This window comes from Mastigoproctus giganteus, chromosome 9, assembly GCF_048544385.1.
Source record: "Mastigoproctus giganteus isolate SK-2022 chromosome 9, ASM4854438v1, whole genome shotgun sequence".
Taxonomy (NCBI): domain Eukaryota; kingdom Metazoa; phylum Arthropoda; class Arachnida; order Uropygi; family Thelyphonidae; genus Mastigoproctus; species Mastigoproctus giganteus.
Window position 1 is genome coordinate 167544478 of NC_143583.1, and position 288358 is coordinate 167832835.

The window sequence follows — 288358 nt, forward strand, 5'->3', positions numbered from 1 at the left end:
TTAACAGGAGAGATTGCTTCTACAGGGATGGGATACACTTAAATAGAAAGGGTGCAAGAATATTTGCTGATGCTATCGAGGCAGTGTTAGGTGGGTCGGAAAACTGCTAGCTTGGGGGGAGACAAAGACCAATAGATTGACAGTAGCCACTGGCAGAGGTGAAAGAGATTCTTGCACTGCTTCTATTAGAATGAGCAGAAGCCTGAAAAACAAGATGCATGGTATTTCAGAGACTGCTGGGAGCCATTGTGGTACAAGTAAACACATGGGTTGTGTTAGGGTAGCTAAGAATAGAAACAGGTGCAGGTATACTTGCGTGTACACCAATGCTAGGAGTTTAGTAAATAAATTTGATGAATTTGAGGTATTGCTCAAAACATCGAAGGCAGATATTGTTGGGATATCAGAGACGTGGTGTCACACAGATATAAGGGATGCGGAACTGCAATTTGGGGAGTACAACGTCTACAGAAAGGATAGACAGGATAGGAAGGGGGGAGGTGTTATGCTATTAGTTAAGAAACACATAAAAACCAAGGAAGTGAAGCCAGTCGACATCGCTGGACAGTGCAGTGTGGAGTCAGTTTGGTGTGACATAAGCATTGGGAGATCAAAATTGAGAGTAGGAGTGTGCTATAGGCCTAATGACTCTGATGAGTATAATAAGGAACTGTACAGGGAAATAGAGTGGGCCAGTAAATCAGAGTGTCTTATAATGGGAGATTTTAATTTCCCAGATATTGACTGGAATTTGGGGGCTGGATACTCACACACTACTAGCAGGGCTTTTGTGGATTTATTGGATGATTGTTTTCTACATCAGCATGTTCGGGAGGCAACTAGAGGGAGTAATACTCTTGATTTGATTATCAGCAGTGATTCTTCATGCATTAAGAATCTGCAGATAAACGAACCACTAGGTGGCAGTGATCACAGTGTGCTGAAGTGGGATTTACTCAAAGAGGTAACTACCATTAGGGGTAAAGGGAAGGGTTATTGCTTCCGTAAAGGCGACTACGATGGACTGAGACAGTATTTAAATTCTATACAGTGGGACCAACTGATGATGTTACCAACAGCAAATTCAAAATGGGAAGCATTCAAAGAACTTATCTTGGAAGCTACTAGGCTTTACATACCAACTAAGAAATATTGTTCAAGGTTTAGGCCAAAATGGATGTCAGATGAACTAATGAGGCATATGGCAGAGAAGAAAAATGCATGGGATACTTACAAATTAACACATGACACAGAAGCCTATGATAGATACAAGTTGATATGCAACCAAGTTACAAAGGAGGTTAGGCAGGCAAAGGCAGATTACGAGAAATCCTTGGCAAGGGATGCAAAGAAAAACAGCAAAGAGTTCTTTACTTATGTAAACTCTAGAAGGAAAGGGATGAATCAGATTGGTCCACTTGATATTGATGGGTCAAGTGTTGATGATCCTGCTCAGGTGGCTAACAAACTAAATGAATATTTTGCATCGACATTCACACATGAGGAGTTATTCAGCGAGGGGAATGCCAGAGGTGTATTCAACTCTAGCAGTAAGTTACAGAATCTTGAAATAACTGGGAGTAAAGTGGAGGAGAAACTGTTGAAGATAAACACAAGAAAGGCACCCGGGGTGGATGGGATCTATCCAGTTATATTAAAGGAGGCAGCAAAGGAAGTAAGCAAACCCTTAGCCATAATTATGAGAGCTTCCTTGGACTCAGGGGAGGTACCCATAGACTGGAAATGTGCAAATGTGACCCCAATTCACAAAGGAGGATCAAAGGCTGACACAAGTAATTATAGACCTGTGAGCTTGACTTCTGTTCCAGGAAAATTAATGGAGGCACTGGTTAAAGACGCACTGCAGGATCATTTAGACAAGACTTCAGTTATAGCTCAGACACAGCATGGTTTTGTTAAGGGGAAGTCTTGCCTGACCAACTTGATTGGATACTATGATGCAGTCACAAAAGAACTGGATGCAGGGAATAACTTTGATATTACATACTTGGATCTTAGAAAGGCTTTTGATACTGTTGCACATGGAAGACTGCTACACAAATTGGAGCAGTGTGACATTGGAGGCAAATTGCTGCTATGGATAAAGGGGTGGTTGAGGGGGAGAAGACAGAGAGTGGTAATCAATGGACACTGCTCATCGTGGACTGATGTTATTAGTGGAGTCCCTCAGGGCTCAGTGTTGGGTCCATTATTGTTTTCTGTATTTATAAATGATATTGATGATGGTATATCGGGATTAATGTCCAAGTTTGCAGACGATACAAAGGTTGGCAGGGTTGTCAAGGACACTACTGACACTATGCTTCTGCAACAGGATCTGGAAAGGTTGAGCAGATGGGCTGAGAGGTGGCAAATGAAGTTTAACATTGACAAATGTAAAGTACTACACATGGGAAACAGCAACCCCAGAGCAACGTATCAACTCTATGGTACAACACTGACAGTGGTAGAGAATGAAAGGGACTTGGGGGTGGTTGTGCAGGCAGATATGAAGTTCCCTGAGCAGTGCAGACGGGCTGCAAGAGTAGCTCATGGAGTATTGTCAATGATATACAGGAATTTTTCCAGCAGGGATAAGGAGGTGATTATTCCATTGTATAAGGCGATGGTCAGGCCACACCTAGAGTACTGTATACAGGTCTGGAGGCCTCATTTCAAGAAGGATGTAGAGCTGCTGGAACGAGTACAGAGAAGGGCAACAAGATTAGTGAATGGAACAAAGGGGTGCTCTTACGAAGAAAGGCTTAAGTTTTGCAAATTACAGTGTCTGGAGACTAGGCACCAGCGAGGTGATCTGATAGAGGTGTATAAAGCCTTGAATGGTTTAAGCATGCTCAATGCTGATGGGATTCTTCCTGTAGCTCAGAATAATCACCTGAGAGGGCATAAATTCAAATTGAGGAAAGACAGATGTAGGATAGACGTGCGGAAATTTGCCTTTAGCCAGCGAGTGGTTGGTTGGTGGAACAGACTTCCATCCCTTGTGGTGGAGGTTGATAGCCTAAATAAGTTTAAGGCTCAGCTGGACAGGTATTTTGAACGAACAGAGGGGTGAAGTGGAAGTGGTTTTTTTTTTTTTTTTTGGCTGATGCTGCATAAGCTTGCTTTCTTGCATCAAATGCCTCTACTAATGCTAATGCTAATGCTAATGTTTATGTTGTGTAGTGTCATGTTGTGTTGTTCCTCTGACCTTTTAGCCGTTGGGCCCCTAGTGGGACCCCCCCGTTGCCCACACTTAACCCCGAGGAGGCAGGTCAGGCATAGAGGGATCGCATTAGAAGTAATTACTCTGGCAGGCCCTGCCACCTAATTTCCTAAGATTTCAGTGGCAAGGGCCTAAAAAAAAAAAATAAAAAAAAAAAAAATAAATAAATTAAAAAAAATAATAAATAAATAAAAAAAATAATAAATAAATAAATAAAATAAAAAATAAAAAAAAATAATAATAAATAAATAAATAAATAAAATAAAAAATAATAAAAAAAATATATATATACAGTATATATATAAAAAAAAAATAAAAATAAATAAAAAAAATAAATAAATAAAAAAAATAAAAATAAATAAATAAATAAAAAATAAAAAAATAAATAAAAATAATAATAAAAAAATCAATAAAAATAAATAAAAATAAAATAAATAAAAATAAAAATAAAATAAATAAAAATAAAAATAAAATAAAAAAAATAAAAATAAAAAAAAATAATAAAATAAAATAAAAATAAAAAAATAAAAAGTAATAGTAATAATAAATAAATAAAAAAAATTATAATAAAATAAAAATAAAATAGAATAAAATGCATATTTAGTTAGAGTAGGGGTGAAGACTGAGGAAGGGGGGACAGATAGAAATATGGGGATGATAGGGAAGGCAACCCCAGAAAGGTCAGTGGAGACTGGCCCACCAGGAGAAAAAAAGGGTGTAGCAGGGAGGGGGAGGAGACAGAAACCCGTCCCCTCCCTCTCCCTACCAGGGGAGGGGGTATTAAAGTGAACCAAGTTAGGGTACATGGTTCGGAATGCTAGTTGGCCAAGAAAAGAAGAAGAAGGTGACATCCAATGGCATGCCGGTGGCATTGTCAGTCTTTATCTAGGAGATTGTCTTATTGGTCACATCCATGAGAGACAAGTCCAGAAGAATAAGAACCTTTTGTCTTTCTTAGATTGTCTTAATTTGTGGGTTGTCTCTATTCAAAGGTAGTTATTTGGTAGTTATCTTTGGTGGGTGAAATTTTGGAGAATGTATAGTAGTTCACACCAACGATGGTAATGCTGGTTAAGTTTAGCTGCCTGGTTCCAGTACCATCAGGGTCCCTGGGTTCATTTAGTAGAGGGTTATCATGTTGCTGCAATTAGTTGTCTTCTCCTCAAGAAAAGCTGCTGTGCATAGTTGGTGAGAGCTTGATACTCTTCCTTAGTATCCAGTAAGTGGTTTTCTTTGCCTTTTGGTATATAAGTCAACTTTGTGATAAGCTGGCAGCGGAGGTCATCGTAGAGGGGGCACTCGTGCATGAGGTGATCCCAGTCCTCAATTCCTCCACAGGCGCATGTTGAGTCCTCTTCTAGGCCAAAGGTTGTTAGTTTTGCCTTTATTGAACCATGGCCAGTAAGCAAATACGTGGCATACAAGCCTGGAGAAAACCATAATGGGGATTTTGGATAGATTCTGCTAACATCTGGGATGAATCTCCTGGTGATTTCCCCCTTGGTTGAATTTGTCCAGCGGTCCTGCCACACCCACTGCATGTGTGCTTGAAGTCTCCTCTTCTCAAATTTTTGGTTGTTGGTAAGATTCAGCTCGAATCCCAAGCAGGTCTGAGACACGCCCTTAGACAGATGATACAACATTCCATTTCTCACCACCTCCAGGTCGAGGGGGAGGGCCCCCACCAGGACCTGGAGGGCGTGAGTACTCACAGTGCAGCAGGCACGAGAGATGGAGAGCAGGACCGTGCGTTGAGTGGAATCCAGGATTCGTCTGTTTACTGCAGTCGTAGCCTTGCCAAACCAAATTCCGGCTGCATACGTAATCAGAGGGATGAAGATAGCCTTGTAGTACAATGAGAGGGTTCGCTTGCTGAGACCCCAGTCCCGACGGGATATCCTAGCAACCATGGCAGTATAGTTTCTCACTTTGGTTCTGATGTATTTGAGATGAGCTTGGAAGGAGAGTTTTCTATCTAGTACTATGCCAAGATATTTCAGTTGCTCTGACAGAGTACAAAGTACCCTTTGTACTGTAAAGTGTAAAGTGTAAAGTGTGTTTGGGGTCAAACGGCACCAGGGGTTTCCCCCATCTCCGCGTAGTTTACATTGTCATGTGATACAGTACACTGTATCACACGACAATGATTTAAAGAGATTTAAAAGTGTATGGATATTGTACATGAGTAATGTTGTGTACCGTTGTTCTTCTGGCCATTTAGCCGCCAGGCCTCTGCTGAGGCCAGACGTTGCCCACACTTTGCCCCGTGGAGGCAGACCAGGTACACCAATATTTTAAATAAGTACTCTGGTAGGTCCTGCCACCTAGTTTCCTGAGATTTCAGTGGCTAGGACCTAAAATAAAAAAAAAAATAATAAAATAAAATAAATAAATAAATAAAATAAAAATTAAAAATAAAAATAACTAAGTAAAAAAAAAAAAAAAAAAAATTGAGAGGTTATCGCGTGGTAGTTGTGCTAGAATTGTGAGGCCGAAAATTGTGGGCGAATCTAATTTGGCTGTAATTAAGTTTGGATGTGTGGGGCATTCGCTTGCGTGCAGTTAGAGTGGGAGGGAGACTGAAGGCTGGGGGGGGGCGACAGACAGAAAAGTGGAGTCGATAGAGAAGGTGACTCCAAGATTTGGTGGGGCATGCCCATGCCCCACCAGAAGGGAAAGTGTGGGTGGCAAGGAGGGAAGGAGACAGAGGGACCATCACCTCCCCCCCGGCCAGGGAAAGGGAAGAAAAGTGGACCAGGCAAGGGCGCCAGGTCAGATCGCCAATAAGGCTAGTGTGCAGTTTCTTCAGTCAGTGGAATGTCATTTTTGGGACATTGTCCCATCCGAGGTTTACAAAGTCCAGTTTGTTTTGTAGCCATTCATTGGTTAAGATCCCATCCGAGGTTATTTAGTCCAGACAGCTTGGATGTGCATTTGCGATTTCATTTTGTTCCTTCTGTTATGAAGTCAGATCCCTGCGGGTTTGATTTGTTCTGGTGGTCCTTTGTGGTGTCGAATTGTTTTTCAAATTATGGGCAGCTTTGATAGGTACTTGCATTCTCTTCATTGCAGTGGTACCCTTTGTACTATGAATTATGAGACATTATATTTTTGTTTGGCGTTTAACAGACGTCAGTGACAGGTGTCTAATTTTGCCACAATGTTTTGAATTCGCCAGCGAAACACGAACAACTGGAAAAAAAAATAATAATAATGTTCACTTTGCATCTGAGTCTGGGGAATTCAGTGACGTTTAAAATTCTAAAAAAAATAAAAATACTATAAATACTTTATTATTATTGTTTTTTCCCATTTATTTTCCTTTGATATCCCCCCCTCCCCAATGCCAGGGTCTTCTCTCTTACAAGCCTTTAATCATGGGCATTGAGAACCAGTAAGGACTTTGGGAAAAACGTCGTTTTGAACCCAGTTGTCTTTCCCTTAGGGGACCCAGGCTCCAATTCCCTGCCTTCTCCCCAATGGTCGAGCCTGATTAAGCTGATCTTGCTTGCTTCTCCCGACTTCCTGCCCTTAATCCGTCCATAGTACTGAAATTCCGTTCAGTAAAGGACCGTCGTGGGGTAGCACAGTTGGTAGGATCGCCGTCCTCCTCACACCGGGTTGAAAAGATCTGAATTCGAATCTCGTCGATAATAATGCGTTCAGTAAAGGAAGTATAATGCGGGTTGGTTGCAAAGCGAAGGTCAGAGAGCGCACATTAAGTAGACAGTATCTATTAGTTATTTCTATTTTAAGTCTCCGAAACAATTAACCTCCATATGTATTTCCTAAAAACACAACCTACAGAAATGAAAGTAAAGTATGAACAAGTTTCACCTTGTTTCCTAACTTTCCACCTCTTCGTACTATTTTTTTTTTATTCACATCATTAAAAAAGTAAACTGCAATTACAAAGTGGAAGTTGGATAGTGCGCGCTATTAGAAACAAAGTGTCGTGTTAGGGTGACCCGAAAATTAATTCATCTTTGCGCACGGTATGTTCATCAATTGCATGTGTTCTCTAGTCATTTTGTTTTGATTTGCAGGACGAAAAACTCGAATTTCCCCGAGTAAAAACTTTGCTATCTATGCCTGAGACCAACTCAGCCGGGGAGTGAAAAAAGCCCATAAAAGTTCTTCGCATCATTGACGGGATTCAAACATGGGCCTTTTCCACCCAGTGTGGGGAAGATAGTGATTATAACCACTGTGCTACACACGCGGATTCTGTTAGAAACAGCAAGAACCAGATCGCGGTCACCATTTACAAGATGACATTTTAAAAGTTTGAATTTTCGGTCTTGCTTTGTCATTCTCTCAGAAGAATTCGCCAGATGGTGTGACCGAATTTTCGCCACCCTCCAAATTGCCTTTCACCTAACTGAGGTGAAATCAATATGTTTATACCTTTCCCATATAAAATGATTGCTCATTGGTAATGCAGGCTTAGGAACAACGAGACTTTTTTTAATACGGTATGAAATTAACAATTGATAATTCCTTTTATAAGGTAATACAGCTATAATAGTAATAGTATTCGCCATATAGTGCCAGGGCCTCCACAGGCGTTTGCTGCACTAGCAACAAAAAAAAAAAAAAAAAAAAAAAGAACCGTCTTACCCCAAAGTAGGTAAGAAAATACAAATTATATGCTTCCCTCCTCACGCAGGTAACTATCCAGTTGACTTTTGAATTTGTTCAAACTGTCAGCCTCAACTACCTGAGAGGGTAAGTTGTTCCAGCAATCAACGGTTCGCTGACTAAAAGAAAACGTCCCACAATCTAATCTAAACCTCAACCCCTGTAATTTGAATATATGACCCCTAGTTCTGGAATTCTTTATAACAGTGAAAATTCCACCTTCATTCATTTTACTAATCTCTCTCAGAGCCTTATAAACTTCAATCAGGTCACCGCTGAAGTGCCTGGTTTGCCAAGATTTATAGCCCACATAATCGAAGTCTTTCCTCATACGGTCGTCCTGCCGATCTCACCATTCGAGTTGCCCCTCTTTGGACCCTTTCAAGAAGCTCAATGTCACTTTTCAGATGAGGTCTCCATACTTGAGCACAGTACAATATTCCAAATGTGGTCCTACAATCGCCTTATACAGTGGGATTATGACCTCTCTATCTCTGCAGGATAACGTTCGATAAATCATTCAAGGGACACCGCGGGCTTTCCTGGCTGCCTGTTTACACTGTTCGCAAAACTTCATATCTGCCCGTACTGTAACTCCCAGATCCCTTTCCTCCTCTACTGTTTTTAATTCAACCCCACCAAATTTATAATGTATTTGTGGGTTGCTGTTCCCCAAGGGTAAGTAAGACCTTGCTTTTACGAGTAGTAGCATTAAAACATAGCTGCCACTTCTGTGACTATCTTTGAAGTCTGTTCAAGTCATCCTGATTATATAAAGATTTTTTTTTTTTTTACACAGAATACAGCTACTTGAACAATTTACATGAATAATTACTTAACATCAATTTGTGACAGAAGAATACCGAAAAACCGATTGGTTTAGCCGATCAAACAATATCCTACAAAAAACAGTAAATTCGAATTTTATGAATGCAGTTCCTCCACATCTTGAGGTGAGGCATGGAATTAGCCGGCTCAGCTGTTAGAGCAAAATTCCACTTCCTTAGGAGACCTCCGAAATTCTCTTTTTTGTGAATAAAACTATTTCTTGCAGCTTCAAGATTCAACTTTTACATGTGGGAAGTGTTCTATTGTCTGGTTGACTGCGGAAATATGGAAATGAGATTGCTCATTTCTATATCGAAATTCTTGCTCCAGAAGAGGAAGAATACTTGAATACATGTATTTATTCTTTCTTCTAGAAGCATTGACAAAGTTGGGAATAATATTTTCTGTGATCGAATATTGGGCCATGATTTGTGAAGCGCTTGATGAATCGCTTTTTGCATATCCAGAATATGATGCCGGAATTAGTGAACTGAAGGGTGTTCATCAAGTTAACCTAAAAAACCAAAACAAAAACTAAAAAAAAAAAAAAAAAGACAGAACCAAAACAAATGCATTTATTTTGTTTGCCATTCGAATAACCATACCAAATCAAACTATTGAGGAAAATAATGAAACAATTAAATAAAATAAAGGAAACAATATCAATTAACATCGGTTAACTAAATGGCAGCTTTTAACTAAAATAAGGCACTGTATTAAAAGAAAACATAAAGTGGGTTGGCTGAATTTTAGTTCGTTTTTTTTTTTTTTTTTTTTTTTTTTGAAGATTATTTCGCTCGGTTTGTTCGGACACAAGTCGTACAGAGGCCTTGTTAAACGCTTGGCTGCCTTTTAGCAGTTCACTATGGAAGCAGTTCAACAGGTGTGGGTGCCCTGAAGAAATCATGCCTTGTGATGCCCCTATTCTTTCGTGTTATTTTTTGACTTAAGTAATTTATTATTTGGGAGCCTGCTTTTGTTTTTGGTAATGGAGTCTTTCAGTCAGCTTTGTTTTTCTTTCTTGGGTTTTTTTTTTTTTTTTTTTAATTTTAATATGGTAACAATAACAGTTACTTAAATATGTAATGCGTTAGAGTTTCATATAGTTAAAGAGTGATTAATTCAAATGAACAGTTTTTTTTATCTGGTACCAGGTAATTTCTTCTTTCTTTGAATTATTATGATTAATTTCATATTTAAATTATTAATGAATAAAGGCATGGTTCTTATCTGGAAATATTTGCTATTTCCAAAACTCACTACATAGGCATAGGTGTCTTGTTGTAAGGACAATTACTCTCATTGGCGTTGACTTTAACGATGTTGCAGCATTGGTTTCAGCCAACGCAGCCTATATGAAAGAAAATTTATTGAGGTCTTAGAAGGCGTGCTTCCTAATGTAGTTCACGCAACCTGCTGGGTTCATATACATACTTTCCTTGGTTGGTGATGAATTTCGAAGTTAGTATTAGCATTAGTAGAGGAATATAAAGCAAGCTTATATAGCATCAGCCAAAAAAAAAAACCCCTTCCCATTTCACCCATCCATTCACTCCAAATGTTCGTTTAGTCCTACCTTGAATTTATTTAAGCTGCAAACCTCTACGACAGATGGCAGTTAGAATTTGAAAACTGTCTCAGACCACCGTAGTCACCTTTACGAAAGCAAACACCCTTCACTTTATCCTTGACGGTAGTTACATCTTTGAGTAAATCCCACATCAGTACACTGTGATCACTGCCACCTAGTGGTTCCTTTATCTGCAGATTCTTAATGCATGAAGAATCACTACCGATAATCAGATCAAGAGTGTTACTCCCTCTGGTTGCATCTCGAATATGCTGCTGTAGAAAACAATCATCCAATAAATCCACAAAAGCCTTGCTAGTGTGCGAGAGACCAACTCACAGGTTGGTTTGGGAAGTTGCCTTGAATCATGTGATAATTTGGTTGGCTGCATGAAAGCAATGTTTTCTAAAGCTCCAGGTTGCCGAGCACTTTATTTGGATTACTTGCGTCAGCAAAACATAGATAAGCCATCTCTTCTTATAGTTCCACTGACACCAGGCTGGAATATTTCATTAATGCGGCAATTTATCACGCAAAACATATTACTCTATATAAAGGCTTTGTATAAAGTGATAACGAGACAATGCTAGCACTATGTAGCTTAGAAAACTCTCTCAGCTGTTATCTTCTGATAGCATGGATCTATTGACTATGGAGCTTGAATTTTTGCCTGTTCATGGTGAACATTTAATGAGTACACTTACCGCTTCTGAGGCACACAACTTCTTAGCATCTGATGCACACAACAAAATTGCAGATCATTTGTCATGGCTCCAGGTTTTCCTTTTGCAACAGAAAACTCTGAAAGAGCTATGAACTCACTAGCCTCCAAATTAGCTGAATATGTGGAAGGCGCAAAACAACCGGCCATAGTAGTTTTAAAAACCGTGCGCATATTTGATCCTCGCCAATTATTTTTACTTTTGAAATCGTTCACTGAGCATGCAACTTTACTGCCAGCTACTTTTCTGGTCCTCTTTGGTAAAACGACTACCAAAGTTCATCATGTTAGCAAAAACATATCTGGCATTTCCAGTATTATCGCCCATTTTCGAAGTATGGATCTGTGTTGTCTTCTATTTGTTGAAGCTTGTCTGAAAAGAATCTTCGAGCATACTGTGCAGTGCTTTTTAATAGTAAAAACATTTAATTAGTAATATTACTACAATCATTTGTTAATAAATAAAATGACAGTTTGACTCATTATTCATTACCTAATTCTTAAATCTTGTTTATTCACTAGCCTTCTAAAAGTTCTTATCAAGGAGCTTATCCATAAACTTCTATATGGCCCGCGACACCATGTTTTCCTTTTAAAGGAATGATTGTATATGCTAGGCGCTTTTAACAAAATCAATCAATTAATAAAATAAAATAAGTGATAAACAATTTTATGTTTATAAAATAAATTTAATTTAGGTTAGCGAATAAATGTTTATTGTTACAAAATCGATGTCATGAGTTTCACTAACGCCTTACGAGTCAAATGAACGCCAAAAAAAAGCGATAAATGTGAACCGTGGGTTCCCGTCACGTTGAAATTCAGGTTATAATTTTTGTTGGCAATAAAAGTAAAATTTAAACTCTTTATTCATTTCTGATTTTTTTCCTTTTCTCTTTTATTTTATTTTTTTATTCGCATCGGTTTAAATGATCTGAATAGAAAAAAAAAAAAAAAAAATCACTGCATGCATCTAGTATATGTTCGGACCATAAGATTCAAGAGAATTTTAGACAATATTTTCCAGGAAAAGGTTCGTTTTACAGTCTGGCAAATATGCTATATAATTTATGCAAAATCCATATTAATACACTTATATAAAGTGGTTCCTTTATCCGGAGATTCGTAAGAACAGTGACTGCTGATAATCAGATAAATGATATTGCTTTCTCTTGTTGCCTCAATAACATGTTACAGAAAACAGTCATCCAATAAATGTTTATAATGTTTCACATAAATGACTACTATACAAATTGGAGCGTTGTGGCATTAAGGGCAAGTTACGGCTATGGATAAAGGGATGATTGAGAGTAGGAAGACAGAGAGTGGTTATTAATGGACACTTCTTCCTGGACTGATGCTATTAATGGAGTCCCTTAGGGTTCAGTGCTGGGCCCATTGTTCTTTTGATTAAGTTCAATGCTAATGGCATTCTTCCTCTTGCTCAGACAACACACACACACACACACACACACACACACACACACACACACACACACACACACACACACACACACACACACACACACACACACACACACACACATGTGGAAGCATAAATTGAAATTGAGGAAGGATGGTTACAGGGTAGATCTGTGGAAGTTTTCCTTCAGCCAGCGGGTGTTGATTGTTGAAACAAACTTTCATCTGTTGTTGTGGAAATGAGTAATTTGTATAAGTTCAAGGAAGAACTAGATTATTTGATGGGATGGCAAGATGATGTGGGAAGGTTTTTTTGGCTGATGTTTTATAAGCTTGCATTGTTTGCCACTACTACTACTACATCCAGAAAAATTCTACTGTGAGTGACCATTCCACAAGTTCCAGTCAATGTCTATAAGTAAAAATCTGCATTATAAGACATGCCAATTTCTGGCTCATTCTTTTGTCTGTATAGTTGTTTATCATATTCATTACAGTCATTTAGTTTATAATGTACTCCTACTCTCATTTTTGTTTTCCCAGTGCTTATATTACATCAGGGGAACTGAACATTGCACTGGCCTCTCTCTCTCGTCAATCTGGTACGCTGCCTTAGATTCTATACTCACTGGCCAAAAATTAGAAATCTTTATTCTATATCTAGCAGGTTCACATTTTGCCAGAATTGCAGCTTGTACATATCGTTGTATGGATTCCACTAGGTGCTTGAGGTGGGGGGGGGGTCTAGCTCCAGATTTGACTATTCTTTCGTGAGAATATCTGTCAGCTGCTGTATTGTGGTCGGCAGACAACTGCGAAGCCGAACTGCCCTTTCTCTGCTCTTTAACCGAATTCTGAACTAGAGTTAGATCTGAAGAATTAGGCAGCCAGGGTAGATGTTGTAAATCTTGGGAACGTTCTTCAAATCATTCAGTTACAATTTTTGCATGGTAGATAGTTGTGTTCTCGTCTTGAAAGAATATGTCGCAATCTGGGTAAAAAATGAGGCATTGCAGGGTGAAGTTGGTCTGATACGACGGAAAGAGGCATTCATTGGAGGTAACAGGATCTTCTAAAGGTATGAGGGTACCAACAGAATATACTATGATACCACCTCCAGTCGCTTGTAGTGGGCATGAGACAGTCTGGATGCATGGCTCTTCATGAAGCTCACGCCGCACTTTCACCAAAAACAGTGTAAATCGAGACTCTCGTCAGAATACATATTTTTTTACAGAAAGAAGTGGCTTTCGTGTGGGAACATCAAATTTCAGAATCTTCGACAACTCCCAACCCATAGCTCGGTTGGATTTTTTTTTTTTTTGCCTAAATTGAATTTTTCACTTATTTGTCGAATATTGGACCTTCACTGGTTCACTTCTGACTCGCAATTCGCTTTAAATTTCTGCGGTCTCGTTTTTGGAGTACTGGCTATCCTCCACAATCCCTCCCTTTAAAGCTGCATCCTCCTCTTTCGTCTTCCATTCATTGTATACTTTTGAGATGGTTGCTTTCGACACACACACCAGTGATTTCCTTTGTTTTCTCAATTTGGCTCATGCGAAACGTGCTCCAACAACAACACCTTCCTGAAAATCGGAAAGATCACCTGTCTTCTTCCTGACCGCATTGACTAAGAAGCCCTAGGAAAGTATGTAGTATTGATCACAAGTTCCTTGATCTGATATCAAGGAACTTGTGTCATGCCATGTGACCATTCACATTTACACCTGCAGTACTTTTAATTATCATTTGATGCCAATTGCAAAAGTTTTCTAATTTTCACCATCATATTTAAATTCTGCATTCGCTAATTCTGAGTAGCGCCATGTTTCTTTAATATCCTTATAATGTCCGCATTTGATAACTTAACCAATACGTAAAATTCGCGAAATTTATTTGCTATGCTCATAGCATTTCAGTTTAAAAGTATTCTACAGGAATGGCTCTGTAAAAAGTCACTTCTGTTAGCAAGCACAGACCATGTTGTGAAAAAAACTTGCTTTAGCGTACAAGCAAGTAAATGCGAGTCTGATTTTGCTCTAAGTAACTAAGACAGTCCATATATTTTCTTGTTCGCAATACCCGCAATTTCACTTTCTTGTGATCATGACCCTCGTCGAAAAGCCCCGTCCGCTTCAGGGAAGTAGCAAAATTCCTTAGCCTCTTAATATTTCAGAGGATTCTTAATGTTTTTATGCATTAATAATATCAGTTTTAAAGTATTAAAAGGATATATTCACTATGTATCTATTTGGTCTCGTAGCATTTAAATTGGTTCGATGTATTTTCAGGTCGGGCTTGGGGTCCATGGATTCCCGATTCCGTGGTGCATTGGATCACTGATCTTGTCTACGAGAGAGTGGAATACAATTAATCGATTTGTATAGTTATCCAACTACGGAGAGTATCAGCACCGAAGTGTTCTGCAAGACACCATAGAGGTCATTCTTCCATTTTTAAACAAATTTTCTTGTTCCATAAGTGTTTGCTTCCCAACACACCTTTAATCCCTTACACCTTGCTTTCCACGCTACTGCATGTCCAAATAGAACCTTTTTTTAAAACTTTATTATAAGAATCAATCAATTTTGTCTCCTTGTGGCTGCCGTTAAACTACTAGTCTGTATATCCCTCCTCAAACTAGCAATTTTCTGACCCACCTAAAACACTCTTGATAACATCAGTAAATATTCTTGCATCCTCCCCTTCAGTTTAAAAGTATTTTACTGGGATGGTCTTTTAAAAAAAGTCTCTTCTGTTAACAAGCACAGACTATGCTGGGAAAAAAATTGCCTTAAAGCGACTGGCTAGATCGTTGTGATGGTGCTACTTTAACACCTATGCCTAGCGGTATGGTACGACTCGCATATCTATTTATTACTGTAGGTGTGCAAGTCTGCGCGAGTAGCGCAGTGGTTTTAATCACTGTCCTCTCCACATCGAGTGGAAAAGGCTCCGATTTCGAATACGGTCAATGATACGAGGAAGTTTTATGGGCTTTTTTAAGGTCCGTAGTCTAACGAAGGACCCTTATAATGTCACTCGGTTGTCTGTCTGTCCGTCCGTCTGTCACAGCATTGTATCTCTGAACCACACAACCTATTGACTTGAAATTTTGCATGGGTTTGTACATTATGTGGGCAAACATAACGCCATATTGATCGTTGTTGACAAAAATTTGTCTGAGAAATGGGGACTAAAATGTGGGGGAGACAAAAATGTTGTCCACAACCTATAGCTTATTATACACCGCTGGAAAAAGCTCAACGAGTAGGTTTTAAATATATTTTTAAAATTTAAAATAGCGGCGCCAGACATGAAAATGTGAGTAATTTTCGTGAATCCCCCCCCCTCTATTTCCATTTTAGCTCCATAATGGAGCTAAAATGGAAATAGAGGGGGGGTCACGAAAATTTAATTAAATTTTTAGCTCCACAATGGAGCTAAAAATTTAAAAATCACATTAACTATGCGTTATTCGATGCTTATCAAGGGAAAACTATTCCGATTGAAATCTATCATTTACTTTTTGTGTTAAAATTAAAAAAACAATTTTTTATTGCACTTCGATAGCGCGCTTTGTACTAAGTAACTCTCTTTTTGGTGATAGAAAGGTTGCTAAATAGTTAGTTAATAATTCTATAAAGTTCATTTATAAATTTTGCGACGAGAAGTATTTTTTAACAATTTTCAAAGCTGGAGTTGTCCTGGCAAGGAGGTATTCAGAGAGCCAGTGTTGAGGCGAAGGTGGTGGGGAGGCGCCTGTGCGGAGTCTTGAACGGCCCTCACCCGCCAGTCGCTTCTTCCCCAAGACTTTAATCGCTTCTCCAGGTAGAAGTCGGAGTCGCTTCTCACACCCATGTAATTCACAACAACTGGAAAGACTCAAATAGACAACGTTTTCGTTAGTTCCTCAGTTTTAGACCAAGCCTGGGTACTAGAAACTTTTTCAGTTACCATAAAGTTCTCTATTTGAGGTACTACACTAACGACCATTCGTGACTACGGACCCTTCATCCTGAGTGCTCGGCACTCAGTAGTTGACCGATGTATTTATTATTATTATTTTTTTCATTCCGTGGCTGAGTTAGTTGGTCTCACTTGGAAATCAAGTTCCCCACTCCCCAGCAATTTGGGTTTTACTGACCAAACAACACACAAAATTTATGGATTTAATAGATATCTGCAGATAAGATAGCTCTCGGGCGCCCTTTATATGACAGTTTTTTTTGTAGGCATGCAGTCTCCATGGCTTAGCCTGGACACTTCATTCACCATAGAGACCACTTCCCTCACAACGAAGATATCTGTCATGGCCGCATTTAATAAGTATTTTCACCTCCTTCCTAAGTACACCTCCTTCCTTCGATTCAGGAAAGATCGTTTCCGGTTTATTTATATTTCTTGGGGCAATGTGGCCTTGCACCTTATTTTTGTCCTGAGATTTTTCTAGTACTATGATGGATAGTAAAAATACTTTTTGGCAACCTTCGGAATTGTTTCCGAGAATATTACCGATGAATTGCAAAAGTGAATCCGTAACCACGTGAACGTGGGCGCTGCAATGAAGATCTGGCAATTCAATTATTTTAATAACATTGTTAATATGGTCCCACTTCGCATTTCCAAAGTTGTGTGGTATTGAAACTTCCCGGTGTAGATATATCACAAACAATCAATCGCAGTATGGTCCAAGAGGAAAATGCTTGTTTCTTTCTAAAAATATTGTAATCCGTGGAAAAGATGAGATTAAGCCTTGCATTCTCTCTCTGGTGTTGATATGGCAGGCCGTATGCTGATATGAAAAATAATTTCTTGTGATGGCATTCCTTGCGTCAGGTCCTACTGTGGCTTCCAAAACATTGAAATTAAACTGAACAGATTCCGTCCAAACAATCGAAAAATTTACACGTTATTTGCAGGGTTATCGGAGTATTGATCTCCGAGAGTGCACTTGCAAGTTTATCAATAAGGTCTTTATCAACTGAAGGTGGTATGTACACTACTAGGTCCTTTGACCTGGGGTTTGAGACATGCACACTTTCAGTGTTAGAAAAACTTTGTAGGAGTAATTTATGCAATTTTTTTTGCAGAATTATAGCGACATTTCAACCCCCAGGGATACCAAAATAGTTGGGTGTCACACTTCTGAGTCGTATATATGATTATGAATCTCTGTGATATCAACATCCAAGCTGGAACCCTTTTTACTGAAGTTGGGAAGATCTTTTGCCATACTTCTGCAGTTCTGATAGTATACGTCAATAATTGTGTGAGTAGCCTTTTCGTTTATCTGTGGAATACCTATTGCGTCTAGTACCAAAATGGAATTACTGATTGTTAGTTCCTATACTGTGACCTATTTATTCCAGTTTATTTGTCTGCTGGTAATAGTATAAGATCTAGTTATTACCCCTAGAGGCCATATATTTCGGAACTGAAGACAATAGCTTCATCTGTACTGATAAGGTAACACTATCGAGGCATATGAATGGAATTTTTAGTTCACTGTAAAATCTTCAACAAGGAGGTTTAACTCGGGTGTAAATATCTTTAGGCTTAGTGGTGGGATCAAGACAGGTTAGGAAGCATCTCGTCTTTCTTGGGATTGTACCTATGTTGCTTTTGAGGTGTTCAACAAATGAGACAACAGATTCTCAGTGTTGTTGTAGTTCAGGTGCAAAACACCACTTATCAACACCGCAAATTACATATGAGGTCTTACGTGGGTTATATTCCCCTCAGGGGAATTAAAGAATTATTTACGTCAGTTTAAATGTACCTGTTAATACATTTCATTAGCATTTTGTTTGTTATTCGACAAAAAAAAAAAAAAAGATTATACTTATATAATAAATTATTTAATTAGTTTTTATATATGTTTAGTATATTATGCCCATAAACTCGTTCCCGTTATATACGGCAGGCCAGAGCAATAATTGTTCTGATCTTTTGTTAGTTTGCTTCAGATGATCATACGAAAAGGCCAAATTGAAGTCAAAATTTAAAATAGAGCTTAATCATGCCGATAACGAATATCTCACGCGACTGTACTGACCTTGTATACATATAAAAGAAAGAAAACAGGACTGAGATTTGACATTAATATGAAATACGAAACAGCGTTACTTCAGATTTGCAGTTGGAGAGGAATTACTACATATAACAAATATATTTTCAGAACGCGTGGTTTTTGTGAGCCCAGAGCAATAACAGCGTTGATAACACCGCATTCAATCCATCGTGTGTGTGTGCTTGCGCGCGTTGCAAACTTAATACCCCCAATGCACCCCAACTGTCCTATGGAAGTCAATCCCTCAAACACAGGTACTTCTTAATGCAACTTGTAGTTCCAGGTCTTCATTAAACTTTGACAGCATGGGCTCTAAACGGGCATATTTCAAAATGAATCTGCAAACACCATTATAAAGGACGTTATAAATGATCCTAGGAGACTAGAATTCTTATGCAAGTTTCTTGTGCTAATCAGATGACTAAATTGCAGTAGAAGTTTTAAAAAACGTAATCTCTGCCGATAATGAACGAGTCACGTGACACGGAGCAGCGTCTTGTTTTGTACTGTGACCGAGCACGTGCTGTTATTTCATAGCCGCTAGCATTTGAACGGGAGACGAGATTACTAGGTGTTCCCCACTCCCACGTGGTATTCATCTGCAGACGGGTGAAGTAAAGAAATACGTCGAGAAAGTAGAGGAGGCCAGAAGAATTTGCTGTAACGTTCAGGTAAAGTGTTTCTATTATATTTAATTTGGTTTCTATGATATTACTGTTGTGTGTTGGTCAAATTATTAGCAGTTTAATTCAAATTATTATCTCTTAAATGCTATATTGTACTCAATGAAATAATAATAATGATAAATAGACAAACATTTTCTTACCTATTTTACATGTTCTGAAAAAACAAAACAAAAAGCAGTGAAACCTGCACAATTGCCAGACGAAAATTTCGTAACTGCTTTTCTACGAATGTTTTCTTAATAAATAGATTAAAAAAAAAAAAAAAAAACCTTTAAGGCTAATAGTAAGTAATCTTTAACATGAAATAGGCAAAAAGAAATAATTTTGCTGCACTGGGCCAGACATGGCATGGTTTGTTTTCTTAGTGACCAGACAGGACAGGACACAAATAAAATAAAAGGTTACTTATAAATTATATCTTAGCGCTGAAAGATAAGTTAAAGCCCACGAGGAAATTAAATTTTCAAGCGTGCGCTCTATTCAGCTCCCAGAATACTAATTGATGACTCGTGCTTTGTGGGATATCTGCAGATTTACTTATCACAAGTGAAAGTTTTTTGAAGGGCATCGAAAAGACCGTTTTGGAATTGCCCTCCAGCAAAACGGGACAACACCCAAATGCTGATTATCGCCATTCTTTGGACTTTGGCATAGAATTTTGTAGTAGCAAAAAAAGCGAAAGTGTGAATAAAACTGTTTTGGTAAATGTAGATTTAAATAAAATTTAAACATTTGAAAAATAAAATAAAATAAATAAATAATAATAAAAACTATATTCGAAATGATCACATTATTTATTGGAACTAAGGTTGCCCGGTGTCTGATTTTGATCGGACAGTCTGGTATAAATAAGTTTAATAATAGAGCCATAATAAATAAGTTTTATTATCCCTCTATACGTTTGATTTTAGTTCTATTCAGTTTTCATTGCAGTTGTTTTTTCAAGTTTTAATAAATGTTGCTGTTTTGGTAAAACGATATTCTCTAATTTTTAATTTTCTCACATAATCGAATTTCAACCTTTTTCAATGAAATATCAGTTTTCATGAACATGTCAATATGTGTAGGATATAAGGTTGTGTATGTTTTTTAAATTATTATTATTTTTTAAATATACCTCTTGATTGTTTAGATGCGAAAGATGATTTCTCTAAAAAAAAATGGTTGCGCAATCAAATTTAAATTACAAGTTGTAAATTTGAATAAATTTTCAATTTGTTTACATTAGTATTTTATAATCTATCCTTTTCCAGTAAGATTTTTTTGTTGTTGTTATTTTGCCAAGCTTTCCTTCTGTGTGTACCCTGTATTTTTATTGAAACAACCAACAAGCCTATCTTCTCTCCACTAATAAATAAATAAATTTTCTGTTTATATTCCGGGACGACCAAACGGTCAGAGAAGTTCACAAGATAGATAGAATACAAGAAACAGCACCGTATTCAGTAGTCACGGGCTTGAACCACGGTCACTCAAGGCACGTGTACTTATGTACCCGCGCGCCTGACCACTAGGCTACGGCGGGCTCTAGACATGAATGCGCCTAACTAGAAGTTGCGGGTGAGCACATGGCTGAGGCTAGCGTTTGTTGCGCCTGAGGAAAAAACCTTGCAACGCCTAATTCACTTTGTTGCTCCTGATTCATATCGTATCATAACGAAGTTCAAAAAACTTCGTTATGATACCATATGAATTAGGCGCCGTTACAAGGTTCAACAAACGCTAACCTCAGCCCTGCGTTTACCCGCAACTTCTGGTTATGCGCATTCACGTTTATTAATTGAGAGAAGACAGGCTTGTTGGATGTTTCAATAAAAATACTGGGCACAGGAGGAAAGCTTGGCAAAACAACAAGAAAAAAAAAAAAAAAAAAAAATCCCAACTAATAAACGGGAATGCGCATAACCAGAAGTTGCGAGTAAACGCAGGGCTGAGGCTAGCGTTTGTTGAGCCTGAGGCAAAACGTTGTAACGGCGCCTAATTCATATCGTATCATAACAGCAATGCAGTAGCGCAACTAACAGCGCCTATTTTAGGCGGCACCTGTAGCAAGTGCCTCTCTTGCGCACCCCTAGCGCTGGCCCTGGTTAAACGAAATCGAAAGCTGCGGATATATGAAACACCAAAAGCTGTCCGATTTTTCTGAGGTCACCTGGCGACCCTAATTGGAACAGGTTCTGTTACCTTTGCAATCTCTATTCCCTCTTGCTTATCAAAGGTGGAGCTATGAAACAAGTACGATATCCATAAATTAAGACTAAAGCTCGTGCAGAAAGAAAATTGTCATTTTAAAACAATATTGCCTCAACCGACAACTAATAAAATAAAAACCAAGAGTTTATTCAAACAAAACGATATAATTTAAAATTAAACAGTGCTAAAAAGTTTTAATTATATATTTTTATTTCGATATTTTCTTTGTTTTTATTCTATTAGTTTGTTTAACCCACGCTCGAGCCCTCTTCTCTAAAATTGTCATTATTAAATGTTTAAAATTAGAAATACAAAATATAAAAAAAAAATGCGACTACTTAATTAACACTTACTATTTCAAATAATAGTTGTCGATTTTCCTCTGATTTTAGTTATTTAAATTTGTACATGAGATGGAATGGTTCTTATACAAAATTTTATAAGTGAACATATCATCATCAGTCATTTTCAATCCACTGCAGGATGAAGGCTTCTCCAGCAACTTTCTACTTCCTTCTGTTTTGTGCAATGGCCATCCATTTACTACCCACAAACTCATGAATTTCATCTATCCATCTCCGCCGTTGTCTTCCAGGTTTCCTTCTAGCTCCTCTTGGGTACCATTCTGATATACAGTGAACATATACTGTATCTATATTGGGTTTTCCTTTTCGTGGGATGAAGACAATAAAATAAAATACCTTTTCATATAGCGACTAACTCGGTCACGGCGTGAAACAAAAGGGAAAAAAAAAAAAAAAATCACTATAAGTGTTTTTCGCCGTTTGGTGAGAAACGAACCGAAAGCTGGAACTTCTACGAATTCTTATATTTTCTTATCTGCCAATGATTCTTCTGTAGTTATTATTATAATAAATATATTTTATTTGCGATATGAAAATAAATATATTGTATTGGTTAAATCAGCAATTTCAGTGAAAATGGTCAAACAGAATATGAACAGTGTTCTTAGATTATGTTATATTTTATTTCGACAGAAAATCCTTCGAAATTCATGCGAATATCAAAATACACGTAACGTAAATCAGTATAAAGAGTTTTTCAACAGTTCTTTACAGGAACAATTATTTTTATTCCATGAAAGGGACATAGGATATAATACTTGTTAAAGGGAGGGAGTGGATCGAGCTCAAAAATGTTGGAAATCACTGATTTAGTAGTTGAGGACTAATTTCACTGCCATGGTAGTTTTAACAACTAAAATGTGTGTTCAATACCTAATTCTTAAGGTAAATTTTACGTTTTCTTCTTTGCTAGCAAGCAGTGAAGTGTAAAATTTTCAAGTAATTATACTTATGACACCTCCATATCAGCATGGAGGCGTAGTAATAGTACTACTATTGAAAAAATGATCCAAGGAAGTAAGCTTATGTAGCACCACCTAAAAAAAAATAAATAAATAAAAAAAACAATAAATACATCAAATTTAATAAATTAAAATATAAAATAAAGTAGTCAGTGCCGTCTTCCTTCATTTCATCTACCTATTTCTTTCAGGAGTGTTTATACAATACAGTCCTAAATTTAAATAAGCTTCCAAATAAGTGAGGTACAGGTAATACAAGGTACTTAAAACGATTACTCATGGCCAGAATACTAAAATCTATCCCTAAACAGGTGCGACTTTATTCCAACAGCCAATCACCGTTTGATCAAAGGAAAATTCGAGGATGTGTCGCTAGTCTCGCGTTTGGGGAATTCTGGGGTTTAATCCCGATGGAGTCTTGAGAAATTCTTCGGCCCGTGAATTTGCAAATTGCCCCCCCCCCGAATTCACAAATTCATTTATTGAGGAGGAGGAGGGAAGACATGAATTTTTACAATTCAGAGAATGTAGTAGCCTCGCAGCTACTAAATAGTAACACGACCAGTAGCGTAGCTACGCTTTTTCGGGCCCGGAGGCAAAGAATATGTTCGGGCCCCTACTTAAATAATGAAAGTTGCAAAAAGAGAGGACAGCCAAAGATGTCTGGCCCGGAGGCAATTGCCTTGCCTGCCTATATGGTAGCTACGCCACTGAACACGACATGGGTTGCTGCTTGCGAATCACGAAATATGTACAAACTGAAAATAACTTAAGTTTCATTAGTGCTGTGATGAGCTGAATTTTTGTCTGCCGAAGTTCATAACTTGGTATATTTTATGATGTTCTAGTGGGTGTTTATAATTACTGTTAAACGAAAAAATTCTTTGAATTTGTTTCCTTTCTTAAAATAGGCAAACTTTACTAATTTTGGGTCGAGAAAAACGAATATGACTTCAGAAATTTTTTTATTAGCTCTAGTTTTTGAGAAACAGTACTTTCGCTATTGTCTAAGAATATAGTAATTTCAGTAGTAGTTGTAGCGAAAAGTAAGCCGACCGGGCTAGCCAGGTGGGTAAAGTGCTTGCGTAGCAACCCAAAGGTCGCGGGTTCGAATCCCGCCACAGAAGCCGATTATCCAACAACTAACCAAAAAAAAGTGAAAAGTAATGTTAAAACAATCTCATATTTACATTTTCTTGATACAACATAAATCACAGTTGTTTTTCATTAAAACTTAAAAAAAACAAGAAAACTGCACACGGATTGAAAGTACATTCTCAAAATGTGACCTATTCGCGACAGCGCCTTCTTGTCGCTTGCATCTCTTGTTACTGTCCAACAGTAGTCAGCAAGCATAGAAGCATTCCACCTACCTTGATATCTTCTTTTCATTGCTGAAATGTCTTAGGGGAATCGCTCACCGTGCTCGTAACTCATTGCACCACAGTTGTCAGGGAAGAAGTCCAGATAAGAGTCGAGAAAGTAGATTTTCAGTGACATGTTGTAGCCTAATTGATGATACTCTTCTAGAAGGTTGTTCACAGTCTCAACATAGTTTGCAGCTCTTCGGTTTCCCAGGAAGTCATGCACAACACTTTTAAAGGCTTCCCAAGCTGCGTTCTCATTACCCTGGAGGACTCGGTCAAAGTTTTCATCCTTTAAAAGTTTACGAATTTGCAGACCAAGAAAGATTCCTTCCTTAACCTTAGCATCACTCAAGAGTGGAAATTGTCCTCTCAGGTACTTGAAAGCTTCTCCATCCTGATTCATCCCCTTAACAAAGTTCTTCATGAGTCCCAGAGTGATGTGTAAAGGAGACAGAATTTTGCTTCGATCAACCAGAGGAATGTGCTGGACATTTTTTTCCCGGGGCGCAGATTTTTCCTTAGAGGCCAGACTTTTCTCTTGTACCACTCACACAGGAAACAGCAGTACTTTGTATATCCCAACTGCATACCCAGAAGTATTGCAATCACCTTCAGGTCTCCATCGATCTTCCAAGTATAAAGACCATCTGTAAGGTGGTCTTTGTACTTCATTGCTTCCAGAATTAATTTCATATTCTCATATGTACCCTTCATGTGGACAAAATTTCAAATTATTATATTAGGGCCACCCATTATTTCTAATATATACCCATATATGTTCTTTGGTCGATTTGCCTGTTTGCTGGACGAAAAAACCCCAGTTTCCGGAGGAAAAAACCTTGCTATCTACGCCTGAAACCGACTAACTCAGCCACGGAGTGAAAAAAGAAAGCCTATTAAAGTTCATCGCGTCATCGACTGGATTCGGACCTGGGCCTTTTTCACCCGGTGTGGGTAGGACGGTGACGATACCACTGTGCTACACGCGCAAACCCTTCATGTGGACATAAAGTATGTTCGTGTCAGACGGGACCTGGGATTTCTCCCATCTCCGCGTGTGTTTCGCTGTATCATGTGGACAAGGTATGTTCGTGTCAGACGGCACCTGGAATTTCTCCCATCTCCGCCGTATCATGTGAACAGCATGGCCTAGAGGAATTGAAGGAAGAGCGTTGCCATTGTGGAGCAAAATAGCTTTTAAATTTAGTTTTTATGAGTCTATGAATAGCCTCCAGTCCTGTGGGGTTGTGCTTCACATTCAAAGCTGTCATCAAACCATTGACATCACAGCAGGCAACAAGGTTGTTTTCACTTTTAAAATATGGAGTCAAAGCATTCTGCCTGCTCCTACACAGACACCTTGACATTTGGTTGCAAAACATTCCACTGTTGGAGCCGTGATCCCAGAAGCTCTGCTTTATCTTTCGATAGATCTAGGTCTCGAATTAGATAACTTAGTTCGCCTTCAGTGATACTGTTTGACTCAGGTTCTGGAGGGTGAGGTAGTACAGCCAGACCATCCCCATGTGTCACTGGTCGATAGCTGACGGGATGTTGGGGTTCCGTCAATTCCACAGTCCACTTCCATTTTTTGACATGCCATGCTGAAGAGGAGGCACTGTGTAGAAATAAGTCATTTACATGATTTGAAGGTAATGCCTAAGAATCAAATTCTAATGAATTTATTTTTTTAATTTTCAGTAAATATATTAATAATATTTGTTTTTTCAAGTCTTTCAAAAACCAGAATGTATACGCAATTCACCTAAAAAAAATCCAGGGGTATACGGCGTATACCCTCCACTACAGCCCTGGTCCAGCCTCATCCCAACTGGCATCTGGAATGCAAAGCCAAGCCTCTTTGTTAGTGGAGACCACAAATGCTTTAAAGTTTCTGTGGAGAACAAACCAACCAAACTTGTGTTGCATGTTTACCTTTATGAATAGGCAGTGAAGAAACTACCTTATCGCTAGGACTCCCAACGCAGGGGATTAAGTTGGGGAGGGGCCTGGATGTAAAGTGTAAGGTGTGTTATTGTCATACGGCACCAGGGGTTTCCCCCATCTCCGCGTTGCTTTCATTGTGGGTGAACCAGCTCGCTAGGAAATGCCAGAGATTTAAAAGTGTGAGGGACTTGTCCATGTGTAGTGTCGTGTACCGTTGTTCATCTGGTCATTTAGCCGCTAGACCCCTGCTGAGGCCCAACGTTGCCCACTTACGCCCCTTGGGGGCAGACCAGGAACCCAGTAGATTCAGTTTTACTCTGGCAGGTCCTGTCGCTTACTTTCCTGAGATTTCAGCGGCTAGGACCTAAAAAAAAAAAAAAAAAAAAAAATATATATATATATATATATATATATATATATATATATATATATATATATATATATATATATATAGTTTGATTGTTTAAACTACTTCAATTTTCTGATATTTATTTTCTATATAGGAATTAATGTGTATACGGAACAGGATATTTAAAAAAAAAAAACTAATAATAAATAAAAAAAATCCGTTAGGTTAGTGACGATGCACACACATATATATACACATGTCACATGTACAATTACATATGCGTTGGCGTGGGGGTATGATCGCTAAGGTTGTTATGCCGAATTATGGGCTCAAAGGATTTTTGGCACGTAAATTTTTGTTGTGTGGGGCTTTCGTTAGTGTAAAGATCGAGGTGGGGAGACAGAAGACTGGGGGGTGAGAGACAGAAATATGGGACCAATAGGGTAGGTAGCCCCAGTTTTCAGTGAGGCATGCCCATGCTCCACCAGAGTAGAAGATGGGGACCTGGATGGTTGGTTTTGGATTGTGACTCTCGCAGGAGCCCAGAATTTGTAATGAAGGTATTTTCAAGTTGAACAATGCAACCATCAACCGCGCCAAATGTTGGAAAATAGTTTGAGGTATTTGCCCTGGCCAGCCTAAACTAAAGATCCCAGTCCCTGTGAGCATCTATGGCAGTGGTTTTCAACCGGGGTGCCGTGTAATTTGGGTTTAAGTTACTTAAAGTTATTATTTTGAAATTTATATATTTATTTCATTATAAAAAGGGTAGTACAATATCCATTGTACCGTATTTTTTTAATTTTGTGGCGATCTATGATTGATCTTTATTTAGTACCTCTATATAAAGAATAAAATTATTATATATAAGTATATATTAAAAGGTTGAAAAACCACTGTGTTAGGTATTTCATTTGGCCTAGGGGTGCCGTGAAAAAATTACTGGGACAGTAAAGGCGCCGTGAACCGAAAAAGGGTGGGAACCTCTGATCTATGGGATGAAGTGGAAAGGCATATTTGCCGGCACAGTTCTCTACCAGCACAGATCGTTTAAAAGCAGTACAGAATTTTTTTTTTTTTTTTTCAATGTTGGGGGAAGAAATTTGGATGAAACTTCCTGTAGACTGGGAGGCAAATCCACATCTTGGTTGCCATGTGTGTGAACACCGAATACATACAATGAATTTTTATTTTTATTTATTTTACACGCCCTATACTTTGTTGCGTGAAGAACAGGGTGTAAATTTTCGAACATTTTAATTTCAAGCTCAGTAATAGAGGACGAAAAAAACAACAAAACTTTTATTCCGTTCGTGTGAAAAGCATGCTTACTGTCTTACCCAGTCATTCTAGAATATTTTTACTGTTTCTTTATCAAAAGAATGCGAACTTTGGAATCGCTTCCTGTAAGTGTAATGATTACGGTTTGGATGTTGCTGACATGGCATTTTTTTTTCTTCTGGGAAGTCCAGACGATTGCTGAATGTTAAAGGCTGATATTAGGGCATTTTAATAACTTATAATCCTCTTTCAGTAATTTCAGAACTTTGCACTTTCAAAAAAAAATTTAAACTTTAGTTTAAAAATTTTAGTTAAAAGTTTTTAAATTGAAGTAACATTTTTAAAAAATTACTTAAAAATTAAAGTGAAAAATTTTGGTTCAAATGCCTGTGCATAAATTCTCTAAAGAAGCTTTTGTCTGTCTTCTGCTGAATGCTTTTAATCTTTTGTAAGATGGCAGGTGCACAAGCTGATCTGTACGGAAAAGAAGTACTGAATTTAATCGCACAATAGCAAGCTGTACATTTTTCTGTACCATCCTCCATTGTACATTAGTCGGCACGATACATCGTTGCCTGCCACTCAATTGGAGAAGTCTGTAACTGAAGGAATTCTTTAGTGGCTCTTCAGTCAGATCTTGGGGGAAGTAGTCCCTCCTCGAGTTGATTATCATGCTATGTCATTATTACTGGTTTAATTTTTTTTTATTTTTATTTACTTGTAATCCAAGGATGGCCAACTTTTTGCTTACGCAGCACAAAGCAAAATCATCGCACAAACATTTATTTGAGCTTTTGAAATAACAGTATTGTACTCAGATCTGAAAATTTTATTTTCCCCTGGATGTTATTTTTGGTTTTGAGAAATGTATATACATTTGCTTACGTTACTTAAGACTATAACACTAACAGGCAAGTGGGGATGGATTCAATACCTATTTGATCTATCGTTTCTTAACCCAGAGGAGGTCGGTGATTGTTTTCTCATAATTACAATAATTATCAAATCTTCTATTTGATACCTACACTAATGAACAAAAGTTAAGGAAAACTTTTAATATCTGAAATATCTAAATTTTCTCATACTTACCTGAAGGCGGGTAAGTAGGTCAGAGTGCAAGCACTGAGTTTCGTACACCACGTGTTCGAATCCACGAATATACAAAATAGGGTAATATTTTGAAAGCAGTAATGAAACGACAAATTAACAGCGCAAAATATGCGTGTGTGGAAGGAGCTATTTAGAAAGAAAAATTTACACTGTTTACAAGAATAAATTAATTAAATTCGCAGGACTTGCTTTTTTTTCTTTTTAGATTCAGAAGTAAAAGTTCCCCCTCCCCTCCCCTCCCCTCCCCTCCCCGTAATATAAATTGTTTCGAGTTCGATTATACACTGAACGAATTTTTAAAGGCATCTTCAACCAGGTTAAGCATAATTAGGCAAGCTCAGGATGGGGAGTGTAATTGGATGCGCCGCACCAGCGCCCCCGATCTAGGAAGCTATCAAAGTGTCAACATAAATAAACGAGGCCTTTTGCATCCAAGCCCCCAAAGTACCTTTGCATGGCCCTGAGTTTCCCAGATTTTTTTTTTTTATTTATTTTTTTTTTTTATGAAAACTATAAACGCGAGACTTGGATTTCAGGAAGTGTTAAGTGGATGGGTTGGAAGGTGAGAAGAAAAAAGTTATTTGTTGACATTAAACTCGAACTTCTGTAGATTGTAATTTTCAGGAATTACGTATGAAGGAAGGTTGTTCCCAGAAATGAGAAGTTGAATGGATAAATGAGGAAGAAGAAAGGTTGGTTCTGTGAGTTTAAAGTTGGGCAGTAAAGGGATGTTGACCAGTTGCAGCACAGACTGCTTTGAAAGAGAGAGCGGGAATCACAGAAGCTAATTCGGAACAGTGCCTATAGAATAGGTAAGCAGCAGTAACAGAATGTCTGTGGGAGAGACTGTTACAGATGAGTCATTAATTAATCTAACAGCTCTCGTTTGAATAGAATCTATAGCCTGAGAGAGGTTTTGGGGGCGCCACCCCAGATGTGGAAACAATATTCCATGGTAGGGCAGATTTGCGATTTGTAAGAGTGAACGGCTGTTTGGAAGAAAAGTAACGCCGAGAGCGAAAGAGAAAACCCAGTTTTTATATGCAGAGGAAGCAATATATATAATGCGCTTATGCCAAGAGAGATTAGAAGTCAGAGTAATTTCCATTAAAGATATACACCGATGAGCCAAAACATTATGACCAGCAAGTCGTTATGCAAATCGAAGCAACTGCAGGTGAACTTCGGCACATGCGCGGGTTGGGTCACGGTATAAAAAACACCTGATACTGAGATTAGAAGTCAGAGTAATTTCCATTAGAGATATACACCGATGAGCCAAAACATTATGACCAGCAAGTCGTTATGCAAATCGAAGCAACTGCAGGTGAACTTCGGCACATGCGCGGGTTGGGTCACGGTATAAAAAAACACCTGATACTGAGCTCCGTTAATCAGTGTTACTCTTGTTCTTCAGATGGGAAACCAGCGAACTTAAGTGAGTTTTACAAAGGCCAAATTGTAATGGCCGGATGACTGGGTGGTCAGAGCATATCCGAAACGGCACGGCTGGTGGGGCGCTTCCGGTCAGCCATGGTTAGTACCTACCGAAAGTGGTCCGAGGAGGGGAATCCCACGAACCATTGCGCTGACAATGCCCCCCGTATACACACTACTCGGACTCCCTCCAGTCATATCTGGCAGAGTAGAGGTACCAAGATTATATACTAGCTGATCCTGAAGCCTCCTGGAGAGTTACCAACAGGTTTGGTCTGGTGTACTAACTAGCGGCCGGACTGCGAACACCGTTTTAGAGCTGTACCCTCGATATGTAAGGAAGATTTGATCTCTCCATGGTATCCATCATAATCTCAAAGAACATCAATCATACTGCATGGTGGAAGAGACTGGGGAAACTGGAACTTTGTTCTGGAGACTAAACATGGGTTCCACCAGATGAATTATTCCAGCCTATAGGTTTTTCAATTTTTACAATATGCAAATCAAACCATGAACACTTGTTTGCACAGACATAACACACCAACGAAATATGGCCTAGCATGTGATGTGCTATAAAATGAACTCAATATGGCAAAGAACGAGTCCTGAATTTGTAAATTCAGCTGGAAAGCATTTCAGCTGTGGTTCCACTAATTTTTTTTTTATGTTGCGATTTTAAACGTTTCCAATAGTTCTGGACAAGATTCAGGTGTGCACACTCCTGCAGGATCCAGTTAATTATGTGTTTCACAGTTAAGTGATCACATTTTATACCAGCCAAGTCTTTAATATCACAATATTCTTTCCATTCCTTGGTGATTAAGGTTGATTAAGGGAGCCGGCTTCTTGATGATATACACTTGTTCCTCTTTCTCCTCTGTGTCGTAGGCACTGACATAGTGGGACAGAAATTTGTAGTCCAACTATGGAATCTTATGGCCACAATTATTTTCTTAATGCTGTTTTTTTCTCTACAGCAGCCATTGACTGAACACTTTAGACCTTCTCTGTGTTGTCTTTACATAGATGAACTCCATTACTGTCCATAATAATGCTCCAGTGTCACAGACACCTATGATCAACCTTTCCCATGAATAAAAAATTGCAGTGCTTCGGTTAAGTCCTTCAAGTTCTCCTCATAGATTGTCATGCCATATGACATAACATATCATGTGCTGTTGTAATGGGAACGCTAGATTTTCAGATTATTTGGTAGCGCAATGTGCAGGGAGGCCATGAGAAATTTCTTTAAGTTTAGGTGGATTGTGCTGTAAGAATAGTTAAGAAATGCTTGCATATGATATAGAAATATGAAAATTTTCTTATAATGATAACTATCTGATTTTCTTATTTAGTTCCTTTAATTTCTTTTTCCCCCCCTAGGCTGTATGCAAGATGTTTTCCTATCCGGATCAGAAAAAGGCTTCTTCCAATAACATTCAGAACGGTTTCTCTGGCTCAAACACTCGAAGTGTTCGCATGGATGTTCATCATATACTTATTACTGGTGGAGCTGGATATATTGGCTCTACCCTCGTTCCTATGCTTCTTCAAGACGGTTTTAAGGTAACGGTGTTGGATCTGTTTAACTTTGGAGTTGCACCACTGCTTTCTTATGCAAGTCATCAGGACTTGTGCCTTGTCAAGGGTGATATTCGGGACGCTTGTCTTCTTCGGAACCTTTTAGGAACAGTTGATGCTGTGATTCATTTGGCCGCAGTCGTTGGGTATCCTGCATGCGACAAAGACCCAGAAATGGCTGTAGGTGTGAATGAAAGTGGGACACAAACAATACTGAATTGTATGAAGCCCTATCAGAAGATCATATATGCTTCCACAGGCTCTTGTTATGGAGCAGTGGAAGGAATATGCACAGAAGAAACGAAGATTTCTCCTCTAACCCTCTATGGCAAAACAAAAGCAGTTGGTGAAGAGATGGTGGTGTCCAGGGGAGGTGTGGCCCTACGACTGGCCACTGTGTTCGGAATTTCTCCTCGTATGCGTTTAGACCTTTTAGTGAATGATCTGACGATGAAGGCGCTTACGCTGAGAAGTTTTGAATTGTATGAAGGCTCATTCAGACGCACATTCCTCCATGTGAAGGATGCAGCTAGAGCTTTTCTGTGTGCATTAGAAAATTATGATATCATGAAAGGAGAAGCATTCAATGTAGGAGATGAAAGCATGAATATGACAAAGTTAGAGCTAGCTTCCAAAATCCAAATCATAGTTAGCAACTGTTTAATAATTCCATCTAGTGAAGGAGAAGATAAAGATAAGAGAGACTACGAAGTTTCTTATTCAAAGATAAAAAAAATCGGGTTTAAATCTACTGTAAACATGGAACAAGGGATCAGAGAACTAGTTAAGGTATTGCCACAGATGTCTCCAATGGAAGTGTCTTTAAGTAAAAACGTTTAGGACCTAATCTCTAGTACTATTTGACTGTCCTTAAAATATCTGGACAAACCCATTCCATATTATATTTGAACGCAAGCTTTCAGCACTGTTTCACGTGGGAATTCATTTTGCATCTGATGTGTGAGAAATTTAAAGATTGCCTATAAATTAAGAATTCATTTATCTCTGTTCTTTTAAAATAACTGACTATGCATTTTCATTAAAAGAGATTCAACAGGTTAGATTTTTAACTAATATACAATTTACAATCCGAATTTACACTTATTATTCTTAATTAAACAATAATATAGTTTACACGTTTCATTCTTCACACTAGTCAGAAATCCCAATATAAAATTTCTGTTTATTGTAAGTTACAAATTTACTTTTTTTTTAATTTTTACTTTTTAAAATTTTTTTTTATTTTTATTTTTACAAATTTGCAAATTTACTTTTTTTGTGTTGGTAGCAATTTGTGTAAATCTTTTTTCTACAGTATTCTTTCTCTTTTTTATTATTTTATTTTATTATTATTATTATTATTTTCTTTAAGTGGCTGGCCAAAATGTTTTATGCAAACCCCACGACCACCATCTATATTTGTATTTAATTGATTAATTATCATAATTAATTAATTGATTAATTATCATAAATTCTTAAAACATGAACCGTTTATGCTATGGAAACTGTAACGCCGAATCTGTTTAGAACTTTTTTTTATATAAATGTTCATATAAAAAACATTTAAACATAAAAACTTTGTTATTTTTTATAAGTGCCTCCACATTCTAATTTACACCAAAAAGGCAACATTCCGTGTACGTTAATATGGAAGTACTCTACATAAAAAATCTGAGAAGACTAGCACACCGGAACAGAATTACAGAAGAAAATCTGAATTTGAATTCAGTATGAGATTAATAACAACACATCTGGCATTATATAAGCTAAGCTATCACATTACGAGAATTAGTGTGATCATTTTTCATATTTTATTTTATGATCATTATCAAAGAACTTTAAGCATTTATTTCATTTAATTATTACTTCATGTAAGGAAATGTTATGTCCTAATTAAAAATTCTTTTGCTGTATTTGAGAATTTTTCAAAGCCGATTTTGTTCTGCAGACAAAGAGCAAAAGGATAATGTGGTATTTTCAATACCACATTATCATGGTTAAGCATCACTGCTATATACTGTAATATTCCGTAGCATAAAATATACATTCACATATTTTTCTTTTTCAATCAAAATAAATTTATGTAGATGACGCTGCACCCCTTCCTTACGAAAAATCTCAAATTTTTGTAGCTTTCTGGTCAATTTATTGAAAACTGTCTCATTATGTAAGCTATTCTTTTAGACCATCGCTTAAAATGAATCCCCCCTCAAGCTCAGCTTTGCTAGGCTAGAAATTAAAGAAAACAAAAAACACTGTTTACTCGGCATTACCCTACATATCGAAGATATGTCATCCATGCTGTGAGTTAAGTAAATATTCTTTAAATTTTTTAATTACTTCAGATTTCAGCAGTTTTTCAACTATTTTCGAGTAACAGAATATTTTGGAATGAATTGAGGTAGAATGCCATATATATATACACTGGTGTTCAAAGAAAGTGCATCACCTAGGAATTTCACATTTCTAACTCTTTTTCGCAATGATATGTTACATTAATGACTAGCATCACAAACAGAAATATAAACGAAAGATATTTATTAATATTTAAGGCAAGGCAAAGTAATATTTATCAGGTGCTCTTAAAATATTCCAAAATGAGCATTTGCAACCTTTATACAACAGTTTTGATAAACACGACAATCATGGCTGAAATTATCAGAAGTCCTCAATTTGCTTCAGTTTATAATTTTAATGGAAAACAAAATGAAAAGTTCACCACGTGCAAACTGATATTTAGCTGAACCGCCTCTGGCCCTGATGACAGCAACACACCACCATCCAGGCATTGACAAGATCAATTTCTAAAGAATCAACTGATAGCTCGTGGTTCCAAACACGAATTATGGCTTCCTGAAGTTCACGAAGGGTCTTTGGTTTCTTTCTTTCTTTCTGGCAACTGCAGATTCCACACGATGCCAACAGTTCTTCATAGGATTCAGGTCCCGGCTGTTTCCTGGCCAGCTAAGAGTTCTTCTAACAATTTTTTCACCTGTAACAAATGTAAACACATTACTGTCGAACCTCTAATACAGAAATTAAGCTAACATAACTACAGAAGTGCCTACTTACACTTTTCGCCCGATGACAAGGAGCAGAGTCGTCCTGAAAAATGCAGTTACTTGGCAGGTTGAAATGGTCTCTAATGGTTGGCAGCAATTTGCCTTCCAATATAGCCAGGTATAAACTAGCATTTATGGAACCTTTTATAAACTGCAGGTGACCTACTCCGTGATACGAAATGCATCCCCCATATTTGGATGGTATTCTTCACTATGTCTATGGTGAATCGTTTGTCTTCCATCAGAGCCATGCAGGTTGAATTTCTTCTCATCTGAGAAAATAACTGACTTCAACTGCTCGGGGGTCCATTTGACATGCTCCTTACACCAAATTAATCGGGCCTTTTTCATTTTTTTGTGTCAGAAGGGGCTTCTTCTTAGGACAACAGGCTACAAGTCCATTTTTTAAGAGGCATCTTCTGACTTACTGCACTTGCTACTACACTGTATGTTCTTCCCATTCTCTATTCAGTTCAGACGAAGAAGCTTACGGTTTTTAAGGCATAAGCGCTTCAAAACGAGGTCCTGTTTTGGCGTAGAGACTCGTTTGCATCCGGTTCCTTTTTTCATATCAGTAGAACCAGTATTCTTGACTTTGGAAAGAAATTACTCACTGCTGACTGATTACAAGATGCTCTATAAGCAATAACGGGAAGAAGATCCTTCCTCACGTAAAGAAACAATAGCACTCTTTCTTCATGGCGTCAACTGCACGTAAGTCGCCATCCTGACACAAGCAAGGAATGGCTGCAACTCTTGCAGAGCATGCTTATATAACTGAAAGTAACAGCTGATGCAATATTACATTATCACCTACGCGTGTTAATCTTATCTGATGCAATCTGTAAAAAATATTGCCATATACTTACGTAATTCGGACGACAATTGCAATTTTAAGGGGTGATGCACTTTCTTTGAACAACAGTGTATACACACTTCTTATTTCGTTAGTTCACATGATGCCTATACCTGCAGGCATGTAAGAATCGGGACAAAATGAATTCTGAAGATTCGTTTGGGATAAAACACTCTGAAGAAGAAAAAAAAATCAAGGTATTTCTGAAAGTCATCAAAAAAAGCCAGGGTGATGTAATTTACTGTGGCTGTTCTAAGAATCCATAATACACTGCTCGTAAAAATTAAGAGAAGTAGAAAATGTGATGTAACTTGCGATGAAGTGGGACAAAATTTGGTATGATGGTATATGTAGAATAACAATGAAATGAGGAGACAGCGAGAAACTTCAGACAGGTATATGCGGAATTTATAGGAGTTGTATAAGAATTACCAAAAATGTCACATGACATCAGTAAGTCTATGATCCTCTCCAGTGGCTAAAAAGTCCTGACAATGGTGAACCATGCTTGATATTAGGGTGCCTATACAATCCTGTGGCAACAAATCCCATATTTCCACCAGCTCAGACCTTAGCTCACCAAGTGACTGAGGAGATAGCTGTCAGCGTGCAATGCGACGCCCAAGGATGTCCTACGCATGTTGGATTGGATTTAAGTCTATGCAGTTCCAGTGCTAACATACTCCTTCAGGGTCATAGATTGAACTAACACCGAGCTGGAGAATATCATGAGAAGGACAAGGACAATGATGACCAAGAGCCGCCAACATCACCCGAAATCTGCCGATTGCCCGGTGAGAAGGAGGAAGGGGCCTGATAGACCTCATTGAGCAACAGAAGACAGCGATAATTAACCTGAAAGATTACTTCCAGAAATACACAGCAGCACTCCACCAGGCCATAAGGAAGATAGACAAGCAGTATACCCACTCAACCTAAGCTAGGAGTCCCCTCAACCAGGAGGTACAAACGAAGCTATAAAGATGGGCAGAGAAGACACTCCATGGCGGACACTATCAATTTATATATGTGATCTCCATCAAGATCAAATAGATAAAATTGCTTCCAATGCATGGCTCACGAGCGGGACGCTCTTCCCTGAGACTGAAGGATTCATGCTCGCAATCCAAGACCAGGTAATCAACACCAGGAACTATAGAAAATACATCGCCAAGGAGCCCGGAGTGTTCGATGACACATGTCGACAATGCCACTCGGTGTATATTTAGTTCAGAAATATAGTTTTACATGAACGAGACAACATACATTTTTCAACATTTTCGAATTTCTCTCCTTTCAAATTCTTTTTGAGATTTGGAAATAGAAAATATTCCAATGGAGCCAAATCCAAAGAGTAGAGTGGATACTGTAACAGTCGAAACCCACAAATTATTATTATTATTATTTTAGGCTTGCCCGTAATTGAATACATTAACCCGTATTTGTGTCTGTAAATTGCGTGTGTTCTGTGGTGGTCGATTTGCCTGCTTTGCTGGACGGAAAAAACCCCAGTTTCTGGGGAAAAAAAAAAAACTTGCTATCTACGCTCGAGACTGACTAACTCAGGCACGGAGTGAAAAAAGCCCATTAAAGTTGCTCGCACCATCGACGGGATTCGAACCTGGGCCTTTTCCACCCAGTGTGGGGAGGATGGTGACAATACAACTGTGCTACACGTGCAGACAGCTGAAACCCACAAAAAAAAAAAAAAAAAAAAAAAAAACAACCAAATTATGATATTAGGGTTTCTGTAAATGATTACATCTACCCATATTTATTTTGTCTGCAAATTGCGTGTGTTCTCTGGTCTATTTCCTGTTTGCTGGACGAAAAAACCCCAGTTTCCGGAGGAAAAAACTTTGCTATCTACGCCTGAGACCGACTAACTCAGCCACGGAGTGAAAAAAGAAAGCCCACTAAAGTTCCTGGCGTCATCGACGGGATTCGAACCCGGGCCTTTTCCACCTGGTGTGGGGAGGATGGTGACAATACCACTGTGCTACCTGCGCAGACAGCTGAAACCCACAGTCATGCTGTTTGCTTCGATGCAATGTCTTGATGCAAGATGACTCCTTTAGTCAGTTTCCCGCACCTCTTGAGCTTCAGTTCCTCGCGGAAACGTCTTTGTAAGTTAGAATAATACTCGGCATTGACAATGACACCTCTTTCCACGTAATTAATCATGATCACTGCTGCATCCCAGAAGACGGATGCCATGACTTTTCCAGCCGACTTCTGCACTCGAAACGTTTTAGGAAAGGGAGAAGAGGGATGCTTCCACTGTTTTGATTGTTATTTTCTTTCAGGGTCGAAGCAGTGCGACTACGTTTTGCCCATAGTGACACACCACTCCCAAAACTGAGCTTCATTAGCTTCAAAATGATGCACAATCTCATGACAACACCTCACTCTTTCCCGCTTCTGAACTGCATTCAGTGCTTCAAGGACCCATCTCGAATAAATCTTTTTTATTCCTAAAACTTTCATCACAATATCGTGAGTTCGCTCATGGGAGATGTTGAATGTTGTCTCAATGTGCTTCAATGTTATTCTACGGTCCTGAATGATCAAGTCGTAAAAGGCATCCACATTTGCTCCAACACGGTAATAGGCCTCTCGCTGCAGGGTGCATCTTCAAACACTGTCTCTCTACGCTTAAATTCTGCAGCCCAGTTTTTGACAATGGCGTATAAAGGACAAGATTCCCCTAATATCTATTCCCCTGTCACCGAAAGAAATTTATGAAGACATGAATTTCTTTCGGTGACATTCCCATTAAATAAAGGTATTCAATGACTGACGGTGCTCGATTCTCTCAGCAGTCGCCATTTCATTCGTCTTCCCCACTTCAACGCCCTCTGTAAAGGAGTAGAATAAGGTTACAAACCAGAAATTTTCTGTGAACACACAAGAAGGGTCACAGCGCAGATTGGCAATATTATCTTTCATGAAAACCTTTGTGATCTATATTGGACTAAAAACTTTTCAACCCCCCCCCGTATCTTTTGCTTTTTAAGCTCATTAAATAGTGAGAAAAGACGCCGCTGCAAATAAGTTTTTGAACGACAACAACAAACGTGTTTCATCAGCGTTTGATTTTAATTCAACTTACCCGCCATTGTTTTTAAGTGTTCTGACTTGTACTACTATGTTCATATATTTTTAAATATGTTTCTATTTATTATAATTTCATTTTTATATGCTTTTTATTTTGTATAACTTATAATTTTCTATGTAACTTTTCCTTTTCCCAATTTTTGATCATATGTATCATTTTCTGCCTTAATTAAAACTTCTGGCCATATCCCCGTGATTAGTATTATTGTTCCCAGTACTTGTACTTAGCAGCAATAAAGAAATTTAATTACAGAAATTAATTTAAAAAAATTCCGTAAAGGTGGTGACTCACTTATTATCTAATTATCTGCGTAACTCCAACTATGCCCTCGAACAACTTTTATCTAAAAGTACATAAAATTTTTATAAATATAGATAAGTGCAGTGTATAACTAAATATTTCACGGAACACTTTGGCAATGCTCACGAAATTGCGATAGAAAAACCCAGGATTGCAGCGTTGAAATGTAACACCCTATCTATTCTATCAATCACTGTTTAGAATGTGATATCTGCTACGAAAATGTACCATTTAGGCCTATCAGTTTGATATTCTCATAATCAGGGCTGGAATTAAGAGCGGGAGAACTGGACAAAGACTGAGGAAGGAAATTCAAGGATTACTTGGCGATTGTCCAAGATGAGTAGCAACTTAGGAAAACTGTTCTGTTTATAGATAGCGCTTAAATACAAGTAAAAACATGCAATTGGAATAATTTTTGGGGGAAAGGGTTATTACCGAGTGCTTTCTCCTGAGTTCACCCTTGGTAATTTAATAACTAAGTCTACCAAGAAACAGAACCTGTTTCTATTTCTACACACAGAACCCGAGATTATTTATCAGTAAACAACTGAGAAATGCATAAAAATTCAAAATCACATAAAAATGGTTACGATATTACAAGAGAAGCACAGAAAACACACACACACAAAAAAAGTGCCTGGATGCGTTCTCAAATCAGTTTTTTTAAATCAACAGGTTTAGCACTTTGCAAACCTATTGAGTTATTTTCGCTAAAGCATGATAGGTGGGAATATTCCAGGATCCACTACATGATCTAAAAGCATAAAATGTTAAAAAAAAAAAAAAAAAAAAACCTCATAGAGGACACTAGGTTATTTTTTTTTTTTTATAACCGCCACATGAAATAAAGTCCCAAAATGGGCTCATTCCTTAATTTCATTAAACAAAAAAAAAAATCATAAAATTAAATGCATTTATTTCCTTTTATCTTTATTTTGAGACTATATTTCATGAGGTAGTTATTTAAAAGTGAATAACTTAGTGTCCGATATTAGCTTTTTTTAAAATTTATTATTTTTTTCATAATACTTTGCGTTCAGCGATTTTCTCAAATCATGACGCTTATACTCTGATTCCTCGGTTGAGATTCAAATCCTGTCAATCACGCGAGGGATTTTTATGGGTCTGTTTCACTTCGAGTTCAGCCCCCTGAAACTTAATTTTTCAACCAGGAAACAGTAAATGAACCCTAGAACACCTGAAATTTATAGACAAAAAATCCAACAACAACCTAAAAAAATTCAACAACAACAACAACAACCTTAGTTGAGAAAGTACATTAATTATCTCCTTAATTTGTTCCAGACATAAACAAATGCACGTAGTTCAATAGCGCTCTCATTAGTCAGTTTCCCAATGTTAATGTATTTTTTTTTCTTTTTTTTATCAACTGACTAATGAAAGGGTTCGTTAATTATAGTGAACAGACTGTAAACACCAGCTGTCATGGATATGAACAGTTGGTTGGCACAGACTATTTTCCATCTACCTCACTTTGGTGTCACTTACGCTTAACGTTAGCTGATAAAATATCTTATGCTGCTATACATTTTGTCACTTGTTTAGCTCTCTGGTTTCTAACTTGTTTGTTCGTTGTAGAGTTTTAGGCGCATCAGCAACTAAGGTTATATTGCGCCGTATATATTTTCTCTAAATTGTGTGTAGTTTGTGTTCGGTTTGCTATTTTTGCTTGACGAAAAACCTGGGTTTCCGGAAGGAAAACCATGGTACCTTCCCACACCAGCTGGAAAAGACCTGAGTTCGAATCCCATCGATGACTTGGATTGGATTCGATGAATTTTATGGGTCTTTTTCGCAATTTGGCTGAGTTAGCTGGACTCAGGCCACAATTAAAGTGTCACTATCTAGAGCTATCTGGAGCGATCTGATGAAGAAAAGGCAACGGGATTTGACAGGTAAGTTCTTCGAAGGATGTGGAAGAGAATTATTTGATAAACAAAATTAGTTACGAAAAGCATCGCCAAGGGAGATGGAATTCCTGCACCGGCTGGAAGTTTGCAGCGAATTTGTTGCATGATCTGCGTGGCTGTGCGTATACAAATTAAGTGGTTCTTTCTTAGAAACACACGTTAAGTAATTGCTTCGTCTTTTAAAACGTGTAATTTGCAAATCTCGCTTCAAGGAGGCTAATCAGTTCCGGTAAGTCTCCTTGTAAGGGACGGTAAGTGCTTACAGTTCTCCTTTAAGTTTTAGACACTGCTTCAACAGTAATTCATTTCATATGCCTTATCAGCCAAAGCCTTAGGCATGTAAAAAATTTCCGTCACTGCCTCGATAGTTGATGGTGAACCACATAACTCTCTTCACAGGAATTTTGCTAGTAGGGAAAAGAAGATGATTATCCATTTGTACAAGGTAATGATCAGGCTATGCCTTGTGTACTGCACACAGGTTTGCAGGCCTCATTTTAGGAAGGATGTAGAGTTGCTTGAGCGTGTACAGAGAAGGGCAACAAGATTGGTGAAGGGAACGAAGGGGTCCTCTTACCAAGAAAGGCTTAAGTTCTGCAAATTGCAGCGGCTGGAGACTAAGCACCTGCGAGGTGATCTGATTGAGATGTATAAGACCTTGAATGGGTTGATAACGGTGAATTCTGATGGGATTCTTCCGCTTTCTCAGATTACGGACCTGAGGGGGAATAAATTCAAATTGAAGAAAGACAGTTGTAAAATAAATGTGCGGAAATTTGCCTTTAGCCAGCAGGTGGTTAATTGCTGGAACAAACTTCCATCTGTCATTCTGCAAGTTGATAGCTTAAATAAATTCAAGGAGCAACTGGACAAACTTTTAGTGAGAATGGATGTGTGAAGTTGTTTTTTATTTTTTATTTTTTGGCTGATACGCTTGTAAGCTCGCTTTCTTGCATCACATGCCTCCATTACTACTACTACTACTACAATCACATCGAGCTCTTCTACCGATGGAATGGTCCTAGGACTTCAGGGGGGGGGGACTACAGCAGTGTTTCGAGAATCATTAATTGATAATAGGCGCTGTATACTTTTTACCCAACCATTAATGGGACTGTAACTGTACTGATAAGATGCCTTTCAACCTTTCATCGCGTCCTTTCGGAATAGCTTCCTCCAGCTGCATTACAGGTTGGTGGTTTGATATAATCTAGAGTTACCTTTATATTCGTTATACAATCGGCAAAGTTGTACTTCCGGAAATCGTTATTCATCTGATCGAGAATTTTTGGAAATGTCCGGCGAATACAATGTGGCTTAAAATGTTGCGACGTGATATTGATGCATTGGGTGGACGCATCAAGGTTTCGTCAATTACTAGAATGGGCACATTCCCAGTGATGAGAATCAGCTTGTGTCCCAGTGATGAGAACCCCAGTGTCCCACCAAGACGTATACTACACTTACACATAGTTTTAACACCTGACTAGAAGTGGCTATTACAAAGCACGCATGTTCTGTTAAACAGCTGGAACCGCAGAGCAGCGTGCAATAGTCGAGAAAAGCGATGCAAATGGGAAGTGCGTTTCATGCGAAGTACTTGGGCTCCAATATAACAACGGGTCTCAGAACGTGTTTATAATATAGCATTATAATATGGGTTATAATATAATGTAGTGTTGGACATTAATCCCAGGGGCTCACAGCTGGTGATTATGGGCTTGGCACACCCAGGGCCATAAGCTGGATATCATCATCCTTCTCTTTTTCTCTCTCTCTCTCTCTTATAGTGTAACTTAGAAATTTTTTTTTGCTGGTGCAGCAAAAGCCTCAGGCTTCCTTACACCAAATGGCTATCATCATCATCATCATAAAGGGGGCATGATGGCCCAGTGGTTAGGACACTGGACTACCAGCCTGATGGATCCGGGTTCGAGTACCGCCTTGGCGGAAGCGAACGCGGCTCCACCACGCTGGGAGACCGGTGTAATAAATTAGAATAATAATAATAAATAAATTAATAGTAATAAAAATTAATAAAATAAATAAACATCGTGAAAGTTGCTCCAAGGGACCTACCTACCCCAAGGTCGGAGTGGTGTGAGGAGAGGAGTGGTCGCTACTCGCGAGAACTACCACTGGACATAAGCCGAAGCTAAACAGGTCCACCTCCATAGATGGATGATGTCGCAGAGAAATATTAATCATAATGCATCGAGTGTGACGCAGGATAAAGTCACTGGCCTTCAGGCCTTAAGCAGCGGGGTCGGTTCGAAATATCAGAGACGGAGCGAGTGGCGCTGTCCCCCGTATGGCTACCACAAGAGAAAGGCAAGACCATCCAGACTCACTGGAAGTGCTTCCTGCGCAACTGCGCTAGTGACCACCCAGGAAGGGAGAAAACGCCAACGCATGAAGTGGAGCATCGAAATGAATACGTATATCATGCAAGCATACTACGAAATAACGAAGCTGGAGACCGATATGACAACTTACAGGGCAAGACTACATACCAAGTGGCTGGAACGATTCCTGGATATTCAGGTCACCTAAAGTACCTGAAAGAAGTGATTTCTAAGGAAGAAATTACGGAGGTGTTGTGGAATCTAATATTTTCCTAAAACTTTTTAGCGACCAACAAATACACTAAAATTTTAACCTTAGGTGGGGTGATGCTGTTGAATATTCTTACATGATATATCACCGTACACATACACATACATCTGAAAAGATGGATATGTTTGGGTGTGGAGATTTCCCTGAGAGTACCTCCTGCAAGAATGTATCATCTCGACTATGAGGTTAAATGGAGTCAGTCTGATGATGTTCTGCAGTTTTAGTTGGTTCAGACATCGTCGTTAGTAGTAATAACTGAAACCACGAAGTTCATGACCTAGCAAAATGTATAGATCGGACTAAAGAAGGACAGAAGTGCCATTATTAAGCACATGATCTACGAAGAAGACGTCCACATTCTGGATGATTTCGATCTTCCGCCAGTGCGGTAGCAGTATGGGAAGCATCTCGTCTGTTTCAGCATAACACTGCACATTTGTGCACATATTGAACATTTGTGCACTACCTATACTAGGTGTTTTAAACGCCAAAAGCAACTTGGACTGTGCGTCTTCACTATATTTTGTCTTTAATTAAGTGTATGATTTGGTGAGGTTGCCCGTTTTCTGGATGAGAAACCTGAGTTTCTGGAAGATAAAAACCACGCGACGCATCCTGACCAAATAACTCGGTCACTTTCTGAAAAAAGCCCATAAAAATTCTTTCTGATATTGATTGGATTCGAACTCAGCCCTTTTCCACCTGGTGTGGGAGAATGGTGATTTTAATCACTATGCAGCCTGCGAGGACCTTCACTCTGTCACTATGGAAACAACTCATCAGTATCAGTACGACAACTCTTCACGACAAAACTGGTTTGTGGATAATGATGTAAAAAAATTTGGACGTCAGCTCGGCTCAGAGCAGAACCTCTATCTTCACTGAACACCTGTGGAATGACCTTGGGGCACTGGATAAAGATGTGGCCGAAACGAACTTCCTCCAAACCGGCTCTGGCAGCTGCTTTACATGAGGAACGTAGGAATATTCTGGGTGACATCTACAGGGCATTTGCAGAAAGAATGATCAGGAAGATTGGTGCGGTTACACAAACCAAGTGTTGTGCTACTGTGTATTAGGTTTATGAATTAATAGCCACTTTTGCAACTACCGATGCGAACCCAATACTTTTCATCATATGTGATGTACGCGTATAAGATTATTTATGGTAGGGTCAGTCGAGAACAACCTCATCCACCCATGTGTATTATGTCCATGAACTGCATGTGTTCTATGTTCTATTTTTCTATTTTGCGACACGAAAAACCTGAGTTCACGTGAAGAAAAACCCTTGCTATTCTTGCATGAGCGACTAATTCTACCACAATACAATGCCCTCGTGTGTAGCACAGTTGGTATAATCACCACCTGATGGAAAATACCTGAGTTCAAACCCCGTCAATGGCGGGATGAATTTTTATGGGCATTTTTCACAACGTGGCTGAGTTAGTTAGTCGATCTCAGGCGAGGGTTGCACGATTTCCCCCCGGAAATCGTGCAACCCTCGGAAACTCTGGTTTTTCGTACAGCACACATCAAATCGACTAAGAACATACGTAACTTAAAGACATATTATACGGCTCAATATGGCTTAAGTTGCTGATGAGCTTAAAACCCTACAATAACTGAAGTAAACACCAAAGTGTTAAAAAATATATATATATTTTTTTAACACTGTTTAAAAAAATAATAATAAATAAATATATATATATATATATATATATGTATACACTGTGCTGCCACTTTATTAAGTACACTCCTGCTGTGTACACAAATGTTTTGTCGCACAACGTTGCAAGTCACATGACCACAATTGTGGAAATAAATACAGCAGAACAACCTTTCTAATATCAGTTAAGCGTACAAACCGTAGCAAGAATGGGGAAAAGGAGGGATCAAACGGATTTCGAACGTGGCACGGTAGTAGATGCAAAATGTGCTGTACAAAGCATCTCTGAAATGGCAGTTCTCCAGAACTTTTCGCGCACCACAGTTTCAAGGGTGCGTCGAGAATGGTGCGACGAACAGAAAACATCCTCGCAACGGCACTCCTGTGGAAGAAAATCGCTTGTTGAAGACAGAGGTCAGAAGAGGATGGCTAGAATTGTGCAAGCAAACAGATAGGCCACAATGTTGCACATCAAGTCAGAATACAACCATGGTGTGCAGAAAAAATATCGCAACGGACCACTAGTCGCATTTTGTCGCGAATGGGCTATAACAGACAACGGCCACATCGCGTAACTTTGTTATCAATGAAGAACAAGAGAGCACGCCTCCTGCGGGCACAGCAACACCACAACTGGACTGTCGATGATTGAAAACAGTTGCTTGGTCTGACGAGTCGAGTTGCTGGTGCATCATGTTGATGGAAGGCTCAGAATTTGGCGAAAACAACATGAATCCATGGACCCGTCATGTCTGACGAGTCGAGTTGCTGGTGCATCATATTGATGGAAGGCTCAGAATTTGGCGAAAACAACATGAATCCATGGACCCGTCATGTCTGACGACTACTGCGCAAGGTGGTGGAGGCAGTGGTGTGGTGTGGTGTGGGAAATGTTTTCTTAGCACACGTTGGGTCCATTGATACCCATAGATTCACGTCTAAATGCCACGTTTTAACTAAACATCATTGCTGACCAAGTGCATCCGTTCATGTTTACAGTTTATCCTCAGTCAGATGGTTACTTCCAGTTGGATAATGCGCCGGTGCACAAAGCCCGAATCACTATGGAATAGTTCCAGGAACATGACAATGATTTTTCTTTGCTGCAGTGGCCCGCTCAGCCCGCGGATATCAATCCTATTGGACATCTTTGGGATGAACTTGAAAGGGCTGTTCGCTGCAAGCCTACACCTCCGTCGAATCTCAAGGAACTGCGTGACACATTCATGTCTGCAGGAATGGAGTACCATAACGTTTTCAGCATGTTCAATCCATGCCTAGATGAATTGAGGAGGCTTTGAAGGCTAAAGGAGGCTCAACACGCTACTAGGTAGGTGTACCTAATAAAGTGGCAGCACTGTATATATATATATATATATATACATATAGGCTGTATTTACACACCTCTTTCTTCATGGAAACTTAGGCACAGTAATTATAATCACCGTCCTCGATATACCTGCTGGAAAAGGCCCAGGTTAGAATCCCGCTGATGACGCAAGGAATTTTTGTGGGCTTTTCTCATTTCGTGGCTGAGTTAGTCGGTCTCAGGCGTTGGTTGTTGGGGTGTTAGGAGCATCGGGGACTAAGATCATGTTGCTCCGTATATATGTCTGTAAATTGCGTATGCTCTGAGGTCGATTTTCTCTTTGCTGAACGAAAAACCCGAATTTCCGTGTGAAAAACCATGCTGTCCTCGCCTGAGATCGATTAACTCAGCCACGTTGTGAAAAATACCTATAAAAATTCCTTCCGTCATCAATAGGATTCGAACTCAGGTCTTTTCCACCTGGCGTGGGAGAATGGTGATCCTACTAACTGTGTTACCCACGAAGGCTCTCAGGCCTGGATATCCAGGTTTTTATTCCCGGAAACTACGATTTTTCTTCCAACAAAAGTAAATTGAGGAGAGAACACACTCAATTTATGGATGTAATACGTGGCATTTAATTTACTTCTTGGTGGGTGGCTCTGATATTGCAGTGTTTTTTTTCTTCTTCTCCACAACCAGACCACAGAGTAGTTTCATCTTACTACTGCGTGATCCAGAGAATCGTTGAGTGGGAGTCATTCTTATTTAATAATTCACCTGGCGGTAGAAATATTATCTACAGCTGTACCGATATGGTTAGACCATAGGATATTTGTTAATGAGGTAGACGAATTCGAGGTTAATTTGGTGCTATATGTGTGAAGTAAGAGAAAGTGTGTCCGGATGAGTTTATTAAAGTAATTCATGATTTGACACATTGCTGTGTGTGATATCAATAAGCTCTACCACTATTACGTGATGTTAAAGTTTTTGGTAAGGTCTGGTTTTTTTTGCGTGTTATATTTTTTGTTTGTGTTGTATTCTGATTATGACTGTTAGAATCGTTTCATGAATTATAATAAATATCAAGAATTCGAACAGGAGCGATTTACGTCATTTTATATATTCATTTAAAAAAAAAAGAAGAATATACACATTACTGACGCAGGAAATGAAGTGTCAGTATGCATTGCAGGATCATCTAGATAGGACTGCAGTAATATATATATATATTTTTTTTAATGTAAACCCCAAACACGAGAGGTATTAGAACCTATAGTACTTAGTACAGTGCTTGGGTTAAGATTTGATCGGGTACTGTGATGTGGTTGCAGAGGAGTTGGATGCAAAAAGTAATTTTGGTATCATATACTTGGATTTCAGGAAGGCTTTTGAGACTGTTGCTCATGGAGGACTGTTATACAAATTGGAGCAGTCAAATCAAGAAGCGTGTGTTACGCACTGCTGCTCCTGCCCACCTCGCTATGGAGGCGCCCCCGCAATACTGAGTTGACATCCTACAGGAAACAGAATTTGATATGCATTATTTTTCTGTATGTAAATGAAATCATGATGGGAAACAGATTTTCGGGTGTATGGGAGGAGTGCATAAAGTGTTATAACTAAAAAAAGTGGGCTCCAATTCAAAGTTTAGTGTAGATCCACCTGAAAATATTTGTTTTGGTAAAAATAAAAAACCTTAAAAACAAATCCTTAAAAATTTCCCTGGAAGCAGCAGCTAATACCATTTTACCTCTATTCACTACAGTTTCGCTTGTGCTGTGCAGCTTTGTGTGAATAAAAATGATTGTTCGTAGATATATTAGATTTTATCATAAACATAACTAAAAAACTTACATTTTTACTCAATTAAAAATTTTTCTGTTTCAGGCAGGAGGCCCATTTTTGTCATGGGCCCCAATGCACCACATTGGCTGCAGTGGCACAGTTACGCCACTGAGTGCATATGTATATATCTGTATCCCTATATGATACTATATCCTGCAATTCCCATGCTTTATTTATATTTGGATGATTATTGCTAAGGAATGTTTTTAGACAATGCCAAATTCAGTTATTCTCCTACTAGTATATGGAACATCATATGGCGGTTTCTGTGAACTTATTAGAGTTTGACAATTTGAATTTTAAAGAGTGAATAATGAATGATATACATGTTTGTTTTTTATATTGCGCTTGTTTTGTAATTTTGAAAGAATTTTAGGAAAGCATCAGCAAAAAAGGCATTTTATGCTTTCTATATATCTTGCCTTCCCTGCTAATCATGTATATTTAAAGAGTGCAAAAATTTGTAAAATGAAATGAAAACCACTAACAGACAACTCTACTAATCTGCCAGGACAGTTTTAATTTCTTTTTCCAGTTACTTTGGAAGGAGTTGTTTATGCACAAGAAGAACCTCATGAATGAGAGCAAATATCAAGATTTCAGTAATCTCTGAATTGCGCTATGCTGAGAGACTATATGACAACCTCAACCATAATAAAGTTCAGGTTGTCGTATAATCTCTTTCCTTCATGATAAAGACATGAATATATAAGGAAGAAAGGTTTTTGAAAGAAACCATTATATACCCTAAGATAGTGCCTTCTTAAGGAAACTTAAATCAGAAAAGCACAATTTATGGATTTTTATTTGCAAATATTTATCTCTTTGAATATTTGAATGCAGATAGCTAGAAGAGGAGACAAGATGATCTCAGCAGGTGAACTGACTTTTTATTACTGCTTTCCTAAAATCGTTTCAAAATTTTAAATCACACTGGAGTGGTGTAAAAAAAAAAAAAAAAAAAAAAAGGACCCAATGAACAACTAAACATTATTAAATCTTTATCTAGAGCAGAGGTTTCCAACCAGGATGCCAGATAATTTTAAGATAGCTTCACCATTTTTTTTAAGGCCAATTGCAGTAATAAACAAAACAGGTTTTGTATAATGGAACAAAATTTTTAAATGTTTAAATATAATTCATGTGTGCACACACGCACACATGAGTCAGATTCATAAAAACTACAAAATATTATTCTGGCTACAAAATAGCCAGAATAGCAAATTTGAACAAAAAGTTGTTTATTTTAAATCTAAAATAAACAATTAGGTTTTCAATAAGTTTTTTTTTTTTTTTTTATGTTGCAGATTAACTGGTGACCCAATGGGTATGGATAATAATCAGCTAACATTTGAAAGATGGAAGTGCATTCTACAACAGCACTGGAAGTATGAAAATGTTTAAGAGGTTCAATGTGTACAGGAAAATCAATATGGACAGAGGTGCCAATGCATCTAGCAATCATGCACCCCCTTGATAAGTTTGAAAAACACGGAACTGTTTACAACATTCATACAGAAAGCTGTGGGAAAAAAAGAATTAAAGATTGCCAAAAAACATTCACCAAAGAAGTCAGACAGTGTTCTCAAGAAGTGTGGGTAGTAGGGAGAATTATGGTGGATCCATAATTATTAATTATGGATATGGTGCGGATGCATCCCACTGGACCAAAATACAGTTAACTGTATTTTGGACAAAGATCAAACTTTTCATACCTCAACTATAGAATGCGATTCATGAAGTTAATCTTGATCATTGAGGACAATTTTGTGATTGGTACTGTTAGAATAGTGAAGCTGGCTGTTTTCACGACGTAATGATATGGTCAGACAAATGGATGTTCAAATTAAATGGTCATATGAATCATCAAAAGCAACAATCCTCCTCTCATTCTACTGAAAGACATTAACCTGTCAGATATCAATGTGTGAGTGTATGTGTGTGCGCAGTTGGAAACTTCTTTTGTGGGATAATCAGACTTTACATAATCAAAAAGAGCATAAATTCATATTGAGGAAAGACGGTTGTAGGATAGATATGCAGACGTTTACCTTTAGCCAGCGTGTGGTTGATTGCTGGAGCAAACTTCAAAATCTGTTGTAGAAGTTGATAGCCTAAACAGATTCAAGGCAGAACTAGACAAACATTTGGAGCGAGTGGATGGGTGAAATGAGAAGGGTGTGTGTGCGTTTTCTTTTTTTTTTTGGCTGATGCTATATAAGCTTGCTTTCTTGCATCATGTGCCCTTGATGCTAATGCTAATGCAGTGTGGTATTAAGGGTAAGTTGCTACAATGGATAAAAGGGTGGTTGAGTGGGAGAAGACAAAGTGGTAATCAATGGACGCTGCTCTTCGTGGACTGGTGTTATTGAGTCCCTTGGGGTTCAGTGTCGTCCCGCTGTTGTTTTTTGTATTTTTCGGTGATATTGATGAGGGTATATCAGGCTTAATGTCAAAGTTAGCAGATGATACAAAGGTTGGCATGGTTTTTAATGGTAGTATTGCAGTGTGCTTCTGGAACAGGATCTGAAAGATTTGGGCAGATGGGCTGAGAAGTGGCAGCTGAGGTTTAACATTGACAAATGCAAAATGCTGCATGTGGGTAGAAGTAACCCCAGAGAAATGATGTACCAACTGTGTGGTACTACATTTAGGGTAGTTGAAAAGGATCTGGGAGTAATTTTGCAGTCAGATATGAAATTTTCTGAGCAATTAGACAGGCTTCCATAGCTGGTCATGGAGTATTGTCAGTGATGTAAAGGAATTTTGCTAGTAGGGAGGGGAAGGTGACTATCCCCTTGTATAGGACAATTAGCATTAGTAGAGGCATTTGATGCATGAAAGCAAGCTTATGCAGCATTAGCCAAAAAAAAAAAAAAATAATAAATAAAAAAATAAAAAATAACCACTTCCACTTCACCCCTCTGTTCGTTCGAAATACCTGTCCAGCCGAGCCTTAAACTTATTTAGGCTATCAACTTTCACGACAAGGGATGGAAGTCTATTCCACCAACCAACCACACGGTGGCTAAAGGCAAATTTCCTCACGTCTATCCTACATCTGTCTTTTCTCAATTTGAATTTATGCCCTCTCATAAATTCAAATTATGGTCAGGCATAATTTGCAATGGTCAGGTCATGCCTTGAGTGCTGTGTACAGGTCTGGAGGCCTCATTTTGGGAAGGATGTAGAGTTGCTTGAGTGTGTGTGCAGAGAAGGGCAACAGGATTGGTGAGTGAAACGAAGGGGTCTGTTTGCTGAGAAAGGCTTGAGTTCTGCAAATTGCAGTGGCTGGGCACCTGCAAGGTGATCTGGTTGAAGTGTATAAGGCTTTGAATGGGTTGAGCATGCTGAAATCTGATGGGGTTCTTCCTCTTGCTCAGATTACAAACCTGAGGGGGGGCATAAACTGAATGGAGGAGTGACAGTTGTCGAATGGAAGTGCGAAATTTGCCTTTAGCCAACGAGTTGTTAGTTGCTGGAACAAACTTCCATCTGTCATGGAAGTTGATAGCTTAAATAAATTCAAGGAGGAACTGCTGGACAAAATTTGAGAGGGAATGGATGTGTGAAATTTGGTGGTTTTTTTTTTTGGCTGATGCAACATAAGCTTATATGCTTGCTTTCATGCATCACATGCCGACCGGGCTAGCCAGGTGGGTAAAGTGCCTGCCTTGCAACCCAAAGGTCACGGGTTTGAATCCCGCCTCGGGCTTGGATCAGAGTAAAATGCAAAAACTTTGGGAGGTGCATTATGGCAACAGAAATTGATGCGCCAACAACTAACAAAAAAAAAAAAAAAAAAACTCCCTCTAGTTGCCTCTGGCACATGGTGCTGTAGAAAACAATCATTCAATAAATCGACAAGTCTTGCTAGTGTGTGTGAGTGACCAGTCCACAAGTTCCAGTCAATATCTGGGAATTATGGAATTTATTTATGCATGGGTAATGCCCACACATTTCTACTATCAAGGTAGTTTTAATGCATCGTGGTAGTAGAAATAATGTGTGGGCACTATCCATGCATGAATAAATTCCTTCGTACTCTTAGACATTTAGCCAAGAAATATATTTTAGAATATATATATATATATATATGAAGTTAAAATTCCCTGTTATAAGACATCTGATTTAATGGCCCACTCTCTTTCTCTGTACAGAGAAATAGAGTGGGTCATTAGGCCTATAACACACCCCTCTCAAATTTGTTTTTCCAGTGTTTATGTCATACCAAACTGACTCAGCGTTGCACTGTCCACTCAACCACTCCAGGGACTCACATCTGGTGAGTATGGGCTTGGCAAACCCAGGGTCCTGAGTTGGATATCATCATTCTTCTCTTTCTTGCTGATTCCTTTCTACTTCTCTCTCTCTCTGTCTCTGTCTGGGTAACTTGTGAATTTTTTTTGGCTGGTGCAGCATAAGCCTCAGGCTTCCTTGCACCATATGGCTAATAATAATAATAAATTGCTTATATTCTACAGTTCCAAAAGTGTTGCAATTTGCAGAATTCAGTCCTTGTGAAGACTTCAGTTTTGTTGATTGCAGCACCTTGAAATTAAGCACATACTTCCAACACTTAAGGTGTTGGAAGTAGGGACAGATTTCATGTTGTGAAGGCTCCTGTCAATATAAATCTTGTATTCTTCCTCAATAGGTATTTTCCCAAGGGAGGCCCTTTAAACCATTTTCCCAGAATCCCCACGAAAGCGGGCCAGTTTTTGCTTTTTGCACCCGTGAATAAATCTGCCTCTGGTTTAAGGCTTTAGAAGGTTTTTATTAATTAAATGCTGCTGTCATTGCTATCAATTGCCAAATAACTGGCATAATGGGACATTAATTTAGACAATGTTTTAAATGCAAAATTTTACAAAACAGACACTTGTCAGAATATAGACTGCCAGAAGGAAGTTAACACATATGTGACATTATCAATGCATATGACAAATCAGAGTGGCATGCCATGCATTCCAGTCAGTGGTAGCCAGGGAATGCTCAGAAAGTACATTGTACTCCCTGATGCTGAAATCTGGTGTTGTGGCACTTTTTAACATTAGGCAATTGGTGCCTTTTTTGTGATGTACCAGCTGACAAAATATCCTGGCTACGTCACTGATTCCAGTCCATTTCAAGCTCTGAATTTGAATTGAAAAAGTTGCAGGATAGGTGTACAGAAGTTTATCCTCATTCAGAGATTAATTGGTTGTTTTGGAATAAATATCTACCTAGTGTTGTGGAGGTATTTAGTCTGTGTAAATTTGCAGAAGAGTTGGAAAAATTGTGAGGGATGGGTAAATGAAGTGGGTAGAAGCATTTTTTTTTTTTTTTTTTTTTGCTTTTGCTTTTGCTGTTTAAGTTTCTATTTCTGCATAATTTTTTTTTTTTCAATACCAATGCTTATTCTTTAGCTCAGGACCAGTTAAGCTAAGTAACAAGGACAAGAAACACATAAATCAGAATATATATATTTTTTTGATTATGTTAAAACACTAGTGAGGTATTTATTGTAATGTACCTTTAATAATGCATTAATCTGTTATGCATAATAATGCATAATGGTTGAATTTTGATCTGAAATTGCACAGTAAATGTAAATGAATTCTTGAATGGTAGAAATGGTGAATTGATAATCCATTGAGAATCTTAATTATATGTGTGAACTTTGATAGATAGCAATACAAGTGATATCAACTTTTCATTCTGCAAATGACTGCTAATTAGTACCAGAGATATAAATTGCAACTAGTATTGGTTGAGTTATATTATTGATTAGTTTTGGCCATATAGTGTTAGGAAACTAGATTTTGTTCTTCTGGAAGTAGAAAAAAAAAAAAAAAAAAAACAGCATACACTACCCACACTAATGACACTGAGTAGGAAATCTGTGGACATACTTAACAAGTACGGGTCAATTTTGAAAAAAAGTTGCGAGTTAGGGTTAAATAGAAGGGTTACTAGAAGGTGATCAGATTCTAACATTCTAATTGAATAAGTTATAACTCAGAGGAAAGTGGAAGAGAAATTGTTTAAGCTAAACATTAAAAAAGACAACTGGGGTGGATGGGATATATCCAGTTATATTAAGGGAGGCAGCAGAGGAGGTAAGCAAACCTTTAAAGCAACCTTGGATTCAGGTGAGGTCCCTATGGACTAGAGATGTGTGAATGTATCCCAGTTTCACAAAGGGCAGGGTGCCTCCTTAGCCAGGTGGGCAGTAGCAGCAGTGCATAGCACATGCTTCTTGATTAGACTGGGGTTCGAGCCCGTGACCACCAAATATGGAGGATGCGGAAAGGTCAGGGAATGACCACCGCATATCCCCAGAGCAATATGGCCTTAGTTGCTAATGCTCCTAAAAACCAAATAACAAACAAACAAACACAAACAACAACAGCAACGAAGGACAGCTCAAAGAGTGATGTGAGTAATTGCAGATGTGTAAGCTTGACTTCTGTTCCAGGTAAAATAATGGAGTTCTGGTTAAAGAAGTAATTCAAGACCATCTAGACAGGGATCTTGTTATACAGCAGTTGCAGCATGGTAGTATCCTGTAAAATCTGATTGGATACTATCATGCAGTAAGAAAGGAACTGGATGCAAAAAATGATTTTGGCACCATATACTTAATTTCAGAAAAGCTTAAGCACAGTGGTTATAATCATTGTCCTCAGTATACTGGCTGGAAAAGGCTCAGGTTCGAATCCCGTCAATGACGCGAGGAATTTGAAAGCAGTGCCTAATGTAAGGGGCACTGCTTTCAAATTAAGGACAAGTTACTGCTATTGATAAAGGATGGTTGAGCGGGAGAGGATAAAGAGCTGTTATCAGTTGGCACTGTTCTTCGTGGACAAAAGTTATTAGCGAAGTATCTTCTCCCCCCTCCCCCCCCAAGTTCAGTGCCGAGTCCATTGTTTTCTCTTTTTATTAATGTTAGATGAAAGCATATCAGGCTTAACTTCCTAGGGTTAGCAGGGTGGTTAATAGCAATAATTAGGGTAGGCTGCAGCATTAAGATCTAGAAAAAATTGGCAGATAGGCTGAGAAGTGGCAATTGAAGTTTAACATTGACGTAAGCTACTGCACCTGGGTAGTTAATTCGAGATTAATGTACTGTGTGGTACCACACCACAGGGTAGTAGGCAATGAAAGAGACCTGAGATAATTGTGGAATCAGATATGAAGACTTGGTTTTAGAAGTGAGTAATTTGAAGGAAGAACTATACAAATTATTAGAGGAGATGGACAAGTGATATGGGAAGTTTTTTTTTTAGCTAATGCTGTATAAGCTTGCCTTATTGCATGGTTTACCACCACTTCCATACTAAAACCATACTTAAAAATTCCATAGGCAATGGAAGAAATGTGGTGCTTCATCAGCACACACGAAATACAAATTATGCAAAGCATTATTTCAGCTAAAAAATGGTTAGTCCTACAAAAAATTATTTAATGTTCAGGCTAAAAAACACTAAAAGAGTGCTTCCTATAGAAACAAAATGAAAACAATCAAATCAGTGATATGTGTTGCAGATAAGCAGCATAGATTTTAGAATTCAGTTCTTATATGCAAGTAGATTGTGTGCAACATGAAATTCCTGCTATTCAAGCTGTGCTGATTAAACAATTTGTGAACAAGAATTACAATACATGAGATAATATATATTAGAGGCAGCAAAGGAAGTAAGCAAACCCCTAGCCATAATTATGAGAGCATCCCTGGACTTGGGGGAAGTCCCCACGGACTGGAGATATGCAAATGTATCTCCAGTTCACAAAGGGGGATCAAAGGATGATATGAGTAATTACAGACCTGTTAGTTTGACTTCTGTTCCAGGGAAAATAATGGAGTCACTGGTTAAAGAAGTATTGTAGGATCATCTAGACAAGACTGCAGTAATAATTCAAAAACAGCATGGATTTGTTAACGGTTGTCTGACCAACTTGATTGGATACTATGATGTGGTCACAAAGGAACTGGACGCAAAAAATAAGTTTGATATCATATACTTGGATTTCAGGAAAGCTTTTGATACTGTTGCACTTGGAAGACTACTGTACAAATTGGAGCAGTATGGCATTAAGGGCAAGTTGCTACAATGGATAAAAGGATGGTTGAGTGTGAGAAGACAGTGAGTAGTAATCAATGGACACTGCTCTTCATGGACTAATGTTATTAGTGGTGTCTGCCGGAGGTTCAGTGTTGGGTCCATTGTTGTTTTGTATATTTATCAATGATAGTGATGAAGGTATATCAAGCTTAACGTCAAAGTTTGCAGATGATAGTAAGGTCGGCAGGGTTGTTAATGACAGTATGCTGCTGCAACAGGATCTGAAAAAGTTGGGCAGATGGGCTGAGAAGTGACAACTGAAGTTTAACATTGACAAATGCAAAGTACTGCATATTAACCCCAAAGAAATGTATGAACTGGGTGGTGTTACACTCAGGGTAGTGGAGAATGAAAGAGACCTAGGGATAATTGTGCAGTAAAGTATTAAGTTTTCTGAGCGTGTAGACAGGCTGCCAGGGTAGGTCGTGGGGGTCTTGTCAATGATGTACAGGAATTTTGCTAGCAGGTTTGCTAGCACACCTTAAGTACTGCATACAGGTCTGGAAGCCTCATTTTAGGAAGGATGTAGAGTTGGTAGAACGAGTACAGAAAAAGGCAACAAGACTGGTGAGGGTAACCAAGGGGGTGCCCATACGAAGAAAGGCTTAAGTTCTTTAAATTGCAGTGTCTGGAGACTAAGCTCCTGTGAGGTGATCTGATTGAGATGTATAAGACCTTGAATGCATTGAGAAGGCTCAATGCTGATGGAATTCTTCCTCTTGCTCAGATTACAAACCTGAGGGGGCATAAACTGAAATTGAGGAATGACAGTTGCCGAATAGATGTGCAGAAATTTGCCTTTAGCCAGTGGGTGGTTGATTGCTGGAACAAACTTCCTTCAGTCGTTGTGGAAGTTGATAGCTTAAATAAATTCAAGGAAGAAGTGGACAAACTTTTGTAGTGAATGGATGGGTGAAATGGTAAGTTTTTTTTTTTTTTTTTTTTTGACTGATGCTGTATAAGCCTGCTTTCTTGCATCATATGCCTCTGCTAATGCTAATTAACCAACTATGTCTTGATAAGCATGGTTGGTTAATTATCTCCCGTGGAATCCCCAATGGCTTACCTTTTCATTATAAAATTTTCTAATGCATGCATCACTGATCGTTTAGTGTAACTAATTGCTAGATACATTTCCCAGCCATTCCTTCCACAACAGTAGAAAACCTTCAAGGTTACTCTGATACCTAACAGGTCAATACCCAATTTCTGTTTCATCTGTAAAAACAAAAATCATTGATAAAATTATGCTGCCATACCTTCAAGATACAATCTTTGTTACTGCACCTATCAGCATGTGTATTGGTCCCACAGGGTGTTCTATGACAAGCACTGAATGGTTGAAACCATTCAGTGCATCCATTAGCATTAGTAGAGGCATTTGATGCAAGAAAGCAAGCTTATGCAGCACAGCCAAAAAAAAAAAAAAAAAAAAAAACACTTCCACTTCACCCCTCAGTTTGTTCAAAATACCTGTCCAGCTGAGCCTTAAACTTATTTAGGCTATCAACTTCCACGACAAGGGATGGAAGTCTGTTCCACCAACCAACCACCCGCTGGCTAAAGGAAAATTTCCGCACATCTATCCTACATCTGTCTTTCCTCAAATTGAATTTATGCCCTCTCAGGTGATTATTCTGAGCGAGAGGAAGAATCCCATCAGCATTGAGCATGCTCAAACCATTCAAGGCTTTATACACCTCTATCAGATCACCTCGCTGGTGCCTAGTCTCCAGACACTGTAATTTGCAAAACTTAAGCCTTTCTTCGTAAGAGCACCCCTTTGTTCCATTCACTAATCTTGTTGCCCTTCTCTGTACTCGTTCCAGCAGCTCTACATCCTTCTTGAAATGAGGCCTCCAGACCTGTATACAGTACTCTAGGTGTGGCCTGACCATTGCCTTATACAAGGGAATAATCACCTCCTTATCCCTGCTAGAAAAATTCCTATATATCATTGATAATACATCATGAGCTACTCTTGCAGCCCGTCTGCACTGCTCAGAGAACTTCATATCTGCCTGCACAACCACCCCCAGGTCCCTTTCATTCTCTACCACTGTAAGTGTAGTACCACAAAATTCATATGTTGCTCTGGGGTTACTGTTTCCTATATGTATGGGATCCACATTGCATTTCAAGATAAGGCACAATGCAATGTCTTTTATTTAGATATCAGGGGACACTTTCACTGACATAGGCCACAGAAAGCTGTCGATACCAAAAAATCATTTTCTTATTGTTATAGTGGTAATCTCCTATCTACAATACAGCCACTTTGCTGGTATCTCCTCTTCCCCACTAGCAGCAATATTCTTTTTGCTGCTAGTGGGGAAGAGGTACTATATTTTCAGTATTTTTATAGCCACTGCCACAAACAAATTCACAAAGTTAGCTATGATGCAAATTTACAAATGTATAGAATCATCAGGTATGTGAAAGAATTCAATTTCAAAGCAAAGAAATATGCTTAGATAACTTATTCCTTACAGAAACAACTGCATAGAAATTAAAGCAGATGACTCAATTCCAAATGTCTTTGCCCACAAAGACTTAGACTTAAAATAAAGGTTTGACAAAAATATTTATTTTAATTCACACTATTTGCATATTGTCCAGAAATTTAAAAAAATAAAAATGGCTGATCAAACAAGAAATAGTAACAATCCAAGAAAAAAAAAAAAAAAAACAACAAAAAAACTCATTAATCATGTTCAAAAATGATGCATCTTTCCCCATACTGTCATAGGCCTCCAAAATCTGGTCTAGAGCCCCCTCAAGTAAATCTCAAGAAATTCCTTGCCCTAGAGTATTGGATTCTAAGGTGGCTTAGAAGCAAACTTAGTTTACCTCAATACAGTATCCATATTTATAACAGCTTTATAAACAACTTATAACTTATAAAAAACTTAAATATGTAGCCTCTTCAACAGATCATCAGTGAGTCTGCAGTTATGCTTCTTGCAAAGTTAATTTCTGCAAGTGATTCACCAAATATTGCCAACATAATAACAGCAGCCCCCAACAGAGAAATTTCAAGAAACCAGCAACAGTTCAACAGTAACCTTTCCAGACTTAAGCAAATTGACAGAATATTTCCGAATGCATTCCTTTGTCGTATGAAACTTCAACATTGATTGCCAAAGGTTTAACTCTCAAGCATACAGAAATCAAATTTACAACCAGATCAGAAGAAACATGAACAGCATCTTGTCTAGCAACTCAATGCATAATGTACTGTATTGCAAATGCTTTATTTTTTAAAAAGATGAATATAAATTATATTCATTGCTTTATGTACATTATTAGCATTTCTCATTAATTGAGGCATATGATACAATTTTGGCATCAGCCAAAAAGAAAAAAAAACAAACAAACTTTCCCATTTCCCCCATCTGTTCACTCCAAATGTTTGTATAATTCAGCCTTAAATTTATTTAAGCTATCAACTTCCACAACAACAGATGGAAGTCCGTTCCAGCAATCAACTACCCGCTGGCTAAAGGCAAACTTCTGTGCATCTATTCTACAACTGTCGTTCCCCAATTTGACTCTGTGTCCCCTCAGATTCTTAATCTGAGCAAGCTGAACTATCCCATCAGTATTGAGCCTGCTTAAACCATACTATGTCTCATACACCTCAATCAGATCACCTCGCAGGTGCCTGGTCTCCAGATGCTGAAACTTGCAGAACTTAACCTCACCCCTTTGTTCCTCTCACCAATCTTGTTGCCCGTCTCTGCACTCGTTCTAGCAACTCTACATCCTTCCTAAAATGAGGCCTCCAGACCTGTACGCAGTGTGGCCTGACCACTGCCTTATACAAGGGGATAATCACCTCTTTATCCGTGCTCGCAAAATTCTTGTATGTCATGGACAAGACTCCATGACTTACTCTGGCAGCCTGTCTGCACTGCTCAGAAAACTTCATATCTGACTACACAATTATCCCCAGGTCTCTTACATTCTCCACTACCCTGAGTGTAACACCACCCAGTTGGTACATTTCTGAGGTTACAGCTACCAATATGCAGTACTTTGCATTTGTCAAGGTTAAATTTCAGTTGCCACTTCTCAGCCCATCTACTCAACTTTTCTAGATCCTGTTGCAGCAGCATGCTGTCATTAACAACCCTGCAACTTGGACATTAAGCCTGATATACCTTCCTCCGTAGCCGAGTGGTCAGGAACAGGAGTGCAGTAGCACACGCTCTTTGAGTAGGCCGGGGTTCAAGCCCCTGACTGCTGAATATGGTTGATCTGCCAACCCGCACTGGACCAGCGTGGCAGATTATGGTCCATTTCCCTCAGCATGAATTGTTGAGGAGGCTTCCATCCTGCAGTGGGTTGATAATGGCTGCACTTTACCTTTTTTTTTTTTTTACCTTCATCAATATCATTGATAAATATACAAAACAATGGGCCCAACACTAAACTGTGAGGGACACCACTAATAATACAGTATTAGTCCACGTAGAGCAGTATCCAATGATTACCACTCTGTCTTCTCCCACTCAACCATCCTTTTATCCATTGTAGCAACTTGCCCTTAATGGCATAGTGCTCCAATTTGTACAGTAGTCTTCTGTGTGAAACAGTATCAAAAGCTTTCCCGAAATCCAAGTACATGATATCAAAATTATTTTTTGCATCCAGTTCCTTTGTAACCACATTATAGTATCCAATCAAAGTAGTCAGACAAGACTTCCCCTTGACAAAAACCCATGCTGTGTTTGAATTATTACTGCTGTCTTGTCTAGATGATCCTGCAATGCTTCTTGAGCCAGTGACTCCATTATTTTCCCTGGAACAGAAATCAAACTAAGAGGTCTGTAATTACTTGTGCCATCCTTTGATCCCCCTTTGAATTGGAGGTACATTTGCACATCTCTAGTCTGTGGGAACTTCCCAGAGTCCAAGTATGCTCTCCTAATTATGGCTCAGAGTTTGCTTACTTCCTTTGCCACCTCCTTTAATATAACTGGATAGATACCATCTATCCTAGGTGCCTTATGTTTAACTTCAACAATTTCTCCTCAACTTTGCTTGCTCTCAGTTATTACAAAATCATTTAACTCCCTGTTAGTTTGATAAGCATCTGGCCCTCTCCTCCTTGAATAACTCCTCATGTGTGAATGTAGATGCAAAATACTCATTTTGTTCTCCAGCTATCTGAGAATGATCATCTACAGTCAAATCATTGATATTATGTAGACCAATCTGATTCATCCCCTACCTTTTAGAGTTTATATAAGTAAAGAAATCTTTGCTGCTTTTATTTGTGTCCTGTGCCAAAGATTTTTCGTAATCTGCCTTCGCTTGCCTAACCTTCTTTGTGACTTGATTACAGACTAGCTTATATCTACCATTGGCTTCTGTTTCGTCTGACAATTTATGTGCATCCCATGCATTTTTCTTCTCTGCCACGAGTCTCATTGGTTCATCTGACATCCATTTGGGCCTTAGCCTAGAGCAGTATTTCTTAGTTGGAACAAAAAACCTAGCAGCTTCTAAAATTACGTCCTTGAATGCGTCCCATTTAGAATTTGCAGTTGGTAACATCATCAGTTGGTCCCACTGTAAAGAACCTAAAAAATCTCTGCAACCACTGTAGTTGCCTTTACAAAAACCCTTTCCCTACCCCTGATGGTAGTTAACATCTTTAAGTAAATCCCATATCAGTACACTGTGATCACTGCCTCCTAGTGATTCCTTTATCTATAAATTCTTAATGCATGAATAATCACTGCTGATAATCAGATCAAGAGTGTTACTCCCTCTGTTTGCCTCTCTAACATGTTGCTGTAGAAAACAGTCATTCAGTAAATCCACAAAAGCCTTGCTAATGTGCAAGTGACCAACACACAAGTTCCAGTCTATATCTGGGAAGTTAAGATACCCCATTATAAGACACTCTGATTTACTGATCGACTCTATTTCTCTGTATAATTGTTCATTGTACTCATGAGAGTAATTAGGCCTATAACAAACTCCTATCCTTCGCTTTCCCAGTGTTTATGTTGCACTCAAACTGACTCAACATCAGGGAAACGGGGAACATTCTTTGTAAAAAGGATAGGTGGAACAGGACCTGGGTATGTCTGCCAGGGGCAAAGGTTGATGACGTTGTAGAGCAGATATCATCTTTTAAGGGCACAAAAGGTGATATGGTTGTACACGTTGGCACTAATGATATTTAGAGTAGGACACCGGCAGCATTACTTAACAAGTACAGGTCACTGTTGAAAAAAAGCCGTGAATTAGGGTTCAATTTGAAAGTGTCTGCAATTCTGCCCAGACCCGATAGGAGGGAGATATGATGAGAGCCTTGTCGATCGATTCGGCTCTGGAAAGATTGTGCAAGGCTCAAGGGGTAGAATTTTTTTCAGCCTGGTCTGCACTTGTAAACAGAAGGGACTGCTTCTACAGGGATGGGATACACTTAAATAGAAAGGGTGCAAGAATATTTGCTGATGCTATCGAGGCAGTGTTAGGTGGGTCGGAAAACTTTTAGCTTGGGGGGATACTAGGATTAATAGATTAACAGTAGCCACTTGCAGAGGTGAAAGTGATTCTTGTGCTGCATCTATTGGAATGAGCAGAAACCTGGAAAACAAGATGCAGGATATTTCAGAGACTGCTGGAAGTCATTGTGGTACAAGTAAACACATGGGTTGTGTTAGAGTAGCTAAGAAAAAGAACAGGTGCATGTATACTTGCTTCTACACCAATGCTAGAAGTTTGGTAAATAAATTTGATGAATTTGAGGTATTGCTCAAAGCATCAAAGGCAGATATTTTTGGGATATCAGAGATGTGGTGTCACACAGATATAAGGAATGCAGAACTGGAATTTGGGGAGTACAATGTGTACAGAAAGGTTAGACAGGATAGGAAGGGAGGAGGGATGCTATTAGTTAAGAAACATAAAATCCAAGGAAGTGAAGCCAGTCGACATTGCTGGACAGTGCAGTGTCGAGTCAGTTTGGTGTGACATAAGCATTGGGAGATCAAAATTGAGAGTAGGACTGTGCTATAGGGCTAATGACTCTGATGAGTATGATAAGAAACTGTACAATGAAATAGTGGGGCAGTAAATCAGAGAGTCTTATAATGGGGGATTTTAATTTCCCAGATATTGACTGGAATTTGTGGGTTGGTCACTTGCACACTAGCAAGGCTTTTGTGGATTTATTGGATGATTGTTTTCATCATCAGCATGTTTGGGAGGCAACTAGAGGGAGTAATACTCTTGATTTGATTATCAGTAGTGATTCTTCAATCATTAAGAATCTGCAGATAGAGGAACCACTAGGAGGCAGTGATCACAGTGTGCTAAAGTGGGATTTACTAAAAGAGGTAACTACAATCAGGGGTAAAGGGAAGGGTTATTGCTTTCGTAAAGGCGACTACAATGGTCTGAGACAGTATTTAAATTCTCTACAGTGGGACCAACTGATGATGTTACCAACCACAAATTCAAAATGGGAAGCATTCAAAGAACTTATCTTGGAAGCTACTAGGCTTTACATACCGACTAAGAAATATTGTTAAAAGTTTAGGCCTAAATGGATGTCGGATGAACTAATGAGACATATGCCAGAGAAGAAAAATGCTTGGGATACATATAAATTAACACGTGACACAGAAGCCTGTGATAGATGTGTTGATCTGTAACCAAGTTACAAAGGAGGTTAGGGCAGGCGAAGACAGATTACGAGAAATCTTTGCCAAGGGATGCAAAGAAAAACAGCAAAGAGTTCTTGACTTATGTAAACTCTAGAAGGAAGGGGATGAATCAGATTGGTCCACTTGATATCGATGGTTCAACTGTTGATGATCCTGCTCAGGTAGCTAACATACTAAATGAATATTTTGTATCGACATTCACACACGAGGAGTTATTCAGCGAGGGGAATGCCAGAGGTGTATTCAACTCTGGCAGTAAGCTAGATAATCTTGTAATAACTGAGAGTAAAGTGGAGGAGAAATTGTTGAAGATAAACACAAGAAAGGCACCTGGGATGATTGGGATCTATCCAGTTATATTAAAGTAGGCTGCAAAGGAAGTAAGCAAACCCTTAGTCATAATTATGAGAGTTTCCTTGGACTCAGGGGAGGTACCCATAGACTGGAGATGTGCAAATGTCACCCCAATTCACAAAGGAGGATCAAAGGCTGACACAAGTAATTATAGACCTGAGTTTAACTTCTGTTCCCGGAAAATTAATGGAGGCACTGGTTAAAGAAGCACTGCAGGATCATCTAGAAAAGATTTCAGTTATAGCTCGGACACAGCATGGTTTTGTTATTATATTTGATTGGATACTATGATGCATTGGTACTATGATACCTGACCAATTTGATTGGATACTATGATGCAGTCACAAAAGAACTGGATGAAGGGAATAACTTTGATATTATATACTTGGATCTTAGAAAGGCTTTTGATACTGTTGCACATGGAAGACTGCTGCACAAATTGGAGCAGTGTGGAATTGGTGGCAAATTGTTGCTATGGATAAAGGGATGGTTGAGTGGCAGAAGACAGAGTGGTAATTAATGGGCACTGCTCATCGTGGACTAATGTTATCAGTGGAGTCCCTCAGGGTTCAGTGTTGGGGCCATTATTGTTTTCTGTATTTATAAATAATATTGATGATGGTATATCAAGCTTAATATCCAAGTTTGCAGACGATACAAAAGTTGTCAGGGTTGTTAAGGACACTACTGACACTATGCTGCTGCAACAGGATCTGGAAAGGTTGAGCAGATGGGCTGAGAGGTGGCAAATGAAGTTTAACATTGACAAATGTAAAGTACTACATATGGGAAACAGCAACCCCAGAGCAACATATCAATTCTGTGGTACTACAATGACAGTGATAGAGAGTGAAAAGGATCTGGGGGTAATTGTGCAGGCAGATATGAAGTTCTCTAAGCAGTGCAGACAGGCAGCAAGAGTAGCTCATGGTGTCTTATCAATGATATACAGGAATTTTTCTAGCAGGGATAAGGAGGTGATTATTCCCTTGTATAAGGGAATGGTCAGGCCACACCTTGAGTACTGTATACAGATCTGGAGGCCTCATTTCAAGAAGGAAGTAGAGCTGTTGGAACGAGTACAGAGAAGGGCAACAAGATTAGTGAATGGAACAAAGGGTTGCTCTTACGAAGAAAAGCTTAAATTTTGCAAATTACAGTGTCTGGAGACTAGGCACTGGTGAGGTGATCTGATAGAGGTGTATAAAGCCTTGAATGGTTTTAGTATGCTCAATGCCGATGGGATTTTTCCTCTTACTCAGAATAATCACCTGAGAGGGCATAAATTCAAATTGAGGAAAGACAGATGTAGGATAGATGTCCGGAAATTTGCCTTTAGCCAGTGGGTAGTTGGTTGGTGGAACAGACTTACATCCCTTGTTGTGGAAGTTGATAGCCTAAATAAATTTAAGGCTCAGCTGGACAGGTATTTCGAACGAACGGAGGGGTGAAGTGGAAGTTTTTTTTTCAGGCTGATGCTGCATAAGCTTGATTTCTTGCATCATATGCCTCTACTAATACTAAACATTGTATTGTCCATCTATGTCAACTGGATGCACTTCCTTGGATTTTGTTTCTTAACTAACAGCATACCACCCTTCCTTCCTATCCTGTCTATCCATTCCTGTACACATTGTACTCCCCAAATTCCAATTCTGCATCCCTTATATCTGAGTGACACCGTTTCTCATATATCCCAACAATATCTGCCTTGGATGTCTTAACCAGCAGGTTAAGTCATCTAGCTTAACCAGCTGGATGTCTTAACATTGTCTCACTGCTTCAATTTATATAGCAGTCTTTCATGTGGAACGGTGTAAAAAGCTTTACTGAAGTCTATATATGTGATATATATGATCATATATATTATATGATATAAGTATATGATTTTGCAATTTTTTTTTGCATACAGTTTTCTTTGTTACACTGTCATAGTATCTAATCAGATTGGTCAGACATCTCCCCTTAACAAACCCATACTGTGATTTCCATATAACTGCATTTTGTCAAGGTGATCCTACAATTTTTCATTAACCACTGACTTCATTTTTACCAGAAGTTCCCCTTTGAGAATAAGGGAGACATTTGACATCTCCAATTTATAGGTACTTCCCTGAATCTGAGGATTCTCTCGTAATTATGGACAAAAGTTTGCTTACCTCTGTTGCTGCTTCTTTTAATATAACTGGATAAGATGCCATCAGTACCTTATTTACTTTTAGCTTCAGCAAATTCTCTTCCATTTTCTTCTCTGTTATAACAAAATCATTTAATGTCCTCTTATAACTTGGTGTATGTCTGGTGTTCCCATTCCTGAGCACTTCTTCACATGTGAATGTAGATGCAGAATATTTATTTAGGTTGTCAGTAATGTGAACAGGGTCCTCAATAGTTATGCCATTCATATTTATTGGGCCAATGTGGTTCATTCCTTTACTTCTGTTGTTAACAAAAAGTAGCCAAGAATTTTTTGCTATTTTTGTTTGCATTCTTAAAAACTTTTCCTAAGACTTTTCATGATCTGCCTTTACCTGTCTAACTCCCTCTATGATTTGAATGTAGACTAGTTTATATTTACTGTATGTTTGTGTGTCTTGTGATAATTTATAATCATCTCATGCCACTATTATTGGTTCATCTGATATCTATTTAGGTCTTCAACCTTGAATGTCTCTTAGTTTTTTATAGAAAGCTTCTATGATAACTTCCCTTCCCTGAATTCTTCTCATTTAGAATTTTCAGTTAGCAACATCCTCAGTTGGTCCCACTTGAAAGAAATTTAAAAACTGTCCAAGATCATCATAGTCATCTTTATAAAAGCAAAATCTCTTCCCTTTACCCTTGATGGTAGGTATATCTTTAAATAAATTCCACAATAAATATATTGTAAGCACTGTTACCTAGTGATTCCTTTATATGGAGATTTTTAATGTATGATCAGTCAATCTTGATAACCAGATCAACAGTATTGCGTTTTCTAACATACTGCTGTTGAGAACCATCATTCAGTGAATCCAAAAAAGTTTTGCTACTGTGAGTGATGAACCCACAAATTCCAGTTAATATTCAGAAAGTTAAAATCCCAATTATAAGACATTCTGATTTGCTGGCCTGCTCTGTTAGTCTGTATAGTTGTTTGTTCTACTATCACATTCATTTGCCCTATAACATATTCCTTCTCTTTTTTGCTTTTACAGTGCTTATGTCACACCAAACTGACTCAGCATTGCACTGGGCCACATGTATCAGTTGAGTGCACTGCCTTAGATTATATGCGCTTCGTAACCAAGAACCCCCACTCCCTGTCCTGTTTGATACTGTCAACTGTGAGGTTAAACATAATGGGGAACAGACACTCTGTTCTACAAATGTTACACGAATACTGGACCATTCTTCCTCTTTTTATTGTTTTTTACTTTTTTGTTAATGACTTGTTGATATAAGCACGGGATTATTTATTCTTATAGTAGACCCTGGCCTGGCTCCTTGTGCCAGGAACAGAAACCAAGTGGCTGCATACCTCATGGTCACCTGGGCTAAGTGGCCAGTCATTCTGCACAACTTAACACCACACTATAGGACACAGGCATCACTACGTTGATTGGCACTTAACAGTATAGTATTCTCACATAAAAATAAAATGGCTGTCATAGTTTTTCTCAGGACCATCTCCAGTTAAATAAATGTCCTTTCTGTACACTTCGTACTCACTATATTCAAATTCTGCATCTCTTTTGCCTGAGTGGCTCAATGTTTCATATATCCCTGCAATGTCTCCATTTGATGACTTAACTAATATTTAAAATTCCTCAAATTTGTTTACTATATATATATATATTGTATTACTCCTAGTATGGATGTATACTGCAACTGTTTTGGGTCACCTAACACTGCCCTGATAGCATCAGCAAATATTCTTGCTCCCCTTCCATTTAAGTATATCTCATCCCTGTACAGGGATGGGATAAAGCATAACCCATTCTGAGAATATTTATATCCCACGAGCCTTGCATGGTATGCAATTTCTCCATGGCCGAATTGATCTTGTGGTCTGTATATTATTTCTGCACTCATATTTTTGCTTCCAACTAAAAGTCACATCATACAGATCGTGTACTAGCATGCATTACTTCCTACTCAGGCTGCTTTTGATAAAAAGGATGCAATCCAAAACAAGCAATCTATTATATTTTATAAAAATATAATAGATTGCTTTACTACTTCCAGTGCTAACTCAATTCCTTTTATCTACGAGTATTTTGATATTTTACTAAATAAAAATTGCATTAAAAAATTGCATGCTGGCATTGACTTTTATATTTCTTTTTTTTTTAATGATTGAAAATGGTGCCAGATTATTAGCTTTTAAGGCCACAATGAAGGTAAATAATAAAATATGCAGTCAAAAAGTTCAGGTACTCCGCAAGATGCTTTGATGTGTGCTTTTACAGTAAACCTCACTCATTTGGTCTTTGTAATTTGGAGTGCTTTATATTTTTATGTATGTATTTATTTATGCAGAATGGAGATCTTTCATAAATGAGAATTTGACAGTTCTGAACTACTTTCAGAAAGGTTTTACAATCAGTTTGTAAAAGAAATAAATCCTTCAAAATGAAAAATTAAATGATCTCAGATAAAAACATTGACATGTTGAATGAAATGAAGAAACCTTTACTCAACAGAAAATTTCTGAATTCTTTAAAAAATTGATAGTACGATAAGGTGGATTATGTACATCTGATTACATCTATAGTTATTAACATTAGTTAATATCTATAAATTTTATTGTTTAAAAATTTGCATTATTCGTGTTCTATTTGAACTTTTTATTTCATTTTGAAAAGAAAGAATTTTATGAAAATGTTTGAATATAAAGTTTCATAAAATTTTTCTTTATTTTCATCATATGTTCTAATTTCTAATATACCATCTAAATGAACATACGCTTGCTGGGTTGCAAATAAATTATTTGCTTGTTTTTATGAACTCTGATTTGAAAATATTTATACCCGGTGCTTTTTTTTGTAAAAAAAATTAGGAGCCGGTACTCATTCTTTGCTATCAGGAAAAATTGAAAATTAAAAGGATATGAAAAGTATTCTAAAAATTTTTTTTTTCCTGATATTGTTACTTTTGTAGTAATGTTTTTGGAATAAGAACAACAAATTTAGTAATTACCAGTTTATTAAGTATAAATTAATTATTCAAGTATATATATATAGAAAAATAAGTAAAATGTGAATAAAATAAGTAAATAAATCGGTCAACTACTGAGTGCCGGGCACTCAGGATGACACGAATGGTCGTTAGTGTAGTATCTCAAATAGAGAGCTTTGTGGTAACTTAAAAAAAGTTTCTGGTACCCCGGCTTGGCCTAAAACTTAGGAAATAACGAAAATGTTGTCCATTTGAGTCTTTCCAGTTGTTGTGAATGCCAAGGGTGGAGTCTTTTCTCCCACCAGGGTGGGAGAAGAGACTCCAACTTCTTCCTGGAGAAGCAATTAAAGTCTCAGGGGTGAAGTGACTGGCAGGTGAGGGCCGTGCAAGACTCCGCGCAGACGCCTCTCCACCACCATCACCTCATCACTGGCTCTCTGAGTATCTCTCTCCTTGCTGGGACAACTCCAGCTTTGAAAATTGTTAAAAAATATTTCTCTTTGCATAATTTATAAATGATCTTTATACAATTATTAACTAACTCTTTAGTAACCGTTTTGTCACTAAAAGGAGAGTTACTTAGTACAAAGAAGCACGCTATCGAAGTGCAATAAAAAATTGTTTTTTTTAAATTTTAACACAAAAATAAATGATAGATTTCAATCGGAATAGTTTTCTCTTGATAAGCATCGAATAACGCAAAGCTAATCTGATTTTTAAAATTTTAGCTCTGTTAGCGATGGAAATAGAGAGGGGGACACGAAAATTACTCACATTTTCCTGCCTGGCTCCGCCATTTTAAATTAAAAAAATATTTTAAAATTATATTTTAAACCTACTTGATGAGCTCTTTCCAATGGTGTAGTAGCTATAGGTTGTCGACAACATTTTTATCTCCCCCACATTTTAACTCCCCTCCATTTCTCAGACAAATTTTTATCAACAATGATCAATATGGTGTTATGTTGACTCACTTGATGTGCAAACCCATGCAAAATTTCTAGTCAGTAGGTTGAGTGGTTCCAGAGATACAATGCTGTGACAGACGGACGGACAGGCAGAAAACCGAGTGACATTTTAACAGTCCTTCCTTAGACTATGGCCCCTAAAAATAATAAGTAAAAATAATAACAGAAGTAAAAATAATTTCATAATAAAGTTTTTTTTTTAGAATATTCCAAATTTTTATTAAGTTCTCAACCGACACCCTATGCTGACTTCTTTTCTTACTGTTCGTGTGTCGATTGCTGAATGACATTTCCGAAGTAGCCACTAATTGACATATTCTGCTGGATCGAAGCGGGTCAGCGGTGGGCTGACCCGCTTCGATCAGATTTTAAGATTTTAAGTTCTTCAATTTTAAGAAACAGTAGTGAAGAAACTGTTTTTGTCATCAATGAAGCTCTGGTTGGGCAGGTGATCAGATTCATTTGTGAAAATCGTCGTTCACATGCACTTGATGAAATTGGTATTGTACTCAGTGTCCATCAAATTCTTCAATTCTTCCAAAACCATCTTTTCAATTAGGTACCCCTGAAATCCACGAATTGTATCTCTTTCATTTAACTGTAACCTAATTGACAATTTTCTAACTTCATTTTCACCAAATGCCAACAATTCATGTTTAGAAGGTTTAATACCTTTGTTGTTTGATTTTTTTTTTTTTTTTGAAACTGTCAAAAATGTCAGTATCATCCGGATATTCAGGTACTGTGACCATGTAAACAGAGATTGGGAAAATTTATGGAACAATGTGGATAATGCACTTCCGCAAAATGACAGATGATTATTTGTCGGGGTAAAAAAATCACTCTCTCCTAATTCTTGAACAGGGTGCTTACAGTTGATGCACAAAGGTGTCCAACCTACGGCCCGCCCAGAAGTGAACTAAAACAGCATTTTAAATTTTGTTAATTATCAAAAAAAATCTCATTAAATGTTTTTCATGAAATTTTTAAAAGTTCAGTAAATGTAATTGTGTATTGTATTTAATAAAATTTTCGAATATTTTCAATTTTACATGCAACAAGATATGGAAAATGTAACACACTAAAGAAATCTAACTTTGAATTTTTTTGAATATGGCCCCTGTATGGGAAATGTTTGGACACCACTGCAGTAGAAGGTGGACTAGAGCCCATCGGGAATACACCTTGATCTGCTCACTGCAGACCAGCGCGATAATACCTTCAGCTGTCTTAATTCACGCAGCAGCACTAATTGCCTAAATTGCTTGAAGGCCAGAAATGCGAACAGGGCGTACCGAGTTCATCCTCTCCTAATCCGTTCGCTATATGAAAATTTTCTCGCTCAACGAAAAAAAAAATGTAACTTCCAAGGGGAATTCAAAATAATTAAACAGAGTACCGACTGAGTAATTTAGAATTATAGAAATGGTTATATAGTTTTATGTTGAAAAGATCTTAACAATAGACAGTGAAAAATGTAAATTTAGTTAAATAATTTTAAGCTTATTTGAATAGTAGATAAACATGTGAAAAAAATTTACAGAATATTACAAATTTCAAAGTGCACTGCATCCAAATGTCACACGTCACTGTTAATAAAGGTGCCAGTTGGTCGGATAGTTTTTACCAGGTACTGTTACAAAAAAAAACACTGTTTATACACATGGTGTTTTAGTTGAAATTCACGAGGGTCTAACTCTTGCTTATTTTTAACTTTCAGCTGTTATTTTTTTAGGCTATTTGACATTTTTTTTTTTTATTGTATTTGGGCTGAAATTTTAGAATTTGTAAAATTGGACTAAATATTACTGTTTAGATTTTTTAATTTTTGAATTTAAAATTAGCTTGATCAGCTAATTTTTTTTTTTTCTTAATGGGAATGTGTTCTATGTCCTCAGTTTAGTATAAAAAAGTCATAGGTATATTTCTGAAAGGAACTTAATTTATTTGGAGGAAAAAAGAAATGAATAACATAAATGGTTGTAGTGTGAGGATACATGGTGCAGCTGCTGCCTTTTAACTGAAACACAAGCATCACATACACAACTTATTTTTTTCTTCAAATAAAATTGGCTTGTGTTCCTTTCATAAGTATACCAATGGTATTTTTAACCCTCTGCAACATGCACCCTAAATGGAACAAATACACTTTCAAACATTTGTGAAACATCTTTTTTTTTGTTATAATTATAAAAAAAATGAATATCTATCTTTATTACTGAATTTAAAATGGTGTTCTATTATGGTTTGTTAAACTTAATTACAAAATATTGAATAAAAATAAAGGAGAGAAACAAATAATAATAATGATGCTTTATAATTATTACTAACATAACATAGTAATAATGCACTCTTTTGGGATCAGAGAATGGACTAACACTAAGCTGGGGGAAATCATGAGAAGGACCAGGACAGTGATGACGAAGGGCTTCCAACATCATCTGGAGATGGCTGCCAAGTGACTGACAGTTGCCTGGAAAGGAGGAATGGAGTTTAACAGACCTCATTGAACAACAGAATAAAGTGATTAAGAACTTGAAGGATTACTTCCAGAAAAACTAGGTCATAAGGAAGATAGACAAGCAGACACCCATCTCAATCCCAACAAGGAGACAAGACAGAAAAAAAGGTTGAGGTCTCCATCAAGACTATATAGATAAGGCAGCTTCTAATGCAATGCTCATCAATGGGATACTCTTCCATTGGGGATATATCTCATCACTAGGTTACTCATGTCCTTACAGTACCTACCCGCCCACTAATGACTGTAATGAGAGTCAAAGTCAAAGCCTAAGCCTGGAGAGTGGCATACACTTTAAATAAAAAAATAATATATTTTCCATTGGAGCAGTGTTAGAGTAATGCAATACAAAGGCAGACTAGTAGTGAAGTACTTTCACAATATGAGATCAACACACTAAGTAGCAAACCCAGTTTTACCATTGCTGTGTATGGAGAGAGGGTATATCTGATATGCCCCTCATGTTAACGAGCACATACTTTATTGAGAAAAATTCTACCCCGTGAGCCTTGCACAATCTGTCAAGGGCAGAATCGATTGATGATGATAGCAGGTCTACAATGTCATCAACTTAGCCTCTGTAACATGGTCTTATTTCACTTGTCCTTTTTGCACAATGTGCTTCCCGTTTTCCTGACATTTGATCACCGACTATAGCTCCTTCCTGTGGAACTGTGAAAGGATTTGATTTTTACTTCCAAATTAAAAAAAAATAAAGTGGCATCTGTCAGACACTATACAAGCAGCAGAGGGTTGAAGTAAACTGAGGCCAGGGTACAACTTCCTGCTAAGAAGGAAGCATTTGAGAATTTAAATTGGAAATCTTAAAATCTAAAATGTAATACTTTGTGCAGTTTTAACATCAGTATCAAAAATTTTAGCCAAATATGACGTAAAACAACAACAAAAAAAAACATTTGTCTGATGGTATTAGCATTAGTAATGGAATATGTAAGAAAGCAAGTTTATACAGCATCAGCCGAAAAAAAACAAAAAACTTCCCATTTCATCTATTCATTTGCTCCAAAAGTTTGTCCAGTTCATCCTTAAATTTATTTAAGCTATCAGGTTCTTAATCTGAGCAAGTGGAAGTATCCTATCAAACCATTCAAGGCTTTGTACACCTCAATCAGATTACCTTGCAGGTGCCTAGTCTCTAGCTGCAACTTACAGAATTTAAGCCTCTCCTGGTAAGAGAACCTCTTTGTTCCTGTCACCAATCTTGTTTCCCTTCTCTGTGCTTGTTCTAGCAACTCTACATCCTTCCTAAAATGAGGCCTCCAGACCTGTATGCAGTACTCAAGGTGTGGCCTGACCATTGCCTGGGTTAAGTATATGTTGATGGGTTAACCACATACTGCTATGCACATCCTTACTCCACTAGTCTGATATGAAATGAGAAAGAGGAGACAGTGCAAAGCCTGTATCTGGTTACAAAATCAAGACTGAACAAATGAAGTGGTGGTTTAAGACCACAGTAAATCTCCTGATTTATTAACATCTAAGTTCTGAATTTCGGTTTTAAGAACAAGAATTTTCGTTTCTACAAATGTGATTTATGAACAATTGCACAGTACATTACCATTTGAAGGTAAAATGAATGAAAACTTTTCAACATTTTGAAAAGTCTATTTTGTGTACAAAACACTAATTTTACAAAGCAAATTGGAGTGTAGTTACTGAAATTAGTAATAATAATATTAGTCGAGGCATGTGATGCAAGAAAGCAGGCGCCTCTGTAGCCGGGTGGGCAGGAGTGGCAGTGTGTAGCACATGCTTCTTGATTAGACCGGGGTTTGAGCCCGTGACCACCAAATGCGGAGGATGCGGAAAGGTCAGGGAACGACCACCACATATCCCTGGAGCAATATGGCCTTAGTTGCTAATGCTCCTAAAAACCAAATAACAAACAAACAACAAATAGCAAGAAAGCAAACTTATGTAGAATCAGCCCAATAAAAAAAAAAAAAAAAACACCCCAATTCACACATCCATTCTCTCTAAATATTTGCCCAGTTCCTCCTTGAATTTATTTAAGCTGTAAACTTCCACAGTGACAGATGGAAGTTTGTTTCATCAATCAACTACCTGCTGGCTAAAGGCAAATTTCCACACATCTATTCTATAACTGTCTTTCCTCAATTTGAATTTATGCCCCCTCAGATTTGTAATATGAGCAAGAGGAAGAATCCCATCAGAATTGAGCCTACTCATCCCATTCAAAGCCTCTTCAAATAGGCCTCTGGGGTTGGGAATATTCATACTCATAATATGCCGTCATACACCAACCGTATTGAAATTGTAGTTATGTACTGTTTAAAATATTGAAATGACTAGTAGAACAAATAAAGTTTAATTGAATGAATAAACGATTACTATGTATAAAATATAATATTAAACTGCAAGATACTATTTACACTAAAATATATTTACAATAAAACAATTGAAATACTAGATAATAAAAGCACTAAAATATACTGTAGTTTTCAAAGGCATCTGCCTCCTTTTTCAACAGTAAGGTTTTTATTGTACAGCACATCCTTGAATATCAACAGGCTCTCAGCAAGTGGTTCCACAGGATTTTATGGCCTTCCAAAAACACACAAAGCGGGTGTTCTGCTTAGGCCGATTGTGTCATTCATAGGTAGTCCTATGCATGCTTTGTCCAGGTTTCTAGCCGGACTGATTTCACCTATAGTCGGCCGTTCCAAGATTGACATCAGAGACTTCGTGCAATTTGTAAGAGATCAGGCTGTAGAGGAGGGTGAGACCATGGTATCATTCGACGTGATATTCCTATTTACGTGTATTTCCATTGACCATGGGATGTGATGTGCACGCATGGCATTAGAGAGGGATAGTACTTTAAGCAATAGGACCCAGTTAAGTGTAGAAGATATTTGTAGTGGGATGGAGCTATGTCTCTCAAGCACTGCCATAGTGTTTCAAAATATTATGTATCAAAATATTAAATAATATTAAAATATCAAAAAGTTTCAAAATATTAAATATCAGGTTCATGGTGCAGCAATGGGTTCCTCCATTAGTGCTATTATAGCAAATTTAGCTATGGAGGAGCTTGAAGCCAGAATTTTTGATGAATTGGCTCTCCCCATGTGTGCATGGAAAAGATATGTTGACGATACGTTCACTATTATTCAGAGGGGGAGAGAGGATGAGGTACTTAGTTTTCTTAACAGCTTCTCCCCATTTATTCAGTTCATCTCGGAGGTGGAAGTGGAGGGAGGGTACCCTCTCTTTCCTTGATGTGTTGGTTCATAGGGAAGGCCCTAGGTTAAAGACCAGCGTATATAGAAAACCCATGTGCCTGGGTCAATATATGCATTATAATATGGCACAAACCAACCATCACAAAAATAGTGTGATTAGGGCATTGTTGGATAGGGCTGGGTCCCACTGCTGCACCCACGAGGATAGAAATGAAGAAGTTAAACAGGTCACAGCAGATCTTAAGAAATGCGGCTACCCCCAGAGGATCATAAACAAACATATCTGAGGAATGGAACAGGGACGAAGTGAATCATTCACACCAGTTGCAACCGCATACATTCCCTACTATCCGGGCCTAACGGAGCGCATAGCTCGCGTATTACGAGAATGTCAGCCACTCTGTGTGCAACTTCCAGGGCGGAGGTTGCACACAATTGTGTCACAGGTAAAAGACCCCATACCAAGAAAATTTACAAGTGGGGTCGTCTATGAGATTAAATGCCCGGATTGTGGGGAATGTTATGTTGGTGAAACGAAGCGTCGGTTCAAAGATCGTCTGGGGGAACATATGAATGCAATAAGGACCGCCGATTATGGAAAGTCTGTTGTGGTAGAACATTTCTGGGAGGAGCACCATCAAATCTCCCCAGACGGAGCTGTTATTGTCAACAGGGTGCATAGATTTTGGGATTGCAAGTGGCTCGAGAGCATGTGGATCTGTTCCTCTGGGAACAGTACTATTAATAGAGACAGGGGAATATGTATTCATCCCCTCTTGTGAGGCGGTGATCCTTTGATGTGATGAATGGTTCCACCTGGCACGCTCCTGAGCCATTTCCGGTTCCAGTACACACGAGGAGAATCTGCCCATGTTCCTGTGGAACCACGTGCCGAGAGCCTGCTGATATTTAAGGATGTGCTGTACGATAAAAACCTTACTGTTGAAAAAGGAGGCAGATGCCTTTGAAAGCTACAGTATATTTTAGCACTTTTATTATCTAGTATTTTAATTGTTTTATTGTAAATAGTATCTTGCAGTTTAATATTATATTTTATACATAGTAATCATTTATTCATTCAATTAAACTTTATTTGTTCTATCTAGTCATTTCAATATTTTAAAGAGTACAAAACTACAATTTCAATATGGTTGGTGTATGACGGCATAATATGAGCATTCAAAGTCTTATATGCCCCATTCTGTATTCTTTATTATATCAAGTTCAGTCTGCATGGGTAGCACAGTGGTATTGTCACCGTTCTCCCCACACCTGGTGGGAAAGGTCCAGTTTTGAATCCCGTCGATGATGCGAGGAACTTTTATAGGCTTTTTTCACTCCGTGGTTGAGTTAGTGGGTCTCAGCCGTAGGTAGCAAGGTTTTCCCCCAGAAACTGGGGGTTTTTCAGATCAAGCAGAGAACACGCGCAATTTCACGATTTACAAACACAATACACGTGGTATATGAATTAACATTCCAGGTGGCCGTAATGTAATAGTTTGCATTATATCAAGTTTATCACTAAGCTTTAATGTGTTCTCAATCAGATCACCTCACAGGTGCCTAGTCTCCTGATGCTGCAATTCACAGAACTTAATCCTTTCTTGGTAATACCACCCTTTCGTTCCCGTTGCCAGTCTTGTTGCACTTCTCTGTACTTGCTCAAGCAACTCTACATCCTTCTTAAAATAAGGCCTCCAGGCCTGTATGCAAGGTGTGGCCTGACCATCGTATAAGGGGATAATCGCCTCCTTTTCCCTGCTAGCAAAATTCCTGTATATCATTGACAATACCCCATAACCTGCTCTGGCAACTTGTCTGCACTGCTCAGAAAATTTCATCTGACTACACGATTACTCCCAGGTCCTTTTCATTTTCTACTAATCTAGGTATAGTACCACACAGTTGGTACGTTTCTCTGTGGTTACTTTTACCCATATGCAGTACTATGCATTTGTCAGTGTTAAACTTTAGTTGCTACTTCTCAGCCCATATGCCCAAATTTTCTAGATCCTCTTGCAGTAGTATACTGCCATTACTGTTATTAACAACCCTGCCAACTTTGTATTATCTGCAAACTTCAACATTTAGCCCGATATACCTTCATCAATATCATTCATAAATATACAAAACAACAGTGGACCCAACACCGAACCCTGGGGGACTCCACTAATAATCCATGAAGAGTAGTGTCCATTGATTACCACTCTGTCTTCTCCTACTCAGCCACCCTTTTATCTATTGTAGCAACTTCAGCATTGAGCATGCTTAAAGCCTTGAATGGTTTGAGCATGCTCAATGCTGATAGGATTCTTCCTCTCGTTCAGAATAATCACCTGAGAGGGCATAAATTCAAATTGAGGAAAGACAGATGTAGGATAGATGTGCAGAAATTTGCCTTTAGCCAGCGGGTGGTTGGTAGGCGGAACAGACTTCCATCCCTTGTCGTGGAAGTTGATAGCCTAAATAAGTTTAAGGCTCAGCTGGACAGGTATTTCGAACGAACAGAGGGGTGAAGTGGAAGTGGTTATTTTTTATTTTACTTTATTTTTTTTGGCTGATGCTGCATAAGCTTGCTTTCTTGCATCAAATGCCTATACTAATGCTAATGCTAACTTACCCTTAATACCATACTGCTCCAATTTGTGTAGGAGTCTTCCATGTGTAACAGTGTTGAAAGCTTTCCTGAAATTGAAGTGTATGATATCAAAATTATTTTTTGCATCCAGTTCCTTTGTAACCACATCATAATATCCTATCAAATTTGTCAGACAAGACTTTCCCTTAACAAACCCATGCTGTGTCTGAATTATCACTGTAGTCTTGTCTAGATGAGTTTGCAATGCATCTTTAACTCCATTAGTTAAAGTGACTCCATTATTTTTCCCGGAACAGAAGTTTAACTAATGTGTCTGTAATTATTTGTGTCACCCTTGATCCCTCTTTGTGAATTGGGGATACATTTGCACATCTACAGTCCATGGGGACTTCCCTAGAGTCCAAGGATGCTCTCATAAGGCTATGGGGTTGCTTACTTCCTCTGCTGTCTCCTTTAATTTAACTGGATAGATCCATCCATCCTAGGTGCCTTTCTGATGTTTAACTTAACAATTTCTCCTCCACTTTGCTCTCAGTTATTACAAAATCATTAAGCACCTTGTTACAGTTGTTCTTAGAATTTTCCAGTGCAATGGCTACTTAGGCCATATTGCACTAATCAGTGTAGTTAATATTATTAGTGTGCTTTGTGGAAGTAGTTAGAAGTGGTCCTGGAAAACTGCTCTTCTGAGCCTGATAAAGAAACCACATAAGCCACCCTCAGATCCTCGCTCCTTCTGTCCTATTGCACTCTTGGCAAATCTAGGGAAAATTCTCAAATCTCATGGTCCTAAGAGTATCAGTGCTTTTCCAGGTGAAAAATCTAATCTCTGCATCAATATGGCTTCACACCAGGATGCTTCTGTGAAGAGGCCCTTTTTGACCTGGTGTTTCATATAGAAAACTTTGAGGCCAAGTTTGAATTGGCAATTTTTGTAGATTTTGAGGGCGCGTTCGACACTGTCTGGTGGGACAACACCTTGGAGCGCCACCAGTCTACCTCCTGTTCCCATCAACTATATAAACTTTGCTTTAGCTACTTCTCTGAAAGAACTGTTATCCTAAAATCTAAGTATAAACATATCGTCAGCCCTGTCTCTTGGGGATGCCCCCAGGGGTCAGTTTTGGGGCCTCTGGTGTGGAATATGGTTCTACAGGATTGGCTTTCCCTCTCCTTTGAGAACACTAAGGTAGCCTTTGCCAATGACCTTACAATTGTTGTGTTTGGAAAATCTAGGAGCACCATTGAATCTGGTCCCTTCTGGTCTCTCCTCCCGGGCAGCTTTGAACAAACTGTGCAGAGTTGAACAGACGTTCTAAGTTATGCCCTTTACAAAAACACATATCCACACATATAAACCTATTTGTTTCAAGAAAGAGAAATTCTGTAAGATTTGATTTTTTTGCTTATGTGGCCAAGTGCCAACCCTGAAAGTTGGCATTAGTAGAGGCATATAATGCAAGAAAGCAAGCTTATATAGCATCAGCCAAAAAAAAAAAAAAAAAAACCTTCCCATTTCACCTAGCCATTCACTCCATATGATTGTCTAGTTCTGCCTTGAACTTATTTAAGTTGATGACCTCTACTACTACAGATGGAAGTTTGTTCCAACTATTAACCACTCCCTGGCTAAAGGCAAATTTCTGACATCTATTCTACAATTGTCTTTCCTGAACTTGAATTTATGTTCCTTCATTTGAGTAATCTGAGCAAGAGGAAGAGTCCCATCAACATTGAGCTTGCTCAAACCATTCAAGGCCTTATATACCTCAAATAGATCACCTCGCAGGGGGGTGCCTCCGTAGCCAGGTGGGAAGGAGCAGTAGTGTGTATCACATGCTTCTTGATTAGACCGGGGTTCGAGCCCGTCACCACCAAATATGGAAGATGCAGAAAGGTCAGAGAATGACCACCACATATCCCGGAGCAATATGGCCTTAGTTGCTAATGCTCCTAAAAACCAAAACAACAACAAAACAACAACCTCGCAGGTGATCTAATTGAGCCTAGGCTCCAAAAGCTGCAATCTGCAGAACTTAAGCTTTTCTCCACTCTCCAATCTCGTCGCCCTTCTCTGTACTCATTCCAGCAGCTCTACATCATTTCCTAAAATGAGGCCTCCAGACCTATATACAGTACTCAAGGTGTTGCCTGACCATTGCTTTATACAAGGGGACAATCACCTCCTTATCCCTGCTAGCAAAATTCCTGTATATCAGAGACAAGACACAATGAGCTACTCTTGAAGCCTGTCTGCACTGCTCAAAAAACTTTATATCTGACTGCACAATTACCTCCATGGTTCTTTTCATTCTCCTGTACCTGAGTGTAATACCATCCAAATGATAAGTTACTCTGGGAAATTCTTGTCTGACAAATTTGATTGGATATTATGATGTGGTTACAAAGGAACTGGACGCAAAAAATAATTTTGATATCATATACTTGGATTTCAGGAAAGCTTTTGACACTGTTGCACATGGAAGACTATTGTACAAATTGGAGCAGAATGGTATTAAGGATAAGTTGCTACAATGGATAAAAGGATGGTTAAGTGGGAGAAGACAGAGGGTGGTAATCAGTGGGTGCTGCTCTTAGTGGACTAATGTTATTAGTGGAGTCCCACATGGTTTGGACTTGGGTCCACTGTTGTTTTGTATATTTATCAATGATATTGATGAAGGTATATCAGGCTTAGTGTCGAAGTTTGCAGATGATACAAAGGTTGGCAGGGTTGTTAATGACAGTAATGACAGTGTGCTACTGCAACAGGATCTAGAAAATTTGGGCAGATGGGCTGAGAAGTGGCAACTGAAGTTTAACCTTGACAAATGCAAAGTACTGCGTATGGGTAAAAGTAACCTGAAAGAAAAAGTACCAACTGTATGGTCCTACACTTAAGGTGGTAGAAAATGAAATAGACCTGGGAGTAATTTTGCAGTCAGATATGAAGTTTACTGAGCAATGCAGACAGGCTGCCAGGGCAGGTCATGGGGTTTTGTCAATGATATATAGGAATTTTGCTAGCAGGGAAAAGGAGGTGATTGTTCCTCTGTATAAGGCAATGGTCAGGTCGCACCTTGAGTACTGCGTACAGGTCTGGAGGCCTCATTTTAGGAAGGATGTAGATTTACTTGAGTGTGTACAGAGAAAAGGGCAACAAAATTGGTGAGGGGAATAAAGTGCTCCTCTTACCAAGAGAGGCTTAAGTTCTGCAAATTGCAGCGGCTGGAGACTAGACACCTGCGAGGTGACCTGATTGAAGTGTATAAGGCCTTGAATGGGTTGAGCACGCTGAATTCCGATGGGATTCTTCCACTTGTTCAGATTACGAATCTAAGGGGGCATAAATTCAAATTGAGGAAAGATAGATGTAGAATAGATGTGCAGAAATTTGCCTTTAGCCAGCGGGTGGTTAATTGCTGGAACAAACTTCTATCTGTTGTTGTGGAAGTTGATAGGTTAAATATATTTAAGGAACTGGACAAACATTTAGAGGGAACTGTTTTGTAAATAATTTTTTTTTTTTTTGGCTAATGCTGCATAAGCTCATACACTTGCTTTCTTGCATCACATGCCACTTCTACTACTGCTACTCATATGCAGTACTTTACATTTGTCAATGTTAAACTTCATTTGTGACCTCTCAGCCCATCTGGTTGTCACAGACATTCTCTCAGATTTGCCAGACAAGCTGCACTTGTTACCTGGGAGTCTAAAACGCTGATGGAACTGATATTTGGGTGACACACAAGTCAAGTGGACCCAATTTCGGCGATGTCCGGACGGTCTGTGAGAGCCAAATCCTCTGCTTGCACCTTCATGATGGTGGGACTGTTAGTAATCCTGGGTATAACCTCCATGCACAAGTACATGGTGAGTGACCACCCAGGTGTGAACCAATGTAAGCAGGGGTCGAGGTGTGGCACCCACACCACATGGAGGAGTGCCGTCCCTCTATGTTACCAGGCAGTACTAGGTGGTAGATGACTCATCAACCAGTGCAATACCACCACTTTGCTTATTGGAGGCTTGAAGTGGTGGAACACATGTTTAGTCTCTAGAGCTAAGTTCCGGTCAACCATTCCCTATCTCTTCCATCGTGCAGTATGATTGATGACTTTTGAGGTTATGATGAACATCGTGGTGAGATCCAATATTCCTTACATTTCGAGGGTACAACTCTAAAACGGTGTTCGCAGGCCGGCCGCTAGTTAGTACACCGGACCAAACCTATTGGTAACTCTCTAGGAGGCTTCCTGATCAGCTAGTGTATAATCTTGTTACCTCTACTCTGCCAAATAGTGACTGGAGGGAGTCCAAGTAGTGTGTATGCGGGGAGCATTGTCGAGGCCATGTTATGTCAAGGATCTGGGTATATTCTTACCCTATGTACGCCATATCCAAAAATTTCATTACTTCATACAGCATGTCCCACTCACTTTTTCTTACTATTGAATACACCATGAATTGTCAAACTAATAGAGCAAGCTTATCTGCGAAAAGATCTAAACCTCCCAAGCACTTCCAAATTCATTTCACAAATATACATGGTCTCAATTCTAATCTCAACGATGTCCATTTCCACTTGCAGTCTTCCAAACCCCATGTACTTTTTCTGACTGAATCTCAGTTATCAGTTGATTCAACTACTGCTCACCTCAGATGCCCAAATTATTCGCTGTATGATTCCTTTGGCCTCAAAGGTGGTACTTGTGCATATGTCTGTTCTGATATTCCCTGTCAGAGACTTGGCAATTTGGAATCTCCTCTCTTTGATCTTCTCTGGCTTAAAATCTCTCTACCTCATTGCGTCAAATTCATCTGTTGTCTCTACCTTTCGACCAATTCCACTAATCACTTGGAGCTCTTTGACTTCCTCTCTCTTTGCAACTTGATTTTCTCCAGTCCAACTTTCCTAACAGTGAGGTAATTTTTCTTGGTGATTTTAATGTCACAACTCCAGCTGGCTTCCATTTTCTATTCACACTGACCCAGCTGGTCGAGATGCTGAGGCTTTTGCAATTACTAATGACCTTGCACAGATTGTTCATTTACCTACAAGAATACTGGATAATCCTAATCATACAGCCAATACGCATGATCTTTTTCTCACAAACAACCCTTCTAAGTACACGGTCGAAGTGAGAGGTCCTTTAGGCACTTCAGATCATAACTTGGTGATTCTCTTCTCCAATGGAACCTTTATCTCATGGTTATTCCCAACCTTGTGTTGTTTGACATTACAAGAATGCAAAATGGAATGACCTGCGAGACTTCTTTTCCTTGGTCAGATTACTGTTTCAAAACTTCTGATGTCAACGTTTGCTCAGATCGTGTCAGTGAAATTATTCTTGCAGGAATGGAATCCTTTATCCCACACTCCACTTTAAAATCTCGTCCTTTAACTAAACCTTGGTTTTCCAATGAATGTGTTAAGGCTGTTCAAGAGAAGAATGTTGCATATCGTAATTGGCTTGTTTCTAATTCTCCAGTTTCATTTTCTGCCTACACCAAAGCTCACCACAATTGTAAAGCAGTTATTAATCAGTCCAAACTAGAGTTTGAACAGGCTAAGAGTAGAAAACTTTCTTCTTGCCCTAATGGTAGCCGAGCATTCTGGTCTCTTGCCAAAGCTATTGGCCACAACTTTTGCCCATCTCTGCTCCCACCTCTGTCCAAACCAGATGGTTCTGTTGCCACTTCAGCTGAGGATAAAGCTGACCTGCTAGCATCCCATTTTTCTTCCGACTCCTGTATTAATGATCTTGGTAAAACACCTCTCACCATTCCCAACATGCTCCATTCGGTGCCTCCTGTGGTCTTCCGTTAAAAGGATGTCAGAAGGATTTTGATGAATTTTGATGCTAAGAAAGCTCCAGGTCCCGATGGTATTTCTCCACTTGTTCTCAAAACCTGTGCTCCTGAACTTACTCCTATTCTTTGCCGTCTTTTTTCACTTTCTTATTCCAAAGGTGTTTTACTTTCTGCTTGGAAATTTGCTCATATCCAGCCAGTTCCTAAAAAAGGGTGACAAATCCCTCCCATCCAATTATTGTCCCATTACAATTACTTCTACTCTTTCTAAAGTAATGGAGAAATCAATTAACAGTCAACTCTTAAACTACCTAGAAACCTTCTGTCTGATCAACGATAGCCAGTATGGATTCCGTCAGTGTCGATGAACTGATGATATTCTTGCTTATGTTACCCATTTATGGACTATTCAATGGAAAGGTTCGGGGAAACACAAGTAGTTGCTCTTGACATCTCAAAGGTTTTCGATCGTGTTTGGCATAAAGGTCTTCTAAACAAGCTTGCATCTTATGGTTTGCCAACTGTTTTTAGTAATTGGTTATCCAGTTTTCTCTGTGATCGCTCACTGAGGGTAATGGTAGATGGCTCTCTGTCTTCTAACTTCTCCACTAATGCCGGTGTCCCCCAAGGTTCAGTTCTTTCCCCCACTCTTTTCCTGCTGTATATTAATGACCTTCTTCCATTGACTGGAAATCCTATCCATAGTTTTGCCAATGATAGCACATTGCATTCCACTTTCCATTTTGAGAAACCTTGTCCTGCTCAATCAGCTTCAATTTCTCAAATGTGCTACCAGTTCCTTAAATGCAGGTAATTCTCTCCAGTGGGCCAAAGACAACTTAGTTGATTTCAACCCTTCTAAAACTCAGTCTTGTCTTATGTCTCGCAAGAAGGATTCTTCTGCTCCTATGCTTATCTTTAGTGACATTCTGATTTCTAGGAAAAATTATCTCTCTCTTTTTTTGGGATTACCATAACTTCTAATCTCTCTTGGCACAAGCACATTACAAATATTGCTTCCTCTGCTTCTAAAAAAACTTGGTTTTCTCATTCGCTCTCGGCGTTACTGTTCTTCCAAACAGCTGCTCACTCTGTATAAATTGCAAATCCACCCTGCCATGGAACATTCTTCCCACATCAGGGTTGGTGCCTCCAAAACTTCTCTCAGGCTTCTTGATTCCATTGAGAAGAGGGCAGTTAGGTTAATTAATGATCCATCTCTAACAGAGTCTCTCTCCACTCGCTGTCTCATAGACGTACTGTTTCTGCTGCATGCCTGTTCTACAGATACTTCCATGGGCACTGTTCTTCTGAATTGGCTTCTATAATTCCCGCTCTCTCTTTCAAAACGGTCCAAACATGTGCCGCCACCAGCCAACATCCATTTACTGTCCAACTTCAAACTCACAGAACCAACTTTTCATCTTCCTGGTTTATTCATTCAACTGCTGTTTTCTGGAACAACCTTCCTTCATACGTATTTCCTGAAAATTACAGTCTACAGAAGTTCAAGTCCAATGTCAACAAATATGTTCTTTCGTCTTCTCACCCTCCAACCCAAGCATGGTACTAAGTACTATAGGTTCTAATACCTCTTGTGTTTGGGGTTTACATAAAAAAAAATCAGCTCAATTATTTCAGATCGTGTTGCAGTAGCTTACTGTCATTAACAAACCTGCCGACCTTTGTATCATCCAAACGTAGACATTAACTCTGATACACCTTCATCAGTATCATTGATAAATACAGAAAACAAGAATGGGCCCAACGCTGAATCCTGGTGGACTCCACCAATAAAATAATCCACGAAGAGCAGCGTCCATTGATTACTACTCTGTCTTCTCCCACTTAACCATCCTTTTATCTATTGTAGAAACTTACCCTTAATGCCATACTACTCCAATTTGCATAGTAGTCTTCCATGTGCAACAGTATCGGAAGCTTTCCTGAAATCTAAGTATATGATATCAAAATTATTTTTTGCATCCAGTTCCTTTGTGACCACATCATAGTATCCAATCAAATTAGTCAGACAAGACTTCCCCTTAACAAAGGGAGACTGTGTGTGAACTATAACTGAAGTCTTGTCCAGATGATTGTGCATTGCTTCCTTAACCAGCATCTCCATTAATTTCCCTGGAACAGAAGTTAGACTAACAGATTTGTAATTACTCTTGTCACCCTTTGATCCCCCTTTGTGAATTGGGGATACATTTGCCCATCTCCAGTCCATGGGGACCTCCCCTCAGTCCAAGGAATCTTTCATAATTATGGCTGTGTGTTTGCTAACTTCTTTTGCTGCTTCGTTTGATATAACTGGATAGATCCCATCCACTCCAGGAGCCTTTCTTATGTTCAATTTCTCCTCTGCTTTGCTCTCAGTATTACAAAATCTTGTTCCCTGGCAGAGTTTGATAAACTTCTAGCATTCACCTCTCTGAATAACTACTCGTGTGAATGTAGAGTTAAATACTCATTCAGTTTGTCAGCTACCTCAGCAGGTGCACCAACAATCGAACCATCAATGTCTAGTGAACCAATCTGATTCATCCACTTCCTTCTAGAGTTTACGTAAGTAAAGAAGTCTTTACTCTTTTTCTTTGCATTGTTTTCGAAAGATTTATTGTAATCTGCCCTAAATCCTTTGTGACGTGATTACAAACTATCTTATATCTTCAAGAACATCTGTGTCTCCTGATAATTTATATGCATTGCATACATATTTCTTCTCTGCCACGAGTCTCACTAGGTCATCTGACATCCATTTAGGATGTCAGACAACCTAGTGTGTCCTTGAACAGTATTTCTTAATTTGTATGAAAAGCCTAGTAGCTTCCAAGATTAATTCCTTGAAGGAATCCCATTTAGAATTTGCTGTTGGTAACACCATCAGTTCGTCTCACTGTATAGAATTTAAAAAAACCTCTGAGACCACTGCAGTCCCCTGATGGTAGTTACATATTTAAGTAAATCCCACATCAGTACACTGTGCTCACTGCCACCTAATGGTTCCTTTTGCTGCAGATTCTTAATGCATTGAGAATCTGTGCTAATAATCAGATCAAGAGTATTACTCCCTGTATTTACCTCTTGAACATGCTGCTGTAGAAAACAGTCATCCAATAAATCCACAAAAGTTTTGCTAGTGTGTGAGTGACCAGCCCACAAATTCTAGTCTATATCTGGGAAGTTACAATTCCCCATTACAAGACATTCTGATTTACTGGCCCATTCTATTTCTCTGCACAACTGTTCATTGTACTCGTCAGCGTCATTAGGCCTATAACATACCTACTCTCATTTTCCCTTTCCTAGTGTTTGTCACCCCAAACAGACCCAACATTGCACTGTCCCCCTGTTTCAACTGGATGCACTTCCTTAGATTTTATGCGTTTCTTAACTAACAGCATAACCCTCCTACCTTTTTATCCTATCTGTCCTTTCTGTACACATTGTACTCCCCAAATTCCAATTCTGCACTGCTTATATTTGTGTGACATGTCTCTGATATCCCAACAATATCTGCCTTTGATGTCTTGATCAGCAGTTCAAATTCATCAACTTTATTTACTATACTTCTAGCATTAGTGTACATGTAAGTATACTTGCACCTGTTCTTATTCTTAGTTACCCTAACACAACCCATGCATTTACTTGTTCCATGATGATTCTCAGCAGCCCTTGAAATCCCCAGTACCTCGCTTTCCAGTCTGCTGCTCATTCCAATAGAAGCAGTGCAAGAATCACTTTCACCTCTGCATGTGGTTACCTTTAATCTATTAGTCTGTGAATCCCCCCCTCCCAAGCTAGCAGTTTTCTGACCCACCAAACACTGCCTTGATAGCATCAGCAAATATTCTTGCACCCTTTCTATTTAAGTGTATCTTGCCCCTGTAGAAACAAGTTTGAGAGTGATGTGAATTGTTATATAATACATATTCCAGGAGTATATGTTTTTCTGTGAGTGATCTGTGGCAGTGCATACACTGTGGAGGGTCATTATCTGATAATAAGAATAGATGGGTCAGATGTGTGTGGCCTGTTGGGTTCTGACTAGGATTATTTCTTCTTGTCTGTTTGTACTGAAGCTGAAAGCCCATAACTGTGGCATGTTTAATTTCAAGGAGTTTTTGTATGTGTTTGATACTGAAGTCCATCGTCCTTTGCATATATTTTGTAATTACTGCATGGTACAAAAAAATTCATTGCGCTGTGCTGAATGGGTGTTTGGCAGCATCATCCTCAGTTTCCTTTCTTGGTATTCCAGTATGGCTTGGGATCCAGCAGAAGACAACCTTTTGCTGATGCTCTCTGAGATGAATCAGCTCTGTTCTGATGAGCTTTAGTAATGGATGAGTAGATGGTAAAATGTTGTGCATGGCTAATAAGGCACTTTGCAAGTCTGTATATATTATGCTCTTTTGGATTGAGAGATGCAAGATATTTTCTAGAGCAAGCTTTTTGGCATATAATTCAGTGGTATAACTGCTACATTCTGTGGGAAGTGATACAGAAATGGTAGTGTCATGGAATACCACTGCTGCACCCGTTCTACTCTTGGACTTAGATCCATTTATACAGGGTGTTTCAAAAATGATGGTCAATAATTTAAAGGTGAAAAGTACAAACTATAATAAGCAAAAATGTCCCAGTGAACATCGGGCCGCAAATGAACAGTTTTCGAGATAATGCACATTTTCTGTTAAGATCCACCACTGACTATGGGAGCACTCTGGGAGGGTAGTCTGTATTGCTGAGACAAGATGTACACACTGGATACGGTAGGGGTACAGTAATTGGTGATGTAAAATTTGCCACACACCTGCTATGACTTAGTACACACTCTTGCAGAGCAACCCTCCTTGTCGAAATTTCTGGATTTTGTTCTGTTCTTTCTAACACCCTTTCCTCAACATCAGGTGTTATGCATCTGGGCCTGCCTGCTCGTACTCCACGTGCGAAGCGCCCACGTTCTTTAAGGCGTTGACATACCCTGATGAATGTGTGCCTGTTGGGCTGCCTTTGGCGGGGGAAATTTTTTTTTTTTTTGTAGTTGTTGGCGCATAAGCTTCTGTGGCCATAATGCACCTCCCAAGGTTTTTGCAGTACTTTGATCCAAGCCCGAGGCAGCATTCGAACCTGCGACCTTTGGGTTGCTAGGTAGGCACTTTACCCACCCGGCTAGCCCGGTCGGCGGCAGGGGAAATGCTTCTTGGTACAAACATGTAGCCTCGAGTGCACTGCCATTGGCTTTACTATACATGAAGTGCATGTCCGCATACTCTTTGTTGCTGTAACCTCTTTCCATGTTGACTGTCCTTTGATAAGTACTACTATACCTGCTACGTCTCAGAGCATTGGGAAAGGGAGAGAATGAGCATAACCTAACCTAAACCAATAAGTCGGTGGATCCCAACTATAAATGTGCAATGTCTCGAAAATGATTCACTTAAGGACCCATGTTTACTAGGCTTTTTTTGCATATTGTAGTCTATACAGTTCACCTTTAAATTATTGACCATCACTTTTGAAACACCTTGTATTTTTATGAAGTTGGGATAACATTGTGTATGAGCAACGTGTAGCTGTTGGATGTTAATGTCTGTTAAAGAGTGTTTTTCCTATTGGTGGAAATAATTTTCAAAAGAAGGCATGATGACAGACCATGGAGAGTCAAGGTCTATAGTATATTGGAGAACTTTATTGAAATGTATACTCCAATTAACCTAATGCCAGCAGACAGTTGCCTGTGGTTTTTTCTATAAAATGTTGTGAACCGTGGATCATTAAATATTGACCAATTAGGATGGGTTTTTTTTTATTTATTTTTTTAAAAATCTAATATTAGGATTTGTGTGAACATTTATGAGACCAAGGGCATGAAAATTTGGAAGACCACAAATAATAATTTATTCAGTATTATTTATTAAGGTATGTACAATAATTTTGGTTATACGTACCTTGGTAATCACTTTCCTTGATAATTATTGTGCAGTATAACATATTATTACAAGTGGAAAATTTTGGAAGATGAATAGATTTTATAGCAGCCAGGGGAACACTTCCCACTCACCTGTCCAATCCCTCTATATTATTTGTCTAGTTCTTCCTTAAATGTATTCAAAGTGTACACTTCCATAACATCAGATGGAAGTTTGTTCCAACAAATCAACTACCTGCTGGGCAAAAGCAAATCACAAATATCTCCTGCAGCCATCCTTCCTTAATTTAAATTTATGTGCCCCTTAACTGTGTTCTCTGAGCAAGAGGAAAAATTCCACCAGCATTTAGTGTACTCAATTCATTCAAAGCCTTAAACACCTCAGTCAGATCTTGCAAGTGTCTAGTTTTCAGCTGCTGCAATTTGCAGAAGCCTTTCTTGGTAAGAGCACCCTTCTCTATTATTTCATTGTCCCTCACTCTTATTTCATTGTTCTTCTCTGTACCTGTTTCAACAGATTTGACATCCTTCCTAAAAATGAGGATTAAAGATCAGTTTGTAGTAATCAAGGTGTGACCTAACCAATGCCTTATACAAGGGGATAATTACCTTTTCCCTTTTTGCAAAATTCTTGTATATCATTGATACCCCGTGAGCTGTCCTAGCAGTTGTCTGTACAATTATCCACAGTTCCCCCCACCTCCTCTGCTACCCTCACTGTGCTACCACACAGTGTGCTATTCTGGGATTGCTGGTACCCACATGCAGTACCTAGTATTTGTCAATGTTAAACATTTGCCACTTCTCACCCATCTACCCAATTTTTCTAGGTCTTGTTGCAGTAGCATACCTGAACGCTATCAGTAACTACCCTGCCAATCTTTGTATCATCTGCAAACTTATACATTAAGCCTGAAATAGCTTCATCAGAATCATTAATAAATACTGAAAACAGAAATTGATTCCAGGAGTGAACCCCAGCGACTCTACTAATAAGATTAATCCAAGAAGAGTAGTTCCCATTGATAACCACTCTGTCTTCTCTCACTCAACCGTTCCTTTATCCAAAGCAATAACTCACCTCTAATACCACACTGCTGAACTTTGTACAGTAGTCTTATGTAGAACAGTATCAAAATATCAAAATTATTTTTGCATCCAGTTCCTTTGTTACTGCATTATAGTATACAGTCCAGATTGGTCAGGTATGATTACCCCTTGACAAACCCAGGCAGTGACTGCTGCATAACTGCATTCCTGTCTAGATAGTCCTCCATTAATTCTTTAATGACAGACTCCATTATTTTTCCTGGAATTAGTCAAGCTTACAGGTGTAATTACTCACGTCACCCTTTGATCCTCCCTGTGTGAATTGGAGATACATTCTCAAATCTCCAGTCTATAAGGACTTCCTCTAAATCCAAGGATGCTCTCATAATAATTATGGCTAAACGTTTTCTGACCATATTAGCATTAGCATTAGTAGAGGCATTTGATGCGAGAAAGCAAGCTTATGCAGCATCAGCCAAAAAAAAAAAAAAAAAAAAGTAACATAAATAAAAAGAAATAACCACTTCCACTTCACCCCTCTGTTCGTTCGAAATACCTGTCCAGCTGAGCCTTAAACTTATTTAGGCTATCAACTTCCACGACAAGGGATGGAAGTCTGTTCCACCTACCAACCACCCGCTGGCTAAAGGCAAATTTCCGCACATCTATCCTACATCTGTCTTTCCTCAATTTGAATTTATGCCCTCTCAGGTGATTATTCTGAGCAAGAGGAAGAATCCATCAGCACTGAGCATGCTCAAACCATTCAAGGCTTTGTACACCTCTATCAGATCACCTCGCTGGTGCCTAGTTTCCAGACACTGTAATTCGCAAAACTTAAGCCTTTCTTCGTAAGAGCACCCCTTTGTCCCATTCACCAATCTAGTTGCCCTTCTCTGTACTCGTTCCAGCAGCTCTACATCCTTTTTGAAATGAGGCCTCCAGGCCTGTATACAGTACTCTAGGTGTGGCCTGACCATTGCCTTATACAAGGGAATAATCACCTCCTTATCCCTGCTAGAAAAATTCCTATATATCATTGACAATACACCATGAGCTACTCTTGCAGCCCGTCTGCACTGCTCAAAAAACTTCATATCTGCTTGCACAACCACCCCCAGGTCCCTTTCACTCTCTACCACTGTCAGTGTAGTACCACACAGTTGATACGTTGCTCTGGGGTTGCTGTTTCCCATATGTAGTACTTTACATTTGTCAATGTTAAACTTCATTTGCCACCTCGAAGCCCATCTGCTCAACCTTTCCAAATCCTGTTGCAGCAGCATAGTGTCAGTAGTGTCCATGAAAACACTGCAAACCTTCGTATCATCTGCAAACTTGGACATTAAGCCTGATATACCATCATCAATATCATTTATAAATACAGAAAACAATAAAGGACCCAATACTGAACCCAGAGGGACTCCACTAATAACATTAGTCCACGATGAGCAGTGTCCATTGATTACTACTCTCTGTCTTCTCCCCCTCAACCACCCCTTTATCCATAGCAGCAATTTGCCTCCAATGCCACACTGCTCCAATTTGTGCAGCAGTCTTCCATGTGCAACAGTATCAAAAGCCTTTCTAAGATCCAAGTATATAATATCAAAGTTATTCCCTGCTTCCAGTTCTTTTGTGACTGCATCATAGTATCCAATCAAATTGGTCAGGCAAGACTTACCCTTAACAAAACCATGCTGTGTCCTAGCTATAACTGAAGTCTTGTCTAGATGATCCTGCAGTGCTTCTTTAACCAGTGCCTCCATTAATTTTCCGGGAACAGAAGTTAAACTCACAGGTCTATAATTACTTGTCAGCCTTTGATCCCCCTTTGTGAATTGGGGTCACATTTGCACATCTCCAGTCCATGGGTACCTCCCCTGAGTCCAAGGAAGCTCTCATAATTATGGCTAAGGGTTTGCTTACTTCCTTTGCTGCCTCCTTTAATATAACTGGATAGATCCCATCCACCCCAGGTGCCTTTCTTGTGTTTATCTTCAACAATTTCTCCTCCACTTTGCTCTCAGTTATTACAAGATTCTCTAGCTTACTGCTAGAGTTGAATACACCTCTGGCATTCCCCTCGCTGAATAACTCCTCATGTGTAAATGTCGATCAAAATATTCATTTAGTTTGTTAGCTACCTGAGCAGGGTCATCAACAGTTGACCCATCGATCTCAAGTGGACCAATCTGATTCATTCCCTTCCTTCTAGAGTTTACATAAGTAAAGAACTCTTTGCTGTTTTTCTTCGCATCCCTTGCCAAGGATCTCTCGTAATCTGCCTTCGCCTGCCTAACCTCCTCCGTCACCCTTTGATTCTCCCTGTGTGAATTGGAGATACATTCTCAAATCTCCAGTCTATAAGAACTTCCCCTAAATCCAAGGATGCTCTCATAATAATTATGGCTAAAAGTTTTCTGACCTCTTTTGCTGGTTCTTAATATAATTGGATAGGTTCCGGGTCCTTTGTTTATGTTTAGTTTCAATAATTCCTCTTCCACTTTCTTCCTAGTTATTACAAAATCATTTGGCTCCCTGTAATTGATATACATCTGGCATCTTCATCCTAAAATATTCTTTGTATAAACGTAGATGCAAAATATCTCATTTGCAGCAACCTGAGCAGGATCATCAACAGTTACACCATTCATATGAGGGGTTTCTGAAAAGTAAGGCAACACTTTTTTTTCCCTTAATAACAGTGAAAGGGAATGAGATGAAACGTGATGGACAGATAGACCTGTTAATAATGTTCGAAAAGCCTGCCAGTGCAGTATTGCGGTACTGTCGCCTCACAGCAGATTCCAGTTGCAAAATGGCAGCTACTGTGTGAGTGTGAGTGTGGTCCAGAACAGGTGTTCATGAAGTTATTTGCTTTTTGCAAGCAAAAGGGTCTTCATCAAGTGACATTCAATGTGAACTGGTTGTTGTGTATGGCAAAAAGGTGATGACAAAGAAGCAGGTGTGTTTTTGGTGCAATGAATTTAAAGCGGGCCGTGTTGACATTGAAGATCGATATTGGGCGGGAAGGCCTTCATCGAGCAAGACAGAAGACAACATTTTGTGCATTAAGGTCATCATTCTTGAAAACAGGCGAGTGAAATTGCACAAATAGTGAACATGAGTAAGTTGACTGCTCACAAAATTGTTCACTATGTCCTTGGCTTTTGAAAGGTGTGCTACCACTGGGTGCCCCAACAATTGTCAGAGGAAGACAAAGCAAAACACATGGGGATGTCTGGAGAACCTGTTGCGATACAGCAATGAAGGCGAGGATTTTCTCGCTCGCATAGTCACAGCAGATGAAATGTGGTTTCATCACTTTACTCTGGAGAGCAAAGAAGACTCCATGACCTGGAAACATCCACAATCTCCTGTGCACAAAAAATTCAAAACTGTTCCCAGTGTCCGAAAAGTCATGGACAGTGTTCTGGAATCAGCAAGGCATTCTGTTGGTGGATTTCTTGCCAAAGGGGGGAACAATCAATGCTTAGCTCCTTCAGACTTCCATTTGTTCAGGCCTCTGAAAAAACACCTTTTAGGAAAGCATTTCACCACGGATGAGGAAGTTGATCAGGCTGTGTGATGTTGGTTACTATGTGTGGGCACAGACTTCTTCAGTACTGGTATTGATAAACTGATCCATCGTTGGGACAAGTGCATCGATAAAACTGGAGACTTTGTGGAGAAGTAGTGCATGTTAACTTATTTCTGGTGTGTACTTTCAGCTTCATATTATTAAACATCGAGAGAAAAAAATGTATTACCTTATTTTTCGGAAACCCTTCGTATCTTAGTACACCAATGTGATTCATCACTGTCTTTCTAATGTTTATGTAATTAGTCTTTGCTAGTTTTCTGTGCATTCTTTGCTAGACACGTCTTGTAATCTGCCTTAGTTTTCCCAACCCAAAAATACATTACATGCATTGACCTGTTTTGTGTACATACATTGATCTTTCATATTGTAAAGTCCTATCTTGAGTTTCTCCCCTGTGCTGCACCACTAATAAGTAATACTTCTCTAAAAAAAAAACAAAAAAAAAGTACAGTAGAAATAAAATTAACTGTCCTCTGCTTTGCCAAATTGAGCAACACTCCCCATTTCCTCTTTATGTGCCTTGGGTACTGGTCCAAGTATGCTTTTGGCATAGTGTAGCATACCGTGCCTGCACGTTGAGTTGCACTTTCTGAGAGGTCAGTTGTGTGTTTTTCCCAAACCACATTTGCACTAATAAAATTATTTGTTGTAGTAGTTACAGTTAGGGTTTCCAAAGTCCCAAAATTTTTTAATCTTTGGGGAATGGGAAATTGCAGTTCCTGAGAATTCTCAAATTTTTATTTTATATCTTATCTTTGATAAGAATTTTTGTTCTTATTCTAGTCATAAAACACTATAATAATGAACTGTACATTGTGGTATATAAGTAAAAAACTAAAATTTAATGAGAATTGGATATTAAAAAATACAACTCAAAGTTTGAATGAAAACAGAAAAGTTTATAGTTATATTACATTATAACATTACTTATTATATTGGTACAGCATACAGATAGGCAAGATTATTCTATACATTTATTCGAAAACACCAAGTTTTAGATTAACATAAAAGAAACCTAAATAAACTAATACTGAAACAAAACAAATAATAAGGAAAACTAATATTAGCTTTGAACATTTACAATTGTTAAAATGAAATTTAAAAAAACAGTATATTAATTTCTTGGTTGGAAAGTCTGGATCTTTGCTTAGTACAAATAAGCCTGAAGTAGAAAAATTTCTTTCATTTTTGGTCGAAGTAGGTCTCATTGCTAGCAGTGCATCTAATAAAATTTTTAGATTCAGTGTTAGTGTACATGTCGCTTCATATAAATTCATGTCACTTCTTAACAAGGAAAATACCTTATTTGATTTGCTCTGGTTTTGCCATTGAAATGGATATATCTCCCACTAACTCTGTTTTTAGATCCACTTCTAATTCCCTGTGTTTCGAATTTTCCATTTCTTTATTTGTATTATTTACTGTTTCAGACTCTTCTATTGAAGTACACTTGGCTAAAATCTGTTATTTGGGTACCACTCGTCTGCGCAGTGGGCATGGTCATAGAACGGAGTGATTGTACGGTAGAGTTCTGTGATTGGTTGATTATTATGAAGGCGTTTTGTTTCTGATTGTTTTATGTCATTGAGGAGGGGGTGCTTAGCTTAAAGGTAGGGTATTTATCCCCTCACCCCTCTGTTTTAAAACCGGAAAACGAGTAAAGATTTTGTGCTCTTCATAAGTCAGCACATAGAAGAAAATGAAACTATGATATCTTTCGATGTGACATCGCTTTTTATGTGTATTCCTATCGACCGTGGAGTACTTTGTGCACACATGGCCTTACAGAACGATACCACCTTGAGTAGTAGAATGCGATTAAACTTAGAAGATATTTGTAAAGGTATAGAACTATGCCTCTCAAGCACCACCATGATTTTTAGTAATATTATGTATAAGCAGGTTAACGGTACAGCCAATGGGCTCCCCCATTAGTGCGATTATAGCTAATCTAGCTATGGAGGAGCTCGAGGCTAGACTATTTAATGGTCGAGATCTCCCTATGTGCCCATGGAAGAGATATGTGGATGATACATTCTCAATTATTCAAAAGGGGAGTGAAAATGAAGTGTTGAATTTCTTAAATGGCTTCTCCCCATTCATACAATTTACCTCGGAGGTAGAAGAAAAAGGAATTTTGTCATTCCTAGATGTATTGGCCTGTAGAGAAGGCCAACAACTAAAAACTGAAGTCTACAGGAAACCGATGTGCAAAGGCCAGTACTCACACTATAATTCTGCTCAGACCAATCATCATAGGAACAGTGTGGTCAGAGCTTAATAGACAGGGCAAAATCGCACTGTAGTACTTCCGAGGATAGGAAAGAAGAATATGAACGTGTCAAGGCAGATCTTACAAAGTGTGGCTACCCCCAGAGGATTATACAAAAGTATATTGGAGAAAATCAGAGGAGAGGCGAACCCTTTACTCCAATAGCCACTGCATACATTCCCTACTATCCGGGCTTAACTGAGCATATAACCAGGGTACTAAGAAATTATCAGACGCGTTGTGTGCAGATTCCAGGCCGGAAGCTGCACACAATCGTGTCACAAGTAAAAGACCCCATTCAAAAAGAGAATGCTAGTGGACCCCACTAGCATTCTCTTTTTTAGTATTTAATATAGTTTATAGTATTAAATGCCCGGATTGTGGGGAATGTTATGTAGGGAAAACAAAGTGCCGTCTCAAAGAACGCCTGGGCAATAAGGAATGCAAATTACGTTAAGTCCGCCGCGGGCGAGCATTTTTGGGAGAAGCAACACCAGATCTCCCCGGATGAAGCTATCATCACTGATCGGGTGCATAGGTTCTGGGACCGCAAGTGGCTCGAGAGTTTGTGGATTAATTCGACAGAAAATATCACTAGAGACAAAGGTTTGCAGATACATTCCCTCTTTGAAGCTACGATCCTCAGAAGGGATGAACGATTTCATATGACGCGGTCCCAGTACACAGGAGAGTAGAACACGTGGCGATGAAACACGTGATTTAGACCGTGAAACTGCTGGTACTTAAGATGCACCGCAGTAGAAGGAAGCTACCGCTGAAGAAGGCAGGAGCCTTCGAAAGCTACGGTCGGTTTTATCGCTCTTAACCTGGTATTTTAATGTATTTTATTTGATGTATATATATATATTTTAAATATTTTATCTTTTTTAGTTGTAAAGTTATTTTAATTGTAAATATAGTAGTAAACACAGTTTTTTTTTTTTTTAATTCCAGTTTCCGTGTCTTATTTTAATACGTAGTTGGTGAGAAACATTTAAAATCACAATATTTGAAATTAACCCCAGGGGCTCACGTCTGGTGAGTATGGGCTTGGCACACCCAGGGTCCCGAGCTGGATATCATCATTCTTCTCTTTCTTGTTGATTTCCTTCTACTTTTGACTCTCTCTGTGTCAGGGTAACTTGGGAACTTTATTTTTTCCTGGTGCAGCATAAGCCTTAGGCTTCCTTGCACCATATGGCTATTAATAATAATAATAAATATTCTGTTTTATTTTTTGCATGTTAAAATGCATAGAAAGTGGGATAATCCTCCAGTTTAGCGTCATGCATCATAGTCAGCTCGCAAGTTACCGTCGGCTCCACCCTGTCGTGAATCGTATTCTGATGGAGCAGTTCCCACATGTCAGCGAACCGTAATTTTGACGGAGCATGTGAGGCGCTCGCTGAATTAAAACTAATCAAAAATAAGATAGTTCAGTAATTTTTTATATATTTTAATCTGTTTTCAGAAAGAATTTAAAATTTTCTACAATTTTCAGAAAGAATATTGAAATCTAAGAACTTTCAGTAATTGTATACTTTTAATGTGTTTAAATGCATCACGGCCAGATAAACAAGTTACTATCAGCTCCGACTTGACTGAGCATGCACGACTCTCACTGTATCTGCTGGTCTATGTGCTAGGAATTTTGATGGAGCATGTGCGATGCTCACTATCTGCCGGTCTATATACTGGCAATATTCTACATACTCCCAGTACTTTTTATTTTTTCTCTCATCTGTATTCTGGGAAAATAGCTATTTCAATGTGTTTTCACTATATAAAATTAATAGGCTTTTATAATCAGATCTAGAAAAAAAAAAAAGTCATCTCACATTCATGTATAAACGAACCCCATTTCCTCTTTAAATACATTGTGAATAATTTTTTCATCAGGCATCAGTTTGAAAAAAAACTGCAAGAGACCAGACTAGGAAAAAAACAATACTTTGAGAGGTGCATTATGGCCACAGAAGCCCATTCACTAACAAACAACAACAATGCACCTTTCAGAAAGAATAAAAAACAATTTCCTGACTTTATTGAGAATTTGATTATAAAAATAATAGTAGGTAATTATAAAAATAATAATGGAAATAGGTAATTATTAATTTTAATTATAAACTGACATTTTGTGTTACCTAAAAATAATATGAATATATTTGTTATTATTTGTATATATTTGTAATAATTTGTATATATCACACATTGCAGTGTTACCAGTTAGTGTATAAGACACACTTGCCTTTCAATCATAAGGCCCTTGTCCTTCTGTGGGTGGCACTTACCTTTTTGTCATAAGGTCCTTCTGCTGGAAAAGTACTTATAATCAGAATGGTTCTGTATACCCATTAAATACTCAGATATGAAGTTCTCTGAGCAGTGCAGATGGGCCAGAGCAGGTTATGAAGTTTTGTCACTGATATATAGGAATTTTGCTAGCAGAGACAAGGTGATTATCCCTTTGTATAAGGCAGTGGTTTCAACTGGGGTGCCGCAACAACATTCCAGGGATGCAGTGTAATTTGGTTTAAGTTACCTAAACTTTATATATTTATTTCATTATAAAAAGGTGTATAGTTGATGTTTATTTAGTACCTCTATATAAAGAATAAAAATATTTGTATATATAATGTTTTATGAATTGTAATTTTGTTTATAGTTATATTATTGTAATAATTAACAACATATTTTATTAATATTATATATATATATATATATATACAGTATATATATAGAGGATACAGAGAGAGAATTGGAACTAACAGGCAGAAAATTGAGTAGGGGTGCCACAAAATAAAATAAATTACTTAGGGGTGTGTTATTAAAAAAAAAGGTCTAAAACTACTGGTATAAGGCAGTGGTCAGGCCACACCTTGAGTACTGCATACAGTTCTGGAGGCCTCATTTTAGGAAGGATGTAGAGTTGCTAGAACAGAGAAGGGCAACAAGATTGGTGAGAAAAACAAAAGTGTGCTCTTACCAAGAGAGGCTTAAGTTCTGAAAGTTGCAGCATTTGGAGACTAGATACCTGTGAGGTGATCTGATTGAGGTGTATAAGGCCTTGAATGGTTTAGGCAGGCTCAATGCTGATGGGATATTTCTGCTTTCTCAGATTAAGAACCTGAGGGGGCATAGATTCAAATTGAGGAAAGACAGCAGTAGAATAGATTGTGGAAGTTTGCCTTTAGCTAGCGGGTAGTTGATTGCTGGAACAGACTTCCATCTGTTGTTGTGGAAGTTGATAGCTTTAATTAATTTAAGGCTGAACTAGACAAACATTTGAAGTGACACTGGATGGGTGAAATGGGAAGGTTTTTTTTTTTTTTTCCTTGCCTGATGCTGTATTAGCTTGCTTTCTTGCTTCAGTTAATGCTAAATTTACACACACATTAACACATGCCAAAGGGACATGTGTTAATGTGTGTGTATGTAATCTCTTGCACTGAAGAGATAATTTTATTTTAATTAATACAAAATGTGTGTTATAATTAATTAAAAATTAATAATAATTACCTATTTCCATTGTTTTTATAATTACCTGCTTTTATTATTTTTATAATCAAATTCTTATATAGTCAGGAAATTTTTTTTTATTCTTTCTGAAAACGTGTTGAAATAGCTAATTTCCTAGAAAACAGATGAGGGAAAAAAAAGAAAAGAAAAGATTACTGCGAGGGCATATTACATTGCCACTATAGTATAAAACTGCAGCCATTATCAGCCTACTGCAGGATGGAAGCCTCCTCAACAATTCATGCTATGGGAAATGGACCATAATCTGCCATGCTGGTCCAGTGCGGGTTGGCAGATCGACCGTATTTAGCAATCGGGCTTGAACCCTGGTCTACTCAAAGAGCGTGTGCTACTGCACTCCCGTGCCTGACCACTCGGCTATGGAGGCACAGTATATAGACCAGCAGATACAGTGAGCGTGCATGCTCAGTCAAATCAGAGCTGATTTGACTGAGCAATCTGGCCGTGATGTGTTAAATGTATACAATTACTAGCAGAGTACTTAGTTGAAAAGTTCTTAGATTTAATTTTTCTTTCTGAAAACACATTAAAATTATATAAAAAATTACTGAATCTTATTTTTAATTCAGTGAGCACTGCACGTGCTCTGTCAGAATTACAGGCTGAGGAAAATGGACCATAATCTGCCACGCTGGTCCAGTGCGGGTTGGCAGATCGACCATATTTAGCAGCCAGGGGCTTGAACCCCGGTCTACTCAAAGAGAGTTGGTGAAAAGTCAGAACTGCTACATCAAAAATCGATTTGACAGGTTAGAGCTGACTGTCATGTGCGACGCTAAACTGGAGGATTACCGAACGTGTAGCCACCATTATATGAACATAGAAACAGGCCAGAACAGTGCAAAGAGTTCCTGTAAAATTTTCTACAGTTTTGTAATTTCAATATATTGATTCACTGATTACTAGTATGAGATGTTCACAATTAATTATAATTACAATACAAAAAAAGACTATGAAAGACAGAAGAATAGCGAAATACAAACATAAGTGAAGATTGAGAACAATATAATGGTTACAATAGATGCATGGTAATGTTGAACAAAGCAGTTTTCCTCTTCCTCAGTTCAAATCCTCCTTTTTCTTTCCCCCCTTGTCTCTGTTTTTATATTCATTTCTCCTCCAGTGTAATATGGTAATTTACTATGTTTTCACAATATAATAATTTAATAAGTAATATTTTGAATGGTTTTTATAATATAATGGCCACACATTGGCTAAAATGTAGCCTAGAAGGAGATGAAGAGACAGTCATGTGTGCCAATTGCAATAAATACTAATAAATACAGAATTCTATGTATACACTACTGTGTTTGTGTGTGTTAATAAAATAAAAATAAATAAAAGGTTGCAGTATAGTGAGACTGGTGCACTTGGTCATTCAATTTATGGCTGTGTTTAAAGCTATTGTACTCTTGATAGCATTTACAAATTTAATATTGTCATATTTTCATGTAATCTCAGTTTTATATTTTAGAGATTAAAAGAATTCATCCACATGCTACCAGCAATTTTCCATTCCTCTATGCAACTAAGTTGAATATTGCCTCTGCAGCTTCCAAAACATCATTTATATATCTATTTTTTAGCATGTGACTTTATTAATAGCCGCGAGTTAGGGTTAAATTTAAATTCTGCAATTCTGCCCAGACGCAATAAGAGGGAGTGTATGATGAGAGCCTTGTCAATCAATTCGGCCTTGAAGAGGTTGTGCAGCGCTCACGGAGTAGAATTTTTTTTCAGTGTGGTCTGTGCTTGCTAACAGGAGAGACTGCTTCTACAGGGATGGGATACACTTAAATAGAAAGGCTGCAAGAATATTTGCTGTTGCTATCTAGGCAGTGTTAGGTGGGTCAGAAAACTGCTAGTTTGGAGGGATTCACAGACTAAAAGATTAACGGTAGAAGCGGAAGTTATCCTTGCACTGCTTTTATTGTAATGAGCGGCAGACTAGAGAGCAAGTTTCTGGGGATTTCAAGAGCTGCTGGGAGTCATCATGGAACAAGTAAATACATGGGCTGTGTTAGGGAAACTAAGAGTAAGAACAAGTGCAAGTATATTTGCATGTACCCTAATGCTAGAAGTATAGTAAATAAAATTGAATTTGAAGTGCTGATTGAGACATCAAAGGCAGATTTTGTTGGGTGGGATATCAGAGACATGTCACACAGATATAAGCAGTGCAGAATTGGAATTTGGGGAGTACAATGTGTACAGAAAGGAGGGTTATGCTGTTAGTTAAGAAACACATAGAACCTAAGGAAGTGCATCTGGTTGACACAGGTGGACAGTGCAATGTTGGGTCTGTTTGGGATGACATAAACACTGGGAATGGGAAAATGAGAGTAGGAGTATGTTATAGGCCTAATGACGCTGATGAGTACGATGAACAGTTGTGCAGAGAAATAGCAGGGGCCAGTAAATCAGAATGTCTTGTAATTAGGAATTTTAACTTCCCAGATATAGACTAGAATTTATGGGCTGGTCACTCACACACTAGCAAAATTTTTGTGGATTTATTGGACAATTGTTTTCTACAGCATGTTCGAGAGGCAAATAGAGGGAGCAATACTCTTGATCTGATTATCAGCATGGATTCTCAATGCATTAAGAATCTGCAGAAAAAGGAACCATTAGGTGGCAGTGATCAGTGTACTGATGTGGGATTTACTTAGATGTAACTACGATCAAGGGTAAAGGGAAGGGTTTTTGTAAAGGTGACTACAGAGGTCTCAGACAGTTTTTAAATTCTATAGAGTGGGATCAACTGATGTTACCAATGGTGAATTCTAAATTCACCATTGGTAACATCAGGGACTTAATCTTGGAGGCTACTAGGCTTTTCATTCCAAGTAAGAAATACTGTTCAAGGTTCAAACCTTAAATGGATGTCGGATGAATTAATGAGGCTCATGGCAGAGAAGAAAAATGCATGGGATGCATATAAATTCAGGCACAGAAGCCTACAACAGATATAAGCTAGTCTCTAATCAAGTCACAAAGAAGGTTAGGCAGGTGAAGGCAGATTACGAGAAATATTTGGCAAAGGATGTAAAGAAAAACAGCAAAGAGTTCTTATGTAAACTCTAGAAGGAAGGGGATGAATCAGTTTGGTTCGTTTAACATAGATAGTTCAACTATTGATGATCCTGCTCAAGTAGCTGATAAACTGAATGAGTATTTTGCATCTACATTCACACATGAGGAGTTTTTCAAGGAGGGAATGCCAGACATTTATCAAACTCTAACAGGGAGCTAAGTGATTTTGTGATAACTGAGAGTGAAGTGGAGGAGAAATTGTCGAAGTTACACATAAAGGCACCTGGGGCAGATGAAATCTATCCAGTTATAATGGAGGAGGCAGCAAGCAAACCCTTAGCCATAATTATGAGAGCATCCTTAGTGTAAGGGGAGGTACCCATGGACTGGAGATGTGCAAATGTATCCCCAATTCATAAAGGGGGTTCAAAGGGTGACACAAATAATTATAGACCTGTTAGTTTAACTTCTGTTCTGGGGAAAATAATGGAGTCACTGGTTAAAGAGCTGATACAGGATCACCTAGACAAGACTGCAGTAATAGTTCAGACACAGCATGGGTTTGTTAAGGGGAAGTCTTGGCTGACCAATTTGATTGAATACTACGATGTGGTCACAAAGGAACTGGATGCTAAAAATAATTATCATATTGATATCATATACTTGGATTTCAGGAAAGCTTGTGATACTGTTGCACATGGAAGACTGCTGTACAAATTGGAGCAGTGTGGCATTAAGGGTAAGTTTCTGCAATGGATAAAGGGATTGTTGAGTGGGAGACGGCAGAGAGTGGTAATAAATGGACACTGCTCTACGTGGACTAATGCTATTAGTGGAGTCCCCCGGGTTCGATACTGGGCCCATTGTTGTTTTGTGTATTTATCAATGAAGGTATATCAGGCTTAATGTCCAAGTTTGTAGATGACACAAAGGTTGGCAGGGTTGTTAATGACACTAAAGACAGTATGCTACTGCAACAGGATCTAGAAAAGTTAGGCAGATGGGCTGACAAGTGGCAACTGAAGTTTACATTGACAACTGCAAAGTACTCATATGGGTAGCAGTAACCCAAGAGAAATGTATCAACTCTGTGGGACTACACTCAGGGAGGTGGAGAATGAAAAAGACCTGGTGGTAATTGTGCAGTCAGATATGAAGTTCTCTGAGCAGTGGAGATGGGCTGCCAGAGCAGGTCATAGTTTTGTCAATGATATATAGGAATTTTGCTAGCAGAGACAAGGATGTGATTATCCCTTTGTATAAGGCAATGGTCAGGCCACACCATGAGCACTCTATACAGGTCTGGAGGCCTCATTTTCATACTTCAGATCAACAGACTTCCATCTGTTGTTAAATAAATTTAAGGTGGAACTAGACAAACATTTGGAGTGACTGGATGGGTGAAATGGGAAGGGTTTTTTTTTTTTTTGGCTGATGCTGTATAAGCTTGCTTTCTTGCATAATATGCCTCCACTAATGCTAATTATTCTCCAGATACATTCTATAGGATAAAGGTCATGATGGTATAGTGGTAAATGTAATATAGAAAGTCACTTTTCTTAAAAAAAAAAAAGTGTTGATTAAAAGTGTTATTGTCTTAGAGACAACTTATCTCTGCTTTTGTTGCTGATGCAACTGGAGTCTTGCATTGTATACTGTTAGTTGTGTGATGGTACCAGGGATTTCCCCTATCTCTGCCCCCTTGTGTACTATGGTACAGGTCATGAACCATTATAATTATTAATTTTTCTTTCATATTGGGTAAAGGTTTTTCTTGGGCCAATTTCTCAAAATTAGCAGTGGTCATTTTTCTGAGGTAATCTAATTTTTTTTTAAAATTTAGATTTAAAAATTAAGAGAGCATTTCGTATTAATCCAGATTCTGGTCTAGCTTGCACAATAAGAAGTAAACTTCCTGCATTTGATTATAATGAACACCTGTTTCATTATTACTCTCTGCCAACATTTTGCAGTGGTGTAATTTTTATGGAATCATGTTTGATCAATATGAATAAAGTTTTTTTGTTTTCATTCTTCTTTATGGCATACAAAAACTATTGAGGCGCCTCCGTAGCCAGGTGGGAAGTAGCAGCAGTGCGTAGCACACGCTTCTTGATTAGACCGGGGTTCGAGCCCGTCACCACCAAATACGGAGGATGCGGAAAGGTTAAGGAATGACCACCGCATATCCTGGAGCAATATGGCCTTAGTTGCTAATGCTCCTAAAAACCAAACAACAACAACAAAAACTATTTTAATCACAAAACAATAATGTGATGTTTTTCAATTAATGTGCTTCAATTTTTAAAATTGTTCCAATCTCTTTACAACTTTTTATAAAAGTTTGTCAATGGTAGTATTACCATTGAAAAACTTTTACAAGGTTTTACAAGACTGAACTTTTTGTAAAAACTCAGTATTGTGAAACCTTTATTTTTTTTATCACCTTAAGTAATTTCTTCATTATTGGTATGCCTTTTATACTCTGCATAGATAGTATTTATCTTTTGGCAGATCACACATTGGATGAATATAGGAGGGAATGGTCAACACCTTTGACCATCTCCTCCTTTCCATTAATTAGCCAGTCTTATCACCCAACTGCCTGTCCTCTCACAGGTTTTTTTTTTTTTTTTTTTTAGGATTCCCCACTTTAACTGACTTTTTCAATTAACTAACCAAGCTCTGATTATGATGGATAACAGTTTTTGTAGTTAATAATTAAATTTTACTTATTTCAAATCCAGCAAAAAAGTATGGGGCTAAGCCATTGGCAGATATTAGAATGTAATTTTATTGGCACTTTTATTGCTCTATCTGTCATAGGGCAACATAACAGTACTTCACTGTCATACAGTATGTTTTTACTGTTATATAATGCCTGTTTTATATATAGGAAATAATGCAATGCAAGCATTAAATGAAGAATGCCTCAACCAGTGGCTTTGCATCATTTGGACATTTTAATAGTAACTGTACTGTAAGAAGATGATGATTTTTTTTTTAGCACAAATGCTCTCAATATATCATATTTTTGGAAAAATTATTATTCCTGATTTTTGAATTTCATATTTAGGTTTGCAAGGTGTTTGTAAATATGGAGATTGCCATATATTTATTAGAGATTTAACAAGAGATGAAAGGTGAGAAATTGTGGTGGGGAGTCCCTTCCCCCTAATGATTTCCGAGTACTGCTCATTTGTATAGTCATAATAATACGGGCTAAATTACAATATATAATTTCTTCTTTTGTGTTTAGTGTAAGTAATTTGTTAATAAGGACAAATAAAACAGTGTTCTTGTTAATCAAGAAAATTATTCCCTGATTACTTCACTTGTGGAGCAAGAGAAATCAAACCCAACTGCTCAAGGCTGGTGGCCTGTATATAGTCAGGCTCAGCCTCATGGTTTGTGGGGTATCTCTGGCAGGTAATGTAGCTTAGATCAAACCCAGTTTAGTTCCCCCCAGCACTAACAATTAAGTAGTGGATTATTTTGTTCACAATTTTTTTTATCAAAAAATTGGTTTAAAATGAGCGAAAACATGGAATTAAGAATAGCCAAGGCAGAACGAGTTAAAATGTGCTGAGTCATTTTAGTACCTGAAACAAGAATGAAAAAATTGTGCCCTCCTGTTAATGATGGTAACATTGGCAATTATTTAATCTTTCTTTTGGTGTCCCTTTCATCTTTAAACCTGAGGCAAGAGCCTCATTCACCTCACCCTCGGCACGGCTCTGCCTAGCTGCTACAGTGACAAGGAAAGTTAGAATTGTAAGAATAATATATAGTAAACTATTTATTGACTATATATGGTAACAATGAAATTTTTATGAAACATTGTTATTGAGTACATTATAAACTGTACTACTAACAAAATATAGTTCTCTACTCGTCAACTTTCTCTTACTATTTTGTTTGTATTTCACACTCAGATTTCGTTTTGGTGAGTAGCATGTCTAATTTTTTTCTTTCTCTCTCTTTTTTTTTTTTTTTTTTTTTTTTTTTTGTTGGCAAAAAAATAATATTTAGATGTTTTGCTTGACTTGCCCTCAGGCCAGATGGGTCCTTTTTGTGTAGGCCACAGGATGTTTAGTGGGGCTAACCAAAAACTAAATTTGTGAACTTTGATAAACAAAATGCAAAAACACAAAGAAACCCACACCATTTCTAATAATCTGACTAATCCTACCATTGCACATCCTGTGGAGGAAAACCATATCAATGATGAATTTAGAAACAAGTCTTTTGTTCTATTGTTGAAAGGATATTTGACTTCTGTTTGCAGAGACATGGATAGAAATTCCAAGAAGTTTAAATAAATTAAAAGCAGCAGAAATAATCTTTTAATAGTAACTGTTTCCAGTGGCAAAAGTGCTATCAAACAACTAAATTGAACCAAGTCAAAAATGTACAGATTTTAAGAGATATATAATTTTTTTAGTATAGTATGAGCATTTCATACTATATTATTAATAAGGGTTAGAGACAGGTGGAGATTTGATTGAGTTTTAGCTGTCATGTATCTTCCACGTGACAGAACTTATGATGATGAGCATGTTAGACTATGGATGTGAGATGGTCTAACAGAGCATGGAAAACAAGTGAGGAGGATGGGTTAGAGATGGATCTGTATGAAAAATTCTCTAGTGCAGGCATCCTAAGAAGAGGGGGGGGAAAAAAGTCCAATGATATACTATTATAACTATTACCCTGTGCCTGATCTAGGCTGACTTGCTTTTATTTCATATGTGAAAGTGTCTAGGTAGTGCAATTCTCCTTGCAAAACAAACCATGGTAGACATCCAATTTATTAACCATTTTTCAGAACAAGCAGAAAGCATTTGAAAAGTTTTGATGGCAGCCCTCTTACAGGTTGTATGCTGATTTCTCAGCTCACTTCCCTGTTTAATATCACTAAGAAACTTATACGGTTGCTTAACTGATGCTTTTGATATTGTTGCACATAAAGACCATTATACGTATTAGAGCAATGTGGCATTAGGGATGAGTTTAACATTGACAAATGCAAGGTACTGCATATGAGTAGCAGTAATTGCAGATTGACGTACCAACTATGTGGTACCACAGAGGGTAGTGAACAACAAAAAAAGACCTAAAGACCTAGGGGTGATTGTGATGTCAGGCATGAAGTTCTCCGAACAGTGCAGACAGGTTGCTAGGACAGCTCATAGGAATTTTTCAGAGATATACAGAAATTTTGTCAGCAGAGATAAGGAAGTGATTATTCCATTGTATAAGGCAATTGTTTGGCCAAACGAAACAACAAAAAAGACCTAAGGGTGATTGTGATTTATCTCTAATGCCACGGCGCCTCCGTAGCCAGGTGGGAAGGAGCAGCAGTGCGTAGCACACGCTTCTTGATTAGACCGGGGTTCAAGCCTGTCACCACCAAATACAGAGGATGCGGAAAGGTCAGGGAATGACCACCGCATATCCCCGGAGCAATATGGCCTTAGTTGCTAATGCTCCTAAAAACCAAATAACAAACAAACAAATAACTCTAATGCCACATGTTAGTATGTCAGAAGTCTGGAAGCCTCATTTTAGGAATGATGTTGATTGTAGAATGTACAAAGAAGGGCAGTGAGATTAGTGAGGGGGAACAAAAGGCTACCCTAATCAAGAAAGGCTTTCAGTTCTGCAAATTGCGTTGTCCCAAAACTACTCTTGCGAGGTCTGTTGAGGTCTTTAAAGTTTTGAATGGATTGAGTAAGCTAAATGCTGATGGCATTCTTCCTCTTGCCCAGACAGCACATGAGGGAGCATCAATTTAAATTGAGTAAAGATGGCTGCTGAGTAGATGTGCAGAAATTTGCTTTTAGCCAGTTAGAGGGGTTGAATACATCATGTGGGAAGTTTTTTTTTTTTTTTTTGCTGATGCTGTATAAACTTGCATCATTTGTCACTATTAACTTTATTCAGATGACCCACTTCTACAATACTTTAAATAGAAGTTTGTTCCCATAGTCAATCATTCTTAGACTGAAAGGAAATTTATGCACATCCTGCAATTATCCTTTTTCTCTTTTAAATTTATATCATCTTATGCAGTGGTGTAGCTACCATGTAGGCAAGCAAGGCAATTGCCTCCAGCCCCTTTAGGGGCCTGGTGTCTTTGGCTGTCTTCTGTTTTTTGCAATTTTCATTAATTAAGTAGGGGCCCGAAAAAGGGTAGCTACGCTAGTGTTATGTGCATCAGCCAAGAAATAAGATACCATCAGCATTTAGTTTACCCCTTCCATTTAAAGAATTAAACACTGCAATCAGGTCTTGATCCCACAATATCATTGTTAGAACCTTATGAACTGCTCTAGAAGCAGCATGATTGCACCATACAGACAACCTCTGAACTGTACAATTAGCCTTAGGTCTTTTTTGTTTACCACCAAGTTGGCATGTTATGATGATACCCAGATTGAATACCTTGCATTCATCAATATTAAACTTTTTTCTAGGTGTTAGTACAGTAACATCCTGATTCTTGTCATTAAACAGCCTGCCAACCTTTCTATAATCTGCAGATGTTTGCCAAAAGCTGAGGGATTTCACTAATAATATTAGTCCATTAAGAGCAGTGGTCATTAATAAGCATTCTGTATTTGGCCAGTGAGTCATTTTTTTTTATCCAAAGCAGTAATTTATCCCTAATGCTACACTGCTGAAATTTCCTCAGTCATTGATGAAGAATGGAGTCAAAAGCCTTACTAAAATCTTAGTACTGTGTATGATATCAAATTTTTTTTGCATCTAGTTCTGTTTCCTGGTCTCCCTCCATGGGGCCAAGTGTGGCCAATGGTTAAATAGCCAGAACAACAATGGTACATAACATTACACATATACATAGTCACACACTTTTAAATCTCTGACTTTAACAGCGAACTGTGACACACAACAATTTATAAAATGTGGAAACCCCTGGTGCCATTAGACACAGAAACATTTCACATCTTTAACTACTAATTATTTTCCTTACATAGAACCAAGCTCACATGTGTGATTACTCACTTTGCCCTTTATTCCCCTTTTGTGAATAGGAGAGATATTTTCATGTCTCCAATCTATACCTCCCTTGAATCCAAGGATGCTCTTATAATTAATACTAAAGATTTTCTTCCCTACCTTGCTGCTTCTTTCAATATAATTCTTGTAATATGCAATATTATCTAACCCACTTGGTGACTTATTCAGGGAATAGTTTATACTTACCACATATGCTTTTATTCCCCCTGATGATTTACAGTCATCCTATGCATTTTTCTTCTCCGTCACTAGTCTCATCAGTTCATCTGATATATATCCATTCAAGGTGAATGGATGTATATCAGATGAATTGAACAATGTCTCATTTTTTGATATTAAAAACTCAGTAGCTTCGCAGTTAGAATTTGAAGTTGTTAACATCATCAGCTGGTTCACTGAACAAGACCTTTTAAATAGTTATGACTAATGTTAATGGTCTTAGTATTTAAATAACTTATTTCAATGTTTAAAGAAAAGCAATTTTGCAAAAGTAAAATCCCTTTCCATTACACTTTATGGTAGTTATATCTAACATCAATATTAAATCTCATATCAATACACTGTGATCACTATAACATAGTGGTTCCTTTATCTGAGGATTCTTAATGCATGAAGAGTTACTTCTGATGATTAAGTCAAGAATATTGCTCTCGCTTTTTGTTACCTCTGTAATGTGCTAGTGTAGAGAACAGTTATCCAATCTGGCAAATCCAGAAATGTTCTACTATCGTATGAGTGACCAATCCAGGAGTTGAAGTCAATATATGGAAGGCAAAATTCTCATTGTTATTTTTCATTTACTGGCTGACTCTGTATAGTTATTCATTAAATGATTGGCAAAAGCCAGTAATCTTTATACATAAGTATAGTACACTGAAAGGACAGAATTCATGGGATACCTGGTTCCTGGGCAACACGACGCTGTCACCCCTCTCACTTCTCTAAATTGCTTGAGCCCTACACCCAAAAACTTAATAACAACATCAAATCTCATAACCAGTTCTCCTTTTGGCTGATCCCTATTTGTAGCGTGTTCCCCCCCCCAGGTCCTAACCACTGAAATCTCAGGAAATTAGGTGGCAGGACCTGCCAGAGTAAATAACTATAGTACTGGTGTACTTGGTCTGCCTCCACAGGGCAGAGTGTGGACAATGTTGGGACCCAGCGGCTAAATGACCAGAGGAACAACGGTACATGACACTACACTTATACAAAATCCATATACTTTTAAACCTCTGGGATTGACAGTGTTCTGTTTCACACCCACAATGTATACTATGCGGAGATGGGGGGGAACCCCTGGTGCTGTTTGACACTAAATATGCTCTACACACTGTCACCCCTCTCACTAGTGGACGAATTGACTGCTTGGCAGGTGTATAGGTACACTATATCACTGCATTGTATGTAGATGGTAATTCGATGTCAGTATGGATAAACATCACGAGTTAATAGACTTTGAAAGAGGGATGATAGTGGGTGCCCAATGCCTGGGTTACTCTATCGTGGAGGTGGTACAGAAATTGCGCTATCCCATTTGACAGTATCGGGATTACGCCATTTCCGGTATAACATCTCATCGTGGACAGGGAAAGGTGGTGGAGGAACATGGCCGTTGACATCTGTCTCGCATTGTTTCAGCCAACTGGAGAGAGACAGTGGCATAAATCACCGTCAACTTCAACAAGGGAGGCACTAGAAACATCTCCACCAAGACCATCAGGTGATCATTAGCTGCAGTAGGTTATGGAAGCTGCCGACCCATCAGAGTTCCATTGCTAACACCACGGGCACAGGACTCTATGCCTCAGCTGGGTGAAAGAACATCGACACTAGAACTTGGATGGTTGGAGACGGATCTCCCCATCCGGTGAGTCACGTTTCCAGTTATTTCGGGCGGACAGTAGGGTGCGTATCCAGCAGAAAGCTTTGCACCTGTCATGTCAACAAGGAACTGTTCAGGCAGGTGACTGGTTGGTAATGGTCTAGGGTGTATTCAACTGGCACACGTTGGGACCTCTGGTACGTCTAGACACATCTCTGAATGGTCCAGGCACATGTCCATCCTTGTAGATCATCTGCATCCCTTAATAGTCATTGTGCACCCACAGGGCAATGGACTGTTCTAGCAGGAAAATGCACCTCCCCACAGAGCTGTGGTGACTAGAACATGGTTTGAAGAGCATTCCACAGATTTTGTACCCAAGTGATGCAATGATGGCAAAACAGTTATGAAGTATAACTCCACCAGGAAAGGTCTGTTTGAGCTTTGGATTCTCCACCCAGGAATGCGACAGAATTATGGCAGGTGTTCAGCAAGCATGGTTAGAAATACCTGTGGAACGCTTTCATGAACTAGTGAAGACTATGTATAAGTATAGTGCGAAAGCATCAATAATACATAGCCAAATCTGAATGAACAGAATATTAGCAAAGCGGCATTGTTTTAAGTTATATCTCATATTGTGAATACCTTCACAATGAGTTGCATGATATTGCACTACTTCGAATAAGTAATGCTTCACCTGAGGAGAAGACTAATGTTACTTATTCTCAGATGGATACCACCACCCAGATGGCACCGTTTCAGGGCTATTTTGTATATGTGTGGGATAATAACTTGACTATCCACTTGTCCCTATTAGACTTAGAAAAGCAAAAAAAGGTAGAGGGGAAAGTAATAGTAGGAGTGGAAGAGGAAAAGAAAATGGTGTAGAAGAATGAAAGGGACAGTAACTCCTTCAACTCACACCACTTAAAAACTCAAACTCCTTGGAAAAGCAACGCTTCCCCATTGGAAAAGGCTGTTGTTACCTATTCTTGGAAACTCCGGACATCATCAGACCTGGTGCCGCTTCAGGGCTGTTTGGCCCTTCATTGGTGGGTGGGTAGGTACCTGAGTAATGCAATGATGGCAAAACAGTTGTGAAGTATAACTCCACAATATGAGAGATGCCTGATGGTGTATGATGTATTTAGACTATAAAGCGTTTAGGGCGCAAGCCTCAAGCTAGGGAAAAGTCTAGACTATGTATAAGTATAGTGCGAAAGCATCAATAATACATAGCCAAATCTGAATGAACAGAATATTAGCAAAGTGGCATCGTTTTAAGTTATATCTTATATTGTTATATTGTGAATACCTTCACGAGTTGCCATGATATTGCACTACTTTGGATAGTAACGCTTCACCTGAGGAGAAGATTAACGTTACTTATTCTCAGATGGATACCACCCAGACGGCACCGTTTCAGGGCTATTTGGCCCTTCTTCGGTGGGTGGGTAGGTACCCGAGTGATGCAATGATGGCAAAATAGTTATGAAGTATAACTCCACAATATGAGAGATGCCTGATGGTGTATGATGTATTTAGACTATAAAGTGTTTACGCCTCAAACTATGGAAAAGTGTATACTTCATAACTGTTTTGCCATCACTGCATCACTTGGGTACCTACCCACCCACCAAAGAAGGACCAAATAGCCCTGAAACGGTGCTGTCTGGGTGGTGGTATCCATCTGAGAATAAGTAACGTTAGTCTTCTCCTCAGGTGAAGTGTTACTTATTCGAAGTAGTGCAATATCATGGCAACTCGTGAAGGTATTCACAATATGAGATATAACTTAAAACGATGCCGCTTTGCTAATATTCTGTTCATTCAGATTTGGCTATGTATTATTGATGCTTTCGCACTATACTTATACATAGTCTAGACTTTTCCATAGCTTGACGCTTTATAGAACTAGTGAAGTCAATGCCTCTCTGTGTGACAGCCCTTATCTGGGCCTGCCTGTTACTATGTAGGTATCCCATTATTTCTGTCCACTCAGTGTATTCATTATATTCTTTACAGTCATTTGGCCTGTAACATACTCATATGCTTTAATTTTTGTTTCCCATTGCTTATATTACACCAAAGTGACTGTTTACACCGACAACCTGTGTGAACTGCCTTAGATTTTTAAATAAAGCATAGGAATCCTTCCTACCATTATACTCACCATACTGTATATCCTATTTCTGAGTAGCACAGTGGGGGGGGGGGGGCAGTAAACACACTTCTGAAGATTTCTCACACATTTAACAAGGGAATTATCATCTGATTTCAAAACAACAGTTACTTCCTAAGCCTCCTGATAGGGTACAGTTACCCTAATGGCAAGCTTCACAGCCTTAGGATCTCAGATTCTGACCTTTGTTACTGGGTGGTCACAAGGACTGGGCTCACATTCACAGTGATCTCAGACTTCTGTTTCTACTTTCTGTGTTTGCCTGTATTAGATGTTGATGGTTTTTTTTTTAAATCTGCCACATCTGTGTTCCATATTATGAAAATGATTGGGTTCAGCAGTTATGCACATTTGATTTTCACTTTCCCACAGAGCAAATAATACAAGTATGTGGCACATGTATATACACAAACACAGACCCTTTGCAGCTATACTTCAATTATAAAATAATCAGTGATGCAGATCAAAATTGGGTTCAGCATTCACTCACCATAGGGTTGAGGTCCTAAAAGGATAACTGTACATAAAAAAAATCCGGTAAATGTATAGATGAAATAAATGAAAAGATGCATGGATTGTACTTGTGAAGAGTAATATAATTTTTTAGGTTGAATAGTACATTTAGCATTTTCTTTGTATCATTTTTCTCAACATTGCACAATATTATCTCTTGGCCCAGTGCACCTATACCATACTTGACCCAGTGCACAACATAAAAAATATTTAACATATGATGCAATTACCAAACAGGAATAAAAAAAAAGATTAAAGAAGGTTTTCTATGTGATTATGGACAGTTTTAAAAAATGCAAAGATATCGTAGCAGCTCCTCTGGCCAATGGTAATAATGCTGTGAATATATCAGATGTAATATTGAATTTTCTTCCCTCTTTCTTGAATAGCTGTATTTTGTCAGTTTGAGATTATTGGTTTTACATGTGCTTTTAATGTTCATTTAGGAAGTTTTTCTTGTTTTTCTTTCAGTTGTCTTTTGGGGCTGGAGTTTATACTGGTTTATATATATCGCAAAACTATGAAGTAAGTGGAATTTAATTTATTCATAGCATCCATTGGAAACAATGGTCATACATTGGAGTCACATTCCAAACTCTGGCAGCACAATTTCTTTTTTTTTTTGTTAGTAATAGCATTTGCATTTCCAAATTTTTATCAAATTATATCGTATGCTATTGTTTCAATAATTCAGGCACACTATGCATAACATGCAAGTACACTTCATTTAATGGCAATTTAAAAAAAACTTGTAATAATTTTAGTGGTTTTTCCTGCAAGGGAAAAATGCCTTTAGTACTTTGAAAATGTTTAATACTTCACTGATCATTTAGTATACATTTAATCAGCAATTTTTTTGATTGTGTCAGTAACTTATATGCTACATCTTCCAAAGGCAGATTTCAATGAACTCGTAACGGAAATAATATTGAATCCTTGAGCAAGATCAATGGAGATTTCTTTCCATGTCATTAAAAATAGATTCTGTAGTGTGCAGCAAGCAGCAGTACACTATAACACCCTGATTTGTAGGGGAACTGCCCTTGGTAGTTTTCTATGAATCAGAGCATGGGGAGAGAATTTCCCTTTGTAGTTTTCCCCCATGCCAATGCAATCCCACTGCTTTGTGCTCTTTGCTTTGCTGATCTAATGTGGTGTTTTAATTTAAAGTACTACACTAAACTAAGAGATACAAGTATAATAATGTACGATATTCCCTGGTTACATAATGGTAGTACATACAATGCTATAAATTTCAGTTGTGTACCGTGTTATAGTTACAAACATTATAATATTGTGTTTGTATTATCATAAATTTATAGTTTTATACACTTAATATGAATAAGACTGTTTCTAGTAGGAAACAAAAACAAATAATTTAAGTAATAAAAGTCTGGTTAACACCTTTTAAAAATGGCCCCACTGACTAGCTAGTGCATGCAAGTTTCTGTCATGTGATGGAACTTTTCAGTAAATAAACTAAACTGATGTTCTAAGATAAACTGACTGCCTTCTAGGATGCATTTGTTTTGATCTTGTTCAACTAAATATCTGGTTAGTTTAGAGCTGTCTTTCCTTTTGATTTTTTAAATAGAGATAAAATGGTCTGTTACTTTGTCCAAAATATGTCCTATAGTGGCAATGTAAGCCATAACAGAAACTGATTGTATCAGTGAGAGTCTTTGGATAACTTTTTTTTTTAGCTAAATGCAATGTGGGGTTATGAATTATTATATGAACAAAAAAAATTGTTATAATTATCACCCTGTAACATTTAGCAATATAGGCAATGCCAGTCCTCTGTGAGAGCATTTTTCTACTTGATATTTGTTTGGAGAGGTCTGGGTTTGAATCCTATTGGAGATTAGTTCTCCAATAGATCCTCCATTCAAAGGATGAAAATTGTGTACAGCTCTTAGATGATAGAGTTCTGTTTCAAGATCAGATCTTCACATGCCCTGAAAACTCTGGCATTTAAAGATCTTAAGCTGTTATGCTGTCTGGTACCTGTAATTTTTTTTTTTTTTGGAGAGATTTTGTTTATGTTATGAGGACCTAAGAGCATATCTTGAGTGAGCAACTCTTTTGAATGATTCTAAGAGCAAAGCTATCTGGCTTGGTTGTTAAGCTGTATTTGTAGACTTATTGTGATAATTACTTTTTTTTTTTTTTTTTTTTGCTTATTTTATATGTAAATTACAGTATGTGCCCTGATCATTGATCTAAATATTTAAAGTTTTCATCCATGGAGGGAAGGAACTTTCTAAAGTAGTTAGGGAAGGTTGTTACATGGTTGTTTTCCTTGAAGATTAATTATTTAAGGTGACGCATCTTATCGATATCCATCATCAGACCATGCTGCTGACAGACTCCTGCTTGCTGATGGTGGGTATCAGTAAAATGCTTGAAATGTCACCTTAAATGTATGGGTTGGGCTATAAACTTAAAACTATTTTATTAATTTCATTCACATGGTATAAGAGTGATTATTAAATATAATAATTAATTTCTTAGTAGGGTTTCAGTTTTTTTTCCTGCTTAACTAATGCTACAAACTTTAGTAAAGGGATAGTTTGAAGAGCCCTAATCATAGATTACCATATTTTTCGTGGGACCATAAAGTGTAAGAATTTTGAGTGCCCCACACTTAACCAATGTTGTAAATTAATTAGTAGGGGGATAGTTTTAAGACCCCTAATTGCATGAGCTAGCTTATTTTTGTTTTTAGCAAAATATTTAAATAGTTATAACTTAATATGTATACATGCAACCATAAATACTGAAAATTGTGGTGGAGAACTTCATGAGTAAGAATTCCATTATTGTCAAACATCGTAATAAACAGACTAAAAGTATCTAGATAAATCTTAAAAATATACTTATGGCTAGAAATTGCACTTTATGATCAGTGGCAGCTAGTAATAAAGTGTCGTTGAGCCATGGCACTGACACACTAATGGTGAAAAAATAAAAGTAAATATCTTCTTGTAGTTATTACTAATTTATATATTATTATTGTCTTATTCTTATAACAACTGATGCTGCAAATGATTAAATGTTACATAACATAGTCATATTTGTAAGTCAACAGCTAAAAGTAATGTATCACTTTGACTAGTTCTCATGGTATAGACAGAAAACTCACAAATGCACATAACTCTTTGAAACTCTTCTCTAACTCCATTCAAAGGATGAATGCATGTGCAAGAACAAGACTGGCACCAGTTTCTATCCTTGTGTGCTTTTGTTTATTCACATTGAATAGGATAACCTTGTGACATGCATACATTGCTTCACCATCTCTGTCATAGAATAATTATCATCTTTTAACTATTTTTAAAAAATTTTCAGTTATTTATTTTTCAATTTTGGGAATAAAATCTTATCTTGTATGTCTTTCCCCATCGGAATTCTCTAACGATAACAGTATTTTCTGTTCTTGTTTACATTTATTCAACTTTCAAGAATCTACCGTTTGTTTGTTTGGCATCTCATAGAGCATAAAGTGTTTTTGTTTTCGTAATTATCGAGAGTGAAAAGCTATCACTTATATAGCTACTATAGTTTCCCTCCATATCAGCGACATATTATATATAATTTGGCTCTTTCTACATCTGGCATGTGTGTGCATTTTTCTAACTTGCCCTTTTTTCCAAGGGATAATTTTCCAGCAAACAGCTGGAAAACCATCCCTATGCAGAGAAGAGCTAGAACAACTTCCTATCTGCAGTTCCTGTGCAGACTAGAGACTGCCAGTGTCTGATTAGGCTTTATCTGATAGAGCATGTTTGTCACTTGCTCCTGCCAAGATTGTTGCCATTGGGAGAGTAATTTAGCATGTATTAGCTGCCTATAGTCTCTATAGGGGACTAACAGGCAATAAGTGTTGTGGGTTTCTGGTGCTTTGCCCACAGCATCTGCCACTTCGTTTCCCATGATTCCAGTGTGACTTGGAATCCAGCAGAAATGAATATTGAATGTACACTCAGACAGAGAATGTAGCATCTGCTGAATCCAGGTCACGAATGGATGAGGATACCTCATCCCTGATAAAGCCTGCAGTGTACTTAGAGAGTCAGTGTACACCATATGCCTTTGATACTTGTGGGTTTTAATGTGGTCCGAGGCCAACTCTACAGCATACAACTCAGCTGTATATATGCTGCATTCTTGGGGAATCTTCCCAGATACAGTATGACCTGGAAAAATAGCAGCAGATCCGACAGACAACTCGGACTTTGAGCCATCAGTGAAGACAGGCAAGAAGTCTGAATGTTTGGTTTGATGGGCAGCATAGAGTTGTTGGTAAACAGAAGATGGAGTTATGGCCTTCTCCAATTTTTAATGGAGAAATTGCACGATGGTAATTGAGCATGCCAGGGTGTGAAGTGGTTGCCTTGGCGACTGGGCAACATTGTCCTGCTCTCTGACCTCACTGGGATGTGGATGCCGTGTAACGATTGTTACATAGATTTTCCCATCGTGGCTTGAAAATGGATGTCCACGTAGGGTTGTCTGGCAGGGATTTTAATTTAAAGGTATATTTTAAAGACAATTGCTTTTGTCAGAATGACAGTGGTGGTTCAGTTGCTTCAACATATATTAACTCTGGACAGGGAATGCTCTGAATGCTCCAGTAACAATATGGATGGCTTGGTGGTGAACTGGATCTAGTCCCCGTAAGTATGCTGTTCCTAGCCGATCCATACACTCGGGACCCATAGTCTAATTTAGATTGGACAAGCGCACGATAAAGGGGGAGTAAAGTGGGGAGCGGTCTGCTTCCCATTTATTTAAGGGAGGAGATAGCACATAGGAGGTTCAACCCTCTCGAGCACTTTGTCTGCAGTTGATGGATATATGGTAAAAATGTCAACTTATCGAAAATGAGCCCCAAGAATTTTGTCTCTTGTGCTACTGGTATGATGTTTTGTCTTGAGTTTAAGTTCCGGTTCAGGGTGAAGGTTCCGTTTGTGACAAAAGGTGTATGCAGACAGTCTTTTGTGGCAAGAATCTAAAACCATTAGCCACTGCCCAAGAGTTAATGTGGTCAGTGGCATGCTGCAGTTTTCTTTCCATGACCCTCATATTCCATGACTGCAAAAAAGATGCTAAAATCGTCTACAAAGAGGGCACTGTTTACGGTTGGAGGAAGTTGTTCAGTAATAGAGTTAACTTCGGTAGCAAAAAGTAACACTTAGAACTGATCCTTGTGGAACTCTCTTCTTGGCAAAATGGCCGAGTGAGGGTAGATCCCTCACGAAATTGGAAAGACAGGTCTGTAGGGAAGTTTTTTTTTTTTTTTTTTTTCATAAAGAGGGCAGTGTGTTCCCTTAGACTGAAGTTATGTACGTTTTTCAAGATTCTGTATCTCCAAGTCATGTCACATGCTTTTTCCACATCAAAGAAAACTAACACCACCTGGTGGTCACGTTTTAGGAAAGCATCATGCATAGATGTTTCCAGGCTGATTAAATGGTCGAGTGTTGACCTGTTCCTTCGGAAGCCACATTGGATCCTTGAAAGGTGGTTGTTAGCTTCTAAATACCATAAAAGGCAAGCATTGACCATTCTTTCCAGGATCTTGCACAAGCAGCTTGTCAGAGCAATAGGACGGCAAATTTTTTGTATTTTTGGATCCTTTCCTGGTTTCAGAAAGGCAAGGATGGTTGCCACAAGTCCAGAAATGTCTCTTCAGTATAGATTCTATTTTAGAGAAAGATCAATGGCAGTAAATGTACGGGTAGCCATGTGGAAAACGGTGTTAGCTCCCACATTTAGAAGGGTCAGATCATTGTTTTCAAGTAATTTCTCCGTCGACCTCTTCTGTTGATGTCAGAACTACCCCACAGAGTATTATATCCATTGAAATCTAATAATAGAAAAGGGGAGTTGCAGTTGCTTAATGAGATCATCAAGGTCTGCCTGGAGGATGTCGTTCCCAGGCGGAAAATAGATGGAGTAAACAGTTAAGAGGAACCCTACTATAAGACGAGCTGCCACAGCCTCCAGGTTAGTGGTAAGTGGCATAGTTTCAAAGGGGCTGTGGTTGCCCACAAGGATGGCAACTCCTCTGTGGGAAGCTCTGTCTTTGTTAATAATAACTGAACAGTTATGTAAGGGTCCTGATTTATCTTTAAATATGTCTCCTGTAAGCAAAAGCAAGTTGGCTCATGCTTACTCAGGAAAGCCTTGATGTCATTATGATTTCTACGGAATCCTCAGCAATTCCATTGTAGAAATTTAAATGTACCCATTAATTTTTATTGGATCCATCTGGTGGCTTCCGAAGAGCTGAGGGCTTCGTTTTCTCTGTCCTGGATTTATCATCTTTGGAGAGACTGGATGTTTGCCTGTATCCATATCTTCTTCTTTTGCAAAGAGCTCCAGGACAAACTTGTCCTGTACCAAGTCTTCTACATCCATTGTTTCTTGGATTGTTGGCTGTTCCAATTTCTTTGGAGTTTCTTTAGCACTGTGTTTTGGAAGTGGTGGAGCACTAGGAGGTACAAATATGGGTGTGGTGGCTGACTGTGATTTTTGGGAACTTAATAAATAGTGCACAATGGGAGTAAATGACTCCCTTGGTGGAACAGTCACATCAGTCTGAGAACCAATGGTACTTTTCCCAGAAGCTTTCTAGACATACAAGGGCTTGGCCCTATTTATTGGTTGGATGCATTTTCTGGCCTCCTGATAATGTTCAGCTCTATTTTTAGTTTTTGGATCTTTTTCATCCTTCCACCTCAGGCATGCTCAAGAGTATGCAAGGTGTTCTCCTTTACAGTTAGTACAACTTGGCTTAGAAGCTAAACATTTCTTGCTCTCATGGTCTTTAGCACCACAGCAAGCACAGGCAGGAGAGCCACGACAAGCTGTTTGAGAGTGGCCATACTTTTGGCATTTAAAACGCCTCAGTGGGTTTGGAATATAAATCCTCGCCAGGTAGTTTAAATTATGTTGTAATGCATTATTTTCCTGCTTAAGAAGTTTCCCACATAAAGGATACATGGTGTATTATTATAATGATGTTTTCCCACATAGAAATTCTTTATTTTTATATTTAAAAAATATAAAACAATATAAACATTTTGGTAATTGAACAGATTAGTGCATGGCATCATTTTAGTTTCATAGTAAATCACTGAAGTAGGTGAAATAGCACCGTTTTTACATCTCATAGTATGAATGGCTTCATAATGGTTATTGTACTATCTCAAATAAGCAACACTTCGCCACTGGAGAAATGTTACTTATTCTCGGAAGATACTACCCAAGGGGTGGTTCCCACATTAGTCTTAATACACACAGCTACAGGGATGGTTGTGTGCACCTATCTTGTTTCACAGAACAATTAACTGTTATTAATAATAATAGCTCTGTGAAAACCCATTAAAAAAGGGTACTATTGCATAAAAGTTTGACTATGTTTAGAATGATAGAAAAAAAAAATCTAGCTTAATAATTATTAATTAAAAGGTAATGCAGGATTGTTATTTTGGAGAAGTCTTATCAAGTCCCATGCAACTACCACCAAGTTAACCAAGGGCATAGCTCCCCACCCTGTTCTTATCCCTATAATACCCTCATTAGGTGGTAGATGACTTTCATCAAAAGGTGAAATACCACCACTTTGCTTATTGGAGGCTTGAAGTGGTGAAACCCATGTTTAGTCTCTAGAGCAAAGTTTCCAGCATCCCCCCCCCCCCCCATACTTCTCCTTCAACCCATGCATGGTACTAAGTACTATAGGTTTTGATACCTTTCATGTTTGGGGTTTTCATAAAAAAAACAAACTTAACCATTATTTAAAATTTACCATGGTCCTAGCATTACTGTACAAGCAAGTATGTGTGCCTGCTTTTTTATATTTATGCCATATATTTACTTGTCTCATGAGGTCCACAGGAGCCCTTGCTTTCTAGTCTACTAAAAGTCCCATTAGAAGCACTGCAAGGGTCAATTTCACCCCTGCTTGCAGCTGCCACTACATTGTTATTATTTACCCCAAAACTAGCAGTTTTGAAATATTCTTGCATCCCCATTCCTGTAAAAACTTTAGTACTAGCCATGGTGAGAAAAATTCTACCTCATGTCTGCAAAATTCCAGACACTTTCAAATTTAATTTTAATTCATAGCATTATCTCAACATTGCTTTATACCTCTTAAATAAAGCCTCAGATTATTTGTAATATCATTAGTACGAAAGTATAAAAAGTCTCCTCTACCTCTTGTGCCTTTACTTAAATGATAACTGTTCTATAACACCCAGGGGCTCACATCTGATGAGTATGGGCTTGGCACACCCAGGGTCCCGAGCTGGATATCATCATTCTTCTCTTTCTTGGCGATTCCCCTCTCTCTTTCTCTCTCTTGGGGGTAATTCAGAAATTTTTTTTTTTTTTTTGCCTGGTGTAGCATAAGCCTTATGGCTTCCTTGCACCATATGGCTTAATAATTAACTTCTGTCTGTGGCAGACACACCCTGGTCTTCTACCACCTATACCTTTTGTACTTTATATTTCTCAGTTTCTGTGATAATTGTTACCAACAATTGTACTTCCTGTGGGACCAGTATTTTCTGCCCTTGGAAATTCTATTGTTTTGTCTGATGCAAGTGTTGGGTTAAGCATAAGAGTGCTTGATGGCCTTTCATTTTAATTTCTTTAAGGGCATCAACTACTTTTCTTCAATTAATAAAATTAATCAAGATCTCATATTTACATAGCACATCATGTGCAAATAAATTGGCTGTTTTATTGACATTTGTAGATTAATTAACTCTATTTAAACTATCTCTTTTACTGAATTAAAACAGTGATACCTCATGATATCAGCAGACTCAACATGAACATCTGTATTTTTGTCAGCTGTTCATGTTTAGCTGGCAAAACTACAGCTCTATGAAAAGATTGGAAACCTGTCACTAGTGTCTAATAGACCTCATGTGCAAACTGGAGTTGCCTAGGAGAGATGCTTTTGTCAACTTGGTGCCTGCTAAATGTGAAACAAAAATTTTATTTAATGTATATAGAAATTAAATCAGAAAATAGCATGTAACAAAGAATACTGGTGGGCAAAGCAAAGGGAGGATTTGATTTCATTTACAAATTTTAAAAAATAGCATCTACTAGATTGCAACACTAGAGCAGAAGGTTGAATACATTTTGACTCTTTTGAATTATTGGTCTTTTCACTTGTACTTAAATTATTTCTATTCCTCCCCTTTTCATCTCATTTATATTAAAATACTTTTGAATCAGTGAATGTGGCAAATATTAAACAAAGGCCTTCAAATTAAAAAAAAAAAAAATGTGACAGAAGTCTAAACTACCTAAGTTGGGCATTAAGCAAGATTTTAAACACAAACACACACCTCTCAAAAAAGGAAGACAAACAGTTAACTTCCATTAAAAATTTAGTGTGTACTAAAGAGCCTACCAGGATGTGATAAGATAAATGTTAGTTTATTTAGCTGAGCCACAATTCCAGCACAAGTAATTCACTAATATTCTCAAATAAAAATATATACAGATCCTCTAATCTGCACAAAAGCAGCTAACTCAAATTTCTCTGGTCCAGGAGAGAGCTCAGTCCAAACTTTACTAACAGTGGAACCATGTAATATTAGGTTTCAAAATCTGGCAAGTCCTAATGGTGGTGGTGATTTTGGAGGCTATACTGTATGTGGAAGTTACCCTAATAAATTTACCACTGATTGTAGCACCACCTGACTGTTATCCACTGCAGTACCTTGCATTTATTAATGGTAAATCTCAGTGCCCACCTGCCTAATTTTTCTACATCTTGCTGCAAGCAGTATGCTTCGATTCTTATCTTTAATTGCCTTGCAAACTTAGACATTAGCATTAGTAAAGGCACGTGCAAGAAAGCAAGCTTTTATAGGATCAGCCAAAAAAAAAACCACACACACCCTTCTCATTTCACCCATCCACTCATTCCAAATGTTTTTCTAGTTTTGCCTTGAATCTGTTTAAGTTATCAACTTCTACAATGACAAATGGAAGTTTGTGCCAACAATTAACCACCTGTTGACTAAAGGCAACTTCCACACATCTGTCCTACAACTGTAATTCCTCAATTTGAATTTGTCCTCTCAGGCAATTATTCTGAGAAAGAGGAAGAATCCCATCGGCATTGAGCATGCTCAACCCATTCAAGTCTTTATACACCTCAATCAATCACCTCTCAGGAGCCTAGTCTCCAGACACTGGAATTTACAAAATTTAAACCTTTCTTTGTTAGAGCAACCCTTTGTTCCATTCACTAATCTTGTTGCCTTTCTCTGCATTCGCTCCAGCAGCTCTACATCCTTACTAAAATGAGGCCTCCAAACCTATATACAGTACTCAAGGTGTGGCCTGACGATTGCCTTATACAAGGGAATAATCACCTTATCCCTGCAGATCATTGACAAGACACCATGAGCTATTCTTGTAGACTGCCTGCACTGCTCATAAAACTTCATATCTGGTTGCACAATTACCCCCAAGTCCTTTTCATTCTCTACCACTGTCAGTGTAGTACCACACAGGGGCTTACAGTTGATACAGTACTCTGGGGTTATTGCTTCCCACATACAAAACTTGACATTTGTCAATGTTAAACTTCAGTTGCCACCTCTCAGCCCACCTGCTCAACTTTTCTAGATCCTGTTGCAGCAGTGTACTGTACTGTCATTAACAACCCTGCCAACCTTCGTATCATCTGCAAACTTGGACATTAAGTCTGATATACCATCATTCAATATCATTAATAAATACAGAAAATAACAATGGACCCAACACTGAACCCTGCAGGATTCCACTCATAACATTAGTCCATGAAGGGCAGTGTCCATTGATTACAACTCTGTCTTCTCCCACTCAACCATCCCTTTATCCATAGCAGCAATTTGCCTCCAATGCCACACTGCTCCAATTTGTGCAGCAGTATCAAAACCCTTTCTAAGATCCAAATATATGATATCAAAGTTATTTCCTGTATCCAGTTCCTTTGTGACCACATCATAGTATCCAATCAAATTGGTTAGACAAGACTTCCTCTTAACAAAGCCATGCTGTGTCCAAGCTATAACTGAAGTCTTGTCTAGATGATCCTGCAGTGCTTCTTTAACCAGTGTCTCCATTAATTTTCCCAGAACAGAAGTCAAAATAACAGGTCTGTAATTACTTGTCACCCTTTGATCCTCCTTTGTGAATTGGGGTCACATTTGCACATCTCCAGTCCATGGGTGCCTCCCCTGAATCCAAGGAAGCTCTCATAATTACTGCTAAGGGTTTGCTTACTTCCTTTGCTGCCTCCTTTAATATAACTGGATAGATCCCATCCACCCCAGGTGCCTTTCTTATGTTTATCTTCAACAATTTCTCCTGCACTTTGCTCTCAGTTATTACAAAATCATCTAGCTCATTGCTAGAGTTTAATTCATCGCTGGCATTCCCCTCCCAGAATAACTCCTCGTGTGAATGTAAATTACTCAGTTTGTTAGATACCTGAGCAGGATCATCAACAGTTGAACCAACGATATCTAGTGGACCAATCTGATTCATCCCCTTCCTTATAGAGTTTACATAAGTTAACTCTTTGCTGTTTTTCTTTGCATCTGCAATTAATCTGCAGTTGTGCAGATTATGAGATTTCTCATAATCTGCCTTTACCTGCCTAACTTCCTTTGTGACTTGGTTACAGACCAGCTTATATACAGGTGACCCCCCCCCCACTTAACGCTGATCATTCGTTCCGGAAAAACAGAGCGCTAAGTAAATCTGCGCTAAGCGAGTGCCGCTTTCCCATAAGGTAACATATGTATTTGTGAGCTGTGGTCGGTGCCATAGGATATTTCCTAATCAACAATAAACGGTAATGAAAAGATGCACAAATGTCGGTCAAAATATTTAATATTCAAATATTTGCACATATAAATATTCTGCATTACATACGTATAATTATGTGGTAACTACTTGCGTATCAAAAGTAAACTTAAAATTCCAATTAAAATAATGAATTTAATTGATTTAATTTAATGGATGAATTTAATCATGAAAAATGTGTGGATTTTGAGTTGAACTTTGGCCCTCTTCCAAATAAACTAAAAGGGGTATTAATTTTAAATGGCCCGCAGCGTTTACCACCCAACAATAAAGGCAACTGATCCTTCGCCGCTTTGAAATTTGGCATATTTTTTGTTCTTTCAATATGAAACTTCTTTTAGGCATTCGTTTCCACAAAAGTCCCGCTTCATCTATGTTAAAAACTTGTTGAGAAGTATATCACATAATACCCCTCTTCAATAATTTTAACAAGTTCTTTTTTGAAAGTTTCGGCTCCTTGATCTGCACTAGCGGCTTCTCCCTGGATTTTAAATATATTCTACCAGCCCTTACCAGTTTTAAATGGTTCCACATTTTTTTTTTTTTAGGCGAGTTTTCTTCAGATCATCATATTGGCTAATCTCTTTCTCTCTCTCTTTTTTTTTTTTTAAATATTTAACTTAACTGACTTCTGCATTGGAATATTATCTTCAATAAAATTAGTCTTTCCATTTCAATCCTAATAGCCGGCCTAGTCCTAGTTGCTTGCAGTGGAACAGCTATCTTTCCCGCTGATAAAATTAATTTTTTATAACTGTTCTTACAGTTAAACTTGCAAGTTCTAAATTATGGCACACATCTGCTCGTTGACTGGAATCGATTCGCTTCAAAACGTCTAATTTAATTTTCAAATTCAGTCTTTTTCTTACATTTATAGTCTTCGTACTGCACCCAGAAGTTGTTGCTTTTTCATTCCTGTCGGTCATTATTAGCTCTTCGAAAATATAACCGCGTTGGTTGAATTAATTATGATACAATGTTCAAGTAAACTTTCCGTTATGCACAATGTCTAATACTGTACTGAGTGATGACTAGACTTCGGATAAATGCATATAACCCAAATATTACAAGCAATATATTTGATCATTTTTTAAAATGTTGATCTCGGAACTACGTAACAAGTCACTGTACTGCAATTAAATTAGCGTGCGAGAAAATTTCACTGAGCGTGGGAAAATTCCTCAAGTCGGCGTGGGAAACGTTTTAATGCTGTTTTGCTATTCATTTTCAAGCTATGGACTCCATCAAATGAAACGATTTTGTTAAATATGTCAAAAATGTAATCTGTAAAAGAGCGTTATAGTGATCTGTGACAGCGTTATAGTCAGATACGGGTTATAATATAAGAACAGCGTTATAGCGAATCAGCGTAAAGCAAACCGCGTTATAACGGGGGGCCTGCTGTATATATCATAGGCCTCTGTGTCACCCATTAATTTATATGTATCCCATGCATTTTTCTTCTCTTCCACATGTCTCATTAGTTCATCTGACATTCATTTAGGCCTAAACCTTGAACAATATTTCTTAATTATTATGAAAAGCCTAGTAGCTTCCGAGATTAATTCTCTGAATGCTTCTCATTTTGAATTTGCTGTTGGTAACGTCCCACCATATAAAATTTAAATACTGTCTCAGACCTCTGTGTGAATGTAGATGACATTCACACAGAGGTCTTTAACAAAAGCAAAAACCCTTCCCTTTATCCCCTGGTAGTAGTTCTCTTTGAGTAAATCCCACTTCAGCACACTGTGATTACTGTCACCTATTGGCTCCTTTATCTGCAGATTTTTAACGCATGAAGAATCACTACTGATAATCAGATCAAGAGCATTACTCCTTCTAGTTGCCTCCCGAACATGCTGCTGCTGTAGAAAACAATCATCCAATAAATCCACAAAAGCTTTGCTAGTGTGTGAGTACCAACCCACGAATTCCAGTCAATATCTGTGAAATTAAAATCCACCATTATAATACTCTCTGATTTACTGGCCCACTCTGTTTCACTGTACAGTTGTTTATTTTACTGATCGGAGTCATTAGGCCTATAACACTCCTCCTCTCATTTTTCCTTTCCCAGTGCTTATGTCACACCAAACTGACTCAAAACTGCAACATCCAGCTATATCAATTGGCTGTACATCCTTGGATTTTGTTTCTTAACTAATAGCATAACCCTTCCTGTATACATTGTACTCCTCAAATTCCATTTCTGCATTCCTTATATCTATGTGACACCATGTCTCTGATATCCCGACAATATCTGCCTTTGATGTTTTGACCAACACCTCAAATTCATCAATTTATTTAACAATCTCATAGCATTGGTATACACACAATATACATGCACCTGTTCCTATTCTTAACTATCCTAACACAGCTCCATGTGTTTACTTGTACTGCACTGACTCCCAGCAGTCTAAAATCCCTTGCCTCTCGTTTTCCAATAGAAGCAGTGCAAGAATCACTTTCACCTCTGCCAGTGGCCACTGTTAATCTGTGTATCCCCCAAGTTAGCAGTTTTCCAACCCACCTAACACTGCCTTGATAGCATCAGCAAATATTCTTGCACCCTTTCTATTTAAATGTATCCCATCCCTGTAGAAGCAGTCTCTCCTGTTAATAAGCACAGACCAGACTGAGAAGAATTCTACCCCTTGAGCCTTGCACAATCTCTCCATGGCTGAATTGATTGATAAGGCTCTCATCATATACTCCCTCCTATCGTGTCTGGGCAGAATTGCAGACACTTTCAAATTCAACCCTAATTCGAGACTTTTTTTAGTGATCTGTACTTGTTAAGTAATTCCCTGGTCTCTTAATATCATTAGTGCCAACATGTACAACAATATCATCAACCTTTGCCCTGGCCGGCATACCTTGGTCCTATTCCATCTATCCTTTTTGCACATTATGTTCCCTGTTTCTCTGACAATAGTCACTGACAATTACTAGTTCCTCTGGGACCAGCGCATTCTGCCCTGGAGGTTGCCACTGTGTTGCGTGATGTTCAATTTTGCAAGCTCTGGCGTTGATGTGGGCAGCTGAGAGCTTGATGGCCCCCTCAATTTAGATCCATCGATTGTATTCACTCTGTCCTTCAAAGCTCTCATATAGGTCCCCATAACATCGCTGAGTTGTCACCTGATTTCCTTACATCGTGCACACACACACATTCCCCTTGGCAATATAATGTCCCATTCCTGATTGTTCCACAAACATCAAGCAAGCAGTACATTTTAAAAGGCTGTGATTTAGAGCACAACTGCCCCCTCCTCAGTTCTCCCCTGAGCCACAGCACTCCCACTAGCTTGAGCCTTATGCTTTGCTGCTCTGGTTTGAGTCATGATTTCAATACAAAATTATAACCCTAAACTTATATCCCAATTGCAGTTATAACGCGCTATATATATATATATATATATGTATTTTTTTTTTTTTTTTCCAGTATCGAGTATTATCTTTGAGTTTTGTTATACAACTTCCGTATCTCCTATCAAGTTATGTATTAATTAATAATTTTACGTTTGTAAAATCTAAGTCGTTATATGTATTTAGTTAAAAAAGTACAATTTAACTGACAATGAAGCTTAACAAATTTTATTGATTAATTGATAATACTAAGCTAACATATTTCTAATACTGTGCTATGTGTTTCGCTATCTCGTTTTACCTTATGCTATCTAGTTCAGGATATACGTTGTATCGTATAACAATGGTGCAAGTTATGGACAGTAAGTATTAACTTTCAAAATCGTATTATCTAAATTGAAAATAAACCAAGGAGCTTGACTAGGTCTATAAGCTACTTATAGAAATAATTTAATATAACAATTAAGTCAATAAAAAGGCTAAATATAAAAACTTAGCATTCACCAGAGCTGCAAAAACTTGTAAAACATGTGGATTTGATATCCTTACCAATACTCAAGCTTCGCTGCATCTACATCCAGCTTCGTTAACCAGCATAACATTAGTGATCATCAAATGTTTGGTGAAAAATTAACAAGGCCTTAAAAACTAAATAATTATTAGTTTTTCAATGAAGCCAAAGAGAAATATGTTGCATTGTTAATTCTTTTAGTGGTTAACTGCATCCATCATCAGAAGAGCATCTTGAATGAAATAAAATCCTTTCCTAAAACTTAATTGACAGCACCATACTTTTTCTGTGATGGTGTTGAAGGATATTCACAGTAATTTGTATTCATTCAGAAATGCTTAATTATTTACCTATTTAAGAATAGATTATAATATTTTGATATTTATTAAATGATCTTATTCCTTTTGTTTTTATCTGCAGGTTCCTCGAGTTGATGAGCCGAAAGAGCTCTGGAGGAAGATTCTGGAGTTTGCCGAGCAATACAGAAAACCACCTAGTGACAAATCATGAAAAATTCCAACTAAATTTTATTAATAAATTTGACAGTAATGGAAAGGCTTATGAGCAGTACAGAGATTAAAAAAAAAAAAAATAATAATAATAATAACAATAATCATGTGTATATATGTGTGTAATATATTTATAGTACAAAATGTAATGTTCTTTAACGAGTCAATGACTCTACACTGTAAGAGGAATTACCTCTTTGGAACATAAATTTAAAATTTTTCAGATAAGACAGGATTTTTTTTTTTTTTTTTTTTGAATACATGCTCTAAAATACTTTTTTTTTTTTTTACAGTAAAACTGTCAGTCCCTTGCACTTCATATAATTTGAGCTCATGATAAAAATCTTATCTACAATTAACAACTCAGCACTGATGTTAAAGACTAGCTGCTGCCCTAATTTAATCAACATCCATTATATACTACAATGCAAATTAGAAACAGATTACCAGTTGTTCATGATTGGAATAATTAATGCCTACATAAGAAAAGTCATTAAAAATTCTCAATATGGACAGTAAAGTTAGTATAGAAATCTTTTGTCAGTATAGTCACATTTTTACTGCTTCATTTTCTGTATCACACTTTAATTGCAAATTTTCTTTGTTCGAAGTACGGCTTTGACTGCCTAACATGAGCAAGACTGTTGAGGTTCATCTTGATCAGTTACCCTGAAGGAATCTTTCATGTCTTGTTCAATATCTTTAACACGACATGACTGGACAAGTTGAGATGCAATGTCCAAAAACATTTCTTCAATTCCGGCACCAGTTTTGCATGAAGTTTTGTAAACACCACTAATTAGGTTATGACACTGTTCACAGAAGGCTTCAATGTCACTATCAGTGACATATACATGATTTAGTAAATCAGTTTTATTTCCACATAAGAAAATTTTGGCACTCTCTGCATAGGTAACAATATCAAGTAAGTGCTGGGAGAGTATGTTGAAAGAGTCAGGATTGTCAAAACTGAATACCAGTATGGCAGCTTCTGCAAATTTGTAGTAGCTACTTGTAATCGATGCAACACGTTCCATACCACCAGTGTCCCAAAGCTGGAGCTGAAAATATAAAATTTACATTTCTATTCATAAAAGTAATCTCTCTCAACATGATGATTCTAAGTTCCAGGAGCTTCAAGTCTTAGCTCTTAAAGTACTTATCGAAAAGAGTTGAAACTTTGGAATATTTCTATATATGGGCATGTGCTTGAGATGTTACATTTACATAATGCGAGTTTGTGCCAGTAGAATAATTATTAACATTTACAAAGAACAAAACTGAGAATGTGGAGAGTTAGCATTAGTACATGTGAGAAAACTGACATATGTAGAATTTCCTTCATAGTCCATGTTTCAGTAAAGCCATGAGCAGTTTGAGACCATGGGTAGCACGTATGATATTTGATGTATAGGATGACCATGTACTGTCCTGAAAATTGTCGCTGATGTTCACTGCAGAAAGTACCAATCTAAAAATGCCACTAGTACCTGTGCCATTTCTCATTATTGGAAGTGCTTGTATCCACATTCATAAACAAGTTTTTGTATAACTTCTGTCAGGTTTAAGCACGTGACTATGGCACACATTGACTTCAACACCATGACTTCTTACAAACTGTGCTATGGCCACATGAAGTAGTTTCACTTTGTAAAATAGTATAAAATAATTGTGAAACATACAAAATTGTCATTTTGTATCAAATCCACACAAACTTCTTTTCAAGATGTAAAAGTTTGGTGTGTGTTCCTGCTTTTGAGGAATTAATGAACACAAATGTGCACTATCATAACAGCATGGTACCACTAATTGTTACCTAGTGGTGCCATGCACAGTAAAGAGTTTAACAAAGGTCATTTTCAGGATAGATGGTGCTCTTCTACTTGTTGACTGACAAGCTAAGGATATCCTTAATGAACACTTATTTGTGGATAAGATCCAATCACTTGTCTCTCCTCTTTGTTGGACTTAAAACCAGCAAAATTCTGGTATTGGGAATAGCTGAAGTCTAGAATTTATACAGGAGTCTGCACAACAGGACTGCAAGTAAATATTAGTTATATTGTTGTAAATATTAGTGGTAGTTATTGAAGGAATGTTATGTGAAGCCTGTAATGGTAAAAACATTTTCTGATAATTTTCTTCTTTTTGTGTTGGTTTATTTTACCTTTTCATAGTCATCTTGCACTTGGTGGCACAAACTTGAACTATGCAATCTAACATCAGAATCTCAAACGTATGCCTAATATGGAATATGTCATTTCAATTTTTATTCTGAGAGAGATAAGACCTAAAAAAACTGGAAGTGAATTTTTAAAAATTTTTTTTTTATAACCACCCTGTGTGTGTGTGTGACAGAAGAAATTCCAATATATAAATATCTTGTGTGAATAAATTTTAGAATGTGAATTATTTGCATACACACAGGATGAATGAAAATCACAACTTATTTTTAAAATGCTGCTGGAGAGGTGCAAAATGACAAAATATATTTACCAAATTATGCTTATTAAAGAATTATACCATTTAATATCCAACACTATAGATATGTAATGGCTGGAAAACTGAGTATCCGTGCTACTGATCAAGGAAGGAATGCAATATTTCTGTGGCTAACAGAACGTGCGGTGAAAGATCACACATCAGATGAGACCATTAAGCCACTACATGCTTTTTTTTTTTTAAAAGCCTTAATAAATCTATTAAGCAGAGAAAACTTTTGAAAACAGAACTAAAGTGGAACTTAAGTGGCAACAGCCATTACTAGAGAAGACTAATCTGCACAGAAGTGGTGGGAAAGAACCAGAGATGTCCCAAAATGACAATATGGTGCACAACAGAATTTTCAGCCCACACATTTTATCTGATACAATGTTCAAAAAGATACCTCACTATGCTTCAAAATTCTGAACCATACGACTATGGCACATCTTGATTGTGCATTTTCAAATGTGCAGGAAATGATCTTAATGACACTGTTCCACCATACTTTCAGTATTCTGTGCAACTGACTTAATAATTTCCCTAAAAAAGGGAAGGGTAGGCATGAACCAACAGTGGCCTGCAAGGAGTCCTGATTTGATTGATGGATTTTTTTTATTGAGAATGCCTGTTGATTTGAATGTATTAAGTAAATAGTTAAAACTTGTCTAACACGCATTGTTTGATTAAATCTTTTATGTTGCATAGTACTCCAACAATAACTTTCAAAAAATAGGCAGTGAATTTCAAATCGCCTTAACTGGCACTCCTAGAACAAAATAAGTTTCCAAAACCTCAAATACAGTTTATTAGTGATAACTGTAATCAGAAATGTCCAGTTTGTCAGTTAACAGGAATAACATCACATATAATATAAAAGAAATACTGTGGGAATTATGTCTATTAGAAATAGCACAGGAAAGCATGCTAAGATCAAGTGTATTACAGATAACTAAAAATAAACAAATCATGTTTGTAAGTGTTCAACAAAAGAAACTTGATTACAACAGAACACAAAAAGCATTTCTTGATCATTTTTTTTTTTTTAAACAATAATATATTAAAAAGTTACAACCAGTCCAAAATGTGAACCAAAATGTGAAATCTTCATTAGAGTAGGGTGAATTTTTTCCCCTTATTACTGAAAATGATGCTATAAGTGTAACTACTTAAGCATCCACAAATAATTGTTCATATTTTTCTTGTTTTTTGCACTTTGTGCAAAATGCAATTTCATTTAAAATTTTTATGAAGGTTAAATTATTCCATACTGTATTGCAATAGTTTTAGTTGTTTTTACACTTGTGGATGTTTTTTGCAGTAAGTATTGAATGATGAATCTAAAAATTATACCAATTTTTGCAATTTTTTTCCCCTTTTATTTTTTATGAATGTAGGTCAGTTGAAACCTTGCATTTATATGAAATGCTATAAAGTACGAGAGGTGTTTGAAAAATTCTGAGACTGGCTGTGCTGCAATGGAATGGCTGGCAGTACTTAAAGATGTTGGTTAGCAACATGCAAGTTGCAATTAAACCTAATTGTTTATATTTGCAAATCACAAAGTATGTTTTTCAATGGCAAATGCAAATGATATTTCATATGCTTTGAGGCAAAGGCATATTTGTGAGAAGCTAGGAAAAGTGGCAAGCTTATGGACTGGATGTGATAAGTGGTGTATCTGTATTCATGTAGGGGAGACATTTTAAGGATAACAAGGTGACCTGTTAAGGATGAACCTCAGTAAGCCAAACCAAACACAGATGTTATGAATTTGAATATGGAACTTTTTTGAAGAGGATGAGACCAAATTGTGAACTGATGCTCATTTGCTGTAACTATGGTATCATTTGAGAGATGCTGTTCAGGAAAGGAGCAGGGATATTGAATAAACTAAAGTTTCTACTACAGTATAATGCTTGAATGCACTCTGCACAAGCAGAATTAACTGCCACTAAAGGTACATTACTAGAACAGCCACCCAACCATCCATGCAATTTAAAGTGAAATTGCTACAACCTCTATACTGAAGAGCATATAAAAATGGTCTGTTGCACATACAAGGCCAGTCATTATATAAGTAATGCACTGGTGTTTTATAACTGAAGATATGAATGGGCAAAGTGGAGTTCCTGTTCAAATTGGGCAAACAGTTGGCCACATCTATACACTGAGACTCCTGGTAGTCTATGGAGACCAGACAATCAATCAAAGTAACGTCCACGGGTGACTCCAACGGGTTAGGGAGGTAATTTCAACATCAAGGACAAACCAAGAGCCAGAAAGCCATGGTCTGTCACAAACAGTGAAAATGGAGAAATCAATGACTAGCTTATTCAAAATGACAGATGCATAATCCCCATACAAGTGACAGGCAATGCAAAAATATCAAAGAGAAGTGTTCTGACCATCATCAATGGAATGGGATACAGAAAGATCTGTTCACAGTCTGTGCCTAAGCTGCTCATGCAAGAGATGATGGCTGCGAGGAAAGCGATCTGTGAAGATTTGATTCTGGCAGTCCTAACTGCTTTAAAGGAGTCATCACATGATGAAACATGGCTTTTCCATTATGACACACAAACCAAACGACAATCCATGATTTGATTTGGGTTTTTTTTGGCGCATTAGCAACTAAGGCTATAATGCGCCAAATCCGACAATCCATGAAATGGACTCATCTGGCAAAAGTAAAAACTTTCCCAATTGTCGACAAAGGTTATGGCCATCTTCTTCTGGCATCATTTTTATCAATTTCTTGGAAAGTGGAATAACCATCGACAAAGAAAGATACTACTTCTCCCTGGAAAAGCTTAATCGAGCTATCTGAGAACCAAAAGACCCAAACTGAATTGGCAGGACATCAAGTTTCATCAGGATAATGCAAGGCTACACACAGCACCCAGCTGGGGTGGAGCATAATGCCTCACCCATACTACTACATGGTAATGTGTTGGAGAGTTATATGGAATTCATTTTTGACATTAAAACATGGGTGTAAACATCAGCCTCTGATTTTTACCAAAGTGCATTCACTGTCTGGAAAGAATGCTGGAGGATATGCAGTGTTTGTGTTGGTCCTTACATTGAGTGGTATTTTATGTATGTGAAATATGGTTATGATATCTCAGATAATAAAGATATTATAGCTTATAATGTCTTATTTATTGACCTACCACCTATATTTATAAAGTGGATAGTATGTTGCAAGAGGTATGTGTGGAGGCTGTTGTTTCAAAATGGAAACCTGTTGCTAATAGCTCTGATTCTGAATAGGTGCAATCTCAGAATTTGTAACTCTTCTCACAGATTATGGCAGAGAAGTTCAAGAACGACAGAACTCTTTCCACAGGTGAATGCTAAACGGAAAACGATTAACAAGAAAGCACTAAGATCAGAAAAGATGACCCTGGCTGATGAGTTGAACAAGCTCTTCACTCATATATCCACACAAGCATATATATTTTTCTGGGAGGGGATTAATTTGGTAGTTGAACATAATTATGCAGCATTAAACAGTCTTTAGCAAAAAAAATAAGCAAGAAAAGATGAATGCTAAACTCTTTATCTATGATGATAGAAGCAGTTCCAGACAACTGGAAAGATGTACAAATTTCTTTCTTTATACACAAAGGCAAAGGGGGTTCTAAGAGAGCAACTACTGACTTTAGTCTGTCTTGTGTGGTGTGAAAAATTATGGAATATATGAAGTGTGTGGTACAGGGTTACCTCAATAATAACAATATTATAAGAGAGCCACGGAAGAATTGAATGCAAGAGATAACTTTTATATTTTAGTTAGATGATATATATAGCACTGTTTCCCAACTTTATTTTTTTAGATGTGGATCTACAAAAAATATTAAACTATACTTTTATACATGTAATTATATTAATAGCATTCTTTAAATGCAATATTTATAATTAATCTGTGTAATATATGTTAGGTCATTATAAGCATACTTGTATCTGCTGTCATTATAAAAGGGATTGTTGCCCACTACAAACAAAAGCTTTGTTTTTTTTTTTTTTTGCCTCATGTCCCAGAGTCCACATTTGTAAGTTACAAAGACAACAGGTTCAGAAATACTGATATACAGGATCTTCACAAGTAAGGAAAAAGGATGTCATCAGAACTGCATTTAGAATATTGTGTTCAGGTCTTGGAGGCCACACTTGAAGAAATGCACTGAAAGAGTTCAAAGAAGGGAAACCAGATTGATGAGGGGTATTAACCTGATGCCCACATGAAGAATGGCTTAGAAGGTGTGGACTGCACCACATCTTGGGGGAGGGAACCCTGATAATGGTATGTAAGGTGCTGAAGGGAATCAGTAAAATGAATGAGGGAGTATGTATATTTTCACCGGAAGAAGACAAGAATAGAGCTCACAAATTCAAAATTTTGGGAAGTAACAGTAGACTGGATCTCGTGGAGTTTACTTTTGGGCAGTGTATTGCAAAACTGCCTGCCACAGCGGTAGAGGCAGAGAGTTTAGTAAAGTTAAATGGAAATGGTTAGCCATTTTTTTCCCAATAGGAAAGGTATGAGTGCTAAAGAATTTCTTTTCTTGGCAGATGCAGAAAAAGTCAGCTTGCTTCCTTGCATTGTTTTATAATACTAGATTTTAAAAAGGCCTTTGATGCGGTACTGTCTTAGTATAGTGCTACAATGGATATGGAGATAGTTATTTAGTAGAAGACAAAATAGTTATAGATGGACAGTTGCTCAAAATGGACCAATTACAAGTAGTCCTCAGAATTTTGTGGCAAATCCTTTCTGTTTTAATTTTCAAAGATTAGTGAAAGCATCAAATTTGCTGATCATATCAAAGTCAGTATTGTTAGCATCTCAGTGAATTTCATATGCATTAGCTTGATATGAGTTTTGATCAGTATCAGGTATGTGCTTTTTGTCCACCTCAGAGCTTCTAGTTCATTCTGTCTGTTTTGGAGTAGGATTTTTATCCCTAGGTATCATTAGTAGCACAATCACAGAATGTGTAACATGTTGCTGTGGAGAATTTCCTTGCTGAGGAAATAATGATCTTACCCAATCAGCTGTTGAAGTATCAGGAGGGACTGAACAGCCATAGGATGTAGCTTTTTAACTACTGGTGCATATGTCAATGATTTAGCAGGTAACAATTTTTTTTTTTTTTTTTGTTGCCTCTTGAAAGACTGACTCAATTTTATACTTTTGAAAATTTCTCTTTTCCAGTGGATGCAGTTCTTTGAAAAAGCTCTTTATTTACCTTGCACTTTGGATTTGAGTGGTACAATTTAATGTGTTCCTCTGATCTAAATGAAGTACAGATGGTAAACCTTTGCAGGCTGTTTATGAGTGACAAAATTTTTGGCAGTTACCAAGTTAGGAATGTAAGGTCAGACCTTGGCACTTTGGGCACCAAGCTTTTGCCAGCACATTCATTGTTTTGAATGTAAGGCTGATTTTACAAGTAGGGACAACCACCCCATCCTGTTTTTTTACAGGAATTCTATTAGAGCTTGCTATGTTTTGATCTTTTAATTTGTGTACCTGCAATGCAGGTCAGGTGCAATTTCAGTTTTTGAATGTAAATAACTTAATACAAAAATATTAACAATTAATTATTGTGTAATTTTAATTACACGTAACACTATTCCATTATTGATATTTTTATAAATTATGTACATTTTTTTCTAAACCCTTCTACACCCACAAATGAGTATTGGTAGTTTTTTTTTTTTTTCTTATTAAAATTTTTTTTTGAAATAAATTTAAGCACAATCCACACTTTTCTGACTGCATATAATGCATGGAAAATAGTTCAACATTAAAAACAAATGTCATATTGCTCTAAGTCAAAAGTACCAAAATAGTTATCTATTGTTGTCTTTTAAATCTTAATTATTTGGGAAATACAGCATATGTGTATAGTTGAGAATGGGAAAGTATGAAATAAGGTAACCATAAAACAGATGCATCTGTCAGTTAGACATCAGAGCAAAGCAAAAAATAGCATCTTAGAGTTCTTGGTAAACAAGTATAGCATTCACTGTGACGAATAGTTTAGCCATGCAAATTCAGGTGGGCAGAAATTCTGTATACAGAACCCTTTTCTGTACTAATGTACACAGCATCAAGCATTTAAATGATTTACTTTTTTTAGAAACACTTCCATGATGACCTATTATTGTAGTCTTCCCTTTTCAGAATTTCTGTCCATCTGAATTCATAAGTGTGATTAACTATTCACCATCTAACTATCATCATGTAAATTCCATGTGCATTTACCTAGACTCTGAGACAGGACTTTTACACTCTTCTCCCCTCTCTCATCAGACATGTAACCTCTATCTACAGCTATCTTTCTTAATTCTTTCCCCTTCTCATCCACACAGAGTAAGAAAGGGAAAAAATGAAGAGAAAGCCTGGATGTTTTTTAACTTTTCTCTTTGCATGCTCAGCACTAGATTTTCCTTACTTAACTCACTTAATTCTTGCTAATCAACCTGAACCTGAATATACACAGTTGGACCTCTATATAATGAAGTCAATCATTCCCTTGAAAAAAAATCGTTAAACAGAAATTTTTTAACCTACTAGCATGATGCACACAATATATTATAGTTAAGAATTGTTGTAAAATATTTGGTTATTTTTTATTGTAAACTGGATTATACTGCACACCGTTCATAAAAATGTTTGCATTTGTTTAAGCACTCAAATATATTTTCTGTTATATTTTCTTCCCACTGAAGGCCTCGACACAAAGTTCAAATGCTGCCAACATTTCTTGTTCGGAAGGTATATTGCCCTCATTTTCGTCCAATTCATCGTCGGTATTGTCACTAATTCTTTGAATACTCTGAAAAATGTTGGAGTCACTCGGATATTCAGTTGTTATGACATAATTATCAACTCCTAAAAATTTGTCAAGAACAATTTCTTCACTGATCAAACCTCGCTTGTAATTCTTCCCAAGACTGCTCAATGTCTTGTCTTGTAGTAGTTCATCCCTTTCATCACTGTTAATTAGCATTTTAGCAAAACCTGCTTTTACAAAACAATTCTTAATCGTTGTTTCCATTACATCTTAACTCCACACTTTTACCAATCTGATATGCAAATCTATAACAGAATCTATAGGTTGGTTGGTTTCTATTCTCAGTATGTGCCTACAGTAGTACATTTTCATATCCCTGGCCCTTTGGCTGCAATTTAGACGAGGTATTCGGAGGGAAGAAAATAAGCTTTGCACTTGTAAGTTTTGAAATTACTGAGTGAAGGTGGGCAGAGCAGATGTTGACAATCAACATGATTTTTCTGTTTTCTTTCATCTTTCTACTGAAATTTAAAATCCACTATTCAAAATTTTTTTTCTTTTCAAAACTGTTTCTTTCCAATGGGTATAGTGTTCTTAGATTGCAAATCCACTTTCATCAGAAATAACCTTTTCAAGTAAACCATCATCATCATCAGCCATTTTCAATCCACTGCAGGAAGAAGGCCTCTCCAGCAACTTTCCAGTTCCTTCTGTTTTGAGCACTGGCCATCCATTTACTACCTAAAAACTCATTAATTTCATCTATCCATCTTCACCTTTGTCTTCCAGGTTTTCTTCTAGCTCCTCTTGGGTACCATTCTGTTATTTTCTTAGTCCATCTGTCATCATGTCTTTGAGCTATGTGTCCTGCCCAAGACCATTTTAGTTCTTTAGTTTTGATAAGAATGTCCTTTACTTGAGTTTGCTGCTTAATCCATGTGTTTCTCTTCTTATCTAACAGTCTGATTCCCAATATAATTAGTTCCATTCTTCGCTGTGTAGTTCTCAGCTTCTCTTCCATTCTTTTGGCGAGTGCCCAAGTTTCACTTCCATAAGTCATGGTGGGGAGTATACATTGGTTCATTATTTTACATTTCAGACAAACTGGGATATTGCTCTTCAGTATGTGACTATATTTCCCGAATGCTATCCATCCAAAATTTATTCTTCTCTTGACTTCCAGCCATTTATCATTATTACAGCTAATAACTTGTCCCAGATAAGTATGTCTCCACCTTTTCAATTACTGCTCCTTCAATCATTATTTCCCTTTCAGTGGCATACTTGTTCATCATTACTTTTGTTTTAGCCATATTCATCTTTAGTCCAAAATCCCTACTAACTGTGCATAACTGATTAAGATTTTCCTCTAATTCTTTGGGATCATGGCTTATGACCACAATGTCATCTGCAAATCGTAAATGGTTTAGGTACTCTCCGTTCACATTGACTCCTTTCTGCGACCGGTCTAATCTTCTGAAAGCTTCCTCAAGGGCAGCAGTAAACAGCTTCGGAGATATTGTGTCTCCCCGTCGAACTCCTTTCTCGATTTTAAATTTGCTGCTGTCTTTGTCTAGTCTAATAAAGGAGGTAGCACTCTCATATATTTTCTTCAAAATCATAATATATGGGGTATCTATACCTTGTCTTTCCAGTGCCCGAAACATTGCCTTATGCTGTATGGAGTCAAATGCCTTTTCATAATATACAAATGCCAGGCATAATGGTGTTTTATATTCATTTGCTTTCTCCATTAGCTGTGATATTACATGAAGGTGATCCATAGTTGAGAATCCTGTCCTAAAGCCAGCTTGCTCTTTCGGTTGATTCTCATCAAGTATTCTTGCTAATCTGTTAGTAATGACCCTTGTGAACAACTTGTAGATGTGGGATAACAAGCTAATTGGTCTATAATTTCTGATTTATCTCCTTTCTTATGCAGCAAAACTATGATTGCATTATTCCACTGCTTAGGCATCACACCTTTTCAAATGCACTTTGTGAGAGCCTTGCCAGTTTTTGTGTTATGTCTCTTCCTCTTCCCCCGGGGCTTTCCGATTCTTCATTTTCTTCAATGCATGTTCTACCTCATCAGGAAGAATATCGGGTATGTCGTATGTGTTGCTACTTTGCAATCCATCCTCCCCACTGCTGGTATCATTCCCTCACTCCTTGTATAATTCTCTATAGTAGTCTTCTGCTATTTGAATTATGCCTTCTCTGCTGTTTATAAGTACACCATCGCTATTCTTCAGTTTCAGTATCATTTGTCTTTCTGCATTACTGCTCATGGCTGCCGATTTAAATCCTTTATTTTCTTAATGCTTGTTCTACTTTTCTTGTGTTAAATCTTCTTATGTCCCCTCTGAGTCTCTTTCTAATGGCTTTGCATAACTCAGTATACTCAATTTTCTCCCTGTCAGTGTTTTTCTTGCTCTTCATTTGTCGTCTTCGGTTCATTATGACAAGTGTTTCTTGACTTATTTTTTCTTCTTTGGATTTCTGTTTCCCTATAGGCTTCTTGGGCTTTATCACTTTCAGAAAGTTGTAATATTCCTCGTTGATATCTTGGTCCTGAGCAGTCTGCAGAAGCTCAAACTTGTTCTTAAGTTCCAGTACATACTGCTTTTTCTCCTCCTCTGTTATTTCAAAGACCTTTGTATTATTTACTCGAGTCAGTTTTTTCCTTTCCTACATCTATATCAAGTATATATCTTACCATTCTGTGATCACTTCCAACATTTACCTTATTCAGGACGGTAACATCATTCACAATATATCTTCTGTTAGTGAGGATGAAGTAGATTTCATTAGTTGTTAATCCACTTGGACTCTTCCATGCCCACTTTCTGTTCACCCTTTTCTTGAAAAAAAGTGTTCATTACTGACAATCCTTGAGATTCTGCAAATTCCACAAGTCTTTCACCTCTTATTTCTTTCACCAATTCCAAAATTTCCTATAGTTCCTCTTTCTGCGCTGTTTTGCCTTTTTCCAACCTTAGCATTGAAGTCCCCCATAATAATAGTGTAGTGGGTTTTCTAGAAGACTCAATTTCGGTGTACATTTCTTCAACCTCTTCATCATGGCTCGATGTTGGTGCATAAATCATTATAATCTTTAGCATTAGTCTTGACACCCTTGGTGATGTACTTTTGAATTCCAAAATGCTGTTTTTAAAATCTTTATGGACCAGAAACCCAACTCCACCTTCACTCCTTTCACTGTTTCCATTGGTGTACAGCAGATTTCCACTTGATAAACTTATAAGTGATTCATTTCTTCTTCCATCCAGCAAACCAGAACTGGCTTGGAATGTTTTATACCCCAGAAAAGATGCGTACTCCATAGCCTTATCGTTTATTAATGGCCCCGATATCGGCACATTTTGGTCTTGAATTAACTTCATCCACACACATCTGAAAAATATACACAACTTTCGATTCTACCTAATAATTCATGGAATATTACATCTGCCATTCTATGAACTCGATTTGAAACTGTATCATTACTCAAAGAAATATTTTTGGCAGAGCTAATCGAGGTAGCTTTCTGTTTTTCTGGTAAGACACTAGCAAGCACTTCTAATGATGACACTACACAATTTTTTTATTATTTCTCCACTAGAGTAAGGCAATGAATTCGTTGCAATTATAAATGAAACTTCATTCGCTAATACTGTACTTTACTACTATTAGCTTGACTTAAATTAAAAATATTTTTCTGTCTTTCAAGTTTCGTTTTTTTCTTGAAGTTCAGCCTTTCTAATATCACTAAATTGGGGAAAAGCTTCATGAAAATTCCTATGGCATATTTGGTAATGTCTTTCACAATTCAACTTCAATAGCCAGCCAAACACACCTGACCCACTACTATTATCTATTACCAAAAGGACTGAAATGCATACTTTTTAATTTTTTGTTTCTCTGCATTTGAAACATGTAGCTCTAAATCAGACGACTGTGAAGGTAGTGTTAGCGCATCATTTTTTTCCTTATCATGGTCGTTTTGGTTTCTTTTTAAAAACTTATGCACTTTGAAAGGGTTTAGTAACTCTAGTTAAATCTATTAAAAGAAAATACATTTAAGCATTTGCACATAAAATCAAAAGATTTCTTACTATAATACTTTCATCACCTTAAAATCAGCACTATGCATATATGGTACCTATTGGAGCAGGGCAACTGAGCAAAATCCAGAAGAAACCTGTTAAAATTAGAAACAGAACTGCATGAGGTAGTAGTATTCTCAGTCTGTAGCAACACTACGGCAAAAATGATCGTACTCTCAACAAAGTATTTCGTAAAATTTTTCTTACTAAATAAATGTCAAATTAATAATTAATAAGAAAAATTTTTTAAGAATACCAAAGTGCCAAACTTTCTCCATTTTAGAGATTGAAATGTCACAAAGTATATAATTTCCCTCCAATCACTAACAAAAAGGATTTTCTAGCAAAGAATGGCATGGATTTTTGTAGATTAGTTGAGTTGTGGAAAGTTGAGAAATAGAAAGCACCTTTTTTAAATACAAAGATTTATAAATAAATTTTTTAGCTTAAGCGAAGGTACTCACAAGCACAGATTTTAGGATTGGTCACGAGCAAAATTTATTTTTTAAAGAGCACAATGGTGCTTGTGAGCACCAGATTAAGAACCCCTGGTTTAAATTCTATACAGTTGAGACCAACGGATGGTGTTACCAACAGCAAATTCTCCACGGGAAGTATTCAGGGATATAGTCATAGAAGCACTATGATTCTAAATCATAATTTACCTTGACTTTAATGGTCAACCAATAAAGTCAAGGTAAATACAGCTTGTTTTTTTTTTTATTGTTTAAACACTTTTGCTGCCAACTTTTCCAATCTGGATTGAAAAGGGCAGAGGCATTTTTGGGCTTTTCTTCAAGGCTTAGACCTAAGTGGATGTCAGACACTGGCGAGACTTGTGGCAGAGAAGAAGATGCATATAAATTATCAAGCAATACAGATGCCTACATTAGATATAAACTAGTCTGTAATCAAGGTCACATGCATTTTTCTTCTTTACTTATTTTAAACACTAGAAAGAAAGGGATGAATCATATCAGTCCACCAGATGTGGGTTTAACTACTGATGATCCTGCTCAGGTTGTCGACAAACTGATTAGGTATTTTTCATTACATTCACATGATAAATTTTTTTTTTAGAGATGGGGATGCTGGAACTGTGCAAGGTTCTAACAGGGAGTTGAATAATTTTGTGATAACAGAGGAAAGTGAGAAGAGAAATTGTTCAAGCTAAAAGTAAAAAAGGCACCTAGGGTGGATGGGAAATCTCCAATTATGTTAAAGGTAGCAGCAAAAGAGAAAAAGCAAACCTTTAGCCATGATTATAAGAACATTGTTGGAGTTAGGTGAGGTCCCTGTGGACTGGAGATGTGTGAATGTATCCACAATTCACAAAAGGGAATCAAAGAGTGATATGAGTAATTACAGATCTGTTCCATGGGAAAAAAATGGAAGTGGAGTCAATGGTTAAAGAAATAATGTGGGACCATCTAGACAGGAGTGCAGTTATACTGCAGTCATAGTATGGGTTTGTCAATTATTAATCTTGTCTAGCCAGTCTGACTGGATACTATGACACAATAACAAAGGACATCATATACTTGAATTTCAGAAAAACTTTTGACACTGTTGCATTAAGGGTAAGTTACTGCTATGGATGAAGAGATGGTTGAGTGGGAGAAGACAGTAGCCATCAATGACACTGCTCTTCTTAGACTAATATTATTAGTAGAGTCTCCAGAGTTGAGTGTTAGGCCTATCGTTGTCTATATTTATTAATGTTTTGAAGAAAGCATATCAAGATCTAGACAAAGTAGGAAGACACTTCAACTGAGATGTGTCAGTTGAAGTTTAATATTGACAAATGCAAGATACTTCATATAGGGAGTATCAATGTACCAACTATGTGGCACCACACTCGGGGTATTGAAGAGTGAAAAGAGATCTGGTGGGAACTGTGCTGTCAGATATGAAGTTCTCTGAGTAGTGCTGACATGCTGCCAGGAAGGACACAGGCCTGTTATAATGGGTACAGAGAAGAGCAACAAGATTAGCAAGAAAACTAAAGGGTATTGAGACTAGGCACCGGCAAGGTCAGATTGAGGTGTTTAAACCTTTGAATGGATAGAGTAAGCTCAGTGCTGATGGAATCTTTCTTTTTGCTCAGACTAAACATGAGGGAGCATAAATTTAAACTGAAGAAGGATGTTGCATAGCACATGCGTGAAAATTTGCCTTCAGTCAGTTGGTAGTTGATTGTTGGAACAAACCCCCATCCAGTATAGCAGAGCTGTGTAGTTTGAAAAAAGAACTAGACAATGTCAGAAGAGATACAGGTGATATGGGAAGTGTTTTTTTCCCCCCCACCCTAATGTAGTAGAAGCTTGCTTTCTTGCATCACTTGTTACTTTTAATACTATTAAACTCCCTTCAAGTTTGTTAGAAACATTTAACTGAGCATTATATTGCCAAAAAGGAAAACACCAAATTCTGGGAGTTGGGCGATTCAACGTGTAAACCCTGGACAGAGGATGTTCAAAATGTTCCAGTAGCAATGAGGAGAGCTTGATCGTGAATTGGGTGTAGCCATCATAGTACACTGTTTCTTGCTGATGTATAACACTTGGGACCCATAATATAATTTAGATCAGGTAACTGCATAACTGAGGCAGAGTAAACTGCAGTGATCTGCTCTGGCTCCCCCATTATTGGACAAGATGGAATGCATGAGGTTCAGTCCCCTTGTGCATTTTGTCCACAGATGACCAATATGTGGTAGGTGGCAACTTATTATTGAATATAAGGCCCAAAAAGTTATTAGAATGATGTTGTCAGAGCTGGGGTTCTGTTTACAACAAAAATGTATGCAAACAGTTTTCTGAGGCAAGAATCAGAAACAAGAGCTGATGTGGCCATGCTGCAATTGCCTTTTGATGACTCTCATATTGCAAGACTGAAAAAATGCTAAAGTCATCTACAAAGAGGGCACTGTTTATGGCTGGAGGAAGTTGTTCAGTAATAGAATTAACATTTATAGCAAAAAGCATTAACACTTAGAACTGATTCTTGTGGAACTCCCTCTTCTTGGTAAATGGCTGAGAGAGAGCATGGATTCTATACAAACTTGGAATGACTGGTTGGAAAGGAAGTTTTTAATAAAGATGAAAATGTGTCCCCTAAGACAAATTATGTCTTTTAAAATTCCGAATCTCCAAGCTGTGTCATATGCCTTTTTCCATATCAAAGAAGACCGATGCCTGGTGTTCGTGTTTCAGGAAAGCATCACAAATAGAGGTTTCCAGTTGGATTAAATGGTCAAGTGTTGGCCTGTTCCTTTGGAAGCCACAATGTGTCCTGGAAAAGAGGTCATTAGCTTTTGGATACCACTTGAGTCTACCATTTTTCCACGTTCTTGCACAAGCAGCTGGTCAGAGCTATAGGACCGTAATTATTTGGTATTTTTGGATCAGCAAGTATGACTGCTTTGTGCCAGGAGTCTGGAAACTGCCCTTTGAGATATTCTATTGTAGAGACAGAGCAGATAATCCACAGATTCCAATGAAAGATGTTTAATCATCTCATAAATAGATATCTGTGCTAATAGCACTTGCTGCTTTCAGTTCCCACTGTATAAAAGGCTGGTTGTAGCCTTCACAGCCATTGGAGGAGAGTTTCAGTTGCTGTTTTTCAGATTTCTGCTTGAGGGCCAGAAACTCTGGGGTGTACGATGTTTTGGCAAACACTTCAGCAATATCCTCTAAGAGTGTTGGCAATTGCACATCATTATGCTGTAGGACTGATGAAGGGTGTGATGTGTATTTGCTCTTCATATTCCAGACTTTGTCCCAGATGACCTTTGGTGACAGAAAATTGGTGACAGAAAATAACCAAACATACATGTGCCAAAGCTGTTCGATTTTCTGTGGTAGGATGTTCACAAAATACCATCCACATTTTGTTTTGTGCGTTTCTTGCTGCTGCTACTTGGACAATATTTTCTGTGATGTACTTAACTGTGTCATTAATTGGCTCCTGGCTAATTGTGATGGTATTAAACATTGCCAGATGCTTAAAGGCATTCCAGTCAGCATGATCAATCTTCTACTGTGAGATATCCTAAACAATGAAAATGGTGGTTACCATGGGGAAATGATCACTATTGTAAAGGTTTTCTTGAACTTCCCATGTACAAACAGGGAAGAGTAAAGGGGAACATACAGAGCTCTATAGCAGTAAAAGCATGGGTAGACATGTTGAAGGCATCAGAACCCACATTTAGAAGGAGCAGGTCACTGTTTCGAGCATATGTTTGATAGTCCGACCCCTTCCATTGATGGCAGCACTACCCTACAGAATGTCTATTGAAACCCTCTAATAATGGAAAAGGGGATGGTAATTGCATAATGAAATCATCACAGTCTGACTGGTGGATGTCGTTCCCGGGTGGCAAATAGATTGAGCAGACAGAAGAAACCCTACTGAAAGACATAGCTACGGCCTCTATATTTGTGGTCAGTGCCGTAGCTTGAAAGGGGGGTTGGTTACCTACAAGGATGGCAACTCCTCCATGGGTAGGTCCATTTCCAATTCCTTAATGTCTTCTATTTTGATGGAAACCATGGCAGTTCCAATGCAGAAATTTAAATATGGACTTTATTTAGATTTGTTGGGTGTGTCTGTAGGCTTCTGGGTGGCAGAGGGCTTTGCTTTCTTAGTCTTTGATTTATCATTTTTTGGAAAGTATGGAAGTTGTCCAGTGCCCATATCTCCACACAAAGTTCCAAGACTGCATCATCATTTGTTTCCTTCACCTCTATTTCCATGTTTTCATTTGTTATGGGCAGGAAGTCAGGTTTTTTTTTTAGTTTTCTCGGTATTATTTTGTCTATTTAGAGGTGGAGCAGTAAGTGGTATTTATATTGAAGTGGTAGCTGATTGTTTTGTACTGGATTTTGAGTGTTCAATATGTAGGGTGCAATGGGAGCAAGATTTTTTTGGTGGAATTGTTATATTAGTTTGGGTTCCAACAGATTGCTTCCCTGCAACCTTCTGAGCATAGGTGGGCTTAAAATAGCAATAGAAGAACATTTTTTTATTATTATTATTATAATAATAATAATAAATAATAAATATTATATTAAAATTATATTATTATTATTATATATATTATATATATATAATATTATATTAAATTATATTATTAATTATAAATTATATTATATAATTTATAGAAAGTAAAGAAAAGACTGTCATGGGATTGGCATTAGAAACATAAAAGGATGGACTTGACATTAAAAATGTAAGGGGCCAAGGATATGATAACAGAGCCAATATGGTGGGAAAATATAATGGTGAACAGGCAATAATTGAAAAAAAAAAAAAAAAACTTGCAATGTTTGTAACATGCTGGTGTACATGCAATGTCAATAATGTCTGGGATGATGTTTTTTGGCATTGTTCAAAGTATACAGCCACTCCCCGACTTATGTAAGGGCTGCATTCCACAGAACTATGTAAGTCGAGAATTTCCCTAAATGCTTATGCAGCATTTGCAACTATGCACGCTGAATTTGATTGAAGCAAAAAAGAAATGTTCAAAGAACATGTAAATAGAATAATTTATCCTATTTTTTTTTATCTCGTGCAGGAAAAATTACAAAAGTGTACGAAATTACAAAAATTATAAAATTACAAAAGGAAAGAGGAGACGGGCATAACATCAGCAAGTTTTACCTTTCGAGCATCACTGCCAGAATTAACTCTCCAGCTGATAAGCACGCTGCTGCAGAAGTTGAGGGCAGTGAAGTTTTAGAAGGTTTTTTTTCCCCAAGACATCACAAAATTTCTCTGCAGCTTCAGAATCAGCACCGCATGCTTTAATGTTTTGGAAACCAGCATGATGCTCGAACCTATTAAACCACCCGCTACTTGCCACAAACTTGGCTTGATTTCACCATACTTATCCTTAATATCTTTATAAATACTTCTTGCTTTTATTTGAATGGCCATTGGACTCAGGGGCACTTGCTTCTGAATCTGATTTTCCATCCATATTAATAGCTCTTCCATCTTTGATATAGCACCTGAACACTGTTGATCTTAAATGCATTGATCCTTTAACATGTTCTTTTATACACGCACTGTCCCTTAAAATAGTATTTAGTGAGACCTAGTTCCATGCAATAGAGGACAAACTTTTTCCTGCTTCGTACTCCTTAATCATCATTTCTAAATCAATTCTGTTTCGTTTCCTAGCACTGTCAGCACTTGCACTTTCCGTTGGTCCCTTTCCCTTCTCCATTGTAATAAGTAAATAGGAATGAAGAGAAGATTCTGAAAATTTGTTTTTTATATGATTGAAGATTGCAGTGAAGGGAACTCATAATATCGTAACATAAAAATCCACACAATGCCAGTTATTCGGTTTTATCGCAAATGCAATAAGATTGAGTTTACTACCCATTTATAATAGACTGTGCTAAAAGAAAAGCCCAATAAACCGCAAAGTGCAAATTGTTTTTTGGTCGTGACCTCCAGAAGTGTTTTAGAAAAATATCACAAAGGCTTTCAAAATTGATTCTTATAACGGAATATACGATAACACTGAAAGTGTAGTGCAATTTCCATTATAAAAATGACCTTTTAGAGAGATAAATAGCTTAGTTATATAGCGAAAATTTCAGCTTCCAAGGTCTTGGAACAAATTAACAAAAAAAAAAAAAAAAAGAGTGTTATTGGGTTCACGTTATGATATTTTCATGATACCTCCATAATGCAAAATATGTTTCCATGATTTTTTAAAGTTTGCACTGACCGGCAAAAACTTACGTAAAGTCAAATTTCCATAAGTCGAGTATTACGCAAACCGGGGAGTGCCTGTATTTACTCTTTTTTTCTGGTTCCACTAGTCGCTGGGAAATTTTAATGAATACTTTGAAGCTTTCACTTAAAGGATATACAAATACAAGAAGGTCGTCCAAAGAACGAGCTATGAAGTCTTTGTTCTTACAAATAACAAAAGTTCAAAAAGTCAATTAATATTGAAATGTCTGCAAATGTGGAACTATCAGTATTACTCAAAGTCTGCTTTTACAAACAGACATATCTATTTTTATGCAGATTGGCTATATGGAATAAAATTCTTCATAATACTGACTGTGTAAATAAAGGATTACAAGCTACAAAGCTTTGCATACGTAACACTTCTCAACTAATAAGCTGATTGATAAAAAAAATCTCCAGAAATACGAGAAAGTGAATTTCAAGATATTTTCGATATGCTGCTACCACAGCAGAAAAAATGGCTATACCAGCTACATTTCCAGATGAAAGAAGGAAAAACAGAATGATGCTTTATGAATCTTCAGACAATTTAAATTTATCTGCTGAGCAACAATTTTGTATTGAAATTAAATAAGGTTTGGATATTCTGATGAATTCACGGCTTTAAGCACTAGATTTGAAAAACTAAACATTATTTCTTCAGATTTTGAATATCTATTTGGAACTTCACTCGCATTAATTAATAAATCTAACTTGCAGAAGGCTGCTTTCAACCTTGCATTAAAATATAACAAAGATTTAAATGCATCAGATATTTCAACAGAATTTGATAAATCATGTTTTATCAATTCTGCAGGAATCACTTCTCCAATTCAGTCATGAGTATTGTCTTATAGAATCTTTTCCAAATATAGAAATAGCATTACGAAATTTTCTTATCCTGCCTTTTAACAGGTCCTTAAATTGAGTAAAAATTACCTTAGATCAATGACTAGACAAGGACAACTAACCAACATATCAATTATATCCATTGAAAATCATTCATTAATTGAATAATTTAATTGAAGAAAACTTCAATTAAAATAATACATCTTCATTGCATATTTTTAGTTTTTTATAATGTTAAAAGTACAAATTTCACATATAGATATATAAACAAATTCTTATGTAGATATGATTATTTTTAAGTTACTTTTTCTTTGATATTTTTGTTTTGTTATATTCATTGTATTATTAATTTAAATATTATATTGTATTATATTAAATATTTATTAATATTAATTTGCATTAATATGCAAATCACAGATCATTGCAATAGCAATATTTATAAATTCATAAAGATTGGCTACCTATGGAGGTGTACTAATAACACTTTTGCCCCAGGCGTAGGATTGCCTAGTTCTGGCTCTGATCAATAGGCTCCTGGAGTCAGTGGCATATACCCAGTAATTTTAAAGAAGACAAGAAGTGAGTGTTGAACCATTAAGGTTGATTATGGGGCCACCACGGGACTAGAGAAATAACCTGGATTATAGAAATGTCAGTGTATCACCAATATGTAAAGGCAGTTCTAAAAGTGAAATGTGTAATTACCAGCTGGTAAGTCTGATTTCAGTAGTGACGAAAATCACATCAGCAATAATCAAGAGTGCAGTACAGGATCATTGAGATAGAAGCGGAATTCTGAACAGAAAACACATGATAGTTTTGTAAAGGGAAAATTGTCTGATCGGCCTGGTTAGCTATTTTGACAGTCACTCATGAGCTGGATGTAGAAAATTATTATAATAATTATAATAAACAGCTTGGGAAAATGAAATAATTTCAACATTGTTTACTTGTTTAAATTATTACTAAAGTAGATTTCTGTTAAGTATTTGACTCAATCCTGCATAACAGGTTACTATATAAAAGTTGGGCTTCCTTACATTATATGGCTAATACTAATAAGTATTAGTATATGTTTCACACAGTAAGGTGTAATCATATTAGCTCTGCTTTCCAATTGCATCATCAGTGAGCAACAAGTGGTGTTATGGTTTTTTAGTTGGAAAGGAGTAAAACCCTCTCAGCTTCACAGAATACTGTTATGATATAGAGAAAAAGTGTACAAACAGGCAGAAAGGTTTAGAAATGGTTGATGGATACCATTCATGGTGTCTGACAACTTCAACAACAGTAAATAGGATGCTGTCATTCAAGAAAAAACATTGATTACTCTTTCTGTTGTTGCTGGAAGGTTAGACATCAGCAACAGGACTACATATTCAACCAGACACAGAACAATCAAGTATCAAAAGTCTATGCAAGGAAGAGCCCCAAACTTCTCATAATTGAGCATAAACAAAAGCATTTGGAGATTTGCATATAATTTCTGTAGCAGTATTGTGATGGACAGGCATTTTCACAGCAAATTGTTATGAGCCCGAAATAAAGCAGATTGGAAATTCCTTATCTCCAACAAAAAAAAAAAAAAAAAAAAAAAAAAAAACGCAGAAGTGTGCCTTCTTCCAGCAAAGTTGTGTTGACATTGTTTTGGGATTTGAATAAGCAAATTCTGAAACATTACCAAAGCCACAAAGAGACTATCAATAGTGCAAGATCAGAAGATAAACTTATAGTAATTCCAGAGATTTGCTATCAAAGGGTGGTGTTCTGCTGCAGTACAATGCTATTTATCTCATTTAGATTCCCCTCGCTGTGGGCACCTGTACATCGTGAGATGTATCTATGGCTAGCCCAGGATCAATTGGTTAGTGGGTTTGCCTACAAGCATCATGTCAATGCCATGCCTCTTCCCTAATGGTCTGAGAGACCTGATTCACACTAGCAGCAGTGTGGGTATGGTGTCTGGGTAGCCCTGGCACCCCACTCCTGAGGGCATTTATTGCTTGTTGGCTAGCGGGCATCCCATTTGGGCTCTGTTATGTGGGTGGGGTGCCCGGGCAACTAACCAAAATAAAAGCCTGACTAGAAACCTCATCTTTATTTTGAATATGCCAATATCCCCTACTACGATCAAAGCTGGCTATCCAAATTGCACAGTACATCCATACATTCCAAATCTATTAAGGTGTTTCAAGTTCCATTAATATGGACTTTCACAAATTGCCTACCATGGTGTGCCCCTGCACATACTCTGTGTGGTGCAGAGGCACCATAAAATTATGTTATGTTCAGCTACAACTGCATTAACTGCTAAGGAGAGCACCCTGCATTCACAAGTATGACAGAGGTGGAAGGAAGAAAAAGAAATATAAAGACAAGACAGAGCTGAAAATTTCATACTAGGGGGCAAGAAGAGCAGGTAAACCAGGAAAAAGCAATAAGGCAACATATGCTAAAATGGTTGCCAAGAAATGTGCCATTGGGACACAATGACTATACCATTGAAAAGTTCAATTATGCCCATTGTCTACTATTTACTGAGTTCTGAAAAACCTGCACAGAAAACTCAGTCAGCTGCCACTCCATCAATTACTCCTAGTACCCCAGCATTACAGAAAATTAAAGCGCAACAGCAGTACAAGAAAAAATGGGATGTCAAAGCCAAGGAGGTATCTGACAAATCAGCTTGGAACTCTTTGCAGAGGAAGAAATAGACACAGAACAGCATCCACTTCCTCAAAAAAGAAACTAAGATTTTGCAGGAGCCATCAAGGTGCTCCTGCAAAATCATGAATCGTTTGCTTTTGCTTCAAGAGCCTTATCTGGAGGCAAATGATGACCCTACCATACAAAACTATTCATAAGGATGGAATTGTGAATGGCAGTGCTCAGGAGGAGTTGCAATCCTCATAAGCAACCAGACCCCATTTCAGACTGTTACTTACAACCAGCATAGAGGCAGTTGCAATTTGCCTTACAGTGGGGTTTTTATTAACAGTCTTCTTTATCTATTTGCCACTTGGAACTGACATTCCCCAGAGAGAGACCTTGATCTTGTTATGCAATTGCCTCCTTTCTTACCTTCTTGGGGATTTCAATGGACATAACACCTGTTGCTGATATCAACAGAAAGGAATGAGTCATGGGCATATGTTCACTGATGATGACCGCTCCCTTCTAAATGTGAAATAAAAAAAAAAAAAAACACCTTCCGCAATCATACGTTTTCTGCCATTGATCTTTCTATTTGCTCCTTTCACTTACTTGGAAGATGGAGGAGAATTGCATAGATCACTTCTCCATGATAACTTGCTTACATAGTGAGAAGTCATTTCTTCCTTTCAGACTATCTGGAATGCTTTCCAACATCTTGCAAAATATGATATCACTATAATCAGTCAAGAGCCTATCACTGATGCAATCATGTACATCATGTCCATACTCCACTAATTACTTGGAGCTCTTTGACTTCCTCTCTTTGCAACTTGACTTTCTCCAGTCCGACTTTCCTAACAGTGAGGTAATTTTCCTTGGTGATTTTAATGTTCACAACTCCAGCTGGCTTCTGTTTTCTAGTCACACTGACCCAGCTGATCGAGATGCTGAGGCTCTTGCAATTACTAATGACTTTGCACAGATTGTTCATTTACCGACAAGAATACTGGACAATCCTAATCATACAGCCAATAAGCTTGATCTTTTTCTCACAAACAACCCTTCTAAGTACACAGTCGAAGTGAGAGGTCCTTTAGGCACTTCAGATCACAACTTGGTGATTGTCTCTTCTCCAATGGAACCTTTATCTCATGGCTATTCCCAACCTCGTGTTGTTTGGCATTACAAGAATGCAAAATGGGATGACCTGCGAGACTTCTTTTCTTCTTTTCCTTGGTCGGATTACTGTTTCAAAACTTCTGATGTCAACGTTTGCTCAGATCGTGTCAGTGAAATTATTCTTGCAGGAATGGAATCCTTTATCCCACACTCCACTTTAAAATCTCGCCCTTTATCTAAACCTTGGTTTTCCAATAAATGTGCTAAGGCTGTTCACAAGAGAAGAATGTTGCATATCGTAATTGGCTTGTTTCTAATTCTTCAGTTTCATTTTCTGCCTACACCAAAGCTCGCAACAATTGTAAAACAGTTATTAATCAGTCCAAACTAGAGTTTGAACAGGCTAAGAGTAGAAAACTTGCTTCTTGTCCTAATGGTATCCGAGCATTTTGGTCTCTTGCCAAAGCTATTGGCTGCAACTTTTGCCCATCTCTGCTCCCACCTCTGTCCAAACCAGATGGTTCTGTTGTCACTTCAGCCAAGGATAAAGCTGACCTGCTAGCACCCCATTTTTCTTCCACCTCATGTATTTAATGATTAGCATTAGCATTAGTAGAGGCATTTGATGCAAGAAAGCAAGCTTATGCAGCATCAGCCAAAAAAAAAAAAAAAAAAAAAGTAACATAAATAAATAAAAATAACCACTTCCACTTCACCCCTCTGTTCGTTCGAAATACCTGTCCAGCTGAGCCTTAAACTTATTTAGGCTATCAACTTCCACGACAAGGGATGGAAGTCTGTTCCACCCACCAACCACCTGCTGGCTAAAGGCAAATTTCCGCACATCTATCCTACATCTGTCTTTCCTCAATTTGAATTTATGCCCTCTCAGGTGATTTTTCTGAGCTAGAGGAAGAATCCCATCAGCATTGAGCATGCTCAAACCATTCAAGGCTTTGTACACCTCTATCAGATCACCCCGCTGGTGCCTAGTTTCCAGACACTGTAATTTGCAAAACTTAAGCCTTTCTTCGTAAGAGAACCCCTTTGTCCCATTCACCAATCTAGTTGCCCTTCTCTGTACTCGTTCCAGCAGCTCTACATCCTTCCTGAAATGAGGCCTCCAGGCCTGTATACAGTACTCTAGGTGTGGCCTGACCATTGCCTTATACAAGGGAATAATCACCTCCTTATCCCTGCTAGAAAAATTCCTATATATCATTGACAATACACCATGAGCTACTCCTGCAGCTCGTCTGCACTGCTCAGAGAACTTCATATCTGCCTGCACCACCACCCCCAGGTCCCTTTCATTCTCTACCACTGTCAGTGTAGTACCACAGAGTTGATACGTTGCTCTGGGGTTGCTGTTTCCCATATGTAGTACTTTACATTTGTCAATGTTAAACTTCATTTGCCACCTCGAAGCCCATCTGCTCAACCTTTCCAAATCCTGTTGCAGCAGCATAGTGTCAGTAGTGTCCTTGACAACCCTGCCAACCTTCGTATCGTCTGCAAACTTGGACATTAAGCCTGATATACCATCATCAATATCATTTATAAATACAGAAAACAATAAAGGCCCCAATACTGAACCCTGAGGGACTCCACTAATAACATTAGTCCACGATGAGCAGTGTCCATTGATTACCACTCTCTGTCTTCTCCCCCTCAACCACCCCTTTATCCATAGCAGCAACTTGCCTCCAATGCCACACTGCTCCAATTTGTGCAGCAGTCTTCCATGTGCAACAGTATCAAAAGCCTTTCTAAGATCCAAGTATATAATATCAAAGTTATTCCCTGCATCCAGTTCTTTTGTGACTGCATCATAGTATCCAATCAAATTGGTCAGGCAAGACTTCCCCTTAACAAAACCATGCTGTGTCCTAGCTATAACTGAAGTCTTGTCTAGATTATCCTGCAGTGCTTCTTTCACCAGTGCCTCCATTAATTTTCCGGGAACAGAAGTTAAACTCACAGGTCTATAATTACTTGTGTCAGCCTTTGATCCCCCTTTGTGAATTGGGGTCACATTTGCACATCTCCAGTCAATGGGTACCTCCCCTGAGTCCAAGGAAGCTCTCATAATTATGGCTAAGGGTTTGCTTACCTCCTTTGTTGCCTCCTTTAATATAACTGGATAGATCCCATCCACCCCAGGTGCCTTTCTTGTGTTTATCTTCAACAATTTCTCCTCCACTTTGCTCTCAGTTATTACAAGATTCTCTAGCTTACTGCTAGAGTTGAATACACCTCTGGCATTCCCCTCGCTGAATAACTCCTCATGTGTGAATGTCGATGCAAAATATTCATTTAGTTTGTTAGCTACCCGAGCAGGGTCATCAACAGTTGACCCATCGATCTCAAGTGGACCAATCTGATTCATCCCCTTCCTTCTAGAGTTTACATAAGTAAAGAACTCTTTGCTGTTTTTCTTCGCATCCCTTGCCAAGGATCTCTCGTAATCTGCCTTCGCCTGCCTAACCTCCTTTGTAAAATGATCTTGGTAAAACACCTCCCACCATTCTCAACACGCTCCATCCAATGCCTCATGTGGTCTTCTGTCAAAAGGATGTCAGAAGGATTTTGACGAATCTTGATGCTAAGAAAGCTCCAGGTCCCGATGGTATTTCTCCACTTGTTCTCAAAACCTGTGCTCCTGAACTTACTCCTATTCTTCGCTGCCATTTTTCACTTTCTTATCCTAAAGGTGTTTTTCCTTCTACTTGGAAATTTTCTCATATCCAGCCAGTTCCTAAAAAGGGTGACAAATCCCTCCCATCCAAGTAATGGAGAAATCAATTAACAGTCAACTCTTAAACTACCTAGAAACCTTCTGTCAGTGTCAATCCACTGGTGATATTCTGGCTTATGTTACCCATTTATGGACTAATTCAATGGAAAGGTTCGGTGATACACAGGTAGTTGCTCTTGACATCTCAAAGGCTTTTGATCGTGTTTGGCATAAAGGTCTTCTAAACAAGCTTCCATCTTATGGTTTGCCAACTGTTTTTAGTAATTGGTTATCCAGTTTTCTCTCTGATCACTCACTGAGGTGATGGTAGATGGCTCTCTAACTTCTCCACTAATGCCGGTGTCCCCCAAGGTTCCCCCACTCTTTTCCTCTTGTATATTAATGACCTTCTTCTGCATCTGAAAAACTTGGTTTTCTCTTTTGCTCTCGGCGTTACTTTTCTTCCATACAGCTGCTCACTCTGTATAAATCACAAATCCGCCCTGCCATAGAATATTGTTCCCATATCTGGGGCGGTGCCCCCAAAATCTCTCTCAGGCTTCTTGATTCCATTCAGAAGAGGACAGTTAGGTTAATTAATGATTCATCTTTAACAGAGTCTCTCCACTTGCTGTCTCATAGACGTACTGTTTCTGCTACATGCCTCTTCTACAGATACTTCCACGGGCACTTCCTCTGAATTGGCTTCTATAATTCCCACTCTCTCTTTCAAAACAGTCCAACTTCAAACTCACAGAACCAACCTTTCATCTTCCTTGTTTATTCATTCAACTGCCGTTTTCTGTTTTCTGAAAATGACAGTCTACAGAAGTTCAATTCCAATGTCAACAAATATCTTCTTTCGTCTTCTCAACCCCCTACCCAAGCACGGTACTAAATACTATAGGTTCTAATACCTCTCGTGTTTGGGGTAAAAAAACAATAAAAAAAAAAAATAATAAATAAAAAATAAAAATACAATTTGCAATTCCCTAAACATTCCTGGTTTCCACCATTTCTCAAGCTATGGTGAAATGCAGAATTTATAGCAGTAAAAAAAAAAGGCTAAGATTGGGAATATTCCATTGATATCCCACCACAGCTAATTTCAAAGCATTTAAACAGGCAAAAGCATGTTGTATCTGACACCAGAGCCAAAAGGAATGATGGATCTGTTTTACTTATTCTATTACCCAGTTGGTCAGTTCTAAGGTGGTCTGGGACAAAATACATGAAGGAAAATACACATCACACTCCCATCAATCTTGGAATATAATGGATGTATTACTGCAGACACAAATGCAAAAGCCAATTCTTTAACTGAGATCAGATTTTATGAAACATCATCCTATTCACCAGAGTTTCTGATCTTAATGCAAAAATGAAAAACAGGCTTAATTTTACACCAAAAGGTATTTATTCATAAAATGGGTCATTTACCATTCATGAATTGTTTCGGCTCACGAATGGTAGAGCAATTCTTGATCACTTGACACTTTTTTTCAACCATTCCAAATGTAATGCTTAATTTTTTATAATGAAATTTGGCTAATCATCTGACACTTCTCTGCAGTTTGGTGATGTACGATTGGCCAAATTTCAACTTAAAAAATTAAGCATTGTTGTAACTTACTTAAATTGGAATGGCTTCTTGCAGCTGCCTTTCCTGGTTTCAGTAAAAATCAATGCAACTCTTCATATATTATATTCAAACTGTAAACTACTTGTAGTTTGGCATTCTAACTGGCACATAATACAGGGGCATTGAAAAGTTGTGGCTTCAAAAATCTCTCAAAACAGAGTTTAATTTTTTTTTTAATTTAATGCTTACAGCACTTCAAATAGCAACCTACAAAGTTTCATGCAGTTTCAATACCATCTTTTTTTAAATTACAGATCCTGAAGTCAACAAAGCTATGTGAATGAGGAAAGATGGACAAAATCAGTCACCATGCAGTCATTCGATATTTGGAAAAAAAAAAAAAAAAAGACTAATGTCAAAGGCAATTCAAAAGTATACAGTATAGGGGGAGAATGTCCCTTCCTATTCCATAGTTAAGAAGGGGGCAGCAGAATTTAAACGAGGGAGGAAAAGCCTGGAGGATGACCCACATTGCGGAAAATCTGCAATGTCCCTCACTCCAGAAGTTGACAGTGTGCATGATCTGGTGATGAGTGATTGACAGTTTGGTATATTGCTAGAATTTTGGACATCTCATCTGAATGTGTATACCATATAATAACAGAGATTCTTACTATGAAAAAGGGTATCATAATGGGTTTCAGCAGATCACACACACACACCATTTTCAAGTATATCCAGCAAATTTCCTTGCAAGGTTTGTGACCATGGATGAGATGCAAGTTTAGCACTTTTAGCCAGAGACAAAGGAACATTCCAAACAGTTGACTTGCCCTTTCAAAAAAGGGCAAGTCAATTCCTTATGCTAGAATGGAATGGGTTTTTTTGGGATGCTGACAGTGTTGCTAGCGGATTATCTTCAGAAAGGCCAGACAGTCACAGGGGCATATTATGCAAACCTTGTGAGGTGATTGCGTGAAAACATCAAAGATAAACACTGAGAAACATAACAGAGGAGTCTTGTACCATCAAGATGGCATGCCTGCTGACAAGTCTGTTACTGTCATAAGTGTAGCTTTGAAATCTTGGACCACCCCCACATTCATCGGATCTAGCACCATCAGACTTTCGCTTATTTCTTAATTTGAAAAAGTGCCTGGATGGCATCAATTTTCCCACTGACAGCAGTGTCATTGCATCAGTGGATGCATTCCTGGAGGCCCATTTCTTCACAGCTGAAATCAACACACTGTGGCATCAGTGTTGATTTCAGTTTTTCAAATGAAATAAACCCTTCATTTTCAGGCCATGAACTTTTCAAATGTTCCTTGTACACTCAGCGATCACTGAATTATGACCATCCCCATCCACAATGGACTATGCTTCAAAGTTCACAGTATAAAAAACTGAACAGCTGTTTGGCAGTGGTAATTTTCACCTGGTCATGCAAGTCAAAGTGATAAAGTAGTAGTTATGGGATGTAGTAAAGATAACATGAAGCTTAAAAGGGCACGACTGGGAACTGGTGAGTCAGATGCTTCATATCAGAAATGGCACGTGTCAGTTGCTCATGGCCCACTGTGGTTAAGGTATACAGAGAATGGCACTGAATGAGTAAAACCACCTCCTGCCAACAGAACAGTAAAGGATTACACAAGGTGGATGTTTGTGGTAAGTGAAGGGCGTGGTGTGTTGTATGCAACTGAATGGAATTGACATTGCAATACAATATGGGGAATGCAAGAACAATATCCCAAATGACAATGTGCCACACCCTAAGATGCATGGGGTTCCACAGCAGAAGACCAAAAAAACACCCTCTGATCATTGTTGATGGTGAATGCTGTGATGTCAACAACATGCTGGCTGGACAAGTCCAAATATCTGATGCAACACACCAATGTATGCCTTCGTGTGTGGAACAAGCAACACGAATCCAAGGACCCATCAGGCATGGTGTCTACTATCCAGGCCGGTGGTTGCTTAATACAGGGCATCTTTTGCTCTCAAGAACTAGGTCTACCAGTAGATCTTAGGAGACCATGTGTACCCTGCCATGTTGCATTTTTTGCTGGACAGAAACAGGATCTTCCAAGACAATAATGCACCATGCCATTGGGGCTGCACTATGCACGAGTGGCTCGAGGAACACAGTGAAAATATCACCCATCTTGATTGGCCTCCAAATTCATCTGACCTCAATCCAGCTGAACGTCCATAAGATACTTTGGAATGGGAAAGTGAAGCATATGAACAAGCAACTTTATTCTGACACTGGAAAGCCTTGCAGGCAGCATGATTGCAGATCCCTACAAACATCTTCAGACATCTAATGGAGTCAATACCTAGGAAAACAGTGGCTGTTATCCGTGAGAACAGTGGTCCAACACAGTATTAGGTAAAAAAAAAAAAGAAAAAAAAAAAAGAAAAGAAAGAGGTAAACTGCAGCCATTATCAACCCACTGAAGGATGGAAGCCTCCTCAACAATTCACAGTGAGGGAAATGGACCATAATCTGCCATGCTTGTCTAGTGCGGGCTGGCAGATCGACCGTATTTAGCAGTCAGGAGCTTGAATCCCGGTCCACTCAAAGAGTGTGTGCTACTACACTCCTGCTCATGACCACTTGGCTACAGAGGTCTCTCAGTATTAGGTAGGTGGTCATAATTCAGTGTATACCAATGCTGCACTTATCTAATTACACATGAATATTGTTTTGGCATCCACTTACTACATGTATACATACACTGTATATATATGGGTGGCTGAAAATTGCCAAATAGAAAATAGCCTCCCCCAGTTTAATTCAATCCAGGAAATGGGAAAGTTTGCAAGTCTACTTATATCCAAATTAAATGCAAACAGCTGCATTATGGAATAAATCATCAAAACAACAAATATACAGAGTACAATTTCTTTAATCTGAATAATTAAATATTGTAACAATGAATGAAAACTTCAAACTTATGAACTGCTAACTCTTACCCTAATTTCTCTTCCACAGACTTTGTAAATTTTATCAAAGTGATCTAATCCAAGGGTTGAGTTCCGATCATTTGCAGGAACAAAGCTATTTGTAGTGAATCGTCGAAAAACAGAACTTTTTCCAACTCCATACTCTCCACATAAAATTACTTTCTGCTCTGGGATTTTTGTTGTAGCCATAACACATAATTACTCACGTTGGAATTGCCTTTAAAAACTAGGTTGCTGAAACCTAACCTGCAGGATATATGAATAAATATATATTGTTTCTTAAAACACTCACATTATAAAATTGAAAAAATTACTATATTCAAAATCACACTAAGTTTTATTTACCCCAATAGTTAATTTCTCTTAAACCTATAGAATATTCACTTTAAGATTTTTTCACATCAAAATTTTCACTTGTTTCTGAGAAACAAATTAAGACCAGTTTTTCTGGGAAATTTTTCCTGCAATCCTTACAGTACAGGAATTAAACGTTTCACAAGGCATAGATTGAATATTCCATATCACTAAACTAAAATTATAAAGTAATGGACGGTAAAACTCCATACTAAATTTGAGCCTAGTCTGTCAGATTTTTGATATTGAACAATTTTTATTACAATTGGTATCCCAATAAATCTTATGTAACTGTCAACTACTTTGTAATTTAGATTGTAAGTGATATATAATGCAGAAATTCTTTCAGAAAGCTGGAATATCTGTTAACTGTAATACCATAAACAACAAGAATATTTCCTCCCCCCCCCTTTTGGTAGTTTGCCATCAATTATTTTATTTTTATTTTATTTCATGGCCCACTGTGGTTAAGGTTAATAAATAAATTTCATTTATTTATTTTTATTTAATTCCTTTTATTTGTATCATTTATTTATTTTTATTTAATTCCTTTTATTTGTATCATTTTTTACTTTATTATTTTATTTTATTTGCTCATTTTTTGAAAATGGTTTGGACAGTCAGTACATAACACTAAGTTTGCTGCGGGTCATGCTCAGTTGTATAGACAGGTATCGGGATACACCTCGCTGGTTCTTGCTGCTTCCTGGTAGCAAAATGGCTACAAGAAGGTGGGCCACAACCTGAGCACGACCCACAGAAAACCTCGAGTTCTGGATTTCTGCAGAGTTTCTGTATCATGACAGTGTACCACAGCAGAGTCAAACTAGCGTTTGGGAGATGCCCTACATAAGACTATATGTCTATACCATAAACATTCCTTTTAACATGTTCTACTTAGAGAAGAATGTTTTGGAATAAGCATCAAATTAATTAAAGGCCATCAATATACCTGTCTATAAATTACACATATGATTTGTTTACCTGCTTCACAGGATAAGAAAACTATTTTTTGGAGGAAAATCTCAAAGTAGTGTTTGCATGGTGGGACCCCTCCCCCAAAATTTTTGTCACATTTAAATGCAATTTGAAGCCAAGTCTTTCCACACAATTAAAAATTCTAATCATAATCACAGCTGTGAGGATCACTTATATTAGATTAACACCCCCTCCCTACTTCCAACACTATCACAGACAGGTACGTAACCTGTAGGGAAAAGAAAAACTTAATCATCTATCATTGTGTAATAAAATTTTAACTTTCTGCGACTCGTGACATCTAACAGATTCATATTCTTGTCAGTGGGATCATCAGCAATGTTTAATGATTCCCCCCCCCCCCCCCCTGTTCCAATTTACTACCGCTTATAAGTATGGGTCCACATGAATCATTCCACATCCTAATTATTCATACAAACATATATAGGTGCTCCAAAGTCTGGCAAAAAATTAATTATAGGAGAACTAATGGTTGTAGCGGAATTCAGTTTTCACAAAAATATTCATGGGCGCCAACTCTCAGCAATTCACCAAGACTAAAAAACAAACCAATTTTTGCCATCATCAACATCAGCACTTGAGTAAATGAAAAAGTTCCTCCCTCCCAAAAGTGACAAAGAGTACGTTTAGCCATCAGAATATTTAAAGCAGCAAAGTAAATTTAATCTTTACATAAAATTTATTTTACAAATTTGTTTCTCATTAACGTATTTCTTTTTTTATGAGATAAAAGAAAATATCACAGCTAAACAAAACCTGTGGATTCAACAATGATTTTTAAATAATCTTTGTACAGTTTTAAACGAAATATCACAGTAATATATTTGCAATATAATATAATAAACTAATATAATATATTAGTGTTTGAAAAAAATTGACTTTGGATATGATTATCGTAAAACAGAAAAGTATCACAAAAATTCTCTTGAAATCAGTTGAATGTTGTGGAAAACAAGTCAATATAAAATAACAGCCTGCTTTTTATGCATAACATTAAACAGCTTTTTTTTTTAATGGAAAAATCTTATTTTCCCTTGATGTAATTTTAATTTCTTTTTCTAAACAGTCCTGTTTTTCAGATTTTGCTTCATCAGGATTTTGAGATATGGCACAGATCTTTTTACTTATTTCACTTTCCACTATTTCTAAACTATGTTTCTTTAAACCAACAGCATCAGGAATTGAACTAAAAGTATCCTCCCATTTCTCTGAAATAGAAGCCGTACACTTATTTACTTTAATAAAATCTAAATTTAACTTAGAATTATATCTCCTTTTTTTAATAAGTGCTTGATATCTTCTGTGTGCTTCATGATTTGATTTCCTGATTTGGCTTTATTTCTGTGCTTTTAATTTTTTGACTACATAGATATTTATTATACTTGTACCCAGGGCTGTAGTGGAGGGTATATGCCATACATCCTTACGATTTTTTTAGGTGAATAGTGTGTACCTTCTGGATATACACACACATATACATATATATAAACTATAATACCAAAGAGTTAAAACCAGAAGAAATAGCGAAAAGATAAAAATAAACTGGATATGGCAAATGCACCAAAGCAGCAGCAATGGCTGCAGATGTATATAGAGGGTGTCCAGGCTAGAGGCATCCAAAAACAACGGCTTATAATTGGAGAACCACTCATTATATTTTCTCAAGCGAAAGCGCAGTTGATAGGAAGTCTCTCCAAGATTTGTTTTGTTATACTATTAAGGTCACTAGTGCAGGCCTCAGTCAAGATGTGGATGCCGCAGCGGAAGGTGCAATGCATGCTTTGGTTAGCTGAATTTCAATCAGTTATGCGTGTTCGGCGGCGTGCACGAAAGGGAATGGAATGTGGATCCTCCCGCATCCAAATCCATTCTTCAGTGGGATAAGACTCTAAAAGAGACAGGAAGTTTGGTTTCACAAACTGTAAAACACCCGAAAAAGCATGTGACCGACAAGACTGTAGATCGGGTGCGCAAGTCTTTCTCTAGGAGCCCACGTAAGTCAAAAATTTCTGGCTAGTAATGAACTGTAGATTCCTTGTTCAACAGTTCATGACACTGTTCACAAATGTCTCCGTTTGTGTGCGTACAAACTTCAACTTCTTAAGCCAGATGATCCCCGCTTAAGAGCTGATTTCACTACTGAGATGATCAGCCGTACTGATGACAATCCCAATTATCTTGATCTGTTGTTATTCAGTGATGAATAAACCTTTCACATTTGCAGGAAAGGTTAACAGACATAATTGCCACATTTTGGATACGGAGAATCCTCACCAAGTGATTGAAAATGAAAGGGACACACCAAAAGTCAATGTCTGATTAGGAATGCCCAAAAATGGCATCATCAGTCCATTTTTTTTCATAGAGCCCACAGTGATGGGACACACTTACTTTGACATGCTGCAGATCTTTGCTGTTCCACAGATTCCCCCAGGTTTCAGCAAGATGGTGTGCTCCACCACACTTCCATTGAGATGTTACCACATTTTTGAACAACATCTTTCTTGGACGTTGGATCTAATAATGCCTCAGATGCTGGAAAACACTTGGCAAGAGCTGAAATATTGTTTTGACATCTGTCGAGCTACAAAAGGTGCCCACATTGAACTTTACTAACCTTCATAAAAACTTGAGTTACTCTGTATAATAACAAAAAAATTATTTTAATACACCTTATATTTTTGGATACCTCTAGCCTGGACACCCTGTATATGTACACCGACGAGCCAAAACATTATGCAAACCAAAGCAACTGTAGGTGAACTACAATGTGTGCATGGTCGGGACATGGTATAAAAAACACCTGCTACTGAGCTCCGTTAATCAGCATTACTCTTGTTCTTCAGATGGGAAAGGCAGCAGGCTTAAGCGAGTTTGAAAAAGGCCAAATTGTAATGGCCAGACGACAGGGTCAGGGCATATCCGAAACAGCACAGCTGGTGGGGTGCTCACAGTCAGTCGTGGTTAGTACCTATCAAAAGTGGTCCAAGGAGGGAAATCGCACTGACTGCTGGCGAAGTGTTGGACAACCATGGCTCATCGATGCTTGAGGTGAATGAAGGCTCTCCCGGATGGTACATGGCAACTATGGCACAACTCACCGGTAATAGGAATGCTGGTGGCAGGAGTAATGTGTCACAACACAGTACACCGAACCCCGCTGAAACTGGGGCTGCATAGCTGCAGGCCACTCCACGTGCCCATGCTAACCACGGCTCACTGGACCTTGAGTGATTGGAAGAAGGTCGTCTGGTCCGACGAATCACATTTCCTATTGCACCATGTGGACATCCAGGTATGTGTGCGTCGTTTACCCGGGGAAGTGATGGCACCTGGATGCACCGTGGGATGAAAACAAGCTGGTGGTGGTGGCTTGTTTTCATGCTTTGGGTGATGTTCTGCTAGAATACCCTGGGTCCAGTCATCCATGTGCCGGGCACTCTGACATCTACCACCCACCTAAACATCATTGCTGACCAGGTACACCCTTTCATGGCAACGGTCTTCCTCTTTGGCAGTGCCTTCTTCCAGTAGGATAATGCGCCATGCCACACCACAAGGATTGTTCGAGACTGGTTCACGGAACATGAGAAAGACTTCCAGGCTTGTTCAAGAGAAAAACGTTGCATGTAACTGGCTTGTTACCAAACCTCGCAACAATTGTAAAGCAGTTGTTAATCAGTCCAAACTAGATTTTGAACAGGCTAAGAGTATAAAACTTGCTTCTTGCCTAATGGTAGCCGAGCATTCTGGTCTCTTTCCAAAACTATTGGCTGCAACTTTTGCCCATCTCTGCTCACACCTCTGTTAAAACCAGATGGTTCTGTTGTCACTTCAGCCAAGGATAAACTTGACCTGCTAGTATCCTATTTTTCTTCCAACTCCTGTATCAATTATCTTGGTAAAACACCTCCCACCATTCCCAAAACACTCCAATCAATGCCTCTTGTGGTCTTCCATCAAAAGGACGTCAGCAGGATTTTGACGAATCTTGATGCTAAGAAAGCTCTAGGTTCTGATGGTGTTTCTCCACTTGTTCTCAAAACCTGTCCTCCCGAACTTACTCCTGTTCTTTGCCGCCTATTTTCACTTTCTTATTCCAAAGGTGTTTTTCCTTCTGCTTGGAAATTTGCTCATATCCAGCCAGTTCCTAAAAAGGGTGACAAATCCCTCCCATCCAATTATCGTCCCATTGCAATTACTTCTACTCTTTCTAAAGTAATGGAGAAATCAATTAACTGCCAACTCTTAAACTACCTAAAAACCTTCCGTCTGATCAATAATCGCCAGTATGGATTCCGCCAGTGTCGATCCACTGGTGATATTCTGGCTTATGTTACCCACTTATGAACAAATTCAATGGAAAGGTTCAGGGAAACACAAGCAGTTGCTCTTGACATCTCAAAGGCTTTTGATCGTGTTTGGCATAAAGGTCTCCTAAACAAGCTTCCATCTTATGGTTTGCCAACTGTTTTTTTTGCAATTGGTTATCCAGTTTTCTCACTGAGGGTGATGGTAGATGGCTCTATTTCTTCTAACTTTTCCACTAATGCTGGTGTACCCCAAGGTTGAAGGCCTCCGTAGCCGAGTGGGCAGGAGCGGGAGTGCAGTAGCACACGCTCTTTGAGTAGACCGGGGTTCAAGCCCCTGCCTGCTGAATACGGTCGATCTGCCAACCCGCACTGGACCAGCGTGGCAGATTATGGTCCATTTCCCTCAGCATGAATTGTTGAGGAGGCTTCCACCCTGCAGTGGGTTGATAATGGCTGCACTTTACTTTTTACCCCATGGTTCAGTTGTTTCCCTTACTCTTTTCCTCACGTATATTAATATCAGGGGTAAAGGAAAGGGTTTTTGCTTCCGTAGAGGTGAGTACAGTGGTCTCAGACAGTTTTTAAATTCTGTGTGGTATCAACTGACGATGTTACCAACAGTAAATTCTAAGTGGGAAGCATTCAAGGAATTAATTGTGGATGCTACTAAAAGTTTCATACCTATTAAGAAATATTGTTCAAAGTTTAGGCCTAAATGGTTATCAAATGAACTAATGAGACTCGTGACAGAGAAGAAAAATGCATGGGATGCATATAAATTATCAAGCGACTCTGAAGCCTATGGCAGATATAAGCTAGTCTGTAATCAGGTTACAAAGGAGGTTAGGCAGGTAAAGGTAGATTACGAGAAATCTTTGGCAAAAGATGCTAAGAAAGACAGCAAGGATTTCTTTTCTTAAATAAACGCTAAAAAGAAGGGGATGAATCTGATTGGTCCACTTGATATCGATGTTGATGATCCTGCTCAGATAGCAAACAAACTGAATGAGTATTTTGCATCTACATTCACACATGTGTTATTAAGGTTTGAAAATGGCAGAAGGTTATCAAATTGTAGCAGGGTGCTTAACGATTTTGTAATAACTGAGAGCAAAGTGGAGGAGAAATTGTTGAAGTTAAACATAAAGGCACCTAGGGTGGATGGGATCTATCCAGTTATATTAAAGGAGGCAGCAAAGCATCTAAGCACACCCTTAGTCATAATTATGAGAGCATCCTTAAACTCAGGGGAGGTCCCCACAGACTGGAGATGTGCAAATGTATCCCCAATTCACAAAGGGGGAATGAAGGGCGACACAGTAATTACAGACCAGTTAGTTAAACTTCTGTTCCGGGTAAAATAATGGAGTCACTGGTTAAAGATGCATTGCAGGATCATCTAGACAAGACTACAGCAATAATTCAGACACAGCATGGGTTTGTTAAGGGAAAATCTTGTCTGACAAATTTGATACAATATTATGAGGTGGTTACAAAGGAACTGGATGCAAAAAATAATTTTGATATCATATATTTGGATTTCAGGAAATCTTTTGACACTGTTGCGCATGGAAGACTATTGTACAAATTGGAGCAGAATGGTATTAAGGGTAAGTTGCTACAATGGGTAAAGGGATGGTTGAGTGGGAGAAGACAGAGGGTGGTAATTAATGGGTGCTGCTCTTCGTGGACTAATGTTATTAGTGGAGTCCCACAGGGTACAGTGTTGGGTCCACTGTTTTATATATTTATCAATGATGAAGGTAATATCAGGCTTAGTGTCGAAGTTTGCAAATGATACAAAGGTTGGCAGGGTTGTTAATGACAGTAATGGTAGTGTGCTACTGCAACAAGATCTAGATAATTTGGGCAGATGGGCTAAGAAGTGGCAACTGAAGTTTTTAACCTTGACAAATGCAAAGCACTGCAAATGGGTAGAAGTAACCCCAGAGAAACGTACCAACTGTGTGGTACTCACTTAAGGTGGTAGAAAATGAAAAAGACCTGGGAGTAATTGTGCAGTCATATGATATATAGGAATTTTGCTAGCAGGGAAAAGGAAGTGATTGTCCCTCTGTATAAGGCAATGGTCAGGTCACGCCTTGAGTACTGTGTACAGGTCTGGAGGCCTCATTTTAGGAAGGATGTAGTTTTGCTTGAGTGTGTACAGAGAAGGGCAACAAGATTGGTGAGGGTAATGAAGGGATCCTCTTACCAAGAGAGGCTTAACTTCTGCAAATTGCAGTGGCTGGAGACTAGGCACCTGCGCGGTGATCTGATTGAGGTATATAAGGCCTTGAATGGGTTGAGCATGCTGAATTCTGATGGGATCCTTCCACTTGTTTAGATTACGAATCTAAGGGGGCATAAATTCAAATTAAGAAAAGACAGATGTAGAATAGATGTGCGGAAATTTGCCTTTAGCCAGCAGGTGGTTAATTGCTGGAACAAACTTCCATCTGTCGTGGAAGTTGATAAGTTAAATAAATTTAAGGAGGAACTGGACAGGCATTTGGATGGAATGGTGTGATGATTTTTTTTTTTTTTTTTTTTTGGCTGATGCTGCAGAAGCTCGTACACTTGCTTTCTTGCATCACATGCCACTACTACTACTATTAATGACCTCCTTCCATTGACTGGAAATCCTAGCCAAAGTTTTGCCGATGATAGCAACTTACATTCCACTTTTTGAGAAACGTTGCCCTGCTCAATCAACTTCAACTTCTCGAATATCCGCTACCAATTCCTTAAATATCAATCTCAGTAATTCTCCAGTGGGGCAAAGACAACTTAGTTGATTTCAATCGTTCTAAAACTCAGTCTTGTCTGATATCTCCCAAAAAGGATTCTTCTGCTCCTATGCTTATCTATGGTGGCACTACAATTTATATTCTAGGCAAAATGATACCTCTTTTGGGATTACCCTAACTTCTAATCTCTCTTGGCACAAGCACATTATAAATATTGCTTCATCTGCATCTAAAAAACGTGCTCTTTTGCTCTCTGCGTTACTTTTCTTCCAAACAGCTGTTCACTCTGTACAAATCGCAAATCCACCATACCTTGGAATATTGTTCTCACATCTGGGGCGTTGCCTAAAAAACCTCTCTCAGGCTTCTAGATTCCATCCAGAAGAGGGCAGTTGGTTAATTAATGACTCCTCTCTAACAGTCTCTCCACTCACTGTCTCATAGACTTATTTCTGTTTCTGCTGCATGCTTTTTCTACAGATACTTCCATGGGCACTGTTCTTCTGAATTGGCTTTTATAATTCCTGCTCTCTTTCAAAACAGTCCGAACATGTGCTGCCACCAGCCAACATCCATTTACTGTTCAACTTCAAACTCACAGAACCAACTCTTCAGCTTACTCGTTTATTCATTCAACTGCCGTTTTCTGGAACAACCTTCCTTCATATGTATTTCCTGAAAATTACTGTCTACAGAAGTTCAAGTCTAATGTAAACAAATATCTTCTTTCATCTTCTCAACCCCCAACCCAAGCACGGTACTAAGTACTATAGGTTCTAATACCTCTCGTGTTTGGGATTTTCATTAAAAAAAATGTAAAATTGAAAATATTCGAAAATTTTATTAAGTACAATACACAATTAAATTTACTGAACAAAAAATTTAATGAGAATTTTTTTGATAATTAACAAAATTTAAAATGCTGTTTTAGTTCACTTTCCTCATGGGCTGTAGGTTGGCCAACTCTGTGAATAAACTGTAAATGCCCCGTTCGAGAATTAGAAAAGTGATTTTCTTTAACCCTGACAAATAATCATCTGTTTGTTTTGCGGAAGTGCTTTATCCACATTTTTCAATAAATTTTCCCTATGTCTGTTTACATGGTCACAGTACTTGAACATCTGAATGACATAACATTTTGGACAGGTTCAAAAAAAAAAAAAAAAAAAAAAAAAAAGAAGAAAAATTCAAGTTTAAGAACTAGTGACAATACTGATGATGGGAGAAGGAAAATGAGGACAAAGAAGGTATTAATTCTTCTAAACATGAATTTTTGGCATTTGGTGAAAATGAAATTAGAAAATTGTCAATTAGGTTACAGTTAAATGCAATTTGGGGATACTCAATTGATAAGAAGGTTACGGAAGAATTGAAGCATTTAATGAACGCTCTGAGTACTATACTGATTTCATCGAGTGAATGTGAACGAAGATTTTCACAAATGAATCTGATCGCCAACCAAACCAGCGCTTCGTTGATGACAAAAACAGTTTCTTAAAACCGTAGGCCCATCGCTAACCAGCTTCGATCCAGCAAAATATGTCGATTCATGGCTGCTTCGGAAATGTCATTCAGCAACCGACACACAAAGAGGAAGAAAAGAAGTCAGCATAGGGTGTCCGATGAGAACTTAATGAAAATTTGGAATATTCTACAAAAACTTTATTATGAAATTATTTTTACTTATGTTATTATTTTTTACTTATTTTACTGACATTTTACTTATTTTTTTCTATACTTGAATAATAAATTTATGCTGAATAAACTGTTAATATACTTAATTCACTGTTCTTATTCTAAAAACATTACTACTAAAGTAACAATATCAGGGAAAAAAAAAAAAAAAAAAAAAAAAAAAATTTAGAGTATATATCCTTTTAATTTTCAATTTTTTTTGATAGCAAAGAATCAGTACTGGCACTTATTTTTTTTTTTTTTTACAAAAAAGTGCTGTGTGTGTGTGTGTGTGTGTGTGTATATATATATATATATATATATATATATATATATATACACACACACATACATACGGGATAATAAAAACAGTATACTCTATGTATATGTAACATTCACAGAGTATACCTTCTGCTAACATTGTGACTACAGCACTGCTTCTACCCTCATTGATTGATTGATTGATTTGGTAGTTGTTGGCGCATCGGCTTCTGTGGCCATATTGCACCTCCCAAGGTTTTTGCAGTACTTTGATCCAAGCCCGAGGCGGGAATCGAACCCGCGACCTTTGGGTTGCCGGGCAGGTACTTTACCCACTCGGCTAGCCCGGTCGGCTCTACCCTCATAATTTTCAACATTTAACAATGTTCTGTCATCCAAAATAATATCATCCATGATATTATGCTGGATGATTAAAAGAGCTATCAGCAAGAGGGCTGGAAAATGTAGTCAACAAAGCTTTTACTAAAATAGATAAGAGTTTATATTTGGGTGTATTTGTTTTCCTCTACTTTAAATACATGAGACCACCAGTTAAAATCAGTTCTAGAGGTTTTGCCCACATTATGCATTTCCATCTCATTTACTGCTGGATCTGTTATATATATATTCATACTTTCAAGAAATTCCCCAAAATTTCTACAGGATTACATTTGGCAAAAGTTTAGCTAGCCTGACAAATATTATGCAGCTATTCTCCTTTCAGGCTTTTGGGTACAATACAGAAAAATATATCAAGCACTTGTTATTTAAACATAAAGTTTTGAAAAGATACTTGTTTTTCGAGGCAACTTACAGAACTTGATCGACCATCTTCTCTTTTCTTTTTTAGCCTCAGATAAATATTTATATGCAAAACTACTAACATTCAAATATTTATCCCGATACTGCTTTTCACAGTCTTTGAAACAAATATTTTTTAAGTAACTGACACTATCTTTTGGTAAAATTTCTGGTTTTAAGAGATATGACAAAAATGTTTTAATAAAATCATAAATTTCAGAGTGCACCAAGTACATCACAGGACTCTCTCTTTGGAGAGTTTTTGCTAATTTATTAAAAAAAGGCAAGATAACTCTATAAGCATTTATAGTAACACATTTCTCATAATAGTTAAATAAAAACATTAAAACTACATCCTTTTACTTTTGATTCAAAGCTAATCTTTTCTGTTTTTATATGTGACTGAAGTATTCCGATAGACTATTTGCTCTTTAGATACATCCCATTTATCATACAAAGCACTAACTAGTTCTTTGTGTTTATCTTGCTTCTCTTCAGTCAAAAAATTAGTTATCTGTCCATCTCTGTCGGTGTCTTCCAGGTTTTCTTCTAGCTCCTCTTGGGTACCATTCTATTATTCTCTTAGTCCATCTGTCGTCATGTTTTAGAGCTGTGTCCTGCCCAAGACCATTTTAGTTATTTAGTTTTGATAAGAATGTCCTTTACTTGAGTTTGCTGCCTAATCCATGTGTTTCTCTTCTTATCTAACAGTCTGATTACCAATATAATTCGTTCCATTCTTCGCTGTGTAGTTATCAGTTTCTCTACCATTCTTTTGGCGAGTGCCCAAGTTTCACTTCCATAAGTCATAAGTGGGTAGTATACATTGGTTCATTATTTTACGTTTCAGACAAATTGGAATATTGCTTCTCAGTATGTGATTATATTTCCTGAATGCTATCCATCCAAAATTTATTCTTCTCTTGACTTCCAGCCATTTATCACTATGACAGCCAATGACTTGTCCAAGATAAGTGTATGACTCCAACTTTTCAATTACTGCTCCTTCAATCATTATATCACTATCTATGGCATACTTGTTCACTATTACTTTTGTTTTAGTCATCATTATCAGGTGACACAGAAGCCTATAATATATATAAAGCTAGTCTGTAATCAAGTCACAAAGGAGGTTAGGCAGGCGAAGGCAGATTACGAGAAATCTTTGGCAAAGGATGCTAAGAAAAACAGCAAGGATTTCTTTACTTATACAAAGGGTACTAGGAAAGTTTTGCAATACAGCTTTGTTTATTTAATTTTTTCAAAGTAATTTCCTCTACATTCAATACACCTCTCCATCCTCCGAAACCAATCTTTAAACCAGTTCTGCCAAGTTTCACTAGGGAGTAAAGCACACTCGTTGTCCCAACCCCGTAGAAGATCCTCATCACTGGAAAACCGCCTCCCTTTTAGCTTCATTTTCACATGCGGGAACAGTGCAAAGTTGCAGGGAGCAAGGTCTGAACTGTAGGGAGGGTGCTCGAGAAGTTTCAGTCCTGTCGTGGTCAAATATTCGGTGCAGGCTTTGGCGCGGTGAGCTGGAGCATTTTCGTGATGGAGGTACCAGGTGTCCATTCTTGACTTTGGCCGCAGGTTCTTCATAGATCCAATGACTTTAGGCAGGCATTGTTCAGTATACCACTTAGCTGTGACTGTCTTCTGCGTGTCCAAAACGACACATTCCACAATTCCACTCGATTTGAAAAATACAGCTATCATTTTCTTCTTTACAGATCGGGATTTTCTGACAATTACGGGTGTGTCGTCATCATCAAAGACCCAAACTTTGTTTTGAGCCTTGGTCGGCTGATCGTAATAGTACAGCCAAGTCTCGTCACCTGTCACGATGTTGCTCACATACCGAGATTGTCCCTTATCAAACTTTTTTAACATCTCCCGGCACCAAGTCACACGTCGTGTCATCTGCTCTTCAGTCAGTTGATGCGGCACCCAGAGAGAACAAAGTTTCTTCACGTGCAAATGATCTTGCAGAATCGAACGAATTGCTGGTGCATTTAGGCCCAAAGTATCCTCTATCTGTTGGTAGGTCACTCGCCTGTTTTCGTCAAGCATTTTCCTCACAGCAGTAACGTTTTCCTCCGTAACTGACATTCGTGGCCTTCCAGGCCTCTCAGAATCCTCCAGCGTGAAATTTCCCCATTGGAATTCTCTATACCACCTGAATATCGTTGTACGATGTGGACAATCATCATCTAGTGCAAGAGTCATTTCTTCTAAGCACTGGTCTATGGTTAAACCACGCACGAAATTATACCGCAAAACTGTCCTTATCTCATTTCGTGACCACGATGCCATCGCAAGCACTTTACACTCTCACTACTAATGAATAACTGAGCCCATCGACTTGGCGCGGCGGCTACTATGCACGTATGAACATGTCTCAACATGCAGCAACAAGCAGCTTCCTGTGATTCATTGTTGCGTCATATTGCAAAACTTTCCTAGTACCCTTTGTACAAACTCTAAAAGGAAGTGGATGAATCTGATTGGTCTACTTGTTATCAATGGTTCGACTGTTGATGATCTTGCTCAGACAGCAAACAAACTGAATGAGTATTTTGCATCTACATTCACACGAGTTATTAAGGTTTGAAAATGCCACAAGGTTATCAAATTGTAACAGGGTGCTTGATAATTTGTAATAAGTGAGAACGAAGTGGAGGAGAAATTGTTGAAGTTAAACATAAGAAAGGCACCTGGGGTGGATGGCATCTATCCAGTTATATTAAAGGAGGCGGCAAAGGAATTAAGCAAATTAAGCAAAGCCTTTGTGAATCAACCGTAAGCGCCCCGTTCAAGAATTCGAAAAGTGATTTTCTTTTACCCCGACAAATAATAATCTGTTGTTTCGCGGAAGTGCATTTTTCCTATCTCTGTTTACATGGTCACATTACCTGAATATCCAAATGACACCGATTTTGGACAGACATTTCAAAAAAAAAAAAAAAAAAAAATTTCAAATTTAAGAACTAGTGACAATACTGATGATGAAAGAAGGAAAAAGGGGACAATGAAGGTATTAATCCTTCTAAACATGAATTTTTGGCATTTGGTGAAAGTGAAGTTAGAAAATTGTCAATTAGGTTACGAATTGAAGCATTTGATGAATGCTCTGAGTATGATACCAATTTCGTCGAGTGAATGTGAATAAGGATTTTCACGAATGAATCTGATCGCCAGCCAAACCAGCGCTTCATTGATGACAAAAACAGTTTCTTCACTATTGTTTCTTAAAATTGTAAACCCACTGCTGACTTGCTTCTATCCAGCAAAATATGTCGATTCGTGGCAGCATTGGAAACGTCATTCAGCAACCGACACACAAAGTGGAAGAAAAGAAGTCAGCATAGGACAGGGGTCAGCAACCTGTGGCTTGCGAGCCACATGCAGCTCTCTTAACGTAACTGCGGCTCTTTAACTTTACAGCTCACATGAAGCACAATTTGAAATGGAGTTAGAGGACTTAAAAATCAAGGACACGTGGAGTGCAAGACTAAAATGCCTTAAAACTGAAATTGAGGATTTGGAGAGGCAAAAGGCTGTCCTTGCAATTCTACACAAATGGATGGCAATAGATGAGTTTAAAATGCAGACCAAATTGTGTTCAATGCATGGAGTAGCTTACTGGACTCAAATTTGAAAATATTTGTGTTTGGACTTTCAATTTTTGGTTCGATGCATTTCTGCGAGCAAATATTTTTGAACACGAATTATATTAAAAATAAATCAAGAAAACGGCTTCTGAACAATGCGAGTATGTTTAATTATGACATACTTGCATGATGTTGGAAGACACTTGCTCAAGAAGTTCATCAGCAAAAGTCACATTACTTTGTACCTAACTGGATGTTTGTTATGTTTTTTCAGTATTAATAAATATCTCAAACTATATATTTTTTTTAATAAACGCCTTCACACTATTCCATTTCTTAAAAACTCCCACCCATCCCAACTTCGCTGAGGTGCGGCTGTTCAGATTCTCTCTCTCTCTCTCTCTCTCTCTCTCTCTCTCTCTCTCTCTCTCTCTCTCTCTCTCTCTCTCTCTCTCTCTCTTTTTTTTAATTAGATCAAAAATGGCTCTTCACTCAAAGGTTGCTGACCCCTGGCATAGGATGTCCAATGAGAACCTAATAAAGATTTGGAATATTCTACAAAAACTTTATTATGAAATTATTTTTACTTACTTACGTTATTATTTTTTACTTATTTTTTTATATACTTGAATAATAAATTTATGCTTAATAAACTGAATGTTAATACACTTAATTTGTTGTTCTTATTCTAAAAACATTACTACTAGTCAGGGAAAAAAAAAAAATTTTCAGAGCACTTTTCATATCCTTTTAATTTTCAATTTTTCCTGATAGCAAAGAATGAGTACAAGCACATTTTTTTTTCAAAAAAAAAAAAAAAAAAAAAAAAACAGCACTGGTGAACGGTATTTTACTACGGAGAGTCCATCATAAAGTGATTTGATCATACAGTGAACCAATCGTAAACCGGGGTCCACTATATTCCGAAGGGGATAACTTGTATGGTATGAAATATTTCATTATACTGGCGACCTTCGATTTCGTGAACTAATGGAAGGAAGGGTTGTCCAAAAAACCCAGGAGTCCGAATTTCCTGAATGAATATTTAACAAAACATTTAACTGTATGGTACCCATAGTAAACGTGATTAATATAACAGGTAGTGTACACACAATGCACATGCATAACTTATAAGCGATGTAAGCAGTACAATATGTAAAAATAAATATATTATAGAATAAATAAATAATATAACAAAAATCAAACTATTTTCTTCTCTTGATGGAGATAGAATTGAGTTTGTTGTGCCGTGATTGTATAGGGAGACTCAGAATAATTTATTCCATGTCAGAGGAGCTCCCTAGCTCCACTGAAGTGGCCTGCTATGATGATGATGAGGCAGGCTGGGACAAAGATGGGGAAGGAGTAGCAACAGGTTTGAAGAATGTGTCCAGCTTCATCTGTTTACCTCACCCATATTGCTCCCTTATGACAGCCTCTTAATGTAAGTAAATGGTGGTAGTGGGGGTGGATTTCACTGTTGTCTGAGAGGCTGACATATTGAATGACAAGATCAAGTGCCTCTCATACTGCTGTCCATTTTGGTTTGTTAATAATTTCTTCCTCCTCTTCATCACTGGATGCCCCCTCAATGTTACCTGCTTTCACTTCTTCAGCAATCACCTCTGGTGTCAAAATCTGGTAGCCCAGTTCTACGTCACTTTCCTCTAGCCAGTAGCCAGTCAGTTATGTCCTCCACTGTATATCTCTCTTTCTCTCTCACACACACACGGCATAGCATTTTGTGGAAGTCAACAGGCTCAAACCCTTCAAAATCAATGTCAGGGTCACTGTCAAAAAGCAAATTCTTCCAGCTATGAGCCAATATGGTGGTTTTTATCATTCCAAGAATCAGCAAAGTTGTAAATTGCTGACTTGATGCTACAATTTTTTATTTTTGCAGAGTGCACCGGTCTCTTATGTCTTCAGTTAAGTCTTCTTCCTACCTCAACGATGACCAAAACTTCATTCAGATACTGTCACTGATAGAGCCTTTTGCATGAAACTGACTCCTTGATCCATGGGTTGTATCAGGAGGAAGAAACATGGTACAGATCTTGCCATCACTGCTGACTAATTTCTCAGCAATTGGGTGAGCAGGAGCATTATCTAATAAAAGAAGAGCCTTTAAATCACTGAGAGTCACTTTTATGACCTCTTGCAGATATCAATGTACTTCAGGGACAAAATGCTTGAAAAACCAGTTAGAAAATATGCTGCCATTGAACCATGCCTTCTTTGAATGGTAGTATGTAAAAGGCAACTGCATCACGTAATCTTTAAAAACACGTGGGCATACTGATTTGCCCATGACAGCCAGCTTCAGGCAATGGAGCCAAACAGCACTTGCACAGTATAAAGCTGAAAAATACTCCTTGCTCATTTTCTTTCCAGGAGTTTTGTATTCGTTTCTGAAGGCTTCAGTATTTTTTGGTAGGGATCACCAGAATAACCCAGTCTCATTTCTATATTACACCTGGGATAAGAGCAGGCCCTCCTTCTTTATCAGTTCATTGAGGTGGAATTTGAAAGCTCAACTGAATGTGTTGCAACAGACTCAGCTTCACCGTGCTCTTTCCTGTTACACATGCCATGGCACCCATCTCACTAGCTTTATAATTGTTAATGCCCATACGTTTAGCCAGTTTTTCAGCTGCAGTGTAAGGTAACACCATTAACATTCACTCCACATGATCACTCCTGCATGTACCATTTGTAAAAATGCTTCTTTTAGATCTTTCATGTGCTTTCTGTCACTCATGGAACCCATACTGTCAATATTATACTTTAATGCAAAGCTTTGGAGCTTTCCTTTGGCCTTGCAAATATCAGAAACAGCTTGCTTTATAACTCCATACTGCTTAAACACTAGCCACCACTCTCAAGCTTTTTAATTAGACAAAGCTTTTGACCGACACTCAAATGTACATATATATTTTTTAAAACTTGTTTGTTTTGAAGCCACTGATTCAAAACAAAGGGCTTTTATCAACATTTATCCATTGTTAGTAAGTAATACTAACAATGGATAAATGTTGATACAAAGTGCACTGTCCTCACACTCACTGCCAGGCGCAACAAAAACAATACTGCTGCTGCTGTGCATGCTAACTGGCAGACGTCCCATAAATTACGGTAGGCAATCAGAAAATTATAGTATAGTGGAATTTTGATTATTATTATCATCATTATTATTATTACTAACCATATAGTGAGAGGAAGCCTGAGACTTATATGCTGCACTAGCTAAAAAGAAATTTCTGATTTACCCTGAGAGAGAGAGAGAGAGAGAGAGAGAGAGAGAGAGAGAGAGAGAGAGAGAGAGAGAGAGAGAAGTAGAAGGGAATCAACCAAGAAAGAGGAGAATGATGATATCCAGCTCAGGACCCTGGGTGTGCCAAGCCCATATATGAGTGTAGCACATGCTTCTTGATTAGACCGGGGTTCAAGCCTGTCACCACCAAATACAGAGGATGCGGAAAGGTCAGGGAATGACCACCGCATATTCAGGAGCAATATGGCCTTAGTTGCTAATGCTCTTAAAAACCAAATAACCATATATGAGCCCCTGAGGTTAATCCAAAAAATCTGAAATCCAGAAAATCAAGAGGAAAGAGTATTTATTTTCTTGCAAGTCTCATTATTTAATAGACACACCTTGTAAGTAGCGCTTGTTCTCTCAGTTTGAAGTTTACATAGAGCTAATTTCTCTTTAGCTAAATAGTGGCCAATCAGTCTTACAGCTAACGTAAATGGTAGACTGTTTTCACTTAAAAAGCAAACAACTAGCTTTATATCTCCTATTCTATCACATAAAGATCGCTTTGCGATTACTGGATCCATTCCAGGTAATGTTTGCACATTCTGGGCAAGCAGATTCTTTTGGTGGATTTTATCATTATGTTTTGATAGGGCCTTTTTGATACTCCTTTCATAATTGATTTTACGTGACCACAAAATATGAGGGGGGATCATTTAATTCACGGACTGGTGCAAATTATCTTAATTGTCATTATCTGAATACCTATGGCAGTGATTACTGGCTGCACAATATTAACCGTATGGGGCCTGGCATTATTTTGATGGAGAAATCACTTCACATCAGAAAGTTCTTGACATTTCTCACGAATGGTGCAGCGAAGTTTGACTCGGAGAACCTCAGAGTATGCTTTCTCATTCATAGTTGTTCCACGAGGCACAAAATGTGTAACAAGAATGCCTTTTATGTTAAAAAACACAAGAACCATTTGTTTGTCAGCTGAATGAGAAGCTCAATTTCTTGGGTCTTGGTGAATCAGAATGCTTCGACTCACTCGACTATTATTTTGTCTCCAGGTCGTACTGGAAAAAAATCTAAGTTTCATCACAAGTCACTATTCGATTTAAGAAGTTTTGACCATGTGTTGCAAAGTGATCAATCATTTCTTTGCTCAAGTCAACTCTGAGGTTTTTGTTCTGGAGTCAAATTGTGTGGAATCCAGTGGGCACAGATTTGCAACATTTTCAGGTGATCTTTCACAATTTATAATATCTAATTCACGAAGTGTAATTTGCCTGTCTTCATTCAAGGTTTCCTGGGCTTTTGCAATTTGCTTGGGAGTTGAGGAGGAAGGCTGACCAGGTCTTGGGTCACAGGCAACAGGCTTCGCAACACTGCCTTTGCTTGTACCATTTAAATATGGCCATCCTACCAAGACACTCATTACCACATGCTTCATTCATCTCTAACTATTTCCAATGCATTTAAGTCCCATCTGACACAATCACATATCACTGTTCAACACGATACTTGCTCCAAATTAATTGTCAGCGACATGCTCCTAAAAAACTCTTCATGCAACACTAGCTCAACAAGTACTGGCATGCGCACACAGTCTACTCAGTAGTGATCAGGGAGAGCACCTCTAGCAGCAGTTACGGAAAGTTCGCACAAGTCCACGAATTAAATGATCACCCCCTCATATAATAACAGAATTCATGTTGCTTGACTTTTGGAGCCCATTCACAATGCTGACAGTGGATGCTGTATAAGCTTGCTTTCTTACCTCTACTATTAGATTTTCTTCCATAGTATTTATATCCAAGAGTTGAATATTTCAAAGCCCTAAACACTTCAATCAGTTTTTCCGGCAAGTGCCTAGTTTCCAAGTGCTGAAATTTGCAGAATCAATGCCTTTTGTGGTAAGAGTACCCCTTTGTGTTCTTGACTAATCTGGTTGCTTTTCTATACACCCATCCCAAGAGCTCTAAATCTTTCTTAAAAGAGGCTTCCAGACCTGTATTTTAATTTTAATATTGTTGAATAAAGAATGGAATGGAAGCATGTGGTTATTTAAAGTACAATGCACCACAACAGGGAAACAAGCAAAATTCAAGAAGGCAGAGCCAATTAAATGCAATGCACTACTCATTATTTGTATAAAATAATGAAAGAAATAAAATGAGTGGAAAGAGAACATACAAGGACAATCTTCTTTAAAAGGGACATCTATAATTGCAATTGACTTTGTGTGTGTGTGTGTGTGTGTGTACTTTTTTGTTTTATTTAAGTATCATATAAATCTCTTATGTTCGAACTTCACAAAATTCAATATATAAGAAAAAAATAACACAAGTACAGTAAACCCTTGATTTTATGGTCTAACAGGGCAAAGGAGATGTCCGTTATATCAATTTTTTCTTGTAAAGATTCATACTCAATAACTGAAGCTTCAAATATATCTGAATCGTTGAAATACAGTTAACACATTCACTGCTTCTTCATGCAAATATGCAGTTTCAGCTTTTTAATCCACTTGGAGGGAACTACCCTAATTTCAGAACTTTTTTTTTCTTCCAATTGGACAGAAATAAAATGCTATATTTTTGTCAAGAAATGTTCATGGGAAGCTGTTTAATTCAGTCATAGTGATAAGAAAGCCCAAAAATGCCTCTGCCCTTTTCAATCCAGATTGGAAAAGTTGGCAGCAAAAGTGTTTAAACAATAAAAAAAAAAAACAAGCTTTATTTACCTTGACTTTATTGGTTGATACAGAACACATAGCAGAAGATAATTTATTGTAACTGAACTTGAATCAGTCAAAGCTGAAGTTTAGATACAGGTGAATCTTCAGACTCCTTAATCTTAGCATTACTTGTTATAATATCTAACACAGTTCTCTCCCCCTCCATATTCTTCATAGACAGGGGACTGACACACTGGAGTCTTCAACAGCTTTAATTTCTGTGTGCACTCAGATGCATAGGCTTTCTCTTTTCACCAATTTTTTTTAGGGGGAATGATAATACACTGTGAGGTTATAAAAGAATCAGGGCACAGAGCACTTAATGGTATGACAATTTGTTTGTTTGTTTGTTTGTTTCGGAATTTATTGGGCGCATCGGCAACTATGGCCATAGTGCGCCAACGGTATGACAATGATTGTATCCATACACAGAGTGGTACACTTGCTATCAGCTGCCGTTACTCATGAGTTCTGTTTTTCCCCCATGAGCACATTTTGGCATCAATCAAATTTTTTCTGTCCATTAATTTAGGATCCGTAAAATAGAGGGATTCAGTGTTCGTCCCAGGACCTATTGAATGGGTGCACCATCTGGTGAATTTAACTGACCGTCCGGCTAAAATTTAAGCAATTCTCACGGTACCATATAGTACTGCTCACTGATCTCAATCAATATTAATTCGAACATACTATGCAATCGAGGTCAATGTGACAGAAGCATATAATGTTAAATTATGCAATTAATTTTCGCTCTGGATCGCTAAGTCAAATTTATAAATAACAGAAAATTTGGAAAAACTCCAGAGAGCAGTGCCCCATACAAAATGGTGCCGAGATGAGGGGGAAAGCAGTGACGTACGGTTTGTAACCCCACCCACTCACTGCATCCCCCCTCTTCTTCTCGACAACTGCACGTGGTGGATGTCAACATGACATAACACTATGTCTGAGCTGAAAAAGAAAAAAAAAAAGAACAGCAAAACGGCAATTTTTTAGGAGCAGCAAGCAACTGAAATACACATTATTCGGGAAAGACAAAATTTCACGTAACATAACATCTCAGAGTTAAAATAACGAAAACAGTAATTTTTTTTCAAAACAAGAAACAAAAAGTAATACCATGTGCGGCCAACAACTGGTTTTGCTTGAGTCCCTCCCAAAGTCGCGTAAAAATCTAACCTTTTTTCACTAACACCACGTGCAATGATTCTTCTCAGCTAAACAGAACAAAACGATTGCAATTGTGTTAACAATGAAACTGCTCTTTGAAAATGCACAAAATGTCAAAATAAATGTAGCAGTAGTAGTAGTAATGGAAGCATGTGATGCAATGGAAGTGTATGAGCATGAACGCTTATGTAGCATCAGCCAAAAAAAAAAAAAAAATTCACACACCCATTCCCTATAAAAGTTTGTCCAGTTCCTCCTCGAATTTATTTAAGCTATCAACTTCCACAACAATTTTTTTTTTAATCTTGGGTGCTGCTGGCCCCAAACCCCAGCTTTTTTTCACCTCAGTTAACGAAACAATAACACATGCAATTAACAATAAACTTGCTCTTTGTATATGCACAATTTGCAAATAGATTAAAAAAAAAAAAAAAAATATACTAGGATAATGAGATAGGAAAAGAATATGGAAATACAAATAAAACTCACCTCATTAGTCCTCGCATGAGGGCTTATATAGTTTCCGAACTACCTTTATTTCCGATATTATCTGAAAACACGTGCCAAGCAAATGCGAATTTCACATTTACCTCTGCAGTGATGTGTGCCTGAAACGAAGAGGGAAATGCAGATGTTGTTGTTATTTGGTTTTAAGGAACATTAGCAACTAAGGCCATATTGCTCCGGGGATATGCAGTAGTCATTCCCTGACCTTTCCACATCCTCCGTATTTGGTGGTCACAGGCTTGAACCCTGATTTAATCAAGAAGTGTGTGCTACACACTGCTGCTCCTGCCCACCTGGCTGCGCAGGTGCCGGGAAATGCAGTGAGTGGGTGGAGTCACAACCTGTCAATCACTGCTTTCCTCCTGCTTCTTGTCGAAGTTTTGAAGGGTGTACATCTAACTGGAGTTTGGCTGAAAATTTTATAATATTGCGAAGTATTACACTTCCCCACCCAGCTGGCAAAATTTTCTGGGGAGAACACTGGGATTATTGTATTGCATATCTAACAGTTTAATTTGAAAATATTAACAATTGGCATACTAGTATTTGGCAACAAAAATAAGAATAATAAGTTTATCCAACACATTTAACACTATATTCCACCTAGGATTTTTATTTGTGGAAGACTACAGTATTTATTTTTGCTTTTGATTAATTTTTTTTTTTGTTTATTTGTTTGTCTGCTCAGTGAACAGGAGAAAATCTATAGATTCAACAGACTTCCAAAAAATCATTGTTTTGCTACACAACAACTTCAGGACATGGCTTGGAGAAGATAAATAAACTTACCATAATTTAATCCAAGTCATAATGCATATTAATTTTGATATGGTCTTGGCACAGGGAAATTTTAGGATGTTATTACTGCAAAAAAAAAAAAGGTTTCAACAGAAATATATGCATACTCTCAGTTAGTAATGGCCCAAGGGTATGTACAGGGTATATGCATATATCACAAGTGACTTGTATACAAATTAACCAGGTTTTCATAATGAACAGCACCAGTAACAACTTTTTGCTACTCTTTAATGATGTTGACAGCACAGCTGTAGCTCATAATACCCTTTATGAGTTGTCCCATCTTTGCTTTCCCTATTAAGATTCCATAAGTAACTAAAAATTAACAAACAAGATGGAAGTATCACACTCTGACAGAGTGTAAAAAAAGCCTATTTTCTGTTCAGTTTCAATTGTTTTATGGCATGAGTTGTTTTTTAGTGTTATTTCCAGAACATCCAAATTTAACGGGGGAAGTGACTTCATAGGCACTGTCTCAATTGGCTTCCATCTTGTTCATCCTTCTCTCTCTTGTTATCAACAGGAAGACATGCTAGAGAACTCAAGCCAAGCTGCACATTGGAAAGTATCAATATTTAATTTGGTTCTGCAGTACAGTCATTGCAACTAAGAAAAATGATCACATGAAACATGATGTGCAGGAGCAAAGCAGTTTGTGCATTCTACACATTTATTTTATTTCTTTATTAAACAAAAATATATGTACTAGCTGACCATTTTATTAGGTACACCTAGCCTTTCATGAAATGGAGTACTCCTTCGGTAAATGCATATGTGCAATTCAGTGCAAGACAAAAAAAATATTATTTGAGTGAATGTGGCATAGCAGTTGGTGCCAGAGATGGTATGAATATCTGAGAAACCATGCTGGGGTGTACAATTGTGTCTTGGGTGTATAGAGATTAGTCCAATAACCAAAGTATTAGTATTATAATAGCTAAATGATGCAAAAGGAAGATGTTTTTGCACCTGTCAAAAAAATAAAAATAACAAACAAATAAATAAAAATAAAATAATTAAAAAACAGAAACATACTTATACTAAAACAATATTTCCTCAATCAACAACTATGTTTGTTTGTTATTTGGTTTTTAGGAGCATTAGCAACTAAGGCCATATTGCTCCGGGATATACGGTGGTCATTCCATGACCTTTCCGCATTCTCCATATTTGGTGGTGACGGGCTCGAACCCCGGTCTAATCAAGAAGCGTGTGCTACGCACTGCTGCTCCTTCCCACCTGGCTACGGAGGCGCCAATAAAATCAACAACTAATCAAAATAAAATTAATAAAATAAAAATCAAAAGTAAGTTTATTGAAACAAAAATATGATTAAAAATTGAAAAGATATAATTAAAAATTATATCTATGTTAAAAATAATACCAAAAGAAATTAATTAAAAACATTAAAATGAAAAGTTGGAGTAAAAACATAAAATTGAGCAAATAGGGCAGGAATAACAGAAGAGAAAATTAACTGCCACTCAGCATTGCTGTTGCAACTTATATTAGGCAAGTTGTTAGGTCACCACCTCTCATGTTGTAAAATGATAGCCTCCATAATAGGATGGATGTGGGTTCCAGCATTATTACTGATAGTGGAACCTGCCACAGCTATATGGAGGGCCTCTAACCATAAGAGATGGCAAGAATTATTAGCCCAATCTATTATTTAAATATGAATGCATGCTGATGCAACAAGATGTAGGAAAATTAGGTCGATGAGCTGAGAAATGCCCAACTGATGTTTAACATTGTAAATGCAAGGTACTGCATCAGCTGTGTGGTATTACACTGAGGGTAGTGAAAAATGAAAAGGACCTGGAGGTAATTGTGCAGTCTGATAAGTTCTCTGAGCAGTGTAGACAAGCCCCTCCCTTCCAGGATAGCTCATAGGGTTTTTAGCATTAGCATTTTTAGCATTAGTAGAGGCATTTGATGCAAGAAAGCAAGCTTATGCACCATCAGCCAAAAAAAAAAAAAAAAAATTAATAAAACATAACCACTTCCACTTCACCCCTCTGTTCGTTCGAAATACCTGTCCAGCTGAGCCTTAAACTTATTTAGGCTATCAACTTCCACGACAAGGGATGGCAAAGGCAAATTTCCGCACGTCTATCCTACATCTGTCTTTCCTCAATTTGAATATATGCCCTCTCAGGTGATTATTCAGCGAGAGGAAGAATCCCATCAGAATTGAGCATGCTCAAACCATTCAAGGCTTTATACACCTCTATCAGATCACCTCGCTGGTGCCTAGTCTCCAGACACTGTAATTTGCAAAACTTAAGCCTTTCTTTGTAAGAGCACCCCTTTGTTCCATTCACTAATCTTGTTGCCCTTCTCTGTACTCGTTCCAGCAGCTCTACATCCTTCTTGAAATGAGGCCTCCAGACCTGTATACTCTAGGCGTGGCCTGACCATTGCCTTATACAAGGGAATAATCACCTCCTTATCCCTGCTAGAAAAATTCCTATATATCATTGACAATACACCATGAGCTACTCTTGCAGCCTGTCTGCACTGCTCAGAGAACTTCATATCTGCCTACACAACCACCCCCAGGTCCCGTTTATTCTCTACCACTGTCAGTGTAGTACCACAGAGTTGATATGTTGCTCTGGGTTTGCTGTTTCCCATGTGTAGTACTTTACATTTGTCAATGTTAAACTTCATTTGCCACCTCTCAGCCCATCTGCTCAACCTTTGCAGATCCTGTTGCAGCAGCATAGTGTCAGTAAAGTCCTTGACAACCCTGCCTACCTTTGTATCGTCTGCAAACTTCGACATTAAGCTTGATATACCATCATCAATATCATTTATAAATACAGAAAACAATAATGGACCCAACACTGAGCCCTGAGGGACTCCACTAATAACATTAGTCCACGATGAGCAGTGTCCATTGATTACCACTCTGTCTTCTCCCCCTCAACCACCCCTTTATCCATAGCAGCAATTTGCCTCCAATGCCACACTGCTCCAATTTGTGCAGCAGTCTTCCATGTGCAACAGTATCAAAAACCTTTCTAAGATCCAAGTATATAATATCAAAGTTATTCCCTGCATCCAGTTCCTTTGTGACTGCATCATAGTATCCAATCAAATTGGTCAGGCAAGACTTCCCCTTAACAAAACCATGCTGTGTCCGAGCTATAACTGAAGTCTTGTCTAAATGATCCTGCAGTGCTTCTTTAACTAGTACCTCCATTAATTTTCCTGGAACAGAAGTTAAACTCACAGATCTATAATTACTTGTGTCAGCCTTTGATCCTCCTTTGTGAATTGTGGTCACATTTGCACATCTCCAGTCTGTGGGTACCTCCCCTAAGTCCAAGAAAGCTCTCATAATTATGGCTAAGGGTTTGCTTACTTCCTCTGCTGCCTCCTTTAATATAACTGGACAGATCCCATCCACCCCGGGTGCCTTTCTTGTGTTTATCTTCAACAATTTCTCCTTCACTTTACTCTCAGTTATTACAAGATTCTCTAGCTTACTGCTAGAGTTGAATACACCTCTGGCATTCCCCTCGCTAAATAACTCCTCATGTGTGAATGTCGATGCAAAATATTCATTTAGTTTGTTAGCTACCTGAGCAGGATCATCAACAGTTGACCCATCGATATCAAGTGGACCAATCTGATTCATCCCCTTCCTTCTAGAGTTTACATAAGTAAAGAACTCTTTGCTGTTTTTCTTTGCATCCCTTGCCAAAGATTTCTCGTAATCTGCCTTCGCCTGCCTAACCTCCTTTGTAACTTGGTTACAGATCAACTTGTATCTATCATAGGCTTCTGTGTCATGTGTTAATTTGTATGTATCCCATGCATGTTTCTTCTCTGCCATATGCCTCATTAGTTCAACTGACATCCATTTAGGCCTAAACCTTGAACAATATTTCTTAGTTGGTATGTAAAGCCTAGTAGCTTCCAAGATAAGTTCTTTGAATGCTTCCCATTTTGCATTTGCTGTTGGTAACATCATCAGTTGGTCCCACTGTATAGAATTTAAATACTGTCTCAGTCCGTCGTAGTCGCCTTTACGAAAGCAATAACCCTTCCCTTTACCCCTGATTGTAGTTATCTCTTTTAGTAAATCCCACTTTAGCACACTGTGATCACTGCCTCCTAGTGGTTCCTCTATCTGCAGATTCTTAATGATTGAAGAATCACTACTGATAATCAAATCAAGAGTATTACTCCCTCTAGTTGCCTCCCAAACATGCTGATGATGAAAACAATCATCCAATAAATCCACAAAAGCCTTGCTAGTGTGGAGTGACCAGCCTCCAAATTCCAGTCAATATCTGGGAAATTAAAATCTCCCATTATAAGACTCTCTGATTTACTGGCTCACTCTATTTCCCTGTACAGTTTCTTATTATACTCATCAGAGTCATTAAGCCTATAGCACACTCCTACTCTCAATTTTGATCTCCCAATGCTTATGTCACACCAAACTGACTCGACACTGCACTGTCCCGCGATGTCCACTGGCTTCACTTCCTTGGATTTTATGTATTTCTTAACTAATAGCATAACCCATCCTCCCTTCCTATCCAGTCTATCCTTTCTGTAGACGTTGTACTCCTCAAATTCCAGTTCTGCATTCCTTATATCTGTGTGACACCACGTATCTGATATCCCAACAATATCTGCCTTTGACGTTTTGAGCAACAGCTCAAATTCATCAAATTTATTTACTAAACTCCTAGCATTGGTGTACACACAAGTATACATGCACCTATTTCTATTCTTAGCTACCCTAACACAACCCATGTGTTTACTTGTACCGCAATGACTCCCAGCAGTCTCCGAAATATCCTGCATCTTGTTTTTCAGGCTTCTGCTCATTCCAATAGAAGCAGTGCAAGAATCTCTTTCACCTCTGGGTTTTGTCAATGATATGCAGAAACTTTGCTAGCAAGGATAAGAAAGTGATTACCTTTGTATATTTGTATAAGGCAATGGTCAGGCCATATATTGAGTACTGCATACAGGTCTGGAGGCTTCATTTTAGGAAGAATGTAGAGCTGCTGGAATGGGTACAGGGAAGGACAACTAGATTGGTGAGGGGAACAAGGGGGTGTTCTTACCAAGAGAGGCTTCAGTTCTGCAAATCAGGGTCTATAGACTAGGCACCTGCAATTTAATCTGACTGAATTGTTTATGGCTTTGACTGGCTTGATCAAACTGAATGCTGATGGGATTCTTCATCTTGCTAAATGGCATATGAGGGGGACATAAATTCAAATTGAGGAAAAGTGGTTGCAGCATAGAAGTGCAGAAGTTCGCCTTCAGTCAATGTGTGGTTGATTGGTGGAATAAGCTTCTCTGTTGTTGTGGATAGTTTTAATAAATTCAAGAAAGACCTAGACAAATTATTGGAGTACATGGATTGGCGAAATTTTTTTTTTCTTTTTCGACAATGCTGTATAAGCTTGCTTTCTTGCATCATTAGCCACTATTAACACTAATACTAAAAATACTAAATCATATTTCTCTGACAATAGAGCCAGTGACAACAGCTAACCTTCTGTGGGACCAGTGCACTCTTTACTGGAGAATCTCACTATCTTGTGTTGCTTTAGTAATGGTTGGCAGTTTATTGCTTGAAAGGCCCTCTTTTTAATTTCTTCCAGGGCATCTGCCCTGTTCCTCAAGTATTTGTAGTACCATTTAAGGCGCCTCCATAGCCAGGTGGGAAGGAGCAGCAGTGCGTAGCACGCTTTCTTGATTAGACCGGGGTTCGAGCCTGTCACCACCAAATACGGAGGATGCGGAAAGGTCAGGGAATGACCACTGCATATTCCCGGAGCAATATGGCCTTAGTTGCTAATGCTCCTATAAACCAAATAACAACAACAGTACCATTTAACACTTATATGCCTCATATAAGCCCATCAGAATGCTTATATGGGGCCTAAGATTCTCACGCTCTACAATGAATGTACACAAAGACATTCCCCCTCCCTCTACTGTATCACGTCCCATATGAATAATTCTATAAAAAGGCCACAAGTAGCATAACAAATATAGCTATCATTTATATGCTATCATCTATGAGCCAAAGCATTGCTGTTCTGGTTTGAGGCATGATTCTAGTATAACTTCAATTGAAAATTAAAATTACTGCAGAAATTAAAATGTAATAGTATAGCAATATACATTATTACTAGATTATACAACATATGTGATTAGAACCTTCAAGATAATTATTTACTACATTTAAAACATTACAACTGGCACTACACTAAAAGGTACGAGATATGATATTCTTGATGAAATCATAGATAATGGTTCTACAGATATCAAGTCATAATTTTCTAAACCCTCAGCTAAATTTAAAAATATGTTAATGAATGTGACTAAAACTATTTGATTACGATTTAGTGTACTGATTAGGTAAAAATTCAAAAATTTTCAAAAAGCTTATACATTTCAAAGGGCTCTAAATTCCTCCACTATACATATTCGTAGCCTTGAACCAGTTATGTTTTTCTATCTTATACAGTACTTATTGTACTTAGCATTATATAAGTATAGCCCTTTTAAGAGAGAAAGGTAACAAAGTACATGGAAAAGTACAATAAACATACACACAATAAAAATAAAATTGGTGAAGGTAAAGTAACCCAACACAAGAACCACGGCAAACTTCGGAAAAACTACTGGACAAACCGGTTTGCTGCTACCACACTCTAGCGCTGCTTGCTTGCTTGGTAAACAGACAGTACCAGACGGTGTTATTAGTATGGAGCAGAAGTTGAGAACGATATATTGACTGACAGGTAGACGGGACAAACAATGTACTGATTAGTGTGTGAACACAACATATGATAACATCCTTTTGTCCTAATGAACACTTGCCATAATGGTGAAAAAAGATCAGGTTACCCCCCACTTGAATTCCATGGGAGCTTGAACCCCTCCCAAAGTGGAGGGGGTAACCTGACCCTTTTTCTTTAGACTTGTGGGTGGACTAGTGGATAAACGAGAGTAACTCCATGCAGGCAAAGTTTTTACGGCTCCAGCTAATAGAAGGTTTTCTTAAATTTTTGTCGTTTTATTGATTTAAATTGGCATATTAATTTATTTTCTAGAAGTAGCTTTATATTCCTAGTTATGATACTTAGTTTATTCAGAACTCAGAGATTTTGTAGGTTATTACTTAGTATCGGTAAGGGTACCCACGTGTTGGACAAGATTTTGCAGCTCTGGTGAACGCCAAGTTTTTAATTATATATACAGTGGATTCCAGTTATTTGGGCCACCGGTTAATCGGGGCAGCTGTTTATTTGGGGCAAATAAACCCTGTGGAATATTATCAACAGGCTATAAAAACAAAGTATATTAAGCACAAATTTACCCTTTATTACCTTACCAATTAAAAAAATTAAATGATACGTTAAAATCGGAAGAATATACGTGATAATCGGAATAATTACCGTATTTCCCCATGTATAAGACGCACCTTAATTTTGGGGCCCGAAATTTGAAAAAAAAAAAAAAAAATGTATTACATAAAGTTATTGAACTCTAGTTTTATTCATCATAAAATTCATACAATTCATCACTGTCAAAACTCCCATCCATTAGCTTGTCCTCATCTGTGTCTGATGACGAATCACTGTCTTCATATATTGCCTCGTCCCCAGTTCCATCTATGGCATTTTAAATGCCACACTAATTGAATGACTTGACAACGATCTCAATCTTGATATTATCCCAGGATCTTTTCACCCAGGTACAAACATCTCCTATAGTTGGTTTCTTCACTCTTCCTGCTGGTGTCAAATTGTTCCCAGAAGACTTCATCCATTGGTTCCGTTCATCTCTCATCGCAGCTTTGAAGGGTTTGTTAATACTGACATCAAGTGGTTGGAGCTGGGATGTCAAGCCTCCAGGTATGACGGCAAGTTTTGTTTTTTGTTCTGCAGCAATCTTCTTCGTATGTTTTGTTATGTGTGCCCTGAACTGATCACGCACCAATAGGGCAGGTTTGCGTAAGAGCCCACTTTGTCTCCTACTCCAAACTTTCTCAAACCAGATCCATCCAATCCTTGTCATGAATGTGGACAATCACTCCTCGAAGAATGTCTTCTTTTGGCATTGTTTTGCGTTTGAAAATCAGCATAGAAGGCAGCTTGGTTCCATCAGCCCAACAAGCTAGAACAACTGTATAATAGCTCTTTTCATGTCCACTTGTCTTCACAGTTACAGTTTTCATCCCCTTCTTATCAACAGTTCTGTTACTTGGGACATAAAATTGAAGGGGGACTTTGTCTATATTTGCAATCTGTCCCAACTCAAACTGATGTGTCTTCCGACATTGAATGACAAAACGATGAAATTCAAGGACCTTCTGCTCATAGCTTTCAGGCATCTTTTGGGCAAGTCTGGTGTGTACGCATGCTTAGTCCATTCCATTTCATGAACCTGAAGCACCAATTGTGTCCTCCTTTGAAATCAGTAGCTTAGTCCATTCCATTTCATGAACCTGAAGCACCAATTGTGTCCTCCTTTGAAATCAGTAACTTCTTTTTCATCAGCAATTCCAATTGCCTTTTGCTCTTCAATCCATATCTTCAATTCCCTCTCTAAATCAGGCCATTTTGCTGACTTGCCTCTCATGGCCTTCTGCCATGGTGTTTTCAGTAGGGTTTCTTCTTCCCGTAGCCAGTCTCGGATTGTTTTCTCAGTTGGAGGAGGACCAAACTTATGTTCAGCAGCACGATTTCCATTCACTTTTGCAAACTTGATCACTTTTAACTTGAATTCAGCACTGTACGAAAATCTTTTCTGGGCAGAACATGGCAAAATGTAACCTAATATATGGTAACAAGTGCGAAACAATGAGCGCACAGACAAGTGCAAAAAAGTGGGAAATGCAAGTAAAAAAAAAAAATCTACAACCACTGTATAAGACGCACCCAGTTTTTTAGACCCCAAATTTTTCGAAAAAAGGTGCGTCTCATACACGGGGAAATACGGTAATATGTACATACTACCTAGTTGACGTTTCTGTTCACTGACATTTGTGGGTAGGGGTTAAAATTTAAAACAGTAAAAAGATAAGCAATCAATAACAAAGCAATCAATAACTGTGGGCAAATTTTAAAATACAGAAACCAATCGAGAAAATAGCCAGGGTTTACTTCGCTTAATTGGGACACCATGCCGTTTAATCGGGACAGGAGACCGCAGCACTGGAGATTTCCCTACGATTGTCTCCAACTGTATCACGTGGTCGGTCGAAATTCTGGAGTTCACAACCATAAAACAATTAGCAGTCACCTGTTTATTGAGCTTTTGTGTTAGTGAAATCTATCATAAACAGAGGGTAAACTCGATCTTACTGAATTTGCAATAATACCAAACGCTGGAATACTGTGGGTTATTATGGTGAAATGTGTTTACACTTCCATGAAATCTTCAATCATATAAAAAAATTAATTTTCAGATCTTCTCTTCATTCCTATTTTTTACAGCTTTGTAACTCGTTACTCTGTTCTCACTTGCCATGCGTATCGTGCTACTTGCAATTTGTGTGCTGCTTTGTTATTGATTGCTTATCTTTTTACTGTTTTAAAAAATTTAACCCCTACCCACAAATGTCGGTTAACAGAAATGTCAACTAGTTAGTATGTACGTATTACAGTACATATTAATTATTCCGATTATCACGTATATTCTTCCGATTTTAACGTATCATTTAATTTTTTTAATTGGTAAGATAATAAAGGGTAAATTTGTGCTTAATATCTTTGTTTTTATAGCCTGTGGATAATATTCCTCCTATTTTCGCTAATCAGAATGGCTGTTTAATAGAATTAAAATTCAATTCACAAACGTGATCACAATGACCAGCACTTACTACACATCGTATAGTGAATGGTACTTTACTATGGTGAGTTCGTCGTAACATGATTTGATTGTACAGTGAACCAATTGTAAAGGGGGGGGGGGAGTACATTGTATTTTTAACTATTTACGTGAAACTTCGGATAATTGGGGCAGCCGCTTAATCGGGCCAAAATGCACTAGTCCCGATGTGTCCCAAATAACCGGAATTGACTGTATTTAATTATACTGTTTTACTGACTTAATTGTTATATTAAATTATTTTCTTAAAATTATATTAGTAGCTTACAGCCCTAGTCAAGCTCCTTGGGTTTATTTTGGATTTAAATAGCGATTTTGAAAGTTAATACTTAGTGTCTGTAGATTTTACGGTTCGTAACTTGCTGCCATTAAATTATTGTTGTACGATACAACATATATCTCGAAACACATAGCACTATATTAGAAATCTGTTAGCTTAGTATAGTATAGCATTATAAATTAATCAGTAAAATTTATTAATCTTATTAAATTTCATTGTAATATGACTAATTTTAAAGCTGAAAGCTTGAAGTACTATTGATTATCTATTAAGATTCTTAGCAATGCTTATTATCTCAGTACTCACCTCTAGATCCGTATTAGTTAGGGTTAATTTACGTAAAGGAAAGTAAAGAGAGTAAAAGTTAAGTTTTCAATTATAGTAATAGATTAATTAATTTAAAACACGTCTCTAGGAAGAGGGAGGGCACCACCTTTTTCCTGGTTGTCATTTATAAAATTATATGAAGAATCTGCCTGTTGAAAAACCAAAAACCAAATGATCTTCATATAATTTTATAAATGAAAACCAGGAAAAAGGTGGTGCACTCCCTCTTACTAGAAACACATTTTAAATTAATTAATCTATTAATATAATTGAAAACTTTTACTCTTTATTTTCCTTTATGTAAATTTACCCCTAACCAATAAGAATCTAGAGGTGAGTACTAAAATAATAAGCATTGCTAAGAATCTTAATAAATTTCATTGTTAATTAAATTGTACTTAAATGGAATCATGACCCAGACTAGAGCAGCAAAGCAACGCTCACAGATTAGCCAGAATGCTGTGGCTTGGTGGAGAACCGAACGGAGCGATTCTTCAATGCATCACAGTCTAAAAAAAATGCACAAAATGTGAAATGTTTGTGGACCTGTCTAGTACAGGATGGACCTGTCTAGTACAGGTCCTGATGGTATTTCTCCACTTGTTCTCAAAACCTGTGCTCCTGAACTTACTCCTATTCTCTGCCACCTTTTTTCACTTTCTTATTCCAAAGGTGTTTTCCCTTCTGCTTGGAAATTTGCTCATATCCAGCCAGTTCCTAAAAAGGGTGACAAATCCCTCCCATCCAATTATCATCCCATTGCAATTACTTCTACTCTTTCTAAAGTAATGGAGAAATCAATTAACTGCCAACTCTTAAACCACCTAGAAACCTTCCGTCTGATCAACTATCGCCAGTATGGATTCTGTCAGTGTCGATCCACTGGTGATATTCTGGCATATGTTACCCATTTATGTACTAATTCAATGGAAAGGTTCAGTGAAACACAAGTAGTTGCTCTTGACATCTCAAAGGCTTTTGTCCTTGTTTGGCATAAAGGTCTTCTAAACAAGCTTCCATCTTATGGTTTGCCAACTGTTTTTAGTAATTAGTTATCCATTTTTCTCTCTGATCGCTCACTGAGGGTGATGGTAGATGGCTCTCTGTCTTCTAGGTGCCTCCATAGCCAGGTGGGAAGGAGCAGCAGTGCGTAGCACACGCTTCTTGATTTAGACCGGGGTTCGAGCCCATCACCACCAAATACGGAGGGTGCGGAAAGGTCAGGGAATGACCACCGCATATCCCCGGAGCAATATCGCCTTAGTTGCTAATGCTCCTAAAAACCAAATAACAAATAAAACAAACAATCTCTGTCTTCTAACTTCTCCACTAATGCCGGTGTTCCCCAAGGTTCAGTTCTTTCACCCACTCTTTTCCCCTTGTATAATTAATGACCTTCTTCCATTGACTGGAAATCCTATCCATAGTTTTGCCGATGATAGCACATTGCATTCCACTTTCCATTTTGAGAAACCTTGTCCTGCTCAATCAGCTTCAACTTCTCAAAAATCTGCTATCAATTCCTTAAATGTCGATCATCAAGTAATTCTCTAGTGGGGCAAAGCCAACATAGTTGATTTCAACCCTTCTAAAACTCAGTCTTGTCCTATATCTCGCAAAAAGGATTCTTCTGCGCCTATGCTTATCTTTAGTGACACTCCGATTTCTAGGCAAAATGATATATCTCTTTTGGGATTACCCTGACATTTAATCTCTCTTGGCACAAGCACATTACAAATATTGCTTCCTCTGCATCTAAAAAACTTGGTTTTCTCTTTCGCTCTCGGCGTTACTTTTCTTCCAAACAGCTGCTCACTCTGTATAAATCGCAAATCCGCCCTGCCATGGAATATTGTTCCCACATCTGGGGTGGTGCCCCCAAAACCTCTCTCAGGCTTCTTGATTCCATTCAGAAGAGGGCAGTTAGGTTAATTAATGATTCATCTCTAACAGAGTCTCTACAATCGCTTTCTAATAGACATACTGTTTCTGCTGCATGCCTCTTCTACAGATACTTCCATGGGCACTGTTCTTCTGAATTGTGCTTCTATAATTCCCGCTCTCTTTCAAAACAGTCCGAACACGTGCCGCCACCAGCCAACATCCATTTACTGTCCAACTTCAAACCCACAGAACCAACTTTTCATCTTCCTCATTTATTCATTCAACTGCCATTTTCTGGAACAACCTTCCTTCATAAGTATTTCCTGAAAATTACGATCTACAGAAGTTCAAGTCCAATGTTAACAAATATCTTCTTTCGTCTTCTCAGCTTCCAACTCAAGCACGGTACTAAGTACTATAGGTTCTAACACCTCTCCTGTTTGGGGTTCACATAAAAAAAAAAAAAAAAAAAACCAACCACCCTTACCCTTAATACCATACTGCTCCAATTTGTACTGTAGTCTTCCATGTGCAACAGTCTCAAAAGCTTTCATGAAATCCAAGTATATGATACCAAAATTATTTTTTGCATCCAGTTCCTTTGTAACCACATCATAGTATTCAATCAAAGTTGTCAGACAAAAATTTTCACTTAACAAACCCATGCTGTATCTGAATTATTACTGCAGTCTTGTCTAGATGATCCTGCAATGCATCTTTAACCAGTGACTCCATTATTTTCCCTGGAACAAAAGTTAAATGGTCTGTAATTCCCTTTTTGAATTGGGGTTGGTTGTTGGGTTTTATTGGCACATTAGCAACTAAGTCTATAATGTGCCAAAACCAGGTGATATATATAAAAAAAAAAATTTATAAACTTTCACTGACCTAATTAGGTCACCATATCAAGATATTAGACTTTCACTGACCTAATTAGGTCACCATATCAAGATATTAAATAACAAAGGTATAAAAATGTAGAAAAGATAAATCAATAAAGAAATAACAATAATATGTAAATTTTAAATACAAGTAAAAACCTTTATTGATTTAAAATAGCTAAAAACAGCAGACACATTGTCATTGTCGGATAAAATCGGACTGAGTGTATACGGCTCAGTCAGATGTTTGAATTGGGGATACATTTGCACATCTCCAGTCGGTGGAAACTTCCCCGGAGTACAAGAATACTCTCATAACTATGGCTAAGTGTTTGCTTATTTCCTCTGCCACCTCCATTAATATAATTGGATAGTTCTCATCCATCCCCATGTAATATGAATTATAATTTTGATAAGCAGTAAAGGGAAGGTGTGTTGCTTTCATAAAGATGACTATGGTGGTCTCAAACGGCTTTTAAATTCTATACAGTGGGCTCAACTGATGATGTTACCAACAGCAAATTCTAAATGGGAGGCATTCAAGGAAGCTACTAGGCTTTTCATACCAACTAAGAAATACTGTTCAAGAATTAGGCCTAAATGGATGTCACATAAGCTAATGACACTTAGCATTAGCATGAGCACATGATGCAAGAAAGCAAGCTTATATAGCATCAGCCAAAAAAAAAAAAAAAAAACTCTTATTTCACCCATCCCCTCACTCCAAATGTTTGTCAAGTTCTGCCTTGAATCTATGTAAGCTATCAACTTCTACAACGGCAGATAGAAGTTTGTTCCAGCAATCAACCACCCGCTGGCTAAAGGCAAACTTCCACACATCTATCCTACTACCGACTTTCCTCAATTTGAATTTATGCCCTCTCAGGCGATTATTCTGAGCAAGAGGAGGAATCCCATCAGCATTGGGCATGCTCAAACCATTCAACACTTTATATATCTCAATCAGATCACCTCGTAGGTGCCTAGTCTCCAGACAGTGTTATTTGCAAAACTTAGCCTTTCTTTGTAAGAGCAACCCTTTGTTCCTTTTCACTAATCTTGTTGCCCTTCTCTGTACTCGTTCCAACAGCTCTACATCCTTCTTAAAATGAGTCCTACAGACCTGTATACAGCATTCAAGTTGTGACCTGACCACTGCCTTATACAAGGGGATAATCACCTCCTTATCCCTGCTAGAAAAATTCCTGTATAACATTGACAAGACACCATGAGCTACTCTTGCAGACCGTCTGCACTGCTCAGAAAACTTCATATCTGCCTGCACAATTAGCCCCAGGTCCTTTTCATTCTCTACCAGTGTCAGTGTGGTACCACAGAGTTGATACGTTACTCTGGGATTACTGCTTCCGATATGCAGCACTTTACATTTGTCAATGTTAAACTTCGTTTGCCACCTCTAAGACCAACTACTCAACTTTTATAGATCAGTAGCGTACTGTCATTAGTGTCATCAACAACCCTGCCAACCTACGTATCATCTGCAAACTTGGACATTAAGCCTGATATACCATCATCAATATCATTTATAAATACAGAAAACAACAATGGACCCAACACTGAACCCTGAGGGACTCCACTAATAACATTAGTCCATGAAGAGCAGTGTCCATTGATTACCACTCTGTCTTCTCCCACTCAACCATCCATCAACTTTATCCATAGCATCAATTTGCCTCCAATGCCACACTCTCCACTTGTGGCAGAGAAGAAAAACGCATGAGATGCATATAAATTATCAAGTGACAAAGAAGCTTATGGTAGATATAAACTAGTCTGTAATAAAGTCAAAAAGGAGGTTAGGCATGCAAAGGCAGATTAAGAGAAATCTTTGACAAAGGATGCAATTAAAAACAGCAAAGACTTCTTTCCTTATGTAAACTCTAGAAGATAGGGGATGAATCAGATTAGTCCACTTGAAATCAACAATTAGATTGTTTATAAACCTGCTGAGGTAGCTGACAAACTGAATGAGTATTTTTCATCTACATTCACACAAGAGGAAGTCTGTATGGAAGTGGAGGCCAGAAGTTACTCTACCTTTAATAGGGAGCTAAATGACTGTAATAACTGAAAGTGGAGGGGAAATTGTTGAAGTTAAACATAAGAAAGCCACCTGGGGTGGATGGGATCTATCCACTTATATTAAGGGAGGAAGCAAAGGAAGTAAGCAAACCCTTAGCCATAATTATGAGAGCATACCTGGACTCAGGGGAAGTCCCCACGGACTGGAGATGTGCAAATATATATCCAATTAACAAGGGGGATCAAAGGGTGACATGAGTAATCAGAGACCTGTTAGTTTGTTTAGCTTCTATTCTGGGAAAAGCAATGGAGTCACTGGTTAAAGAAGCAATGCTGTTCATCTAGATAAGATTGCAGGTACAGTAAAGACACAACATGGGTTTGTTAAGGGGAAATCTTGCCTGACCAATTTGATTGGATACTATGACGTGGTCACAAAGGAACTTGATGCAAAAAATAAAAAATAAATAATTTTGATACCATACTTGTATTTCAGGAAACCTTTTGATACCGTTGCACATAGAAGGCTGTTGTACAAATTGGAGCAGTATGGCATTAAGGGAAAGTTGCTGTTATGGATAAAAAGATGGTTGAGCAGAAAAAACAGAATGGCAATCAATGGCCACTCCTCATCAAGGACTAATGTTATTAGTGGAGTTGCCCAGGGTTCAGTGTTGGGGCAGTAGCATTGTTTTTTCTATATTTATCAGTGATATTGATGAAGCTTATATTAAGCTTCATCAATATCACTGATAAATATAGAAAAAAAACAGTATAACAGGCTTAATGTTGAAGTTTGAAGATGATACCAAGGTTGCAGGGTTGTTAATGACAGTAATGATGGTATGCGGCTACATCAGGACCTAGAAATCTTGAGTAAATTGGCTGCGAGGTGGCAACTGAAGTTTAATATTGACAAATACAAAGTACTATGTATGGGTAGCAGTAATCCCAGAGCAATGTACTCAGGCTAGTGAAGAATGAAAAAGACCTGGGGGTAACTGTGCCATCAGATATGAAGTGCAGACAGGCTGCAAGAGAGCAGCTCATGGAATCTTGTGAACAATATAACAGGAACTTTGCTAGCAGGGATAAGGAGGAGATTATCCCTTTGTATAAGGCAATGGTCAGGCCACACCTTGAGTAGTGCACGCAAGTTTGGAGGCCTCACTTTAGGAAGGATGTAGAGCTGCTGGAACGAGTACAGAGAAGCAATGCAAGATTGGTGAAGGGAACTAATTGGCTCTTACCAAGAAAGGCCTAAGTTCTTCCAATTGCAGCTTCTGGAGACTGGGCACCTGCAAGTTGATCTGATTAAGGTGTTTAAGGCTTTAAATGGTTTCAGCAAGCTGAATACTGATGGGATCTTTTCTCTTGCTCAGATTATGCACTAGAGGGGACATCAGTTCAAACTGAGGAAAGACAGTTGCAGAATGAATGTGCAGAAATTTGCATTTAGCCAGTGAGTGGTTGATTGCTAGTACAAACTTCCATCTGTCGTTGTGGAAGTTGATAGCTTAAATAGAGTCAAGGAAGAAGAAGAAGAAGACTATTTTTTTTTTTTTTTTTTGGTTGATGCTGTATAAGCTTTCTTTCTTGAATCCCATGCTACTGCTAATCAGAAAGAAAACTCCTCCACAATAATCACCCAATCACAGCACTGAGTGGGAGGTGCCGTCACCTGTCAATCACCCCTATACTGGATTTCAGTCTTTTTTTTTTTTTTTTTTTTTGTCGACTAGCACAGCATAAGCTTTGCTTCCTTGTTGTCAATACTAATACTTTTCCCATACACTGCAAACTTTGTCCGCTTTTTCATAACCTCTTTAATTAATCATAAAAATATATACCAATTAATATATATTTTTATTAATGTGATTTTTGTTTATGGGTGTACACGGAGTGAAGCAATCGTTACAAAAGAACGTGCATATACCTCTCTCTAAAACTCAGATTATGGAAAACCAAGACGTAGTAATTTTAAACCAATTATAATAACTAACCATATAAACATAATAAATAAGCTAAACATAATAAATAAGCAACAATAATTAAAGAAACTTGTTGCACCTGAGGTTTGTGCAATAAATTTAAGTGAACTCGCGTATTAATTTAAAAAAAAATAATAATTGAGGGGGGGCGAGACAATATATAACAAATATAAATTAACTTTTCAAGTTCAATAATTTTGCAATCCAAGAACGTATAAATAACTTTGCTAGTAACAGCTGTAATACACAAAAAAAATCTAATTTTATCCTAGTCTCTACATATCCTAGATTCATCACATATGTGAACAAACTAGTAACATCAATTTGCAAATGGCTATCGACTTTACAAAATTTAAAAAACAAACTACGTCTTAATTACAAACTTACCTTAAACAAGCAACAAAACGATATCCCTCAACATACAATAACTAGAGGACATACCTCCAAAAACCACAAAGTTTTACGCTTACAACACCCCCTTGTTCTAATATTAATATCACATATTCAGGTTCAAGGAAAATTCCAGGCTCATGACCAATCTTCAGCATGATTGTGTTTGTTTTGAATAAATAATAATAAAATTAAAATACAAATTTATGAATAATATTTATTATTATTATTATATACATTTTGGTCCTTGCGTGAAAAGACCGGATTTATAAATTTTTGAGATCTAAAAACAACGTTTATACTCCAAGAAAAAAATATTGATGTATACGTTCCTATAGAGGGAAATAATTTCCATTTTTTTTTAAATTTAAAAATGGTGACTGAAAATGCTTCCTGTATTGTCCTCTATAAAAGCTTATACAAGACTGATTTCGCAATATCTTATTAATGAACAGTGCGCGGGTTCAGAGAAGGGAATTACAGGTTTTGGAGATTACTGAATGGTCCCGCGTATACTTAAATCACCATTAGAAACTTATTCTGAGGTTCATCGCTGTGGTGGACCTAGTAGTATGGTAGCTTCACAACTGTCTCATTATATTTGTTTCGGACAAAGTCGACTCTGGATAGGTGGAACAGGACCAGGGTATGTCAGCCAGGGGCAAAGGTTGATGACGTTGTAGAGCGGATATCACCTTTTAAGGGCACAAAAGTTGTACACGTTGGCACTAATGATATTAGGAGTAGGTGACCGGCAGAATTACTTAACAAGTACAGGTCACTGTTGAACAAAAGCCGAGAATTAGGGTTGAATTTGAAAGTGTCTGCAATTCTGCCCAGACACTACAGAAGGGAGTATATGATGAAAGCCTTGTCGATCAATTCGGCCCTGGAAAGATTGTGCAAGGCTCAAGGGGTAAAATTTTTTTCAGCCTGGACTGTACTTGTTAACAGGAGAGACTGCTTCTATAGGGATGGGAAACACCTAAATAGAAAGGGTGCAAGAATATTTGCTGATGCTATCGAGGCAGTGTTAGGTGGGTCGGAAAACTGCTAGCTTGGGGGGATACAAGGACTAATAGTTTAACAGTAGCCGTAGGCAGAGGTGAAGGTGATTCTTGCACAACTTCTATTAGAATAAGTAGCGACCTGGGGCGTGGGATGTTGGGGATTTCAGGGACGGATGGCAGTCATCCTGAAATAGGCGGGTATATGGGATGTGTTAGGGTAACTAAGAATAGGAGTAGGAGCATGTATGCTTGCATGTATACCAATGCTAGAAGTATAGTAAATAAATTTGATGAATTTGAAGTGTTGGTCAAGACATCAAAGGCGGATATTGTTGGGATAGCAGAGACGTGGTGTCACACAGATATAAGGAATGCTGAACTGCAATTTGGGGAGTACAATGTGTACAGAAGGGACAGACAGGATAGAAAGGGAGGAGGTGTTATGCTGTTAATGAAGAAAAACATAAAATCAAATGAAGTGCATCCAGTTGATATAGATGAACAGTGCACTGTTGAGTCAGTTTGGTGTGACATAAGCACTGCGAAAGCAAAAATAAGAGTAGGAATAGGCCTAATGACTCGAATGAGTACAATGAACAATTGTACAGAGAAATAGAGTGGGCTAGTAAATCGGAATGTCTTATAATAGGGGATTTTAACTTCCCAGATGTTGACTGGAACTTGTGGGTTGGTCACACACACACACACACACACACACACACACACACACACACACACACACACACACACACACACACACACACACACACACACACACACACACACACACACACACACACACACACACACACACACACACACACACACACACACACATTTTTGTGGATTTATTGGGCGAATGTTTTCTGCAGCAGCATGTTTGAGAGGCAACCAGAGAAAGAAATACTCTTGATCTGGTTATCAGCAGTGATCATTCGTGTATTAAGAATTTGCAGATAAAAGAACCACTAGGTGGCAGTCATCACAGTGTACTGATGTGGGATTTACTTAAAGATTTAATTACCATCAGGGGTAAAGGAAAGGGTTTTTGCTTCCGTAAAGGTGAGTACAGTGGTCTCCGACAGTTTTTAAATTTTGTACAGTGGGATAAACTGACGATGTTACCAAGAGTAAATTCTAAGTGGGAAGCATTCAAGGAATTAATAGTGGAAGCTACTAAAAGTTTCATACCTATTAAGAAATATTGTTCAAGGTTTAGGCCTAAATGGTTATCAAATGAACTAATGAGACTCGTGACAGAGAAGAAAAATGCATGGGATGCATATAAATTATCAAGGGACTCAGATGCTTATGGCAGATATAAGCTAGTCTGTAATCAGGTGACAAAGGAGGTTAGGCAGGCGAAGGCAGATTACGAGAAATCCTTGGCAAAAGATGCTAAGAAAAACAGCAAGGATTTCTTTACTTATATAAACTCTAAAAGGAAGGGGATGAATCTGATTGGTCCACTTGACATTGATGGTTCGACTGTTATTATTATTATTATTATTATTATTATTATTATTATTATTAGCCATATGGTACAAGGAAGCCTGAGGCTTATGCTGCACCAGCCAAAAAAAAAAAAAAAAAAAAATCCCGAGTTACCCCCTGAGAAAGAAAGAAGAGAGAGGAGGAGAGAGGGAGAGAGAGAGAAAGGGAGAGAGAGAGAAGTACAAAGGAATCACCAAGAAAGAGAAGAATGATGATATCCAGCTCAGGACCCTGGGTTTGCCAAGCCCATACTCACCAGATGTGAGCCCCCGGGGAAGTTGATGATCCTGCTCAGATAGCAAACAAACTGAATGAGTATTTTGCATCTACATTCACACGTGAGGAATTATTAAGGTTTGAAAATGGCAGAAGGTTATCAAATTGTAGCAGGATACTTAATGATTTTGTAATAACTGAAAGCAAAGTGGAGGAGAAATTGTTGAAGTTAAACATAAGAAAAGCACCTGGGGTGGACGGGATCTATCCAGTTATATTAAAGGAGGCGGCAAAGCAACTAAGCAAACCCTTAGCCATAATTATGAGAGCATCCTTGGACTCAGGAGAGGTTCCCACGGATTGGAGATGTGCAAATGTATCCCCAATTCACAAAGGGGGATCGAAGAGTGACACGAGTAATTACAGACTGGTTAGTTTAACTTCCGTTCCGGGTAAAATAATGGAGTCACTGGTTAAAGATGCATTGCAGGATCATCTAGACAAGACTGCAGCAATAATTCATACACAGCATGGGTTTGTTAAGAGCAAGTCTTGTCTGACAAATTTGATAGGATATTATGACGTGGTTACAAAGGACCTGGATGCAAAAAATAATATTGATATCACATTTTCGGATTGCAGGAAAGCTTTTGACACTGTTGCGCATGGAAGACTATTGTACAAATTGGAGCAGAATGGTATTAAGGGTAAGTTGCTACAATGTATAAAAAGATGGTTAAGTGGGAGAAGACAGAGGGTGGTAATCAATGGGTGCTGCTCTTCGTGGACTAATGTTATTAGTGGAGTCCCACAGGGTTCGGTGTTAGGTGCACTGTTGTTTTGTATATTTATCAATGATATTGATGAAGGTATATCAGGCTTAATGTCGAAGTTTGCAGATGATACAAAGGTTGGCAGGGTTGTTAATGACAGTAATGGCAGTGTGCTGCTGCAACAGGATCTAGATAATTCGGGCAGATGGGCTAAGAAGTGGCAACTGAAGTTTAACCTTGACAAATGCAAAGTACTGCATATGGGTAGAAGTAACCCCAGAGAAACGTACCAACTGTGTGCTACTACACTTAAGGTGGTAGAAAATGAAAAAGACCTTGGAGTAATTGTGCAGTCAGATATGAAGTTTTCTGAGCAATGCAGACAGGCTGCCAGGGCAGGTCATGGGTTTTGTCAATGATATATAGGAATTTTGCTAGCACGGAAAAGGAGGTGATTATCCCTCTGTATAAGGCAATGGTCAGGCCACGCCTTGAGTACTGCGTACAGGTCTGGAGGCCTCATTTTAGGAAGGATGTAGATTTACTTGAACGTGTACAGCGAAGGGCAACAAGATTGGTGAGGGGAATGAAGGGATCCTCTTACCAAGAGAGGCTTAAGTTCTGCAAATTGCAGTGGCTGGAGACTAGGCACCTGCGCGGTGATCTGATTGAGGTGTATAAGGCCTTGAATGGGTTGAGCACGCTGAATTCTGATGAGATCCCTCCACTTGTTCAGATTACGAACCTAAGAGGGCATAAATTCAAACTTCCATCTGTCGTTGTGGAAGTTGATAGTTGTATAAATTTAAGGAGGAACTGGACAGGCATTTGGAGGGAATGGTGTGATTTTTTTTTTTTTTTTTTTGGCTGATGCTGCATAAGCTCATACACTTGCTCTCTTGCATCAAATGCCACTGCTACTGCTACTATTGCTACTCCTACTACCATACTGTCATGTCCCACACAGGGGATCCGAGACTAGTATCTCCTCTAACAGTTTGTTTAATCCTTCATAAATTTATTCAGATATTTTTTTCAGTTTTCGACCCATACTCCACATTTTCACGTTAGACATTATTCTCTCAGAACCTGGCTGATGATATCCTTGAATAACTGCTTGTAGCGGTCCTTGCCTTGTTTGAAATTGTTTCTCGTTTACTTAAATGCGATATTCGTTGCTGATCACTTAGCACAGATCTCGACCACAATTTTGAAGCTCATTTCGATCATACCATTCCTTAAAAACTCTTATTACTGTTCTTTGCTAAACACCAGCAAATTCAGTGACTTTTTTAACAGGATGTCCTGTAGACCTGTCAAATGCTACCACTCATTTTTGATATTAAATATTTCTGAATCCCATCTTTCATGGTGGAAACCCTTTTTATGCAGTTGCAGTTAGTATACTTGTAAATAAAGAAAAAAAAAACGTTAATCTTATACTCTAATTTCAGTGCTCAAAGCAAACAAATGCAGAAGATACACTTGTTAAATCTGTTACATGCTCTAATTACCACAAATAACTAAATTTTTGTTCGGTGTCTGCATGGTGGAGTAAAATTCTGCTTTTCAACAATCTATGATGAAAAAGTGCAATTAGTGATAAGAAAGAGGTCTGAAGAGAATTATTATATTTAAAATACTCTAAAGCAAACAAACTGTAGTGTATACAATTTTACGATTCATTGTACCAGAGACTATTCATAAATCAGTGAAAAAAGAAATACGTGGGGTAGGTTGCAGGCCAGGGAATGGCCCTCTTTATCTAAAGATATTGCATTGTTACATTATGCAGCATTGCAGTAGGCAAGATTCTTGAATTCTTAAGAGACTGCATCCTCACCTTTGCTTTCTGCAACAGCATATGTAATTGTATTTCAGTGATCACTCAGTTTTGTTGAAGAGTTTTGTGTGCATCACAGACCTTAGACCATATTGTGCCATTGTGTATATTAGTAGAAGCAGCTGTTTGCGTGTCAATTTCCATGTTGTGTGGGCTAAAAAACCTGGAATAACTCCCGAGATAAAACTTGTTCTGCCTGAGAACAGCTAACTACAGCCTCAATTGATGATTTCCGAAATGTCACCAGTAAACAGGCGGCTCGTCAATAGAACCCGGAGCATTCAAAAAGAGTGACAAAACTATTCTACTAAACTATCATAGGAGACTCCTTCAGTTTTATTTCTGTATAGTTTTTAACATCCTCCTTGGAATTATTTTGATGCCGTTTGCGTTCATCTTGTTAAAGCTGAATGTAAACTCTCACCTAAAAGTTTGTAATCACAGCATTTGGCAAGTTTGCATTAATTTATTTTGAAATTAGCTAAGAACAATATAAGGTTTAATATAAAAAAAGCACACTACAAAGTGTTTTATTATTTTTTATTATACATTTAAAAATTTGTAGCAAAAAATTCTGAAATGACTAATATTAACAACAATACTGATTATTCCTCAAAATCTGATCCACAAGATTTTATCACTGTCTTATTTAGACATGGCATTCTGGACATTAATCTTATAATAGTCGCTTGAATAACATTATTCCAAGAGACCTGCAAAGTTTCTCATAAATTTTGTGAAGGTGGGCAGATTTCAAGGATTTGACGAAAGATATGATCCCATGGAAGTTCTATTGAGTTTGGTCACCCCTCCTATTGTTTATTTGCAAGAAACTCTCTGTACAGCTTGTGCAGAGAGTTTCTACAACTGTGCTCGGATCATTGACTTGTTATAAATAGGGTGCAAAACTTAAGGACCATCATGTTTTTACCTGTAGCTTCTAATAGGAGTGGGCTGGATATGGGAAAAGCATAGCAAAGAACCTCGTGGGGTACAGAAACGATGAAGGAAACAACACAGACACAACAACCCAAACAAAACGGTACACAGGGACTTTATTCAAAAATGGCAAGATAGCATTTGCCATGATACAGATGCATCACTGCCAAAGATGGAACAAAGTGAAGAGACGGTCCTCAGTAGGAGATATGGCTACCTCTAATGTCAATGCAGGCTTTGCACAGCCTGTCCATACTTAGAACAATTTTTTTGATAAGTTATTGTGGTAACATCGTCCATTCCTCTGTCAGTGCCATCTTCAGCTGGTGAACATTTTCTGGTGGGTGTAGTCGTGCCGCTAGGCATCTCCCCAGAGCGTCCCATATGTGTTCGATGGGATTTAGATCGATGGAACAGGCAGGCTAATCCATACGAACAATATCCTCACTTTCCAAAAGCATATCAAAGTGCAATGCGATGGGGTGTGCTGTTATCATCCATAAACAAGAACTTGGAGCCAATGGTACCTTGGAACAGACGAACATGGGGAAGGATTACTTCAGTACAGTAGGTGCATTGGTTACAGCACCGCCTTCCAGTATCTGAAGTTCTGTACGTCCATCCAAGATAACGCCTCCCCAGACGAGAACACCTCAACCGCCATATCGATCCCTTTCAGTGATGTTTGCGGGGTGATACCGTGTGCCAACCTCTAGCCATATCAGCTGACGTCCAGAATCACTGCTGAGACTGAATCTACTCTCATCAGTAAAGAGTTTCTAACCCCATTGCGCTGCTGTCCAGTCCTTGTGTTCGATGCACCACTGTAAACGGTGTCTCTGATGGGCAGGTGTTAAAGAGACACAGCGTACTGGTCATCGGGCAAACAGTCCACCTTGGTGGAGTCGCCTGGCCACAGTAAACTGCGATATCCTGCGTCCTGTGCTCCTGTGCAACTGGTTTGCAATGCATCCCCCTGTCTGGTGTCTGTCCTTGGCCTGCCGAAGTATTCAGCGGTCATCATTGGGCGTTGTGTTTCGTGGACGACCACCACTGGTCCTTCAAAGAGCTGTCATTCTGAAGCCGACCACGCACGTGAGACGATGCTATGGGCGATACCGAACTCTGCAGCCACACTCCTTGCACTTCGACCTTCCTCGAGCTTCCTAATTATTCGACATCACGTAGTCATCCAGATGTTGTCTACTGGCCATTTCGTTGTCTGTAGCAGTGTATGAAACTAATCGAACGTCTGTAACAGTTGTGCTCACCTTTTGGTAATTTGCACATAACTGCTGAACTGCTGCTTTGATCTGTGCATGTGAGCTCTCTCATAACGATTCAAATTTTTGCATGTGGACCAGCTTTCTACTGAACGGTCACAGTTATGCCTATCGCCACGGCTGTTTCGTTGGATTTTGAGGTTGTAACCTTTAGAAATAGTGTTGGTCCTTAAGTTTTGCACACCAGTGTATTACATAAACTTCAAAATTCAAAAATTCAAAATTTAAATTTCAAAAATTTTAAATTTGAATTTATTCAGCACAGTACGTTCCCCCCTTCAACTGCTCAATGTCGATGGTTCTTTGTCGAACCAAAAATTTTTTTTCAATTTTCCACTTTTAATAAGGGTTTATGTTATAACGTACGATCACTCATCGGTGAAGACAGGATATTAGAGCTGGAAAAGGAATTAGAAAATGTGAATTGGAATATCATCAGTTTGGCTGAAACAACAAGAAGAAATGAATCACTTATAAGTTTATCAAGTGGAAATCTGCTGTACACCAATGGAAACAGTGAAAGGAGTGAAGGTGGAGTTGGGTTTCTGGTCCATAAAGATTTTAAAAACAACATTTTGGAATTCAAAAGTACATCACCAAGGGTGTCAAGACTAATACTCAAGATTTCTAAGAGGTACAAGCTAAAGATTATAATGATTTATGCACCAACATCGAGCCATGATGATGAAGAGGTTGAAGAAATGTACACTGAAATTGAGAGTCTTCTAGATGAGCAGAAAACCCACTACAATATTATTATGGGGGACTTCAATGCTAAGGTTGGAAAAAGGCAAAACAGTGCAGAAAGAGGAACTATAGGAAATTTTGGAATTGGTGAAAGAAATAAAAGAGGTGAAAGACTTGTGGAATTTGCAGAATCTCAAGGAATGTCAGTAATGAACACTTTTTTCAAGAAAAGGGTGAACAGAAAGTGGACATGGAAGAGTCCAAATGCATTAACAACTAATGAAATCGACTTCATCCTTACTAACAAAAGACATATTGTGAATGACGTTACCGTCCTGAATAAGGTAAATGTTGGAAGTGATCACAGAATGGTAAGATGTACACTTGATATAGATGTAGGAAAGGAAAGGAAAAAACTGACTCGAGTAAATAATACAAAGGTCTTTGAAATAACAGAGGAGGAGAAAAAACAGTATGTACTGGAACTTAAGAACAAGTTTGAGCTTCTGCAGACTGCTCAGGACCAAGATATCGACGAGGAATATTACAACTTTCTGAAAGTGATAAAGCCCAAGAAACCTATAGGGAAACAGAAATCCAAATAAGAAAAAAATAGTCAAGAAACACTTGTCATGATGAACCAAAGACGACAAATGAAGAGCAAGAAAAACACTGACAGGGATTAAATTGAGTATACTGAGTTATGCAAAGCCATTAGAAAGAGACTCAGAGAGGACATAAGAAGATTTAACACAAGAAAAGTAGAACAAGCATTAAGGGAAAACAAAGGATTTAAATCAGCAGCCATGAGCAGTAATATAGAAAGACAAATGATACTGAAACTGAAGAATAGCGATGGTGTACTTATAAACAGCAGAGACGGCATAATTCAAATAGCAGAAGACTACTATAGAGAATTATACAAGGAGCGAAGGAATGATACCAGCAGTGGGGAAGATGGATTGCAAAGTAGCAACACATACGACATACCCGATATTGTTCCTGATGAGGTAGAACATGCATTGAAGAAAATGAAAAATCGGAAAGCCCCGGGGGAAGATGAAGTTACTGTAGAGTTGTTAAAATTGGGAGGAAGAGACATAACACAAAAACTGGCAAGGCTCTTCACAAAGTGCATTAGAAAAGGTGTGATGCCTAAGCAGTGGAATAATGCAATCATAGTTTTGCTGCATAAGAAAGGAGATAAATCAGAAATTGGAAATTATAGACCAATTAGCTTGTTATCCCAAATCTACAAGTTGTTCACAAGGGTCATTACTAACAGATTAGAAAGAATACTTGATGAGAATCAACCGAAAGAGCAAGCTGGCTTTAGGACAGGATTCTCAACTATGGATCACCTTCACGTAATATCACAGCTAATGGAGAAAGCAAATGAATATAAAACACCATTATGCCTGGCATTTGTGGATTATGCAAAGGCATTTGACTCCATACAGCATAAGGCAATGTTTCGGGCACTGGAAAGACAAGGCATAGATACTCCATATATTATGATTTTGAAGAAAATATATGAGAGTGCTACATCCTTTATTAGACTAGACAAAGACAGTAGGAAATTTAAAATCGAGAAAGGAGTTCGACAAGGAGACACAATATCTCCGAAGCTGTTTACTGCTGCCCTTGAGGAAGCTTTCAGAAGATTAGACTGGTCGCAGAAAGGAGTCAATGTGAACGGAGAGTACCTAAACCATTTACGATTTGCAGATGACATCGTGGTCATAAGCCACGATCCCAAAGAATTAGAGTAAAATCTTAATCAGTTATGCACAGTTAGTAAGGATTTTGGACTAAAGATGAATATGGCTAAAACAAAAGTAATGATGAACAAGTATGCCACAGAAAGGGAAATAATGATTGAAGGAGCAGTAATTGAAAAGGTGGAGTCATATACTTATCTGGGACAAGTTATTAGCTGTAATAATGATAAATGGCTGGAAGTCAAGAGAAGAATAAATTTTGGATGGGTACCATTCAGGAAATATAGTCACATACTGAAGAGCAATATCCCAGTTTGTCTGAAACGTAAAATAATGAATCAATGTATACTCCCCACCATGACTTATGGAAGTGAAACTTGGGCACTCACCAAAAGAATGGAAGAGAAGCTAAGAACTACACAGCGAAGAGTGGAACGAATTATATTGGGAATCAGGCTGTTAGATAAGAAGAGAAACACATGGATTAGGCAGCAAACTCAAGTAAAGGACATTCTTATCAAAACTAAAGAACTAAAATGGTCTTGGGCAGGACACATAGCTCGAAGACATGATGACAGATGGACTAAGAAAATAACAGAATGGTACCCAAGAGGAGCTAGAAGAAAACCTGGAAGACAAAGGCGGAGATGGATAGATGAAATTCATGAGTTTTTGAGTAGTAAATGGATGGCCAGTGCTCAAAACAGAAGGAACTGGAAAGTTGCTGGAGAGGCCTTCATCCTGCAGTGGATTGAAAATGGCTGATGATGATGATGATATGGACCACCACACAACCATGAAGTTCTCCTCGTTTAAGACGAAATTTTACAGAGAATGTAGACACGTGAGTTTGTCTGTTCCTATTGAACTCAGGTCGGATTTCGTGCAGTAAATCGTCGATTGCGTTTAGAAACCAGTGCTATAGTCTTACTGTGCTCTCATTGATATGTTCGATCCGCTTGATCGTGGTTTGTTCCTCTAGGAGGCTGCCCGTGTGTTTGAATTGTCGAATGTAGTTTGTGCTCCTTTAAATAACACAACTAGTTTTTTTTGGCCTAATTCTCATGGAATTACTTTCTTTATACAGAGTTATAATACGAGGTAGTAGTACGAAAGTAATGCCTCTTAATTTTTTGCTTTCAAATGTGTCACCGGAGATCATTTCCCGTGCCACTGAGTGTCCACTAGACGTCTATAGTTTTACTATACTGAGTGGCGCTGTGATCAGTGTGAGTGCAGCACACGGATAGTTCAAAATGGTGCATGTTACAGATATATACACCGATGAGCCAAAACATTATGACCACCTGCCTAATATCATGTTGGTCCTGCACGTACAGTCAAAACAGCTCGTATCCGGCGAGGCATGGAGGCTAAAATATTTCTAAATGTGTCTTGTTGTATCTGGTACCAACATGTAACCAGCAGATCCTTTAACTCCTGTAAGGTCCGTGGTTGAGACGTCACAGATCAGATCGGAATTCCTGTTCCAATACAAACCAGAGGTGCTAGATGGATTGATGCCTGGGCACCTTGGAGGCTATGCCAATACCTGTAAATCTTCCTCGTGTTACGAGAACCAGTCTCGAACAACCCGGGTGGTGTGCCATGGCGCATCATCCTGCTAAAAGACGGCACCGCCAGAAGGGAAGACCGTTGCCATGAATGGGTGTACCTGGTCAGCAACGATCTTTAGGTCGGTGGTGATCAGAGTGCCCGGCACATGGATGACTGGACCTAGGGTATCCCAGCAGAACATCGCACAAAGCACGATACCGCCACCACTGGCTTGGTTTCGTCGCACGGTGCATCCAGGCGCCACTTCCCCAGGTAAACGATGCAAGCGATCCGGCCGTCCACATGGTGCAACAGAAAACGTGATTCATCAGACCAGACGACCTTCTTCCTATTTTTCAAGGTCGAGTTTCGATGCTTGCGTGCCCATTGTAGGCGCTGTTGCCCGTGAACCATGGTTAGCAGCCCAATTTTAAGTAGGGTTCAATGTTCTGTGTGTTGTGACACATTACTCCCGTCACCAGCATTCCAATTACTGGCGAGTTGTGCCACAATCGCCCTACTGTTGCCACGTACCGTCCGGGAGAGCCTTCGTTCACCTCGTGCATCGATTTTGTAATAAATTTTGTAACTAATTTTTTTTTCCACTAAATGGCAAGCGCATTCTTTATCGTACCTGTTGTCCAAATTTCTCTTCAGTACTTCGGCCTAAGAACTCGCTCCAGAGCCCTCTACATAAGGATACTTTAATTTTAACAACCCTCTATTTTGAAGTTAATTAAATGTTCCCTCAGGTTGTTAAACGCATGCACAATAAATGTTTATTGGAGGGTTTATTTCCAGGATATTGGAAGGTTGCACTACTGAAATTGTTACATAAACCAGGCAAATCTTTAACTAATCCAAGGGCTTACAGGCCACTATCACTTTTAGCAAATCTTGGGAAGTTGTATGAGCAGTTATTGCTATTAAGATTAAATTATTTATTTGTCAAAAATAATATAACTTTTAAACATCAATATGGCTTTAAGAAGAATTTGTCAACTGAAGAGGCCATACAGGACCTGGTTACTTACTGTCAACAATCTACCGACAAGTATGTCTTAGCTCTTTTCATTGACTTTGAAGGAGCTTTTGACACGGCCTGGTATCAAAGCATTTTAAATGCAACTGGTGAAGTAACTAGATTATTTATGCCCAATGTTCTATTTAGTGTTGACAATGAAAATAATAATGATTTTAATTATCAACGGAAACCTCTTATCTAATGAGGGGTTATGGATCTTTAAATTACAAGTTGTTTCAATTTGGCCTTGTAGATCAGCCATATTGCAGATGTTCCATGAATGTCTTGGAATCATGTTTTGTACGATTGCTTCTTGTATGAGGACTACAGACAAAAATTGAGGGTCTATTCCAAATTTGGACAGAAGTACTGAGCATGTTTGTTTGCAATCAGCTGTATAATTTATGGCGTTACAGGAGTTTGCTAGAATGTTTATTATTATTATTAGCCATTGTTGGAAGGAAGCCTGAGGCTTATGCTGCACCAGCCAAAAAAAAAAAAAAATTCTGAATTACACTGAGAGAGAGAGAGAGAGAGAGAGAGAGAGAGAGAGAGAGAGAGAGAAGAGGAATCACCATCACCAAATAAGAGAAGAATGATGATACCCAGCTCAGGACCCTTTTGTGCCAAGCCCATACTCACCAGATGTGAGCCCCTGGGGTAATGAAGAGAAGACATCTGTCATCATTAGTTGAGATTGTATAATGAATAGCTTTTCATGATTTACTTAATTGTTATTATTGTGGTACACTCCTTGATTGCTGTACATTTTTTAAATGTTTTTTTTTTTTATTATTATTATTTATTATTTATTTTTTTGCTGCTGGTATTTGCCAAGTTGGTTGATGCAAGATTTTAACACTCGAGTGGGCGATTTTATATATATATATTTTGCTGGCTTTCAGGTGTGGGCAGCCCGGCAATGGGATTGCTGGCACTCACCAATCTTGCACTACCACTGGTGGGTGCAGGTTTTTAGTGCTGAATTGCACTTACTGATTTAGTAGACCCACAATCGATTCTCTGTGCCAGGAATGGGCACCAATGGCATTTACTCATGTGCCTGTTACCTGGTGGCAAAGTAGCCCAGTGTTACCTTACAGCACATTACACAAACACTACCTACACATACACTTCCAGGCTAACAGTTTGGGATAATTTTTTGCCCACAGAATACACAGGTGGATATGGACGTAAGTCTATGGACCACCTTGCGACAAGAATGCACATAAGTACCAGCAGGTCTTATGAGACAATGTGCACCCTGCCATGTTGCATTTATTGATGGACAGAAAAAGGACCTTCCAACAGGATAATGTGTTGTATCGTCTGGACCACACTGTGAACGAATGGCTCTAGGAACACACTGAAAATATCACTCATCTTAATTAGCTCGAAATTTGCCTGATCTCAATCCTTCCAAAACATACCTTTGGATGTTTTGGAAGGGAAGTGAGGTGTATGAACACGCAACCATTATCTATTCCGAAACTCTGGAAAGCTTTATAGATAGCATGATTTCCAATCCATAAGGATCACCTCAGACGTCTAGTCAAGTCGTTGTTGTTGTTGGGGTTTTAGGAGCTTTGGTGACTAAGGTTATATTGCTTCATGTATGTGGTCTGTAAATTTCGTGTGTTATGTGGTCGATTTCCTGTTTTCTGGAAATGAAAAACCAGGGTGTCAGGGAAAAAATACCATGCTCCCTTTGTCTGAGACCGACTAAATCAACCACGTTGTGAAAAGGCTCACGAAAATTCCTGACGTCATCGATGAGGACCTGGTGGAGTCAATGCCCAGGCAAATGTGCCCTCGTGGGTAGCACAGTTGGTAGAATCGCCGACTTCCCAGTGACAATGCTGGTCCTCCAGTTTAGCATCACTGGGATCCAAAGTACCGTCTAGGTTCCAGGCTAATGTCAATTGGAAATCCGGCGTTTTTGCTGTGCAGCACGACCTGTGGAAATGGGGATCCTGTTGGTTGAGGGTCCCAGCTTCACAACTTTGGCTCCTGCTTCGACAAGACAGGGTGGTCCTGGATGGCCCAGCTAAGATCAATCGGCTTGTGGGTCCACCTGCAAGGGTTAACTGTGTCAATGCCATGCCCCTACCCTCATGGTCCGAGGTACAGGATTCAGGCTGGTAACAGTGCTGTATGGTGTCTGAGTAGCCCTGGCTTTCCACTCCCAAGTGGGCAGTGAGCTCGAGCCCTGAACCAATACAAAAGCATTATGAATCATGATAAACTTATTTCTTCAAGGGCACCAACCCAGTCCCTATCTGAAAATAGGGGTGGAGAGAGAGAGAAAGCCCTATTTCTGCAAAGAGACAGTGAACTGAAATACCATCAGGGCCACCCCAAGGTTTTTAATTATTCACTCAACCAGCAAATAAGCTATTGGAAAATTGTCACCCTTTTTTAAACAGAAAGGGTTAGCAAATTCCCCTAAATCAGTTGAGGTTTTGTTCTGCAGACCTCTTAATTGAAACAGAAAAATGATAGGCAGTAACCCATGAAACATCAATTGGAGGAACACCAACGAGTGACACCACATAGAACACTGAACTCATCGAGAAGTGTCATTTCAAAGTGAGACCTCAAGGAGGAATTCTGCTCTAAACCACAGGGAGTGATTGCTGTTAAGCGAATTTCTGTGAGGGGATGGAAAACTTGCTCCCACTAGAAACACCCTGCTTTTCATTTCAGTCTTGTAATGAGATTAAAGCTGGTTACATCAACCGTCCAGTGTGTCCCTATGTCCTAAATCCTTTATGGTGCTTCAGGTGCCAGAAATACAGACACAAATGGCCTGCAGTGCAGTCCTTTCAATGCACTCGATATAGTGCAAAGGACCTCGAAACATGTTCAGCTACAAAATCCACTTGCATTGATTGCCCAGAAGACCCAGCCTATTAACGAGCATGCCAGAGGTAGAAAGAAGAAAAAGAAATTCAAAGAATGAAGGCAGAGCTGAACAGGAGGCAAGAAAAGCAGTGAAACATATCAATAAACCCACCTATGCCCAGAAGGTAGCAAGCAGGCAGATGTTCTTTTGGAACTCAGGTGAAAATGGCCATTCCTCCAAGTCATTCACTCCTACCGTATGTTACCTCTGAAGCTCACAAAAATCTGCACCGAAACATCAATCAGCTGCAACTAGTATATTGGCACCACCTAATCAGGCGTGTGCTGGTAAATTTTTAACAACTGGCTCTCTAAAAGAAAGTAGGGGTATTGGTGATTTGAACTGATTTTAATTGTGGCTACTGCTGCTAGAAAATCTCACGATCTCCCGTTCTTTTCGCACGGAACACGTGATTGCATCTCCTGGACTCCGGTGTTTTTGCCACCAGGCGCACTAGCTGCTTTCCCTGATCTTTTGCACCCATGTGACTCCACTCCATTCTTTATTTTTTCCTGATAGCTGCCTCCCATAATCCTTTGCACAGGCCAGACTCCACTTTCTTTATTTTAAATTTTCCTGCTGAATGGCACGTTTTATAAAAATTTCATTTGGTGGAATTTAAACTGAATGAGCTTTATGGGCAGGTACCCTAAATGGGATTAATATGTGAAATTGTAAAGTTTTGAAATTAAATTCAATGAGATGAAATTAAAAGTTCCTTCTCTTCTATCTCACTCAAATTATATTTCAAACAATTTGCACTCTTTAAAGCCCAAAGTAATATGATGGTGTCAATTCTAACATCATATATTGGAAATATGATGTAATGACTTCTTAATATTTTCAAAATTAATTTTTTGTACACTATTGTATAATGAAACCTTTGAGGAATATACTACTTAAGAGTTGCACATTCATTTAAAGTTCCTCTTAGACATTATACAGTATTGAGGAAGGGGGCAAAAAAAAAAAAAAAACATATCTAACAAAAATAAACAGCAAGTGGCTTTAATCAGTTAGCAACCATGTTGGACAGTAAATAATGCAGAGCTGTACCATACACTGAATTGACCACCCCTATGAAAACTGAATGTAACCCACTGACCACATGAGGTACAAGAGTGCGCAATTAGCTGACCTACGTAGCATAGATAAGGGGTCAATGGTTCAGTAGGGAGTAAAATTCTGAGCGTGATGGGTAAAAGGATTTATTGGACTTTGGTAAAGCACAGCACAACAGTGCTGTGCTTTACCCAATACATGGCCCAACCCGGAACAATATCTGGCATGACCATGCGTCGCATGTATGGGCTATACCAGCAGCCGACCCCTGCGGCATCATTTCCTAACCAAGGTTCATCGGCATAAAAGACTTGCCTGGTGCAAAGAGCATGCAAGTTGGACGTTAGAAGACTAGAAGGTGTACTGGTTGGATGAGTCAAGTTATTTACTCCACACCATGGATGGTTGTCGGATTCAGCATCAACAACAAGAGGCTCTTTATCCATCATGCATGGTATCAGAAGTGCAGGTTGCTGGAGGCATGTTTCACTGGCAGGAACTTCAATGCATGGTACACGTGGAACAACATATCACTGGTCTCTGCTATTGTCAACTGCTTGCCGACTGTATACTCCTGCTGTTACTTTTTCCTGAATGGCAATGGTCTCTTCTAAGAGTACAATGCACTGAGCCATCGGACACTCGTGCAGGAATGGTTTGAGGAATACAGTTCTGATTTTCAGTATATTGGTTGGCCTCTGAACTCCCCTGGTATCAATCCCATAGAGGACTTGTAGGACACTATGGAAAGCCATATCAGGCATCTGGATACACTAATCACTTCCATACCTGCATTGCTGACCACATTACACACAGCTTGGTTGGCCTTACTTCCTAAATGCTTCCGACATCTTGTTGAATCAATGCCACGCTGGATAGCTGCTGTACTGAGGGCAAAAGGACCTACGAAGTATTAGGTCGGTCATAATTCAGTGATCACTCGGTGTATAATGCAACACACCAGTGGCCACTCATTTTATTTTGATACCCTATTCACCATTTGATGTCTGTTAATTGAGGATACCCACAAGTTAGCTTCAATGATTGGTGTATCCAGATGCCTGATATGCATTTTGATAGTGTCCCAAAAGCGCTCTATGGGATTGATATCAGTTTGAGGAACACAGTTCTGACTTCCAGCATATCGATTGGCCTCCGAACTCCCCTGATATCAATCCCATAGAGCACTTGTGGGACACTATGGAAAGGCATATCAGGCATCTGGATACACTAATCACCTCCATACTGCATTGCTGACTACATTACAGTATGGAGGTGATTAGTGTATCCAGATGCCTGATATGCCTTTCCATAGTGTCCCACAAGTGCTCTATGGGATTGATATCAGGGGAGTTCGGAGGCCAATCGATATGCTGGAAGTCAGAACTGTGTTCCTCAAACTAATATCAATATCAGCTTGGTTGGCTATACCTCCCGAACACTTCCGACATAAATCAACGCCATGGTGGATAGCTGCTGTACTGAGGGCAAAAGGAGGACCTACGAAGCATTAGGTCGGTGGTCATAATTCAGTGATCACTCAGTGTATGCTCATTTTATTTTGATACACTATTCACCATTTGATATGTCTGTTGATTGAGGTTACCCACACTATCTGTGATGCTATTCAATTTAAAAATATTATTTTTGAGTACAAGCATGTTGCTGTCACTAAAACTAGAGCATTTCCATGACAGAAATACAGGAAAATAGTGTGCAGAGATACTTATTATTATACAAGAGTTAATTTCTGACTAGAAATGTTTATAAGAAATTTACCTGGAAAAAATGCTTTCCCCACACGATTCCTTCAAGTATCGGTGTGTGTGCACACATGAATATTTCAATCTCACTTGAGTAATCTTTCAAACAATTTTCACTTTCAAGACCAAAACAGTAAGCCAGAAATGATTTTTTCTTCTGGTTACTGGTGCTAGAGAAAAGTCACTCACATGTAAGAAAATTGCAAAAACATAGTATATTTTGTAAAGTTTTCACCCGATTTGAATGATATTTTTTATATGAAACCATGCAGGATCACATTTCTGAACATTCTTACATAACGCAAGTATGTTCAGAAATGTGGTCTTTCAGTCTAGCCAAATTATTGTGGACACTTATTTTTGTTAAGCCATTCATGTTTTAACAATTTTATTTACTTAGATTTCTGATAATTTTTGTTGTCGGTAATTTAAAAAATATATTCTCTAGTTTAAGATTTAAAGTGATAACACTTTGCTAATGGCAACATTGTTTGTCTGATCTGTAATTTCTGAACTGCATGTTTGCAGATTAAGTGCCATACATTTAACAATACATTTTTTTGTGAAAGCATATTTCAGTAAGTCATTATTAGTTATTTAGTGGTTAATAAGTATTTATCCTCACATAGAAATATCTGAGTAAGGAAATGAGACTTTGCTGGCAAATTCATCCTTCTCCGTGTAGCTACATTCTACACACATTTTTTTCCATCTGTTTTGGATAAGTTCTTTCAGGCATCTTCAATAGAACTTTTCACTCTGAGCAGAAAACCAGGCTTCCACTTTATTAATTACCTTCTCACCAGACTGAAAAATCTCTGCCCCATAATGGTTTCTTATTTTAGTGAAAGGAGTCTGAAAGGGTTGAGAGAATAAGGTGGGTTTTGCAGATTTTCAAAGCCATACCTGACTGCAAAGTCCATCCACTGTGAGCAGGAATGCTCTTGGTCAAGAGGCAGCATATCTCAAACTTGATAGCCTCTCTTTGCTTTCCCAGCAGGTAATTCTCTCCTATGATACTATTGCTTTTCTTAAGCTAATCTGTAAGATGATACCTTTAAAGTCCCTAAAGAGTGATCTGACCTTGTTGGCAGACAAGGTCAGATCAGTCTGAACTTGGGCATCTTTTTTTTGGGGGATTGGTGAAGATGAATGTTTCTATCATCTGCTCACCTGTTTTATTTGTGGGCCACGGCGATGTACTCAGCATTCATCCATTGTTACAATTTGGTCAAAAAAAAAAAAAAATCATCATTCTCTTTCTCTACAAAGTCCCAACAATTGTACAGAACATTCTCTCCTGTGGAGGTGCCAACAATCTTGGAACCCATCGAGCTGCCCCTTTACACATGTGCAGGACTCATGCATTATGGTGCAAACAGACCCCTTGCAAACACACACACCTGAACTATCTTTGTCAATATTTCAATAGTCTCATATGATGGATAATTCTCAACATATACAGCTTTCATCTCCTCATGAATTTGTTTTGCTTCTTTGCCTTGAAATGATGAAATTTTATAAAGAACCTCAACCTCCTCCAGCATACCATCTCTTACTGTATTTGTGGTTCTAGTTCAGTAATTGATGGATATAAAAAAACAAATATACATACTTTAATTTATGACACTTAGTAGTGTATGTGTGTATATATGAACTTTGCACAATCTCTCCATGGTTGGAATTGATTGAAAAGGCTCTCATCTATGTGGTCTGCACTTGTTAACAGGAGGGAGTCCTTCTACTTGGATTGTATATAATTAAATGGAAAGGGTGCAAAATATTTGTTTATGCTATTGATGCAGTGCTAGGTGGATTGGAAAACTACTAGCATTGGAGGGGGGGGATACACAGTCTAATAGATTAACAATAGCTGCAGGTAGAGGTGAAGGTGATTCCTGCACTGCTTTTACTGGAATATTCAGCAATCCAGAAAGCAAGGTATTGGAGATTTCCAGGCCTCCTGTGGGTCATCTTGGAACAAGGAAATATATGGGCTGTGTTAGGGTAACTAAGAGGGAGCACAGGTGCATGTATACTTGCATGTATACCAATGCTAAGAGCAGAGTAAATAAATTTGAATTTGAAGTGCTGCCCAAGTCATCAAATGAAGATATTATGGGGACATAAGAGAGGAGTGATGTCACTCAGACATAAAGGATGCATAATTTGAATATGAGGAGTACAATGTACCGAAAGGAGTACAGGAGCAAACCCTGGACAAACAGGGAGTGGGGAGACAGATGTGGAGGAGAGGAATAGATGAAGATAGAGAAGCTGGATAATAGGAAGGATCATATAGCTAATAATAATAACAAACAGGGAGCGGGGAGACAGATGAGGAGGAGAGGAATAGATGAAGATAGAGAAGATGGATAATAGGAAGACTACCTGGAAATAGTAAGTTAAAGGGTTAGGGTACGATACCTCTCTGGAAGGAAATGGGAGGGGGCAGTTTAGAACAGAAACAAAAGGGAGATAAAGATTCTAGAGGGGAGTAAAGTCATAGGGACTAGGGTGCCATATGTGGGGGAGAAGAGATCACACATTGTAGACATGCAGTGCTTATCTGCTAATAATCCCACCCTGGCCAGGCCTGCTGAAGCCGGTGTCAGCACATCATGCATCATGCCTCAGAAGAGGGGACATCAGTGATGAGCTATAATGTTTAAAATAATTTCCGTAGAACGAATGGATTACAATATACAACTTTGTGCGCATTGTCCTCACCTCTGGCCTTTAGGTAATTAGAAAGCGCGAATTAAGGGTAAAAGGGGTTACCATCCCACAACGTTAATGGTGTCCGTAAAATCTATGCAGCCACATTCCGAGAAGTTGAGCTAGTTAATATGCTTTCAATAGCCAGTCAGAGGATTAAGAAGATTCCCGACATGATCAACCTATGTTGTGGTTCCCCTTTACTCCGACAAGAAGTCATATGTTTTTCGGAGAAGTGAGTGATCCACGCATTTCAGTAAATTTCTCTGTCTACGTTTACATGGTCACAGTAGCTGAATATCCGAGTGATTTCGATATTTTGCACAGTATTCAAAGAACTAGTGACAGTAGCAATGTTGAGCGGGGATGAGGCAACTAAGATATTAAATAAACTTTCTGAAGATGAAATGTTGGCAGATTTGGAAACCACGTCGAGGCTTTCACTGTGAAAAAAATGTTCTAAAATATAATGGCATATAGGCAATAATTAAAAAAAACAAAAAAACTATCACCAATCTCCAAAAAACCTGTGCGAGTTAAGAGGTTGATTGATAAAGAACTTGATGTGGAAACTATAAAGATCAGTCGTGTGTTCGGGCCATAATGGACAGCTTGTAGCTTATGGATGGAAATTGAGGGTTGGAGGAATTATCCCGCTTTGTGCAAACATTTTGAATCAGAAAGTTAATTAAATATTCTGGATTATTAAACTGACTTTTCAATCTGGAATTTCTTAACGATTTAGCACTAATGATAGACATCCTGCAAGAGCTCTCTTACCATTCAGAAGCTTTACAGAATCATTATGGTAAAAGCATATAAATAATTTTTCTAACTATCAATTCTATCCCTAATTTGAAAAATCCTGAAGGAAATTATGAAGCTAAAATTGAGAGCATGTTGAAGTTGAAAGAATGGTAAGTAAGAACACATTTAAAAAAATTACCTTGTGAGATGTTATTAAGGATAAGTTATTAATAAAACAGAGTAATTTTAAATTAAATAAAGAAAATATTGATACTATTGATGATGAGGAATTGAAAGAAATTTTAAACATATGCTACCTGGAATCGTGGAATATGAAAGAACTTTCGTCTCCGTGGCAAGACGGTGAAAAACGAATAAGAAATTTAAGTTTTCAGATAAAATATGAAATAAAAATTAATCATTTTAGAGATTTTGTCGAAGACAGTTTAACTTTAAAAATCGAGTGAAATTCCCTCTTCAATTATAAAAGTAAGAAATATCTTTGAAACCATTGCAATTAGCAGTGCTTTCAGCGAAATGAATAATATTGTATAAATGAATGAATAATGTTGACAATTAAACACATTACAGATTATGTTGACCATACATCTAAATGGAAAACCATTGCTTCAATTTGACCTGGATCGTTATGTCAAATCATTCTTTTGTAATCTTGGCTCAGCTATTGAGCAAAGCAGATCGACATTGTATATGGCAATTCTTAGAATAAATTTTTCTTGAATATTTGTATAATAATTTATTTTTATGTAATCTGTGATTATTGTGTACCTTTTCTAGAAGAGTGTTTTTTACATAATATTTGTTTTTATATTGTAGAACGTGTTATTTTTTATTCACAATAATAAAATTTTATCATGAAAAAAAAAAAAAAAAGTATCCATTATATTTCCCTAGTTTTTTTTAAAAAAAAGAGAGAGATGAATAAAAAAGTGGCGCATGTACTGAGCATGCACGTTAGATGGTTTTATGTGAATCCTTCATGCTTCTTTTAGGTATTTTGATTTGGATATTGATTACGAAATAGAGCTTTTGTATTGTAAATATTTTATTGAACATTCGCAAATTTTTATAATTTCTGGAAGACAAGATACAATGGATTTATGAAAACTAAAGTAATCGATGTGTACCTGCGATTGCAATGTATCTAAATGTCTAGAAAACAGTGTCGATTGAAGTACTGATCTTGTAGTTGAAATGACATACGTAGCTGTTCAGGGCACCTAACAATGGAATGTTACGAAAATGTGAGACGAAAAAATAAATTGTTGACAAATATTTGTATTGTTGCAGTAATACTTCAGAAAGTATGATTGTGACATTATACTATTAAAAAATTCTAAAACGTTAGAACTCAAGATACTAGTGTATCCAGGTATCATCATAAGGGGGGGGGGGGGGGGAAGATGACCAGGCTGACTCGAGATATCATATACTGGTCACCAAAAAATGCGCCACGCATTCTAATCACGTTACTAGTGTGAAGCGCCTCTGGTGGAAGCCTGCCGCGGATTATGTCATGGAAGTGACGTCATCTGCGGCAGGAATCCCCAAGGATGTTTCACATCAAAAAGTTGGCAAAACTGCGAACCCATTATTAAAATATTTACAGCTCACCACTGGGGGACATAACATCAGCAGAGCAGGTGGAGGGTTTCCTGGTAGGTCGCCCCACCACAGTCTAATTGGGGGGGGGGGGAAGGCTGTTAGAACAAAACATACATTTGCACATTTTTTTTTAGATTGAATAACAGCACACTCATATTTATCATCTTACTTTCACCATCATACAGACAGCAAGAAACAGTGCCACCTAAATAGAACAACTACCAAGACATCGCTTTTTTTTTATTTACATACTAATCGCAAACATTCATTCGGTCACCACATGGTTTACACAGGTGACCTAACATTCACTCACATTTATATTAATTTGCAAGAATAGCTAATTTAATTTGTTTTTCTATTTTATTATATACTATTTTATTTTATTTTTACTAAAATACTATTCTATTTTATTTTATTATATATAGTATACATATTCAAGGTACAGTAATTAACACTTATAAGACATGTTCAGTTATTCCCCATTTTCACACACTTATCCTACTCATTACAGTACCCAGAATAGGACAGCATGCATTTTTTTTTCTTTGCACGTTAAGTGGACTTATTTCCCCCCCCCCCCCTCCAGTTGTGTACACACATCACTCATGTGTCCATTTACGACTGCATCTACTGAGATCTTATAATAATTTATCTTATGTGTTTATTAATACAACTGAGATATGCTAAATGATATCAAAAATTAAATAATTAAATGGGATAGGAATATTTTTTTCTCTTTGAAAATTATAAAATATTTATTTATTTCGTATGATGTGATCAATACACGAAGGAACCAGTTTTTTCTTGCTTCCTTCGTGTATCGTGGCCGGGATATCCAACCAACCGGTTGGTTCGGCACCATCGTGATATCCAGCCCGAGGCGGGAATCGAACCCGCGACCTTTGGGTTGCTGGGCAGGCACTTTACCTACCCGGCTAGCCCGGTCGGCGATATAAAATATTGAAACATCTGTATAACACATGGTGGCTCATATCAAAAAACTTCATTTTCACTGATTTATTAGTGACTATTACTTCAGACTAATAAGTCTAGTGAAAACGTGGTCCCACGTTTCTGTGGCCTATTAATGTTAAGGTGTACTACCGAACAGGGAAAAATCAACATTCCAGAAATGAGCTGTCATCCTTGAAAACATAAAAGTCACTGAAGGCAAAGAGCGAAAGTGGGAAGAAAGTTTCCATCTCAATAACCATTGTTTTTCTATAGTAGGAAAGTAAGAGTTTCCTACCACGTCACTCACGGCTAATAGTCTATTGAACAATAATGCTACAATGCTGTATTATTGGGAATTCCAGAACACTGTTGTTGTTATTGGGTTTAATGACACAAGGGCTACTGAGGCCAAATTGTGTCTATTCATAGTTTAATTGCATGACCATATCCTTATACTAGAATATTGTACACAGAATGTAAACTTTTTTGCTATTAGGAAATAATGATGTTCCTACTGCAGTGAGAATTTGGATAATTTTAAAATATCTGTATCCAAATCAAAGTTTGCCATGATTTAATACAATAGTAACAGTGGTGCATAATATATCTCCAAACCTTTTGTTTTTATTCTTGTACTACCTAAAATATGAATTTGATGAGATACCATTCTTCAGTCAGAATCCTTTCTGCTAATCTATATGCAAACTGTTCTATTAAATTTTTTTAAATTCTAACTTTGGAGACTCCTTCTCACTCCCTAAATTGATGAATTCATTTATGAACCATGAACTAACTCATTTATGCTGTGTTACATGCCAGCATCTTACTAAAAATGTTTTACAACTAATGAAGAATCATTATAAAATCACTACCACACAATTTATCCTTTGAAAGTTCACGATTTTCGCTAGTATAAAAAGTATATCCCATTCAAGTGGCTTCTAGGGCTGGATTAGATGCAAAAGCACCAGCTTCTACTACATTTATGTCACAACATATTGAACTTGTTTGTTTTTAATTGGTAAAAATTAATGGTATGGAATTTGGCATGCAACCAAAATATATGGTCTTCCTTTTCTTCCTAGTAATGATTCCCATAAAAGTATATTTGCTCAGTTAGAAAAAATATATTCATTATTGTATGGTACACATATATACAAGTAATCTGCACTCCCCTCCCAAACAACCCCTGCATAGGTATAAACTTATTTTAAAATATAAACATCATTATTCCAGGCAGAATTGGAGAACTTATTACCACAAACATTTCAACTGTGCTTGTGAAAATTTGTTTATTTCTGTTAAAATGTGTCATGTACAGACAATGAGATGAAGTGTGACAATACGTGGAAGGAGAGGCACTACACTGCACAGTACCAGAAGCTACTGTGGACAAAAAAGTCACACATACAACTTTCACAAACACATTCGATTTATCAGATGATATGATACTACAGTAGTTGACAAAACTGTAGATTTTCTTAATTACAATTCACATGCTTCCATCATTAACACACTGAAAACTAACCATAAAAAAAGTGATAAATTACTTAAAATTCCATTAATATAACTTAATGCCTAAAAAAAAAAAATCTTACATATTTGGACTCATAAGGTATATAAAACATTTCAACAACAGAAGAGCTCAATTAGTAACATAATATTCTTAAATATTTTCTTTCTTTCCCTCTGTTTTTTTTAATGGCTTAGAGTTAGAGTAAGAGTTAGCCTTTATTTATTGATGTTTTTTTTAAAGTTTTTCAATTTAAAACCTCAAATTACATGTAAATTAAAATCTTGTGTGAGAAATACATCACTTCAGAACAAGGATGCTGGTCCTTATAGCATTAAAAAAATCATGATAAGTTATAATGAAATACACTACTAGCTAACTGGAATTAAAAATTAGGGATAAACTTTGCATGGTATTTAACGAATAAAATCACTAATACATCCAGATCCCATACGTTAGGAATAACTGTTGATATACAAAACCATAGTGTATATAATATAGCATGTATGTGTAGGTATTATATATAAATATATGTGGTACATATCCTTTAGAGTGGGTATAAAGATACCAATACACATCTAAAACAAACTGTGATATCTCCTAAAAACAGTTAATGAAATAATTTACATGCACCCATTTTGCTTTAAAATTAATGGGAAGAAGTTTTTTTTTTGCAATGCACAACTGCCATGCAGTGTTAATTTCTAAAATAAAATAAATTAACCATTCCTAATTTCTGTGTTTTTTTCTTTCTTTTTCTTTTTTTTTTTTTATATATATATCTGAAAGAAGTTCATTTTCTTTCTTTCCACTATAGCAACATGTCAATAAAAAGTTGGAAGACCATAATTCAAGTTCATTAATTTTTTTTTGTTTCAATAATTCACTCTTTCCTATACAGAATCAGTTATTACAATGAATGGCTTCCTATTACGTTCCTATAACCAGATTTATCCACAAATATTAAAAAACTATACAACCTATACATTTCTAGAGAAATACATTTTTCAAATCATATCATATTTATGTATTATCATCTAATACTTCACCTTAGCTAATAATTTAACAGATGAGACCCAGTCTCACGTACTGCCAAATGACAGGTGTCCACAGTGTCTTCTAGGTCCATGACCACTTTTCACGTGTACATACAATTTTTGTAATAAATTCTATGCATTAAATGTACTTTCATCCTGTTCAACACATAAAGAAAAACCAACTTTTGATTTACAAGACATAAATAATCACGTAAAATCCCATGCCTGCCATTCTACATTAAAGCATATATTAAAGGGTGGTATTTAGAAATTGTCAGGTGAAAGGAAACGGCAGTAGCCACAGCAGATGTTTCTGAAAAAATGCAGCACATCTGAGATGAAATGACAGGCACAGTGCAGGATGATGAACACTTAAGTGGAATGAACTCCTGCACTTCATCAGATGAGAGGAAAGACAACTACAGCACTATTTCGGACTTTCCTCTAGTTGCTAAAAATTGATGCTCCACACAAATTTGAAGGCAGGTAAAAGACACTTTTATTTTCTCACCAATAAGAGTGTCAGCCTCAAGCCTTTGGTTTGCTTGAAGGCTGACTGATCTACATCAGAACTTGAAATCTGGTCCAGCCATTTCTATGGCCCACCGGAATTTATCTCGTTGTGTGCGGTTATATATTTTTTCTATCGGGACTCCCCATTTTTTACACCTATAAAGAAAAAATGAAAACTATTAAAAACAAGAAAAAAATTTATTTTGAGTTTGTATACTTCATTTATATGCCAACATTTTGGAAGGGCCATCAGCAGTCACTGGGATTTAAGTCTGTAAACACAATAAACCAAATGGGTGTCTTTGAAAACTCTTTGCATTACTGCTTATAATGTGATATTGTTAACTGCTGAATTTAGAAATAAAGGCTACTCATGTTATATGCATTAAGATGTCATAACTAAAAAGCCTAATTTTAGCATTCTAATGGTTCAATTAAAGCACTGATCCTCAATCTGTGGTATGACATCCAATTTTATTACAGAATATTTAATTCCACCTTTATTTCAGGAATGTGAATAACAGTAAGAAGTATATATAAATACACATGGAAAGGACACTGAAATGGAGCCATACAACTAATATTGAGTTGGGCTTGATTGACTTACAGAATAGCTCAAGCACATCACTACATAAATACTAGAAGGTCCTTGAACACATCTGGAGATATGGATCACTATGCTATCTGCATAGTATCCCATTATTATCCCACACTGGAAAAGGAAGGCGCTATGCGCCTGATAGCCCATTTTACCTCATTCCATGTATGTTCAATGTGGGAGGCCAATGGAGGGTGAAAGCTTCAAGATGCCAGGGTGTTAACAAAGCATGTTAGTACAGTCAGTCCTGCTATAACGGTACATGTGTTCCTAAAAATATCCGCATTATGGTATTTCACACATTAAAAACAACAAGGCACTCAAAAAAATGTTCAGTGTTGTAAAAAAGTCAGAAAACTCAATAAAATTGCTAACACAGGCTTAAAGATCTTAAATTTCTAATAAATAAATAAACATAACACTATAATATTTACATACTAATTTATATTTCTGTTCACTGACTTTTTTTTTTTGATTGTAAAATTTAAAACAGTAAAAAAAGATAAGTAATCAATAACAGCAAACATGGCACACACAAATTGCACAAGTGACATATGAAGTAAAAAGTATGAAGCTTAAAAAAATAGGAACGAAAAACACATTTCACACCATAATAACATAATAACCCACAGATTTCCAGCTATCAGGATTATCGCAAATGCAATAAGATCGAGTTTGCTATCAGTTTATAATTAGATTGCACTGACAGGAACGCCCAATAAATCAGGAACTGCAAATCGTTTTTGTTTTATGGTAGTGACCTCCTTAAAACGTGACTCAGCCTACAATATCGCCTGTTATCTTGAGAATACAGTGAATGACAACAAGTGTCTCTGACTGTTACAACTATAGTAAATGGGAAATATAGCTCTCATACATTTTTTAAGATTTGAAAACTTGTATGTATTGCTGCACAGGTTGCTATGTTCAGATTGGTGCTAGGTTTTGCATTCCCCGTGTTACTCGCAGATGAAATTGTGCATGAGCCAACGTGAAAATTGTGTTATATTTGCATTGTTCCCTATAATATCATTTGCGTTCGAGCAAATTCACATTGCTAAAATGCAGGTAATAGTAGAACTGACTGTTGTGGTGTAATGGTGTGACGACTTTTTGTAGTGCACACGGAGTCCCTTGATACCAGTGAAGTAACATTTGGATGTCAAAGGATAGCTGGAAATTGCTTCAAACCCTTATCACACACAACAGTGGTCACTTAATTAGGTAAACTTAGCCTTTTCATGAAATGAAGTGTTACTCTGGGCAGAAAAGGAGGGATGCTATATTCTGCAATACATTGAAAATGGGCAAGACAGAAGATTTAAGTGACTTTGAATGTGGAATGGTAGTCAGTGCCAGATGCACCAGAATGAGTATCTTAGAAACTGTAGCTTTGCTGGGGTTTTTCACATAAAAACTGTAACTAGAGTGAATCATGACTGGTCTAATAACCAAATAACATCCAGCCGATGTTGGACATTGTGCTTGGAAACAGGATCACCACTGATGTGAGAAGCAAATGGAGGGTAGCAAAACTTGTGCAGGTAACACAAAGGCAATAGTTGGTTAAATAACAACCCAGTACAGTAAAACACTGTTAATTAAACAGGCATTTCAAAATGCATGGATGTGGTTTCACAGTCAATGACCAAACTGGGAACTTTACTGCCACACCTTGCATAATAAAGGAACTAGGGCAGAGCTTTCCAAAGTGAGTGCTATAACGACTTATGGTGTTGCTGAATTTTGGTACAATATCAGCATTGTCGTTACTTTGACTTCTTTTCACTGCATATACTGATAACATTGATTAATTAAAATACAATTATTGATTAATATATTAAGAAGTTATATTCATTTCTTCACATACTTCACACTCAGTGGCTAGTGAGAAATGGACATTTTCCTTCTCTTTGAAATTTAATAAATGGTGTAGTTCAATCTCATGTGCCTTAGTTAAGTTTGTCTCTCTTGTTCTTGTATTTTTGGTCCAAAAAAAAAAGGGGGGGGGGGGTAAGTTGTCCAGTTATTTTTGGCACATACTTAGTGTGTCACTGTCAAAATAGTTTGACATACATCATGAATCCATCTACCCATTCAACCAGGTGGCAATAAAACACCAAGGGGAACAAAATATTAATGCCGCCTGCATGCATGCACGCACACCTTTATCAGTATGGTATTAAAGGAAAATCATTTTATTCCACACCTTCTTCCAAGTATTCACAACACCAGGTGAGATGTAGGTGCCTGTAATGTGAGGTCAGCAGGAAATTTTGAGTCAGATGTCTGCTCTAATAACTCAATCCAAATGGAGAGCACACTGAACAGTCCTGATGCTAAATGCACTTGACTGTTGCATTTTGCACTAGTACAATACGGTCAGTTCAACCACTGTAATCATCTTATTGGTCTTCATAAGCTGTTATAGTTATCTCTCATTCTGTTCATTCCCTATCAGTTTTCCCCAAGAAGGTCAGGAACAGCCTATTAGCACGGCCTCTTCCTACACTCATCACGTCGATTGTTGACAACTCCCCTGCCCACCTTCACTCGGTAATTTTGAAACAAGTGTGAAGCTTGTTTTCTTTTGTCTGATTACCTCATCAAAACTGCAGCCAATGTACCAAGGCATTATCAAGAATTTTAAAATACACTACCGAAGGGGCACACTGAAAAAAATTATATTGGGAATAGAAACCAACCAACCTTAGATTCTGTTATAGATTTATGGATGTGCATATCAGAGTTATGGAGTCAAGATGATGTGATGGGAACAATGATTAAGAATTGTTTTGCAAAAGCAGGTGGTCCTTGAAGCTGTGGCAGATATTCTCTCAGATATGCCAGACAAGTTGTGCTTACTACCTGGGAGTCTAAAATGCTGATGGAACTGATATTCGGGTGACACTCAAGTCAAGTGAACCCAATTTCAGCGAAGTCCGAATGGTCTGTGACAGCCAAATCCTCTGCTTGCACCTTCATGATGGTGGGACTGTTAGTAATCTTGGGTATAACCCCCATGCACACACACACTGGAGATGACCACCCACACCATACAGAGAAATGCTGCCCCTCTGAGTTGCCAGGCAATACTAGGTGGTAGATGGCTCTCACCAACCGGTGCAATACCACCACTTTGCATATTGGAGGCTTGAAGTGGTGGAACCCATGTTTAGTCTTCAGAGCTAAGTTCCGGTCAATCCTTCCCCAAATCTTTCATCATGCAGTATGATTGATGTCTTTTGAAGTTATGATGATCATCATGACGAGTTCCAAACTTCCTTACAAGCCAAGGGTACAGCTCTAAAATGGTGTTCACAGGCCACCCACTAGTTAACACACAGGACCGAATCTATTGGTAACTCTATAAGAGCTTTCAGACTAGCTAGTGTATAATCTTGCTACCTCTACTCTGCCAGTTAGCGACTGGAGGGAGTCCGAGTAGTGTGTACGCGGGGCACACTGTCAATGCCGCATTATGTCGAGGATCTGGGTATATTCTTACCATGTGTATGCCATATCCAAAAATTTCATTACTTCATACAACATGTCCCCCCCACCCTTTCTTACTATTGAATACACCTTGAATTGTCAAACTAATAGAGCGAGTAATCTTATCTGGAAAAAGATCTAAACCTCCCAAACACTTCCTAGTTCATTTTACAAAAATACACGGTCTAAATTCTAATCTCAACAAATGTCCATTTCTACTTACAGTCTGCCAAACCCCATGTACTTTTTCTGAAATAATCTCGGTTATCGGTTGATTCAACTACTGCTCATCTCACTTGCACAAATTATTCGCTTTATGATTCCTTTCACCACAAAGATGGTACTTGTGCATAAGTTCATTCCAATATTCCCTGTCAGAGACTTGGTAATTTGGAATCTCCTCTTTTTGATCTTCTTTGGCTTGAAATCTCTCTGCCTCATTCTGTCAAATTCATCTGTTGTCTCTACCATTCTCCCAACTCCACTAAGCACTTGGAGCTCTTTGACTTCTTCTCTTTGCAACTTTCCTAACAGTGAGGTACTTTTCCTTGGTGATTTTAATGTCCACAACTTCAGCTTGCTTCTGTTTTCTAGTCACACTGGCCCAGCTGGTTGAGATGCTGAGGCTTTTGCAATTAGTAGTAATAGTAGTAGTCGCATGTGATGCAAAAAAGCAAATGTATGAGCTTATGCAGCATCAGCCAACAAAAAAAAAAAAAAAAAAAAAAAAATCACACCATTCTCTGCAAATGCCTGTCCAGTTCCTCCTTAAATTTATTCAACCTATCAACTTCCACAACGACAGATGGAAGTTTGTTCCAGCAATTAACCACCCGCTGGCTAAAGGCAAATTTCCGCACATCTATTCTACATGTCTTTTCTTAATTTGAATTTATGCCCCCTTAGGTTCGTAATCTGAACAAGTGGAAGGATCCCATCAGAATTCAGCGTGCTCAACCCATTCAAGGCCTTATATACCTCAATCAGATCACTGCGCAGGTGCCTATTCTCCAGCCATTGCAATTTTCAGAACTTAAGCCTCTCTTGGTAAGAGGATCCCTTCACCAATCTTGTTGCCCTTCTCTGTACATGCTCAAGTAAATCTACATCCTTCCTAAAATGAGGCTTCCAGAGTAGTACTCAAGTACTTAAGTACTGCTCTGGAGTACCCATGCCTTGAGCACGCAGTACTCAAGGCGTGGCCTGACCATTGCATTATACAGAGGGATAATCACCTCCTTTTCCCTGCTAGCAAAATTCCTATATATCATTGACAAAACCCCATGACCTGCCTTGGCAGCCTGTCTGCATTGTCAGAAAACTTCATATCTGCCTGCACAATTACTCCCAGGTCTTTTTCATTTTCTACCACCTTAAGTTTAGTACCACACAGTTGGTACGTTTCTCTGGGGTTACTTCTACCCATATGCAGTACTTTGCATTTGTCAAGGTTAAACTTCAGTTGCCACTTCTTAGCCCATCTGCCCAAATTATCTAGATCCTGTTGCAGTAGCACACTGCCATTACTGTCATTAACAGCCCTGCCAACCTTTGTATTATCTGAAAACTTCGACATTAAGCCTGATATACCTTCATCAATATCATTGATAAATATACAAAACAACAGTGGACCTAACACCGAACCCTGTGGGACACCACTAATAACAATAGTCTACGAAGAGCAGCACACATTGATTACCACCCTCTGTCTTCTCCCACTTAACCATCCTTTTATCCATTGTAGCAACTTACCCTTAATACCATTCTGCTCCGATTTGTACAATAGTCTTTCATGCGCAACAGTGTCAAAAGCTTTCCTGAAATCCAAATATATGATATCAAAATTATTTTTTGCATCCAGTCCCTTTGTAACCACATCATAATATCCTATAAAATTTGTCAGACAAGACTTTCCCTTAACAAACCCATGCTGTGTCTGAATTATTGCTGCAGTCTTGTCTAGACGATCCTGCAATGCATCTTTAACCAGCGACTCCATTATTTTACCCGGAACAGAAGTTAAACTAACTGGTCTGTAATTACTCGTGTCACCCTTCGATCCCCCTTTGTGAATTGGGGATACATATGCACATCTCCAGTCCGTGGGAACCTCCCCCGAGTCCAAGGATGCTCTCATAATTATGGCTAAGGGTTTGCTTAGTTGCTTTGCCGCCTCCTTTAATATAACTGGATAGATCCCATCCACTCCAGGTCCTTTTCTTACGTTTAAATTCAACAATTTCTCTTCCACTTTGCTCTCAGTTATTACAAAATCATTAAGTATCTTGCTACAATTTGATAACCTTCTGCCATTTTCAAACCTTAATAATTCCTCACGTGTGAATGTAGATGCAAAATACTCATTCAGTTTGTTTGCTATCTGAGCAGGATCACAAACAGTCGAACCATCAATGTCAAGTGGACCAATCAGATTCATCCCCTTCCTTTTAGAGTTTATATAAGTAAAGAAATCCTTGCTGTTTTTCTTAGCATCTTTTGCCAAGGATTTCTCGTAATCTGCCATAGGCTTCTGAGTCGCTTGATAATTTATATGCATCCCATGCATTTTTCTTCTCTGTTACGAGTCTCATTAGTTCATTTGACAACCATTTAGGCCTAAACCTTGAACAATATTTCTTAATAGGTATGAAACTTTTAGTAGCTTCCACGATTAATTACTTGAATTCTTCCCGTTTAGAATTTACTGTTGGTAACATCGTCAGTTGATCCCACTGTACAGAATTTAAAAACTGTCAGAGACCACTGTACTCGCCTTTACGGAAGCAAAAACCCTTTCCTTTACCCCTGATGTTATTAAATCTTTAAGTAAATCCCACGTCAGTACACTGTGAGCACTGCCACCTAGTGGTTCTTTTATCTGCAAATTCTTAATACATGAATGATCACTGCTGATAACCAGATCAAGAGTATTACTTTCTCTGGTTGCCTCTCGAACATGCTGCTGCAGAAAACAATCATCCAATAAATCCACAAAAGTCTGACTAGTGTGTGTGAGTGCCCAACCCACAATTTCCAGTCAATATCTGGGAAGTTAAAATCCCCCATTACAAGACATTCCGATTTACTAGCCCACTCTATTTCTCTGTACAATTGTTCATTGTACTCATTCAAGTCATTAGGCCTATAACACACTCCTAGTCTTATTTTTGCTTTCGCAGTGCTTATGTCAAACCAAACTGATTCAACAGTGCACTGTTCATCTATATCAACTGGATGCACTTCTTTTACTAATGACTAATTACTAATGACCTTGCAAATAAATTTGCAAGGTCAAAAAGAATTTGCAGATAAAGGAACTACTAGGTGGCAGTGATCACAGTGTACTGATGTGGGATTTACTTAAAGATATAATTACCGTCAAGGGTAAAGGAAAGGGTTTTTGCTTCCGTAAAGGTGAGTACAGTGGTCTCAGACAGTTTTTAAATTCTGTACAGTGGGATTCTAAGTGGGAAGCATTCAAGGAATTAATCATGGATGCTACTAAAACGTTTCATACCCATTAAGAAATATTGTTCAAGGTTTAGGCCTAAATCGTTATCAAATGAACTAATGAGACTTGTGACATAGGGAAAAAAATGCATGGCATGCATATAAATTATCAAGCGACTCAGAAGCCTATGGCAGATATAACCTAGTCAGTAATCAGGTCACAAAGGAGGTTAGGCAGGCGAAGGCAGATTACGAGAAATCTTTGGCAAAAGATGCCAAGAAAAACAGCAAGGATTTCTTTACTTATGTAAACTCTAGAAGGAAGAGGATGAATCTGATTGGTCCACTTGATATCGATGGTTCGACTGTTGATGATCCTGCTCAGATAGAACAAACTGAATGAGTATTTTGCATCTTCATTCACACATGACGAGTTATTAAGGTTTGAAAATGGCAGAACGTTATCAAATTGTAACAGGGTGCTTAATGATTTTGCAATAACTGAGAACAAAGTGGAGGAGAAATTGTTGAAGTTAAACATAAGAAAGGCACCTGGGGTGGATGGGATCTATCCAGTTATATTAAAGGAGTGGCAAACAACTAAGCAAACCCTTAGCCATAATTACAAAGGGTACTAGGAAAGTTTTGCAATACAGCTTTGTTTATTTCATTTTTTCAAAGCAATTTCCTCTACATTCAATACACCTCTCCATCCTCCGAAACCAATCTTTAAACCAGTTCTGCCAAGTTTCACTAGGGAGTAAAGCACACTCGTTGTCCCAAGCCCGTAGAAGGTCCTCATCACTGGAAAACCGCCTCCCTTTTAGCTTCATTTTCACATGCGGTAACAGTGCAAAGTCGCAGGGAGCAAGGTCTGAACTGTAGGGAGGGTGCTCGAGAAGTTTCAGTCCTGTCGTGGTCAAATATTCGGTGCAGGCTTTGGCGCGGTGAGCTGCAGCATTTTCGTGATGGAGGTACCAGGTGTCCATTCTTGACTTTGGCCACAGGTTCTTCATAGATCCAATGACTTTAGGCAGGCATTGTTCTGTATACCACTTAGCTGTGACTGTCTTCTGCGTGTCCAAAACGACACGTTCCACAATTCCACTCGATTTGAAAAATACAGCTGTCATTTTCTTCTTTACAGATCGGGATTTTCTGACAATTACGGGTGTGTCGTCATCATCAAAGACCCAAACTTTGTTTTGAGCCTTGGTCGGCAGATCGTAATAGTACAGCCAAGTCTCGTCACCTATCACGATGTTGTTCACATACCGAGATTGTCCCTTATCAAACTTTTTTAACATCTCCCGGCACCAAGTCACACGTCGTGTCATCTGCTCTTCAGTCAGTTGATGCGGCACCCAGAGAGAACAAAGTTTCTTCACGTGCAAATGATCTTGCAGAATCGAACGAATTGCTGGTGCATTTAGGTCCAAAGTATCCTCTATCTGTTGGTAGGTCACTCGCCTGTTTTCGTCAAGCATTTTCCTCACAGCAGTAACGTTTTCCTCCGTAACTGACGTTCGTGGCCTTCCCGGCCTCTCAGAATCCTCCAGAGTGAAATTTCCCCTTTGGAATTCTCTATAGCACCTGAATATCGTTGTACGATGTGGACAATCATCATCTAGTGCAAGAGTCATTTCTTCTAAGCACTGGTCTATGGTTAAACCACGCACGAAATTATACCGCAAAACTGTCCTTATCTCATTTCGTGACCACGATGCCATCGCAAGCACTTTACACTCTCACTACTAATGAATAACTGAGCCCATCGACTTGGCGCGGCGGCTACTATGCACGTATGAACATGTCTCAACATGCAGCAACAAGCAGCTTCCTGTGATTCATTGTTGCGTCATATTGCAAAACTTTCCTAGTACCCTTTGTATGAGAGCATCCTTGGACTCAGGGGAGGTCCCCCACGGACTGGAGATGTGCAAATGTATCCCCAATTCACAAAGGGTGGGATCGAAGGGCGACACGAGTAATTACAGACCAGTTAGTTTAACTTCTGTTTTGGGTAAAATAATGGCGTCACTGGTTAAAGATGCATTGCAGGATCATCTAGACAAGACTGCAGCAATAAGTCAGACACAGCATGGGTTTGTTAAGGGAAAGTCTCGTCTGACAAATTTGATAGGATATTATGATGTGGTCACAAAGGAACTGGATGCAAAAAATAATTTTGATATCATATACTTGGATTTCAGGAAAGCTTTTGACACTGTTGGGCATACAAGACTATTGTACAAATTGGAGCAGAATGGTATTAAGGGTAAGTTGCTACAATGGATAAAAAGATGGTTGAGAGGGAGAAGACAGAGGGTGGTAATTAATGTGTGCTGCTCTTCATGGAGTAATGTTATTAGCGGAGTCCCACAGAGTTTGGTGTTGGGTCCTCTGTTGTTTTGTATATTTATCAATGATATTGATGAAGGTATACCAGGCTTAGTGTCAAATTTTGCAGATGATACAAAGGTTGGCAGGTTTGTTAATGACAGTAATGGCAGTGTGTTACTGCAATAGGATCTAGATAATTTGGGCAGATGGGCTAAGAAGTGGCAACCGAAATTTAACCTTGACAAATGCAAAGTACTGCATATGGGTAGAAGTAACCCCAGGGAAACGTACCATCTGTGTGGTACTACACTTAAAGGTGGTAGAAAATGAAAAAGACGTGGGAGTAATTGTGCAGTCAGATATGAAGATTTCTGAGCAATGCAGACAGGCTGCCAGGGCAGGTCATGGGGTTTTGTTAATGAAATATAGGAATTTTGCTAGTAGGGTAGAGATGATTGTCCCTCTGTATAAGGCAATGGTCAGGCCACGGCTTGAGTACTGCATACAGGTCTGGAGGCCTCATTTTAGGAAGGATGTAGGTTTGCTTGAGTGTGTACAGAGAAAGGCAACAAGATTGGTGAGGGGAATGAAGGGATCCTCTTACCAAGAGAGGCTTAAGTTCTGCAAAATGCAGTGGCTGGAGACTAGGCACCTGCGCGGTGATCTGAATGGGGTGTATAAGGCCTTGAATGATTTGAGCATGCTGAATTCTGATGGGATCCTTCCACTTGTTCATATTAAGAACCTAAGGGGACATAAATTCAAATTAAGAAAAGACTGATGTAGAATAGATGTGCGGAAAATTGCCTTTAGCCAGCGGGTTGTTAATTGCTGGAACAAACTTCCATCTGTTGTTGTGGAAGTTGATAAGTTAAATAAATTTAAGGAGGAACTGGACAGGTATTTGAAGGGAATGGTGTGATTTTTTTTTTTTTGGCTGATGCTGATGTTTGTTTGTTGTTTTGTTATTTGATTTTCAGGAGCATTAGCAACTAAGGCCATATTGCTACGGGATATGCGGTGGTCATTCCCTGATCTTTCTGCAGCTTCCGTATTTGGTGGTGATGGGCTCGAATCCCGGTCTAATCAAGAAGCGTGATCTACGCACTGCTGCTCCTTCCCAGGCTGATGCTGCGTAAGCTCATACACTTGCTTTCTTGCATCACATGCCACTATCACCACTACTACACCCTTGCACAGATTGTTCGTTTATCTACCAGAATACTGAATAATTCTAACCATACAGCCAACATGCGTGATCCTTTTCTCTCAAATAAACCTTCTAAGTACATGGTCGAAGTGAGTGATCCTTTAGGCACCTCAGATCACAACTTGGTGATTGTCTCTTCTCCAATGGAGCCTTTATCTCATGGCTATTCAATCTCATGGCTATTCACAACGTTGTGTTGTTTGGCATTACAAGAATGCAAAATGGGATGACCAGCGAGATTTCTTTTCCTTGGTCGGATTATTGTTTAAAAACTTCTGATGTCAACATTTGCTCAGATCGTGTCAGTGAAATTAATCTTGTTGGAATGGAATCCTTAATCCCACTTTCCACTTGTCCTTTATCTAAACCTTGGTTTTCCAATAAATGCGCTAAGGCTGTTCACGAGAAGAATGTTGCATATCATAATTGACTTGTTTCCAACTCTTCAATTTCATTTTCTACCTACACCAAAGCTCGCACAATTGTAAAGCAGTTATTAATCAGTCCAAACTAGATTTTGAACAGTCTAAGAGTAGAAAACTTGCTTCTGGCCCTAATATAAGCCTAGCATTTTGGTCTCTCATCAAAACTATTGGCTGCAACTTTTGCCGATCTCTCTCAAAACCAAATGGTTCTATTGTCTCTTCAGCCAAGGATAAAGCTGACCTGCTAGCATCCTATTTTCTTCCAGCTCCTGTATCAATTATCTTGGTAAAACACCTCCCACCATGCTCCATTCAATGCCTCCTGTGGTCTTCCGTCAAAAGGATGTCAGAAGGATTTTGACGAATCTTGATGCTAAGAAAGCTCCAGATTCTGATGGTATTTCTTCACTTGTGCTCAAAACCTGCGTTCCTGAACTTACTCCTGTTCTTTGCCACCTTTTTTCACTTTCTTATTCCTAATATGATTTTCCTTCTGCTTGGAAATTTGCTCATATCCAGCCAGTTCCTAAAAAGGGTGACAAATCCCTCCCATCCAATTATCATCCCATTGCAATTACTTCTATTCTTTCTAAAGTAATGGAGATATCAATTAACAGCCAACTCTTAAACTATCTAGAAACTTTCTATTTGATCAGCAATCGCCAATATAGATTCCATCAGTGTCGATCCACTGGTGACGTTCTGGCTTATGTCCCCTATTTATGGACAAATTCAATGGAAAAGTTCGGTGAAACACAAGCATTTGCTCTTGACATTATCCTGAAAGAGGCCTCTGAGATCGGGAGAATTCAGTTTGAGTTTATTTATTCTAGGAATAAATAAACTCATACGCCGACCATTAAATAAAATTTACTGTAACTGAAGTTTATACAAATAATATCAAAAAAAAAAAAAAAAAAAAAATCCAAATTATTTACAATAAACTGATGGTTGTATATTACGGAATGCTTAAAGCTAAAATAAAATAAAATCATTTACTATAAAATATGCTAAAATATAAAAGTTAAAAGTGCTAAAAAAACCTGAAGCTTTCGAGAGCATCAGCTCCCTTCTTCAACAGTAATAAGACTTCTTGCAACATCTCTTTATATAGCAGGCTCACGGTACGTCCACACGTGGTGCTTCTCCATGTGGTTCTATTGGCACATGGGCAGAACCGGAAATGGTTCGGGCATGTGGCAAACAAAATAACAGAGGGGTGAAGTGGAAGTGGTTTTTTTTTTTTTTTTTTTTTTTTTTGGCTGATGCTGCATAAGCTTGCTTTCTTGCATCAAATGCCTCTACTAATGCTAATGCTAATGCTAAAAAAATCGTTCATCCGACCTTAATATAATTGCTTTGAAAATAGGATGAATACGCATACCTCTGTCTCTATTCATAGTATTCTTACTGGATGAGCCAATCTGTAAACCCTCGAGCCATTTACGCTCCCAGTATCCATGTGCACGATCCATAATAATAGCGTCCTCCGGGGAGATTTGATGCTGCTTCTCCCAAAAATGTTCGGCCACAGCAGACTTATTATAGTCAGCGGTTCTTATAGCATTTAAATGTTCCCCCTGACAATCCCTGAGCTGTCGTTTTGTTTCGCCCACATAACACTCCCCACAATCTGGGCATTCTATTTTGTAAACAACTCTACTACTGAGATCTTTCGGTATACGGTCTTTAATCTGGGACACTGCTGTGCACAGCCTCCGCCCAGGAAGCAGCACACAGCGTGTCTTATAACTCCATAAAATTCTCGCCAGATGCTCAATAAGGCCTGGATAGTAGGGGATGTATGAGGTGGCTACTGGGACGAACGGCTCCCTACGTTCAGACACTCCTCTGCTATATCTTTTGAAGGTTTTCAAAAGAAGATTATGAATGTTTGGGTTCGTAAGCTGCATGAAGATCTCAGATTTACTAGACGGCAAATTGACGTGTATTTAGGTAATATTGGTAGTAATGTTTCTTCCAGACACCTGGTTCTTATCAGAAGGTTAGACTCGGATAAAGTTTCTAGGGTAGCAGAATCATATAGGCAAAGACAAATCATGAAGTTCAATAGTGCTAAAAAAAACCTAAAACTTTCGAGAGCGTTAGCTCCCTTCTTCAACAGTAATAAGACTTTTGCAACATCTCTTTATATAGCAGGCTCATGGTACGTCCACACATGGTACTTCTCCACGTGGTTCTATCGGCACATGGGCAGAACCGGAAGCGGAAATGGTTCGAGTACGTGGCAAACAAAATCTCGGATAAAGTTTCTAGGGTAGCAGAATCATATAGGCAAAGACAAATCACGAAGTTCAGAAGTTCAATAGGTTGGTGAGTGAAAATGTGGTACAACGATATGATAGGAGCACTCATTTTATATATAATTTGAGTAGACAGCTCACAAAAGAACAGGAGGCAGTCCTTAGTCCAGGCCCCAAGTTCACGCTGGTACCTTCTAAACCTCCCATTGCGGAGATAGCAATGGGTATTGAACGGGCCATCAATAAGTTTCCTGAGCCTTTAGCTAATGTGAAATCCGGGTGAAGTCTGCCGCAGTGTTGAGTCAGGTGAGGAAGGCACCCCTGAATCTCAGCCTTAGCCAAAAGAGAGCCCTAGAAGAATTGAGAAGAGATGAAGGAATAGTTGTTTTACCAGCAGACAAAGGGAGATCAATGGTGGTCCTAAATACAGAGGATTATAATAAGAAGGCATTGGACCTTCTGCAAGATGATAACACTTATAAGGTGATCCAGAGGAACCCATTGGTGGGCCTGGAACGGCAAGTCAACAAATTGGTGGAATTCTGGTTGAATACAGAGAAGATTAAAGTTGAATCCATTATTCATCAAAAACCAAGACACTGTTGTGATAGGTTTCAGGACTGTTTGGTTCTATCAACAGCTAACTTCACTTAGCAACCTTGTATTGAGCAATGAATAAATGTACTTATTCTAAATGAGCAACCAAGCAATATGCAGTTCTAAATTTCTAAGGAGAAAAAATAAGTAAATAAAAACAACAATGCTTGGCAACTAACTATTATCCATTCATAGTTCAGCACTAAAAATTTAGGTTTCTTACATTTGTGCAATGATTAATTTCTCATCAATTCACTTCCTGTTATTCAGGTATTTTTTGGCATATGCATTTTATATAGATTTGCCTTTGGGCACTACTCATCTGAATTGGCATCTACCATTCTGCTACTTTATTCTATTTTACTTATAATAGATGCATCAAACCATCCATTCGCACTCCAACTCCACATGCATTTGTTTCCTTGGAAATACACATTTACTGAAAATTGGAGCCTTTATCAATTTTGAACTGAGGATGGACAAATTCACTAATTTAAATTATGTAATATATTGTAAATTTAAATTTTATAATCTTTCCTAAGTTCAAATATTACCTAAATAATGGTTGTTATTAGATCCACTAACACTACAAAGTCCAAGGACATTTGACTCAGATGGAAATGCCTGCAGGCATTTCCGGTGTGAGCCATGAGTTCATCAGTGTTATAGGTTTTATAGCCTGTGGCACATACTGTAAGGTCAGTCTAGTAGACAACCAAGCTCAACTGACGATTCTTTTTTTTTTTTTTCCTTCCTCTTTTGCACCCAATGTAAGGAGTGTACCGAACTCAAGTGCATACTGTTCTGGCTGAAGGAGATTTAGTTTTATTGGGAGACTATTGTCAGGAGAAACGGGTGACATGTAATAAAGATAGGTGGACCAGACCCAGGGTGTGTTTTCCGAGAGCAACAATTGATGATGTTACAAACAGATTGTTATATTTTAAGGGCAACTCGCATGGTGAGATTGGCAAATGGGTGAACATAAGAGAAATGACTTTGATTATGTGGGCTACAGAGCTTGGTAACCAGCACCTTAGAGACAACCTGATTGAGGTTTATAAGGTTCTGAGAGTGGGTAGTAAAATTAATGCAGGCAAATTTTTACTGTTATAAAGAATTCCAGGAGAGGCCATGAATTAAAATTACAGGGGATGATGTGTAGACTAGATTCCAAGATTTCTTTTTGCCAGCGAGTTGTTGACTACTAGAACAAGTTGCCTCTGCAGGTAGTTGAAGCTGACAGTTTGAAGAAATTCAAAGGTCAACTGGATAGTGAGCTTTGGAATATGCACTTCCTTCCCCTATGTGGGGAGGGAAGTGCATAATTTGTATTTTATCTGCCTTTTTATTATTATTATTTTTTTCTTGGCTGGTGCAGCCCTATGTGGGGAAGGAAGTGCATAATTTGTATTTTATCTGCCTTTTTATTATTATTATTTTTTTCTTGGCTGGTGCAGCAAAAGCCTGTGGCTTCCTTGCACTATTTGGCTGTACTGATACTTAAATTACTTAAAGATTTCCAAGGAGACTTTCTGGTTAGTTAACTCCGGAGATTTTACGGCCTGCCAAAAATTCATAAGGCAGAAGTACCCTTAAGGCCTATAGTTTCATTTATAGGGAGTCCTTCCTATGCGCTATCAGGGTAAATAATAATAATTTCCTGTTTATACTCCGGGACGACCAAACGGTCAGAGGAGTTCACAAGGTAGATAGAATACAAGAAACAGCACCATATTCAGTAGTCACGGGCTTGAACCCCAGTCACTCAAGGCACATGTACTTATGCACCCGCGCGCCTGACCACTGGGCTACGGCGGCCGGGTACTTGGCTAAATTAATTGCACCCATAGTGGGGCAGTCCGAATATGTTATTAAAGACAGTAGAGAGTTTTTGTAAATTTTGTGGGGAATTTGATTATAAATGATAATGAGAGCATGATCTCTTTTGATGTATCTTTATTCACATGTATCCCTATTTGCCTCTAATTGATTGGAGTAAATGGGAAGGAAACTCGACATGGGGAACAAAATTTTTAAATCAACTAGATGACTGTTATTTGTATCAACATGTCAGGGAAAGTACTAGAGAAAAGAATATCCTAGACCTCATCATCACACATGAATCAGATGACATAACAGGGCTGACAGTAGAGGAACCAGTAGCAGGAAGTGATCACGGAGTTCTACGGTGGATGATGATGAGAGACGTAGCAGAAGTAAAAGGCAAAGGAATGAGTTTTAATTTCAGAAAAGGAAATTACGATGCCTTAAGGTTCTACATGGCCTCTATTAACTGGGTAGATATCACGCAGAGAATGAATACAATTGAACTGTGGTACGCTTTTAAAACATTAATCACAGATGCCTTGCATGCATATATACCATTAAAAAAATACTCCACGAGAAGGGTTCCAAGTTGGATGAATAGTGAAGCTGCCGCATTACTTGAGCAGAAAAAGGTGGCATGGAAAAGTTACAGAGCAATAAAAAGTACTGAAGCCTATAACAGCTACAAGGTGATGTGTAATAGAGCCACAGAAAAGGTTCGACAGGCAAAGGCAGTTTATGAGAAATCACTAGCAAACAGAGCAAAGAGGGGGGATAAAGAATTCTTCACATATATAAATGCCAAGAAGAGCAGGACAAACCAGATCGGACCTTTACTTAAGGGAAAGGGGATAGTAATAAATACACCAGCTGCCGTTGCAGATGAATTCAACAGTTATTTTGCATCGATATTTACAAATGAAAAGCCTTTTGAGGCAATGGGAAATTGTGGGAGCGAAGTTAAAAAATATGTAATTAATGATATTGAAATTTAGCAAGATTATTTAATGAAAAAACTTTCAAGCCTACAGACCAGTAAGGCTCCTGGAGTTGATGGAATATACCCTATAATCTTAAGAGAGGCGGCAAGCGAGTGCATTGAACCATTGAGGCTAATTATGCGAGCATCACTAGACTCTGGGGAGATTCCCTTGGATTGGAAAAGTACAAATGTATCTCCCATACATAAGGGTGGCTCTAAAAGTGAAGTGGGAAATTATCGACCTGTCAGTCTGACTTCAGTAGTAGGGAAAATCATGGAGGCAATGATCAAGGGTGGAATTCAGGATCATTTGGATCGAATTGAAATTCTCAAGGATACTCAGCATGGTTTTGTAAAGGGAAAATCATGTTTAACAAATCTGGTTCGCTATTTCGAAAGGGTCACTTACGAGCTGGATTTAGGGAATAATTTCGACATTGTTTATTTAGATTTCAGCAAAGCTTTTGACTCAGTCCCACATGAGCGGTTGCTTTATAAGCTGGAACAGGTTGGAATCACTGGGAAAATCCTTAGATGGATAGAAGGATGGCTTCAGGGCAGGAGGCAGAGGATTGTGATAAATGGCTATTCCTCAGATTGGGTTGATGTAAGAAGTGGGGTTCCCCAAGGATCAGTATTAGGACCACTGTTGTTTTTAATTTTCATAAACGACATTGATGAAGGGATAGAGAGCGTGATGTCTAAATTTGCAGATGATGTTAAAATTGGTAGAGTAGTTAATGATCACTGTCAAGCTGAGCTTCTTCAGAGAGACCTAGATAGACTTCAAGAATGGTCAGAAAAATGGCAGCTGTGCTTTAATCCAACAAAGTGTAAGGTATTACACCTGGGAAACAGTAATCCCAAAAAAACTTATTCACTTGGTGGAGTTCAACTAAACCCAGTACTGGAGGAAAGGGACTTGGATGTTACGATACGGTCAGACATGAAATTCTCTGAGCATTGTAAACAGGTTCAAGGAAGGCCCATGGTGTCCTATCGATGATCTATCGAACTTTTGCAAGTAGAGATAGGGACGTGATAATCCCATTATATAAGGCTTATGTTAGACCACACTTGGAACACTGTGTTCAAGTATGGAGACCGCACCTAAAGAAAGACATCGAGCTTCTTGAAAGGGTGCAAAGAAGGGTAACTCGCCTGGTGAGATCGGCAAAAGGGCGTCCTTATGAAGAAAGACTTCGAATATGTGGGTTGCAGAGTTTGGAAACTAGACACCTTAGAGGAGATTTGATTGAGGTGTTTAAGGCTCTGAGAGGCATCAGTAAAATGAATGAGGACAAAATTTTCAAGATTATAAATGATGCTAGAACTAGGGGACATAAATTCAAGTTACGGGGAGAAATGTTTAAATTGGATGCAGGAAGTTTTATTTTAGTCAGCGAGTTATAAATTACTGGAATAAGTTGCCTTCATGGGTGGTAGAGGCCGACAGTTTGGGGAAATTCAAAGGTCATCTGGATAGTACTTTCGGGTAAGGGAAGCGCATAGGATGATAGGTTTAATTTCCTTTTTATTTATTTTTTATTTATTAATTATTATTATTTAGTTATTTATTTTATTTATTTTTTGTTTTTATCATTGTTTTGTTCGGATTTTTTTTTTTTTTTTTGGCTGGTGCAACATAAGCCATAGGCTTTCTTGTACCATGCGGCCGTTACTAATACTAAATACTATTAATCATGCAATATATTGTATAAAAATGGCAATGACCATGGATGTCATTGCCACTTGGTAATAGATCAATGCTTGGTGTTGAAGATATTTGTGCCGGGGTAGAATTATGTCTGGCTAGTACTACCATATTATTTCAAGGAACTATGTACAAACAGATTCACGGTACGGCCATGGGTTCGCCCATTAGTGCCACCGTGGCCAACTTGGCCATGGAGGAGTCGGAAAGCAGGGTTTTTAGTGGGTGTTCGTTTCCTATTAGAAATTGGAAAAGATATGTTGATGATACCTTTGCCCTGGTCCAGAAGGGGAGGGAGGATGATGCCGTTTGCTGGCTTAAAAGCTTCTCCCAGTTTATTCAATTTACCTCAGAGGTGGAAACGGATGGTACCCTGTCATTTTTGGATGTATTGGTCTCTAGGGTGGGTTCTAAACTTAAGACGTCAGTTTTTAAAAAACCCATGTGTAGAGGCCAATACACCCACTATAATTCAGCACAAGCTGGACAATACAAGAATAGTGTAATACAAGAATACAAGCTTTATTTGACAGAGCAGGATCCCACTGTACCACTTCTGAGGATAAAGAATAAGAAATTAATCGTGTCACGGCAGAACTTAGAAAGTGCGGATACCCCCAGAGGATCCTGGATTGATATAGCAGAGGAGTGTCTGAACGTAGGGAGCTGTTCGTCCTGGTAGCCACTGCATACATCCCCTACTGTCCAGGCCTTTCTGAGCATCTGGCGAGAATTTTACGGGGTTATAAGACACGCTGCGTGCAGCTTCCTGGGCGGAGGATGTGCACAGTGGTGTCCCAGGTTAAAGACCGATAGAATGCCCAGATTGTGGGGGAAACAAAACGACGGCTCAGGGATCGTCTGGGGGAACATTTAAATGCTATAAGAACTGCTGACTATAATAAGTCTGCTGTGGCTGAACATTTTTGGGAGAAGCAGCATCAAATCTCCCCGGAGGACGCTATTATTATGGATCATGCACATGGATACTGGGAGCGTAAATGGCTGGAGGGTTTACGGATTGGCTCATCCAGTAAGAATACTATGAATAGAGACAGAGGTATGCGTATTCATCCTATTTTCAAAGCAATTGTATTTGAGCTTGCTATTGAATTCTCCATTGTTCTCTACATATTCTTTGTATTATTTTTTTAGTCAAGATAAGAAACATAATACTGTGATAATTCTCTGTTGGATGGATGTTTAGCAGCATAATCTCACATTCATTTCCTGGTATCCCAGCATGGCCTGGAATCCAGCAGAAAATGACAGGATATGTTTGAGAAGGAATATTCAGTAAAGCTATAAGCAAACTCTGGGAGTCTGTATATATCATGCTTTTTTGGATGGACAGATGGAGAATATTTTCTATTGCAAGTTTAAATGGCACATAATTCAGCTGCATAGCTACTGAATTCAGTGGGAAGTGATATGGAGAAGGTTTTATGAGGGAAAACTGTTGTGGCACCCACTCCACTCTCAGATTTTGACCCATCAGTATATATTTTTGTAAAATGCAGATAATTCTGTGTGTGGGCAATATGGAGTGGTATAATGACATTTGCAAGCGAGTGCTTTCGATAGTTTAGAAAATAACTGTCACAAGGTGGTTTAATAGAGGACCATGGGGGATCCAGACTGTTTGAATCTTGAAGGACTTTGTCACGCTGTATATTCCAAGTGTGTGATAATGCCTGAAATCTGAAAGCAGTAGGCTGAACTGCCCAGGGTTTATTTCTATAGAACGTTGTGAAATGAGGGTCATTAAATATCAGCCCAATGGGATGGGTAGGTACACTTTGGATTTTAGTCGTATAGTTGAGAAGTAACATCTTTCTCCAGAGGCTTAGGGGAAGTTCATGAGCTTCAATGTAAAGACTTTGAACTGGAAAAGTTCTATAAGTGCCCATAGGAATCCTCAGGGCAGAGTGTTGAATTAAAGTAAGTTGCGCTAGCACGCTCTCCCTAGCAGAATCATACACTGGCGCACCACAATCAAGGCGAGATCTGATTATGGCTCTATACAAATGAAGTAATGTATACCGATCTGCTCCCCATGATGTTGAAGAAATAACTCTGAGTATGTTCATTTTTTTCTAGCAAGACATCCGTAGATGTTTAATGTATTCCACAAAGTTCAATTTACTATTGAAAGTCAGACCAAGGAGACGAATTCTGTTCACAACCGAGATAGGATGATTTGTTAAGTGTACCTCTGGATCTGGGTGCATCTTCCATTTGTTACAAAAGTGAAATATTTTAGATTTTGAACAAGAGAGTCGATACCCTTTATGTGCCATCCATAGCTGAATATTATTAATTGAAATTTGGAGCTGCTGCTGCTGCTCAATGAAGGTCATGTTTTGCAAACTGCAAGAAAGAGTGAGATCATAGGCATAGAGGTATGAATTCACAGTGTTGGGAATATTTTTATTCATGTGATTTATTCTTATTGCAAATAAGGTGGCACTGAGCACAGAGCCCAGTGGGACCCCCCCTTCTTCCTGTATATATGTTTGGGAGAGGACGCCAGTATCAAACTTGAAAGGATCTGTGCTGAAGGAAGTTCTGTATGAAATATGGCAAGTGGCCTCTCAGGTCAAGGGAATGCAGATCTCTCAGGATACAAAATGCCATGTGGCGTCGAAGGCTTTCTCTACATCTAGGCTTACCATGACGAGATTCTAATTTCAGATGAATGCATTCCTGATGTTGGTTTCGGCTTTGACCATGAAATCCAGGGCTGATCAATTTTTTCTGAAACCAAATTGATTATCAGAGATTAGATTTTTGGAGTCAAGATACCATGTGAGTCGACGGTGAATTATTTTTTCAAGGGTTTTACTTAAGCAAAAAATGGGTCTATAGTTTTTAAGAATAGAGTGATCGTTCCCTGGTTTGGGAATTGCTATTATATAGGAGTGATGCCAGGAACTGGGGAAAGAATGTTCAAGGAAGATGCGATTGAAAAAGGTCAGCAGTGAAGAGCCAGATTTTTTATCTAAGTGTTGGAGCATTATGTAATAATGTGGGGCCTACTGTTTTTTGAGGTAGATATGGCTTCTTGAAGTTGAAGCTTTGTAAGCGGTTGATTGTATGGTAGAATACGTAGATCTGAAGTTCATTTTGGACTTTTCAGTTAATACTTTGGTCTTCTGGAATGATGGATCATATGCTGTTGAGGCAGACAACTGTGAAAACACAGTCGCTAAATCTGTGGGAGAAGAAAGCTCCTGCACATTGCAGTTGAGAAGTGGAAAGGATAATGGGTGAAATTTGCCATTTAGCTGTTTTATTTTTCTCCACATTATTCTTGTATCTGTATCTTTATTAATCGAGCTTGCAAATCGAATCAAAGAATCTCTTTTAGCTTTCTTCCTAATGTGACGGGCCTTGGCTCTAAGTTTCTTGTAGTTTATAAGATTGGCGGTAGTAGGATGTTTTCAAAACAGATTCCATGCTCAAATTTTTTTCTTTTTTTTTTGCACCCGTGTATGCTTTGTTTCACCAATCAGTAATGGTTCTATGGTTTGTTTTGTTTGCTTGTTATTTGGTTTTTAGGAGCATTAGCAACTAAGGCCATATTGCTCCGGGGATATGTGGTGGTCAATCCCTGACCTTTCCACATCCTCCGTATTTGGTGGTCACAGGTTCGAACCCCGGTCTAATCAAGAAGCGTGTGCTACGCACTGCTGCTCCTGCCCACCTGGCTGGTTCTATGGATGGTTTACTGTGATTGTGGAATTGCAGTACATGCAGCAACCAGTATTTGTCTCGTAATGTGATCGGTAACTGTGTCCACAGGACAGATTTCGCTGATCTGTTGATCAAAGCACACTCAGGAAGTGAATTTTGCCCCATCTGCTTTGGAAAATTTCCATTTTACGTAGTTTTGTGAAATTATGGAATTTGCTGTTTAAATCTTACATATTGATGGGAAGTGATCACTACTGAGCAGGTTGTCAAAGGACTGTCCACTCAATACTAGGAAAGTGGGACAGAGAGAGAGAGAGGTCTATTGCAGAGGATATCCTGTAAAGAGTTTCTTTTCTTTACTTCTTTTCCTCTGTCTTTCCTAAAGTTGGAAAGACAGAAATGCAAGTTGGAAAGCCAGTATTTAGTAATCAGGTTTTGTCTGTCAGCAAGCTGTTTGATGAGTAGTCCTCATCCATCTGCATTGGGAGAACCCCACAATGGATGGTGTCCATTGAAGTCGCCCAACAAACAGATAAGGGTTGGCAACTGTAGAATAAGATCTTCGAGTTCATGGATGGTATATGTATGATTCGGCGACAGGTAGATAGAGACAAGTGCCAAAGTAATACCAATCACTATACGTGTTGCAACAGCTTCGATGGAGGTTTGTAAAGGAATGTGTCTGCAAGGTACTCAAGTCTCGGAGTATGGCTACCCCTCTGTGAGCATTATTTGTAGCAGTTCTGTCTTTCCTAAAAAGTGCATAATTCTTAACTGAGAGAGACATGTGGTGTTAAATTTGTTTCTTGTAGGCAGATGCCTACAGGATGATAACGATCAATTAACTCATGCATATCATCAATGATACTGCAAATTCCTCTACAGTTCCATTGTATGATTTGGTGCATTATTTGGTTTTGTTAGATGAGGATGATTCTGAATCTTTTTTTATTCCCAAGCTGTATACAGCGATCGAGCTTCCCCTTCTCTCTTCTTAGAAAGACTGGCCGGTGTCCATGTCATCTTCTGTGTGAAGGTCTAGAATAGATTCATTTGGGTCAGCATTATAATTTATCGGTACCCATGTTTACTAATGTGACATTATTTGTCTTCCTATTTGGAGCTGAGTCTGTTTATGATTTTGTAATATATGATGGCCTATGTGGTGCAGTTGGTGAACTGTGACTGGGGTGTTGTTGGCTCTATCTGCTACCTTTTGCTCCTTAGGAGTCGTTTCATCAATGGTGACAGCATAGATCGAGCCCAATCTGCAATTGATATGGTTGGGGGAATTGGTACTTCAGTTTGTGTTACCGATGATTGGAACTTTTGAACTGCTACTGCATATGAGTTCTTGGGTGCATTGAGCATAATTTGCTTTTTTGCCTCTTGGTATGTAACTTTTCATTCTACTTTGTACTTCTTGATTTCTTTCCCTGTTTTCCAGAGGTTGCATGATTTGAAGTAGGCTGGACACGTGCCTTTGCAATTCAGACATTGCAGTGTTTTAGCATCGCAGTCAGTTTGCAAATGTTTTTTTGACCTACAGTTTGGACAGATTGAATCTCTTTGACACGCCATTTGCAAATGACCAACTGTTTGGCACGTAGCATTTGGAATAAAGGGTTGTACTCAGTGGTTGAGATAGCTGGCTTTTACACTAGATTGTAGGAAAGGTGTTCCGAATGTCAGGATGATGTGGGTGGGAATAAGATCTCCATCTTTCCTGATTGTGATGTGTTTGGCTAGTAACACTTTTTGATGTTTAAGTTCCTGGACCAGTTCAGCTTCTGTTAAGTTTATCAGATCCCACTCTGCAATTACTTCCTTGGAAGTATTTAATGTTGCATTAAGATTTAAACAAACTTGAGGTATTCCAAATGCGATGCCTGCGGCAGATTTTGGGCATCTCACTTCGTGACCGCATTACTAATGATGCCATCCGCACCAGATGCCAACAGCAACCAACCATTGCCGACCAAATCCAGAAGTGAAGGCTTAGATGGTTTGGCCACGTATGTAGAATGGGCACGAACAGAATACCATCCACAGTCCTTTGGAGACAACGACCCACCCAATGGAGCATCCAACGGACCGTGCCTAGGAAAACGTGGGCCAAGCAAGTGGAAAATGACTTGAAGAGCCGACGTCTCAACCTTAACCAGGCCAGGACTGACGCCATGGATCGTAAAGTATGGAAGAACATCACAGAGCAAGTCCGAAACCCTGCGGCACCTACAGCAGCATACTGGTTGCGTGGCCAACCGCCTCCTCCAGCTGCCAGCTAAGGACCAAAGAAGAAGAAGAAGAAGAAGGTTGCATGTGGGGTGACTTCAACGGGTAGTCCTCCAAATGTTGTTAGTTTCAGCAGAGTCTCAGAATGTGTATGACTTACTGTTTCTAACCGGTCTCCAGATCTGTCTTCTCACCATTTTGGGAGAACCTGCCACATTTTCTAAGCAATTCTGTATAAGAAATGGTGAGAGAGTGCTCATAGATTTGTCTGCGAGAGAGTGTAAGATAAAGAATGATGGGCATTCCTGTTATTCTGTATCTTTACAGTCTTTCAGACTTTATTGCATCATAGGAAATTTCACGGTCAGCATCGCTGACAGCACTGGATGAGCACCTAGGCTCATCCATGGTTAGCACCTTTTTGTCCTGGAGGGTTAACTTTCCCTCCCAGGTTTCTGCCCCCGCCACAGGGAGGCAGGAGCAGCACTGCACGGAGGCCAAGCAGTTAGGTTAGAGAAGATAGTTGGTTAATAAAAAAAAAGTAATATAAGTAATGAAAAAGAAAGGTGAATTTCCTATCTCTGTTCTTACTTGAGACTTTCCAAGTGTAGAACTGATTTATAAAGGAACTGCTAATAGGGAACAGTATAACTTAAAGTGAACTTTTATCACTGAGAAAGATCGTTATGTAAATCGCACTTTGAATGCTTGACCTCGGATTCGCCTGGCATCCGAAGCCTACAGAAAAGAAAGAAAAATGCACAGGATGCATATAAATTATCAGAAGATACAGATGTCTATGGTAGATAAAAGACAGTCTGTAATCAAGTCAACAAAGGGCATTAGGCAAGCAAAGGAGATTAAAAGAAATCTTTGGCAAAGGAAAATAGTAGAGACTTCTTTACTTATGTAAATTCTAGAAGGAAGGGGTTGAATCAGATTGGGTCCACTTGACATGAACGGGTCGATTGTTGATGAACCTGCTGAGTTAGCTGACAAGTTGAATGAGTATTCTGCATCTATATTCACACATGAGGAATTCTGTAGGGAAGTGGAGGCCAGAAGCTTATCAAACTCTGGCAGGGAGCTAAATGATTTTGTAATAACTGAGAGCAAAGTGGAGGAGAAATTGTTGAAATTAAACATAAGAAAGGCACCTGGGGTGGAGGGATCTATCCAGTTATATTAAAGGAAGCAGCAAAGGAAGTAAGCAAACCGTTAGCCATAATTATGAAAGCTTCCTTGGACTCAGGGAACACAGTTGCACATCCGAGATGTGCAAATCTGTCCCAAATTCACAAAGGGGGATCAAAGGGCAACACGGGTAATTACAGACCTGTTGTTTGACTTCTATTCAAGGGAAAATAATGGAGTCACTGGTTAAGGAAGCAATGCAGGATCATCTAGACAAGACTGCAATTATAAATCAGACACAGCATGGGTTTGTTAAAGGGAAATCTTGTCTGACAAATTTGACTGGATACTATGATGTGGTCACAAAGGAACTAGATTCAAAGAATAATTTTGATATCATATAGTTGGATTTTAGAAAAGCTTTTGATACTGTGGCACGAAGACTACTGTACAAATTGGAGCAGTATGGCATTAAGGGCAATTTGTTACAATGAATAAAAGGATGGTTGAGTGGGAGAAGACGGAGTGGTTATCAATGGACACCGCCCGTCATGGACTAATGTTATTAGTGGAGTCCCCCAGGGTTCGGTGTTGGGCCCATTGCTGTTTTCAGTATTTATCAATGATATTGATGAAGGTATATCAGGGTTAACGTCTAAGTTTGCAGACAATACGAAGGTTGGCAGGGTTGTTAATGACAGTAATGATAGTACACTACTGCAACAGCATCTGGAAAAGTTGAGTAGACAGGCTGAGAGGTGGCAACTGAAGTTTAACACTGACAAATGTAAAGTACTGCATATGAGTAGCAGAAGTCCCAGAGTAATACCAAATGGGTGGTATAAACTCAGGGTAGTGAAGAATGAAAAGGACTTGGGGGTAATTGTGCAGTCATATATGAAGTTTTCTGAGCAGTTCAGACAGGCTGTAAGAGTAGCTCATGGTGTCATGTCAATGATATATAGGAATTTTGCTAGCAGGGATAAGGAGGTGATTGTTCCCTTATATAAGGCAATGGTCAGGCCACACCTTGAGTACTGCATACAGGTCTGGAGGCCTCATTTTAGGAAGGATGTAAAGCTGCTGGAATGAGTACAGAGAAGGGCAACAAGACTGGTGAGTGGAACAAAGGTTTGCTGTTACCAAGAAAGGTTTAAGTTCTGCAAATTGCAGCTTCTGGAGACTAGGCATCTGTGAGGTAATCTAACTGAGGTGTATATGGCCTTGAATGGTTTGAGCAAGCTCAATGCTGATGGGATTCTTTCTCTTGCTCAGATTACTCAACTGAGAGGACAAATTCAAATTGAGGAAAGACAATTGTAGAATAGATGTGCAGAAATTTGCCTTTAATCAGTGGGTGGTTGATAGCTGGAACAAACTTCCATCTGTTGAAGTGGAGTTCAACAACTTAAATAAGTTCAAGGCAGAACTAGACAAACATTTCGAGTGAATGGGATTTTTTTTTGGCTGATGCTATATAAGTTTGCTTTCTTGAATCATAATTATGCCCCTACTAATGCTAACACTGTTTGACTTCAGCTGATGCTGAAGTCAAACAGTGTTAGCATTAGTATTCATTTATATTTAATTTTTTCTTTTGAATGATATTATAAAGTGACTGCAAAACTGTACCATTAAATTCTCATTTAAGAAAACAGTCACTATTCTGCATAAAAAGAAGGCAGCCTGAACTAGCAAAACTTGACTGTAAATATATATCTACCTTTTGTTCCACGATTGTTGTAAACTGATAAAATGTAGTAACTGTATATACACCAGCTTTGTGACTTTCTTGTATATGATAACCCCAGGGGCTCACATCTGGTGAGTATGGGCTTAGCACACCCAGGTCCTGAGCTGGATATCATCATTTTTCTCTTCTTGGTGTTTCTCTCTCTCTCTCTCTCTCTCTCTCTCTCTCTCTCTCTCTCTCTCTCTCTCTCTCTCTCTCTCTCTCTCTCGGTAACTTGGAAATTTTTTTTTTTAGCTGGTGCAGCATATTTTTTTTTTTTTTTTAGGAGCATTAGCAACTAAGGCCATATTGCTCCGGGATATGCGGTGGTCATTCCCTGACCTTTCTGCATCCTCCTTATTTGGTGGTGACGGGCTCGAACCCCGGTCTAATCAAGAAGCATGTATTATGAACTGCTGGTGCAGCATAAGCCTCAGGCTTCCATGCACTATATGTCTAGTAATAATAATAAAGCAATCACTATATGCAAAATGTTTGACTTGGCACATTACGGCCTTAGCCGCCAATGTGCCATTAAAAACCAAACCAAACCAAATATGCAAAATGTATCATGAAATGCAAATGTACTGTAACTGGTCTGTGTAGTGGCAGGTGATTTCTGAAGCAAATATGTTTTAGTAAAGAGAGAAAAAAGCTAAATGTCACAATTTTTTGTAATATATACTCAGTACTCACCAAGCTACACTTATCCGTGGATCCAGATAATTAAGCTTAGAAGTACCTAGTGCTATTTGTTTATTTTCATCCTTATCAAGATACTGCACTTGAAGTTTTTTTAGTTGATCTTCTAGTTGCTGAAGTCTTCTCTTTTTCTTTTCATACACTCTATGAGTAATAAAATTAACATATATGAATTCATAAACACAACTCACATGTATATACAGAACTAGACTTACATTCTACTTTGGTATTCAATTTTCTTAATTTTACTTAAATGAAAACATTAATGCTATGCTAGTGGAGTAGGAGTGGTGCATATTTTATATCTGTATAATAAAAATGAACTATCATATTTTAGGACAAAGAATTACTGTAAATTTTTAAGTGGAATTACAGAGAGATAAATCAGGTGAAAATCAAAGTGTATGGTAATGATTCTTTTAATCTTCCAAGATTAAAGGGCACAGCAAAAAAATAAAGAGAAAAAAAGTGTGGTTTAGAAAATACACATATAGCTTTAACGAAAAATAATCCAAAATAGCATACTTCATATATTTTGACACTATTAGGTAATAAGAACAAATATCTATTAATAACAAACAGCCTTGTTATAATAAAAAAAAAAAAGTCAGAATATCAATACCAATACTAAGCAATGCAAAGCAAGCATTTCTGCTTGTTTTGCAAGCTGTTGTTGTTATTATTGTGGGTTTTTTGCCACAAGGGCTACTATTGCCAAATTGCACCTGTTCCTGTGGAGAGACACTGTAAAGATTAATAAAAAATAGTTTAGAAGAGCATATATATACATTATCAGTTTTAGATATTGGAAAAACTCAGATAAATTGGAGTTGTTCCCAATAGTATGCCTAGGTTGAAGAGACTCATTTAAGTTAGAGAGGGATCTGGCAGACTGATAATGAGTATACTCTTGTTTTAACAAAAACAAGCTGCTTTATGGTATATGGCACGGGTCACCAATTAGTGTTCATCGGAGTCTGTATTATAGAAAATTATCTTATTGCGGCCAGCATGCTTGAAATTAAAATAAAATTAATAAATTGTCTAATAAACATTAGGTGATATTTGTATTTATTTATGTAATTACTATAGATAATGTTAAAATCTGTGCATATACAATTAATGAAAAAAATTACATTTTCTATAAAACATTTTTTAAAATTTATATATATATATATATTCACAAGAAAAAAACCAATTTTTGTAAAATCTGAAACAAACCTTTTGCTTGATATTTGAAGCAAATTTCACAGCTAATTGTTTGTTAACTGAAATCGAAACTTATTCTTAATATGGTTCATTTTTGAAAACGTTGATCCAAACATTGTACACTGAAAGGACAGAATTCATGGGATATCTGGTTCCTTGGCAATGTGCCACTGTCACCCACCTCGCTAGTAGCGAACCCACTACTTGGCAGGTATATAGGTACACTGCATTCATGTAGAAGTAATTCGATGTCAGTATGCATAAATGTCGTGAGTTGGCGACTTTGAAAGAGAGATGACAGTGGGTGCTTGATGCATGGGTCACTATTGTGGAGGTGGTACAGAAATTGCACCATCCCCATTCAACAGTATCAAGAGTGTATCAGGAATACGCCATTTACAGAATAACATCTCATCGTGGACAGCACTGTGGGCGGAGAAAGGTGGTGGATGAACATGGCACAAATCATAACCGACTACAACAAGGGAGGTGCCAGAAAGTCTCCACCAAGACCATCAGGTGATCGTTAGCTGCTGTAGGTTATGGGAGCTGTCGACCCACCAGAGTCCCATTGCTGACGCCACGACACAGGACTCTACACCTCAATCGGGCGAAAGAACATCGGTACTGGACCTTGGATTATTGGAGATGGGTCTCCTGGTCTGATGAGTGCCATTTCCAATTATTTTGAGCGGACAGGAGGGTGCATATCTGGCGGAAACTGTACCTGTCATGTCAACAAGGAACTGTTCAGGCATATATGGTAATGGTCTGGGGCGTATTCAACTGGCACATGTTGAGACCTCTGGTATGTCTAGACACATCTCTGAACAGTCCAGGTTGTGTCCATCCAAACCATCTGCATTCTTTCATAGTCATTTTACACCCACGGGCAATGGATTTTTCCAGCAGGACAATGCGATGCGCCTCCCCAAAAAGCCATGGTAACTAGAACATGGTTTGAAGAGCATTCCATAGATTTTACCACCATGGAATGGCCTCCCCATTCACTAAACATGAACCCTGTGGAGCATCTTTGGGATGCTGTGGAAAGGTCCTTTGAGCTTTGGATCCTCTACCCAGGAATGCGAAGCAATTATGGACAGCAGTGGATAAAAATACCTATGGAACACTTTCGTGAGCTAGTGGACTCAATGCCTTGCCAAGTGACTGCCTTTATCCAGGCAAAAGGTGGGACTACCCATTACTAGGTAGGTATCCCATGTTCTGTCCACTCAGTGTACACAATCGAGTACAGTTTCCTTATTTCAGGATACTTTTCACTTTGCACATATTTTCCTCCAAATTGTTCCAAATCACTCAATTCATTCATTTTTTTTTTTTTTCATTCCAAAATCTTGAAAATCAGTAATTTCTAATTGCAGTGTAGCTGTATTACTTTTAAACCATTTTGCTGCCTCATTAGTTCATTCTTCATTTGGTTCAAGTGAAAACGCACATAAAGAAGTCCCATCGATGTGGGCACCTGTACATGGTGAGGGGACCTCCCAGTGATGCTGCTGGTTTTCTAGATTAGCATCACTGGGATCTAACGCCCATACCTTGGTTCCAGGGTTAAATCACTGGAATCCGGCGTGTGCAGCCGTGCGCCGCAACCCATGGATTTCGGAAAGGGGGATCCTGGTGGTTGAGGGGCCCAGCCTTAATACACCACTTTGGCCCCTGCTTCAACAAGACGGGAGGTCCCGGACCGGCCCGACTGGGATCAATCGGCGGGTGGTTTTTACTGCTAGGGTCAACTGCGTTCCAATAAGTCTCCCTCCCTATGGTCCTGGGACGGGATAAAGACTTATTGGTAACGTGGGTATGGTGCTCCTAAACGAACTCGGCGTCCCATTCGCGTGCGCAGTACCTTCTAGTTCACGAGTGGGCGTCCCCTCGTAGGGCTCCGTGGTGGGTGAGGTACTTAGGCATCAGACACTTTCTCTTTTCTCATATGAGTAATTTAAATCCCATTTCTTCTGGGGCCCCAACAAGGCCCCTGCCTAATCGATCAGATGAGAGTGAGAGAAATTCTGCAAAAAGAGCCAGAACTGAGGATAAAACACCACCATCAATGACACCGCTTTTCCTCATTCTCCATTCCACCGGAGAGCAGTCAATTTGAAAGATGTCACCCTTCTTTATCCAGAAAGGATTAGAAGGGTTGGCAGGTTCACCAAAATCCGTTAAACGACTGCATTCTGGCGACCTTTTGGTTGAAGTTTCCAGCCCAAAACAAGCTGAAAAATTCTTGAACTCTACAACCATAGGGGGAATACCTATCATCGTAACACCCCACAAAACTTTGAACTCTTCACGTGGTGTCATTTCAGAGTGGGACCTTCTTCATGTTTCTGAAGAAGAGATCTGCTCTGAATTGAAAGAACAAGGAGTGACAGCTGTCAAAAGAATATCAATGAGAAAGGATGGAAATCTCGTCCCTACCCGAGTTCTCATCCTAGCATTTAACACCCCACGGCCTCCAAGTTCCATCAAGGCAGGCTATCTAAACTGCCCAGTGAGGATTTATATCCCAAACCCACTGCGGTGTTTTAGATGCCAAAAATACGGCCACTCACAAACATCTTGTCGTGGTAACCCTGCCTGTGCTCGATGTGGTGTTAAAGCCCACGAGAGCAAGGAATGTTCAGCTCCAAAACCGATCTGTGTCAATTGCCAAGGAGAGCACCCCGCCTACTCTAGAGCATGCCAGCGGTGGAAGGACGAAAAAGAAATACAAAACTGAAAACAGAGCTGAATATCTCCTACCCAGAGGCCAGAAAACGTATCCAACCAATAAATAGCGGGAAACCTTCATATGCCCAGAAGGTTTCTGCAAAGTGCACTATCGGGACACAAACTGAGATGACTATACCACCAAGAGAGTCATTCACCCCGATTGCACGCTATTTATTGAGTTCACAAAAGCCCACCAAAAAAACAATCAGTTGCCACTCCTATATCCGTACCTCCTAGTGCTCCACCACTACCAAAACCAAGTGGTAAAGAAAAGCCAAAAGCTTCAGATGAGTTATCCGTGACACCAGAAACAATGGATGTAGAGAACAAGGAGGTACCAGATGAATCAGTCTTGGAACTCTTTGCGGAGGAAGAAATGGACACCGGACAGCATCCATTCTTCCCCAAAAAAGATAATTCCAAGACAAAATAAAGCCCTCAGCACCTCGGAAGCCGCCTGACGGACCCACCAAGCCAAAATAATGACTAAATTCCTACAATGGAATTGTCGTGGATTCCGGCGAAATACTGAAAAAAGAGCACTTATTCTTTCCAAAGCAAGTGCTGTTGGACCAGATGGCCCTCCTGTAAAAGCACGAGCCAGTTTGCTTTTGCTTGCAGGAGACTTATCTAAAAGCAAATAATGATCCCACCATGCATAACATCACAATTTTTCGAAAGGATAGAATTGCGGATGGTCCTGCTCGTGGAGGAGTGGCTATCCTTGTGGGCAACCAGACCCCAGTTCAGCCGTTGCTAGTTACAACCAGCATAGAAGCTGTTGCAATTCGCCTTTCAGTGGAATTTTTATTAACTGTGTGCTCTATTTATTTACCACCTGGGACTGACATCTCCCAGGAAGACCTTGATGATCTTGTAACGCAGTTGCCTCCCCCTTTCTTACTTCTCAGGGATTTTAATGGACATAACACCCTGTGGGGTAGTGCTAACATCAATGGAAGGGGACGAGTCATAGAGCGTATGCTAAATGACAATGACCATTCCCTTCTAAATATTGGAACAAATACCTTCTTCCACATGCCTACCCGTACTTTTTCTGCCATTGATCTCTCTATCTGCTCCCCTGCTCTACTTCCTTCACTCACTTGGGAAGTGGAGGAGAATCCATACGGAAGTGACCACTTCCCTGTGATAACCTCGTTACACAGTGGGAGACCATGTCTTCCTTTCAGGTTACCACGGTGGAAGATTGATCAGGCTGACTGGACTGCCTTTCAATATCAGGCAAATTTTGACCTCAGTACGGTCAGTCAGGAGCCGATCAATGATGCAGCAACGTACATCACAGAAATTATCGTCCAAGCAGCTGCGAATGCTGTTCCAAAAACATCTACCCGGTTTCCACCATTTCCAAAAACCTTGGTGGAATTCAAAATGCACAGCAGTAAAAAAGGCTCAAAACAAAGCGTGGGGGATATTCCGCCGATATCCTACCACTGTTAATCTAATAGCGTTCAAGTGTGCACGAGCCAAAGCACGCTACATTCGCCGTCAGAGTCAAAAGGAATCATGGATCGTTTTACATCATCTATTAACCAGACTACCAATTCTAAGGTAGTCTGGGATAAAATCCGGAAAATGAAGGGAAAATATACATCCCACCCTTCTTCAATCCTAGATTATAATGGATGCACTATTGCAGATCCAACTGCAATAGCCAATTCTCTTGGGGAAACATTCTCTAACATTTCTGCAACATCTTCGTATTCCCCAGAGTTCCTGGTCCCGAAACATAAAATTGAAAAACAGGCACTCAGTTTTAAGTCTAAGAGCTTCTATCCGTACAACAGGTCATTCACTATACAGGAACTGAAAAGAGCACTTATTCTTTCCAAAGCAAGTGCTGTTGGACCAGATGGCATCCATTATGAAATGATTAAGCATCTTTCACCAAAATCTATGGATTATCTGCTCATTCTGTATAATAGAATCTTTATTGAAGGGCAGTTTCTGGATTCCTGGCGCAAGGCAATCGTTCTTGCCTTTGCTAAGCCAGGAAAGAGTCCAAAAGTCACCACCAATTATCGTCCTATTGCTCTGACTAGCTGTATGTGCAAAATTCTGGAGAGAATGGTTAATTTTCGTTTAATTTGGTATTTAGAATCAAATCACCTTCTCTCCAACATCCAGTGCGGATTCCGAAGGAACCGGTCCGGAAGGATCCGGGATGCTTTCCTAAAACGTTAACACTTGGTGTCAGTGTTCTTTGACATGGAGAAAACGTATGATACAACTTGGAGATTTGGCATCTTAAAAGATTTACATAGCCTAGGCCTTAGAGGACATCTCTCCTTTTTTATTCAAAACTTTTTAGCCAATCGATCTTTCCAAGTTCGTGTGGGATCCTCACTCTCTCGTTCCTTCAGTCAAGAGGGGGGAGTACCACAAGGATCAGTATTAAGTCTCACGCTTTTCGCCATCAAAATAAATTCCATCACAGAACAACTTCCTCCAACTGTAAACAGTGCCCTCTATGTTGATGACTTTAGCATATTTTGTCAGTCATGCAACATGAGGGTTATTGAAAGACAACTGCAGAAAGCCATTGATCGCCTCAATTCTTGGGCACTTGCTAATGGCTTCAGGTTCTCGCTGGAGAAGACCGTTTGTGTACACTTTTGTTGTAAGCGTAATCTTCATCCTGAACCTGAATTAAGGCTCGGACAAAATGCTATTCCAGTAGCAGCGGACACAAAATTCTTGGGACTCATATTTGATAAAAAACTGACCTTTCTGGATCACATCCGTCAACTCCGCACAAAGTGCACTCAAGGGCTTAATATTCTCCGCTCGCTCTCCTCAACATCTTGGGGAGCAGATCGATGCACCCTTCTACGGCTTTACCGTGCACTTGTGCGATCCAAATTAGATTATGGGTCCCAGGTATATTCCTCAGCCAGAGACAGTGTCCTTCAATGGCTGGACCCTGTCCATCATAAGGCCCTCCGTATCTCTACTGGAGCATATCGCACATCTCCTGTCCCACCGTTATCGCTTCGACGTAAGCAGTTCTTTAAAGTATGCTTTAAAACTGAAATCCCTGCCAGACCATCCTACGTGGCCATTCGTTTTTGAGCCACGATGGGAAAATTTGTACAATACCCGTAAGACTGCCAATCGTCCTTTTGGTATTCGTCTCCAAGAGCTACTCAAAGAACTTAATATCAAGGTAGACAAGGTTGCCGAAACACCAAAGCAACCCCTTCCACCCTGGCATGCGACTTGTCCCTTAGAAATTGGTGAAAGTCGGACACTTCATCATCGGTCTACCTGCAGCTTTATTCAGCACACCGAGCTGAACATTCTGACTTTGCGCCAGTTGACACAGACGGTTCGAAGTCGGAATCATATGTGGGATCTACTGCTGTCTTTACAGACAGCACTACATCGGAGCAGATTCCCTCTGAGTGCAGCATATTTACTGCAGAGTTGCATGCTATAGAGTTAGCCTTGGATCACATTAGTAAATGCCAATACCAACTGTTCATTTTATATTCCGACTCCCTTAGCGTGTTACAGGCTTTAATATTTGTGAGATATAATCCTCATCCAGTTCTGTCTAGTATTCAGCAGAAGATTCACTTTCTCCATGAACGTGAATATGATATCCGCTTCTGCTGGATTCCCAGCCACATTGGGATTAGGGGAAATGATTTGGCTGACACCGCAGCCAAATCAGCAATTCCCAGTAATAATCGCTGCCTGTCAGTCCCCTATACAGACTACAGGCAAGTAATACACACGAAGATACATTCCCAATGGCAAGATTCGTGGAATAGACAGATTGCGAATAAATTATATCGTATAAAGCCTGTAATTGAACCGTGGCAGTCTAGTCTGCGCAGGAATCATAAGGAAGTTGTTCTTGCCCGGACCCGCATAGGACATAGTCATTTGACTCATTCGTTTTTGCTGAGGGCTGATGACCCTCCTATGTGTGAGTCCTGTGGCACAGTTTTAACTATCAGACACATTTTAATTGATTGTCCAGATTTTAGTAATATCCGTTTTACCGCTTTTAATCATCTGACTGAGCTGTATACACTCAGTCAGATTTTATCTGACAATGACCATGTGTCTGCTATTTTTAGCTTTTATAAATCAATAAAGGTTTTTACTTTTATTTAATATTTACTTGTTATTGTTATTTCTTTATTGGTTTATCTTTTTGCATTTTATACCTTTTTTATTTTATATTTTGACATGGTGACCTAAGTAATTAGGTCAGTGAAACAAAAATTTTTATATATCACCTGGTTGTGGCGCATTATAGCCTTAGTCGCTAATGCGCCAATAAAACCCAAGCAACAACAACAACAAACATAAAGGAGTGGTGTTAATTTTCCTATTTTTTTAAAATCTGCAAACCTTTCATCAAATTCATGTTTTAGTTTTTATAGAAAATTATTGTATTCACTTTTATCTAATTGTATATTAACTTCTTCTGTCAATACTTCTTTCATACAAGAAAAGTGCAGCACCTCATCATTTAAATCAGAGGAAAATATGTTGCATTTCTTATGAAATTATTGTACAATTTACAGTAATTCAGAAATAACCTTGTCCTTTTCTTGTAATTTCTTGTTTAGATTTTTCAAATGTGTAAATATATCAGTTAAGAAGGCAATAATAAATGAATTTGTATTTTCTTGAAGAAAAATTAGATGATTTCTTACTGCTGGAATTGTGGAAATAGCAAGAAATGGTTTTACTTCTTTTTGAATTAACCACAGCTTTGTAAAATGTCACCCTTGCTAAGTCAGCATACATTATTGTGGAGAAGCATAAAATCGTTAATTGGCTTCAACTTCCCGAAGAAACAATTTGAATTGGCAAAGATGAAGTGATGATGTAAATCGAATAAAATTAATCATCTTTATAACTTTTTGCACTACGTCTTCAAAATTTTTAATACATTTGCAACATAAGATAGTTTGGTGAATTATGCAATGATAACTGAGCAAATTTACGTTATCTTGTTTCAGGCATTGAACCAGCCCTTTATTTGAAGATGTCATTGCAAGAGCATCATCTGTGCATATTGATATTAACTTGGATATATCAAGATCAATGGTATTCATAAATTCAGGAAGTGAATCGTACCAGTCTTCTTCCCAAGTTCTGTTGTTAAGGGATAATGCAGTTAAGAGTTTTTCATGGTATTGCTCACTTTTTTTTGTCAAAAAACAGTATAAATATAAATACTTGAGCAGTATCGCTAATATTACATGATTCAGCCAGAGCCAAAGAATAATATTCAGAAAGTTGAACATGATGTATTTGTTTAAAATTTTCTTCTGCTAGTATTTCTGAATTTCTTGTGTTGCTTGTGGCTGATTAGTGGAATTCTATGAATGCTATCAACAACATCGTTCTCAAACACTGAAGAGGCAGCTTGAACCATACCATTCTTTCACAATACAAACATCAGTAAATGGTTTCAAATGTTTATCCAAAGCCCAAGAAATATGTAAGGCAGCTTCAGTCACTTTTTCTTGCTGGGACAGACATTTCATAATTTGTGTTGAAGCAGAGAAGCTTGAAATAAATTTGTCACTATTTTTTACAAAGGACATTTCCTACAGCGTATTATTATGAAAACTTGTATGCTTCGTATCATAATGGCATTTCAGATTACTACTTTTAATAATAGCAACTGTTTGAAGACAAATTATACACACTGGAATTGCTCTTTGTTTTTTTTTTTATATTTAGAAGTGTAAAACAATATGACTCGGTCTACTCCAGTAAAAACTGTTTTCCTTGTCCACTTTCCTTTTCTTTTTATCCATATTGGTTGATTTTGGGCTGCAAACAGGTATAATAAATAGAAAATAAATACATTTTGTAAAATATTTTTGCTAACCACTTGCTTTAAAAAGTATTCAACACGTACAATAACTAGAAATGGGTTTTTGGTTGTTTTTTTCTGGAAGTGATCAAGTAAAAGAACACGGTATTGCTGTCACTTTGAATAAGTGAATGTTCCAAGGTCTCTTCTTGGATACAATCCTATTTATAATAGAATTATGACGGCTAGACTTCAGAGCCAACCAGTAAATCTCACAAGTTTAGTTGCATATGCTCCGACATCAACATCCATAGATGATGATATGGATGTTTATTATGAAAACCTCCAAGCAACTCTTGTCTACTCCCAAAAAAGGAAGATTTTATACTCATAGGTGATTTCAATGCAAAAGTAGGCAGGGCAGTTTCTTCTAGTCCAGAATGTGGTAGGTTTGATCTTGGCACTAGAAATGAACAGGAAGAAAGTTTAATTGAATTCTGTCATCTGAACAGTCTTGTCACATGTTACACCTACTTTCAGCAATACCAGAGAAGACTCTACCCATGGAAATTTCCTGATCGTGAAACAACAAATCAGATCGATTACATCCTTATTCAGCAAAGGTGGTGTTCCAGTGTAATCACAGCAAAGACACTTTCTGAAGCAGATTGTGGCAGTGATCATCAGCCACTCTACACATCATTCTAATACTAATTTATTGATTCTCAAGCTGAAGCTGAAAAAGATCACAAATGCAGTATTCCCTAGACTATTGGATGCAGAAAATTTCTAAATGATTATATACTTGAAACAGGGAATCGTTTTCAAACTCTATTAGAACTGTGTGTGTGTGTTATGGGTGTTTAATGGCGCATAAACTACACTGGCTATAGTACCTGTCCACAAAGATGTGTTAGGAAATAATTCAGAATTGAAGGCATTTCAATTTCATTTTAGAAACTATTCAGAAGCAATGATATATTCCAATTTTTTTCAGAAAACAGAAACGTTCATTAATATTTGCCTGGTCACCAATAATACGCTCTAGTGATATCGGTTCTTGCAGTTTAGTCAGAGACAGCAGGACTGATGTTCTGTCCTGTTGATATTGAGGACAGTCAGTAAGAATATGCTTTACTGTTAGATGTACTAAGCAGTGTGGACACTGAGGAGGATCATCTCCTGTGAGTAGGTGGAGGTGGGTCAGATGAGAGTGTCCTATTCTTGCCTGTGCAAGTACCACTTCTTCCCTTCTAGTTGTTTGGATGCTTGAGTGCCAAAATTCTGGTTCCTGTTTCAACTGAAAAAGTTTGTTATTAGTCTGGGTGTGCCATAGCTCTTTCCACTGTTCAAGGCATGCTGGTTTTATGATGATATCACGGTCAGAGGCTGGAATACGGACAGAAGTCAAATCTAATGTGGAGGGATTTTTTGCCGATATATCCGCCAGTTCATTCCCCATTACCCCTGAATGTGCTGGAATCAAACAAAAGTTCACTAATTGTTGATGTTCAATTTTAAAGAGCAACTTCCTGATTTGGTTTAAAACAGGGCGATTCATATAGGAGGGATTTTGCATTGCTCTAATTGAGCTGAGAGAGTCTGTGTAAATTAAATATTTTGAAGATGGATAAAGATTCAAATTTTCTAGAGTTAATTTTATTCCAGTAGTTCTGCAGAAAAAGTTGCTACACTCAGGTGGAAGGTAAGCTGAAATAATAGCAGAGGGAAACACTGCTGCTGCTCCAATGGCTGATTGGGATTTGGACCCATGTGGCAAGTCACCTGGAATTGATGAAATCCCAGGGAACTGATTAAAGCTACAGGTGTGAAGGGCAGCGAGTGTCTTCATAAAATGAATGTAAAGATTTAGGGGCAAAACTCCAGATTAGTGTACCCCGTCCAACATGGCGGCTAGCAAAACAATGGGAAAGCAGTGATTGACAAGTTGTGACTCTGCCACTATCCTCCTAAGTTGATATTGCCTAGGGTGTTTTGTCCCCATTTGCAGCTGTTTTTAGATTGTGAACTCATTTTTCGATTCAAAAACAGCAGGATGGGGGAATAAACACCCTACCTAAGCTAAGCATCCCCTTCCTCAATGACACTAAACAATTAGAAATAAAATGCCTCCACAATAATCGTGCAATCACTCCATTCTAAGACCACACCCACTACGCAGAGACAAGTGGTACCCAAATAATGGATTTAGGCACTAAAAACTAAATGGAATCCAACCTTTGTACTAAAAAAATAAAATAAATGAAAACAAAGAAAACACCTCGCCAGTCGTCGCTTGAAGGCCGGTATACAGTGCCAATAGCACTCAAACTCCACAGTGAAATTCTCGCTACCTGAGTGCATATGCCGCAACATATATTCTCCACGGTAGGAGTCAAACTGACTATCTAGTCTTTGATGGCAGTTGCCTTTTAATAGCATTCCAGGTTCCCTCGATACTGTTGGTGTTAGCACCAGTTTCAGGATCAGTGAAATGAATTGAGTGATTTACAGAAATATGCTTAAAACCTTCGTCCCCCAGACAATTATAAGACTTCCAACAGTCTGATACTACAGTCATACTGTAGTATCAGACTGTTGACATAATTTACTCCTATTTTCCACCAAACACCCAATGCCCGTTCACTCTTTTACCTCTTTCATACTTCCTTTTGCCAAACTTACTCTCATCAATCTAAACAACAGCACCCACCCCACTTACACTCCTTTCTTGCAAACAAAGATCCACACAAACCTCCCTACAAAAACTTCTCCAATCACACACCATAGTTTGACTAACACATCTCATGAACAATAGTTATTTGGTTTTTTTTTTTTTTTTTAGGAGCATTAGCAACTAAGGCCATATTGCTCCGGGAAATGCGGTGGTCATTCTCTGACCTTTCCTCATCCTCCGTATTTGGTGGTGACGGGCTCGAACCCCGGTCTAATCAAGAAGTGTGTGCTACGCACTGCTGCTCCTTCCCACCTGGCTACGGAGGCGCCCCATGAACAATAAACTCACACGATACCTTCTCAACCCAAATATAGGTGAGAAGAAGCACCTCAATCATACTTAGTCTACTTTCAAAAACCACGATCCCTTGCATACAGATCTTTTAATCTGATGAGGATTGGCCCCTTTCTGTCTACACACCCACTGAAATCCATCTATACGGTCCTTTCGCACGGCCAATTTCATCGGACATTCACACTGGTAGCATTTATACTCAGAGGCAATCAATTTTGCACGCATACACCACTCAATCAGTCTTACATCTGTCCTTTTTTTGACTCATACAAAAATTCCGCATTCATGTATTCCACGGGGAATGAACAAGGGATCCCCCCCCCAAAAAAAAACACAACACAAAAATAACAGAACAACAATTAAAAATAAAAATGTGACTGCAGCAAGAAGAAAAAAAAAAAGCATACAACAACACAGCAAAATAACAAGATGGCACCAAACCACACACCTCCAAACAAGGTGGAGAATAATAGAACAATAATTTCACATTTACTGCCGTCTTTCCTCGCTTTCATCGGTGTACCCTATACTGGAGATCAGCCAATTTGGGAAACAGGACAGTAGCCATCAGATTGGAAGAAATCAATTTTCATTTCCTTACCAAAATAGATATGAAAATTTGCTCAAATTACAGGACCATTAGCCTAATTTCTCACACTGGCAAGATTCTCCTTAAAATCATAAACAGAATTTCAAGAAAACTTGAAGAAATGCCAGAAGAGCAAGCAGGTTTCAGAAGAGGCAGAGGAACCACAGATCAAATCTTGTCTTTGACTGATTACTGAAAAATGCAAAGAATTCAATGTTCCAGTCATTTTGTGCTTTATAGATTATTCAAAAGCATTTGATTGTGTTCAACATGAGAAACTATGGGAAACGATGACTATTATGGGATTCCCAATTCACATAATTCAGCTGATTAATCTACTGTACCAGGAACAGGAAGGTACTGTGAGAACCAACATGGGAAACACGAACTTTTTCAAAATCGGTAACGGTGTCAGGTAGGGCTGTATTTTGTCACCTCACCTTTTTAATTTTTATGCCGAAGATATTATTGGGTGAAGATTTGGAAGATTTAGAGACTGGCATCAAAATTGGAGAACTGAAGATAGACAACCTTCATTATGCAGATGATACTATGTTAATTTGCAATTCCAAGGATCATCTTAGAGAAACTGAGGAGTATGTGAAGCAAGTGAGAAAAAAGGATTGTTTCTGAATGTGTGTAAAACTAAATTTATGGTGATTGATGATAATCACAGTTCTAGTAGAGTTAACGGGCAAGATGTTGAAGAAGTTGATGAATTTGATTACTTAGGGTCAAGAATAAATAAAAATGGTGACTGCTCTGACAAAATTATGGAGAGATGAACATCCTCAAGATGAAACTGATAATCATCGATTTGTTATTTTTCCAGTTGCCCATGGATGTGAAGGATGGAATCTGAGGAGGGTTAACAGGAACAAAATTGAAGCATTTGAAATGTGGTGTTATAGGAGAATACTACGCATTTCTTACCTTGATCAAAGAACAAATGAGTGGGCATCGAATAAAATTAGCAGGCCTAAAATTCTTCTTCATAGCATCAACAGAAGAAAAAAATTTTTTGGATACACACTAAGGAGAGAAAACTTTCTGTTGAAGAATATAATTGAAAGAAAAATCGAGGGGAAGAGGTGCAGAGAAAGACCTGCAACTAGGTGGAAGGATGGGAACAGTGAACTTTTGGACATAACATTTTGCGATGCTGCTCGTATACCACATGATCGATGCAGCTGGAGGAATTTGTTGGTGGCCACAACAGCTCCTCAGAGGGCTATGTGACTGAAAAAAGAAAAAGACGTACAACAATCAGCACAAAATATTTATTTGATAACCATTAAACTGCAAATTTCAGAGAATTTCACTATTCATTAGACTCAAATGGCAAATGATAGCATGTAATGGAGCAAACTTTGCAATTACATGGGAAATACGAAGCATGTGGTGTGTGCATGTCGAAACTGTATCATGGTGTGCTAGTCAGCTACCATTTAATCTGCATTACACCTTGCACTTTCATTAAACAGAGATCCAACTATATATTTAAATTAATGATTTAGGTTCATTTACTTTGTGGCCTGCAAAAGTTTTTTTTTCACAGTCCCCTAATTGGTGACTCCTGGTAATATGGTATGATGTTTATTCATTAGTAATGATGCATACAACTTCAAATACATACAGTTAAAAACTCAATGCCTGAAATGCAAAACTATCACTTCCTCCATTTACATAACACTAGTGGCCCCACACAAATGATTGTTACTTGGCAGCATTGTACTTAATACAAGTAACATGTATTAATTTTACTTTTAAAATGAACATCCTATAGAAGGGGAGTGAGGGGGCCATACTTATCAAAAGCAGCATGAGCACAACAAAAGCTTTCCTAGATTCAGAACTTAATGAATACAAGCATAGGATTTTTGTGGTGTAAGACAGCTGAAAAGGTGAAAGAGAGTAGGTATGCTATAGACCAGAATATTGTGAAGAGTATGGCAAAAGTCTCTACATGCAGATGGAATGAGTGAGCAAGCATGAATGTCCTTTTATGGACAATTCAATTTGCCTCTTATCAGATGCAGTAAGTGGAAAGTAGTCACTATAGGGGACAAAATTTTAAAATAAACTAGATAATTATTATTTATATCAGCATTTCAGAGAAAAGACTAGGGGCAAGAATATTCTAGACCTGATCATCACCCTCAAAGTACAGTGCGTCAGAGGGATAGCAATACAGGAACCATTAACAGGATGTGATCACACAGTTTTAAGTTGGATGATGAAGAAAGAGCTGCAGTAAAAAAAAAAAAAAAAAACCTAGAACACCCTTATGAGAAAGATGTTGAATATGTGGGCTTCAGAGCTTGGTAATTAGGCATCTTAGAGAAAACAGCTAGATGAATAGGTGAAGTTTTAACAGTTATGATTCCAGTATGTGATCATTAATACCCATATTGCATGATAAAACCTGTATGTTGCTGCAATAAATGCATAACCTTTTGTTAACGGTTGTGTCTCAGTAAATTTCTCCTGTCTATGTTTACATGATCACAGTAGCTGAATATCTTGTTAGGGTTAAATTTGAAAGTGTCTGCAATTCTGCACAGACACGATAGGAGGGGGTATATGACGAGAGCCTTGTCAATCAATTCGGTCCTGAAGAGGTTGTGCAAAGTTCACAGGGTAGACTTTTTTTTCAGCTTGGTCTGTGCTTGCTAACAGGAGAGGCTGCTTCTACAGGGATGGAATACACTTAAATAGAAAGGGTGCAAGAATATTTGCTTATGCTATAGAGAAGTGTTAGGTGGGTCGGAAAAACAGCTAGATTGGGGGGGGGATTCACAGTAGTTGCAGGCAGAGGCGAAAGTGATTATTGCACAGCTTTTATTGTAATAAGTAGCCTAGAGAGCAAATTGCTGGCAACTTCAAGAGCTGCTGGGAGTCATCATGGAACAAGTAAATACACGGGCAACCAGAGGGAGTAATATTCTTGATCTGATTATCAGCAGTGATTATTCATGCATTAGGGTAACATGCATTAGGAGTAAGAACAGGTGCATGTATACTTGCATGTACACTAATGCTAGGTTTTTTTTTTTTTTTTTTTTTTTAAGGAGCATTAGCAACTAAGGCCATATTGCTCTGGGTCATGCGGTGGTCATTCCCTGACCGTTCCGCATCCTCCGTATTTGGTGGTGACGGGCTTGAACCCCGGTTTAATCAAGAAGCGTGTGCTACGCACTGCTGCTCCTTCCCACCTGGCTACGGAGGCACCGACTAATGCTAGAAGTATAGTAAATAAAATTGATGAACTTGAAGTGCTGATCAAGATATCAAAGGCAGATATTGTTGGGATATCAGAGACATGGTGTCACACAGATATAAGCAGTGCAGAATTGGAATTTGGGGAGAACAATATGTACAGAAGGAACAGACAGGGTAGGAAGGGAGGAGGGGTTATGCTGTTAGTTAAGAAACACAAAATCTAAGGAACAGCATCCAATTAATGTTGGTGACAATGCAATGTTGAGTCTGTTTGGTGTGACATAAGCACTGGGAAAGAAAAAATGAGAGTAGGTGTGTTATAGGCCTAATGAATCTGATGAGTATAATGAGCAATTGTGCAGAGAAACAGTGAGCTGGTAAATCAGAGGTCCTATAATGGGAGATCTTAATTTCCCAGAGACTGAATGGAACTGGTGGGTTGATCATTTGCAAGCTAGCAAGATTTTTGTGGATTTATTGGAGGATTGTTTTCTACAGCAACGTGTTTGAAGGGCAACCAGAGGGAGTAATATCCTTGTTCTGATTATCAGCAGTGATTATTCATGCATTAAGGATTTGCAGATAAAGGAACCACTAGGTGAAAGTGATCACAGTCTACTGATGTGGGATTTACTTAAAGTTGTAACTACCATCAAAGGTAAAGGTAAGGGTTTTTGTTTTCGTAAATGTGACTACAGTGGTCTGAGACAGTTTTTAAATTCTATACAGTGGGATCAACTGATGATGTTACCAACAGTGAATTCTAAATAGGAAGCCTTCAGGGACTTAATCATGGAGGTAAGTAGGCTTTTCAAACCAATTAAGAAATACTGTTCAAGTTTCAGGCCTAAATGGATGTCGGATGAATTAATGAGGCTCATGGCATAGAAGAAAAATGAATGGGATGCATATAAATTATCAGGTGACACAGAAGCCCATGGCAGATATAAGCTAGTCTGTAATCAAGTCACAAAGGAGGTTAGGCAGGCGAAGGCAGATTATGAGAAATCTTTGGCAAAGGATGCAAAGAAAAACAGCAGCGTTCTTTACTTATGTAAACTCTAGAATGAAGGGGATGAATCAGATTGGTCCACTTAACAAAGATGATTTGATTATTAGTGATCCTGCTCAAGTAACTGATAAACTGAATGACTATTTTGCATCTACATTCACACGAGGAGTTATTCAAGGAGGGGGAATGCCAGAAGTTTATCAAACTCTAACAGGGAGCTAAGTGATTTTGTAATAATTAAGAGGAAAGTGGAGGAGAAATTGTTGAAATTAAACATAAAAAAGGCACCTGGGTAGATGGAATCTATCCAGTATAATTATTAGAGCATCCTTAGATTCAGGGGAGGTCCCCATGGACTGGAGATGTGCAAATGTATACCCAATTCACAAAGGGGGTTCAAAGGGTGACACAAATAATTATAGACCTGTCAGTTTAACTTCTGTTCTGGGGAAAATAATGGAGTAACTAGTTAAAGAGGTGATACAGGATCACCTAGACAAGACAGCAGAAATAATTCAGACGCAGCATGGGTTTGTTAAGAAGTCTTGTCTGACCAACTTGATTGGATACTACGATGTGGTCACAAAGGACCTGGATGCAAAAAATAATTTTTGATATCATATACTTGGATTTCGTTTTGATACTGTTGAACATGGAAGACTGCTGTACAAATTGGAGCGGTCTGGCATTAAGGGCAAGTTGCTGCAATGGATAAAAGGATGGTTGAGTGGGAGGCAGCAGAGAGTGGTATTAAATGGACACTGCTCTACGTGGACTAATGTTATTAGCGGAGTCCCGAAGGCTTCAATGCTGGGCCCATTGTTGTTTTGTGTATTTATCAATGATATTGATGAAGGTATATCAGGCTTAATGTCGAAATTTGCAGATGATACAAAGGTTGGCAGGGTTGTTAATAACAGTATGCTACTGGATCAGGATCTAGAAAAGTTAGGCAGATGGGCTGAGAAGTGGCAACTGAAGTTTTAACATTGACAAATGCAAAGTACTCCATATGGGCAGCAGTAACCCAAGAGAAATATACCAACTCTGTGGGACTACACTCAGGGAGATGGAGAATGAAAAAGACCTGGGAGTAATTGTGCAGTCAAATATGTAGTCCTCTGAGCAGTGCAGTCGGGCTGCCACAGCACCTAGGTGGTAGATGACTTTCATCAACCGGTGAAATACCACCACTTTGCTTATTGGAGGCTTGAAGTGGTGAAACCCATGTTTAGTCTCTAGAGCAAAGTTTCTGGCATCCCTCTCCATCCCATACTTCTCCTTCAACCCATGCACGGTACTAAGTACTATAGGTTTTGATACCTTTCATGTTTGGGGTTTTCATAAAAAAAAAAAAAAAAAAAAAAAGGTCATGGAGTTTTGTCAATGATATATGGGAATTTTGCTAGCAAAGATTAGGAGGTGTGATTATACCTTTGTATAAGGCAATGGTCAGGCTACACCTGAGTACTGTATACAGGTCTGGAGGCCTCATTTTAGGAAGGATGTAGAGTTGCTAGAAGGAGTACACAGAAGGGCAACAAGATTGGTGACAGGAACAAAGGGGTGCACTTACGAAGAAAGGCTTAAGTTCTGCAAGCTGCAGCATTTGGAGACTAGGCACCCACGAGGTAATCTGATCGAGGTGTATAAGGCCTAGAATGGTTTGAGCAGGCTCAATGCTGACAAGATATTTCCGCTTGCTCAGATTAAGAATCCGAGGGGGCACTGAAATTGAGGAAAGACAGTTGTAGAACAGATGTGTGGAAGTTTGGTGGTTGAAAAGATGGGTGGTTGATTGCTAGAACAGAATTCCATCTGTTGTTGTGGAAGTTGATAGCTTAAATAAATTTAAAGCTGAACTAGACAAACTGGAGTGATCAGATGGGTGAAGTGGGAAGTTTTTTTTTTTTTTTTGGGGTGGTGCTGCTTTTTTGCATCATATGCCTCAACTAATGCTAATGCCAATCTGAATGTTTCCAACATTTTGGACAGTATTAAAAGAACTAGCTGTTGTTGTTGTGGGGGTTTCACGGTGCATAAGCTACTTTGGCTATAACGCGCCTATTCATTTATAATAAAAAGAAAATGAGAAAGTATCGTACTGTCTGAAAAGTCCTTAATGAGAAAAGATTAAAAATTCCAGTTTGCTTGAGAAAGCGGAAAAATTCAGAAATATTGGCCTTGTCACCAATCAAATTCTCTAGGGTTATTGGTTGTTGAAGGATAACCAATGATTGTAGAGTTTAAATTCTGTCTTGTTTATAATAGGGGCAGTCAATGAGAATGTGTTTAACAGTCATATTTATATAGCAATGTGGACACTGTGGTGGATCATCTCCTGTGAGTAAATGAAGGTGGGTCAGGTGAGCATGATCTATTCTTGCTCTCAAAAGGATTACTTCTTTTACTTCTCGAAAGGATTACTTCTTCTCGTCTTGATGTCCGGGGACCGGAGAGCCAGATTTTCGGAACCTGTTTAATCTGAAAGAGTTTATTATTAGTTTGGGAATGCCATAGTACTGTCCATTCTGATAGGCATTCAGCATGAATCATTTAGTGCATAGTCTGATGCTGGAACAGGGATATTGGTTAAATCTAAGCTGGTTGGGTTTTTTGCAGCTTTATCAGCCAGTTCATTGCCCAAAATACAAGAATGTGCTGGTATCGAACAGAAGGTGACTAGTTAGTGGTATTTTTCAATCTTCAGTAATAATTTTCTAATTTCATTTTTTTTTTTTGGTAGTTGTTGGTGCATAGGCTTCTGTGGCCATAATGCACCTCCCAAGGTTTTTGCAGTACTTTGATCCAAGCCCGAGGCGGGAATTGAACTCGCGACCTTTGTGTTGCCAGGCAGGCACTTTACCCACCCAGCTAGCCCGGTCGGCAATTTCATTTATAACAGAGTGATTTTTTAACAGATAATGTGATTTGTCACATTATCAATAGGCTGGAGGCGGATTTTTTTTCCATCTAGGGTGATTGATGACTGAAATTTTGTCCAATTTGCACAGACAAATTTCCATTTTCTGCAGGGTTGAGTTGAAGGAGTCAATGCTATCAAAAAGTTGCATACTATTGGAAAGTGGTCACTGCCCATGGGCAGTGACCACTTTCCAATGGTGCATCAGTGTTCAGTATGGTGAGATTTAGTGCCTGTAAAAAGCTTTCAATGAGTTGACCCAGTATATCTAATTTAGTAGCGCCCCGTAAGGGTTGGTGCCCATTAAAGTCCCCTAATATACAGAGAGGTGGAGGTATCTGTATGAAGAGGTCTTCAATATCTTTTAAAGAGTAAGTATGGTTTGGTGGTAAGTAGATGGAGACAAGTGTTATTGCAATATGAAGAGTTATACGAATAGCAACAGCTTCTATTTCCGTTTGAAGTGGGATATGTTTAGTTGGGATCTTTAATTTACTAGGATTGCCATACCACCATGGGCGGCATTAGCTGTATTTTGATCTCTTTGATAAAGGCAATAGTCCTTTATTGAAGGAGAAATTTGTGAGGTTAGGTACATTTCCTGAAGACAAAGGGCAACTGGAGAATAACGGCTAATTAGATCTTGGATATCTTCTGTGTTGCAATGAAAGCCTCTGCAGTTCCATTGTAAAATACAAGGCATTATTTGTTTTTAGTTGATGGAGCTGATTCTGACTGCTTTTTGATGGTGACTGGTTTATGACGTTCCAATTTCTGTTTGTCTTATTTTAGGAAAACTGGCTGACCAGTGACCATTTCTTCTTCTTCAGCATGGATTTCTAAAATAGGATCTTCCCGTATAGGTGTGCCATCTGTGTCCATGGTTGTGTCCTGAATATTTTTCATAGCATTTGAGTTTGTAATACAAGATGTGGTAGCAATCACTGGAGGAGGCGGTGCTGCTGGAATTGTTAGAGGAGTATTATTTGCTTGGTCTGAGGTCTTGGATTGTTGCTTGTGTACACTTGGTTGTAGCTCAGCGAGGACATTTCTAGCCCAATCAGAAATTGATTTAGTAGTGGGAACCGTGACATTAGTTTGAATGTCTGTTTGATATTTTTTTACAGCATTTGCATAGGTAATATTTTGGTGACTTTGTTCTCAATCTTGTATTTTACTATTTTTTCTCGGCTTTCCATTTTTCATGTCTTGGAATATGCAGGATGGTCACCCTTGCAATTTGGACAGATCATTTTTGCAGATGTACAGTCACTTTGTGTGTGGTCTGAGGATCCACAGTTGGGGAAAACAGGAATTCCTCTACATACAGTTTGAGAATGGCCATACTTTTGGGATTTATATCATCTTAAAGGGTTGGGAATGTAGGGGCAAATGGGGCAAAATAAATAATCTGCTTTTACAGCAGAGGGCAAGTTGGGCATATTGAAAGTAAGAATAATATTTCTGGTAGGTGCCAGTTGATTATCTTTTTTAATCATTATTCTTTTTGCTTCAATTACATTCTGTCCCTGCAGTTCTTGGGTAATTTCTTCCTTAGTGACATTTAATAAATCCCAACTCGATATGACACCCTTAGATGAATTTAGGGTTGCATGAGGAGATATTTTAACAGGAATGCCAGCAAAGCTTGTTAATTGTAAGAGCTTTTCAGAATATCTTTGGTTCATGGTTTCTATTAGTAAGTCTCCCGATTGCAGTCTCTTCAGCATCTTGGGAGATCCTGCAATACCCTTCAGATGTTTCTATATCACAAAGGGAGACAATTTACTCATAGGCTGATAACTAAGAGAGTGGAAGATTAAGAAAAACGGGCTGGGTTGCAACATCTGATCAGTCTTCTGTCTTTTCAGATTGTCATTTTCTGTGTCTACTTGGTTTGTGTTTGTCATGTTTGCTCCTTTTAGCCTTTGGCAAGAGGACTTATCTCCCAAGGTTTCTGGTCCCACCACGGGGAGGCAGGAGCAGTACCGCTAGGAGGCCAAGCAGTTGAAGTGTTAGTTGGTTAGTGGAAATAGAAATATATGGATAAATAAAGAAAGGCAAGTTTCCTTTCTGTGTTCTAACTTGTGGCTTTTAAGTGTAGAACGGTTTTAAAAATAAGACTGCTAAAAGAAACGTACAAACTTAGAAATAACTTTAGTCACTTTTGATGAGCACTCTATAGATTACAGAAAAATCGTTTGACCTCGAATTCGCTTGGCACTCGGGGCCTCAAAGAACTAGTGACAGTATTAATGTCCACGAGGGGGTAGAGATGAGGGCAGATTACGAGATATCTTTGGCAAAGGATGCAAAGAAAAACAGCAAAGAGTTCTTTACTTATGTAAACTCTAGAAGGAAGGGGATGAATCAGGTTGGTCCACTTGATATCAATGGTTCAACTGTTGATGATCCTGCTCAGGTAGCTAACAAACTAAATGAATATTTTGCATCGACATTCACACATGAGGAGTTATTCAGGGAGGGGAATGCCAGAGGTATATTCAACTCTGCCAGTAAGATAATCTTCTAATAATTGAGAGTAAAGTGCAGGAGAAATTGTTGAAGATAAACACAAGAAAGGCACCTGGGATGGATGGAATCTAACCAGTTATATTAAAAGAGGTGGCAAAGAAAGTAAGCAAACCCTTAGCCATAATTATGAGAGCTTCCCTGGACTCAGGGGAGGTACCCATGGACTGGAGATGTGCAAATGTGATCCCAATCCACAAAGGAGGATCAAAGGAAGATACAGGTAATTACAGACCTGTTAGTTTAACTTCTGTTCCAGGGAAATTAATGGAGACACTGGTTAAAGAAGCATTGCAGGACCATCTAGACAAGACTTCAGTTATAGCTTGGACACAGCATGGGTTTGTTAAGGGGAAGCTTGTCTGACAAATCTGATTGGATACTATGATGTAGTCACAAATGAACTGGATGCAAAGAATAACTTTGATATCATATATTTAGATCATAGAAAAGCCTTTGATACTGTTGCACAAATTGGAGCAGTGTGGCATTGGAGGCAAATTGCTGCTATGGATAAAAAGATGGTTGAGTGGGAGAAGACAGAGTGGTAATCAATGGACACTGCTCTTCGTAGACTAATGTTATTAATGGAGTCCGTCAGGGTTCAGTGTTGGGTCCATTGTTGTTTTCTGTATTCATAAATGATACTGATGATGGTATATCAGGCTTAATGTCCAAGTTTGCAGACGATACGAAGGTTGGCAGGGTTGTTAATGACTAATGACAGTACACTGCTGAAACAGAATCTAGAAAAGTTGAGCAGATGGGCTGAGAGGTGGCAAATGAAGTTTAACATTGACAAATGTAAAGTACTACATATGGGAAGCAGTAATCCCAGAGTAACGTATCAACTCTGTGGTACCACACTGACAGTGGTAGAGAATGAAAAGGACCTGGGGGTAATTGTGCAGGCAGATTTGAAGTTTTCTGAGCAGTGCAGACGGTCTGCAAGAGTAGCTCATGGTGTCTTGTCAATGATATACAGGAATTTTTATAGCAGGGATAAGGAAGTGATTATCCCCTTGTATAAGGCAATGGTAAGGCCACACCTTGAGTACTTTATACAGGTCTGGAGGCCTCATTTTAAGAAGGATGTAGAGCTGTTGGAACGAGTACAGAGAAGGGCAACAAGATTAGTGAATGGAACAAAGGGTTGCTCTTACGAAGAAATGCTTAAGTTTTGCAAAATAGTGTCTGGAGACTAGGCACATGCGAGGTGATCTGATTGAGGTGTATAAAGTGTTGAATGGTTTGAGCATGCTCAATGCGGATGGGATTCTTCCTCTTGCTCAGAATAATTGCCTGAGAGGGCATAAATTCAAATTGAGGAAAGACAGTTGTAGGATAGATGTGTGGAAGTTTGCCTTTAGCCAGCGGGTGGTTGATTGTTGGAACAAACTTCCATCTGTCGTTGTAGAAGTTGATAGCTTAAATAGATTCAAGGCAGAACTTGACACACATTTGGAGCAAGTGGTTGGGTGAAATAAGGGTTTTTTTTTGGTTGATGCTATATAAGCTTGCTTTCTTGTATCGTGTTTTTCTAATGCTAAATGCTAGTACAAGATGAAATGTTGGCAGATTGTGAAACTCTCTTTCACTGTGAAGAAAATGTTCCTGAAATTACAGTATATTTGAGTGTTAAAACAAACATCTCTCTTTTTTTTTTTTCATAATCGATGTACTCTGAGATCAGTGTATAACAAACTATAAGAATTATTTTGCAAAATCTTTAGTTAAGTGTACTAATATTGTATGTATCATGTAAGTATGAAAAAAATCGTTTCTTAATATGCATGTATTAATAAAAATTGTTTTAAAATGTTAGAAAATATTTATTCTCACTTTTTTGCAATTTATTTCTCACCTTTCATCTCATCTCTCAACATTCAGAATATATTTCTGAATGCTGAATTATTTTTAATTGCTAAAAGTGTCATATTTCTTTATAACAAAATTTACGCTTAATGGATTTTTTCAAGCAAACAATTGGTTTCATTATATAGAGGACTGACTGTATTTTACTAGTAACAAAATAAAAATAATGTATTCTTAATGAAAATCCACCAATGAAACTAAATTTTTTATTCATGTTACAACTGATATTGTTAGTAGAAATTATCGCAATCCATTTAGTTGCAGTAGTCTCTGCATATTACATTACTATGAGCAAAAGCATATTTTTTGTGATTCAAATAACTTTCTGTCGTCATTTTTGCGATGTCCCAAGATGAAATGTTGAAAGAGACAGCGACAATTTTGCAATATATGAATAGGGCAAATACACAATTAATAGTTTGTTTTGAAGTGGTGTTCTTTTTGTTTATAATAAAAATAAAAATTTCATCAAAGGAAATACTGCATTATCTTTCTAAGTGATGTATCTGATTCCAGAAACTGCAATTTTGTGATAGTGAAAAAAAATTATAAATTTGGGATTTATAATCACTTACAGAAAAAAATATCAGGGAGCAACAGTGTTATTACAAATTTCGAAAATAACAGAGTAATGCCAATTTCAAATTTCTATAAAGTATGGCTAAGAATGCAAATCTGACAATTCTACCTCCCATTTTGTGACATCACACTTCTAAGCTTTTGGTTTGTCACCAGTCGGTGAGTATTTCAGTTGAATCACACAAGTGCTCAAGTGTGAGTGTAATCGCAGGTTAAAAGAAATGAAAGCGCAATTAAAATTTTGTTGTTCAGTTGTTTTGTCTCCACAACTTTAAAAAAGTAAGTTTTAATAAATTCTTAAAAACAAACCTTTCTTTTATGTCCATAATTTCCTTTAGTTGAACTGTAACCATATATTTTATTTTTATAGGTTATAAAATTATATGTAATTATTAGTTATTTAAAATATGTTAACAGGGCCAATATGACAGGAAAATATAATGGTGTACAGGCAATAATAATAATTTTTTTTTTTAATTTGCAATGTCTGTACCATGTTTGGTACATAGTTTTAATTTAGCTAGTGTACATGCAGTGTCAATAACGTCTGGAATGAAGTTTTTTTTGGTGCTGTTCAAAGAATGTACTTTTTTTTTGGTTCCATTAGTTGCTGGGAAATTTTAATAAATACTTTGAAGAAGATTTCATTTAAAGGACACAAGATGGTTGTCCAAAGAACAAGCTATAAAATTTTTGTTTTTATAAGTACCAAAAGTTCGTGAAGTCTTAATTAATATTGAAGATACGTCTGTAAATGCAGAAATAAGCAGTATTGCTCAAAGTCTGCTTTTACAAACAGACTATCCATTTTTATGAAGATTGTCTATATAGAATTAAATTCCTCATAATACTGATTGTGTAAATAAATTTTGCATTCAAGTGAATATCTGGTAGTTGGTTGCCATTGGCAACTTGCCAACATACATTTTTTATAGGTGAAATTAATCAAAGTCACTGCAACGTGCGCAGTGCAGATTTCATTGTTGACCATGATGGGTGTGTAGCCACAATGTCGGTGTCTTTTTGTTATTTGTTTGAATTCCCATTAAGTAACTAAATAATATCAGTGTTAGGTCAATACATAACATTCAACAGTGTAATTATGTGATTACAATTTAACTGCAAATTGAGCTTGAACTTGCTAAGTTGAAGTTATATTATGAAGTGATGTGTAAGTAAAACATTATTTCTACGACACACGATTTTGTGAAATTTGATTCAATCATGGCCTCCAAGCTTCCCCATGAAGTAAATCACGTGATAGTGAATAAACTTCAGCAACTTAGTTTTTCACAATTATCTCTCCAAGAAAAAAAAAAAGTGATTAAAAAAGAAGGCCGCCCCACACGAAAGATTCAAATTTCTCAGCGGGTAATAAGTAATAATAAGAAATATATTTGCAGTTTTAAAACTGAATGGTACCAAAGGAAAAGTTGGCTTTGCGGTTGGGAAGTTAAAAATGCATTGTTTTGTTTTCCATGTCTACTGTTCGGAGGTGACTTAATGTGGACAAAAAGTAGCTTTACAAACATAAACAGAATGAAAGAATAAACTCTAAAACATGAGAGTTCTAAGAAACATATTGATAACATGGTTTGACTATTGCTTTTAGAAAGCATAAATATTAAAGAACAGCTTAGTGAGTCTACAGACTTTCGATCTGCAAACATAACAGAAAAGTTACCAGGAAATGCGAGGTGTTATCTACTGCATTAAATTTTGTGGACAGTTTGAAATTCCTTTACGTGGACATGACGAAAAAGACGATTCTAAAAATTCAGGAGTATTCAGAGGATTAATAAATTTCAC

At 38.2% G+C, this 288358-nt stretch overlaps 3 protein-coding genes and 1 long non-coding RNA gene across 6 annotated transcripts in view; 2 read left to right on the forward strand and 2 right to left on the reverse strand.

Moving 5' to 3' along the window:
• Positions 1 to 19118: 19118 nt before the first annotated feature.
• On the forward strand, positions 19119 to 32605 carry LOC150080874 (uncharacterized). The gene is made up of 2 exons (XM_090381510.1): positions 19119 to 19155; positions 31568 to 32605. Exon 2 carries the CDS (start codon positions 31580 to 31582, stop codon positions 32603 to 32605), a length of 1026 nt encoding a protein of 341 aa, XP_090237636.1. The 5' UTR covers positions 19119 to 19155; positions 31568 to 31579.
• A 14830-nt stretch (positions 32606 to 47435) lies between these two features.
• Positions 47436 to 132298, forward strand: LOC150080875 (uncharacterized). The gene is made up of 3 exons (XR_016547430.1): positions 47436 to 47625; positions 116410 to 116463; positions 132137 to 132298. It is a non-coding gene; the product is annotated as an uncharacterized LOC150080875 (long non-coding RNA).
• Positions 132299 to 132509: 211 nt separating this feature from the next.
• RabX6 (RAS oncogene family member RabX6) lies at positions 132510 to 205350 on the reverse strand. 2 transcript variants are annotated; one of them, XM_090381986.1, is made up of 3 exons: positions 205229 to 205350; positions 164314 to 164550; positions 132510 to 133286 (listed from the first exon to the last, which is right to left on the reverse strand). In XM_090381986.1, exons 2-3 carry the CDS (start codon positions 164491 to 164493, stop codon positions 132852 to 132854), a joined length of 615 nt encoding a protein of 204 aa, XP_090238112.1. In that variant the 5' UTR covers positions 164494 to 164550; positions 205229 to 205350; the 3' UTR covers positions 132510 to 132851. The 2 variants fall into 2 exon arrangements, with proteins under 2 accessions (XP_090238112.1, XP_090238113.1); XM_090381987.1 differs by lacking the exon at positions 205229 to 205350 and adding an exon at positions 186735 to 186812.
• A 26520-nt stretch (positions 205351 to 231870) lies between these two features.
• Positions 231871 to 288358, reverse strand: part of LOC150080877 (DNA topoisomerase I, mitochondrial-like) — a 551188-nt gene continuing 494700 nt past the window's right edge. For both annotated transcript variants that reach the window (XM_090381550.1, XM_090381549.1), the window contains 2 exons: positions 261018 to 261167; positions 231871 to 232772 (listed from right to left, as the gene is read on the reverse strand). In XM_090381550.1, coding sequence (XP_090237676.1) covers positions 232670 to 232772; positions 261018 to 261167 — 253 coding nt within the window. In that variant the 3' untranslated portion in view covers positions 231871 to 232669. The remainder of the gene's footprint in view (positions 232773 to 261017; positions 261168 to 288358) is intronic.

Coding starts and splice junctions, on each gene's coding strand:
- RabX6 (XM_090381986.1), bottom strand. CDS start 164,493: ATGGCTACAACAAAAATCCCAGAGCAGAAAGTAATTTTATGTGGAGAG. Junction 133,287..164,313: donor TCTGTGGAAGAGAAATTAGG/GTAAGAGTTAGC, acceptor TTATATTTTCAG/CTCCAGCTTTGGGACACTGG.
- LOC150080874 (XM_090381510.1), top strand. CDS start 31,580: ATGTTTTCCTATCCGGATCAGAAAAAGGCTTCTTCCAATAACATTCAG.